The following is a 210608-nucleotide window of genomic DNA, read 5'->3' as shown; positions in this document are numbered from 1 at the left end:
GATCATATATATATTACAACTGTGTATAATTATAATGTTTTCCGGTGGAGTCTTATAAATACCTAAGATAACTGTAAATAAGACGTCATGATTAACATAAACAAGATTCCCTCATCAGTTATTGTTATGATGTTCTGTATTAACAAATTAAATAAAGTTTAAAGTTGTATGTTGGCTTGTATTGTCATACTCCACGAATCAAGTATAAGCCTGTTTAAAATGTAATTCATCAACCAAATGTTACGCAACCAAAGTGAGAAATGCAGAAACAAAGTATCAATGCCTAATAAAATAAAAAAGAACAATAGCAGAAACACATTCTCTTCCCATGATATTTTAGTCAGGACTTGATATATGCTAAAAAAAAAACACAAAATATAGTGAAGTTAGAATGGGAACCTAAGTGTCAAACGGATGCCAACCCACTATAGTCGTACTAAAATAACATATCACATTTAGACAATATTAATAAGCACATCATAAAGTAGTAGTTTCAGCAGGAATGTTTCTATCTAAACATGCATAAGGCATAAAAAGCAATAATTTTGCAGTACATAATTCATGTGTTGTAACTAAAGTTTGTAAGACAGATAAAGCCATTTGAATAATTTTCACAGCTTAATTCATCAAACCTAATGGTTTTCAATAGATTAATGGCGAAAAAAATGGCATTTCAAAATTTCCGCCCCGTTACAGCACATATAACTTTAAATATAAATATAGAGAAATATGGAATAAAGTATAGAAAGTTGCATTGTTTTCGAAAGTTTTTACCAGAATTGTCTAAAGTTTGTCTTTCTATTACGCCAAAGTGATTCCATAAGTCCCTCCGCTCTTTGAGAGGCGAGGTCATAAACCGACTATAATGATATCCAATTCTTCTTTATCAAACCACGTGTTTGGTTTGTTTGTTTCTGATGTAACTATATATATATGTAAGTCCTAAAACCAGAGTCTTTCAAGGACGTGGCAGGTATAGAGATTAAACTATGTAACTAGCATCGATACGATTATGCGTATAGTTAAAAAAACATTAACAATATTTACTGTTTGTTTTCTTCAGGTCTTCTCTTCTTCGCCATCCTGATCCTGACCAACGCCACCGGAAACATCGCTGGTTAAGTGTAGATCACAAACGCTGAAATCAACAAATGACATATGATCAAATGGTAAGTCATGATTGACTAGATCATCTTCCTTTGACAGAACACTTAACCTTTGAAAATTAGTTGCTTTAAAGGCCCACTACCTTTCCGAAACGGCTTTTACTTTTTAAAATGGGAATGTAAAACAAGATCGATAATTTTGTAGAGTCTTAAGAATTATTAACTTACCGTTAATACTACATTCATCATCACCTTCTGAACGATTTGATTAAAATAAATAAAATGTTAATTTTCATAACGTGGGTCGTCTTATGCTTCCCGCCGTCGTCCTAAGTACCGCACGGTAGTAACGGCGAAATGACTCTTCACTGTTATTATATATTACGGAAGAAATCTTGCATATTTTCAGTGTTATAAGCTCGTCTTAGGCCATCGATGTATATTTTCTAATGTTATTAATGTTTTAAAGAACCTTTATGTTTTACTCTGGAAAGGTAGTGGACCTTTAAAGGCCCACTACCTTTCCGGAGCAAAATTTAAAGGTTTCTAAAAATCATAAATAACATTAGAAAATATATACCGATGGCCTAAGATGAGGTTACAACACCAAACATGTGCAAGTTATCCTGCGTAATATATGATAACAGTTGGGTTTCATTCCGCTATTTTGCCTTCTGCTGCAGTGATAATCAACTACCGCGCGGTATTTAGCACGACGGCGGGAAACATAAGACGACCCGCGTTATGAAAATTAACATTTTATTTATTTAAATGAATTGTTCAGAAGGTGATGATAAGTGTAGTATTACCGATAAGTTGATAACTTTTGCGACTCTATAAAATTATCGATCTCGTTTTACCTTTCCATTTTAAAAATTAAAAGCTGTTTCGGAAAGGTAGTGGGCCTTTAACGTAAAATACTCGTTAAAAATCGTACGCTTTAGCAAAAACATTCGTATTGAACCATTTTCTGACTTTGGCTTCATAAAAATATATCTTAATGACAAGGCAAACAAACTTGAATGAGTGTATAAATGTTAAAATTAAAAATTGTACTAAGTGTATTTATCTCTTTTTTTTTTCAGAATTCCACAGACGTCCTGTTAACTTGTTATACTGCGTGAACCATATTGTTGCTGTGATAATAAATGTCAATTTATACCTTAAAACTGCTTTTTCTTTATCGATTCCTCTTCAATCGAGTTTCATTCCATCATTGCATATTACTGAGTTATCTCCCTTGCAGGTAGGTATCGATTTTGACGTCATTACTTTCTGAGCATAAGTAACGTCGTTTTCTGAAAATATGACGTTATGCTCCCAAATACAAGGAATAACAATCAATACCTAGCCGCAAGGACAGATACATGTAACAATGTAATCTGCAAAAACATAGGATTCTTGCGAACAGAAAATAGATGCTAAAATATATTTGATAATCCATAGACTGATTCGTTTTTTATCATGACTCTGGAGTGATTCAGAGAAAGATATTTAAATTCTAATAACTTATTTTTTCAACGGCTTCATAAATTTTGAACAAAGGCAAAACTCGTGTATGGGATACAAAGAAATAGAAATGTTTGTTGAGAATGAAAACTGGGCGCAAATACTCGGAAACCTATGTTTTAATTCAAAATGCTTCAGTAGTCTTCTGTTAATAATGACTCAATACACGTACCTTAAACGCTTTGATAGTTTAACGAAAACACATGGGGCCGCAGTGGCCGAGTGGTTAATATGTCCCGATATATTACCACAAGCCCTCCACCTCTGGGATGCGGGTTCGAATCCTATTTCCGGTGGTTTTTTCTCCGGGTACTCCGGTTTTCCTCCACCAACAAACCTGACACGTCCTAACATGACCCTGGCTGTTAATAGAACGTAAAAACTAGACAAACCAACGAAAACACATCCATCATCAACAATGTTACACCTCAGAATGACGACCAGTGTTATTATCAGTCTTAAAACTTGAAACAAAATGAGTCAAAGATTCGTCTAACTTTTGGTCAATTTTGAAATATATATATGTAACAAGAGAGAAGAAAATGTAGCGGTCGTCATAGGAATATGTAACGATTGTTACTTACAGTAAAAATTACGATAAGCCGAACTTCAACATATCGAATTTTTCAAGATGTCAGTTTCTCAAACAAATCTTTCAGCCGCATTTTTGTCCTATATGCAGTGTAATATTAAGTACCTTACCAAATAATAAGTTGAAGTCTTAAGTGTCGAATTATTCTACGAGTCGAAATAAATTGGACATTCCATTCAAAGCTATCAAAATGTTAACTTACCACCGGTTAATCTAACAAAAAAATGTTGCTCTACACGGATATTAACTTTAATTTCAAATCTCCAGCGCGTAGCGAACTGTTGCAAATTTCACATGTATACATCTACATCTATGAAATAATGACCACCTTCTTCTGTTTGAAGATTATTTTTTGTCATGTTTTGGGTGGAGAAAAAAAAAAGCTGGAGATTTGAGAGAGAAAAAAAATAATAAAAAACAAATTATGGAAGACTTTTTAGGGCAGTTTGAAAGATTATGGTCGAGTGTATGGATGATATGGTTTGTGGCAGGCTGTTCAAATTACTGATGGTCCTTGGGGAAAAGATCGTTTACGTGGGTTTGTTCTACATGTGATTGTTTGAAAAGAGTTCTGGTGTGCATGTCTGGTGGGACGAGATGGAGTGAAAAGTAGATACGCATGTTTACTTTGTCATTTATAATTTTGTGGAGTCGCGCGTTTTTCTGTCTGTCTTCAAGTGAATGTCAATTTAGGTGAATGAATGAATGAATGAAAGAATGATCTATATTTCTTATTATACGTGCATATTTATTCATAATATAAACATTAAACATTTATAACACAGAGATATTTACAAAGCACATACTATACATATGTATATATAAGTTAAATAACTAACACAAAATCTCTTGCATACTACGTATATTCATGCTACATATTTCAAACATATATCGTTAGGCATTAGTTATAGTACTTTTGCACATTTGGACATTTTCCAACATTGACTAGCCATGCGTGCTAGATGTACATGTATAACAAAACACGTTTTTTCTTCACCAACTTTAATTGTTATGATCATATGCATATACAAAGTGACAAAAATCGCATAAATTGTTGAGATAGATATAATATTATACATAACTTGTCAAAATGTATTTAAATTAGCCACATTCCATCTTAGGCAGTGTTCCGTTAAATGTACATGTATGTTTCACACTGATTTTATTGCAGCAGTTCCATTGGAGTTATGACGTGCTGTAATTTACGAATCAAAAAGAGCTTTTAATGTTATATTAAAGTCAGTGACCGTTAAGGAAATATTTTTTCCGTATGTCCTCTACCTCTATGGCGCTCTGATGCGTCATTCCAAAGAAATATTGCATTAAAGCATCTTCTTTGGAAAAGCTTTTATTTGTTTAATGCTTTTAGAGAAATATCTTAATTCAAGCACACGTAAGAAAATTTTAACAATGTTATCTTCAAAAAGTGTAATTTGGGGTTAGCGTCATGTTAGGACCGAACGCAGTGAGGTTCACCACTCATCGCATAAGCCTAGTAGGCATAATCGAACGCAAATAGTTTAATGTGTACAATATATGTGAAACGGTGTCCATACATGTAAGCTTAGAAACGATTAGATTCCATGAAAATACGCTCAAATAGCAAACAGGCTAATTTCAGTGACATTAAGCCTAACGAAACGATTCTGTGAGTGTCAAAATCCACGGCATTTGAGGGTCGTTGGAAACCGCCAACATTTTTTCAAATCGATGTTTCTCTACTTACTTTATACCGAATTTTAATCCCCAAACTCCCAGTCTTTAGACAGAGAAGTTTATCACCATTTTCAAGAATAACACAGAAGTCTTCAGTGCCGAAGGATGATCTGCGACTAAGTCCCGCATTTTAAACACGTTTTATTCCCAGCCCGGAAGCATGATTATTGGACTGCATTTCACATACTACAGACACAATGGGGTTGGATTTCACAACAGGGTTTAGTTAATACATATTTAAATGTCCAGCTACAAATAATTATCAGACGGAAATACAACATTCAGTTAATTCCATAACAATTACACAAAGTTGAGTTCACACAAAAACCAATTAAAAAGGTTTGATTATGTTTAAGATACCAACTAATCAGCATTTTCACCACAATCGTCATTTTCTTCGAAACCGGACCCCCTGCTCATCGAGCGACCGGATTACACATTGACTGCACTGCTAGTACTGCGCAGCAATTTTTGTATTTGAAGCTACATAATAAAGTTTTATGAAAAATTTAAGCCATTAATTCTTGAATATAAAAATCCCCAAATATTTCAAAATCTCCGTTTTTTATAGTGACGTAACAAACGCACAAAGAATGAAGTTATTTTCGGAACTACATTTTGTGTTGCCTTGGTGACGAGAAGAACTGCAACTGGCGCTGTTCCGATAGCTGTACATACATGTACGATAACTGGCATACAATGTTGCAAAATTGTATAATAATCTTATACCGAACACATATAATTTGACTTTTTTTAACAGCGGAATTTTTAAAATTGGTTTGATGTACAAATCTAAGGATTTGATTATCAATTTTTTACAATTGCATTGACTGATGAAGAAATTCGAATCAAAAACGTGCAAAATGATACATGAAACTGCTTCGCGAATTTATTTCACTACAAAACGCAAATGTTAACTTTCTTCATCAGTCAAATGCATTTCAAGCAATCAAAATCTGATTATTTCTAAAGCGATGACATGAATTCTAATACAAAATTGATGAAAAAAAACAGTATTCGTCACGAATTTCGCTATTGTTGTCACAATGTAAAATAACATGGTTGCATTATTATTGAAAAAAACCACTCCACATTATTGACATAATTCCATTCAATTTGATATACGACGATTTATACAAACATTTGAAATATAGAAATAAAAATATAACTTGTTTTTTATTGACGGACTATTAAATCGATTCAAATCTTTGATAGAGGTGCATCCATAATTGATATAAATGAATGTACCTGCAAATATACCTACGTAGTCAGACGATATATGTCTTATAAACACACAAATTACAAGTATTAAAAAATATTAAGTATATGTGAAGAAAACAGTTGAATTTCACAATTTCTGTATTCAATCCCGAGAAGTTTAATTATTGGTATTCTCTGATAAAATAGAACTTTAAACATTATACTGTACCACAAGTCTTTTTTTTTTATAAAAAAATCTTTTTTATTTTAAAGACATTTTGTAGCAATGCTATATAATACATTTAATTACAATATAGATAGTGCCATCAACACCATCCACAATACTAAAAAAGGCAGATGAGAGAAGGAATTTAGAAGATGTGCACGGGAAGGAAATGGTGAAGGAAGACTTGACATGAAAGGGAGATATGAAGTGACATGGTGCGGGAGGAGGAGGGGGGAGGGGGACAGAATGCACACTTTTAATTTTCGTACTTGATGATTTCACTTTACAGCATTACCACCATTGAAAAGTTTGAGCTGCTTTATTCTACTTCATGAATAAAATATATCAAAAAATAATTAATTCGCATCAAAAAAAAAAAACATAAAAATCTGTAGCGACTATGGTACGCACCTTATGGGGGGGGAAGAATTTTGATGTACTGATTGCCGCATGAAACCAATAAGGAAAAATTGAATTCATTTTACTACATTTCTTGTGTCTATATTTGGTCATTTACTATGAGTAGATCACCGATTTTTTTTTTGTTATATTGATTGAGTATTGATTTAATGTTCTGTCGGAGATGGAACATATCTTTTACAAAAACTATCATTTGTTTCACGGGGGTGTGCAGAAATAAGGATAATATATTTCTCTCGGAAACCTTAAACGTTTCAAATTTGAAAAAATTGGTAAAAAGGGACATCTCGGTGTTTTATAACATACATTATCCTATTTTGACGAACTCCGATATAAATAATTATCTACTTTGACAGTAAGGATGTTCTTTTCAATTCGTTGCATTTTTCAATCACAGAATAATATTTTTTTAAACACTGATTCAGTCTATCACTTCAGTTGGTGGCGTTCCACACCCAATTAACCATTGATGTGGTTTTTTATTTTTTGTATATAAGAAAGACATTTTATTTGATTTACAACAGTAAAGATATAAGTTGGAGTATCTGCTTTTAAGTCTTCATTGACTACGGCCAGTCCCGAGGAAACGAATCGCAGGGTAGGAGTATTCGATGAGTGATAAAGTCACCCTATTTGGAAACCCTCCGACTCCAATTCACAAAACGGTTGAATTTTTAGTATTTAGTTTCAGTACACTGTAACACTCTAAATTTGCAGTCATGGCAATTGTAACATACGGGGATGGCCCCAATCAGGTTTTAGGGGATAGTTCAGTTTTTGGGCATTTACAAAACCCATTTGGGTACATTGTGAACCTTTGTTTTTGAAAGACTAAAGAAAATATTTCTTTACAATGGACTTGCAAGACCTGAACAGGGAGGAAGGCAGTATGATCGACCTAGACAAGTTATCATGTCATTTGGATTACATACGGAACAAAGATCTGAATACACGAGTTACGTCAGGGTTTACCTCGAGGCTAAGGAAGATGTTGTGTACCCTATACGTAAGTCTATTTTATTGATAATTCGCGCATTTTTCATGTATAGGAGAAAGATTAATTTTTGTTTTCCTTGGCATGTTCATCAAATGTTTAAAAAAATGTTTGCCCTTCGGAATCCAAGGAAAAATAGGCAGAGATACAAAATCCAAAAGATTGCTTATCTGCATGTATGTCTTCGACGTTTTCAACACAAAACCTAAAAGTTTTTGACAATTGTAACGCCAGGTCATCTTTATCGATTATAGCCTAAGAAGACATTGCAATTATTAATAAATGCAAGATTTCCTTTGAACAATCAATGTTAACAGGTGAAGGTACATTTTAACTGATTTCCCGTATGGCACCAATAATGAACTACGACACGTTTTACTTAAAGACTTATTCAAAGTTATATGTGACGTATCTTTTATACTCACGAATCAAGAAAAGCTTTTAATATGTTATTCTTCACCTAAAATTTACCAATATTTTGAGAATTACAGTACTTACAATGTATAGGGATGTAATTCTAAATGTACAAATAAGATCTGAAAATGATTTTTGGCAGTATTGCCAAAATCCTAATCATTGCATCTACAGCGCAGTAAATGTGAGTACATACGGCAAGACATCGAAGTAAAGTTGTCGTCTGCAATTTCATTTAAACATTTTACAGTGTTACTAGTTATTTTAGAGGGATTTCTACAGGTATGTGTTCATACAAGAATTGTACAGTACATAAATCCTTTGCTGTAACTAACGTTTTCATGACATCCTACATTGTTTGTCTGCCCATTCCATGATCTTCCTTGCTTAACTACAAAACTTTAATGTTGTTATGAGATTACGAAATAAAAAAAATAGCATGTCAAAATTTCGCTCATTTATTGCACATATAACTGATAATTAGCGTAGCATTTACATTTGCCTAACAAGTTTACGGAAACATTCCTCAAACTCGGTTTACGTCCACATTTAAAAAATAAAGAAACCTTTTTGTTTAGGTATTTTCTTTAAACATGATTACGTACATTTAATTTTACAGCTGGTTTGGGTATTGATTTGATGATGAAAAAGGGAGAACATCTTTTTTCTTCACGAAGGTGCTGGAACAACTAAAAAAACATCGCACAGAAAGCTGGACTCCGATTTGCTGCCACTTTGATAGACAAAAGAAAACATGTTGCTTTCTGTTCATGTGTAACTAAATAAAGGATGATTTTACCACTAAGAAATGACCGTAGATAGATTTTTTTACTAGTTCTACCGTTTAAAGTTTCAATAAAAGGTCTCCAATCATAATTTCACTCTCGTGTTGTTTTTGCTTGTTTTTTTTTTTTTTTTTGCCGAAACTTCAACTTGAAAAACAAGAGGTCATTGGGCCTAACCGGTCTTCTGACAACCTGGACAATAGTCGTATATATGACATTAATTACATATGGTATCCACGGTGGCCATCTTGTATCTAAAATTAATAGCAAACCCGAAAAATAACAAACACTTAGTAGGGACACAATGGATAATTTCAGGCAAGTGTTTAAGTTTAAATTGCTGTGGTAAAATTTGAGAAGTTCAAGATGTGTTTTCATGATGGCAGAAACTTAGGACAAGATGAAATTAAAATTAATCCATTTCCCTATCTCGTCTCATTCCCCTGGAATACTAAACAAATGTTTTAGAATTTTGTTCTTGTTTTTTTTTTTTTTTTTCAGCATTTTATTCATATTGCAGTTACATGTATTGTAGTTGCCCATATGTAGAAGGTTACGTAGCACGATTGCCCTGACGGAGACATAACACAGGTTTTATGCTAAATCTATCATGTGTTCGTGTCTAACCTGGTCGACATTGCCTAAAAGTTTCTCAATGTTGTGCATCTAATCTTATTGAATAAAAATGGACCTAGCAAAAATTCCTAAAAAATTAAATAATAAAGGGTTTTAATTAAATCTTTTTTATGAAATTTATCGGTTGAGGACCAGATGAAGATCAGCCTTGGCCCGGTCTTTATTTTTTTAATAAGTGGGGGAGTCCCTGTTTTGTGCTATGCTATAAAGAAAATAAATATCAATTAATAATTCGGTAATTTGGTACATCCCTCAAAATGGAGGGTTTGATTTTAAAGTTTCTTTTTTTTTCAAAAATTAACTATAACATAAAATGGTGTTTACGAGTCATACAATTCCTGCGGCTTCCTCCGAGACTGTGCGTCTTGACCAAAATGTTGTAGTTTGACATTGAAGGTAAATACATGGCAGCGGGCGTTTTGGCAAAAAATTTTGGATAAAAATCCACATCATAGACTCTACTGAAATAAATTAGCTTTATTTTGCCATTGTGATTGAAGTGCTCAATTTAAGGCAGGTCTTCAGAAAAAAATTGAGTACAATTTTCTGCAATTTTGGGCTAAAAATCATGATATTTTGCAATTTTCAGGTATTTTTTTGTTGTTACCATGGTATTCACATGCATGAATAAAACGCAGAATATGGCAAAATCTGTATCAAAATATCAAATTGCAATTGCAAAAGTTGTGTTGATTATTATTTATATACTTTTGTACAGGTATTTTTACAGTTAAATGACTATATCTATATTTCTAGGGCATGCGTCTTATTTTCATAGATTAATCAAATCTACTGTTTCTTCTACCTATATTTGCATTCGCCCAATTGACATACTAATAAAAAATGCAACTAGATACGATTTACGATTTATTGTTTTAAGCGACGTGTAATTACTGTTGTGGTTTTCATCGATAGCCATTTTTCATTATGACCTCATCGATTGCTTTTTAACTCAAAAAAGCACTTGCATTGTATTCTTCTTCTTCCTCCTTTAGTCGACAAAATTCTACTCTTACTAATTCAGCGGAGGCGTCATCTTGTCCCGCCGTCCTTAAAATCATGACGTCACGTCATTGTTCCTGACGTCATTGTATTAATTCTGTCATGACGTCACCATGGATTTCCAGCCAATGGAAATCCCTCCACGTCATACTAACTAGCGACATATGCAAAAATATTACACGTGCCAAATCATGGGATATCAGACAGATTATGTGCTAAATAGAGGATCTTATATGAGTGGCTATGTAATATGAAGTTTTCAAACGAGTTCAATAATAATTTGATATGCCACGATATCCCAACAATTGATTATTCACAATGAGAGTAGTTTGACAACTTCATAATTTCTCATTTTATTTTACATTCAATGTTAAATTTGATTCTACTAAAATATTCTTTTTGGGTTAATATAATCTTGGAACCTTTGGAATGAGGCAAAGAAGTTTAAATCAGATGAATCAGCAACAAAAGAGTAAAGTTGCTGTCGAATGTTTTAACGTCTAGCATCTTGCCCTTATTTGAACATAACTGAATGGGATGTTAGCTGGTGATAACGATGCTTACTGAATGCTAAATAGTCACAATCTTCCACGAATATCCAATTATTCCTATCAACAGTATGATCAGACCCATATTTGTTTCTTTGATTCCTGTTTTATGTGAATTAAAATAAAATAAAATAATATAAAAACACGAACATTTTCAATTGCGCCCTAATCGCGTACCCGTCTAGTATGCCTCAAATATCGTCAATGTGTATCTAATACTTGCCTTGTACCAGTAAAAGATTATGCCGTTCGGTTGGGAAAATGTCCCGGCAACATTTCAACGTCTTCTGAACAGCGTGATATCAGACCTGGAAGGCTGCAATGGATACATTGATGACGTCATCAACTATCACGACACGTGTGAAGACCATCTTCGAGATACTCACTATCATGATATTGACTGTAAACTTACTGAAATGTGAATTTTGTCATGCAACTGTTGAATTTTTAGGTCATGTTGTAGGAAAGGACAGGTTAAAACTTGTTCATGCCAAATAAGAAGCAGTTATAGATTTTTCAACTCCTGGAAGCAAGACAGAGCTGATGAGATTTCATGGTACATATATGGCTGGATACACGGACAATTTTGTCAAAAGTTCTCTGTTACAGCAGCTCCACTCACTGCTTTGTTAAAGAAACATGCAAAATAGGTCTTGTCAGACGAATGTAAGTCTGCCTTAGAGAAATTGCAAGCCATATAATCAAACTCACCGGATTTTACTGCTCCGGATTTTCAAATTTAAGTAAACAGTTTATAGCTGTTTGTTGATGCCAGCGATGTAGGCGTTGGTGCTGAAGGTACGGAACAAATTGACCATCCAATTTGTTATTTCTCGAAAACGTTTGACAAACACCAGAGAAATTATTCCATCATTGAGAAAGAATTAATTTTTGCTTTGAACCAATTTGATGTATAACTCTGCACTACAGTTGTGTCTGTGTTGGTCTTCACCGACCACAACCCTTTGACATTCATTGGCAAAAAAAAAAAAAAAAAAAAAAAAAAAAACAGAACAAAAAAAACAACAACAAAAAAACAACAAACAGGTGGAGTTTGACTTTGCAAGAGTACAATCTTGACATTAAACATATGAAGGAAAAAACAATAATCTGGCTGATGCTTTATCAAGGATTTACATGTTACTTGATATTTCAAGAAAGTTACCTTTCCAAGAAAACTTTCTTTTCTTTAAGGAGGGTGAATTATGTATGACACTAAATTACATGTAGCTATTAAATAAGGGAGCTAACTCCTACAAGCTATATAATCAATGCATCCTTAAGTCCTATCGTTAATTTGGGTTATAGAATTTCTAGAATTTCATTATGTATAAACATACATGTTTGTAAACATGTTGATTATACGTAGGGATCTAGAATGACCGATTTCCAGAAAGTTCTATGTTTTATACAGTTTTAATTAAAATATTTCTAGAAATAGAAGGTTCTCATCTATTCTTGAATTAGGATTTAGCTATATATACTCCAGCTGTCCAAGGCTAATCAGAACTATAATGAGACCTGTGATTAGACATATCAAGAATTGTACAGCGACATTTTAGATTCTACTGGGAGAACTATTGTGATTTTATTTGTATATTGGTACTTCATATTGCCTGGAACATTACAAATAATCTGTGGACATTCATTTTCCTCGTGAATTTGTGATTACTGTTAATTCGGAACCTGGAAGGATCACGGGACATTCGCATACAGATGAGTAACACTTTAATTTATCGTTTTACTCTTGTACCACCACCACCAATTACTTTTGATATTGTAAACCATCTCTTATCATATTGTATATATAATTAAGTTGTGTTTTGAATTTAACTGCTAGTTTCTCATTTCTGTTATTCTTGGTCGTAACACGATATCGGTTAAGTATTGGCCTAACTTTGTTATGGTATTTTCCCCATATTATTTCCAATATGAAAGTAAATAGTAATGCTACAGTAGCTAATTGACAAATGGAAATATAAATATTTGTAATTTGTTAAACAATTTTACGAGCTTTACAAATCCCAATTGTCTATTGTAAAGCAGCGATGTCCGTATCTGTTATTGTTTTATCCATCACCATATTGTTGTTCTACCTTTGAGAATCTGGATGTATTTCTAATTGTGGTGTCACAACACATTTTCTGAAATTTGCTGTTATCTCGTCAACATCGGCATAACACAATTTCATAAACAATAGATATCAATAAATAAGGGTGGAATAGAAATAACTATTACTAGTAGAAGTTAACTGAAAACAATTGTAACACATTATATAGTTAATTTGATTAAACTTCGTACTTTCCTACACGTACAATGTAACTGCATTGTTTGACTGGAAAAAGATTTGTCTTCAATATGTGTTATCAAAAAGACAAAAAGAAATTTTAGACAGAAAGATAAAAGATTAATACTAATTCAAATTAGTTAAAAACAGTTTTGCAACATTTATTAAAGTGTTGAGAGAAAAATGTGTACAATAATATACATTTATTATAAGACAAAATAACCCATAGCCATTTACCTTTTATACATAACTTTAACAATTCACCGATTCCCAAATAAATTATTTCAAAAAAGAAAACAATTACCCAATCAATTGTACATTTCCTATATTTGATATTCGGCTATTACTAAAGTCAATACGCCACTTAATAATAGAATCTGAATGTTGATGTTGCAATTACTTTTGCATTGTTGGCCGGAGAAACCCTACGCTTTTAACCAGTTACACATGAGCAAAAAGCGACATGTTTCTCCTTGTCTATCAAAGTTCCAGCCAATCGCAGTCCAGCTTTCTGTACAATGGTGTGTAGCTGTTCCAGTGTATATTTACAGCTGAGTCCAATGCCTTCGTGAAGGTAGAGGCGTTCTCCCTTTTTCATCACCAAGTCTTTACCCAAACCAGCTGTAAAATTAAGTTTGTAGTGCATTATTAAAGACAATTTGATTCATTTTAATATGATTAAGAAACTCTATAAACCGGTAAAGAAATGACAAAACCGAATAAGTCCTCATATCCTAAATAACACACGTCCATTCTATCAAGTCTTTAATAAACCCAGACTTACGTATCGGGAACTGAACATCATCATTAGCCTCGATGTAGGATAATACGTAACTCATGGATTCGGGATTTGTGTTGTGTACGAAATCCAAGTGATACGAGAACTTGTCTAGGTCGATCATACTGCCTTCCTCCCTTTTCAGTCTAGTAATCCCGTTCAGATTACTTCTTCGTTTAAGACCTTGGTAATGAAAGACAATTGCTATGATAATATAATGATGGTCTAACAAAATAAAAAATATCAAAAATGAAAAAGAAAAATACATATGCGAAATGTTAACAATCTGTCTTTTTGTTTGGTGATTGTTTTGTAATTGAAAAGGTTAAATGTCAAATTGAACTTTGTATATCTAGTTTTAAAATTGGAGCTCACTTGACTGTAATATAAAAGACTATCAGCCGTGCCCCACAGTAAGCTACAGAGCTAGAGGTTGTCATATCTTTGTAGATGTATTTGTAATTTTCATCATGAAAATTAGAAGTCAACATAATTTGATTGTTATGTTATCGACCCTTCAAGCTCAGGGTTTAAAGTTGATGTCTGGATCTCTCGATTTATGTGCAGACGGCTAAACCCACCAGCCGTTTTATTCTATGAATTCCAAGGTCACTTATCAAACGATGTCTAATCGAAATTAACGCCTAATTGTGCCAATTTTTTAATTTCAATCAAACAAAACATATTGTAAAAAACGCATTTATAAATGATCTTGTACAAAGCTGTTTTCTTTTGTTAAACTTTGACTGACTATAATGAAAATAGTTTGTTTCTGTGAATTTTGTCAACTGAAAGACTAATCTCCATACAATTCAATTCAACTTTACAAAAGGAAGTAAAAATATCTTTCATGATATGAAGACAAATCTTCTAAGGGTCTGCCATTAAACGTATAAACAGCATGCGTGTATCATTGTGTCCGAAATAACTTTCATTATTTGTATATGTACGTCTTAGGAAAAATTCAACAAAGTCAACTAGGAACTGCATTAAACTTGACCTGAATCATTTTGGTAAGATTTTAATATTATCAAAATATATGTTGTCATCAAAACCTAATTATTAAGTGCAATATTTCGAATGATTTTAATATTAACATCCAAAACAGAAATACCTGTATTATCATTGTATGCCTTTAGGATATCCATTCTATTCTGGGTAATATCAGCTGTAAATACCAGGCGGCATTGATCTGTAAATATTACACAATAATTTAACAATTCAAAAAAAAAAAAAAAAAAAAAAAAAAACAACACACATTTTCATTTTGCTAACATAGGTATCTGAAACAATCGATCATGGATTTAATTATGGACAAACATAGAATATAAACCATTATTTATCTAAAGAAAACACCAGGCATGTCTAACCACATTCCTTATTGGAACACAAAACCGTCTTTACCCTATTGCCGAAGTTTGTTGTACTAATCTCCCATCTTTATTTATGATAAGCATACATACATGTACCTAAAACGTATCATTCTGAAGAAAAAACAATGCATTTCTAACCACTTGCCTTCTTGGTAGACAAAAGCATTTCTACCCATCGACGAAGATTTTTTTTGTACTCTTCCCCATTATTATTATGATAAGCATACATACCTGTCATTATGGTTGAGAAAAGCTTTAGTTTACTTATTTGGTCCTCATAGGGGAGAGCAAAAATACCTCCTATCCAAAGGACCAGTTTTACACCTTTGATCCGTCTACAAAAATAAAACAATGTTCTGTTAATTTTAGTTACGTCCAATTATGAAATATTGCAATTTGAGTACATGGAAGAAAGCCTGAGTTAAAAAAATGATTTACGTTCAGTGTTTGGACATAAATCCATGTTGGCTAAATAGTAAAGCCATATATTGACAATTTCCTTTGTATTCCGTAAGAAGAAAATATAATTTTAAATGAATATTCAAAAAACTGATATTTTCACAAGTCTCCTAAAAATCTCAGCACATTTCCTAGTGCTTTAAAATTAGCATTCGTCCTAAGACGTACAAATACCGATAGTGTTGGCTAAGTCACGCATGAGTCCTAAACAATGGTATTATTTGATGTTTAATGCTTTTCATATACAATATAAGATCGCATAACCTATACTAGTACTACTTTGTCAACTATATTGAGAAATATTGATTTTATGAATGAAGTTCTAAAACTTAAAACTAATTCGGATCAATGACCTTATTAGGTTATGATGAGGATCTGACATAGTACCGATTACATTATATTTATTTATATGGGTACAAAGGTTAATAATATATATATATACCATTAATTATTAAACACGAGGATATAATTGAAAAATAGTAAAATCATAATCTCTCATCTGTAATATGCAAACCTACTTCAATTGTTCCATTCCTTGAATGAAATCCGACGCAATTGGATGAACTTCAAGCAAGTCGCCAAAATCGTCTTTTAAGGATTTTGCTGCTTTTATTAGAAACTCTGCCGAAACAAACTCAGGTTAAACGTATTCTGGATACTTTCAACATAGGCGGCATCTAAACCTTACACATGCGCAATACACAATATAATCATAGTTAAAGGATGGGAGCTTTCACAACTTGACGCGGTGAATAATCACAAACTCTTAAATTAATTGTTTCTGAAAGTTCAAGACACCACTTCATTTCGCATATTCACATCGTAACTAGATATTATGTTATCAAATTTATATGCTAAGGTTTTTCTCATAACTAAGCATTATAATTTACGCTTTAGCACGAATATCAGATGAAAACTGGTCAGTCATACTGGATGGTCGGAATATAAATTCCAGGATCAGCGTGCCTTGAACAGCATTGAAAATAAAATAAAAGCAAGATACATCTAAATTACAACTCTTTTAAAACATTAAATACAACACAAAAATCAAATTAAAAGGTTGAAATAGAATTAAAAAAAAGAATAATTACCCCCTGAAATGTCCAAGGGATAATACATTAGCGTCTTTTGTCTTTTAAGCAATTCTTTTATAACAAACCGCGTTTTAGAGCAGTCTCCGCTACCAAGGTCAACCAAGGTCAAATCATTGGGAACATCCGGGATGATATCCTGTAACATTGAAAACAGACGGTTCACAGTTGTTTTATTATATATCATCTACCCAAGTTGATTCTCACAAGTATAGGATAATGTGAATAAAAAAAATTGATGGGCGGTAAATGAATTTTAATTCTAGAGCTATACCAATAGAATATAGGTTGAAATCCACATGTTACCAAAAATATTCGTATCCTTGCAACATTTTTACATTTGCAACTATTCTGTTTTATTACTTCTGGAGAGTGAAATAATAAAACATGGTATTTTTCACCCGAGTGAAAATATCAATTTTGATATTTCCACGTAATATTGACCAATCAGAACACAATTGTTTTAGTGGCATAGCCTATTTTAAATAATCAAAAGTATTACGTGTATCTTTCCTGCAGGTATGGCGTTAGAATTGTAACTGCTGTCCCTATTGCATGATCGTAAAAGGCGACTAAATTTAGGATTTTTTTTCTCTTCTTCCTAACTGACTTTATCTTTCCTAACGCCTCCCTTGGCACCGCCTCATTTTTGGTCTTGAGTTGAGCGTTAGCCCCTGTGAGAAAGGCTCTGGGTTCTGTCACCTGGCCGAGACACACCAAAGTCTATAAAAGTGGTAGTTTCTGCTCCTGCTTAGCCCTTAGCATACAGGGAGTTGGACGACTGGTTCGCCCGTTGTCAGTATAATGTGATCGGGTGAGGTGTGTTGCTTGGTGTCTTCGGCGGCATGCTTCAGTGATATAGCACTATAAAAATGGCAACAGTTCCACTATACAAGAAGACACAACATGAATATACCGCAGTCTCCCAAAACATTCACCTCACACAACATACCCACAACACACCGCATACATGGGAGGCCGTCCTTATATGACCATAGCTGTTAATAGGACGTTAATTAATCACACAAACAAACAAATAAACAAATCCTATTAACCTTTCATGTATAACTGTTGGAGCACAAATGCGTTACATTAGATTATTTTATGTTATTTGTTAACGAAATGTGTGCCCAATGAGTGAACTAAATGTGTAAGCGAGAAAACAGCGACTGATTGAAATACATTTACTAATATCAGTTGACCAAGTTTATATCTAGAACAAAGATATTAAGATTTAAGGAACAGATTATTCCTTGTTTCTGGATGATGTCAGTTATATTTCATTTGAAATGACAGCTTTGATATTTTTCGCGAGTGAGAACCTATTTATATATCAAGAAACAAGGGACATCCTTAATTTATCAAAAAGGAATTCGTATCTCATACAAAGTATACCATATACATGTACGGTCATGAAGCATTATGCATACTCTGCAACCTGGGAGAGCATAACTTTATCTCCTACATGTTTTAAGTTGTTTAAATCATTAATACAAAACGAAATAAGTCATTTGAATGCTCCACGTACCTGGACATTGTGTTGTAGAATCGACAGCTCACTTGCAGTTATATAGTAATCATGATTATGCTCGCAACTCTCCTTTTGAAGTCTTGATCCGATTTCGTCGTATTTGTATGAAACAGGTATATACTTTGGGCTTGACTCCAATCCTGCCACCAATTTTTGTTTCTGCTCATCTGCCATTTTTCTATAGATATTATGTTAGAAATGCAGTCAGTCAAAATGCTGTATGATGTATATGATTACCGTAGAAGACGTCCATTAAAACTGAAAAATTAAACATAGGTCCGTCCGTATGACTGAAGTCAGTCCTGGCAGAAAAAAGGTTATTTTTAATAATATGTTCATGGGATAGAACTTTGATCGCGAACTTTGACTTAGAAAATATTACGAAATGATTGAATAATACATTATACTCTTATAGCCAGTTCTCCAAAATTTGATGACGCTAAATTTTATTTTCTCATAATAAAACTATATAAGGGGGATGTCGTAGAATTTGACCCATAAAATATTACGAAATGATTGAATATTAAATTAAACTCTGATAGCCAGATCGCCAAAATTTAAAGAGGCTAAATTTTATTTTCTCATAATAAAACTATATATGGGGGATGTCGTAGAATTTGACCTATAAAATATTACGAAATGATTGAATATTACATTAAACTCTTATAGCCAGATCGCCAAAATTTAATGACGCTAAATTTTAATTTTCATATAATGAAACTATATAAGGGGGATGTGGTAGATAAGACCATTTCATTCGTTCAAACGCGGTCTCATATACATCATCTAAGATCTAAAAATGGTTAGGCGAGATTATTTTTCTTTTATATGCCTGATTTTTATAGCAACGTTAATACTAGTAGATTAGTTAACTACCATTAGAGAATGAATCTTAATGGAAAGATGGGCAGATTGTTCATAACCGTTTTTAAATACAGTAAAAACGCGTTATATCGCCACTCGTTTTACCGCCAAACCCGCTTATCGACATGAATTTATTCAGAATGGATTTCCCTCCATACAAAAACATCCGTTATACCTCCAAATCCGCCTAAAAAGTCTGTTTCAGCACGACACTGAAGATGACTAAGTTTAGGCATAATTAAGATTTCAACGACAAATCCGATATACCGCCAAACTCGATATATCGCCAAAATCTAGGAAAACAGAAGTTGGCGATATATCGGGACTTTACTGTAGTTGCCAACATATAACTGACCCATTTACGATATTAATTTTTATCGGGATGTTCGAATGATCATTGCATTATGCATACCAAACTTGCCTGTAGCTTTTCATGGACGGAAAGCAATTTCCTAAAGCATGTTATACATTTTGTATGTTTTGGAACATATGCCTTCGAGTATTAAATTCCATTGATGAGATGATAATTTGATCTATCAATATATAGATTGAATAAAACGATAAGAAGTTGATGGAATATTCATTTCAGCTTTTGATCTATATATATGGTCAAAATTATCATCTCTTAAAATCTTTTGAAATAATTCAAAAACTTTAGTTAGAAACGTGTACGTTAGATTACAATATACATTTTGTTTTCTGGTAAACCACATTTTATCGAACAAATCTGTTTCATCTGTGTGTTTACCTTATGATGTTTAGGTGATGATATTCGTTCACGATTCACGGCTATCTTGGGGAAATGAAATGGCCTGTTTTTTAAATATTCATCACTACGTCCCAAATAAATAGCGGGAATGTGTTGCTAAGGACCGAAGAGGTGGTGTGCTTACTGGCATGCATGCGTCATTCGTCAATCAGATTATGCATAATCATATATAAGTTGTTTTTAAAATTCCATGGAAAAATATTCTGTCATGCAGTGGCCCGGCCATGATGACATTTTAAAGCGAACGGGTGTCTTTGTAGAGAAAATGGCGTTTAAAAATACGCCATCAAAACCTATTTTTGCATTAAAAGGAATCTTCTTTCACTGACATATTAATCAAAATACTGAAAGAACAATTTTATACAGATTTAAAAACTTGTATCTATAATCCGCTAATCTTAATACGAAATTTCAAAGGAGATATTAATTATGCAAATTTAGCGAAATTAAGAAATAAAAATAATTTTTTTGATAAAAAAACAATATATCACATTTAATACATTGCCTTTTTATTAATGTATCAATATGTTAATGGCCACTTTTATATATATAAATAAACAAAACAATTACACAAAAAAAATCTATAGTAAACACTTAAATTTTATGTATGGTCAGAACATTCCACTGTGCTTAATATTTATTCAACAATTTAGCTTCAAAGCAAACCAATCACTTACCTGCGTCTTCGCGTCTTTGAAGGCTGACTTCTGTTGCAAATGCAATTTGTCTTGTCTAACAGAGATAATAAACTATAACAACAGACAGTACAGGAGAAAATATTCCACCGCAACAAACATAAGTTTGATGTTATTAAACTAAACATTGCAGCTGTTGATTTATTTATACCGCACGTGGTATAAATTCTGTATTAAATCCGACTTCTCAATATCGTAAGCGATATTTTATTATTAAGCGGCCTTCACTATAAAAAGATTCATATCCCACAGTGCACCGCGCTCTCCACCATATTTTCGGACACGGTTCGGATATGCTCTGAATACCACGGATGTAAACATGATCGCCAGCTGATTGGGTAACAACATGGGAAAAACGGAAGAAAGTGCAGTAAAGAAGGGAGCTACGAAGCACTGTGCATACGGAACATGCAGTAGCGACTCGAGGTACCCGGATCGACAGTCAATGTGTGATGTTTTTTTTATTCGATTTCCTCAACGCCACCAAGGACGTATATGAGAAGTATAAGTCACACTGGGTTTTGGGGAAGTCCAAGGCAGGCGCTTTTGTGTTTGTGCACTGACCGTGACGTTGGGCGACAACTGATTTTCCTTTGATATCCGCCGGCGCAGCCTTTGATGTAGCTTGCGGGTGCGAGGGTTACCGTCTTACTTTCTGAAGCGGTGCTGTCATTTCATGAGCTGTCGATTTTTTTAACGAAAATTTAAGACATATCCCCTAAACATTCCGTCTTTAAAGCAAGTTATAAACGTCGTGAAATTTAATAAACTTTACAATGGTGTTTCGTTTGACTCGATAAGACAAGTATTTGTTGAGAAAAACGGTTTTTATTCCCGGTTCATAGGCGTCTCGCGTGGTTTTTAGTAATGTAAAGAGACAGACACGAATCCTTCTCACTTATAAATCCTTGGCGCCACAGAGAGCTAGAGAAATGTCGACGATGAGTAAAGGCATGCAGTAGACTTGCATTTGATGAAACGAGTGTGACAAAAGACACATACATTTGTAGCATCCACTTTGTTGGGGGAAGGGGCCTACCAGTGACCACCCAGATCCATTGCCTGCTACCGCTATTAAATATGATGTAATGCTGACAGCATTAAAACATGTATAACGTTATATAATACAGATAGTTCTTCTGCAGTAAAATCTATATAGTACGATGCTGTATAATGACACGTACAGTACAGCTCACGCGGGTTTTTAATTTCCCACTGGCCCGTCACGGGCGTGGGCATCGTGGACCCCACGGCCCACCGGATATGACGGTCCGCGACGATCCGTCATATTGCGTGGGCATCAATGGTGCCCACGTGATATCGCGGTACGTGACGATCCGCGATATGAAGTGGACTTAATTCAACTCGTGACACCGTGTTTCGCGACGATCCATCATACTTTGTTTAACATCCAATTCAAAACACTTCTCTTTGAAATTAATAAATTACGGTAAAATTTACGTTAAAAAGTGAACGAAATGCCATATTTAGAGGGCTATATTTCCGCCATTTTCAAATCAATTACTTTGAAAATTAAAACTCTGTACAGAGAGAACTATCTGTATTATATAACGTTATACATGTTTTAATGCTGTCAGCATTACATCATATTTAATAGCGGTAGCAGGCAATGGATCTGGGTGGTCACTGGTAGGCCCCTTCCCCCCAACAAAGTGGATGCTACAAATGTATGTGTCTTTTGTCACACTCGTTTCATCAAATGCAAGTCTACTGCATGCCTTTACCCATCGTCGACATTTCTCTAGCTCTCTGTGGCGTTGAGGAAATCGAATAAAAAAAACATCACTCATTGACTGTCGATCCGGGTACCTCGAGTCGCTACTGCATGTTCCGTATGCACAGTGCATCGTAGCTCCCTTCTTTACTGCACTTTCTTCCGTTTTTCCCATGTTGTTACCCAATCAGCTGGCGATCATGTTTACATCCGTGGTATTCAGAGCATATCCGAACCGTGTCCGAAAATATGGTGGAGAGCGCGGTGCACTGTGGGATATGAATCTATTTATAGTGAAGGCCGCTTAATAATAAAATATCGCTTACGACATTGAGAAGTCGGATTTGATACAGAATTTATACCACGTGCGGTATAAATAAATCAACAGCTGCAATGTTTAGTTTAATAACATCAAACTTATGTTTGTTGCGGTGGAATATTTTCTCCTGTACTGTCTGTTGTTATAGTTTATTATCTCTGTTAGACAAGACAAATTGCATTTGCAACAGAAGTCAGCCTTCAAAGACGCGAAGACGCAGGTAAGTGATTGGTTTGCTTTGAAGCTAAATTGTTGAATAAATATTAAGCACAGTGGAATGTTCTGACCATACATAAAATTTAAGTGTTTACTATAGATTTTTTTTTGTGTAATTGTTTTGTTTATTTATATATATAAAAGTGGCCATTAACATATTGATACATTAATAAAAAGGCAATGTATTAAATGTGATATATTGTTTTTTTTATCAAAAGAATTATTTTTATTTCTTAATTTCGCTAAATTTGCATAATTAATATCTCCTTTGAAATTTCGTGTTAAGATTAGCGGATTATAGATACAAGTTTTTAAATCTGTATAAAATTGTTCTTTCAGTATTTTGATTAATATGTCAGTGAAAGAAGATTCCTTTTAATGCAAAAATAGGTTTTGATGGCGTATTTTTAAACGCCATTTTCTCTACAAAGACACCCGTTCGCTTTAAAATGTCATCATGGGCCACTGCATGACAGAATATTTTTCCATGGGATTTTAAAAACAACTTATATATGATTATGCATAATCTGATTGACGCATGACGCATGCATGCCAGTAAGCATACCACCTCTTCGGTCCTAAGCAACACATTCCCGCTATTAATTTGGGACGTAGTGATGAATATTTAAAAAACAAGCCATTTCATTTCCCCAAGATAGCCGTGAATCGTGAACGAATTTCATCACCTAAACATCATAAGGTAAACACACGTACAGATGAAACAGATTTGTTCGATAAAATGTGGTTTACCAGAAAACAAAATGTATATTGTAATCTAACGTACGCGTTTCTAACTAAAGTTTTTGAATTATATTAAAAGATTTTAAGAGATGATAATTTTGACCATATATATAGATCAAAAGCTGAAATGAATATTCCATCAACTTCTTATCGTTTTATTCAATCTATATATTGATAGATCAAATTATCATCTCATCAATGGAATTTAATACTCGAAGGCATATGTTCCAAAACATACAAAATGTATAACATGCTTTAGGAAATTGCTTTCTGTCCATGAAAAGCTATAGGCAAGTTTGGTATGCATAATGCAATGATCATTCGAACATCCCGATAAAAATTAATATCGTAAATGGGTCAGTTATATGTTGGCAACTACAGTAAAGTCCCGATATAGCGCCAACTTTTGTTTTCCTAGATTTTGGCGATATATTGAGTTTGGCGGTATATCGGATTTGTCGTTGAAATCTTAATTATGCCTAAACTTAGTCATCTTCAGTGTCGTGCTATAACAGACTTTTTAGGCGGATTTGGAGGTATAACGGATGTTTTTGTATGGAGGGAAATCCATTCTGAATAAATTCATGTCGATAAGCGGGTTTGGCGGTAAAACGAGTGGCGATATAACGCGGTTTTACTGTATTTAAAAACGGTTATGAACAATCTGCTCATCTTTCCATTAAGATTCATTCTCTAATGGTAGTTAACTAATCTATTAGTATTAACGTTGCTATAAAAATCAGGCATATAAAAGAAAAATAATCTCGCCTAACCATTTTTAGATCTTAGATGATGAGACCGCGTTTGAACGATTGAAATGGTCTTATCTACGACATCCCCCTTATATAGTTTTATTATATGAAAATTAAAATTTAGCGTCATTAAATTTTGGCGATCTGGCTATTAGAGTTTAATGTAATATTCAATCATTTCGTAATATTTTATAGGTCAAATTCTACGACATCCCCCATATATAGTTTTATTATATGAAAATAAAATTTAGCGTCATTAAATTTTGGCGATCTGGCTATCAGAGTTTAATTTAATATTCAATCATTTCGTAATATTTTATAGGTCAAATTCTACGACATCCCCCATATATAGTTTTATTATGAGAAAACAAAATTTAGCCTCTTTAAATTTTGGCGATCTGGCTATCAGAGTTTAATTTAATATTCAATCATTTCGTAATATTTTATGGGTCAAATTCTACGACATCCCCCTTATATAGTTTTATTATGAGAAAATAAAATTTAGCGTCATCAAATTTTGGAGAACTGGCTATAAGAGTATAATGTAATATTCAATCATTTCGTAATATTTTCTAAGTCAAAGTTCGCGATCAAAGTTCTATCCCATGAACATATTATTAAAAATAACCTTTTTTCTGCCAGGACTGACTTCAGTCATACGGACGGACCTATGTTTAATTTTTCAGTTTTAATGGACGTCTTCTACGGTAATCATATACATCATACAGCATTTTGACTGACTGCATTTCTAACATAATATCTATAGAAAAATGGCAGATGAGCAGAAACAAAAATTGGTGGCAGGATTGGAGTCAAGCCCAAAGTATATACCTGTTTCATACAAATACGACGAAATCGGATCAAGACTTCAAAAGGAGAGTTGCGAGCATAATCATGATTACTATATAACTGCAAGTGAGCTGTCGATTCTACAACACAATGTCCAGGTACGTGGAGCATTCAAATGACTTATTTCGTTTTGTATTAATGATTTAAACAACTTAAAACATGTAGGAGATAAAGTTATGCTCTCCCAGGTTGCAGAGTATGCATAATGCTTCATGACCGTACATGTATATGGTATACTTTGTATGAGATACGAATTCCTTTTTGATAAATTAAGGATGTCCCTTGTTTCTTGATATATAAATAGGTTCTCACTCGCGAAAAATATCAAAGCTGTCATTTCAAATGAAATATAACTGACATCATCCAGAAACAAGGAATAATCTGTTCCTTAAATCTTAATATCTTTGTTCTAGATATAAACTTGGTCAACTGATATTAGTAAATGTATTTCAATCAGTCGCTGTTTTCTCGCTTACACATTTAGTTCACTCATTGGGCACACATTTCGTTAACAAATAACATAAAATAATCTAATGTAACGCATTTGTGCTCCAACAGTTATACATGAAAGGTTAATAGGATTTGTTTATTTGTTTGTTTGTGTGATTAATTAACGTCCTATTAACAGCTATGGTCATATAAGGACGGCCTCCCATGTATGCGGTGTGTTGTGGGTTGTTGTGCGAGGTGAATGTTTTGGGAGACTGCGGTATATTCATGTTGTGTCTTCTTGTATAGTGGAACTGTTGCCATTTTTATAGTTGCCATTTTTATAGTGCTATTTCACTGAAGCATGCCGCCGAAGACACCAAGCAACACACCCCACCCGGTCACATTATACTGACAACGGGCGAACCAGTCGTCCAACTCCCTGTATGCTAAAGGCTAAGCAGGAGCAGAAACTACCACTTTTATAGACTTTGGTGTGTCTCGGCCAGGTGACAGAACCCAGAGCCTTTCTCACAGGGGCTAACGCTCAACTCAAGACCAAAACCAAAAATGAGGCGGTGCCAAGGGAGGCGTTAGGAAAGATAAAGTCAGTTAGGAAGAAGAGAAAAAAAATCCTAAATTTAGTCGCCTTTTACGATCATGCAATAGGGACAGCAGTTACAATTCTAACGCCATACCTGCAGGAAAGATACACGTAATACTTTTGATTATTTAAAATAGGCTATGCCACTAAAACAATTGTGTTCTGATTGGTCAATATTACGTGGAAATATCAAAATTGATATTTTCACTCGGGTGAAAAATACCATGTTTTATTATTTCACTCTCCAGAAGTAATAAATCAGAATAGTTGCAAATGTAAAAATGTTGCAAGGATACGAATATTTTTGGTAACATGTGGATTTCAACCTATATTCTATTGGTATAGCTCTAGAATTAAAATTCATTTACCGCCCATCAATTTTTCTTTATTCACATTATCCTATACTTGTGAGAATCAACTTGGGTAGATGCTATATAATAAAACAACTGTGAACCGGCTGTTTTCAATGTTACAGGATATCATCCCGGATGTTCCCAATGATTTGACCTTGGTTGACCTTGGTAGCGGAGACTGCTCTAAAACGCGGTTTGTTATAAAAGAATTGCTTAAAAGACAAAAGACGCTAATGTATTATCCCTTGGACATTTCAGGGGGTATTTATTCTTTTTTTTTTATTCTATTTCAACCTTTTAATTTGATTTTTGTGCTATATTTAATGTTTTAAAAGAGTGGTAATTTAGATGTATCTGGCTTTTATTTTATTTTCAATGCTGTTCAAGGCACGCTGATCCTGGAATTTATATTCCGACCATCCAGTATGACTGACTAGTTTTCATCTGATATTCGTGCTAAAGCGTAAATTATAATGCTTAGTTATGAGAAAAACCTTAGCATATAAATTTGATAACATAATATCTAGTTACGATGTGAATATGCGAAATGAAGTGGTGTCTTGAACTTTCAGAAACAATTAATCTAAGAGTTTGTGATTATTCACCGCATCAAGTTGTGAAAGCTCCCATCCTTTAACTATGATTATATTGTGTATTGCGCATGTGTAAGGTTTAGATGCCGCCTATTTTGAAAGTATCCAGAATACGTTTAACCTGAGTTTGTTTCGGCAGAGTTTCTAATAAAAGCAGCAAAATCCTTAAAAGACGATTTTGGCGACTTGCTTGAAGTTCATCCAATTGCGTCGGATTTCATTCAAGGAATGGAACAATTGAAGTAGGTTTGCATATTACAGATGAGAGATTATGATTTTACTATTTTTCAATTATATCCTCGTGTTTAATAATTAATGGTATATATATATTATTAACCTTTGTACCCATATAAATAAATATAATGTAATCGGTACTATGTCAGATCCTCATCATAACCTAATAAGGTCATTGATCCGAATTAGTTTAAAGTTTTAGAACTTCATTCATAAAATCAATATTTCTCAATATAGTTGACAAAGTAGTACTAGTATAGGTTATGCGATCTTATATTGTATATGAAAAGCATTAAACAACAAATAATCCCATTGTTTAGGACTCATGCGTGACATAGCCAACACTATCGATATTTGTACGTCTTAGGACGAATGCTAATTTTAAAGCACTAGGAAATGTGCTGAGATTTTTAGGAGACTTGTGAAAATATCAGTTTTTGAATATTCATTTAAAATTATATTTTCTTCTTACGGAATACAAAGGAAATTGTCAATATATGGCTTTGCTATTTAGCCAACATGGATTTATGTCCAAACACTGAACGTAAATCATTTTTTTAACTCAGGCTTTCTTCCATGTACTCAAATTGCAATATTTCATAATTGGACGTAACTAAAATTAACAGAACATTGTTTTATTTTTGTAGACGGATCAAAGGTGTAAAACTGGTCCTTTGGATAGGAGGTATTTTTGCTCTCCCCTATGAGGACCAAATAAGTAAACTAAAGCTTTTCTCAACCATAATGACAGGTATGTATGCTTATCATAATAATAATGGGGAAGAGTACAAAAAAAATCTTCGTCGATGGGTAGAAATGCTTTTGTCTACCAAGAAGGCAAGTGGTTAGAAATGCATTGTTTTTTCTTCAGAATGATACGTTTTAGGTACATGTATGTATGCTTATCATAAATAAAGATGGGAGATTAGTACAACAAACTTCGGCAATAGGGTAAAGACGGTTTTATGTTCCAATAAGGAATGTGGTTAGACATGCCTGGTGTTTTCTTTAGATAAATAATGGTTTATATTCTATGTTTGTCCATAATTAAATCCTTGATCGATTGTTTCAGATACCTATGTTAACAAAATGAAAATGGTGTTGTTGTTTTTTTTTTATTTTTTTTTATTTGAATTGTTAAATTATTGTGTAATATTTACAGATCAATGCCGCCTGGTATTTACAGCTGAAATTACCCAGAATAGAGAGGATATCCTAAAGGCATACAATGATAATACAGGTATTTCTGTTTTGGATGTTAATGTTAAAATCATTCGAAATATTGCACTTAATAATTAGGTTTTGATGACAACATATATTTTGATAATATTTAAATCTTACCAAAATGATTCAGGTCAAGTTTAATGCAGTTCCTAGTTGACTTTGTTGAATTTTTCCTAAGACGTACATATACAAATAATGAAAGTTATTTCGGACACAATGATACACGCATGCTGTTTATACGTTTAATGGCAGACCCTTAGAAGATTTGTCTTCATATCATGAAAGATATTTTTACTTCCTTTTGTAAAGTTGAATTGAATTGTATGGAGATTAGTCTTTCAGTTGACAAAATTCACAGAAACAAACTATTTTCATTATAGTCAGTCAAAGTTTAACAAAAGAAAACAGCTTTGTACAAGATCATTTATAAATGCGTTTTTTACAATATGTTTTGTTTGATTGAAATTAAAAAATTGGCACAATTAGGCGTTAATTTCGATTAGACATCGTTTGATAAGTGACCTTGGAATTCATAGAATAAAACGGCTGGTGGGTTTAGCCGTCTGCACATAAATCGAGAGATCCAGACATCAACTTTAAACCCTGAGCTTGAAGGGTCGATAACATAACAATCAAATTATGTTGACTTCTAATTTTCATGATGAAAATTACAAATACATCTACAAAGATATGACAACCTCTAGCTCTGTAGCTTACTGTGGGGCACGGCTGATAGTCTTTTATATTACAGTCAAGTGAGCTCCAATTTTAAAACTAGATATACAAAGTTCAATTTGACATTTAACCTTTTCAATTACAAAACAATCACCAAACAAAAAGACAGATTGTTAACATTTCGCATATGTATTTTTCTTTTTCATTTTTGATATTTTTTATTTTGTTAGACCATCATTATATTATCATAGCAATTGTCTTTCATTACCAAGGTCTTAAACGAAGAAGTAATCTGAACGGGATTACTAGACTGAAAAGGGAGGAAGGCAGTATGATCGACCTAGACAAGTTCTCGTATCACTTGGATTTCGTACACAACACAAATCCCGAATTCATGAGTTACGTATTATCCTACATCGAGGCTAATGATGATGTTCAGTTCCCGATACGTAAGTCTGGGTTTATTAATGACTTGATAGAATGTACGGTGTTATTTAGGATATGAGGACTTATTCGGTTTTGTCATTTCTTTACCGGTTTATAGAGTTTCTTAATCATATTAAAATGAATCAGATTGTCTTTAATAATGCACAACAAACTTAATTTTACAGCTGGTTTGGGTAAAGACTTGGAGATGAAGAAGGAAGAACATCTCTACCTTCACGAAGGTACTGGACTCAGCTGTAAATATACACTGGAACAGCTACAAACCATTGTACAGAAATCTGGACTGCGATTGGCTGGAACTTTGATAGACAAGGAGAAACATGTCGCTTTTTGCTCATGTGTAACTGGTTAAAAGCGTAGGGTTTCTCCGGCCAACAATGCAAAAGTAATTGCAACATCAACATTCAGATTCTATTATTAAGTGGCGTATTGACTTTAGTAATAGCCGAATATCAAATATAGGAAATGTACAATTGATTGGGTTTTTGTTTTCTTTTTTTTAATAATAAATAATTTATTTGGGAATCGGTGAATTGTTAAAGTTATGTATAAAAGGTAAATGGCTATGAGTTATTTTGTCTTATAATAAATGTATATTATTGTATTTTTTCTCTCAACACATTAATAAATGTTGCGAAACAGTTTTTAACTAATTTGAATTAGTATTAATCTTTTATCTTTCTGTCTAAAATTTCTTTTTGTCTTCAACATTCCGGAAAATATTTCCTGATAACACATATTGAAGACAAATCTTTTTCCAGTCAAACAATGCAGTTACATTGTACGTGTAGGAAAGTACGAAGTTTAATCAAATTAACTATATAATGTGTTACAATTGTTTTCAGTTAACTTCTACTAGTAATAGTTATTTCTATTCCACCCTTATTTATTGATATCTATTGTTTATGAAATTGTGTTATGCCGATGTTGACGAGATAACAGCAGATTTCAGAAAATGTGTTGTGACACCACAATTAGAATACATCCAGATTCTCAAAGGTAGAACAACAATATGGTGATGGATAAAACAATAACAGATACGGACATCGCTGCTTTACAATAGACAATTGGGATTTGTAAAGCTCGTAAAATTGTTTAACAAATTACAAATATTTATATTTCCATTTGTCAATTAGCTACTGTAGCATTACTATTTACTTTCATATTGGAAATAATATGGGGAAAATACCATAACAAAGTTAGGCCAATACTAACCGATATCGTGTTACGACCAAGAATAACAGAAATGAGAAACTAGCAGTTAAATTCAAAACACAACTTAATTATATATACAATATGATAAGAGATGGTTTACAATATCAAAAGTAATTGGTGGTGGTACAAGAGTAAAACGATAAATTAAAGTGTTACTCATCTGTATGCGAATGTCCCGTGATCCTTCCAGGTTCCGAATTAACAGTAATCACAAATTCACGAGGAAAATGAATGTCCACAGATTATTTGTAATGTTCCAGGCAATATGAAGTACCAATATACAAATAAAATCACAATAGTTCTCCCAGTAGAATCTAAAATGTCGCTGTACAATTCTTGATATGTCTAATCACAGGTCTCATTATAGTTCTGATTAGCCTTGGACAGCTGGAGTATATATAGCTAAATCCTAATTCAAGAATAGATGAGAACCTTCTATTTCTAGAAATATTTTAATTAAAACTGTATAAACACATAGAACTTTCTGGAAATCGGTCATTCTAGATCCCTACTTATAATCAACATGTTTACAAACATGTATGTTTATACATAATGAAATTCTAGAAATTCTATAACCCAAATTAACGATAGGACTTTAGGATACATTGATTATATAGCTATAGGAGTTAGCTCCCTTATTTAATAGCTACATGTATTTAGTGTCATACATAATTCACCCTCCTTAAAGAAAAGAAAGTTTTCTTGGAAAGGTAACTTTCTTGAAATATCAAGTAACATTTAAATCCTTGATAAAGCATCAGCCAGATTATTGTTTTTTCCTTCATATGTTTAATGTCAAGATTGTACTCTTGCAAAGTCAAACTCCACCTGTTTGTTGTTTTTTGTTGTTGTTTTTTTTGTTCTGTTTTTTTTTTTTTTTTTTTTTTTTGCCAATGAATGTCAAAGGGTTGTGGTCGGTGAAGACCAACACAGACACAACTGTAGTGCAGAGTTATACATCAAATTGGTTCAAAGCAAAAATTAATTCTTTCTCAATGATGGAATAATTTCTCTGGTGTTTGTCAAACGTTTTCGAGAAATAACAAATTGGATGGTCAATTTGTTCCGTACCTTCAGCACCAACGCCTACATCGCTGGCATCAACAAACAGTATAAACTGTTTACTTAAATTTGAAAATCCGGAGCAGTAAAATCCGGTGAGTTTGATTATATGGCTTGCAATTTCTCTAAGGCAGACTTACATTCGTCTGACAAGACCTATTTTACATGTTTCTTTAACAAAGCAGTGAGTGGAGCTGCTGTAACAGAGAACTTTTGACAAAATTGTTCGTGTATCCAGCCATATATGTACCATGAAATCTCATCAGCTCTGTCTTGCTTCCAGGAGTTGAAAAATCTATAACTGCTTCTTATTTGGCATGAACAAGTTTAACCTGTCCTTTCCTACAACATGACCTAAAAATTCAACAGTTGCATGACAAAATTCACATTTCAGTAAGTTTACAGTCAATTTCATGATAGTGAGTATCTCGAAGATGGTCTTCACACGTGTCGTGATAGTTGATGACGTCATCAATGTATCCATTGCAGCCTTCCAGGTCTGATATCACGCTGTTCAGAAGACGTTGAAATGTTGCCTGGACATTTTCCCAACCGAACGGCATAATCTTTTACTGGTACAAGGCAAGTATTAGATACACATTGACGATATTTGAGGTATACTAGACGGGTACGCGATTAGGGCGCAATTGAAAATGTTCGTGTTTTTATATTATTTTATTTTATTTTCATTCACATAAAACAGGAATCAAAGAAACAAATATGGGTCTGATCATACTGTTGATAGGAATAATTGGATATTCGTGGAAGATTGTGACTATTTAGCATTCAGTAAGCATCGTTATCACCAGCTAACATCCCATTCAGTTATGTTCAAATAAGGGCAAGATGCTAGACGTTAAAACATTCGACAGCAACTTTACTCTTTTGTTGCTGATTCATCTGATTTAAACTTCTTTGCCTCATTCCAAAGGTTCCAAGATTATATTAACCCAAAAAGAATATTTTAGTAGAATCAAATTTAACATTGAATGTAAAATAAAATGAGAAATTATGAAGTTGTCAAACTACTCTCATTGTGAATAATCAATTGTTGGGATATCGTGGCATATCAAATTATTATTGAACTCGTTTGAAAACTTCATATTACATAGCCACTCATATAAGATCCTCTATTTAGCACATAATCTGTCTGATATCCCATGATTTGGCACGTGTAATATTTTTACATATGTCGCTAGTTAGTATGACGTGGAGGGATTTCCATTGGCTGGAAAGCCATGGTGACGTCATGACAGAATTAATACAATGACGTCAGGAACAATGACGTGACGTCATGATTTTAAGGACGGCGGGACAAGATGACGCCTCCGCTGAATTAGTAAGAGTAGAATTTTGTCGACTAAAGGAGGAAGAAGAAGAATACAATGCAAGTGCTTTTTGAGTTAAAAAGCAATCGATGAGGTCATAATGAAAAATGGCTATCGATGAAACCACAACAGTAATTACACGTCGCTTAAAACAATAAATCGTAAATCGTATCTAGTTGCATTTTTATTAGTATGTCAATTGGGCGAATGCAAATATAGGTAGAAGAAACAGTAGATTTGATTAATCTATGAAAATAAGACGCATGCCCTAGAAATATAGATATAGTCATTTAACTGTAAAAATACCTGTACAAAAGTATATAAATAATTAATCAACACAACTTTTGCAATTACAATTTGATATTTTGATACAGATTTTGCCATATTCTGCGCTTATTCATGCATGTGAATACCATGGTAACAACAAAAAAATACCTGAAAATTGCAAAATATCATGATTTTTAGCCCAAAATTGCAGAAAATTGTACTCAATTTTTTTCTGAAGACCTGCCTTAAATTGAGCACTTCTATCACAATGGCAAAATAAGCTAATTTATTTCATAGGTCGATTGTGTGGATTTTTCAATATTTTTGCCTAAACCCGCGCCATGGATTTTCCTTCAAGTAAAGCTAGCATTTTTGGTCAAGACGCACGTCCGGAGGAGCCCAGAATTGTAATCTCTAACCCATTTTTGTTATGTTTATTTTTGAAAAAAATGACACTTAAATCAAACCCTCCATATTGGATGTACCAATTTCAGAATTTATTTGATATTTATTTCTTTATGCATAGCTCAAAACAGGGGCTCCCCACTTAATAAAAATATAGACCGGGGCCAGGCTGTTCTTCTCTGGTCTGCTACCATAATTTCATAAAAAGTTATTAAATCCATTTATTATTTTATTTTGGATTTTAGCTAGGTCCATTTTTATTCAATAAGATTAGATGCACAACATTGAGAAACTTTTAGGCAATGTCGACCAGGTTAGACACGACACATGATAGATTTAGCATAAAACCTATGTTATGTCTCCGTCAGGGCAATCGTGCTACGTAACCTTCTACATATGGGCAACTACAATACATGTAACTGCAATATGTATAAAATGCTGAAAAAAATAAAACAAGAACAAAATTCTAAAACATTTGTTTAGTATTCCAGGGGAATGAGACGAGATAGGGAAATGGATTAATTTTAATTTTCATCTTGTCCTAAGTTTCTGCCATCATGAAAACACATCTTGAACTTCTCAAATTTTACCACAGCAATTTAACTAAAACTTGCCTGAAATTATCCATTGTCCCTACTAAGTGTTGTTATTTTTCGGGTTGCTATTAATTTTAGATACAAGATGGCCACCGTGATACCATATGTAATTAATGTCATATATACGACTATTGTCCAGGTTGTCAGAAGACCGGTTAGGCCCAATGACCTCTTGTTTTTCAAGTTGAAGTTTCGGCAAAAAAAAAAAAACAAGCAAAAACAACACGAGAGTGAAATTATGATTGGAGACCTTTTATTGAAACTTTAAACGGTAGAACTAGTAAAAATCTATCTCGGTCTTTCTTAGTGTAAATTTTGTACAGGGTAAAAACATTTACTTGTATGGCCAAATCATCCTTTATTTAGTTACACATGAACAGAAAGCAACATGTTTTCTTTTGTCTATCAAAGTGGCAGCAAATCGGAGTCCAGCTTTCTGTGCGATGTTTTTTAGTTGTTCCAGTGTATATTTACAGCTGAGTCCAGCACCTTCGTGAAGAAAAAGATGTTCTCCCTTTTTCATCATCAAGTCAATACCCAAACCAGCTGTAAAATTAAATGTACGTAATCATGTTTAAAGAAAATACCTAAACAAAAAGGTTTCTTTATTTTTTAAATGTGGACGTAAACCGAGTTTGAGGAATGTTTCCGTAAACCTGTTAGGCAAATGTAAATGCTACGCTAATTATCAGTTATATGTGCAATAAATGAGCGAAATTTTGACATGGTATTTTTTTTCTTCCGTAATTTCATAACAACATTAAAGTTTTGTAGTTAAGCAAGGAAGATCATGGAATGGGCAGACAAACAATGTAGGATGTCATGAAAACGTTAGTTACAGCAAAGGATTTATGTACTGCACAATTCTTGTTGAACACATACCTGTAGAAATCCCTCTAAAATAACTAGTAACACTGTAAAATGTTAAATGAAATTGCAGACGACAACTTTGCTTCGATGTCTTGCCGTATGTACTCATTTTACTGCGCTGTAGATGCAATGATTAGGATTTTAGCAATACTGCCAAAAATCATTTTCAGATCTTATTTGTACATTTAGAATTACATCCTATACATTGTAAGTACTGTAATTCTCAAAATATTGGTAATTTTAGGTGAAGAATAACATATTAAAAGCTTTTCTTGATTCGTGAGTATAAAAGATACGTCACATATAACTTTGAATAAGTCTTTAAGTAAAACGTGTCGTAGTTCATTTTGTGCCATACGGGAAATCAGTTAAAATGTACCTTCACTGTTAACATTGATTTTCAAAGGAAATCTTGCATTTATTAATATTGCAATGTCTTCTTAGGCTATTATCGATAAAGATGACCTGGCGTTACAATTGTCATAAACTTTTAGGTTTTGTGTTGAAAACGTCGAAGACATACATGCAGATAAGCAATCTTTGGATTTTGTATCTCTGCCTATTTTTCCTTGGATTCCGAAGGGCAAACATTTTTTAAACATTTGATGAACATGCCAAGGAAAACAAAAATTAATCTTTCTCTATACATGAAAAATGCCCGAATTATCAATAAAATAGACTTACGTATAGGGTACACAACATCTTCCTTAGCCTCGAGGTAAACCCTGACGTAACTCATGTATTCAGGATCTTTGTTCCGTATGTAATCCAAATGACATGATAACTTGTCTAGGTCGATCATACTGCCTTCCTCCCTGTTCAGTCTTGCAAGTCCATTGTAAAGAAATTTTCGATTTATACCTACATGGATAAAACGGGGTTTGTAAAACGAGAAGACAAGACAATAAGATATTATGATCGTAAGAAAATATAACCTAATTGTATTTTAAGAAAATATAAAAGTACATGTATTAATGTGGCAGCAGGCACAAAGTCCGGTATGTAAGCTTTTTAATTCGAATCAGCCATAAAAACCACAGTGCAATTTTCAAGATGAAGATGAAATCGATTATTTATATTTCATTTTTTATTCCTCCATGATGAAACAAATACACTAAACAAAATTACTTAAATCCTTGTTGTAGGCCTTTAGGATATCCTCTTTACTCTCGGTGATATCAGCTGTAAATACCAGTCGGCAATGATCTGAAGTGTAATATTGAAAATACAAATTAGCTATTAAGCATTCAGCAAGCGTCCTAATGACCAGCTAACATTTCATACAGGTAAAATTTATATTAAGACAAGATGCTAGAGTGGTAAAACACTCGGTGATAGCTATATCTGTAGATTCTAGAATCTTTGAATGCTGGTTCCACTGATTTAAAATTAGTTGCCTCATTCCAAAGGATTTCAAGATTCTATTCATTGACAAAGAAAATCTTAGTCGTATCCAACACCAGACAAAAACAAAAAGGAATGGAGTTATTTTATTAATCGATATATGTAATATAAGACTCTTTCAAAGTCTCTAGTTTTACAACAGTTTACCTATCCTTCATATCCACGTATGAAAGAGTATTTTCCTTTCATACCTCGACTTTTATTGCAATTGTACATGTACTATTATTTTTTCCGCCATTTTGAAATAAATTCGAAAAACGGACAGCAAGTCAATTCTCTAAACATGAAAAATGCGTGATATTTTCAACGCAAATCCCGTTGTTTATATCTTAAAAAAATAGTATTTTTTCACGCTGTGACGTTACGAGGCTTTATGGCATTGGTACATGTAGCTATGCAATACAGCTTCAGGCGATATGAGTGTATAGCCCTGGACCAGTCAATATTTCACGTGTAGGCAGGAGGAAAATATCTATCTCACTTAATTAACAATTGCATTGGGAGACAATAACGTTAATATCATGACGTGAACGACAAAACTTCCATCCTCTCAGTTTGTCCAATACATCCCTGTCATCATGGTAGAGTTCAACCTGAGAGTGCTGAATTGGTCCTCATAAGGCAGGTTGATCATACTTCCTAGCCAAAGGATCAGCTTCGCACCCTTTATCTGTCTGTAACAGATCAGATTATTCCAGACACGGACAACACCATTATTGCATATAGTACTCTCTCTCTCTCTCTCTCTCTCTCCCTCTCTCTCTCTCTCTCTCTCTCTCTCTCTCTCTCTCTCTCTCTCTCTCTCTCTCTCTCCTTTTCTCTCTATCTTCATTGATATAAGTGCAAGTGCAAATAGCTGTTTTAAAGCAATATGTCTGTACAAAAATGTATGAACAATATTAATCGATATTATCGCAATATTAGACAAATTGCATGTAATAATAGTGAAATAAATTTTGGGATATATAATGATTGATATATAGAGTTATAGCTATACGTTTGTGTGGACTTACTTCAACTGTTCTATTCCTTGGACATAATCAGATGTCACGGGATGAGTTGATAGCGAGTTACCATATTCTTTTGTAAATTTTGTAACGGTTTTCAACAGGAACTCTAAAGATACGAAAGATATTCTTAGATGATATATTATTCTCAATATTAATGAAGCAGTTAAACAGTTTTGTTGAGGAGAATGTTTGTCCTTATCTTAGGAGGATTAATGAGGGTAACTTTGTCTGATTAGTTACAACATACAATGTAGTTTGGTATCTAACCGTTAAATATACGAAATTTTTCGCCAATAGTCAAGCGAAAATCGAAACTGTGATAGTGCTTAAATATATCCATGTAGTTAACATATACGTTTGCTGACCAAACGCGGTACGTCATGTGTTAACTAGCGTAATGTCATACTTTGCGGAGAAAACGTTCCATTATCTACCCGCAAGGGAGCTAACTCTGTAATAAGACAGATTAATTCGGGTGAAATTCATTGTTTCAAATCATTTCTTGATGAAGTAATTGTTACGTTCATGTATTTGTTGGTAAGAGTCAGAAATTAGTTCCATGGTGTCTAGATTATGACTTTTTACTCGAGAAAAATGATTATTAAAGAGTGTTAAATTGGCCGGTTCCGTCCAGTTTAGGTCTAGGGGAAACCTAGAAGGAATGCTACTAGTGTATAAATTTAGTTTAGGGGAATTCGATGAATTAGTTTAGCGGTCATTTGGAGTTTTTATTTAGCTTTGCTTGGAAAGTATATTTAGCTTTAGATACCTCGAGTGTGTAATTAATATAGGGAGTATTCCTGGATTTCTCGAAACAAAAGTGCAAACTTAAGTCAAAACTCAAGTTTTTCTCCTTATGTAACTTATATGAAAACTAAACAACTTAAGTCAGTTTGGGACTTAAGTTTGTTTCGAGAAATCGGGGCCTTAAGTCTTTACTTAGATTCCCTAATATAAATGCTCGGCTGAGAGAATATTTAGTCTAAGAATAATTTCTTAAATCTTTACTTAGATTCCTTAATTCAGATCCTAAATTTTTAGTTTGTAGATGTAGGTTATGATTATGAATGAGCTTATTAGTGAAGGGGTATAAAAAGGGCTGCTGTCCTGGGACCGCCGCTTTTCTTATCTGGATTTTACAGGAGTGCTTTCCCTAAGAGCGGGGCGGATTGAGTGCGCTTTGTAATTGGAGTGTTTCGCTGGGAGCATGACTAGATTCATAGCGTAGTAAGTTTTTCGAAAGAATTAGAGATATTCCACTTAGATGCTTGAACTTAATTTGATAACTTGGAATTTTGATTTGGGATCGTGAATTCAGAGAAAGTAGTTACTTAGGATTGTCAGTTTTATTTCGTATCAAGCGTGTTTTGTCATCCTGTACATATTGCCAATTGTTGTAAATAAATTGTTAATCTTCCTTCAAGTGGCTTTGTGGTAATTGGAAGAAAAACAAGCGTAGCAAATGGAAGTTCCAAGTAGGATTATTATAAAACGCGACTACTGGTGTCCAGAAGGAAAATTATTCAGAAAAATTAGTATAATACATGAAGTAAAAAAAGCGACATAGTTTATTTAATACCATAAACCACTTAAAACTTTATTATCCTATAATTACATGCGTGGAAATACCTATGTCCATAACGTAGTGCATATATGGACAGTGTTTCATGTAGATAATACGGTTGCAATAATATAGACTTTATTTTATTGTAAAAGAACGTAAATATCGGGTGTCGACAAATGGAAATCCTGTCGATCTATATCGACAATGGGGAAAAATATAGGGTATGGCTAAAATGTTTAAATATTTGTTAAAAGTTACTTTGGGAGTCAAAGAGAATTCGATGATGGCATAATGGATAATGGATAATTATAACACTACAATAGCAATAACACGTAACTAGATGCAATATCTCGTTTCATTTTAGGTTATCTTACCCGAAGGTTCAAATGAATAACCTTGACCTTAATTAAAGGTCACAGGGAAAAAATAGACTAAAGTCTTCAAATTCGGCCTGTAGCTTGCTGGAATAAAGAGCTACCAAGTATGATCAAATTGATGACCGGCATTTAAGGGCATAGGGGTCAAATAGGTTACATCTTTAAACGACTTCAATCTTGTCAATAACTAAGAGAGCGAGATACCTTATTTTGAAACAGTAGCATGCTTTGACAAAGAGTCACCAATTTTGTTCATATTAATGACCTTGACAACCATTTAAGGTCACAGTGTTCAAAGAGGCTAACATCTGTATACGGCTTCAATCTTGTCAATAACTAGGAGACCTAGAGACCTTATATTGGGCCGGTGGCATAATAGGATAAAGGGTTACCAAGTTTGTTCAAATGAATGACCGTGACCTACTTTTAAGATCAGATATATTATATCGGAAACTTAGAGCTTCAAGTAAGGAGTCCCTTATATTGTCTTAATTGTTAGCCACCACTGTATACTCTAAACTATACAATAGTCAGATGACCTTTAGGGTTCATTGGTCTCTTGTTTTGATAAATGCGTCAATGGGGCGGATGCAAATATATTTCCATAAGTGTTATAAATACGAAAATTACTACATTTCCCTTATAATATATTTAGTTATTCAACATATTTGATACTTTATTTTCATGTTAAATTTTAAATCTTTATGTTCGAATCATACTGATATGTTGTCATTGACTATTGATGGTTTAAGATGAAGTTACAACACCAAATAAATGCAAGATTTCCACCGTAGTCTATGTTAACAGTGAAGACTCATTTTGCTGTTTTGCCGTCTGGCGGAGTGATAGTCATGATCAACTAGCACGTGGTAATAGGAACGACGACGGGAAACATAAGACGACTCGCGTTATGAAAATGAACATTTTATTTATCCTAATTAGATTGTTCAAAAGGCAATTATAAGTGTAATATTAACGGTAAATTAATAACTTATGCGACTCCTTAATCATTGCCGATTAACTTTTCCATTCTAAAAATTAAAGACTATTTCGGAAAGGTAGTAGACCTTTAAATATAATCTTCTTCTTTTTTAAATCAGCATATAAATTACAACATACCTTCTGAAATATCTAAGGGATAAAATGTTAGTGTGTTCTGTCGTTTGATCAATTCGTCGATAATAAACCGGGTTTTAGAGCAGTCACCGCTCCCAAGGTCAACCAAGGTCAAATCATTGGGAACATCTGGGATGATATCCTAGAATGCTCAAAGTTTAAAAAAATGGTAAAATGCGCTTTTGCAAAATGTTAACTCCAATTCAATGTCAATATGGTTACATTTGTAAGAAAACACTCAAATAATTAAGGTGTCGAAAAGATTTAGAAAATTAAATCCATCTTTTTGCAATACTGTTTAGAATGATTATTAAAGATTGACAAGATTTAAGTCGATTTAAACATAATGCAACAGGCACATATTATATTTTCAGGTTATATATAACGTACATGTACACTTTGTTGAAGTAAGGATATTCTACTTGTTGTTAAATAATAACCCTGATGGACTTCAACGATTTCCTGTTGAAGTTGTGATCCGATCTCGTCATAGTTGTACCAACAGGGAATATATTTTGGACTTGACTTCAGTCCAGTCACCAATTTTAACCTTTGATCCTCTGTCATTCTATTACGAGAAAAGAAAACTGGTAAATTGTTGTCATTAGCCTTTCTCGACGATATAACATTGAATCAAGTATGGTGAATACGTTTTAATGTGGATGATCGTTTCCAAAGTATACCCTATCGTTTCCTTTTAATAACTTGATATTACAGCATCAACGAAACATGATTCGCCTATTTAAACTGCTTTTTAATATGTATATAAATACCGGCATAATGATCGTATAGATATACGTATTATCTGTTTTCCGTTATATTATCTCTAGCTCCATTATGCACATTAAATACGAATTATGAAGATTGTTTTTACAACATTCCTTGGATTGACAAGCTTCAATACTTGTCTATTCTTCTTACTCATTTAAAGACGCATCTTGTTTACTTATGATTTACACATTTATAATATATGCAAAAGGATGATAACCAATATTTAGTGCAATATTTTATATCTTTATACACTTTATGGCCTGTGAAAGGCAAACATTTAAAATCCGCAATTTTGAAACATTTTTTTTAAATTCCTTCTTTTAGACTCTAAACAGCGTACTCCTTCATAGAGCGTAATTATCATAGGTATTATTCAGCACACACAACCTATTTTTTCTGTGTGCGTGTTTTTTTTTTTTTTTTTTTAACTCACACCATGGGAACAATGAGGGCACAAGTACGTCATCACTTTTCTAATCCAAAACTAACCACGAATTTCACTGATTTTTTGTCACAACGTAAAATATTATTCCGAAATATTGACACAAAATTTATACATTTCTATACTTGCATAGACCCAAATGAAGTGCACTTCGCCAATTAACAGTTGACTCTCGGTTTACAATATTTGTACTCAGCTTTCCGTTTATGATCAGTTTGGCCCAGCAGGTAGGGCGTTAGCATTGTACCTGTTGCCCCTATTGCATGATCGTAAAAGGCGACTAAATTTAGGAACTTATTTTTTCTCTTCTTTCTATCTGACTTTATGGTTCCTAATGCCTCCCTTGACACCGCCTCTTTTTTGGCCTTCAGTTGAGCGTTCAACCCTGTTATGAAGGCAATGGGTTCTGTCTCCTGGCCGAGACACACCAAAGTCTATAATAGCGGTAGTTTCTGCCCCTGCTTAGTGCTCAACAAACAGGGAGTTGGACGATTGGTTCGCCCGTTGTCAGTATAATGTGACCAGGTGGGGTGTGTTGCTTGGTGCCTTCGGCGGCATGCTCCAGTGATATAGCACTATAAAAAGGGCAACAGTTCCACTATACTAGAAGACACAACACTAATATACCGCAGTCTCCCAAAACACGCACCTCGAACTTCACACACGCTACATACTGCATACTTGGGGGGCCGTCCTTTCATGACCATGACTGTTAATAGGACCTTAAAATTATCGAACAAACAAACAACATTATGATTAACAGATGGTTGGTTTATATGTCATTAGATATTGCTGTCTTGACAAATTCTATTGATATTAAAACATCATTTGGATATATTTTATTTAACGTTACATAGTATATAGTTGCGCGAAAACTTTAAAATGGTATTTAGTAATTTATAAGTTCAGATCAATACCAGATAAACATTCATGAAATATAACACTAAACAATAAGTGCATGTCACAAATATGACAATCAATATACTGAAACAAATGACTTATTCTTTGCTGCAGCACCAAGGCGCACGCGTAATGCCCGCTACTACATAAGCAACATTGATCCCCGATCAATTAAAAAAGGCCTTGGTCACTTCCTATACGAGAAAGGAATAACGGTTACACATCTCGTGATGTTCGAAAACCGCGCAAATAAGAAATCGGCAAAAATTAATGTCATACCGGAAGATACTGTGATAATAGAATCGCCTGGCTTTTGGAACGGAAAAATTCGATGCCGCCGCTGGCTGAGCGAACATGATTGGAGGTTAAAAATCGAGAAAAGAAACATGGACAACTTCACGTCTCATCAAAATGAAAACACATTCAGCAATGTATACTATGATTTCAGAGAACTTTTTCCCGTTTTCATTATTAATTGTCATGAGCCTTTCTATTCTAACATGGAATGTACGTGGCCTTTTATCGTCGGCATTGAGTCTTTGTAATGTGATTGATACCCTGAAAAGTGACATTGTTGTTATAACGGAACACAAACTTACAGAAAATTCCGTTCATTATCTACATAATTTACATCCTGACTACTTTGCTTACCCAAATGCAGGACTTATCGAGCAAAATAGCGGTGGCGTGGCAATAATGGCACGGAAGGATATGTTTTTTCGTATAAATAACCTTGAAATATCCCTAAGTGATCGAATAGTTGGCATTGAACTTCTTACAAAGAAATCAGAACGATTGTTTATATTCGGAGTTTACATTCCTAATGACAATATATATATGATTATCTGGAGGAAATCGAGAACTTGGATGATTTATATACCCAATTCAGTGGTCAGGGGAATATCATTATAGCCGGGGACCTAAATGCGCGATATGAAACGTCCTGTGCTATGACGAGTAATACGAAACGGGAATATAAATTCCTATCTGACCATACCATGTTTGCTCTTAACAAAACACCCCTATGTGGCGGATACGACCATACGTTTACTTCAAATAGACAAACTTTAGACTATATCTTGATACAAGACATATTTAAAGATCGTGTTTCATCATGTACCGTCTTTTCTACTGAAGATACTGAGATAGCATCTGATCACCATCCCATCGTAGCCCAATTCCAACTTGATATTGTAAGGTACAAAAAGTTTAATCAAGTTACGTCTAATCCTGCTTGGTCGAAGGCGAAAGTAGATAACCTTATTGCATATCAATTATTGGTTGATTCCGAAATAAACAACCAATCTGACTTCAGTCATCTTGATGCCACGACACACATCGAAATGCTTAGCGAACAATTGACATTGATATTAACCAATTGAGCTCAGCAATTCATTCCGCATTCGGAACACAATTCTGTGTTAAAGCCGTACTGGACGAAAGATGTCCGTGTAGCTCATAAAATTGCCAGAGCAAAACGGAAAATATGGATAGAAGCTGGGAGACCGAGGGGAAACCAGTACAATACCTACCGTGACTATAAAGATGCAAATCGGCAGTTTAGAAATATGCATGAGGAAGCTTATAATGACTATGAAACAACTATCAACAAGGAACTAGATAAGGCAGCTGATTGTGATATACGTCTGTTTTGGCAATTAATTAGACGACGAAAGAAACAACCACGGAATATCTGTAATGAAATCCGAGTAGACAATGTAACAGCTCGTGATCCTGAAAATATAGCAAATCAGTTTGCAACATTTTTCGAAAATCTTTATCGGTTTCCTGATGAAACCTCAATACCAGAACATAATACACAAGAAATGTGTGATGAACAATGTGAAGAACTGAGCCATGAAATTTCATTCGAGGAAGTTAAGGACGTTATTCACAAAAGCAAACTACGTAAGGCCCCAGGAATCGACGGAATAACAAAAAACATATCAAATACGGTGGCCGGGCAGAAATTATCTATCTGATGAAATTATTTAACCTAGTTACAAGAACTGCTACAACTCCTGAAATATGGAAAAGGGGTGTAATTATACCAATATACAAGGGAAACAACAAACAGAGATGGGATCCCGATAATTATCGACCAATTTCACTCTTACCAGTAGTGTATAAATTATACGAAAGTAGTAATCACATACGACTGAGTTCGTGGCTTTTAAGAAATCATCTAACCTTCCCGAACGAACAACAACAGGGGTTCCAACGATATATCGGCTGTCAAAAAGCTTCGTTCATTCTTCAAGAAACACTGTACGCCAATATTGAACAACATAGCAAAGTGTATGCTGCTTTTCTCGACATTAAGAAAGCGTTTGATACCGTTTGGCATGAAGGGCTCGTACAAAAACTGAAATCAAAAGGAATAAACGGACAAATACTTACCATTATCAAAAATACTTACTCAGGACTGAAAAGCACTGTTCTATGCAACGGTACCAAATCCCGGTGGATTGACATGAAACGCGGATTGAGGCAAGGAGGAACTTTGTCCACATTAGACTACCTAATCTACATCGACGACCTTTTGAATGAATTGGCGGATTCGAAACTTGGTGCACCGCTAAACTCATTACAATGTGGCAACCCCACGCTTGCCGACGATATAACGCTAGTGGCACTATCACCGCGTTCGTTGCAATACCTTCTTGATATCTGCGAGAACTACTCATCCCAGTGGAAGTTCCTATTCAGTGAGACTAAAAGCTGTACAATGATATTTGGTGGACGTCCTAACGTCGATAACTATAGGTGGACATTGTCTGGTGTGGATTTGGAAGTTAAGGATGTCCACGAACACTTAGGTATCCCAATAACTAGTAACTTGTCATGCACGAAGAAAATGGAAAAAAGCTGCAAAAAAGGTCGCGCATCACTTTTCTCTGTGAAAAACTCTCCAGGCTTCAACATTTAGCGGCTCGGAAAATCCAAGATTTCCCAGCGCGCGCACACGGCCGGACATATCCGAAAGTATGATTGGCCTTTTCTGTATTAACGCAGAAGTTGACAGACGAAAACTTCAGTTTTTACTTCGAATAATTAAATTACCGATCAATTTTCTTGCTAAAAAGATTTTCCTGACTCGTCTTTATACTTACCTTAATAATGAAGTTCCGGAACAACGAGGATTTATACCCGACATCTGCGAACTCCTAAATAATATAATCTTATGGATTTATAAGAGAATTATATTTCAACGAAGACAGAATTTCCATCAAAGATATCCTGGAAATTTTTTGTAAACTCTGCTATTAGGAACCTCGATACGAAGTTATGGCTCGATCGGATGGACAAGCAGAACGATTTCGGTCGTTTTAAACATGTCCACACTCAGATATTCGCCAACGAACTCTGGACTACACCGAAAACCCCATCAGATCTTTCATGTGCGCGCTTTGTTTCAAATATGTTGACATATCAACCTCAAAATAACCATGAATTGTGTCCAAAATGTGGAAAAGGACGAACGGACACCATTAGACATTACTTGACACAGTGCCGTGTGACTCATTCTTTAAGAGACAAATTCATGACTGATGTCCTCGACATATGTGGTATTGAATGTTTTATACTACTAGACAGTCAGTCAGATGAAGGCTTTGTGCGGATTCTATTCGGGCAACGCAATGATCATCTAAAAGACATAGAGGAACCATTTCACAAAATGGCTACACACTACGTAAGAGCAGCTTCACATGCATATTTATCCTCTACTAGTGACAGACAATAAGAAAGAATGGATTAACGTTTCGCGACGTGAACGCGTAGACGTACGCCTGGTTCTCCCTTCTTCTATTTGAAATTCATGAACTTTTATAGCTGAAAAAAATCATTTTTTTCTTTTTGTAATTTTTTGTATTTCTTTTGAATTTATTATTTGTATCTCTATAAGATGAATTAAAGATTGAATGAATGAATGAATGAATGACACAAAATTTATACATTTCTATACTTGCATAGACCCAAATGAAGTGTACATCGCCAATTAACAGTTGACTCTCGGTTTACAATATCTGTACTCAGCTTTCCGTTTATGATCAATTTGGCCCAGCAGGTAGGGCGTTAGCATTGTACCTGTTGCCCCTATTGCATGATCGTAAAAGGCGACTAATTTTAGGAATTTATTTTTTCTCTTCTTTCTAACTGACTTTATGGTTCCTAATGCCTCCCTTGACACCGCCTCTTTTTTGGCCTTTAGTTGAGCGTTCACCCCTTTTAGGAAGGCAATGGGTTCTGTCTCCTGGCCGAGACACACCAAAGTCTATAATAGTGGTAGTTTTTGCTCCTGCTTAGTGCTCAGCAAACAGGGAGTTAGACGATTGGTTCGCCCGTTGTCAGTATAATGTGACCGGGTGGGGTGTGTTGCTTGGTGCATTCGGCGGCATGCTCCAGTGATATAGCACTATAAAAAGGGCAACAGTTCCACTATACTAGAAGACACAACACTAACATACCACAGTCTCCCAAAACACGCACCTCGCACTTCACACACGCTACACACTGCATACTTGGGGGGCCGTCCTTACATGACCATGACTGTTAATAGGACCTTAAAATTATTGAACAAACCAACAACATTATGATTAACAGATGGTTGGTTTGTATGTCGTTAGATATTGCTGTCTTGACAAATTCTATTGATATTAAAACATCATTTGGATATATTTTATTTAACGTTACATAAAATATAGAAATTCACAAGTTCAGATCAATACAAGATACATTCATGAAATATAACAATAAACAATAAGTGCATGTCACAAATATGACAATCAATATCTACATTTTGTTTATCATTCCTGTTATAAAAAAAAAGAAAATGTAACAAAAAATATGAAACTAGTTTGTATACGTCGAAGTAAGTTGTATAGTAGGCCTACCATCGACATCGGATATGAAAAGATAATACATCACTCTTATCAATTTCAAATATTTCAATTCATATATGTAAATTACTTATATTATTTGTATGACGATACTACATTACAAAGACTCATGTCTTTTACTGACCAAATGACGATAGGTGTGACATACTAAATGAAACTGCTAAGCAGCCAAATACAGTGCATATGAGGTTCGGTTATCTTGATTACAAAATATAACACCAGTTTCAATCTGATAAGAGCCATCTGTCGTAAGATATCAATATTGATTCATTAAGATTTTATGTTCGATATACATAGTATATAATATGACTCCTTATTTATTATCACAGACGTGTTTGAAGTTCTGAAACATAAATATATACAAGTGTCATAACTATATCTATATATAAGAGTCAGAACATCATGATGACAACAGAAATGGTAACATGGATATCGTTAATTGAGCAATACCAAAATAGCTCTTCCATCTTATGATTTAAATCGTCATATTAAAATTTTGTTCCTGATTTAACTATCAAACTGTACCCAAAAAAAACTTACGACAATTAATAACCTAAAGTCTTCCCGATTTACCTCCCGAATAACCATCTCCAGAAATGACTAAATACCGATACATCATTAGTGTACTATCGGTGCGAGAGATTAACATTTATTTCATATTACGTTATACAAGTATGATTGTACGCTTAACTCTAGCATCTGTCAGTCTATATTTACATTTTTTCCGAAGAAACTCTCATTACTCTAAGGATAAGCATGATTTTCATTATAAGTGAATACATGCAGCCTAGACTTGGTGTAGTAATATAACTTTATACAGGAATGGGAGTCCTGATTACTGACAACAAGTTAGTCCATACGGGAAAACTGACACTGACACTGAAGTAAAATTATTCAGTCTAGTTATGACATTATGAAAGAAAACATTAGTTGTCTTTTCAATTCATCTATAGGGACTTTTAACACAATGACTTTTGGTTTCTCATTAGGTTAAAGTAGGTCCATACTTTTGAAAACCGCGCCAATTCATATGACGCTATATACCGGAAGCTGCGGAGGTAGTTTTGAATTCCAGAATGGTTTCCGATACGCTACGACATTCCACTTGGATATTTTTTTTTTTCAATTTGTGAAAATTGTCTACAAATGATGTTCGATGTTTAAAATTATTAAGTAAATAAAAAAAGCAATGAAGTAAAAATAGATGACATCTTTGAGGTTTTTGTGGTCCCTGTCGTTCATGGGAATGGATTTTCAAACACCGGAAGTAACGTTCGTCGCAATAAATGATAAGAGGGGACCTGTCCGGACCGAAATTCCGGAATTCTAAAAAAAATTGCATACGGATTTTCTTAAAACAAAAAATTTAGAGAAAATCATGAAAACAAGCAGACATAAACCAGATATAATATCACAAAAACATTTAAACTGATGTGGAATGTTGTTTTTGTGGCATAATTTTAAAAAAATAGTCAAATTTGACCTATCTTAGCACTAGATGAAATGGGGGTAGGGTTGCGAGTAACAAACTTCAAGCTTACAAAATTGTGAAAATTTGATCGAGGACCCCATGTTTTTATACGATATTTGAAACATATATTACCTTGGGCATATCTTATACAAATATTTTGAAATTGACATTGGTTTTCATTTCCTTTTTGACCTATTCATTGATTTTTAAGGGGGGGGAGGTATAGCAAAAGATCATAATTACGTATAGAATCGATCCTGAGAAATAACGAAAATTAGTAAGCATTTGTAAAATTATAAGAGTTTTGTATATTGTTCTATCGTTAGAAATTTAGGACAAAAAATCAACAGGGTCGTGACTACATTCACCCTAATATAACAGAAAACATAATTTTATGAATTTTTCTATTTCCAGCCAGCAGATTTGCACGGATGGCATATTTCAAGCTCAAATATCTCAAAAAGTAGTTCAAGTACACCCATTTTTCTTTACAGATTTAAAATCTACATGAAAAATGCAAAAAAATAAGACCTGTCAGAAAAAAAAAATGATATGAGTTTTCCCAAACGTATGGAGCTACCTAAATACTGTTATAATAGCGGGAAATTCAAATATTCACTCGCATCTACAATATGTTTTACTATGAAAAAGAAAAACATAGATGTAAGTATACCAATTAAAGGATTGTTAGATTGCAATGATTGGTTAAACATAATGCTATCCTGATGGTAGATAAAAAGGTGGCCGAGTGGTTAATGTCTCGATATATTACCTGCTCTGGGTAACGAGTTCGAATCCCATGTGGGGCAGTTGCCAGGTACGGACCGCTAGTCGGTGGTTTTCTCCGGGTACACCGGCTTTCTTCCACCACCAAATCTGGCACGTCCTTACATGACCCTGACTGTTAATAGAACAGTACAAATTTCCAATAATTGTAATTTAACAACCCTTTAATTGTTTAGTAATGACCATGTGTCATATCAAAGTAATCTAATGGCGACGACAGGTGTCCCGAGATTTCCGCCGATAGTGAACGCCATAACTGAACGGTACAAGTGTATGGTAATTTTACTTAAGGATTAACTTGAATAGATTTTTTATGTTATGGAGATATAACACAAAAATCTGAGTGTACTCTAAATAAACCTCGAAGCGGTTTATGATGAGAGTACACTAAGATTTTTGTGTTATATCTCCATAACATAAAAAATCTATTCAAATTAATCCTTATAATTCAATTTACTAAAGGTAATCTCTTCAACATTTAAAATTCATTTTGGGACTCTTTTGTCTATGAAATTAATACGCCGTCATCTCAGCCAATCAGAAGCGACGTTACAAACGGCGACGCCATTTTTTCCTTTATGGGCTGATAAAGTAAATTTTTAAGCCAATGAAAATGCTCGTAACAAGCAAAATTGAATTATATGTAAATATATACTGTAGTATCTCATAAGGCATAAGGGTTCTTATAAGGGAACACGGTACAACATTACCTTGTGGCTATAGTTAATATCGAAAATGACAAATAGTTATCTTTATGAGATACAGAAACCGGTTATTATAAACTATTAACTTAGACATATCCATTGCATATTAATGCCATACATAAATGCTCTTGAACTTTAGAGAGATATTTTTAAGAAACAAAAATCTATGTAAACCATCCATATACTGTATGTAGAGCTTCTCAGTAAACCGGAAACGGAAATCACAAATTGCAGTGAAGTACACGACTGTTTTCAAAGTCACACTCACGGGAAATTACAAAGCATGCACATATTTAAAATCTATAATGATAAATATCGCTTTGATTTTTCAATCGGAAAAAAGTCTAGAAAATGTCTGTCAAAATGGCGCATTTATGAAATGTCTCAGTTGCACAACTTTAAAAATAACCGATATATGGCTCCGTAAACATCATCATATAAAAAACTCGTCTCCAAGCGGGTTTTTTTGCTGGCTTCCTGTTTTAAAGGGATTCAATAAATCACTGATGTTTATCATATTTGTAGTTAATACATAAGTCTACAACACTGTAAATTTTCAGGGGCGTATCTTTCAAAATGGCCGAAAATTTTGACAGAACCTTACTTTCACAATTTATTTCTAAACTTCAAATCTGTTTTGTGTGCCCCTACCGCTTTAAAGAATTTTCGGCTCGGCAACGTTGAAGTATATGTAGCGGCAGTCACATATCCTTGTAAGGAAGAAATGTTACATATAGTTGTTTCTCATAATATCCCTAACGCCGCCAGGAATTAAGCAAGGATAGAGTTATATAAGACCTTGTTTGTGGCAGTTATTCAATGAATGCAATATAGAATAGGAACGGAATGTATATTTATTTAATATTTATAACTGTTTTGTTTGCTAATTCCTAGGATAATCTAAATGGTGAAATATACACCGACAATGTGATGATCCGTATGTTAAATATCGATTTTTGTAGTTCATATTTAACAGTATCTTGATGGAAAGGCAATCTGACCATATACCATCTATACAAACACAATCAGTAGCTACCAGTACACGAAAGACACAGGCAAGTATTAACTCTACCTAATTTGATTGATTGCAAACGTTTGAATTAGAAAACACTTGACGTCAATTGGTTTTAATTGATATATATTCACATTCAAATTAATCACATGTAGATCAAACGAAAAATCATTATCGATCTTCACAAATCTACATTATTATTCGTTTCCTTCATATAAGCTACAGAATCTACAACTATTTCGCTTTTTGATAATATTGGTTTTTAAATTTCTGACACAAAAAGACAAATGAATCTCGTAACAAAACGCATATCATTGTTTCCTTAAGGTTCCCTGCTGGATGTAACCCCCGATGTTTAAAATCTTTTGTAGAATAAAAAGGTATAGTCATACCGCGTAAGTGGATTATACTTATCAATGTTTGATTACTCAATATCACAAAGGTTTTATAGCAAAATACCTTGATAATCGCATCGAATTGATAATTTAGACAAATTATACGCAGTTTGGCTAGATAAAACATTCGGTGTATAGACCAAAAATCGAAGTTTACTCTTTTTATAAGCTGCTAGGGGTTAATTCAGAGTGTCTCCGGAATTTATTATAAATATATTTATTTATTACATGTATTTCGGTCAATCTTCGAATAAATGAAATTTGATACAATCCAATAGCTAGTTGATAACTTGATTATAAATACGAAATTAAATATTACACACTTCCTTCATGGCACAGGCGTTACATGGATGATCTGTGTTATTTTATAAACTACCAGTAACAAAGTGAGGGAGCTTGTTTCAGTGTGAAAAATATGTTGTTTGAAATTCATTTAGTTATTTTAGATCAAATAGGTAAATGACATATACATTGTATTGGCCTATATGATACAAAAAACACTAAGGAAATTTACCACATCTTCCATTTCATATCAAGATCAGAGAAACGCGTGATTTGTGAAGTAAGGTTTACCTTAAGAGACATTCAAGGTAGAACCGAAATTATCAGCAACTTATTGCGGTAAATTATAACTTGATACCGTTGTTGTACCTGTATATGCTATAAGATTCTACATCCAGCAGATAGCTGTTTACAATTACAAAGGGAAAATGGCAGATACAATAAGGGCGAGAGTGGTGGCAGGATTGGAGTCAAACCCAAAGTACATACCTTTCTCGTACAAATACGACGAAGTCGGATCAAGGCTTCAAAAGGAGAGCTGCAGGATGGTTCAAGATTATTATTTAACTGCAAGTGAAACATCTATTCTACAACATCAAGTCCGGGTAAATAATATCTTATAAATCTTACAAATGTTAATGTTTTACGGCAATAAAGCGTACAGTCTGGATAATAATTGGCTTTGTTTGTTCGCGCATTCGTTAGATTCATCACCTTACAAAAACTGTGCATTGTGGGTGATTTTATTTTTGATCTACATCATACTTTACTGCGTGAATACGTAACCTACTGATACTATAATAAAAATAAATCGTATCTGTCAAAAGTCTATTTGAACAGTTTTATTTTAGTAGAAATTTAAAGAAAGATGGTCATTTTCATGTTGCATGTTGCAGGATATCATCCCTGATGTTCCCAATGATTTGACCTTGGTTGACATCAGTAGCGGTGACTGCTCTAAGACGCGATTTGTTATCGACGAACTGATCAAAACACAGAACACACTGATATTTTATCCCTTGGACATTTCAGGAGGTAATGGTGACTTTTGGTAGACGGTGGGTTTCAAAAAATAGAAAACAGTTAAATGTCTTTCACTCGAAATGCAATGGACCGGTTAAGAGTTATTATAAACAGTCCAGCGGGTTATTTTAGTCATACGATGTCTTAAATTATGACATTTGAATTGCAGTTTTTACAACCAATGTAATAATGTTACTTGATGGAAATGGAAACACAATGCGCATCTAAATGCATTACTTGCATATGACTTTGAATTGATTATCGTCACTCAGAAGCGCTCGTTGATTCTATGATACCTAGACAACTGCGTCAAACAACAATATGCAATACTCAACCAACAGCACGTAAGGTTGTTTATCATTTTGTCACCATATTATATATACTATTTCATGATGGACTAAAGGTCAGCTAGGTCACAAACTAGAAAACTAAGACTACAACTTTTGAAGAGGAATGTTAATGTTTCATATGATATCCCCATGATATGGACAGGGTTGACACGACAGAACAGTTGGTTTCGGATTCAATATTTCCTTTTTTTAATTGAAATTGAATAACTATTTTATGCAAACATGTCGTGTATGTACTATTAAGGTAATGTTGGTATGCTAATAGTATTGTGTCTCTACATACAACTATATGATGCATTAACAAACGAAATATGAAAAAAAAACCATAGAATAGTTTATAAAGATTAAATTTGAAATACATTAGGCCAGATGTTTGCAGTATTCTTGTGTTATCTCACTATTATGAAACTATATTTCTATACTCAGGCCAGATGTTTCAGTTAATTAAAGATCATATAAATAGTTTTTAGCTTCATTTGTGTCAAATGAAGGTTGATGTGGTTCGTGAGGACTAGGTTGATTCGCAAAGATATATTTCCTAAATGTTTTTGTTTAGGTATGTTTTCCTTCATTGCGTCTATTTTATTATGGAGACAAGCATACATATAATGAGTAAACATAATATGCGAACATCATCCTACCTAAACCAATTTTATGTCACGGAAATATCGTTTCGAGAGAGGGGGGAAGAGAGAAGAGGAAGGGAGAGATAGATAGAGATAGCATGAAGAAAGAGAGAAAGAGAGAGAGAATTTACTGTGAAGTTGGATAAATGTGAGTGTTGTCTAGATACTTTTATCCTATACATTATTTTTCATTGTTTTATCAGACAAATCACAAACAAAAAATTAGGATCAAATATGTAATTTGAGGTAATGTTATACATACATGGAAAGATATAAGTCTAAATATCTGTACTCCGAAGGATAGATATGGTATATTTTCTGAACATTTAGTAATTAAGATCCAACACCATCCAAAAACGGTCTTCCAAGTGGTTTTCATGGATAAGGGATGAATACCTATTTGGCTAAAGCTCGTGTCTTTTCAAAATTAACAAACTCGAGTTTGATAAACATGATACATTACAGTCACTCGTTAGAAAACATGTTTACCTCATAACTTTAACTTTGCCTTTATAATGTGGTGATCGATTGGTTAAGAATCTACATTCAGGAAAACTACCAACTACCATATATTGAGTCACATATATATATCTTTCTGCCATATAATATCAGCTAAATATAGTGTCTAAAAATCGCAAATATGCGTAATATGCAGTTGATGAAACTCGATGGTTGTTTAAATCCATTCCTTTAAAACTCATAAAAGTTACGATAGTTGACGGACGAAAGGATAGTCAGAAAGGTCATAAACGGTCCCCGTGAGAGTTCGGAATGACGACAAGAAGTCACGGGTGTTTTCGGCAACAACGATACAATATCGGATAACTTCAGTACTTAGTAATGATATCCCGAATCATATATGTTTTTATTTAAATGCTAATGAATTTATCACATGAATTTTTTTATTGTGAAAAATGTATTTTCAAATTGTGGGATAGAAACATTCTTGAATCTTGAATATTTTTCTTCAGAGTTCTTGTTTAAAGCAGCAACAAAACTCAAAGAGGAGTATGGTGACTCGCTCACAGTTCACCCGATAGCATCTGATTACGTGGAAGGAATAGAACAACTCAGGTAGGTTAATGTCTCAACAAAATGTAGCTCAATTAAGAATTTGATAAACTGATATATTGGTTTATTCGGGAAAACATAAGTAGCTCTTCAGACAATATATCGCAAGATATTGCGAGGTATGTGCCCCAATCACTGTTAAGTGGCCTATCTTTGTATACGTTTAACCAATAAAACAGGAAGTGTTGAACAAATATACAAATGTGAAAGTCTATACCACAGAAATCCCAGACGTAGACATATCAATCGGCATCTACATTTAGAATTAAGTTCAGAAATTATTTTCAAATTGTTAACAAATTAAATGCAAAATAGTATGTGCGTCTTCTAAGCAAACAGCTCGGAGAAAATGAATCAATGTTCAAAATACAATATTTATACACCAGTACTTTATATCTTCTAGTTATTATTTGGTTTTGGTGGAGACATTGTGTTTGGTTCTGTATTACTTTTTGTTTTGTACCGCATTATGTTTCATTCCTTTTCCTATCCTGAAATCTAGACCACATATTTAAATCATACGATGAATAAACGAAGAAAACATAATTTCGAAATTGAAAAGAAAACATCGAAAACCTTTCCATTTATTACTTTTTACCTTTCTGGATAAATTTCATCACGTTTGAATATGACAACATATGCAGCTGCATATCTCATTATTTCTGTATGTTTGTCTCTTTGATCTCTTATAGACAGATTAAAGGCACAAAACTGATTCTTTGGATAGGAACGATATTCAACCTTTCATATGAGGATCAAATTAATATACTGAGACTCATCTCAACCATAATGACAGGTACATGTGTTTAAAACACAAAATTAAGAGAGAGGAGAAATGATACCATAACATACTATTAATACCATGATTGTCGTATGTTGGGAAAGGATAACCCCAGCCTATTTTATATTATTGAAAGATTTCCAGATAATATTTATCTCAAACTGAATGCAATTTATAACCGGCTTCTGCCATGTGTCACCGTATAAAATTTAGTCGATTCCAAGGAAGAATTATTCAAAGATAGACATTTTTTATGTTCTTGGCATATACGTATTTTCCATTTTATTTGTAGATCGATGTCGACTGGCATTTTCGGCTGATATTACCTTGAGTAGGGATGCCATTATAATGGCCTACAATGATGATGCCGGTAAAGTATTTTCTAAGAAACTTATATCAAAATTTTCAAAATGCAGTTCTTTATGTGCGTTTTTACATATTTTGAAACTTACTTCCTACCATTTTGAATGGCCTTTGGCCAAATCATGAAAAAGACAACCTTGTTTAAAGGATTATATGTAAACCCCATTCGCCACTAAACTCCATTTTTAAACTGAATTTCCCCCTAGTCGGAAATACAGATTTCTTCGATAAGTAGTATTTCTACTAGAAGAACATTTAATTTTCGGTTAATTTAGGATGTGTATCGGTTCATTCGGTAGATCACTTAGTATTTGTTCTTTCAAAAACGTAACGAAATAATAACGTGTTTTGGAAACGTGGTCGTTATCTCACAAACGAATTATGAGACTTTTTTGTTATATACGTAATGATAATTGCTTACATTAAATGAAAGATAATGAGAAAATGAAAATAATGACGTAGCACACAAAATATTGTTACGCAATGCGCTAAATGTGGTCGCAATTAATAACTGTTGTTCTGACTTCATATGTACAGTGAACAACTGGATACGATGATACACTTGCTATGCATAAGGTATTACATTTTAAAACATACTTAAGTCGTAATAAGGAGACTTGTCCCTGTTGGAATGGCGTCTGCCAGTCCGATGTAACGTTCTGTTTCCAACAACCTTTCAATCATTAAGATAACTATACCTATGTCTGATAACATGACTGTATTAGATTATTTTGGTATTTTAGCGGTACTTTTAACGCTATTCGCGCTGCCATTGAATATTAGTGAAGTAAAGCGCTATGTATGTCAATTAGTATTTCTTATTTTGAACCACCGAATTGAGTTCATTTATATCCGCGCTAATAACATATGTTTCGCATTTGCGTTAAAATATGACTTTGCTTAAATAAAAAGTTTACAGTTTTATAATTATTTTTTCCATACTAAATGTTGAATTTTGATTGGTCAATTTTTTATCACTTTAAATGGAAAAAAATCCTCAGAATGGCGTGAAATCCCGACGTGACCGGGACGCCACAATAGAAACATTGACGTTGCGCTGATTTTGAAAATAATACATTGAAAATCAGTGGAATCATACTTGTAAATGTTTTTTTATTTTTTTTTATTTTATGAAGAAGTCTGGAAAATTAGCTATAATCATTGATGTCATTATTTGGTTTTAACTTCATTGGGTCGTGAATGAAACTTTTGCTTAATTGATACCAGATATATGATAAAATAGTTAACGAATTACACTGTTTTGGTAGATCATACTTTTCTTACAATTCTCTTTAATATTTCAAGGTTATAAACGAAGAATGAATCTTTACGGAATTACAAGGCTGAACAGGGAGGAAGGCAGTATGATCGACCTAGACAAGTTCTCGTATCACTTTGATTTCATACACAACACAAATCCTGAATTCACGAGTTATATAAGGGCCTACATTGAAGCTAAAGAGGATGTCCAGTACCCTATACGTAAGTCTGACTGTGGCCAGTATAAATAAGATACATATCAAATGTGTGCATATGGGAGAATAACAATATAGCTAGCAACCTAAATTGCTATGTGATCGTCCTCCCTAGTACGTACACAATCTATTTGACATAGTTGGGCTCGATAAATGAGAGATGTGAAGTTATTAGTGGACGATACTTTGGTATTAACCATTTTGCTGCCACAGGAAGTTCCCTGATTTCCTGAATTTCCACGATTTTGCTGGGATTTCAAACCCACTATTATGACGGCATTTAGTTATGGTGTCAACAGTTTTGCATATATATAGTCTCATCACGAAGTCGACGTCAAGAGTCTTGAAGACGGTGTCTGTGCCAATTAAAGCAAATAAATAAAGACATATCGCGCACTCCAGATGACAAGTGATACCTCTATGGAAAGCTGAAAAATTATCCACTAGCTCAGCTTAATGAGTAATATGGTCTTCGCAGTAAGAAAGTTTGCGCTGCAGTCAAACATATCGATGTCACAAAAGTTGTTAATATTCATAGATTTTGTTTTCTGCGTAGTGGAAAATTGACATTGAACAATAATACAACGTGAGTATTATTTATTATATAAGTAGTTGCATACTAAACAATCCCTTTGACGAGAAATCTTTTGTTCTGTTTATCACCTTCTTGATTTCTTGTCATTAACTATTATCACGGATCATTTCTGTCAACGCGACAACGCAACAAATAGCAATCGTGAAACTTAATATCCACAAAATTTAACAATTTTACAACTTTCCTGTAGTATATTTGTGCATCTAAGTTGAACCGTTTCGGAATTACAATAAACTGTAATTTGTTATTTTTGTTTACATAGTAACAGGTCAATCAACAAAAATAAAATGTACCGGATAGCAGAATATACAGAGTACACTAGCCTAACATTTTTACAAAATTTCATGAAACTAAGTTGAACGGTTTCGTAACTTTAAAACTGCACAAAATACAAAACGTGACGTCAAAATTCGTTAAAATTAAAATCGTCCCTGTGGCAGCCGAAGGGGTTAATAATATGTTTAATTTCACATAGTAAATTGTTTATTAGTTTCTGACGTTTTCATATTAATCTTATTAAAGGAACAATTCGATAAAAGCAATGTGTTTTTTTTTATTCAAATATAAAATAATAAATGACACTGTTGTGGGCATGGTTAAGGGTAAATTTCTTAGTTATCACAGTTGAGCGGGGAACGAGTTTTTAAGTTTGCAAAATTGCATGAACGTACATGTAAAGAACATAGCGATATCAATCTTGAAAACTTTTATTAGAACCAGTTCATTTCCGATATAGATAACTTATCCCATTGCATTTTTTAAATAAATTATCATTTCAAAGATTTATTAGTATGTTTATAGGGTTATATATTATGATTATCTTTATGATACGTTTATTGAAGACTTTTAATTACAAAACATTATAAGAAAATAATGAATTAACCAATAATTACCAAGATTGCATTATAATCATAGATCACAATTTGTTGCAAAAGCTAGATTTTACTTTTACTAATATGTAATTGCAATTTGAATAAACTTTAAACTGGCGGACATTCAAGATAATGTTCCTTTATCTTATGGGAAATGAGATATCAATTGGATTGATCCATATTGCAAGTACCCCTAATATAGCTTTGAATTGAATGTCAAGCAATTGATTTTTTTACAGCTGGTTTAAGTATGGAATTAGTGATGAAGAAGGGAGAACATCTCTACCTTCACGAAGGTACTGGACTCAGCTGTAAATATACACTGGAACAGTTACAAACCATTGTACAGAAAGCTGGACTCCGATTGGCTGGAACTTTGATAGACAAGGAGAAACATGCTGTTTTCTGTCAGTGCGTTACTAAATGAAGAAATATCAATATTCTATTAGATCTTTTCAAAACTATTTCAATTATATAATATATATACATGTACACAGCTGGTGTGGTAACACAGCTGGTGTGGTATAACTGAAAGAGTTAGGGTTTAGGGTTTGGGGTTTTATTGGTGAAAAATCATAATTGTAAAGCGAAGGTTCTGGAATTACAGGTAAATATACTACAAAACAGCTAAATACCATTATTGCGAAAGCTGGACTTCAATTGCCTGGAAATTTGGTAGACAAGTGGGAACATACTAACATTTTGTAAATGTATAACTAAACAAAAAAAGATATGTGTTTCATCGTTCAAAAAAATTAATTAAATAAAAATAAATCAGCTAACTTATTCAAATCTTGTACGACGAAGAGTTTGATTTATTGTTGTGAAAATAGAATACAGGAGATTCATGATAATGTAGGAAAAAGAGGAACAATGACGTGAATGGAATCTTTTATGTACCAGATTGATTGAGTAACTTAATGACTGGGTACATAATGTGCGTCTCCTGTCTTATGATTGGGTACATAATGTGCGTCTCCTGTCTTATGACTGGGTACATAATGTGCATCTCCTGTCTTATGACTGGGTGCATAATGTGCGTCTCCTGTCTTATGACTGGGTACTTAATGTGCGTCTCCCGTCTTATGACTGGGTACATAATGTGCGTCTCCTGTCTTATGACTGGGTACATAATGTGCGTCTCCTGTCTTATGACTGGGTACATTATGTGCATCTCCTGTCTTATAACTGGGTACTTAATGTGCGTCTCCTGTCTTATAACTGGGTACTTAATGTGCGTCTCCTGTCTTATGACTGGGTACATAATGGGCGTCTCCTGTCTTATGACTGGGTACATAATGTGCATCTCCTGTCTTATGACTGGGTACTTAATGTGCGTCTCCAGTCTTAGGACAGGGTACATAATGTGCGTCTCCTGTCTCATGACTGGCTACATAATGTGCGTCTCCTGTCTCATGACTGGGTACATAATGTGCGTCTCCTGTCTTATGACTGGGTACATAATGTGCGTCTCCTGTCTTATGACTGGGTACATAATGTGCGTCTCCTGTCTTATGACTGGGTACGTAATGTGCGTCTCCTGTCTTATGACTGGGTACATAATGTGCGTCTCCTGTCTTAAGACTGGGTACGTAATGTGCATCTCATGTCTTATGACTGGGTACGTAATGTGCATCTCCTGTCTTATGACTGGGTACATAATGTGCGTCTCCTGTCTTATGACTGGGTACGTAATGTGCGTCTCCTGTCTTATGACTGGGTACATAATGTGCGTCTCCTGTCTTATGACTGGGTACATAATGTGCGTCTCCTGTCTTATGACTGAGTACGTAATGTGCATCTCATGTCTTATGACTGGGTACGTAATGTGCATCTCCTGTCTTATGACTGGGTACATAATGTGCGTCTCCTGTCTTATGACTGGGTACGTAATGTGCGTCTCCTGTCTTATGACTGGGTACATAATGTGCGTCTCCTGTCTTATGACTGGGTACATAATGTGCGTCTCCTGTCTTATGACTGGGTACATAATGTGCGTCTCCTGTCTTATGACTGGGTACATAATGTGCGTCTCCTGTCTTATGACTGGGTACATAATGTGCGTCTCCTGTCTTATGACTGGGTACATAATGTGCGTCTCCTGTCTTATGACTGGGTACATAATGTGCATCTCCTGTCTTATGACTGGGTACTTAATGTGCGTCTCCTGTCTTATGACTGGGTACATAATGTGCGTCTCCTGTCTTATGACTGGGTACATAATGTGCGTCTCCTGTCTTATGACTGGGTACGTAATGTGCATCTCATGTCTTATGACTGGGTACGTAATGTGCATCTCCTGTCTTATGACTGGGTACATAATGTGCGTCTCCTGTCTTATGACTGGGTACGTAATGTGCGTCTCCTGTCTTATGAGTGGGTACATAATGTGCATCTCCTGTATTATGACTGGGTACATAATGTGCGTCTCCTGTCTTATGAGTGGGTACATAATGTGCATCTCCTGTATTATGACTGGGTATATAATGTGCGTCTCCTGTCTTATGACTGGGTACATAATGTGCGTCTCCTGTCTTATGAGTGGGTACATTATGTGCGTCTCCTGTCTTATGACTTGGTACATAATGTGCGTCTCCAGTCTTATGACAGGGTACATAATGTGCGTCTCCTGTCTTATAACTGGGTACATAATGTGCGTCTCCTGTCTTATGACTGGGTACATAATGTGCGTCTACTGTCTTATGACTGGGTACATAATGTGCGTCTCCTGTCTTATGACTGGGTACATAATGTGCATCTCCTGTCTTATGACTGGGTATATAATGTGCGTCTCCTGTCTTATGACTGGGTACATAATGTGCATCTCCTGTCTTATGACTGGGTATATAATGTGCGTCTCCTGTCTTATGACTGGGTACATATGTGCGTATCCTCCCTTTGATATGACAGTAATTAGATGTTAGATGTTTTGATTAATCAAACACAATATGTCCGTTCCATTACACATTTAATTATCTCCATTGTTTTCATTATCTGACCTGTATCGACTGTTGTATCTATAGCTATTTGGGGTAAACCAGTCGCTACATCCAAACCCAATTCTTGACTTAACAAAACAATTACATAGGTTAAACTACGGTGGCTGATTTGTGCAATTTCGTCTTTTCGTCTTTTCGTCCCGAAAAGACGACAATTAAGAAACCTTTCGCGGCGAAAAGACGAAAAGTCAAACACGAAAAGACAAAAGTGATACACGCTCATTAGAGACTTTGATTCTCGTCTTTTCGCTATCAAAAATCTCGTCTTTTAGCCCCGAAAAGACGAAAATTAACAAACCTTAAATTTCGTATTTTCGTCTTTTCGCCCCGAAAAGACGAGAATTAACAAACCTTAAATTTCGTCCTTTCGTCTTTTCGCGGCGAAAAGACGAAAAGACGAGATTTTTGAAGGAAAAATTAAAGACGCTAATTAGCTTTCTTCACTTTCGTCTTTTCGTGTTTGACTTTTCGTCTTTTCTCCTTGAAAAGACAAAATTTAAATTTGTTAATTTTCGTCTTTTCGGGCCGAAAAGACGAAAAGACGAGAATTAAGATATTTAATTTTCGTCTTTTCGCACCGATAATACAGACGAAATGGCATAAATCAGCCACCGTATTAAACAGGGTCTTAAACCTTAACAAACAGTATACAAGCTGTCACAGACCTCCAGCATATTTCTAATTTCGATTACATATTTCAAGGCTGAACCAACAACCGATATTTAATATAAATGAAATGCTAATTCAAAATTAATAAAAAAAAAATGCAAGCGAAAATAAGATACTTATGATATTTGTACAATGTACATGTAAACTACATGTAGTTTTTTTCATATATCAAAACCATACTTATAATTTTTGGTTATTATACGACAAGAAGAAAAACATTCTGGATCTGCTTTGCCTTAGGAGGCGTGCCTTTCTGCTAGGCCTACTGTAGGCCTAGATCTAAACAGTGGTGTTTTAAAAAGTGGAATATTACAGATTTCTACAATTTAAATTTGTTAAACATTTTTATGAACTCTCATTTTGTAGTTTTAGCAATGATTTTGCTCACGTCGTCAGCAAAGAAGGAGTGTGAGATATTTAGGGACTGGTTGAAAATTTTGTTGCCTGCATGGACTGATGAAGAAAGTTAATCTCGTGCAAATGAAGTTATCTGCCTCGGGAAATAGACAAATCTCGAGAAACAAAACCAGAAACTTGCTATATCCCTCAACACCATATTTTCACTGTATATTATCAAAATAGTGTGAAAAAAGTAATATTAAGCATTGATGTCACTATATTTTAACATCATCGGGGGTGATGAAAGAAATTTGTTTGCAAATAGTGGCGGATTCTAACAAAAGTTCGCAAACAAATACAATGCTGAAATATAGTAAGATATGTATTCACATCAATATAAAGCCTTCCAATACTTACCACCTCGAACTGAGGACCAATACGGATCTATAACACTGGTAACGCCCCATAATCCGCCCAACAAAAATATCTCCACTACAGTGTAACAAATGCAGAATCTAAAGATTTAAAACATTATGAAACAAAGAAAGAAATTTTAGAGACATCTAAATTTTTAAACAACAGCCTAAAAACTTAGTTTAATGACTCTTGTTGAAATCTAAGTTTGATTAGCATACTCAATATAAGGTTACGAAATATGGAGATCAACGTTGCAGCACCTGTCAGTATCTAGTCGAAGGAGGATCGCAATTCTTCAGGGAAGCTAAAGGAAACGAAGATGCTAATATGATTTGTGAATCAAAAAACATTTCATGCCCTGGTCCAAGGATCATGAAGCAGCCTAAGACTTAAGTTTTTGCTTAGTCAATCAAAAATTTTCCGAATACACTTTTTATCTTCTTACGAATCTCCAGTCTGGCAGAATTAAAATGCATACATTTCCTAGTATTTTGCATTAATATTATTAATAGAAAGCAAAACGAACTTACTTAATATATCTATTGCAAACTTATACATCAAAGGCAAATGTTGCACCTTTATTCGAATCTCCAATCGGCTACTGGTAGTGGACTTACTATTCGAATCTCCAATCGGCTGCTGGCAGATGATTCGATATCAAATTTCATAGTCCCGAATAACGAATCTACTGCTAACTTCAGTCCTCTTTTCATATTACGTAATATGATATCAATGTGGTATCTACAGGTATATATATATGCTATATCGATGTGCATATGACGGCCGATGCTGTGAGATCTTTACCGAGAGTAAACGCTATAAAGTTATAATAAAACACCGAAAATCAATAATTGTTATCTTTATGAGATGCAGTAATTAGTCATTATAATTTATTAGAGTAGGCAAAGTCATTTCACATGAATGTCATATTCATACCTGCATGATCAATATATATTAATGCACATATCTGTTTCGTCCATTGAAGTTATCTCCCCATAAACAAAGAAAACTTACATTATACAGGACATAGAAATTTAATATATACTATAAATAGGCATGCTAATTGAAAGGATATGCCATTGTTGTATTTTTAAACTTTTGTTTTCTGTTGATGTTTAAAGAAATCCCACTCTCAACAAAACGGATAGGACAATGTAGGGAATGTCTGGACAAAATGAAACATTGACGAACAATATTTTACATACTAACATTTAACGTGTATTTGCATACCAATCCAAGGAAATCAAAGATTTGTAGGTCGACTTATTTCTTGAAGTGTTGCCTTGGTTTATTACGACGAGATTCAGCCAAGATATTGTCCAAAAATGATTATGCCGCCGGTGTAACGTTGAAAATGGACCTCCGCTGAAAATTGACCTCGGGTCAGTTTTCCACGTTGAAAACGGACCCCGAATGCCGTTGAAAATTGAACATGCCGTTGAAAATTGACAGTGTCTTGGGTTAATTCTCAACGGCAGGTCTGTTGAAAAATGACCGTTGATAAATGACCTTGGCAAATTATCAACGGATGGTCTTTTGAAAAACGACCCTAGTACATTCACATATATAGCTGTTGCACAAACATGATTCTCGAATTCAGTTATCGCCATTCCTAATATAAGCGACCCTTCTGTGCTGGTTTTTAAATTACGTAATTACCGCGATTTGAATTGAAATTTGGTATTGTTATCATCGTAACAAATACCACATTTAAATATTTAAGGTGCTTGTATGTTTATTATGGAGAATACGGCACTACAAAATTTTTATTTTCTTATAGTCATTTTGTCCGTCCGTGTAGATAATGTTAATTTAATTGTTCTCAAACTGAGAAAATGCTGTATAACACTGAGGTAACGTTGTAAAAAAAGGAATTGTTGTTATCAACTGCATGCAAACTTTGTACTATGTGGTGTTCACTTCCGAGTACCAGTGGATAGTGTTACAGAACTATAATTATGGGATATTATTAATTTGTTTTTAATGATTTTTTATTATTATATTTTTGACAATCTGACGTTTGTCAGGTATTCAGTAATTGTTAATATATATTTATTCCCTGCAATACAAGAATACATGTATTATATATAGATCTGAGTATGGATCAGTTATGTTGTGTTCTGCGTATGGTTGTGTTGTGTTGTGTTCTTGTGTTGTTTTGTGGTTGTGTGTTTTTGTGTTGCGTGTTGTTTGTTGTGTGGTGTTGTTGTGCGATGTTGTGTGATGTTGTGTGATGTTGTGTTGTTATGTTGTGTGTTGTGTTGTGTTGTTATGTTTGGTTGTGTAATGTTATTGTGTTGTGTGCTATTGGTGTGTTGTTGTGTTGTGTGTTGTTGTATGCTGTGTGGCTTTGTTTTATTGTGTTGTTGTTGTTGTGTAATGTTTTGTTGTGTGATTTTGTGTTGTGTTATGTTGTGTGAAATTGTGTTGTGTGATGTTGGGTCGTTGTGTGTTGTATTGTGTTGTGTTGTTATGTGTGGTTGTGCAATGTTATTGTGTTGTGTATTATTGATGTGTTGTTGTGTTGTGTGTTGTTGTATGCTCTGCGGCTGTGTTTTATTGTGTTGTTGTGTGTTATGTTGTTGTTCCGTGTTTGTGTAATGTGATGTTGAGTGATGTTTTTGTGATGTGTTGTTGCGATATGTTGTGTTGTTTTAAGGTGTTGTGTTGTTGTGTTGTTGTCATTAGATGGTTTTGTATTGTTGTTGTGTGGAGTGTTGTGGTGTGGTTGTTTTGTGTTGTTGTGTTGTGTGATGTGTTGTTGTGTGATGATTTGTTGTGTGATTTCGTGTTTTGTTGTGTGATGTTGTTTTATGTGATGTTGTCGTGTGTTGTGTTCTTGTGTATTATTGTGTTGTGTTGTTTTTGGGTGGTGTTGTATTGTTTTTGCGTGGTTTTGTGTTGTGGTTGTGTTGTGTGTTGTGTTATGTGATGTTTTGTTGTTATGTCGTGAGGCGTGTTATGTTGTTGTGGTGTTGTGTGATGTGGTGTTGTGTGATGTTGTGTTGTGTGATGTTGTATATTGTGATGTTGTGTTGTGTAGTGTTGTGTTGCGTAGTGATGTTGAGTGTTAGTGTTAGATGTTGTTGTATTGTTGTTGCGTGGTTATTTGTTGTTGTGTTGTTGTGTTGTGTGTTGTTGTGTTGTGTGATGTTTTGTTGTCATGTTGTGTCGTGTTGTTGTGTAACGTTGTCTTGTGTTGTGTGGTTGTGTGATGTTATGTGGTGTGATGTTGTGTTGTGTGGTGTTGTGTTATTTTGTTGTGTTTTGTTGTGTAGTGTGATATGCTGTTGTGTGGTGTTGTGTTGTTGGTGTGTTGTTGTGTTGTTGGTGTGTTGATGTGATGTGTGATGCTGTGTGGTTTCATGGTGTTGTGGTGTCGTGTTGTGTTGTTGTGTAAAAACACGTTCTTATATTTACACTTGCTAGGCTTGGTCACTATACGCTAATACCTCCGATTTTGTTTACCATAACTGCATGGTAACATTGAACTTTGAACTTGCGTAAGGAAATGTTCTGTGCAACGTAAAAGGACTACTTTTTTTAAAAAAGAAACACATGGCTTTGTTTACATTTTGACGCAACATTACGTGTATATTGTTGTTTTTCATAGAATTTTGGAAAAATGTAAACAATATATACATGTTTTATATTTATATATGATTCAAACAATTTTTAAATTAACAATTGTATAAAGAAACGGAAAAATATCCCGACCGGGGCGACGTGCTTTCATTTTTGTTAAAAATGATGGGTGTCAAATGTAAACATTACCTCTGTGCCTATGTTCGTCCTACGATCGAGCCTTTGGGGTGGACGGGTGTGAGACCCTCTGATAGAGGTCAGTTATAAACATATCCTCTTGTCTTTGTTCTTTGAGTATTTAATCATGTGTATTATAAAACATGCACCGCTAATAATCCACGTGTTGACAGTTCCGCGTCACCACAAATACATTGTAGCCATCGAACACAAGTGAATTTGTTTCATCTATCGATGGCGATATGGATCTATGCGTAGATTATATAATCACATGGCTCCCAAGGATGTAATACCGTCAAGTCAGACGACATCTCAAACACATTGAGCTACTTGAAAATCGGTGTTTTGCCAACTTCGGCAAACTAAAGTGTGTAAGCGTGCGTCAGCTTCGCCTCGCTGCACAATAACGGTCACCGAGTTCACACATGTGGCCGTGTACAAATTCTTTGTTATTACGCTATATATTAACTTTTAGCAAAATTGAATATATATTTAACATTCTGATCTGATTAAATAAAATTATCTCTGAAATTTACTTTGTTTGTCATGTTTATTTTACACTAAAATATTAAACTTTTTTGTCGTCGCGGATGAATAATTCTACCTTACGTGAAGCGTCACCATTCGCTGTTCAAATGAGTAACCTCCTCCCACTTTTGACCGACTTTTATTGAATAATTACGTCACTTTCAAATGACGATTTTATTGCATAAAATATAAATAAAAAGTCGTGTGAGTGTAAATATAGGGATTGGATTTCGTTTTTATGTTAACCATGCTTGTATGGAGCAATTCCTCTAAGAATATATTCAATATGGGGCGCTAACGCGCCCCATAGAATATATTCTTAGAGGAATTGCTCCATACAAGCATGGTTAACATAAAAACGAAATCCAATCCCTATATTGGGTCACTTTTCAACGGGGTCTATTTTCAACGGGTCGGTGTAAAAAGTGCGTTTAAAGTTCAGTTTTCAACGGCTTTTGGGGTCATTTTTCAACGTTGAAAAATGACCCGAGGTCAGTTTTCAACGGGGGTCCATTTTCAACGTTACACCTGTAAGTCGTTTTGTAGAGAGAGCAGCTCGAACCGGCCTTAGACCTCCCGTTCGCGAAGCGAATTTATGGATAGACATTTCCCGTTAACAAAAATTTACGTACAAGTAAATTAACCATACATGTAGAGCAAAATCAAGATCACGTGTGATTACAAGGTATTCACATTGTTATTATATATAATGAAAACATTAACATAATCACTTAAACCAAAACCTAAAATACACAATTCTATCATATCCAATCGTTTTATTTGATTTGATTTTCTTTGCTCATTCGTGGGATAATCGAAATGATTGATCCCTAGGGATCAGTGTTACTTTCCCTTCATCTCCTTTTCCCTTTAGAATATCTCATACAGATATATGTATAAAATATGTGTGTATTCTAGAAATAGACCGTACAACGACTGGCTTCATTTTTTTTTATTACTTGGAAATGTTCACATGTGATTTCAGATGGGGCGCTTCCAATTAGGGAAATGCATGATAACTCATTTAAACGCTACTGACTTCTAAAGAATATACAGTTTTAACACACTTAGTGAAATTGGCAGCCAACTAATCCATAGTACCATTTGCCGCGCAATCATGTATCAATTATTGTATAGCGGTTATATTTCGCGGGGATATTATTTTCGTTATATTCGCCGTTCTACCGAAATCCACGAATTTTAAACGCCAGCGATATATTTAGCGCAACGCTGAGAAGTATCGTTATCATAACATAAAACACAATCATTCTGTATCATGTAACATTATTACTGTGTATGTACGTGTTTACACCCAGACAATTGCCGACTGAGTAAAACCAGGCCAAAATCGTGTAATGCAAATATATTGATTACAGCTTAATCACTACGTACATTAGTACGATCTGATTTGTGGTATCAGTTCTACTTCTGTGAATTCTTTCGAGTGAACTCTCAGACGTATGACGACAGTGTACACACAAGGCAGGATTAAAATCACACGTGTTGACAAGCGCAGTTCTGTTGATATATCCCTGTGTCAAATTTTAATGTACAATTTAAGCTTGAATAATACTGACTTAAAAATGCCTATATACAAGCTGTCCGCCAAATATCTGGAGCAGGTGCACCGTGAAATTAAACTCCCGTGAATATGTTCCGTAAGCTATTAACCCCGCGAATTTAAAGCGCTATATAGTAACTCGTTCACATCTCAAAAACATTTTATTACAAATCAGTAACGAACTCATTGCTCAATATCGCATCGGTTTAATGGACGAAAACTTTGAAAATGGTATCGAAGTGAATATATTTAGGCAAAACTGTACGCAGTTTCGTTGGAACTAGAAAACGATGCATAGATCAAAAATCGAAGTTTAGTTTTTATTGGCAACTTTGCGGTTTACTCGAGAGTGTCTCCTCATTTGATGTGTGTATATCTTTTGAAATTTGATAGTAATTTGATGGATTACGATAGCTGGTTGATAAAATAATTATAAAATCGAATGTATACATTAAAAACTTCATTCATAGCACATATATTACACCATCCCGGACGGTCTGTGTAATTTCAGTAACTACTGGTAGCAAAGTGAGGAATCAAGTTTCCGTTTGAAAAGTTTAGAAAGGGTTGTCAAAATCATAAAGTTGTTTGAGAACAAAGTAAGTACACAAATACTTAACGAGCATGTTATTGAACAAATAACATTAACACCCAATTGTTGCACATTATAACTTGACACTTTCTAAATGTCGTCACGGTATGTTCTATAGGAAAATATGGCAGAGGAACTAAAGCAAATGTTGGTGGCAGGATTGGAGTCAAGTCCAAAGTATATACCTTTCTCGTACAAATACGACGAAGTCGGATCAATGCTTCAAAAGGAGATTTGCGAGTTTAATGATGGCTACTATTTAACTGCAAGTGAAACATGGATTCTGCAACACCACGTCCAGGTAAATAACACCTAATTAAGCTAGCAAATGTAAATGTGTTATGGAAATGAAGCATGAAGTTTGAATCTTACATGAATTTGGTAAATTGCGCATTCTGTAAATGTATCTCCATAAGAAAACGGTGCATTGGGGTTAATTCGTTTTATTTTATCTTCCCGTACGATACCATGGAATAGGAGACCTACTGACCTACTTTTAAATTGAGAAATGTTCGTTTAAGAAATGATCTGTCATGAGGTATTTTTTTGTTTTGTTTTGAAAGAAGGTTTATGGGAGATGGTAATTTTTTATTGAATGTCGCAGGATTTCATCCCGGATGTTCCAAATGATTTGACCTTGGTTGACATCGGAAGCGGTGACTGCTCTAAGACGCGGTTTGTTATCGACGAATTGATCAAACGACAAAGCACACTGACATTTTATCCCTTGGACATTTCAGGAGGTATGATCAAGATGAGGTTTTCAAAGGGTAAACCACAGTGAAACCTCTTAAACTAGAAATGTTGTGAAGACGATCGTTCGAGGAATACGGGGTATTTGAGTTATCAGAAGTTGATCATCGACAGTCAAAAAAGTTATCATAAATTCTGACAAACACTATATGTCAATGACATTTAAATTGCAGTGTTTCACAGCATTATACTTATCCATATAAGTGATTCACAAGCATTTGAACCAGAACGCTCAAACTAACTCATATAAGATGGAAGCCATACTGATTGACGGGTTTGAAAATTAACGTCACGTGCACATACATCTTATTTTGATGCATACAATAGCTTTCGAGAATTGTGACGTACATGCTATATTCGAATGCCATGGTTCGTCTGCTAACGCACATCTCTGGGTCATGATGATTAATCATGCAACGTTTCATTAATATGCATGCAATAGCTTTCGTGAAATGTGACGTACGAACATAATTGTAACATTTAAATTTCAAAACTAGTTTGCTAAAGTTACATGTACGGATGCCATTACGTACAACCACGTGGTACAATAGTTGCATTTGGAACTCTGGTTATACAACCGAATTATTAAACAAACAATAAAATGCATAGAATAGTTAATAAGAATTTTATCTTAAATAGTTACACTAAAATAAGTACACCATAACAAGTTATTCCCCCTGATTAGCCTTATGTGGGACTTCATTTTTATTTGTGAGTGATGATATGACGTAAAAGATCATATCCCACGCTATACATAGTCTTTTTATTTTGTTAAATATTCATTGCCAGAGATTCAGCAATGATTCTAATATATAATATGTAGCAGTACAGACAGCATGCCAATGCACGCATTAAGCAATAAGAACGAAACACATTGCATCGATAAGTGATCAATCACCTGATGAGTCAGGGAGATAAGTTTTTGCCGTTGGAAACCCTTTATATACTTACCTGTCTTCTAAACTGCATACATAACAACCATATTCATGTATAACTATTTGGTAACAGTTTCTCAAAAACAAACACAATAGATATGGTTTGTCCACAATTATAATAATTTTCTGGAATGTTGGATAAATTCGGGTGTTCATATTTCCTCAAAATTCGTTATTTCAAAACACACTTCCATTGTTTTCTCAAACAAAGATCCAAGAAAGGATAGGGTCGAATAGAGAATACCACTCAATAACCGCTGTCTGTGCTGGTTTCATGCATATGTGATGAATGGCCATGTAGCTTTAAAATTTTCTGAATCAAAATATAAATAACCTTGATATTTTTTTCAGAGTTTCTGTTAAAAACAGCAACAAAACTAAAAGAGGAATACGGCGACTCGCTCAAAATTCACCCGATAGTGTCTGATTACAAAGAAGGAATAGAACAATTAAGGTAGGATAATATACCAACAAAATGTAGTTCATTCTTGGTCACATTTAAATTGAAATCACCATGCTGGATGACATTCAAGCATTGCAAATGTTTGCGAATACTGTTCCTTGCAATAAACATACATTTGAAGAATTTTGCACACTCTGTCATCTATAAGTAAAGAGTAAAGAGTTCCAAAGTATCATGGAACTTTGGAAACCTTTATAGTTGAACTTTTTACCTTTCTTGATGGATTTAATCGCGTTTGGATATGGCACTCTATGTAACCGCCAATCTTATTACTTCCAGCAAAGCGATTTATGTTTGCTTAGAAATCAGATCTGCGCAATGATACATATCTTTGTCTGTTTTCTTGACTCTTATAGACAGATCAAAGGCACAAAACTGATTCTTTCTATGGGGACGATCTTAAACCTGTCATATGAGGATCAAATTAATATACTGAGACTCATCTCAACCATAATGACAGGTATGTGTTTTAAACATAAATAAGGAGAAGGCGGGCCTTACATTTTGTTTAATATAATGGATTTCATAAGAGGGGATTTGTTTTTAATCATTTCATTGTAATATATCCATATATGAGTGATCATTTCATATGAAATTTTATGACACGAGTTATGCAAAAACCTTTTTTCACAAAGAATGATATCCATTTTCAGTTTTAGTCACGTGTCTTCGTACAAATGCACCGATAACCATTGATTTTTTATGTGTTTGGCACGTATACAATTTCAGTTTTCATTCGCAGATCAATGTCGACTGGCATTTTCGGCTGATATCACCTTGAGTAGACATACTGTTCTAAAGGCCTACGATGATGATGGCGGTAATTCTGTTTCTTAGACCATGGGATCAAATTTTCAAAATACTGATTTTTAATGTGCATCTTGCTGTACTTATTATGTAACAACATGGCAAGGAAATGAAAATAGCGTTGCAAGGGGTCTATGTTACTGTTTTTTACGATGAAATGAAAAAGGGTCATACATATGTGAGGGTGAAGTGATAAACCAATTTTGGCCTTTTTGAGAGAGCACCGTCGCCTCATAGAATTGTCTTGTGATAGGTTAGTGCCCATCCCGTCCCTCGACAATACTACATTGTGTGAGACAATAGTGCCCTTTCAGTAAGGCCACAACAGATCTAATAGTCCTCTCTCACGCAGGTCAGAAAAGATACCGGACAACAACAAATTGCACTGTTTCGTGAGATCGCCTTTATCTTATCATTTACAATTATCTAACAAATTGCACTATTTTGAGAGATCTACGTCATTTTACCGTTTACAATTATCGAACAAATAGCATTGTTTTAGGAGATCTCCTTCATGTTATCGTGTACAATAATCTTTTATCATTTAAGGCTATCTACGTAAATCAAATTTGAACGGAATTACAAGGCTGAACAGGGAGGAGGGCAGTATGATCGACCTAGACAAGTTCTCGTATCATGTGGATTTCGTGCGGAACATAAACCCTGAATACATGAGTTTCGTAAGGACCTACATTGAAGCTAAAGAAGATGTGCGGTACCGTATACGTAAGTCTGACTCTAGCCAGTATAAATATGCTACGTATAAAGTATGTGGACATAGAACAGTGACGTCACATCATAAATTCTACGTCATTGTTCTTCCGGTTCAATAACCGAGTCATATGAAGTTATTGCTAATTGATATATTGAGGTAAATAACCTGCTACCCCCTCATACGTTGTTTATGTGTTACTGACGTACCATGCATTTGTTTATAGGCATAATGATAATATCTATAAGTTATATGAATGATGCCTTATAAACCTTAATTACAATACAGAATTTATGCATTGTAAAATTCTTGTTTGTAGGCCTTATGTTTGTTTGAACGGAAATATGCCTTCAGAAATATCTTTCCAACTACCAATAAAACAATAAAAATGTTGGGTTTTTTTTTCAAAAATCGGAAAACCCTTGGCTCTATGGTCTGACCATATATGCTCATTTATTGCATTGAAGATGTAATTATACTGTTATATTATATCATTTTCAGCTATTATTTGTACTGGTTAAAATAAAACATTTGCATTGTAAGTTTATACTTCGTATTGTAATTCTCGAAATGTTGTTGGTGAATAAAATACAAAAAGCTTCTCTTGATACGTGAGTATGAAAAATATGGCATATCAAACTTGACGTTTTCAGCGCGCTTCTGCACAAAACATGTACGGCAATGTCGACTTATCCCATAACAACATAGATGGTATTACTGAATACAAGATGCAGCATCGTTTGATAAAAACTAGAACTTATACATTTTGTACTTACAAATATGATATTGCAATTGAATTTAGATGAAAACGAAGCCAATTTTGATTGAAACTGATTGTTTGGATACCTAATATATCTTTGAACTTAATATCAAACATTTGAATATCTTATTTTAATTTACAGCTGGCTTGGGTATAGACTTGGCGATGAAAAAGGGAGAACATCTTTACCTCCACGAGGGTGCTGGACTCAGCTGTAAATATACACTGGAACAGTTACAAACAATTGTCGAGAAAGCTGGACTGCGATTGGTTGGAACTTTGATAGACAATGCGAAACATGCTGTTTACTGTCAATGTGTAACTAAATAGAAAAAAAATCGATATCCAATTAAATCTTAATAAAGTTGTTGAAACAAGCAGAAGCATATAATTATAATGGGTGTTATATAAATACAGCTGATTTAGTATAGGCGTGGTAATGAATGTCTCAACATTAAGAAGGTTATAACATATCTAATTAAAAATTCAATTTAAATCAAATTATAAATTGACCACTCGTATCGCCAACACTCCCATACCCAATGACTATGTAGACACGACAGCACCAAAACACAAAAACGACCTCAGTGATCACTCTCCTGTGTGTTTATCACGTAAACCAAAGTTCATGCATTCCAATAAGTCGTTTAAGACATTTGATGAACACGTGTGTACGATACACTAGATATGTAGGTACAGCTATTTTTCGATGACGTGGATTGACCCTGATGGAAATGTTACGTCGTGGTAAACAGCCAAATCAATCTGAGTAATTAGATGAGTCCATCATAAACAATAGGAAGCTACCTATTGTTTATGATTATCTCATCTCAATCAAAATTGATACATCTTTGACCCGTTGCATTTTATACATCAATTAACGCAATTTTCAATGTCATATTGGTGTTAATTTGTCACTAAGCTTAAAGAAACATTTAAACACCAAGATTGTATTGACAATTATACAATACGACGGATCAAAGTTTTATCTGTGATGAGAAAGAAGTGGCAAAATAATCTTACTGCAATATGTAAAGAAACCTTGACAATCCCAACAAACTCTGGATACATGAGCTTATCCTAACCAACCAAATTTCATTATCTCTGAACATCTTAACTATCAATGGTGATAATGTATTCCAAAAATGTAAAATAACGAATTATGTTAACAAATATTTAACTGGGGTCGCTGGTAAGAATGTGTTAATGTATTTCCATATAATAAAGCATTATATACACGAAGAAACTAAAATTGGCAACGATATTAGCTTTTATAACCAAGTTTTTTTTAAATAGCTGGACATAAAGAAATCCATTAATGTTGATGATATTAGTGCTAAGCTATTGTCTATATTGAAATCGCTCCCCTATCACTTGAAAATAAGTATTAGACTAGAAGACATCCAGCACTGTGAAAATTGGTAAGAGTTATTCTCCTTCATAAATTGGGAGAATTGTAGATATAAGCAATTTTAGACCGAGAAGTGTTTTATCGATACCTTTAAATCATCACAAGAAGCGTGTTCACTCCACGTTTTATATATAACTTATTGATGACTGTTTTGTTGTACCTTTGTAGTCAGGTTTTAAACAGAATCATCCACTATAAAATAATGTCGGTTCGTATGTTTGCGTAATACTTGGTGATTAAAAAAACCCTTATAGATCGTATTTTGTATTTGCAGATAATATAGTGATCTGCCATTGTCTAGATTCTAATTGTTACGTCATATTTTTATGGATGCATACTATTGGAAGAAAACGATGTCATTTGTGCTCACATTATCCTAACATCACAATCAATACATACCCGAATATGTTTATATCTACATTTATAAAGTCATTCCCGCTATAAAAAGGAAAGGGTGAAAAATAAAGTGTGAAAATAAAAGTATACATTTGTACAGTAAAAAATATCATTCGATGGAACAGCCAATTTTTTGGCGAGAAAGAGTTGAATTGTTGCAAGTTCCAGTATGTTGCCACGGACAACCGACATAAGATTTACAGTAGATGAAATAGTACAATCGATAAAACGGGATATACAACATTAGTACACAATTTTAATTCGATTAAAATATTTTCATAAGAATATATTTCCATATTGATCAATTATTTTATATCCTTCAGTGAATTATCATACTGACTTAACCCAGTAATTTCTTGGCCTTTTGAACTCTGATTGTGGTATTAGTACACCAGAGCCTAACTGCCGATGTAAATTCTGGAAAATATCATACATTGGAGTGGCCGGGGAGGCCGAATGGTAAAGATGTCTCGACATATTACCACAAGCCCTCCATCATTGGTTCACGAGTTTGAATCCAACGTAAGGCAGTTGCCAGGTACTGGCCGCTGGTCGGTGGTTTTTCTCCCGGTACTCCGATTTTCCTCCACCAGGGCACGTCCTTATATGATCATAGCTGTTGGTAGGACGTTAAACTAATAAAACCAAACATATATTGGACTCAGTAGCATTAAACAGGTACTGTGCAGTGGTTATGTAAATATTCTGCCATAGACATGTATGGAGATGATTCTTCTCGTCAGTTGGTAAGTCACCCGAAGTATCACAAGATAAATTTTGCAGTCAGTGTTGGTTGGTCAATTGATTTGAAAAAGCCAATCAACACCGAGATAATTAATGCACTACACACAAACCGATATGCTGCTTGAAACACATTTTTATTATTCGGCGATTTGAAAGGGCTGCGTTGGGCAAATTTAGTATATTTAGAAATAATTAATTTTTCTTTGTTTTCATACCAAATCTGGCTTTCTGATTGGCCAATTTTTTTGCATACCACTATGAAAAAAAAAATCCGAGAATGGCGCGAAACCCCGACGTTACCGTGACGTCACAATAGAGACATTGACGTTGCGTATTGATTCTGAAAAAAGAATCCCTTGAAAAACCACTATAATGTTACGCATTCTGTTCATTTTGTTTCATTTTATCAAATAGAGTATAAAATTAATTATAAGTTTTGATGTCACTATTTTTTAATTTTATCGGGTTAAAAATTGTTTGCAAACTTTTGTGAGAATCCGCTACACGTATTCACACAGTTTGCAAACAAATTTTTTTCATACCCCGATAAAATTAAAAAATAGGACATCAATGCTTAATTGAAAGAAAGTATAAAGGTTCTATAACATGAAATGACACGGTCATTTTTTAGGTTTTCGACAATGAGAACAAAAGTGTACCTTATGTAAATGCGAGTATTATCGCTGGTTTTTGACAACAAGGAAGAGTTTAGTCTATAGTGTCTAGCATATAAACAAATATAATGCATTTACAGACTGTAGAAAGCAGATATCAAACACTCTGCATACCAGCATTGGTTATCTTGGTTACGAAACATTACTGGTATTTCCATTTGATTAGTAGTATATATATAATGGGTTAATCCAAATGTTTAATCCAAATTTCAGATGGGTAAAATCTTTTTCTTTATCTAACCATTGATGTCACTATTTCATTTTTTATTTTATTTTTTTTTCCATCGGGATATGATGAACTCACAAAAATTTGCAAGCAATAAAATTAAAAAAAATGTGTCATCAATGTGTATAACTAATTTTTCCAGACTCCTTGACAAAATAAATCAATACATAACGTCAATGTTTCTATTGTGACGTGACGATAATGTCGGGCTTCCCCGCCAGTTTCGGACTAAAAAAATCATAGTGGTATGACAAAAAGGAATCTGCTAATCATGAAGCGAGATTAATTAGTTATACTACTAAAGTTATGTTTTATTTATTTTCATACTTAATTCGAATAATGAATTTTGTTCGCAAACTTTTGTGAGAATCCGATTCGCGGATTCACAGGGTTTGCAAACAAAAATTATTTGATACCCTGATGAATTTAAAAAAAAAGTATTATCAATGCTAAAATGAAGACAAAATACAAGAATAATTTTTTTAAGTTAGTGTGAAAAAATAGTTATAACTAATGATGTCTCTATTGTTAACTTCATCGGGTTAGGAATTAAATTTTGCTACGCGGATTCACACAGTTTGCTTACTATTTTTTCATGTCACGACGAAGTTCAAAGATAGTGACAGCAATACTTAAATAGTAAGATATGTCCGGACATAAATTTAAAGTCTTCCAATACCACTTGAACAGAAGCCCAATACCGTTCTATAACAACACTGGTAACAACCAACAATCTGCGTTATACAAAGGTATCACCACTACAGTGTAACACATGCAGAATCAATTTAAATATTATGAAACCATAAAGGAAATTTTAGATGAAATTTTTAAACAGCAAAAATCTAAAACGTCTTGAAAAGACTCTTATGTTAATCTAAGTTTTAAAAACATACTCAGCATAAGTTACGAAATGTAGAGATTATCGTTGCGGCACCTCTCAATATCTAGTCGAAGGAAGATTCTTCGGGGAACTAAATGCAACGCAAACACTGATATGACTTGCGAATCAAAAGAAATACCATGCCCAGATTTCAGCACGTAGAATACTCGGAAAGTTTTTTGAAATTCTGCGCTACAAATTATCTGCTATACTGAAAATCGGAAATTCGAATAACGAATGCAATCTATAGCAGGCGATTGGAAATTCAGCTTTAGATTTATATTAGTATTGAATTTGGATAGGTAAATTGAGTCTGATATCTATTGATTATATTAATGCTTAAAGATGCCCCACCGCTGACAAATGGTATTTTTTCATTATCAAAAACAGGAGCAGTCGATTTAGTATTTTTCTTCAGTTACAAAAGGTACTTACTTTACACCATAACCACCATTGGAAAGTTTGAGCTTCTAATTTTACTTTAAGTTAGAATCATAAAAATAATTAATCGCATTCCGAAAAAAATCCGTGTAACTATATTCTATTTGGAGTCAAGTACTGATTGCACATGCACCAAATGCAAAATAAATTATTTTATATCAATTTTTATGTTAATTAGACACATATATACACGATTAAACACCAATTATTGTTCAAGTGATGCATGTCATTTATGCTCTGTCAGCGGTGGAGCATCTTTAATATTCGGAAAGATATTGGAAATTGATTATTAGAATCTCAAATTTCCAAATCAAGAAAATAAGTTTACTTATTCAATTAAATACTAATACATAAAAAGCGAACGCTGTCTCCCACGTCGGTTTAGTTATTCGTTATTCTAATCTCCATTTGGCTGCTGGCAGAGACTCTATTATACGAATCTCCAGACTGGCAGAATTATAGTCAATACTTTTCCGAGTATTTTGCATTAATATAATTAATAGATAGCAAAACGAAATTATTTATCAATTGCAAACCCACAAATCAAAAGTTAATGTTGCACCTTTATTCAAATCTCCAATCGGCTGCTGACATATGATTCGTTATTAGAATCCCCCATCCCGAATAATAAATCCGCTGCTAACTTCAGTCCTATATTCATATTATGTAATATGATATGAATATCAGCTTATCTGTGGTATCTATATGTATATTGCCCATATGTGCCATATCAAGGTTCATATGACGGTCGATGCTGTGAGATCTTTACCGAGAGTGAACGCCATAAAGTTATGATAGATCTCATAAACACCGAGAGTTATTACTCCAGGTTGGTTGTCAATGTTGATGCTTGCATCAGTCAATGCAAGCAACAAAATTGATAACCAATCCTTATATTTACGTTAACAAATTAAAAATTTCCGCTGGTGAAAAAAGATTTATGTATTCGGTATAACATTATTATAAAAATTTGCAAAATTGTATCAGTTATCGTACATGTATGTACACCCACGGAACAGCCACCAGTCAGTTCTTCTCGTCACCAAGGCAACAAAAAATGTAGTTCCGAAAATAGCTTCATTCATTGGATTTTTCTACGATTAAGAATTAAGAACGGCGATTTTTGGAATATTGCTTTCATGTATAAAAAATCATTGGCTTAGATTTCATCACACTCACGAGTCATGACATCGTTTCGTTGATAATGGACGGCCTAATGTCAATGAAATCAGCCTGTTTTCTAGCGTATTTCTAGGAATCTATCATTTCTACATTTACTCCATCGTGCAATTATCGTGACGATTGGCGTTCGATTATGCCTAGGCCTAGATGCGTGGTGAAGAGCCTCAATGCGTTCGGTACAGTCTACTGTAGGCTAGGCCTATGTTCAGCATTTTTTCCGGGGCTTCAGCCTAAGTCAGCGCTTCATCGTAGTAGACGTATAACAATTAAGAAATAGATGTTTATTTTGTTGAGGTTATGAGGGTATATAATGATAATGGAGCCCGTGTTAATTTTATGTAACCCGGCTTTTTACGTAAAATTTACACGGGCTCCATTGTCATTATACCCTCATAACCTCAACAAAATAAACATATATTCCTTAAATTTACAGTTTTTCATGTAAATGAATATTAGTTTTTCCCGCGGCAGTTGCATATTTTTATTAAAATACACATATTTTTCCCGTCATCGTCAACGAATTCGATTGAACAGCTGATTGGAATCGAGTCATTCATATGTTGCCGCCAAAAGTGGGGTCATGACCTCACGTTGCTACGCCATCGACTATTCACGTAACAATAGAATCGCAGCGCGTGTTGTGCTAACATTATACACTGATAATGATAATACTAGAAAGCATGGTTATTGAGTATCAGTGCAAACTGTAAATATTTTCTTATCAAGTGTTTCTGTCAGTGTTTCTAAATGTACAACGATATTACTAGTAGGCCTCGTCGCAGAAAGTAAATTCAAAACTGAAGCGGCGTAAAACTATGTCACAATGTAAACAATGTCAAATGTAATCTCACGCTTGTCAGAGGTCAGCGCGTGACATCTTAAATGGGAAATGAAGTGATCGGGGTTAACTACATTGTAGTTTCATTGAGGCGGAGCGAAGTGAAAATGTAAATATAATATATAAGTGTAGGCAAAGTCATTTTACATGAATAAATAACACAGAAGTCGTTCGGTGAACAAAGTCCAAAGAATGAAGTTAATTTTGGAACTATATTTTGTGACGAGAAGGACTGACAGGCGGCTGTTCCGTGCTGTATATATATGTACGATGACTGATCCAATGTTTCGATATCGGAACTTTTAAATTAGTTGACGTCATAACAAGAATTGATTATCAGTTTTGTCGCTTGCATTAATTGACTGACGAAGAAGTTAATCCCGTGCAAATGGTACATGAACTGCTTCACAGATCACTTCATTTGCAGGAGATTAACTTTCTTCGACTGTCATGGCAAGCAACACAATTGACAATCAATCATTAGTGGCACATGAACCTAAAGAAACAATTTAAATTTGGGTAATATACATATGTATGACGTTTCAGATATGAAATATAATGGAAATTTCATCTTTCTTTATTTTGAAGCGGCTTGGTCGAGATTTGTTGACTGGTTGCGATAAAAATAGTAGCACTGAACTTTATTTCAAGCACTGCAAGTGCGTGTGAAATGAAAGAAAATGGTGGCTAGAAAACGTAGGTGAAGCGAACACAAATCAGTAACGTGCTCGATTGGGAAAATAGAGGATATCAATGGATCGCTGCAATGAAAGAGACGTGGTCAATTTCCCACTTGACACGTGGATTTAAGTCGGGAACCTCCCTTCGCGGTGCTTCGTCGAATGAAAACTTTTGTTTGACTTTTGATTTATATCATTCCTACGCTAAACATAAATCGTTTTATAACGAATATTAAAAAATATGACTTATTCTTCATATGTTAACGAGCGTAAATTAGAAAAAAAAATCTCGTTTTGAAAGAAAGAAATTTCGTTTTGTGTTCCAACAATAGAATATGACGCTTTATTTTCATCATGTTTGAGTGTCACGGGTGATCGCACTACACTACGCTACACTTATCACCCGTGGGCAAACTCCTCGTAAAATCCTCGTAAAATATGCTAATTTACATACTAGAATTGACAAATCAGAATACTCGATATATAGTTCGGAACTCTTCAGAATGAAGGCTGCTTTATTAGCTTGAAGATAAACAAAAAATGGCGTCGCCCATAAAAACGTGTGAGTTTTGTATAAATACCTTATACCTAATGACATTAAGACTACTCATAAGACAATACCTATTTCTGCCCTAATAAAGCTTAATATTATTACAGTAATACCTAATAAAGTCCTATACTGCTATGAAACAAGCTAACAACGCTTTTTTCATAGTTTACCTGGCCCATACACACACATGTCTACATCGCTCGTTCGCTCACAGTACCGCGTACCCAAACATTCGCCAGGTGCAAGTGTTGGTCATCTTTGTTGTGCTGCCGTGTACTGTACATAACGCATACTCTCATTGGATGAAATTCCACCGCAAAAAAGCACTGGAACCAATCAAATTCTCCATGCATATCAATTACGAGGATTTTACGAGGAGTTTGCCCATGGGTGATAAGTGTAGCGTAGTGTAGTGCGATCACCCGTGGGTCTCCGACGAAGGTCTCATCCCTACGTAGATAATATAAATTCCGGAATACCCATTACGGAGTCCGGGTCCGAAAGTAGACTTTTATTATCGACCGCACGAAAATGAAGGGGGGAAAGAAACCTCATGATTTGGACAATATTGAACATTGTTTACAACAGAGTCTTTTTTAGTCTAAAGGGTAATTTAAACTGTGATTGTGAATGATACTCTATCAGATAGTATCTCTTATTGTGTAATTTACATTTCTATTATCATGCCGCGTTGTTTACCTAGCTATAACTTAATTCCGCGTCGGCTGAGAGCATGTGTTACACACTACTGTTAGGTAATACTTTGTTTGTTTCTGTTTACAGTTTTTTACTCTGTCTCAGGACGGAGTTGTAGACAATCACGATAAATTGAATGAAAGATTAGAAAACTCAGAACCCAGACTTTGTCAGTACAGTAAAAAAACTAGACGAACGAAGGACTCGTCACACTGAACCCTCGAGTCAGCTCGTCCTAAAAAATGAGTGATATTTCGTCTACTCGCGGCCCCATGATAACGAATTACTCAGAAACTTTCCCTGATCATACTGTCTCTCAGAAACAGCTCAGTGCTGAACCCTCATTCGATAAATCGGAGGTAAACTATAAAATTAACAACCTATTTGAGCCCCCTCATGTCAACCCTGAGCATTGTTTCATTAAACCTACAGAAAAGCTCAAGATATATGAACAGGAATTACAGAATTATACCGCGAAAGTAAGATCTACTCGCAATGAAATAGAAAGTAATAATCCTGAATTATGCAACCAGTCCAAAAACTGACACAAGCCTCGTGCTTCAACACCGGGAAAATCTTCTTCACATAGCCAAGATCTATGCTTCTCATATAGATTGTTTTATGGAATTCCTTTTAGAGAAAAAAAAACAAAGAACAAAGTAGACTGGAATACGCGTCACAAAAGATGATAAACAGTAGTACAGAAGCTGAAATGTCTACAGCTTTAAATGAGATGGACCATATTTGTTCTAGAATTAAGGGTACAGGGGACAAACAGCCTTTAATTAAAACCAGTAAATTTCTCGGAGTACTACAGCAGTCATCTGTAAGAAGTAGTAATTCTGGTACCAGCATACGAAGTAAATCCAGCTCAAGCCTTCCTAGGCACAGAGCCAAAGCCCTGGAAGCTAAAGCTCGCTTAATCTTAGAAAAACTCAACTTAAATACAAGCTTACACTGCAGAGAGCTATACTGGAGGAGGAAGATACAAAACATAAAGCTGCTTCAGACAGAAAGAAGGCACAACTCACCGCAGACATTCATCTGTTAAATCAGAAAAGGAGGTCGCAGCTGCCGAAGCAAACCTAATAGCCTACGAAGAAGATTCTGAAGGCAAGAACAGTACCAAAATGAGCTCTGTGCCAGAACTGGACTCGACAAAACGAACTGAACAATATAACGTGTAACGTGGGTATACAAAAGGACCAACCTTCACACATCAAGCCTATACCTGATATGAATCCTAATTCTAACGGTCCGGAAAATGTTTCCCGCCCTATCAGTGAACTACGCGCTACGGCTCAGGAGTTCAGTCCTCCTAAGCAACTAGGTTTGAAACCAACGGATATGCATCCCTATGCTCCGGCATCGAACCAAGAACCTTAGGCTGATCCCCAAACATGTGTCTCTCGCACCTATGCATCACCACTACTCCTCTCTACCAATGCACCTCATTCTCCGAAAAACATATCATACACCCAGGAGTCAATACCACGCACACCATCTGCTATGATGTCCCCGTCGACCTACATACCCAGGCCAGTTGAGACGGAGCAAATGGACTTAAATCGCAAACAGACGTCTAACCCAACAGATGCAGTCACGTCATCTGGCATTCGGGAAATTACCAAAATTATAATGAAAGTACATTTCCTTCTTCACAGGCTGACAGCCTATTATTATAAGCCAGAACACAACTCATCATGGAAGAGTGGCTTCAATGCAGTTATCTCTGACCTGGAAGTGACCAAAATCGAGGAAATAAAACTGGGTAACGAGTTTAAACGACACGCTGAGAGGCTCAGATCTTCTGATGCCGCCAACCAATCGTCCGGCCTCATTAGGGTTTGGCAACGACTTGATGAGTGATATGGTGCCCCAGAACTTGTTGAGGCTTCAATGCTTGATAAACTCACAAACTTCCCTAAAGTTAATAATAAAGACACGAAGCGCCTATACGACCTAGAGGATATCCTATCAGAGATTGAATCAATAAAGGAGCAAGAAAACTACCGTTCCCTCACGGCCTACTACGACTCATCAGTCGGCGTAATTCCTATAGTTTAGAAACTTCCACCCTACATGCAATCCAAGTGGAAAGATCGCGCGGCGCGCTATAAGAAGGATAACAGTGTGGGATTCCCGCCATTTCAAGGTTTTCTGCAAATGTGCGCGAATTTAGTAGTCGAGCTAACGATTCCAGCCTAATCTACAAAAATGAAAACAAAACTCAGGTACACACTGAAAAAGGCAAGAAATTAACTATCCCTGTCGTATCTGCAAAGAAAACGGACATTCCACCCGATAGTGATAACAATTCACAACCTTCTACTCAACACGAGAACCTCATAAAACCCTCAATGAATGTAGAGCCTTCTAAAACCAATAGCAGAAAGGCGCCAGTTTATGAAGCTTAAGGGTATTTGTTTTCGGTGTTGCAAGGCAAATAGGCATTTTGCGAAAGATTGCAAAGGAAAATCTGTGCTCTGTTCACGCTGTAAAAGTACTTCGCCATGTACTGCCCTACACGTTTCTAGCCCAACTAGCACGACTACTAAAGGACAACCTTCAATTTCCAACATCGTGAGGGATCATAGTAGAAAGGATCTATCTAGGTAATACATTTCATCATATGTTAACGCCAAATGTACACAGTTGTGCGGTAAAAACAAAAACGGAAAATAATGCGCAAAGACCGTTCTTGCTAGAGTCTACCCAAAAGAATCTCCAGAACGCCACATACTATATGTTATTATAGATGATCAAAGTAACAAGTCGCTAGCTACCACAAGCTTCTTTGATAGATTATAAGAATGCGGTTGTGAATCAGAATATTTGATCTCATCATGCACCGGTCAGTTCATTACTTCTGGAAGCAGGGCATCTGGCTACATGATCGAATCTATTGATGAATCAGCAAGCATGAATCTACCTACTCTGATTAAATGCATCGAGATTCCTTATGCCCGGAATGAAATACCAACATCAGAAGTCGCTTTGTATCATTAGCACTTACGAAACATAACGAAGGATATCCCGCAACTCCAAGAGAGGACAGAAATCATGCTACTTATAAATCGTGACCTCAGTGAAGCCCATCAAGCATTAGATTAGCTTCTGGGTGCCAAAGGCACCCCATTTGCTCAGAGACTACATCTAGGATGGGTCGTTATCGGAGAAGTCTGTTTAGGGATCACCAACAATCCGACCTTCGTCCAAGTTAGTAAAACTCAAAAAATCGGAAAAGGTCATCCTACAATCCTAGCGCCATATACAAGCTCACACCACGTAAATGACTCGGTCTTTCGTAGGACCCCAGACGACGACAAAGCCTGGCCTTTCCGTCAATGATTGAAAATTTATAGAAATCATGGAAAGAAAAATGAAAAGAAATAAAAAAGAAAACTGGGAAGTCCCTCTGCCATTTCGCTGCAATGGACAACCCCTTCCGAACAACAAGTCACAAGCCATGGACAGAGCCAAGTCCTTGACTCCAAACCTCAGAAGAAACCCAGAAAAAAGGAACATTTTTGTTTGTTATTGAAGAACTTGTTAAATCGTAGTCATGCAGAGATAGCGCCACCTATCTCAAACACAATGGAACAATGGTATTTAACCATATTTGGGATATATCATAAGAATAAGACCTTACAGATTTGCTTTGTATTTGACTCCTCGACCACATACCAAGATGTCTCCCACAACAGTGTCCTCCTCACAGGACCTGACCTCACCAACAGCCTTCTCGGTATTCTCATTTGTTTTCGCAGGGAAATAGTGACCTTTGTAGCAGACATTCAACAAATGTTTCACTGTTTCGTCGTTACAGAAGAACATAGGAACTTCCAGCGGTTTCTCTGACACATTGAAAACGACTTAGACAAACCATTGACTGAATACCAGATGAAGGTACATACATTTGGCAACGCCCCCTCCCCGGCCATAGTGACGTTTGGCCTTCGGAAATCGGTCGAAATCAACAAGCAGAGATATGGTTAGGACGTATATAAATTCGCCAACAACAATGTTTACGTCGACGATGGCCTATCGTCCCATCCTGATGCCGAATTAGGGATCGACCTCCTGAAAAGAGCACAGAAATCCCTCCTTGAGGGAGGCATTCTCCGACTTCACAAAATATCGTCAAAATCCCGCACGGTCATGGACGCTTTTCCCTCAGACGATTTAGTCCAAGACCTTCAGGACTTGAACTTCGACTCTGAATCATCCCCGCTTCAGAGAAGTCTGGGAATATACTTGATATCGTGTCTGACGAATTTACGTTTCCTCAGAGGAAAAACCCATTCATTAAACGAGGCGTCCTGTCCACAATTAACAGCCTTTATGATCTCATTGGCTACCTATCCCTGTCATTTGCGGCAAACTATTCCTCAGGAAGTTGATGAACGCCAAGAACTTGGCCTTGGACGATCCCCTAACTCATGAATCGAAGGGTGAATGGGAGACCTGGAGTGACTCTTTGCGCAAGTCGGAAGACATTCATATTCCTCACACGTACACTGACAACCCTCGCAGCGAGGTCAGAAGGGAACTGCACATATTCTCTTATATTCTCTTCTGATGCCTCTATTGAAGCGGCGGTAGCGTATCTCTGAACTTTCGACTATGAGGACAAGATTCATATCACTCATGTATTAGGAAAAGCTAACGTTGCGTGCATGGAAGGACATACCATACCCCGCCTTGAATTGTGCTCCGCCGTCCTTGCTACTAAAATCATGCAAACTGTGTTGGACAACTCTGAAATTGAGTTCGACGCTGTTAAATTGTACTCCGTTAGCATGGTGGTCCTTGGGTACATCCATAATCAACCAGAAGAATCTAGGTCTACTTTGCTAACAAGGTAGAACGCATCAGAAGGATCACTACACCAGTGGCTGTAGATTAGCACCGACCAGAATCCTGCCGATTGGGGTACATGTTCCATTCCGTCAATGAAAATTCAAGAGAGTGTCTGGCGGAAAGGTCCTCCATTCCTAACAGTTTCTAATCTCGTGACAGAAAACCCGGAGGAGTAGAATTGGTCAACGAGGACTCTGACATAGAAATCAGGCCCCTGGTCAGGGTTGTTAAAACCAATGTATCGCAGAAGCCAACCACCAACCTCGGCTCGAATCGGTTTGAGAAATTCTCCGACTGGATCGCGCTGATACGTTGCATATCTATCCTCAAACATGTCGCTAAATCTTTCAGAAAGAAAACGAATCCGAACAGCACTCAACATACCACTGCTGATCAGGACTACCGGGATTACGTCCCTCTTCACCCGACCAAGAACGTGATTTTTATGGAAACTCAAAAGGATTTCTATATGGGTGTGTTCATCATTTCGCTTTCACCATACATTGATTCGAACGGTGTCATGAGAGTTGGAGGAAGACTGAACAGACTTATGGATATTTCGGATCAACTGAACCACATTATCATTCCTGGTAAAAGCCACGTGGGCAAGCTCATTGGTCGATACTACCATGCATCCACCAAACACCAAGGTCGACATGTTACGGAGGGCGCTGTGCGTTCAGTCGGATTTTGGATAGTCGGATGTCAACGCCTCGTAAACTCGATTATCCACTATTGCGTAAAATGCCGTATTTTAAAACACCAATTAATGCGGTTTTTTATGCTAAGAGGTCAAATTATGTGTCTAAAGATGTCGGTGTCGGACTTACCATTGGCTCGTGTCACTCCTTCTGTGCCCTTCACGTTCGTCGGCCTCGATGTCTTCGGCCCCTGGCAAGTCACCTCGAGGAGGACCAGAGGCGGTCTATCCCATACCAAACAATGAGACGTCATCTTCATGTGCTTGGCTTCACGTGCAATCCACATAGAAGTTATTGAAGACAATACCTCATCGACCTCAACGCTCTTAGGATATTCGTTTCTATTCGCGGAGAAGTTCAAGAACTTTACTCGGACCGCGGTACCAACTTCGTACAAAGTTGTACAAAGGGAGTACTAACGACCTCAAGATAGATACGAATAATGGTTGAGACGGCCCAGTGAAGGAGTTCTTATATCGCAGAGGTATCACCTGGAGGTTTTTTCGCCCCACTCCTCCCATATGGGAACGGATGATGCCTACATGCTGCTAGAGCACAACAACAAAAACCTGACCCACGAAATGCTAATTACATGAATGTATGAAGTGTGTGCCATTCTCAATACGCGACCTTTCATCTCCGTATGAAATTATTCCGACTCTCCTCAGGTACTCAGCTCTTCGCCCTCCTTACGCAGAAAACTGGCAGAGTAGAAAAGCCTGTCCAGGAACTTGGCATCCGCGACATGTATAAGGCCCAATGGAAGCATGTCCAGATCCTCTGAAATTCCTTCTGGTGGCGTTGGCAAAAGGAATACCTACACACATAACAGGGACGCAAAAAGTGACAGTCTAAACGTCATAATGTCAAAACTGGTGACGTTGTTCTGATAAAAGACAAACACACACCTAGGAATGACTGGTCTGTGTCTGGAGTCGTCGACACTTTCAGCGTAGAGGATAACCTTGTCCGTAAGGTTAAGGTCAATGTCATCAGGGATGGAACCACCTCCTACTACATCCGCCCAGTTATGGATGTGGTACTGAATCTTAGTGAGTGACTTGAAATCAACTTATCATCATCTAGAGTGTTGTGAGGACTTTCGCGCTTTCCAGAAATGTTAAAGGACTTTCGCGCTTTCCAGAAATGTTAAACCTTGTTTACCGTTTTATATTGTGTATTTGTATAGTATAGTGGTAATTGCTATTCACAATCAGGTGGGAAGTGTCGTGTCTCACCCCTACGTAAATAATCTAAATTCCGGAATACTTATTACGGAGTCCGGGTCCGGAAGTAGATTTTTATTACCGACCGCACAAAAAGAAGGGGAAAAAGAAACCTCATGTTTTGGACAGAATATTAAACATTATTTACAACAGAGTCTTTTGTAGTCTAAAGGGTAATTACAAACTATAATTGTGAATGATACTCTATTAGATATTATCTCATTTGTGTAATTTACATTTCTATTATCATGCCGCGTTGTTTACCTATATTAACTTAATTCAGCGTCGGCTGAAAGCATGTGTTACACACTACTGTAAGGTAATACTTTGTTTGTTTCTGTTTACAGTTAATTACTCTGTCTCAGGACAGAGTTGCTGACAATCAAGAGAAATTGAATAAAAGATTAGAAAGCTCAGAACCCAGACTTCGTCAGAACATTGAGGTTGGCATTCCCCATGTTTTTCTGCTATTTTAGATAGTCAATCATTGTTATATAATCTTCAAATAACATTTGAAAATCATAGGCATAAAGAACAGATGAATTTGTGCTCATGTCTCTTTAAGGGAAACTTTCAGCCAACTATTAGGTAATTCATCAGATGATCCTTCTGCAAAATATTGATTTTTGTAGTTTACATTTGACAGCATCTTGCTGAAAAGGCAGTTTGATCTTTTACGATCAGTACAAACACATTCGGGAACTATCACGAAGACACAGGTAAGTAGTTGCAGTCAACATTACTTTACCAAATTCGATTGGTTTAAAGTGTTTTAATTAGAAATCGCTTTGATCGGGGTTTTTTTAAGGAACAATTCAATGAGGCTAATTCTATTACATAACCACGAAGCAAAATATGACATAAATGTATTGTTCTATATTCCTTATGAAACATATAAGAAGAAATATTGATACATTCCACGACATTCAGATTCAAATTCATTTGACATTCAAATAAACATGTATGTTGTACCCATACCCGAGCAAAACACACGTACATTAATCAAATGCAATACATAACCGTATATAGGAGTTAGTGAAATATATTTAGACAAGAATATGCACTTAGTAACGTAAACACAGTACAGAAAGAGCTATTTGAGTTGTTCTAGACATTTTTTTTACTAAACAGGCAATGGCCAGGGTTCGACATACATGAAGTCCGACCACAATGTGTAATGACAGACAGCAAGCGAGTTTGAACATTTCACATACATTTCACTACAGTGGGCTTTTCTGGCATATCACAGTAAAATCAACTAATCTTATTTCCATTTGAACTGGTTTGTTTCCAAAATATATGCAAATTTTAATGAACTCTTAGACTGCAATGTCCCTTTAATCGATATGTATTAAAATTATTTACATGAAAAATTAGATCTCGTTCTCGATCGTCACATATTAGCAATGTAAAGTTGAACTTGTAATCACGTTCATTTATATACCAAAATTTGGAGGAGTGTCAATTTGAGCCCTCTGGTGGCCATGGCCGATAGGCATTATTTTTTGTTTACAGATACCCGGGAGTTAGGACATCATAATATGACATAATAATTCAATTTTGCTTGTTACGAGCATTTTCATTGGCTTAAAAATTTTCGTTATCAACCATAAAGGAGAAAATGGCGCCGCCGGTTGTAACGTTGCTTCTGATTTGCTGAGATGACGGCGTAATGATTTCATAGACAAAAGAGTCCCAAAATGAATTTTGAATATTGAAGAGATTATCTTTAGTAAATTGAATTATAAGGATTAACCTGAATAGATTTTTTATGTTATGGAGATATAACACAAAAAAAAAGACTTTACTCTCATCATAAACCGCTTCGCGGTTTATTTAGAGTACACTCAGATTATGTGAGTCCCTTGTGAGTTATGGGGGTTTAAACAGGAGGGACAATTTTCTGTTTTGTCCAGTTTTGTTTGAACTTAATGGTTTTTGAATAATTTTTCACGAATTATAAACCATTTACGTGTGAAAGAAAACATGTTTTGGAAAATATAACATATTGTCAAAAATAGGTCACAGTGACCCAATTTTGTTAAATGTCAACTAGTCTATTCAAGAATATAATTCATCAGATGCGATGATATAAGTATAATATAACTTAAGGCAAGAATATCATGGATGAGATGGGATCGGGAGGGGGAGCAAGGGGAGGGGGATGGAGCGGTAAGTGAGATTTGTATTTTTTTTAAACACTTATTAATGTTTTTCTTATATTCAGAGGGTCATATACGAGCTCAAATATTTTGCCACACAATTTTGAAATGCTTTAATGATTTTGTAAATGTTTTAAATGTGCATTTTAAATTTTTAAAGAATTACTTCAAGATAATCTGTCCTTATACATAAAAATCAAACAAAACGGGGAAAAGGAATTGATAGTTTCAAAATACCGAAGTTGTCTCCCCTGACCTTAAATATTTGATGGAAATATTTACTACCTAGTATATCAATTATTTGCAATTACAAATATCAATTTATTTTGAATGGATATGAATGATTGAGAGGTAATGATGAATAAATGATGAATATACCTGTAAATAATGTGAAAGCGGTGAAATCTTGTGTTCAAGATTAGAATAATCTATTTAAATATGGAAATGTGTTTGCAAGTCCTTCTGTAAAAGGAACATAATGTTATTTATATGTCTGTTGAATATAAAAAAAAATGGAAAAAAAAAGAAAAAACATTTTTTTAAATGTGCATTATATTATAAATAATAACATTCTTTCAAAAGTGATTCGTTACAGAAAAATGATACTATTCAAGCCAGTTTATCTTACTTCTGAACAATACTTTTATTATTTTTTATTATATATATTATTATTTGTTTACCTCAGAAATCAAAATCTCCCCCGTGCTCCCCTCCCCAATCCCACCTCGTCCACAGTATTCTATGCCTAAGTGTTTATATGCAAATATATTGCTTGCTCATTTCAATTTAATATGATATATAACTTCTGGTATATCATGGCACAATATGAAGTATTCTTGCATAGTTGTTATTTTACAAAATTAGGTCAATTTGACCTATATTTTGATACTAAGTTATATTTTCCAAAATGGTTTATTTTCATCTGATGAATGCATTATTTTTTATGAAAAAAATATTCAAAAATATCAATTGGTTCCAAAAAAACGGACAAAACAGAAAATTGCCCCTCCTGTATACCCCCATAACTCACAAGGGATTCTGACCTGACCTTAATAATATGTCATATCATGATGTCTAAACCCTCTAGTATCTGTAAACACAAAAAAATAATGCTTATCGGTCATAGCCACCAGAGGGCCTAGGGCCCAAATTGACACTCCTCCTTTGATTGCACAAAAATAATTACGTTTACGTTAAGCTGACAATGCAAGTTTAAAACATTCGTGTTGAACTATTTCCTTTCAAATTGTTTGCAAATGGCTCTTAAATATCGCCATTGTTTCTTAGACAATTTGCGGACATTTATTTCGTTTGAGACACCCAGTTATCGATATTAAGGATGTATTCCTCTGAGAAGTGGAAAAAAATTTGTATTAAACTTGTATTCTCATATAATTTTTTGGAAAAAGAAGTTCATACCATAGAACAATATTGAAGAAAAAATATGTCCTTGTGGTCGTTTTTGTGCTTTTGTCACTCAAAGATACCTAGTTGCAACGTATTAGATTTTGTGGGAGATTTGCCGTTTTGATCATATACACGAGAGATAAAGCCATAATTTCCCAATGAGGTGTTTGATATCTATGAATGTTTGCAGAATTTATTTTCAAGTGGTCTTCTTTAAAAATATACCAGTTATGATAGATAAGACTCATAAGTAAAACTCAGAAAAGCAACTTATATGCTACCACTAAACTTTAATTTTAAGCTTCAAAATGCACCATTTTCGGCAATTTTTACAGAAAAAGTTCTGGTATTAACCTTTTGTAAATATTTTGCATATCAATAGAAAGAAAATTACTCTTTTAAATCAGCCAGAAAAATGGGAGGTCCATGTGCTTACTTTTTGTCCCATTCAAATATATGTTATATTTCAATATTTTAGAGTAAAAAATAAAAGTACTCAAATTACCGTTAAATGAAAAAATGAAGTGACAATGGTATCTCATTTCACACATTAATGCTCAATATTTTAATTATCACACACTTAGAAAAGATTTACAGCAAAAATGAGCTCTTTACCGCTATTTAAGTTAAAAGTGGTTAAACATTGGCTCTACTCAAAGCGAAAAAAGACACATTTTCAAAATGGCCATCAAACGGTCATTTTTTTCAATTTTCTTGTACAAAATTTACTAAGAATAGACATGTCATTTTTGACAAAATTTGCACCTGACAACATGCTACAGATGTTGATTAATTGTATTTGAAACCTTTTAACTTCTTTGATCTATGTTGAAAGGAGACTTCAACGGGATTGAAACGTCAGAGGTCTATATCCTTAATACAAATATAATGTAACTATAACGTCATACTTTGCAGACAAAAACATGCGAGATTCGCTCATACATTAATGACGTCATGCTGAATATATACACATGAGGTAGATGACCCTCAGTATGCGGAGATATAATCAAAAATGATATTGAGCTATCATGCATTTTATTGATTTTTTTTCTTTATCCCATGAGAGCACTAAAACGTTTTTGTTGTAATGAAAACCACAACATAAAATTGAGTCGTATTTATACGAGGCGCCGATTGGGACTTTATCTTTTTGTAATATATCAATTTTGTGTATTTTGTCATAACGAAATCATTTTTGTCTTACAAAATTATCTTTCAGCACACAAAATTAATTTTTATCTCAACAAAATTCATTTCTGTCATGACAAAATTCACTTTTGTTAGACAAAAGTGAAAATTGAACACAAAATTCAATTTTGTCTACACAAAATTCATTTCTGTCATGACTAAATTCATTTTTGTGGACGAAATTGAGTTTCATTAGACGAAAGTGAAAATTGAACACAAAGTTAAATTTTGTGTCTCAGAAGTCAATTTTGTCACCGAATCTAAATATGGATATATGCAAATGAACTGTCTCATCACGATTTTGTGACGAGGCCTCTCATTGGATATAGTGACCGTTGGTATTGCAGGCGCAGACGGTGTTACATTATTTATTACATAATGGATAGGCTGCAAGAGTTTTTGGAGAAAGCACCTGTGTTTGTATCATCCTTGTCATTCTTGTGGATATTTAATATACTTACTTTAATCAGCAGATTATGTCACGACATGAAAGGCGCATGCTCTGGATTATCATGTATGAGGGCTAGTAGAAGGGGAGAGAGGATACGATATCAAAAACACACCGATTACGTACATACAGAAATGGATACTCAATGGAATATAGTCTTTCAAGGAAATGCACATGAATTGTCATAAGCGTAATGATTACGTACCTATTCAACAAATATTCGTTCATTATATCACAACTTTCAAGTCCGGTTACCCTTCGCCAAAGATTGAGCGAACTGTAAGCGTTTCAACCAATCGGTTAGCAACTTACAAGGTCAAAATTAAAGGTCAAACATGGACTCATTTGCATACTAAACTGACGAAAATGAATTCTGTCGAGACGAAATTGAATTCCGCCGAGCCAAAAATAAATTTTGTCGACAAAAATGAAATTTGTCCACCGAAAGATGATTTTATTAAACAAAATTTAGTTTTGTCATAAAGGAAATGAAGCTATTAATATAATTTAACATTTTTGTAAGACGAAAGTGATTTTGTTACGACAGAATTCAATTTTGTGTCACGAAATTGAATTTTGTCTACAAAATTGAATTTCGTCATGACTTTTGTCCACTGAAAAGATCGTTTGTATAACAAAACTTTCTTTTGTAATATATTATAAATTTTGTTAATCTGGACTTATTTTTGTTGAACAAAATTTATTTTTGTCTACACAAAATTGGATTTCGTGTACAAAATTACAAGTGTCCCATTTGGCGCCCGTATATTTATTGATCGGACTTCTAATAAGACAGCACTGCTTTGATTACCTATGTACGTATACTTATACATATGATCTTGTTATTGCAGGAAAATGCTATTCCGAACCGCTGTACCATTTGTTTCGAGTTGAAATAATAAAGATAAGATAATAAGAAATTTATTCATATATTGAAAGCAATATTCAAATCTTTCGACAGCTGTCTCTAATAAAATAAAAAATAATTCTTAGTGCTACATGGAACATATAATATAAATGGCCAATGGGGGTTAGAACGAAGATACGTATACCTTTTGGCCGGACACGAAATGGTACTTATATGTCATAGTAGAGCACTGCCTTAGAAAATCACTCGGGCCCAATTTTCTATAACTTTGTTGTATGTTTCCAATTATTTTAAGCGTATACATGCATTTATATATTTTTTTTTGATGGTTCATAACAGTAGGCTCCGAGCCAATCACTGATGGCATGATCAAATTTCATTGGTATAAAGTTTGTAGTTTATATTTAACAGCATCTTGTTGGAAAAAAAAAAAAAAAAAACAAAAAATAAAAAAAAATAATAAAAAAAAAAAAAAAAAAAAAAAAAAGAAAAACCAGCTGACGCAAAAAAAAAAAAAAAAAAAAAAATAAAATGAAAAAAAAAAAAAAAAAAAAAAAAAAAACACATATACCAAAAAAAAAAAAAAGATTTGTACAAACACAACCACGACCCTTACGAGCTTCTGTCCTTCCCGCCCCCCCTGACTCGAAGACACCCCCCCCCCCATCCCCCCCCCCCCCCTCCGGTAAGTAGTGACCCCCCACCCCCATACCCCCCCCCCCTGCCCCCCCCCCCCCCGCCCATTTGACTTCACGTCCAAGAACCTCAATTTACCATCCCTCCCCTCCGACTAATTTGGTTCCCCCCCCGCCGCCCCCTCCTGCCCCCCGCTCGCCCCCCCCTCCCCCACCTCCACCCCCTGTTTCCCCGCCCCCCCTCCAAAGCGCCCCCCCCTCTTCCACCCGACTGCCCCCCCCCAATGCTCCCCCGTTCCCCACCCCCCCCCCTCCGCCCTCGCCCCGCCCCCCCCCCTCGGCCCGGTTCCCAAATAACCCCCCTCCACCCCCTCCCCCCACCCCCCCCCCCCCCCCCCCCCCCCCCCACCCCACTCCAACCCCCCCCACCCTACCTCCCCCAATACCCCCGTGCTGCCCCCTTTCCATCCCCCCCCGCGCGCGGCCCCACCCCCCCCCCCGACCTCCTGCCCGCCCCCCAACTGACCCCCCACCGCCTGAAACCCCCCACCCCCGCCACCCCCCCCCCCCCCCCCCCCACCGCCCCCCCCCACCCCTTTGTTTTCCCAAACCTGTCCCCTCCCATTTATCATCACCCCCCCCCCCGACATTCACACTCAAAGTTATTAACCCCCACGTCTAGAGTGTCATACAAACACCACCTCGTGTTGGAAAGTGCAAGTGTTACATATACTGGGTAACAACTCTAGCTACGCCCCATCCTCAATAGTGTTCTAGAGAGTCACGTTAGCATATAAGTGAACTGAAATACAGATTTTGACATTTAGTGGAACAGGTGACAGCATGATATTTGGACCGACAGGATACTCGATAGAGATTTGATCGTGTATTATGGCAAATTTGAGTGAAATAATGTTGTGGTTTTAGGGCTGGTTATAGAATGTTGAACACCATGATACGTGAAGCTCGGTGCAAGATTTTGCAATTTTCGGGAGCACGATCCATGTCCAAGTTAGACAACTTACAATGTATATTTGCCGTATGGTGTGTCATTTCCAAAAATCAGCAGGCCGATTTTCAAATCTGTTCGTGGTGGAGTGCTTATGGCATTAAAGCTAGCAACAGAGACAGTTCCGGTTTAGCTTGAACCTTTGAAATAATCAAGCAGAAAATGGATCACTCGTGGGCTCCTGTGGCTCAGTGGGTGCCCAAAAAACTGTCCATACCAATGGACTGTTTCCATTCTTTTGGGTCGCTATTTACTGTCAAAAGAACCCTCGGGATTTTGAGGCACTATGAATATATATACCGAAATACGAAGCTGGCGTCAAAACAAAGCAGACTGGGTGCTTTTACGATGTCTCCTTTTTCGGCTAATTTTAGCAGAAAACAATGTTATCATTGGACCGAGTTGAATGGAAGCTCTGCATGGTGAGGCTATAACCCCAAGTCCACAGGCACAAACAAAGGCGCTGTCCAGTGTCGTACCCTAAGGCACCTCTGTTGAATTTTTTGAATGGCAGTTACTAGCAATGGATAGCGCGCGATAGTTGCTTTCGGATTGTTGCCATCGACTAAACAATAACCGTTAATTGTAGTTGTTCCATAAACCGGATATACAAAGATAAATAAAACACCTCCATACAAACCTTTTAACTACAATGCATACCTATTTTGGTAAAATAGAAATTATATTTCACTAAACCTGTACACAGGCTTGACGTCGGTGACCATCCTCTAAAGGAATTAGTAAGCCAGAGCCTAACTGCCAATGTAAATACTACAAATTATCATACATTGGGTCTAGTAGCAACATATAGATACTGTTCATTGGCAATGCAAATATTGATACAAAACACATTATATTGTTTCCTCAAAATTAAATGTTAGGTGAAACTTCTGTGATTAACTATCTTTTGTTGAGTAAAACATACAATCATTACTGTCTGGTTACTAAATTTTGCAAGTGTAAAATTTGGCGATTAACTGTTTTGGACTTATTCGCGGGGGATTATTTTCGTGATATATCTGTCTGGCCTTGTAAACTCCCATTCCTATGACAGATTATAATACGTGAAACCATGATTTTGATTATTTTCGTGAGGTATGAAATTTTGCGATTTTGAATGGACCCGCGAATTTAGCAAAATAAAAATCCCCGCGAATATAAGCAACTGTACAGTATTAATCAACTCGTTGACATCTCCAAAACATGAGATTTGGTTTTATGGACAACAAGTTTGAAAATGGTATCGAAGTGAATACCTTTAGGAAAACTACGCAGTTCCGTTAGACAATGACATTTGAACTGGAACTCAAAGTGAAGATGGAAAATCGAAGGTTTCTCTTTTTATAAGGTACCTTCCAGTGTGTTCAAAGTGTCTCCTTTTCATGTTATTGACCTGATAACATTAACACTCAATTCTTTTAAATTATTACTCTGGACACTTTCTTAATGCTGTCACGGTATATTCTACAGGAAAATATGGCAGATGAACTAAAGCAGACATTGGTGGCCGGATTGGAGTCAAGTCCAAAGTATATACCTTTCTCGTACGAATACGACGAAGTTGGATCAAGGCTTCAAAAGGACAATAACGATTTTAATGACGGCTATTATTTAACTGCAAGTGAAACATGGATTCTGCAACACAACGTCCAGGTAACTAACACCTTATAAATCTAGCAAATGTAAAGATTTTATGTAAATGAAGCGTAAAGTTTGTATCTAACTTTAATTTGATGAATTGCACATTCTGTAGATTACTCTTCACAAGAAAATGTTGCATTGTGATTTTTTCGATTTATGTAATCTTCCTATGCTTTACCAAGGATTAATAGTCCTACTGAACTACTTTTAGAATGAGAAATATATTATCTACCATGAGGTACTTGAAGTTGTTTTTTTAGAGAGAGAAGGTCTTAAATAGATAGTATTTTTTCTATTTGATGTTGCAGGATATCATCCCGGATGCTCCCAATGACTTGACCTTGGTTGACCTTTGTAGTGGTGACTGCTCTAAGACGCGGTTTGTTATCGACGATCTGATCAAACGACAGAGCACACTGACATTTTATCCCTTGGACATTTCAGGAGGTATAGTCTAAACGCGGAGGGGTATGACCCAACATTTTCTGATATAGGTTTTTTCTCTGTTGATTGTTCATCTATAGGTTGTGTATAATGAGATCCGGGTGGATGTGGAGTTCCTACCCTTGGACAATTCGAGAAATTCAAGATGGTGAACAAGATGGCTGCCAAATTCTTTAATTAAGCATAACTCTTTTAGTATTTGTCTTAGACGTATGGTTTTGTTGTCTAACCCCATGTTTTTGATATCAATTGAGCACAGCAAAAATAATGTTGAATGCCTAAATAATAGAGAAATCCAAAATGGCGTCCAAAATGGCCGCCAAAAAAGCGAAAAAAAGACATTATGTTTCCATTTGTAAACGAAACTGGTGTTATAGTCTGAATTGATGGTTTCATTTAGTATTATAATTTTAAGTTGTATATTGAAAACTACATATGAATAAATCGCAAAATGGCGTCTGAAATAGCATTCAAGATGGCCGTCAAACTATTCTAATTAGCCAGTTGTCCAGGGGGTCAAACCAAAAATTCTCCTATAAAGTTTTGCCTTTGTTGATTATATTCCTACTGGGGTATATGAAAATATCCATGTGGGTGTTGAGCTCTCTATTTGGGCTACACGAAATATTCAAGATGGCGTCCAAAATGGCCGCCAAATCACTAAAAATGCTATATTTACAAAAGTAACTGAATATTAGGTTGACTCTTTTGTTAATTTTCAGATATTTTGTAATCAATAGAAAACTCCAAAACAATTTAGTTGATTTTATAATTTTTTAATCAAAAAAACTCTCAAAACAGAAAGAAACAATGCCAGATAAGATGGTCGCTAAATTGGATTTTTCGGTGGCCATTTTGGACGCCATTTTGGATTTCTCTTTTATTTATGCATTCAACATTTTTTTATGAGCTCAATTGATTCCTTGACATCAAAAACATGGGGTTAGACATCAAACCAAACGTCTAAGACAAATACTAATAGGGAGCCGGTTGGTAGTTCGAGGAATACGGGATACGTGAATTTGAGTCATCAGAAGTTGATCATCGTCAGCTAAAACAGTTATTATGAATTAAGACAAACACTATATGTCAATGACATTTAAATTGCAGTGTTTAACAGCATTATACTTATCCATATAAGTGAGTCACAACCGTTATAAAAATGTAACATGATAGAAATGGATCAAAATAACTACACTGTATTACAAATTCTTCACCTGCATTTTAACCAGAACGCTCACTAATTAATATAAGATGGAAGCCATACTCATTGACGGCTTTGATAATAAAGGGTCGCCTGCACACACGTTATTACACAGGGTTATCTCCCTTCATTTATGTCTTGCAAATGTATTTTGATTCGGTTTCAAAGCATTATGATGTGTTTTGTGGTTCTTTGATTTAGCAATATGCGATACTAAATTGGGTCATGAATAATATGACTTGGGCCATAGACTTGCATGTTTCTGTATACCGATGGTCACTTTCAGACACTGTTTTTGTGAGGTCGTGATTGAATTGATAAGGTAACAGGTCTAAATCTGGAGAAGAGTGTTGGTAAATAGAGACCTCGAACTGGCCGAAGCGAACTATTATGGTAGAGATGTCTCGGTAACGTTGAGCAATGTTAATCATCCGTATATGTACAGTTAGAAAACTTTCTCGGTAAACTGGAAACGGAAATAAAAAGACCGTATTCAACGTCAAACTCTAGTGTGATTACAGATTATACACATAAAAAATATAATGTAAACATCAGTGAAAGATATACCTTAAAAGATGTTTTATGTGACACTACTGGTTCGAAATTTTAAGCCTGGTAACTGACAATAATTTTGAGATATATTTTGAAGCCGCAGTCTCGTATTTTTTGTATAAAGTTAAAGTAAAAGTCTTCAACACTATATAAAGTTTTGTTCTTGTTATATATTCAATGTCAAATATTTAGCTAATATCTAATAAGTCTAGTAGTACAGTCCGTAAATCAATACACTAAGAAATAAGAATGGAACACGTGCCATAGATAAGAGATCGATCAACCGATGGATCAAGATCAACTCTTTTGCTGTTGGAAACCCTTTATATAATTATCTACCTGTCATCTAAACTGCATACATAACAATTATATACATGTATAACTATTTCATAGCAGTTTGTAAAACCTACCAAACATAGATTAACCGATGCGCTCTCAGATAGGCTTATAGCCTACAATTATATGTTTAATGTAAAGTTGGATAAATTCTCGTATGCATGTTTCCTCTATATTAGTTTTTTTTTCAAAATACTACTTTGTATTGTTTTCTGAGACAAAGCTCCAAGAAAGGATAGAGTCAAATATAACACGAGCCAATAACACAATATGCGTTGTATTCATGCATATGTGATGAATGTCTATGTAGCTTTAAAGTTTCAGGGTCAAAATATTGATAACCTTGATATTTTTCAGAGTTTTTGTTGAAAGCAGCAACAAAACTAAAAAATGAATACGGCGACTCGCTGAAAATTCACCCGATAGTGTCTGATTACAAAGAAGGAATAGAACAATTAAGGTAGGTTAATATACAAATTAAATGTAGATCTTTCTAGGTCATTTTTACATTGAAATCACGATGTTGTATGACATTCAAGCATTGCAAATATTTGCGAATATTGTTCCTTATAAAAAAATACATTTGACAAACTTTGAACCCTCTATCATTTATAACCAAAGAGTAAAGAGGTCCAAGGGTATGATGGAATATAGAACTTTGGAGCTTTTATGTTATAAAACCATACATAAACCTATGAAATAGGTAAAAAAAACATTGTAAGAAGGTTTCGAAATTAAAAGCAAAAAACTTTGGAAACCTTCGTATTTGAACTTTTTACCATGCTTGTTGAATTTAATCGCGTTTGGATATGGCACTGCATGTAACCACCAATCTTATAACTTCCACCGAAGCGATTTACGTTTGCTTTGAAATCAGACCTGCGCAATGATACACATCTGTCTGTTTTCTATGTCTTATAGACAGATCAAAGGAACAAAGCTGATTCTTTGGATAGGGACGATCTTCAACCTTTCATACGAGGATCAAATTAGTACGTTGCGGCTCATCTCGACCATAATGACAGGTATGTGTTTTAAACATACATAAGGAGAATGCGTGCCTTACATATTGCTTAATACATTGGATTTCATAAGAGGCGGTTTATAGCGAAGTTTATAGCGAAGTTTGTTTGTTTGTTAATTTTTTGGGTTTTTTTTTTTTTTTTTTTTTATTATTATCATTTGTTGTCATTTAATTGTAATATATCCATATATGAGTGTTTATTTCATACGAAATTTTCTGAAACCAGTCATACAAATTCTTTTTGCTCATAAAGAATGATATCCTATTTCTGTTTTAGTCACGTATTTCCGTACAAGTGTATAGATAGCCATTATTTTCTTTAATGTGTTTGACACGTATAAAAACTCAGTTTTAACTTGCAGATCAATGTCGACTGGCATTTTCGGCTGATATCACCCTGAGTAGAGATGCTGTACTAAAGGCCTACAATGATGATGGCGGTAATTCTGTTTCTTAAACCATGGGATCAAAATTTTCAAAATACTGTTCTGTATGTGCAGTTTGTTCTACTTATAAGCTAAAAACATGGTAAGTAAATTAAAATAGCTTTGCGAGAGGTCCCTGTTACTATTACTGTTACGATGAAATGAAAATGGGTCATAACATTGTGCGGATGAAGTACTAAACCCATTTCGGCCTGGATAAGAGGGCACCATCGCCTGATAAAATTGTCTCGTGATAGGTTAGTGCCCATCCTATCCCTCAAAAATACTACATTGTAAGAGGCAATCTTATCTTTCATTAACAATTATCGAACAAATTGCACTGTTTTTAGATCATCTTTATCTTATTATTTTCAATTCTCTAATAAGTTGCACTATTTTGGAAGATCGCCTTCATGTTATTGTTTACAATTATGTTAAAAATTGCAATATTTTGTGAGACTGCCTTCATATTTTCGTTTACAATTATCTAACAAATTACACTGTTTTAGGAGATCGCCTTCATCTTCTCGTGTACAATAAAAAAAATTATCATTTAAGGCTATCTACGTAGATTAAATTTGAACGGAATTACTAGACTGAACAGGGAGGAGGGCAGTATGATAAACCTAGACAAGTTCTCGTATCATGTGGATTTCGTGCGGAACATAAATCCTGAATACATGAGTTATATAAGGACCTACATTGAAGCTAAAGAGGATGTCCAGTACTCTATACGTAAGTCTGACTCTAGCCAGTATAAATATGCTACGTATAAAGTATGTGGACATAGAACAGTGACGTCACATCATAAATTGCTACGCCACGGTGCATATTGTTTATAGACAAAATGATAATATCGATAAGTTATATATGCCATATACTAATCTATTTAAAACTATAAGGTTTGAAAAACTCAGCTGTGAGAAATCATTAAATTGACAAACATGTATGATGCCTTATAAACGTTAATTACAACACAGAATTTATGCATTGTAAAATTCTTGTGTGTATGCCTTATGTATGTTTGAATGAAAACATAACTTCAGAAATATCTTTCTAACTACTAATGCAATTGAAAAAAAATGTTTTTCAAAAAGCTTAAACCACCCCTTGGTTTTATGGTCTTACCATACATGCTCATTTCAATGCACTGAAGATTTAATTATAATGATGTTTGGAAATAATGCAAAAATATCATTTTCAGCTCTTATTTGTACTTATTAAAATAAAACGTATGCATTGTAAGTAAGTATTTTGTATTTTGATTCTCAAAATGTTGTTGGTGAATAACATAAAAAAGGTCTTCTTGATGCACGAGTATGAAAAAATGGCACATAAAACATAGGTCTTCTGTACACAACGTGTACGGCAATATCGACTTATCCAATAGCAACATAGAATGTATTACTGAACACAAGATGCAACACCATTTGATAAAAGCTGGAATTTGTACTTACAAATATAAAATTGCAATTTCAATCAAATCTAAATGAAAATGAAACCAATTTATATGGATACCTAATATATCTTTGAACTTGATATCAAACATTTGGATATCTTATTTTATATACAGCTGGCTTGGGTATAGACTTGGCGATGAAGAAGGGAGAACATCTTTACCTTCACGAAGGTGTTGGACTCAGTTGTAAATATACACTGGAACAGCTACAAACCATTGTCGAGAAAGCTGGACTTCGATTGGCTGGAACTTTGATAGACAATAAAAAGCATGCTGTTTTCTGTCAATGTGTAACTAAATAAAGAAAGATCGTTATCCTATTAGATCTGATTAAAGTTATTGAAACACTGGGTCTTCCGACACTGGAGTATTGACGTAAACTATACAAAATTATTGATAAACACGATGAAACACACAATGTTTAGTAGTTCACTGTATCAGTCAACTCGAGGGAATACCCACAAAATGTACAAGAGACAGGCCAGGTTGAACCTTAGTGATGAAGTGAGTTTATCAATGACCATACGTTATGGAATAAATTATATATTTCCTAAAATTAGATTGTTTAATCATTGTTTTATGAGATAGGAGAAAACGAAGGTCTAAATCCTCATACTTAAATAGATAGCAAGAGAATATGGAATAAAACACCGACACACAGTGAAGTACCTGGCATTTGCTGCACGTATGAATCGATTCCAAATCGCTGTCTAAATACTGAAAACTACCGCGCGTTCCTTTTGTCGATTCATACCAGTTGATAGCCTAAAAGAATTCGTATGGAATGATTCTTCTCGCAAATGGAATGGCGGAGTATCAGATAAATATCAAAATAGTCTATTGACAAGCATGATAATGGAGAAACGGTTAAACATCAAAATCAGTTATCAATTAAACATCAGAATAGGGTATAGGTTAAACATCAGAATAGGGTATCTGTTAAATATCAGAATAGGTTATCGGTTAAACATCGGAATATGGTATAGGTTAAACATCAAAATTGGGTATCGGTTAAATATCAGAATAGGTTATCGGTTAAACATCGGAATATGGTATAGGTTAAACATCAAAATTGGGTATCGGTTAAATATTAGAATAGGTTATCGGTTAAATATTAGAATTGGGTATCGGTTAAACATCATAATTGGGTATCTATTAAACATCAGAATAGGGAATCGGTTAAATATTAGAATTGGGTATCGGTTGAACATCAGAATTGGGTTTCGGTTAAATATTTGCATTGGGTATCGGTTAAACAACAGAAAAGGGTTTCGGTTAAACATCAGAATAGGGTATAGGTTAAACATCAGAATTGGGTATCGGTTAAATATTATAATTGGGTATCGGTTAAATATTATAATTGGGTATCGGTTAAATATTATAATTGGGTATCGGTTAAACATCATAATTTGGTATTGGTTAAACATCAGAATTGGGTATCGGTTAAATATCAGAATAGGGTATCGGTTAAACATCAGATTTGGGTATCGGTTAAACATCAGAATTGGTTATAGGTTAAACATCAAAATCAGGTATCAGTTGAATATCAGAATTGGGTATCGGCTAAACATTCAAATGCAATGTATATCGGTCAAAACAACCACATGGGATGAAGTACAACATTTAGATTGAGTACTTGGGCTTTCAAAATGAGATATAGATGAAGCATGTGAAATTATATGGTCATGTGATTGAATCCCACTCCGATTCAGTCTTTAACTCCAAACTGACTACAATTAGGACTGAAGAAGGCTACACCTCACATGATCCTAGTTGCTTTCCCTTCACCTTTAACTTTATATCTGAATTAGTCATTTTCAAAGTCATTACACTTCCAGTGTAATAGTTGGACAGCGGAAGAACCAACCTTCTCTATAGAAAATTGAGATATTGTTCTATTTTATAACTGTGATGGCATATTTGTACCATGAATGTCATTCTGTTTGGCGAGTAAGCAACAGACACAATAATAATGTCGTCAAGTGATATTAATATGACTTTACTGCAGTAATGTGACGTCTTATACACACTGGGAGGTGATTTTATCACTATTAAAGGGCAAAAGTTCCCATAGCACAAGGAACAACACTTGTACTTATCACAGTTTCCCTAAACATACGCGCACAAACCAGGGGTCACGGTGATCAAGTGGTTAATATGTCCCGACATATTACCACGAGACCTCCACCTCTGAGTCCCGTTTGCGGCAGTTGTACTGACCGCTGGTCGGTGTTATTCGCGAGGTGCTACGGCTTTCCTCCGCTATATAAAGCTGACACGTCATTAAATTACCCCGTCTGTTGATAGGACGTTCAACAACGAAACCAAACCAAACCAAAGCGCACTTACCTACTTCTACAAATAGGGAGACCAGTCTTATATGGTTTCGGCAATTAAAACCTAAATTATTTATTGATGAAGAAAATATAATATCAATAAATGAAATGTAAATCAACTCGCAATAATAAAAAACCTTAACGTCAGCATAGAATTCAAAATCAAAGGGAAATTACTTTATTCGCTGTAGCTATGATAGCAGGTGACAGCAGGTAGTTCTCAATGTTCTAGATATTTACAAGGATTTTTATTGAAGGACAATATTGAGCAACTAGGTAGGAGCTTCGGTAGGAATAATGAAGCATGGATTGTACACAAAATAGGTCACCCTACCAAGGCAGATGTTCAACATACTAATGCAATACTTACAGTTTTGACTCTTTTGTATAATTCAACAAATGATCAATGCATTTTAATAAAATATTGAAAAAATAAACATTGCAATTAAGCATTTCTATAAAATTTATTTTATATGTGGCGATAATGCCATGGCTGGTGAATGGCATTTGAAACGTAGGACAATCTTGCTTTAACTTATTTCACAAATGATATATTTATAATATCACATCATGCAATACCGTAAATCTAATGTGTTTAATGTGTTTCCTTTTATGATATATTGTGACAACACCACGTTTTGTCATAGTTTCGGTACGAATATTCTTCTATGTATATCACACTGTTTAAACAAGCAATCGGATAATTCATGCATCTATTATTGGAACTACTTACAAAGTTATTTCATGTATAAGTTGTCAGGTAATCGGTAAACCGAAACACATGTTCTCGATACTGGACGCAGCCATGATGTTAGTATGACAGCGGCGGAGCTGGCATATTACGGTAGTTTCGTATTTTTCCTGATGATTCGTAGTTTACATTGGAAACACTTCCGGCGTCTTAAATAGTTGCAGACGATAGTTTAATAATGATTATAAATATAAAGGTACGGGTGTTACCACAGTTGTGCTCTGTAATGTTTGGGTTTATCATTATCAAATAATATTTCACTTTGGTTAGAGATTTTCCAGCCAGCGATCCAGCATTTCCAGCAAATCCAGCAATCGCTGCACGCGCTCGGTTTCTAAACATTGCGTCATAACGAGTTTCAGTCAGTCTGCGTTCTGTCTCTGTCTGGGTCGGTCGTATATTGTTTAGGTGGGTGTATAGCGATGGACAAAGAGGTGTTTCCTCAGTTCCAAAGCTTGTCTTGTCTTTATGTATTAGGTTAGGTGTAGTTTATATGTGTTGGATGGGGACGGTTTTCCTGTATTTAAATGTAAAATTTCTGGGAATTTATTGTAAATATGTGATTTATTAAGGGAACAGTTTTACCGTTATTTTGTAACGGGATTTCTTACATTTCTGTTAGCTTAGGCTGGAATATTCTACAGTTGCATTATACATAGATTATTGAATCAGGGGGTTATTTCAAGGAACCTTTAGGAATTACTATAATAGAAGGGATTTATCTAATCTTTTGGTATTTTATTAGTACAGTTACTTTGGAAATAGACTAAAAGTTGTATTTTATACTTGGATTTATTCTGCTGAGAATATAGGAGTTGATTATTCCAAGTTGACAGTGGTTCTTAATTATTCTGTAAAAGAATGTTTATCATTTGTACTTGTAGTACAAATGTAATAGTAATGGTATAACTCTGAGATAGTTATTATTATTGAGCTTTAGTATGGAATAAATTATTTACTTATTGGATCAGATCTGAAACTATTAATTTATAACATTGTTACTATTTATTATCAAAGAATTGACTTAATACTTATTATCCAAATTATATAACTAAATAACAGATGAGACAAGTATGGAAGAATGAAAGCTATTTTATCTATATGTAAAACTATTTATTTATATGTCTCATAAATAAATGGCTAAGTTTGTACCTGTATTTTGGAATCCTGGTTGTTTCTTATAGGATTTATAACTATTCAGGTGAAATCATGGTGTAACTAAGTCGTCAATGGTTAGGGTAGTTAGGCAAGAGTCTTCTACCCCTAAAATGCTTAGGTGGCGGTAGCCGCGCTACCACTGGTTATTTTCAAGTCGGTTCTGGATATAGAGTCCTGACCACTTGACCGTCACAATATCTAAAATCAATATCAAAACTTTTATTTATTGTCCTATATTTTGTTCTAAATCTACAATAAAATGTTTATCGGAGAACACAATGTATAGATGCTATTAAGAGCATCATTATGCAATGCCTATTCCGGGAAGGTGGCTCTGTACAGTTGTGCAAAATGGCTGTTTGTTGCAAAAAAAATCGACATTGTTTCTTAGACAATGTGCGGACATTTATTTCGTTTAAGACACCTAATTATCGATGTTAAGGATGTATTCCTCTGAGAAGTGAAAACATTCTTCTATTAAACTTTTATTCTCATATAATTTTTTGGAAAAAGGACTTCAAACATATGTCCGTGTGGTCGTTTTGGTGCTTTTGTCACTCAAAGATATCTAGTTGTAACATATTGGATGTAATGGTAATTTTGCCGTTTTGACCATATACACGAGAGATAAAAGCCATAATTTTCCAATGAGGTGTTTGATATGCATGGATGTTCGCAGAATTTATCGAAGATAAGCCCAATAAAAACATAACTAATAAAACATATAATTACTTTTATTATTATTATTATTGTGGCGTAAATGGTCACGGCTCTATTTTATGAAGATTAAAAGGGAAGCACACAGGTTCAAAGACACAAAGTCAAAAGGGGGCAAAGTTCATAGGTTTCAAGTTCACAAGTTCAAAACTTCACAAGTTCAAAGTTCACAGGTTCAAGGACACAAGTTCAAGGTCACATATTCAAAAGGGCACAAGATGATCTGACCCTGGATACCCAAGAGAGTGTCAGCGGTCAAAGTTCAGTAGTTGATATCCTAAAATATTTGTCCCTGGGAACAGCGGACAAATAATCTAGACAAGTTGTAGTTGTGCGATGCGCTAACGCTAAATGGTAAAGATATGCGAAATGCATATTAGTCATATCTTTACCACCGCCACACCCTAGTGGGGGGAGCCGCACAAATACAACTTAAGCCGTGACCCTAACCCTATACTATTTTATTTTACTCCATGAAAGACTGCCCCCCTCCCAACACTACCTAATATGGTATTTACAAAATTGTTTCCTAACTTTGACATGAGCATATTGCCTTGACTTATTGTAATCCTTAAATACACTACTCGGGAAATACTGGACCCCCTTCCCCCCGGCAAAGTATTCACACCCCCTTGTAAACTATTTAGGAATATGTTGTTTCCTAACTCTGACAAGTGCACCTTATCCTGACTGAAAAAGGCTTCTGTAGCTTTAATATCTGGGTATTTTAGATAGCAAACCCCTAACCCAAGAACATCCCTTGCAACATCACTATTTAACCTACACCTACAAGCTTCCATTGCAGTTACATTATCAGAATATCTATACGACAAACGGGGTAGAACCTGTGAAAATATTAGTTTTACACCTGGAAACTGGGAATACAAAAACCCAATCACCCTCCGAAATACTGATCGAAGCTTTGCAATGGGAATTTTCCCTAAATCATTCCCTCCACAATGAAGCAGCAAGATGTTTGGATTTTCCGCTACAGATTGCAGGATCTTACTCTCTACCTGTTTGGATACCAAGGCCACCATAGCCCTGCCAGAAAATGTTGGCTCCCATTCTCTGCAATCCTAAGTTGAGACCCCCTGGTCTTGATCGTGCTGCAATTCCCGCTCTTTTAATTATAGAAGACCCCAGAAACCAAACTTCCAATCCTGAAATATCTTCAATACTGTGTTAGAATCATAGTATTATTTTGACATGCTCGATTACAGATCTGGAAATGTGATTATGGGGATACGGATATAATGACTATAACAATTAGATTTCCAACGACCTGCCTCTTTAATAACGTCAGCTGTATGACCAGCTTTAAATGCTGCAGAAGCGGCCCCAATCCGAAATGAATGCGTTTTAAAAGAAGCCGTATCCATATCTAGATACCTAAGAGCCTTTTGAAGAACTGATGAAAACTGGTATCTGGTAACAGGTTCCCCACTAAAGTGACACAACAACGGACCCCCCACCCCTGGTCTAACTTTCAGAAAAGCTTCCATGGCTTTCAAAGGACATATTTCATTATCAGACACCCGAAATTGAATTATAGTTCCCTTTCCTGATTGGTCAGTTTTGGTATATCTTAAGTGTACTTGTACATATTGGCCCTGTACCAATGTTACATCTCCCCTTCCTACAACATGACTTGGATTACCTCCCTTACACAAGCATAACTCCCCCACCCTAAAAAATCCAAAGAAGGCCATTGTAAATGCTGCATGAAAAAGTAAGGACTCAAATTTATTTAAACACACTAATGGCAGAACCTTAACAATCTGAGCTAGGATGGGTCCTGTAATAGGTAGCCTTGTATCTACCCTATGTTTTAGCCTTTTCATCCCCTCAAGAACTTTGCCTACTAAAAAATTCTGTGTCTTATCACACTTCCCCAATACTTTGCATTGGAACCCAATGCTAGAAATATAGGAGCGAGCCGTTGTGTCAGCTAACCCCCTAAGTGGCAATGTGGCAACAAAACTAACTAAGTGTTCAACCATCGGGGGCCAGACATTTGGCAGCCTATTAGACTCTCTGAATGTATCAAATGCTGACAACCCTGTACTGTATGACCTATGAGTATTCCTAGAAATAGAGGCCCTCAATAACCTATCTACTTCATCCTTGATAACAGCAGACGGAATTTCTCTGGAATTTGAGCTGGATGAGCTTGAGCTTGAGGCGCCACCGACCGGAACCGCCTCCACTGCATACGAGAAATAGAGTCTGGAATTACATTATCTAGACCAGGAACATGTTTTGCCTTGAAAATATTGTTATATTTCAAACGTTCTAATACAAATGGGCGCATAAGTTCCATTACCAACTTATCCTTAGAAGACTGAGCATTCAGGACACTGACTAACGCACTATCATCAATGTTAAATATTACCTTCTTATTCCCTAATATGACATACTGGTAAGTTGAGGGGCTGGTTCATTTCTTGCGTAAGGGCTTGTAGACGGCCTCCTTGTCCTCCCCATGACTAATTAGCCACTGCTCAAATAGAAATTCAATGTCGCATAACAAGTTAACACATTTTTTTTTAAATCATTAAAATAATTGTTTCTAAATAAAATATATCCAGTTGTTTAAGTCCACTGACATTCAATTAATAAATGACCAAAACCTTCATACCACGGGCCGTAGCCGACATGACCTAAAGGCCCAACATGGCAGAAAATTTCTAGCCATTATGAAACGGTAAAATATCGTGCTAATAGAGCATTACATTCGCTCAAATCAAATCATTACTGTAATTCGTTCTAAATAAATTAAAACAGTTTGCAAATTAAATGACATTCAAGTTAACCAATGACCAAAACTTTCATACCACGTGCCGTATTCGGCATGGCCAAAAGGCCCAACATGGCAGAAAATATCTAGCCATTCTACATCGGTAAACATCATACTTAGTAAAGCTTTAAATTCCCTCAACAATGCTTAAATGTAATAATAATAACCTAAATAAGATAATGTAATCAATATTTTTGTACCAACACCTTTTTCTACCAAATATTAAACAAACCAATTTCGTATGATTTCAATTGATTCCTTCAGCCGCACTGTTTTTCGAAAAGGAAGTCTAAGGAAAAACATGCGCTGTGCTTACTTCCTGTACAGTAAGGGAGATTACTCTAATGTCCCTTTTCCACTAATAGCATTAATCAAATATATTTAAGGTAAAAGGGGAACTACTCTAGCTGCCTTCCTACAATAACGGCATCTATTACCTATTCGAAAATAGATGGTATTATTTTCAAGTGGTCTTCTTTAAAAAAAATATACCAGTTATGATAAATAAGACTCGTAAACAAGACTCAGAAAATCAACATATTCTACCACTACCCCTTAATTTTAAGCTACAAAATGCACCATTTTCGGCAATTTTTACACTTTATAGAAAAAGGTCTGGTATTAAACTTTTGTAAATATTTTGCATATCAATAGGGAAAAAGGTTGCTCTTTCTAAATCAGTCAGATTTGCTTTTTGTCCCATTTGAATATATGTTATATTTCAATATTTTAGAATAAAAAATAAAAGTACTCAAATTACCATTAAATGGAAAAAAAGTGACAAAGGTGTATCATTTCACACATTAATGCTCAATATTTTAATTATCACACACCTAGTAAAGATTTACAGAAAATGAGCTCTTTGCCGCTATTTAAGTTAAAAGTGGTTATAAACTTTGGCTCTACTCAAAGCGAAAAAAAAGACACATTTTTAAAATGGCCGCCAAAACGGGCCATTTTTTTAAATCTTCGTATGAAAAATCTAATATGTATAATATAGAAATGTCATTTTTTGACAAAATATGCAACTGACAACTTGTTACATACATATGTTGATTAATTGTATTTGAAACATCTTAACTTCTTTAATCTACATATATATGTTGAAAACGAGACTTCAACGGAATTGAAACGTCAGAGGAATATATCCTTAATACAAGTATAATATAACTATATACCTTGCAAACAAAACTATGCCAGATTCGCTCATACATTAATGACGCCATGATTAATATATACACAAGGTAGATGACCCTCACTATGCGGAGATATAATCAAAAATGATAGTGAGCTATCATACATTTTATTGTTTTTTGGTTTTTTTATCCCATGAGATAACTAAAACGTTTTTTGTTGCAATGAGAACCACAACATAAAATTGAGTCGTATATATTTATCTGACTTCTGATAAGACAGCACTGCTTTGATCACCTCTGTACGTATAAAATGTACTTATACATATGATCTTGTTATGGCAGGAAAATGCTATTCCGAACCGCTGTACCATTTGTTTCGAGTTGAAATAATAGATAAAGATAAGATAATAAGAATTGTATTCATATGTTGAAAGCAATATTCAAATCTGTCGACATCTGTCTCTGATAAAATAAAATAAAAATTCTTACTGCAACATGGAACATATATTATAAGAGGCCAATGGGGGTCAGAACGAATATCCGTATACCAGGTACGAAATGTTGCTTATGTGTCATAGTGGAGCACTGCCTCAGAAAATCACTCAGGCACAATTTTCTATACTTTGATGTAGTTTTCCAATTATTTCAAGCGTATACATGCATTTATATATTATTTTGGCAACCAGAATCCTAACAGGGAGTCTAAATATCTACTTTACCACTCATTAGACTTCAAATTCATAATTTGTAGACTTGCGTATGATTTTCTTTCGAAAAGAGCACCATATTTATAAGTAAACAAATAATGTCTCGTTGTAAATTTGATATTTTATACGGTTTAGTTGTATTGCCTAGTAGGTAAGTGATATAAAGCAAGTACGAGAAAATGCATATAGACCTTTTAATAATGGTTTGCACAATCATTTCTTTACTTCATAAGCAGTAACAGTCACCGATTGTAGCTCTAAAGACGACACGACACCATTATCTGTCTATAAGTCTTTTAAGTTACAATATTACAGCTAAATGGGGACTGTGCTTCTATCTTGAATGTTTCAGTTACTGATTATGAATGGTTCGATCATCATCGATACTCCAGGGGTTCCGATCACTTACGTTCTCTAAACCCCTGGACTATCTCATTGTAAAACTGAAGGCAACTCAGGGGGAAAAATCTAAACCAATCACAGGCCTTCAAAATTTTCTTTGAGGACTACATCTAATAGAGAGCAACGCCCTTCTTTAAAACCACACAGTCAACTCACATGCGCACGCATTTTTGTTTTAACAAAGATTTTATTTTAGATGTCTTAGTAATATTCTCTGTAGTCGAGGCTGGCAACTCCCATTATTTAACCTACGGTAGCCAGCTTCACTTTAAACGATTAAAAAGCACATAAATGTTTATCTTTCATTCAACGTATCATTCAATGCCAATACTTATACATAATTGGAGAAACACGAGAAAAAACATCGCAAATTCTGACGATTTTCCTAACTACTAACTATTCTAGTCCAAAATCTCATTTGCATACGGGATTTACAGGTCATGTGGTTACAAAATGATGTTTGGACGTCCGGTTCGTGTCGACATCCTTTTTGCGACGGAATCTGTTTGAAATCCACAACTGAGTATATGTAGACGATTTTTATGTGTTGTTTTTCAATGACGTTGGTAATTAATGTACTATTTTATATATGCACATGCAGTCCTATATTTCACGACATTCTGTCAATATTTTACTAATGTACTATTTTATATATATGCACATGCAGTCCTATATTTCACGACATTCTGTCAATATTTTACTATTTTACTAATGTACTATTTTATATATGCACATGCAGTCCATTTCACGCATTCTGTCATATAATGTAATTTATATATGCAACACCTATATTCACGACATTCTCAATATTTTACTAATGTACTATTTTATATATGCACATGCAGTCCTATATTTCACGACATTCTGTCAATATTTTACTAATGTACTATTTTATATATGCACATGCAGTCCTATATTTCACGACATTCTGTCAATATTTTACTAATGTACTATTTTATATATATGCACATGCAGTCCTATATTTTTCACGACATTCTGTCAATATTTTACTAATATGTACTATTTTATATATGCACATGCAGTCCTATATTTCACGACATTCTGTCAATATTTTACTAATGTACTATTTTATATATGCACATGCAGTCCTATATTTCACGACATTCTGTCAATATTTTACTAATGTACTATTTTATATATGCACATGCAGTCCTATATTTCACGACATTCTGTCAATATTTTACTAATGTACTATTTTATATATGCACATGCAGTCCTATATTTCACGACATTCTGTCAATATTTTACTAATGTACTATTTTATATATGCACATGCAGTCCTATATTTCACGACATTCTGTCAATATTTTACTAATGTACTATTTTATATATGCACATGCAGTCCTATATTTCACGACATTCTGTCAATATTTTACTAATGTACTATTTTATATATGCACATGCAGTCCTATATTTCACGACATTCTGTCAATATTTTACTAATGTACTATTTTATATATGCACATGCAGTCCTATATTTCACGACATTCTGTCAATATTTTACTAATGTACTATTTTATATATGCACATGCAGTCCTATATTTCACGACATTCTGTCAATATTTTACTAATGTACTATTTTATATATGCACATGCAGTCCTATATTTCACGACATTCTTCAAATCAATATTTTACTAATGTACTATTTTATATATATGCACATGCAGTCCTATATTTCACGACATTCTGTCAATATTTTACTAATGTACTATTTTATATATGCACATGCAGTCCTATATTTCACGACATTCTGTCAATATTTTACTAATGTACTATTTTATATATGCACATGCAGTCCTATATTTCACGACATTCTGTCAATATTTTACTAATGTACTATTTTATATATGCACATGCAGTCCTATATTTCACGGCATTCTGTCAATATTTTACTAATGTACTATTTTATATATGCACATGCAGTCCTATATTTCACGGCATTCTGTCAATATTTTACTAATGTACTATTTTATATATGCACATGCAGTCCTATATTTCACGACATTCTGTCAATGACGTTGGTACTTAATGTACTATTTTATATATGCACATGCAGTCCTATATTTCACGACATTCTGTCAATATTTTACTAATGTACTATTTTATATATGCACATGCAGTCCTATATTTCACGACATTCTGTCAATATTTTACTAATGTACTATTTTATATATGCACATGCAGTCCTATATTTCACGACATTCTGTCAATATTTTACTAATGTACTATTTTATATATGCACATGCAGTCCTATATTTCACGACATTCTGTCAATATTTTACTAATGTACTATTTTATATATGCACATGCAGTCCTATATTTCACGACATTCTGTCAATATTTTACTAATGTACTATTTTATATATATGCACATGCAGTCCTATATTTCACGACATTCTGTCAATATTTTACTAATGTACTATTTTATATATGCACATGCAGTCCTATATTTCACGACATTCTGTCAATATTTTACTAATGTACTATTTTATATATGCACATGCAGTCCTATATTTCACGACATTCTGTCAATATTTTACTAATGTACTATATTTATATATGCACATGCAGTCCTATATTTCACGACATTCTGTCAATATTTTACTAATGTACTATTTTATATATGCACATGCAGTCCTATATTTCACGACATTCTGTCAATATTTTACTAATGTACTATTTTATATATGCACATGCAGTCCTATATTTCACGACATTCTGTCAATATTTTACTAATGTACTATTTTATATATGCACATGCAGTCCTATATTTCACGACATTCTGCTCAATATTTTATAAGTACTATTTTATATATAGCACATGCAGTCCTATATTTCACGACATTCTGTCAATATTTTACTAATGTACTATTTTATATATGCACATGCAGTCCTATATTCACGCATTCTGTCAATATTTACTAATGTACTATTTTATATATGCACTGCATCCTATATTTCACGCATTCTGTCAATATTTTACTAATGTACTATTTTATATATGCACATGCAGTCCTATATTTCACGCATTCTGTCAATATTTTACTAATGTACTATTTTATATATGCACACATGCAGTCCTATATTTCACGACATTCTGTCAATATTTTACTAATGTACTATTTTATATATGCACATGCAGTCCTATATTTCACGGCATTCTGTCAATATTTTACTAATGTACTATTTTATATATGCACATGCAGTCCTATATTTCACGACATTCTGTCAATATTTTACTAATGTACTATTTTATATATGCACATGCAGTCCTATATTTCACGACATTCTGTCAATATTTTACGTTGCGAATGTAACTTGCGTGTCTGTTGGGTTTGTTGTTCTCTATCCTCGATACTCCAGGGGTTCCGATTACCTACGATCTCTACACCCCTGAACTATCTCATAGCAAAACAAAAGCAGTTAAGGGAATAAATCTGAACTAACAAAGGCCTGCAAAAAATTCTTCGAAGACTACAGAGAAAGCGTCGCCCTACTTCAAAGACACACAGTCAACCACAGTGTACCGTTATAAGGTTCTTTTGATGTTCATCAATAGACAAATTACCTGTTCTGTTATGTTGCCTCAGTTTTACTATGAGATAGTCCAGGGGTGTGCTTTTGTCTTTATATGATGTGGTTTTGTCTTTATATTATGTGCATACACCAATATATTATGTGCAAACACCAATATATTATGTGCATACACCAATATATTACGTGGTCATTTCTTTATATCGAAACACCAATATATCAAACGTTTTAATGATTCAGTTGGAACTAAATTTCTGGGGTCGTTGTTTGACCAACACACATCTAAACGTCTTCTTGAGAAATATTTTTTCTTCAGTGGAAGCTGAATGATTTTGCTGTTTAAAATTGAAATATTTGCAAGTATGGGTGCAGAAATAAAAATAAAATGGGAAATATATGTACAACACTATTTTCCCAAACTATGAATGGTATTATTTGCACACAAATGCTACAAAAGATCTCGAGTTAATCGATAGTTATTAAGTATAAAACACTCAAAATTCATAAATCGACCCGAAGTGCCACTTTATTTACTGCAAAAAAAAAACAACAACAAACACAAAAACGATACCATTTGAACAGACAATATTTGCTATGCTACATCCATTTCCGACAACATTCGGTAATACTTCTATTTTTACTAGTGATGGGAATCGGTTGGAAATTGATAATCGATTAATCAAATTAACCGATTGATTTTCAATATTAAAATCGGATACGGATATTTTGTATTGATCTAATAACTCTGTTATTTAACATTCAACAGTCTTTTTCTAAATTACTCTGTTACCTACTGATGGTAAAAAACTGTTAACTGTTTTGGTCATATAAAAATTTTGCTTAGCTGTTGGAACCTTAATGTTAATAAGTCCGAAGAAGGGATAACTTCTAAATTTCATTCCAAGGATGGTCATAGGTTACCGTTTCCACCCCGCCGTCCTACGGCCTCTCTGAAACGCACCCTGTCTCCGATTGTCTGTAACCAGAGGGTTATTAGCACTTTGTCAGATAAACTCCGACATAGATTTGTATCGTATTTGTTCGTTTAGAAGTTAGGATGTAGAGCTGTGAGATCGATTTCTCATAGTAGCTTCTCCATTTTTTTCGCGGGAATTAAAACAGTCTCTCTCAAGAAGACGTTTGAATGTATGTCGGTCAAACACAGCGGCCCCGGACATTTAGTTCCAACTCAATCATCAAAACGTTTGATATATTGGTGTTTCGATATAAAGAAATGACCACATAATATATTGGTGTATGCACATAATATAATGACCAAAGCACATAATATAAAGACAAGGCCACGTGCACATCATATAAAGACAAAAGCACATCATATATTGGTGTATGCACATAATATAAAAACAAAACCACATCATATATTGGTGTATGCACATAATATAAAGACAAAACCACATCATATATTGGTGTATGCACATAATATAAAGACAAAACCACATCATATAAAGACAAAACCACATAATATAAAGACAAAACCACATAATATATTGGTGTATGCACATAATATAAAGACAAAACCACATCATATAAAGACAAAACCACATAATATAAAGACAAAACCACATCATATATTGGTGTATGCACATAATATAAAGACAAAACCACATCATATATTGGTGTATGCACATAATATAAAGACAAAACCACATAATATAAAGACAAAACCACATCATATATTGGTGTATGCACATAATATAAAGACAAAACCACATCATATATTGGTGTATGCACATAATATAAAGACAAAACCACATCATATAAAGACAAAACCACATAATATAAAGACAAAACCACATCATATAAAGACAAAACCACATAATATAAAGACAAAACCACATCATATAAAGACAAAACCACATCATATAAAGACAAAACCACATCATATAAAGACAAAACCACATAATATAAAGACAAAACCACATAATATATTGGTGTATGCACATAATATAAAGACAAAACCACATCATATAAAGACAAAAGCACATCATATATTGGTGTATGCACATAATATAAAGACAAAACCACATCATATAAAGACAAAACCACATCATATAAAGACAAAACCACATCATATATTGGTGTATGCACATAATATAAAGACAAAACCACATCATATAAAGACAAAACCACATCATATAAAGACAAAACCACATAATATAACGACAAAACCACATAATATATTAAAGATTTACCGCATAAGACAGCTATGGCTTTCCATATATGTTAGTTCCCTTCTATATGTCAGTTCCTGATATACTTTCGTTATATAACCAATAAAACAGGACTGGTGACAATCGAAATCTCTTTTTTCTAATAATATTTTCTGCGTATTTCCATACACTTTACGATGTTTTACATAACAAGGAGCATTACAAGTTCTAATTGCCAAAAACGAGTGATCTTTGGAACCGTTTACCAACCATGATAACGTGCGTGCTACTAGTATGTGTTTGATACATGTGTTATAATATAAGACTCTTTCATATGTGGATATGAAGGATAGGGATATTCTACCCGAGGGTCATAAAATGTAGTAAAACCCGAGGCTTGCCGACATTTTGTGATCCCAAGGGTAGAATATCCCTATCCTACATATCCACTTATGAAAGAGTATTTTTCTTTCATACCTCAACGTTTTATTAAAATTTTACAACTATAATATCCCGCCATTTTGAAAAAAAAAACTCAAAGAAATCCACCGCTGAAAGTCAATTTCTAGAAAAATTACGAGATATTTTCAACAAAAATTCCATTGTTTGCATCTTTTATAGTAAAACCAGTCAAGTTTGTGAAAAAAATGTTAAAATTATACCGAGGAAATAGAATTTTTGTTAACGCCGTGACGTCACGAGGCTTTATTGCATGGGTAGCCAGGCAATACAGCCTCAGGCGGCATGAGTGTATTGCCCTGGATCAGCCAGTATTACACCCGTAGGTATGAAAGAAAATAGGTGATATCATTCCCATGGCCAGCCTCAATTCTGATAGTATGTTATAACACATGCAATTTATGATGACAGTTTGTATCTAGATTTAGATTGGTACTATTTTTTACAATAATGGTAAACAGTACTCAAAGAAAACAACCATGACTTTCACCGGGATTTGTCTGGAAGAAAAACATTTGCGTAGTTATTGGAAAATCAGTGCTATTCTTTCTTCCTTTTCCCTTTCTCTCTACCTTTGTCGGTCTCATTTGTCGTTCGCGGCCACTAATACGATATTTGATTTCAAAGTATGTTCACATATGCTAAATTCCTCCACGTACATGTTATTTGAAGGAAAGGCAAATGCACTTTGAGTTTTTGATTCCGACATTACTGAAACTTTCTGAAAATACCGAATAAATATAATCCTTAGTACCTCTAATACCATATTTACTGTACTTATAAATAGTGTCGTAAAATATACACCAGTCATGTGATGATATGTATGTGCAATATTGATTTTTGTAGTTCATATTTAACAGTATTTTGTTGGAAAGGCAGTCTGACTTTATCCCATCTGTACAAATACAACCAGTAGCTATATATCAGTATACGAAGACACGGGTAAGTAGTGACGACTAATTTGATTGGTTTAAAGCGTTTCAATTAGAAATCACTTTAATCAGGTTTACATTGATTTGTTTTAATTGTCTTCAATTCACATTCAAATTATTCACATGAAAATATATAAAAACAAAAAAATCCTTCTGATTGTGACATTGTAGAAGTTCAACTTGTATTTCCTGTATTAATGGAACAGTATTTAATTCCCCATTTGCAAATTTGTTTCATTTTTCGATACTATAGGTTTTAAATGATCTGGGAAAGACTGGTGATTCTGGTTATAAAATACATTATACTGTTTTCTTTAATGAACTTTTGCCTGCCAATTACTAAATATTGCAATGGTTGTATTGACAGAAACCTTGAAAATGATATCAAGGTGAATATTCTTGTTCTCAACTTTGGAAAGTATAACTGACTGTCTTCATGAAAATAATTGATAATACAGTTTTGGCGTAGGTTTATTCGTTGTATACACCGCAAATCGACGTCATTGGATATAAGGATTAAGTGATACAGATATATAAACTACATATAATACATCATATTTAGGGTTGGGGACACGCATGATTCGTGATGAAAGATGTACCTCGAGCGACAAACTAGAACAAAACAACATCCAATCATTGTAAATTGTAAGTTGACACTTTCTAATTGTTGTAATGGTATGTACATTAGACAAAATGTCGGATGAACTAAAGCGGAAATTGGTAGCAGGATTGAAGTCAAACCAAAAGTACATACCTTTTTGGTACAAATACGACGAAGTTGGATCAAGGCTTCAAACGGAAATTTACCAGATTGATGACGATTATTATTTAACTGCAAGTGAAACATGGATTCTGCAACACCACGTACAGGTATATAATACTCATTAGAGCTTGGATTTGATTTGATTAGTTTTTATAAAGTTCAATCTGCGATCCCAGGTGTCCATTGCGCTGTTGCTTACTAACCCCTGGGACTGTAGCCCGCATATGCTGTGGTTCTAAGAACAAGCGTGTACAAGGTATCGGCACCATGCACTCAACAGGACTTTGCTGTGGCAGACGACTATTTACAGCTGAGAAACAATATAAAAATTGTATAATAACCGACTTAATGGGACAATTCAGTCTAAGAGTACATTGAATTTGCAGTTGTAAAGAAAGTAAGATTATTTGGTTTTACTGTGATATACCTGGAAAACCCACTGTGGTGAAATGTAGGTGAAAATGTTCAAACTGGCTCGTTGTCCGCCATTACACATTGTGGTCGGACGTGTTGTATGTCGAACTGTGAGTCCCTTGCTAGTGGAATAGAGCAGCTTTGGTCTTAGAATTACTCAAATCACTTTTACAGTAGTGTGTTTACTGTATTATGCGCAAGCCCCTGTAAAAAAACAATTTGATCAACTCATGGTTATGTATTGATTTATTAAACTTACGTGGCATTGGCTCGGGTATGAGAACAGCGTACAAGTACATATTGTATCTGCTGAATGGTATTGCTAGACGATTTGGAATTTCAATGGGTTCAATTAAAATACTCCCCCAAAATGCCATGTTTTGTTTCGTGGTTATGTAACAGAATAAGTGGAACTTAATTGTCCATTTAAATAATGATCACAATTAACAAAATTAGAAGTAATCAAACATTTCAAAGTTATGTACAAGTTGCGAGTCATGTTAAATTTATCACTTTAAAATATCAAGAACGTACATACATGTAGTGTGTATAAGCAAAGTGTACCGAATAATACCCGGAGTATGTTTTGAGACATGAAATATTGGGCTATATTAAGCGGATCCAATCGAATCAGGAGGATTTGAGTAATGAACTATTCATGAGTCCACGCGGTCTATGATTCAAATGCGGTCTATGGCCCCAGGGGTTAGTAAGTGATAGTACAAACACCTGGGTCTGAGGATGAAGAAAGTTTTAATCGTACTTGAATCTAACTAACTACACATTATGTAGTTTTATCTCCATAAGAAAACCTGTGAATTATAGTTGATCTGTTTAATTGTATCGCTATCTTCATCATTTTATACCAGGTAACAAGATACTTACTGAATTACATTTAAAACGAAAAAAAAACCAAGAGGTCCATGGGCCTTGACGGTCATCTGAAAGCCATTTCACCAAATTATAACAAAAGGAGGGAAAAACAAATATTTGGTGAAATAGAAACCCAAACAACGGTGTTTGGCAGAGTCACTATGGTGTTGCGAATTAACATTGCAGTCAGATAAATCTCAATTATAACCAGAAACACATTTCATGATTGTATAAATATGTATTGAAATAAGCTGGTAAGAACTGAAAAATACGAAACAAAACATATTATCAGTTAAACTGTCTATGAAAATGTACAATTAGTGAATTACAGAGTTAATATCATAACAAGAGATCCCAGAGGGATCTTGGCGCCCACCAAAGAATGATCTATGTCTGACAATGGAAAGATGGATCTTTTCTCTACTTTTCAAACTTGTTCAAACATACTACATATAAAATTTGAGACAGATCCCTTCGGTACTTTCTGAGAAATAGCGATAACAAACTTTGAGTATCAAAATCCAGGATGGCTGCCTGGCGGCCATTTTGTTGACCGATCGGTTCCAAAACGCAATATGCACAACTAGGTCCCTAGGGAAACCTACATATGAAATTTGAGAAAGATCCCTTTGGTACTTTCTGAGATATATCGATAACAAACTTAAAATATCAAAATCCAAGATGGCTGCCTGGCGGCCATCTTGTTGACCGATTGGTCCCAAAATATAATATGCACAACTAAGGCCTTATGGGAACCTACATATGAAATTTGAGACAGATCCCTTCGGTACTTTCTGAGAAATAGCGATAACAAACTTTGAGTATCAAAATCCAAGATGGCTGCCTGGCGGCCATCTTGTTGACCGATTGGCCCCAAAATGCAATATGCACAACTAGGGCCCTAGAGAAACCTACATATGAAATTTGAGAAAGATCCCTTTGGTACTTTCTGAGATATAGCGATAACAAGAATTGTTAACGGACGGACGGAAGGACGGACGACGGACCACGGACAAAAAGAATTTGAATAGCCCACCATCTGTTGATGGTGGGCTATTAAGAGGACGAAATGTCCAATCGAGGTTCAATTACACCTAATACAACTCGTCCCCATGTAACTACAAAGGACCGAGATTGTCATGATACAACAAGATGAGCCGAAGGCTATTTTGACCGATAATATGCACAAAATTACACATAAGAATCGGATAACTGTACTACATATCTAAATTAAAAGGTGATACACAATTATACAATGGCATATGAAACCTGTTTATCGATACCAACAATGGCATGAGCGATGATCTACAATGTACATTTTAGCCCGAGAAAAGTGGGGCTGATGTTTACGCTAAAAAAACTCGCTAATATGACATTTCCATATATCAACAACACAAAATATGGATATACAACTATATCTGATAGCCTAAAAGACTATATTAAAACACTTACAATAATGTGCTGTGCCTCGGGTTTGATGGAAATCAAATAACTGCATGAACACATGGCCGAAATATTCAGGAACACATGGCCGAAATATTCAGAACAATGCTGAACGCCTGTAGTGCGTTAAAGGGAGATAACTCCTATTCACCGTTAACTGAATTTGACCTTACAGATAAATTTACCGCTATTATTTAAAAGGAATGGGTAATATCAAGAAATCTTTAGTGCAGTTTTTAGACAATTTCATGATAAAATAACATTTCCAAAACATGACACGCTATATAAAATCTTTTCTCATTCCCAAAAGGTTATTTGATGAAAATTGGCCAAAATTTTATGATGTGCTTATGACTATACTAGCTTTTTCAAAACAAATTCCTCATCTTCTCCTTTTGGGGTCACACCCCTACTGCCCCAGTGAGGGGTCAGAGCCATCGTATATACAAAATTTCTTCACATTTCCCCAAAGATGTTTCTGACCAAAGGAGGGGTATCACTTTGGGCCGTTTTACAGCCACTCAGCGATTAGCAAAATATTTTGCATGAAGATACATTAAGGTCAGCTGCATATTATACATTTAGGGGACATTTTACTATTCAGAATATCCGATTTCTTCTGCGATCATGATAATTTCAGAGATCAAAGGTCAATGGATGAAAAATCACATTTTCATTGTTTAAGTCATAATTAATTAAATATTAGAATAGAAATAAAAAAAACTTTTGCAGATTTCGCCTGTAAATATTGGGTTTGTGATGTTCAGTTCAGAAAAATGATGAAAAATTCAAAAAGCAGCGTTTTCAAGGAATTTTTCTCGTATTCCCCTATTGGACCCTTTCCTCAGGCCCAGTGGGGTCAGAGTCACCATTTATACAAAAACTGTTCCCCTTACCCTTAGAATGTTTCTGGCCAAATTTGGTTAAAATCCGTTGAAAACTTTTTGACTAGTAGCGTTTTAAATAATTACCAAAATGTCCCCTATTGGGCCCCGCTCCTCATGCCCCAGGTGGGTTAGAGTCACAATTTTTACACAATCTGTTTCCCTTCCCCTAAGGATGTTTCTGTCTAAATTTGGTTAAAATAAAAAAAAATCTTTTTGGCTCATAGCGATCCAAAAGAAAAACTAACGCACGACGCACGACGCCAGACGCACGGCGCACGGCGGCCGGCGCACGACGCGGACAGTGCACGATGACAATAGGTCATCTTGACCCTTCGGGTCAGATGACCTAAATTATTGTATGTCAAAAGTTATTTGGACAATTTTGTTTTGGAAGAAAGTTTAAGAGAAGTCGTTATATTCCTATTGAATGTTGCAGGATATCATCCCGAATGTTCCCAATGATTTGACCTTGGTTGACCTCGGTAGCGGTGACTGCGCTTTGACGCGGTTTGTTATCGACGAACTGATCGAACGACAGAACACACTGACATTTTATCCCTTGGACATATCAGGAGGTATGATTGATGAAAGTTTTTATCTGCCTTTGAACCCATTAATACTAAAAAATACCCCTGCACATGCGTCAAACGACGTTCAATCAACATTATGTAAGGCTGTTTCCCATTTATACAGCCTTCAGATTTACAACATATCAGTACAAAAATAAAATATTATTACCAAGCAGCCACTGCACTAAAGCAGTGTAGAGAGGACAGGATACATGATCACATGTATACATTTCTGCTTTTTTTCTGGTATTTGTTATTTATTTTTTATTACTTTGAGTCTTTATTCTGTTTGCGTTGTGATCATGTGGAACTGCAAATAATTTCGAAAGTAAACTTTCGAGTTTCATTTTAAACAGGTAAATTTACGTTTTGGTTTAAAAAGATTAATTGATTATCACTTCAAATCTCTGTTAAGCCTGATATAATCACTTGAATCAAAGTATGCTTGAAGATCATGACGAATATCTTCTCAGCCAAGCGTCTGCAGTACCATGAGTTATCCCCTTCTTTCAAATCTTATGTTTTATACCTACACCAGATGTTTCAGTTTATCTAAAACCACATCGATAGCTATTACCGTCATTTATATTTTGTAAGTGTATGTTTATAGTGTTTGTGAGGTTGTGATAGAATTGCAAAATAGATATGTTTTAAAAAATTAATAAATAAGTGTGAATATATTTAAGCATCGGTTGTCATTTTTTGACATTGCTGTATTACATACGATGAGTGTTTTAACATATTCAGCGGTGTCCATGTGGCTTAGATCCTCGCATTTCAACCTTGAATCTTTTCTTCAGAGTACTTGTTTAAAGCAGCAACAAAACTGAAAGAGGAATATGGTGACTCGCTCACAATTCACCCGATAGCATCTAATTACAAAGAAGGAATAGAAGAACTCAGGTAGGTGAATGTATCAACACAATATAATTCATTATAGTTTACTTCGTTTTAACATTTACATAACCATACTCTGTGACATTGGACAATTGCATTGGGTTTAGAAAACTGCTCCTCTCCACAAACATACATTTGACGAAGCGTTTATCACTCTCATTTATTGTATATGTTTCAAAGAATCAGTGAACTATGTTAAAACATACACTTACCAAACATGTAAGATTTTGAAAAAAACGTTGAAATCATTTCTATTTAAACGCCTTATTTCCCGGGATGGTTTTTATCCCGTGTAAATATGGCACCATATGCAGCCGGCGATCTCATTACTACTTGCAAAGCAATTAACCTTTGCTTATAAATCAGGAATGCACAATGATATAGTCTTTTAACTGTTTTCTGATGTCTTATAGACAAATCAAAGGCACAAAACTGATTCTTTGGATAGGGACGATATTCAACCTGTCATATGATGATCAAATTGATATACTGAGACTCATCTCAACCGTAATGACAGGTATGTGTTTTAAACATTAACAAAGGGAAGATTTGGTACTATACAACGTATTTCATCCATATTTTTTCGCTTTTTGGAAGAGAATGAGTGGTGTATTTATAATTTCTATTTTTCATATCATATTATTTTTAATATTTCAATTAATTGACATATATCCTTTGCAGATCAATGTCGACTGGCATTTTCGGCTGATATCACTCTGAGTAGACATACTGTTCTAAAGGCCTACGATGATGATGACGGTAATTCTGTTTCTAATTGAGTTTAACATTTTTGAAATGAATTTCTTTATTTACATTTTTATCAATTTATTATTTTTTCTTGTAATCATATTTTTAAATCACTTCTTACCACTTTGAATCGATGGTCTTTGGTCAAATTATACCAAAAACAAATTTTGTTTTATAATAAAGATAAAAATAATATGGCCAACCCCATGCCGGATGATATAATTATTATATCAGTTGTATCAGTCCGATTCGTTCTTACCAAACAGCATGGAAATAAAAACGTTTTGAAAATGTGGTCGCTACCTCACAATTGGTTTATGACTTTTTCGATACATGTTTAAGCACGTTATATCCAAATCATCAGTCTTAACACTATATAGACCTGTGTATAACGACACAATTAAACCTGTGTATAGCAACACAATTAAACCTGTTTATAGCAACACATTTAAACCTGTGTATAACAACACAATTAAACATGTGTATAACAACACAATTAAACCTGTGTATAACGACACAAAATTAAACCTGTGTATAACAACACAATTAAACTTGTGTATAACACCATTAAACCTGTGTATAACAACACATTAACTTTAAATAACCTGTGTATAACAACTTAAACTGTGTATAACGACACAATTAACCTTGTATAACAACACATTAAACTTGTGATAACGACACAATTAAACTGTATAACAACACATTAAACTGTGTATAACAACACAATTAAACTGTGTATACGACCAATATGTGTATAACACATTAAACGAAACACAATTAAACCTGTGTATAACGACACATTAAACCTGTGTATAACAAACAATTTAACAGTGTATAAGTAACTTGTAACAACACATTAACTGTATAACAACATAATGTGTATAACAACACAGTTTGTAAACCTGTTATAACAACACAATTAAACCTGTGTATAACAACACAATTAAACCTGTGTATAACGACACAATTAAACCTGTGTATAACAACACAATCACAAAATTAAACCTGTGTATAACAACACAATTAAACCTGTGTATAACAACACATAACTGTATAACAACACAATTAAACCTGTGTATAACAACACAATTAAACCTGTGTATAACAACACAATTAAACCTGTGTATAACAACACAATTAAACCTGTGTATAACAACACAATTAAACCTGTGTATAACAACACAGTTAAACCTGTGTATAACAACACAGTTAAACCTGTGTATAACAACACAGTTAAACCTATGTATAACAACACAATTAAACCTGTGTATAACGACACGATTAAACCTGTGTATAACAACACAGTTAAACCTGTGTATAACAACACAATTAAACCTGTGTATAAAGACAACCTGGTTATGAAATTTGGAGGTTTTATAGACAGGTTTGACTGTATTTGTAATAATGAGTATTTACATTCAACAGTGTAAAAACAAAATGTCAATAAAGATAAAAAGCATAATTAAAGCGTAAACTGTACATTTTTAACAAGCTGTTGTCAGTTAGATACTTGATATGAAAAAGGTGTCAAATTTGTTAAAAATAATGAAGTTGATGCGACGTCCGCCAGTCCTATATAAACCTTTTGTTTTAAAGAACCAAGCCATTACGTCAACTATACAGTCTGTACCAAAACATAATTGTAAATATCAGATTAATTTTGGATCATCCTTTTCCTATTCTAAAAATATCTTTATCCTCATCAAGGATTTATAAGTGAGATACGTCCCTGTCCTCATATTACCCTTTACAATGTGACTTTGAGTGAATCGCTCGCTTTCATTGAGAGAGGATATAAGATTTGCCCCTTTGTCGAACATTTCAGAGTTTAGAAAAGTGGTGCACAGCTCCTATAATACGCTGTTTAAGAAAGCATTAGATAACTCGACTGGTTTGGCCATTTAAACAGCAATGAAAAGCGCCAGAGATTTTATTTTGGCGAAAATAAAACCTGGCGTAATTTGCTCCCATTCTGGCATATAACATTTACCTGTATTTTAAAAAAAACCACTTAAACTCTTGTTGTAAGATTTTACTTATATTTATATCGGATATGTAAATTAATATACAATTTACATTGTTTTGTTAGGTCAGATTTATCTAATTGTTTTCATTCATCTTCTGTTATCTAAGGCTGTAAACAAAGATTAAATGTTAACGGAATTACTAGGCTGAACACGGAGGAAGGCAGTGTGATCGACCTAGACAAGTTCTCGTATCACATAGATTTCATACGCAACACAAATCCTGAATTCACGAGTTACGTGAGGTCCTACATTGAAGCTAAAGAGGATGTCCAGTACTCTATACGTAAGTTTGATTGTAGCCAGTATAAATATGTTACGTATGAAATATGTGAACATAGAATAGTGCTGCAGAAACATAAATTGTAACGTTGTTGTTCTTCCCTAATGGGTACGCGATTAAATTGGGTTCAATACCGGAGACGCATGCTTGTTGTGGACTGGACTGGGTCGATCATCCGTGACCAGGTAACTCAGCGGTAGAGCATTCGGCTAGTAGTCGAAGGTCCCGGGTGCAAATCCACGTCTGTCCGCTACATTTTCTCCTGTCCTGTTACAAAATTGGGGCCCAACTACCCACGATGGTAGTATAAGGGTCTGGTATGTCTTCGAGGGCGAAGACTTTGAAAAGAGAGGGAGGATTGTAGCGGGATTAAACTGGGATTAAACTGGATCGATCATCGGTGACCAGGTCGATCAGAGCTAGAGCATTCGGCTTGTGTTTGGAGGTCCCGGGTTCGCATCGAGGTCTGGCCGCTACATTTTTTCTTCCCTTGTTATATGATATTTGTTATTGACAGTCCATGCAAATTCCATTAGAGGGCCAATTCAGTAACACAAATAACCACGAAGCAAAGTAGTTCATAAAAGTGTTTTTCTACCATCCTTAAGGTGGTCGTCTCATATTCCCCAAAGTTTTTCCGTAGTTCAATATTTTGTGTACAGTCGAAACTCGTTATCTCAAAATTCCACGGACCAACGAAAATACTTCGACTCATCCGGAATTCGACTCAAACGTAATGTCATTAGGTTTGATCGGTTATGACTGTTACAGAGGGGTACATGCCTATAACCGTGATCAGCATATGATCGTGATTTTCTAACTATTAAAGTTTGTATTAAAATCATTTTAGTTATATGTTTTCATATGTTTTTGGATTTTTTTAAATAAATAAAAAAAATTGAATTACGATAATATGTTCGTCACGAATAAAAGGCATGAACCCTGATTTCCCGTAGGTGGTATACCGACTTCAATAGTTCATACAATGTTCATCAAACTTATACGGAATATAGTAGCCGAAGAAATAAAAACAAGCATCTTTCTTATTTTAGAATTTAATGGTATTTCAAAATAATAACATAGCAATGTGAACAATAGTTTTCACCTACCGTAAGCAGACTACACTCTCTGTTTCCGGCTATCAAGCTCATGTTCACTTATATTGGTTAATACAATTTACGGTAAATGAAACGAAAGTAAATTTCTAAATTTCTATACCAACGAAGAAATACATTGTATGACTAAGATACTCGTAAATATGCAACGACTAGTTAAACATTTAACATTGTGGGTTTGTTAAATTATTTTGCACTATCGAAATTTCATACAAGTCTTTAAAAAAATTTGTATTTGTTTTATGAAGTAAATATGTTGTTATGCATCTTTTTTCAAAGTTTCGAAGAAATTGAACCTTCCATTTTTTCTTAATCGATATTCAAATTTGTCATTTTTGAGTCGTTTCTACACATGAAAAACAGCATTAGTATGCACTAAAACCGTTCCGTAAATAAAAATCTTTTGGTGCATATATTGTTTAATTGATGTGATATATATCAATGTTTTTTCATGAGAAAATGCTTTACTTCTCGTAATTAATTTTTAGTGATAATGTTTGGAGGAAATTGGGTTAAAAATCCATATAAATTACCAAAAACATTCACATAGAAATGAAAATAGATCAAAATTGTAAATTTAAATTTCATAGAAAAATAACAGACTAAAAAGTGACATAGTTGTTTTTGTTTAGGCAATTTTCAAGAAAATTGAACCACAAATTTCCAAGTTATAGCATTTTTAGAACAATAAAATTGAAAAGGACGTTCATCACAGTAGAGTTATCTCCCCTATTATATATACTTTCTATATATTTACTGTAGGTTCTCCTGTTACAATATAGCCTAGATGTCAATAATTTTAGTTTTAAAATAAATAAAAATGTTTAATTAATATATATTTAATATGAAATAGCAATAGATGGTTAATGGGATAATTAGTGTTTTCAATTTTGAAGCTAATAAAATAATTTAGTCACAAATTCAAACTTCAGAAAAAGGGATATTAATCAAATCACGGTCATTCAAATGCTTGAAGAGCTGGGGGTACTGTCATAGCTCAAGGGTCTGCATGAAAAAAATCATGATTTGTCTCTCTTACCATGAGATTACACTTCAAGTTGGCAAATAAACAGAAATACTGATATATATGTTTCAAGTTATCAACTAAATTTCTATTTAAATTACTAACCGTATAGTTACACGATTGTGTACACTTTAACTATACCTCTGCCGCAGCATATTAATAAATTGCAATATAAATGCAATATGAATGAAAATGAAGCTAACCGCGTGGCGGACATTCAGGAGGATTGGCCTTTATCTAAAGAAAAACAAGATTACCTTTCAATTGATACAGAGTGCATGTATCTCTTATATAGGTTTGAACTAAAATATCGCACACTTGAAACAGTGTTTTTATTTTACAGCTGGTTTATCTATAGACTTGGCGATGAAGAAGGGAGAACATCTTTACCTTCACGAAGGTACTGGACTCAGCTGTAAATATACACTGGAACAGTTACAAACCATTGTCGAGAAAGCTGGACTCCGATTGGCTGGAACTTTAATAGACAAGGAGAAACATGCTGTTTTCTGTCAATGTGTAACAAAATAAAGTAAATAACAAAGTCATATACAATCTTTTTAACATTATTCCTGTGAAGCATACAATATTGAATTTTGCCAAAGTAGGCACAGGTTATTCTTTGTATATGCAAGCACATCTATGTGTGCGATTTGTGGTGTCCCCGTCCTGGGATGTACCGGATTTAACACTATGAATCCCCAGCTTCACAAACGTGATAACGCCATATTGGATTAACGAATTTAAAAACAAAACCAAAGTGGGAGCTACCTCCCTTGGATCAGTACAATTTTTTTTTTCAATTGGACATCAAGATACATCATTAATGTATGTATTATATCAAAAGTGAACTGGGTTTTTTTCTGCCAAGAAATAAGAAATTGCAAATATCACACAACTATCAGTATACTTGACTTTAGTGAAAATGATAGCAATGTTCACTAATTATTCAATAATTCAACTTGTTACAACTAGCAAATATTCATTTTTATATGCAGTTAAGCTGCAAATACCTAAAAGTTAAGTCCTCCTATGCACAAGTCCAATCTCTAGACTTTTCTATATGCTAATTGATTGTAACAATAACTTATTTACAGTCTTATCATTTGTAGTAACTTTAGAACGCCTCTTTTTATGTCAGAATAGTCTTTTCCATTTTCCTTCCTTTCCTGATCCCGATCGCGCGTTTCCAGATCTCTGTCTTCATATTCCAGTAGTTCAGGCAGTTTGGTCCGTAATTTCCTCCCGAAAAGTAATTCTCCTGGACTTTTCCCTGTCGTTGCATGCGGAGAAGACCGATACATGAATAGATACTTCTGTAGCTCCTCTTTCCAACTTTTCCCTTCTGCTTGTGCTATTTTTAGACGTTTCAACAGTGACCTATTTTGCCTTTCGATTTCTCCGTTCGATTGGGGGCAAATAGGGGTAATCCGTCGGTGCACAATGCCATTTTCCTTGCAGTAATCCTTAAACTGTGAGCTCACAAATTGTGGTCCATTATCACTTGTAATAGATAATGGAAGTCCATGCGTTCCAAAAATGTGGGACAACACGTCAATTACGCGTTTGGTCGTCGTAGATTTCATAGGAACGACTTCTAACCAACGAGAGTAGTAATCTACCAGTGTAAATAACACATCGCCTGATGGGAGCGGTCCCAAAAAGTCTACTGCTACATGTTCCCATGGTCTGGATGGAAATGCTGTACGTGTCATGGGTTCAGGGGACTCCGGTTTAGACACTAATTGACAACCGTAACATGATTTACAGTATGATTCTATATCTCTGTCCATTTGAGACCACCATACCTTACTCCTGAGTCTCTGCTTCATTGCAACAATCCCTGGGTGTCCCTCGTGTCCCAGTGTTACAATATGACTCCTCAATTCCTGTGGGATCACAATTCGCGTTCCGCGTAAAATCAAATTTCCCAGTGCACATAACTCTGACTAAACTAGTAAGAACTGTTTATACTCTGATTCATACCATCTGCCGGACAGCAAACATTTTCTGATATCTTCACATTCTGGATCATCCCTTGAAACACGGTCAATATCTGCCATATTCAATGCTACAGGTGTTGCCTCTTCCGCAATCAGACGCACGTACTCCTCGGTCTCGGTTTGATTCCTTGTCAAATTACCAGATGACGATGACAGTAACCTGGATAACGAATCGGCAATGTTTTTAGATCCTGAAATGTATCTCACTTTGTAACGGTACGACTGCATGCGTAACACCCATCTTTCTACACGAGCACATGGCTTGGATTTTGGTGAAAACATAAACTCCAAAGACTTATGGTCGGTAAGTAATTCGAACTCTTGAACGAATAGGTATACATGGAACCTTTCGCACGCCCATACAAGTCCTAGTGCCTCCCTTTCTGTTTGGGAATATCGACGTTCCACATCCGTTAAAGTACGACTCGCATAACAGATAATTTTTTGGACTCCCTCCTGTTCCTGTACCAAAACTGCTCCGAGACCCACTGGACTTGCATCTGTAATTACCTCTGTTGTGGCATTGATGTCAAAATAAGCCAATGTCGTAGCTTAAGCCAACTTTCGTTTCAATGTTCTGAACGACCTCACCTGTTCCGAACCCAAAACAAACTTGACATTTTTCCTTGTTAACCGATGCATTGGTTCGGTGATGGTTGCGAGGTTAGGTATAAAACGACCCATAAAGTTCACCAGTCCCAGGAAACTCTTTATCTCAGAAACTGACTGTGGTGCTCTAGCCTGCAACACTGCGCTTACTTCGAGTCGTTGAGTTTAACTCTTTGTGATGATAATACGTGTCCCATGAATTCAATATGATCCATACTTAACACACATTTGTCCGAGTTCAATGTAATCCCTTTTTCTCGCAATCTCTGTAAAACATCTTCAAGATTGATATCGTGGTCCTCCTGGGATTTTCCATATACCACAACAAATCAAAGATACTTTTGACACCTGGCAGTCCTTCAAACACTTGTTGTATTACTTTATTGTACATCTCAGGTGCACAACTCACACCAAAATTTAAACGTTTATAACAATAGGTACCCTTGTGTGTCATGAATGTCGTGATCTCGCGTGACTCTGGTGTTAATTCCAGTTGATGGTAGGCCCATTTGATATCTAGCTTGGTGAACACCTGGCTCTGGTTAAGGTCCTATAGAATCTCGTCGATAATTGGTATAGGATTACGTTCCCGTATTACAGCAGAATTTGCACGACGCATGTCGACACACAATCTAATATCACCGTTAGGTTTCGGCACGACGACAACTGGTGAAATCAATTCACTTGGGCCTTCCACTTTCTCTATGATGTCTAACTTTTCCAGCTCATCCAGCTTGTTTTCTAATTTCTCCCTTAAGTGGTAAGGAATTCTTCTGACAGGTTGAACAACAGGTTTTACATCTTTGTTTAAAGGAATGTTCAATTGGAAATCTTTGAGTTTCCCTTCATCTTTACACAAATCAGGATATTTTCCCAACTTTGTTTATTTTTTTCTTGGTCATTCATCACCACGTTGATCTGTGGCACTGTAATGTTCAGAATTCCTAACTTTTGCGCAGTTTCCTTACCTAATAAAGCTTGTCCGTTTTCCTCCACAACATAGAATTCAGCTCGTTCTCTTCTACTAGGAATACAAATGTCAGCTGTGAAACAACCTGCTACTGTTAAAGGTTTCTCGTTGCCGTAAACAAATAGTTTCTTGTTTGTTAACCGTGTATCACACACACTTAATATTTCATACTTTCCCATAGCTCTCGGTCAATCACATTCACTGATGCCCGAATCTACGACAACTGGTAAGTCGACTCCTCCAATGTTTACATTTATTTATATTCCCTTGTTGATGTCTATCTGCCACTGTAAACAAATACGCTGACTCCTCAGTTTCGTCATGTTCATAAACTGCTTTCACTGACCATTTTCGTGAATTTTCTTTTACAGATGAAATTTTGGTTTTACACACTTTTCCATAATGTCCAATCTTATGACATCTGTTACATTTTTTTCCCTTTGGCTGGGCAATGTGAATCTGTTCGTATATGTCCTTCTCTGTCACATGCGTAGCATGACCCCTTCACCGCGTGCTGTTTTTCACGTGACCCTGTGTTATTTTTGGAATAGCCATTGTTGCCTTTACGTTTGGCGTTACGTTTTTCATATTTGTGCTCGCCGATTTTGTTGACATTTTCTCTCGGATTTTGTTCAATAGACATAGCTCTGGTTTCCGATATTTCCAGTGACTGTGCTAGGTCAATTAATTGTTCTAGATTGACATTGTTTCCCTCCAAAATTTTCTTTCTCAATCGCTGCGATGCACATTTTTCAATGACCTGGTCCCTAATGCTCTCATTAACGTTATGAAATCCACAATGGACTGCTTTTTGACGAAGTCTAGTTATAAACTGATTCACAGTTTCTGTTGATAACTGAGCCATGGCGCGAAATTGTGAGCGCTCGTAAGCCACATTTACTTGGGGGTTGAAATACTGATTTAAAGCCTCTAATGCCACACCATAAACATTCTCACCTTCTTCTGGATCACGGACATCTAGCGTATAATAAATGTCTTGTACATTTATTCCTGCTGAATGTAAAAGTAGGGCTCTTTTCTGGTTCGGATTAGTTACACCCTTACCGTCAGAAAACAGTTCAAAACCACGCCGCCAATGTTTTCACCTTGTTCCGACTGTGTTTACGTCTCCATACGCATCAAATTTTGCAATGCCACCCACATCCGTGTTAACGGGAAATGCCTCCGCCATCCTCGTCGCCAATATGTGGTGTCCCCGTCCTGGGATGTACCGGATTTAACACTATGAATCCCTACTCCCATAACATGAGAGTCGACTGGTCAGCCGTTTTTTTATCGGACGTTATTTTGCTGACTGTCGACTCTCATTTCCGAAGGCCTATTTCTTTGATGCAGCTTCCGACGTCAGATGAAGGCGGAAGGAAAAGTGCAATAATATCAATATTTCTTGCTCTAACAGTGATAACATTGATGTGTACTTACAGTTTAGGTATTAATTATCCCATTTATCCAGGAAACCCATAATTTGTGGCCTCATAAAATAGTATTTTAGCGGATTAGATATGATGAATCCCTTCCGTAACATTTTGACCTAGTTTTAAATATGGCGGCTGGTTACTACAAAAAACGGAACGTGAATTCAAGCGGGCAGAATGCAAGTAAAAGTAAAGGAAGATCAAGCGTTTTGGGGACTTTGCAATTCGTTTTTTCTCTTTACCGGGCGGATCGCTTTCATCATGAAGTTTTGTCTGGGTCATGAAAGTTTACGTTAGGAGATGTAAATATTTGTTTTAGATGGATTTTACGGCTGCTTTTGTCAAAAAAAATTGTTGATTTATGAAAAAGAGGTAGGTATTTGACATTGATGACGATTTAAATATGATTTAAACGTTTTATATTGTCACAATCCAAACTTTGAAAATGTTACCCTCAGCATCGGGTAAATGGCCTATCGGAAGTTAGAGGTTAGATACGACGTAATGTTCAAAAAGTGTCTCGTCGTGCTATACCTCTAACATTGTTGGAGTATATGAATCCCCAGCTTCACAAACGTGATAACGCCATATTGGATTAACGAATTTAATAACAAAACCAAAGTGGGAGTTACCTCCCTTGGATCAGTACATGTACACAACACGATTAACTGTTAAAGAAAGTATCAGAGGCGCATAAATAAGGGAGGCTGAAGTTGGTTCTGAGTTCCGAGTTCCGTTTAAGCTAAACGGAACTCGGAACCAGTTCCGAGTTCCGTTTAAGGATTTTTTTTTTTTAAATTGGTTCCGAGTTTTACATAAAGGGAAATAGATGTCATTTGGAAACGTATTTACACTCGCTCTATCACAAATTATTCATGACAAAACACAACAGAGAACATTCGTAATATGTTCAAATTACATAAACTGAATTTTTTAAATTTATTTTTAAAAATAAATCCTTAAACGGAACTCGGAACTCGGAACCAACTTCAGCCTCCCATATATATGATTGTACACATTTAAAGCTGGTTAGGTATAGATGCAGAGGGGAGAAGAAATGTACCTTTACGAAGGTTCTGGAAATCAGCTGTAAAAGCACGACTCCGATGAGCTGGAAATTTGATAGAACTTGAGAAACATGCTGTTTTCTGTCAGGGGAAAATTAAAAAATTAAGAACATTACTCTTTATTAAAAGTATTCCTGAGTCAGCACCTACAGATTTTAGTCAAGTCCACGTAAAGTCATATACTTGAGCAAAACATCTCTCTGAGAATAGTTTTATGGTGCCGGGCCCTGTATTGAAACTTTGGTATAGACGTGGTGATAAGATGGATTGGATGAAACGTTTATAGACAAGTGGAACGGGTTGCTTTCTCTTTAGTGTCCTAGCATATGGAAAAATAAAATTATGAGAGTCTGCAAAATTATGTACGAAAGGATAGAAACAGAACGTAGTTAATTAAGTATTAAAATGCAATCAAATAAAATGTATCCATTTATATTAACTCATCCACCACCTGTTGAACGATATACACATATAAATATGATACTTGACTTACACGCGGCGACATGCAGCTACATTGTGTGTGTATGTAAAACATCGTATCTTTCCATGTCTAAATGGAACATGACGTTAAGATTTTACCGTATTCTGTTGATGATGTGTCTGATGTGTAACGTTAAATCCAGCAATCCCTTTATTAAACAGATTTTACCGTATTCTGTTGATGATGTGTGTGATGTGTAACGTTAAATCCAGCAATCCCTTTATTAAACAGATTTTACCGTATTCTGTTGATGATGTGTCTGATGTGTAACGTTAAATCCAGCAATCCCTTTATTAAACACATTTTACCGTATTCTGTTGATGATGTGTCTCTATGTTTACGTTAAATCCAGCAATCCCTTTATTAAACACATTTTACCGTATTCTGTTGATGATGTGTCTGATGTGTAACGTTAAATCCAGCAATCCCCTTATTAAACACATTTTACCGTATTCTGTTGATGATGTGTCTATATGTTTACGTTAAATCCAGCAATCCCTTTATTAAACAGATTTTACCGTATTCTGTTGATGATGTGTCTGATGTGTAACGTTAAATCCAGCAATCCCTTTATTAAACAGATTTTACCGTATTCTGTGGATGATGTGTCTGTATGTTTACGTTAAATCCAACAATCGTTTTATTGTATACATTCCAGCTGTGTGCTGTGTGTTTTTCAGTTATCTACTAAAGAAAATCGCGAATTAAACAAAAACTTCCCTCCTCCTCCACGGCAAAAATCAGTGTCTACAGTAGGTCGTAGGTCTGTAATTACTTCTCAACCTAAGTGATACTTTTTTGAATGAATGTTGGTGATCTGCTCAAATTCATTAAACGTAAACAGGTTTTCGAATAGTGATTATTTTCATGAATCCTGTATAGACTTTCCGTTAAAAATATTAATTATATCAGTGTACACACAGAAAAATGACTGACCTTTTGTTTTGAACTTGCAACCTTGGTTTGGTTATCAGTTTAACATCCTATCAACAGACTGATTACTTCCAACCTAGATGTGGAGGACTATAGTCATGAAGTAGTGATGTGCAGTTTAACACTGTAACCACTATAGTCCATCGCAACCCTTACATTCTGGTCAGAAGCCAAAGCCATCATGCATATCGGTTACAATGAATACTGTCAACGAGTTCGTATCAGATATGATTTATATTGTATCTCCACTAAAAATAGCTAGTATATTGTGTCCACAAATGTGTTAATGCTTACCAAGACATGTGTGGTATAGAGTGGATGTGTGTGTGGTGGTTGGGGTGTGTGTGTGATCCCTTTAAGAGGTAATCTGTGCAATTGTTAACAGCCTTGTACACATCATATATTATAAGACTAGTTCATATGTAGATATGGGTCGAATGATAGGGATATTCTATACGAGGGTCACAAAATGTTCGAGGCGTGCCAGGCTTGCCGAGGGTTAATTTTTATAACATTTTGTGATCCCAAGGGTAGAATATCCCTATCCTTCATATCCACTTATGAAAGAGTATTTTTCTTTCATACCTTGACGTTTTATTGCAATTTTACAACTATAATTTTCTGCCATTTTGAAATAAATTCGAGAAAAAAAAACACGACTGCAAGTCAACTCCGTGCATGAAAATATGCGTGATATTTTCAACGCAAATTCCATTGTTTAAATAGTAATTTTGTTGACGCTGTGACGTCACGAGGCTTTATTGCATGGGTAGTCATGCAAAACAGCTTCAAGCGACATGAGTGTATTGTCCTGGACCAGTCAGTATTACACGTGTAGGTATGAGAGAAAACAATTTATTAAGGCGATCAAGTGTCGATGTTGTTCTCCGACGTCTTGAGGCGATGACACATCGATGTTGTTCTCCGACGTCTTGAGGCGATGACACATACAATTTATCATATGACTTCCTTGTTTTCTCATGTAATAAAACCATTTAACAAATTATATTTATTCCATATCATATGTGTGATTTAAGCAATAAACTATCTTCTTACAGCATCTATGGTCTAGCGCATTATGAGATGATTGTCTACAAAGCTCTGGCATCTATATAGACCATAGATGCCATAGGAAGATAGTTTAATGCTTATATTTACATTATCAACTCATTTTGGGGTGTCTTCATTAACACTATTTAAACTAGACCAGGAAAAGCGTTAATCAACGACGATTTAATCCGCAAGATGGAACAGCCATTTTGACGGTGATCAGTTGACGTCACCACGTCAACATTAGTGACGTCAAAATGGTAACGTTTTGGGTGTCAGTTATACCCACATATACTTAACTTTGCCTTGGTTAGTATATATAGCAGAAATGACAAGTAAATGTAAATATATAACCTATATACATTGTGATCGGTTGAATTTATTTGCATTCGTATTGAATGTAGATGCTCCATGTTATACCCATAATGAATGATACTAAGGTGGTGTTTAGATACGAATTTACCAGGTCCTTCTTGGAACTACTCCTATGGGGCTAATCGTGGAAATTTTTGCATAATGTGGGGGAATTCTTTGTTGGATTTGAGGTTTTAATGTTTGCTTGAAGTCGCCTCCATGAAAAATGGATTACGAAAACCCTTCTAAAACTTTTGAACAAGAATATTCACGCTTCTCTTGATCATACCCATCCAGCATTTCATCTAGTCTATCGACGGCTATAGGGGTACGATATCTATTAAAGCCTCTTGGTCTGGGGGAATGGACTGAATCTTGTTATATACATAGGGGTTTTGGGAAGGCGTTCATTCATAATGAATGATACTAATACGTGTAGGAAATTATCGTTTTTTGTTTACTATCATTTCATTATTGTACACATACCATATAAAGACCAAACACATACTTTACGAGGCGATAGCAGGTTGGCTTGAGTTGTTAACGAATATTTGCTGTTTAATAGCCTTATAAGGGCCAGTTTTCAATGGGGGTACAGTTTCAACGCTACAAAGGCACCGGCCGCAGTAAACCAAAACCAAAAGATTATCACATGACCGATATAATATTTATTGTAAAACCCTCGACAAAAATCGAGTTTTACAACATTCTGTAACCCTCAGATAGACTATCTATATCCTTCATACCATACGAACGAGTATTTTTCTTTCAAACCTCAACGTATCAATAACAATTTTACAATTATTGTTTTGAATAAAGATAGAAGAAATCTGCGACTGCAAGTTATTCATGAAATTTGAGTCATCTTTTAAACATAAATCCCATTGTTTGCAGTAAAACCTGTCAAATTTATGAAAATAACCTTTACATAGTAAATGATGAATATATCTGTAACTAATGTGAAACAGGTTGAAATTTGATTGCAAGATTAGAATAATTTATTTAAATATGGAAATTGGTGTGAGAGGCCTTCTTTAAAAGGAAATTATTATTATTTATTTACATGTCTATTGAATATTTTTTTTATAAAAAAACTGTAATTTTTTCCAGGACAATAATAGTAACATCATGATGTTTTCTTTCATACCTCTGGGTGTAATACTGGCTGGTCCAGGGCAATACACTCATGTCGCCTGAGGCTGTATTGCATGGCTACCCATGCAATAAAGCTTCGTGACGTCAGGGAGTCAACAAAATCTCTATTTCCTTGGTAAAATTTTAACATTTTTTCACAAATATGACTGGTTTTACTATAAAAAGATGCAAATTACGGAATTTGTGTTGAAAATATCACGTAATTTTTCATGTATGAAAAATTGACTTCCAGTTGTGAATTTCTTCGAATTTATTTCAAATTACGGGATATTATAGTTGTAAAATTGCAATAAAACGTCGGGGTATGAAAGAAAAATACTCTTTCATAAGTGGATATGAAGGATAGGGATATTCTACCCTCGGGATCACAAAATGTTGCAAAACCCTCGGCAAGCCTCGGGTTTTACTACATTTTGTGACCCTCGGGTAGAGTATCCCTATCCTTCATATCCACATATGAAAGAGTCTTATAGTATTGCATGCGTAGCCATGCAATACAGCCTCAGTCGGCGTGAATGTCTTGAATCGGATAAACCAGTATTTCACCCGGAGGTATAAAAGACAAGATTGTGCCGACCACAGGAGTCGAGTTTTTATCAAATATTTGATAGCAACATGGAAGACGAGGTAAAGCAGATGTTAGTGGCAGGACTGAACTCAAGTCCAAAGTATATTCCATGTTGGTACAACTACGACGATCAAGGATCAACACTTCAACAGGAGAGCGGAGTGCTAAATCAGGATTATTATTTAACAAGAAGTCAAATATCGTTTCTACAACACAGAGTTCAGGTACGTCAGAAATCATATAATCTGGTGCGCAATTTGTCTTTCACACTGCACATGCAGCAAATGGCTTGCGCTGGAGACTTTTTTTATCGTATATACTACAATTGTCGTAGCCTTCTAAACAATTTAATTAAAATAATTTTCATAACAGAGATCGTCTTACGTTCCTCGCCGTTATTCTAATTGCCACGCATTAGCTGGTTATCAATTTCGCAGACTCGAAAACAACAGAAATACTCATCTTTGTCCATCAATATGCAATTTTATAATGTTATAATAAGATTTTGTTTTTGCTTCGGAAACGTAGTGGTCATTTCAGATCAGAACAGATTTAACTTCACCTATTCAATGAATAACTTGACACAGAAATATTTTTTAGATCTCCATGTGGAACGATTGGGACCTGTGATCTGATTATGTATTATACATTGCATATAAATTATGGGACGTTTCAATATATAAAAAAACTGGACCGCGCCCTCGGTAACCGCAGTGTACAATCTACTGCACTACGACCTATTTTCAGGCCTCACCCATATCCAGTGTAGACGTGGGTATACTATCGATAATGGATCCCAGGCGAGTTGGTGTCTTAATTCAATGTCTTTAAAATAGCTTAATCATTTCCCTTCTATGCTTTTTCACTTCTTTTGTCACTCCTGTATCACGTAAAACCTTCAAAGTATACATGTACCTAGAAATGACAATTTCCCCATCATATACTTGAAATATCATTACGCACCTTGATTTCGACAATAGGGATTGATAGAGTTTATGTGAATACCATAATTAGATTATGAATATATTATAAATTTTCATATAAAGCGATATCAAAAGACTACAATTTGAGTTTGGCTTTATTAAAAAACATTTTAAACTTTAAACTTTTGCAACGAATAATTCCCTAAGAAAACAACCGTCATGGATGGACTGTTTTAACGCACTGTAAATTAAACACGACAGGTTATATTATATACTCCGTTTCAAAATTCCTTGTTATGATCATCATCAAGGTGTAAAATTGCGCATGCATCCGAATATTTGTTACGATCTATTTAGTTTAAACATATTTTATTGGAACAAAAGGATTGGGCACAAGTTATTTCAACTTATATCAAGCCCTCTCCAACAATATTACATATATACATAATCAACATTGGAAGATGGCAGACTTAAAATATTTTTCAGAAACGAAATTTCATCATACTCAAAATCAATATAAACATAGAATTAACGTAGTAGTTTTAAACATACAAAGTACATTTCCATTACGATCTATTAATAGGTACATATTGTACTACTAAAAAGGTCTGCTATTTTTTAACTTTGAAATAAAACGACGGATTTAATTTAATACGAAACGAATGTAACGGAGAGTCGGCGGGACGGGTTACCCCCTCCTTACTAGATCAGCTGCAGGCCCGGTGGCATTTATAGTCCGTTTCTATTTTAATTTTGCTGCGGTTTTATTTACAAATGTATACCAGTACGCTTGTTATGATTGTAATATGACTGAAGTTGTCATAACTTGTGTGTTTGTTATAAGCAATGAAATATGTTTAAATCAAAACTGAAGGCAAGACCTAAAAGGACGCAGCCAGATGTTTTAATATGAATTATGCACGGCATAGGAATAGCGAAGCTGTACTTATTTATTTAATTTTCTATTTCATGTAGAAATAATTAATTTTTCTTTGTTTTCATACCAAATCCAGCTTTCTGATTGGCCAATATTATTTTTGCATACCACTATGAAAAAAATCCGAGAGTGGCGCGAAACCCCGACGTTATCGTGACGTCACAATAGAGTTTGCAAACAATTTTTCATACCCCGATGAAATTAAAAAAATTGTGACATCAATGCTTAAGACATAATTTAGAAATAAAAGGACGCACTTTAAACTATAGAAATATATAATGTAATAATTGTCTAGCATAAACTCAAACAAATGAACTCGAAGATTCGGATTTCTCTGTGTCCATTCAAGGCCTTTGATTTCGCGCCATTTGTTGACGTTATGTGACGTCATGATTCCTTGTGGTTATCTTCGCCTTGGTGGATATTTTGACTTTTTTTCAAAGTGTTATTATTATTATTAAAAAAAATAAAAAAAATGTTTAATTACTCCTGTTATGCATTTGCATTATTTAAATATATATTTACTGGGGAGAACAGTACCGGAGCAACGCACAACCCATATGTATAAAAAAATGGCGGCAGCAAACTGAAGCTGTCAGTGTGTAAGATTGAATTGAATGACCATCGTAAGGTTAACAATAGTTAACATATTTGACACATGTATATACTCTTCTTGTGTACAATTCTTCTGATTTGATACTGTCATATTTTTGTTTTTGATGTTATAGGATATCATCCCGGATGTTCCGAATGGTTTGACCTTGGTTGACCTCGGTAGCGGTGACTGCTCTAAGACGCGGTTTGTTATCGACGAACTGATCAAACGACAAAGCACACTGACATTTTATCCCTTGGACATTTCAGGAGGTATGTTGTTATTGATAAGGTGATATATTTCAACTTTTTTTTTAAATTACCATAAAATTATAAAAAAAAGTATAACTATATCAAATAATCGTACTTATATGCTTTTAAGTGAAGAGTCTGTGATAAATAACATAATTTTACAATATTCTAAAACGATATTAAAATAAATTCAATAAGCCATAAAAACTTATAGTAATGAAAAGTATGAACAGTTTTTGCCATTTTGTTCATATGCTGGTTAATGAGCAATTCAATTATATATATAATAATGGTAAATGAAACATAAAAAAGCTGAAGGCCTTTCCATTCTCTGTTTCTTAATTATTGTGTATTTGTATGTTTTTGTAGGGAACAAAAATATAAAGAAATTAGAGATGAGCCTGTCAAAATTTAAATGCTTTAATCGCTACATTAAGTTTAATTAATTGCCTGCATCTATAATTGATTCTAGCTGCAATTACATGCTTATATTTTTAGTTAGAATGTTTATAATACATGAAGGCTGTTTTCTTTCTACTTGGCAGATTTCCTGTTAAAAGCAGCAGCAAAGTTGAGAGAGGAATATGGCGACTCACTAGCAGTTTTTCCTGTAGCTTCTGATTACGTCCAAGGAATTAATCAATTGAAGTAAGCCCCCATACTACGGAAGCCTGTTAAGGTCACATTGAAAAAAATTATGTCGTTATAATGACTTAGGATGTCGTAATAACGACTTAGTATCTCGTTATAACGACTTAGCTATGTCGTTTCAACGACTTACCTATGTCTTAATAACGACTTAGCTATTTGTATTTCGTAATAACGACTTAGCTATGTCGTTATAACGAGATACTATGTCGTTATTACGAGATACTATGTCGTTATTACGAGATACTATGTCGTAATTACGACATACTAAGTCGTTATTGCGACATAGTTAAGTCGTTATTACGAGATACTAAGTCGGTATTACGAAATACTATGTCGTTTTTATGACATACTAAGTCGTTATAACGACATAGGTTAGTCGTTATTACGAGATATTAAGTCGTTAATACGACATACAAAGTCTTCATAACGACATATTTTTTCATGTGACCTTAACAGGCTTCCGTATTCGACAAACATTTCACAATTAATTAAGATTAAATCCAGCAAAAAAGCGTCATCGTCAATATGAAACATATCCTTTTTTTTGTCAACCTGAAACATATCTTTTTTGTATTTTTTGTTGTCATAGTCAATCTGTGACATATCTTTTTTAATTTTTTTGTTGTCAAAGTCAATCTGAAATATTTTTTTTTATGTCATCGTCAAACTGAAACAAATCCTTTTTTATTTTTTGGTGTCATCGTCAATCTGAAACAAATCCTTTTTTATTTTTTGGTGTCATCGTCAATCTGAAACATATCCTTTTTTAGTTTTCCTTTTTCACCTTGTTTTACAGACAGGTAAAGGGTGCGAAGCTGATCCTTTGGATAGGTAGTATGATCAACCTGCCTTATGAGGACCAAATCAGCACTCTGAGACTGATATCTACTATGATGACAGGTGAAATGACCGCAAATACCGAGAAGATTTGGGGTCACCTAGGAAAAGAAATATTGCTCAGTTTGCGAAATTTAATCTATGGTTTTGTGATAATGACCCAAAGGATCATCTTTGTACCACTGAAGAAGATAAATATTGTACTTTATGTTGTCATGTTAAGTTTCCGTATGCTTCCGTACAAACATGGAATTGCTCTGAAAGGACGTGTTACAACTACCATTGAATTTTGCCTACGACCCAATTTTGAACCGTCTTATTTTAGAGTTACCCCCTTCCGACCAGCTATCGAATGTCTTTATTTTGTGAGCGTAATTCACGCCGTTTTCTTCGAAAAGTATGACGTTACGCTCGCAAATAGACTACGTGATTTCACAATTATTACCTATCCGCAAGGGCATACAACTCTGTAATATGCAAATACGGAGTACCTTTGAATTTTGATTTTTTTTGCAGACCAGTGTCGACTGGTGTTTACTGCTGACATCACCGAGAGTAGAGATGTCTTCCTTAAGGCCTACAATGACGATGCAGGTAATTGTATTTTCTATGGGAATATCAAATGAGGTGATATTGTAGAGATACAAAAATTATTAGCTTATCGTTAACACTACACTTCTCTTCACCTTTAGGACAATTGGATTTAAATAAATCAAATGTTAATTTCACAACGCGGGTCGTATTATGTTTCTGTACGTCGTCCTAATGATCGCGCGTTAGTTGGTTATCATTGCTCAAGACGGCAAAACAGCGATGCGAATCACCAATTGTAAACATATATTACGCAGGGAATCTTGTATTTGCGTTTGATGTTGTAGTCTCACCATCTCGATATAAAATTTTCTTATGATATGGTTGTATTTAAAAGAAACCTCTAATTTATGTTTACGGAGAGGTAATAGGCTATTAGTTCGTGTATAAACATGACATGAGTTTTTTTCTGAGCATTGTTTAGTTAATATTTTAGGAAAATACTTTAAGATATTTAAACCATAATTACGCCAACCTGAGCAAATGCAAGGCGTAGTAAATAATAATAAAACATTATCAATATCTGATCAATTTATATATCGCAAAAAAATAAGGACCATGAAAGAATTAACTTTAATCGCTCCATCGCGTTCAGCTATTGTGAGAATATATACTTTATGATAAGATCGACGACAAGATACGGCGGTACATTTAAGTGTATACTTTCGCTTTAACGAACACCCTTCAAAAACAAGAATGAGATATCCGTGGTTTGATTCAATAAATGACTATCCTTTATAGTAGATTAGACTTTTCAAGATGGTATACCGCTAACGATTGTTAGTTTTTCTTTATAAAAACAGTTGCAGACGAATTAGTATTTTTCTTCTGTTGCAAAAGTTACTTATTAATTCCATTACCAACATTGAAAAGTTTGAGCATCTTATTTTACTTCAAGATAAAAATATTAAAAATAATTAATTGTGTCCCGAAAAATATCCACGACATTATGACCTATATGGAATGAAGTACTGATTGTGCATCCACCAAAAGAAAAGTCAATTATTGAGTTAGTTAGACATATATTTACGCAAGTAAACGTCAATTATTGTGAAATGATGGGAGTCGTTTATACTATCTCAGCGGTGGATCATATTTAAGTGACATAAATAAAATTTAAAGAGACTCTCGATAACAAAGAAACCCACTAACATTAGCATTACTGATGCGTTATTTGTTATGGTTAAATTTCTATGATTTATTCATTTTAGTCAAACGGCAAAGGCACTTTACCTATGGCAAATTGGACCAGGGGCTATTAAGAAAATTTGAAATATGATTTTTGCAGTTGAAACTCTAATCCCGAATATTTTGTATCTTCTTCAATAAAAAGAAATTTCCTAGACGAAATAATTTATTTCAGCTGAAAAGACAATAAGGCATCTTATATTTGTTTCATTACTTATACTTTGCTTATATAATATTAAATGCATGACATGCAAACAACATAATAAAACAAATATTGCAAATAAGAGTTATATTTCAATTTTTATTAATTGCAGTTTTTAGAAAGTTGCAAAACAACACTTGAGGGGCTATATTAAACGGCAAATCACTGTGAATAACGGATGTGGATTAATATAAGTTTTAAACTTGTTTCCAAATCCTGTTTCTTTGTTATTGAAAGAAATAATTAATTAAAATTAAGTTAATATCAAATATCAAATCATTATGGACACACGAGTTCTCTGAGGAAAATCGACATTGTTTCTAAACATTCCGAGATTTCATTTCATCTGCACTTTTTCATGCAGGTGTTAAGAGAACATTTTATCAATATGGAGTTACAAGGCTGAACAGAGAGGAAGGCAGTATGATTAATCTAGACAAGTTCTCGTATCACTTGGATTTTGTACGGAACACAAATCCTCAATACATGAGTTATGTGACATCATATGTCGTGGCAAAGGAGGATATCCAGTTCACTATACGTAAGTCTGATTTTATCCCAACCACAAGAAAGCTTCATTTTTTATTTTCGATATTTTTCCAATAATTCCCAATATATTGATAATAATTGTCTTCATTGTTCAAGCCACAAGTCGTTACGACCAATTATTCTCTCATACCTACACGTGTAATACTGGCCGGTCCAGGCAATGCACTCATGTCGCCTGAAGCTGTATTGCATGGCTACAAATGCAATAAATCCTCGTGACGTCACAGAGTCAACAAAATGTTTTTTCTCGTTGAGATTTTAACAATTTTAGGCTGGATCAACTTTAAAAGATACAAACAACGTGATTTGTATTGAAAATATCACGTATATTTTCATGTATGGAGAATTGGCTTGCAGTCGCGTTTTTCCCGAATTTATTTCAAAACTGCGGAAAAATTATAGTTAGTAAAATTGCAATAAAACGTCAAGTTATGAGAGAAAAATACTCTTCCATATGTTCATATGAAGGATAGGGATATTCTATCCTCGGGATCACAAAATATTATAAAACCCTCGGCAAGCCTCGGGTTTTGCAACATTTTGTGACTCTGTGATAGAATATCCCTATCCCTCCTATCGACATCTGAAAGAGTCTTATAATCTTACTCTACAAGGCATTAGATGTATCTAAACAAAAAATCACTACTCTTAGTAAAAAGGCATTTTTAAATGAAAAATTACATCTGATTAATAATAAATTAAAACTCACATTTTTTTTAAACGAATTTGTTCACGTATTAACAGCTGGTTTGGGGATTGATTTGGTGATGGCGAAGGGAGAGCAACTTTTCTTTCACGAAGGTGAGGGGCTCAGCTGTAAATATACACTGGAACAGCTACAGACCATTGTCGAGAAAGCTGGACTCCGCATGATTGGATCTTTCAAGGACACAGATAAGCATGTTGCTTTCTGTCAGTGTGCAACAAAATAAATACCTACACGTCTAACCCTCAATCAAGTACATAAAACCTTTAAATGCTATTTTTGTGTGCTAAAAGGTTTAGTAAGTTGTGCTACAAAAATAGGTGGATGTTGATTCAAAAGGGCTGCGTTGGGTTCAATAAGTTCTGTAAGAGACCCCTTTTCCTTATGGTACCTGGTATATAAAAAGGCCAGAATTATAAGTATGCACTTATTATACATATGCAAAGTTAATTATATTTAGAAATAGTCATCAAAATATAATTGACTCGTCAAGCATATTATCTATACTTTTATTTAATATATTATTTTACATATTCATTACCATGAAGTAAATATTTAACCTTTGTGTCCTTGAGCTTTTTTTTTCTTTTAATTGTCTCAATGATGAATGTAACCATTTTATAACATTAAAACTTGTTAAAAGATGTGTGGAAAAATAGCGTCATTATACGTCATGATTCAAAGAAAAATAGAAAGAATGAATTCGGAATATTAAAGAAATTAGTAAATTAAATCATAAGGATTAAGAATAAAATTTGGATAGATCGCAGAAGAGATGTAGATCTAACACAAATATCTGTAATTTCGCTTTTAATTTAGAGTACACTCATATCACTTTTATTATCATAAGAAGAGTTCCTTTTTAGTCTACTGCAGATGATTATTAAATGAAATGCGTTCCTCAGCCCCTCACTTATATGTGTGGGATATTTTACAGCATGTATTTGGATCTCAATGAAAAAGTCAAAAGACAAATTGTCAAACAAAGTGTGGGAGTGTCCGTTATAGAATCAAGTGAAAACCGGGTATCATTTCAACAACATAAAGTGCAATAAATGTGATCCGATTTCAAAAGTGTTTCAATCAATATCACTGTACAAGTAATCTGGTTCGGCTTCAGTTTTTTAAACGTAGCCTAGGTACATATACTTACTCGCGGAATGAAACAGATAAGATGTACCAGGTGTCAGACCATTTTAAGGTTGAGGGCGATTTTAATGATGATGATGATGGTGATGATGATGATGATGATGAAGATAATTGTGATGATGATGATGATGATGATAATGATTGATGATGATGATGATGATGATGATGATTATGATGATGATGATGATGATGATGCATTATAATGATACTTACATTTAAAACTTTAACCAGTTGTTTTCGTGAGATCACTTGTTGAAGTAAAACGAAAAAGTAGACATCTATACATTCTAATACCTGTCTCACTTTTCACCAAATAAGTAATAATTTTAATGAAACATCGTACAAATGAGGCAACTTGACATCATTGGCAATATAACAGTGGGTTGTTTTTTTTACATGCGAACCCCTTTATTTTCTTAAATGGGGATTTTTTATATTGAAATGATCCGGAAAAAAATCACAAAAAATGCAAGGTTAAACATTATATTTAATTTTAATCAGAGGAAAAACTACTGTTGTTCAATGTTTGCTCTGTCCGTTTACCGATGCAATTCGTCAAAATTACAAAAGGACAAACTTTCGAGTGTCAATTGCCCTAAAAGTACAAATATATATTTCTAATGCAGCTTAATTATGTAATTTTTATTTACTTCGATTCACAATAAATGAAAAACAATAAAATGTGTATCATATTTAAGGAGTTGCGTACTAAGTGTACACCAAAGAAGAGAATCAATAGGACTTGTGATTTGCTGTTCATGAGTCTTTGATAACTATACTGTAGTATTGTAATATAGTGTAGAAATGTTCATGGTATTTGTGGTTGTTATTGTTATTTAGGCCAAATGGATAGATAACATGGATCAGTAGTTTTATAGTACATAACCTATATCATTCTAGTCAGATGTGTTGAATGATGTGGGACGTCTTAAGAGGTCATTTGGAAGGGCACAAACCATAATTCTAACATTGACATGTGTACGTCAATTATAAATGAAGGGATACGTCTTTACAGACATCTCCCATTTTGCCCGACACGGAGAAGGGACACCGACACCGACACGGACTTCCGAAATTTGGGGGCCGTCACGAAATGTAAAATAAGCAAAATTGTAACAAATACGTTATAAATAGAATATTCTTGTCGTGTCATATCTTTTAAAGTTAGACATTATTACTGGAAGTAGTTTTTAGTTTAAATGGTATCATTTTCTTTCATTCTATAATGTCAGGTTACACTGAAGTAAACTCAATTAATATAGACGGTACTATATATAAATATTCATTATACAACATCTGGTCATTCGATTGGCTCTGCTTAAAATCAGGGGATGCAATCAAATTTCGTGTCTTTAAAACATACTTCAGGTATAATTCGGTACATTTTTGTTGATATACTTCAAGGACGTAGATGATATATACAAATATGTACGTTCTTAATATTTTGAAATAAATTGAATACTACTTGCAAGTTCTATAATACTTTTTTTTAAATGTGTGATTACTTTCAAATTTGTTAATTGTGTTCATTGTTTAAGTTTATTCATTATGCATTTTTGATACGATATGCTTGTTTCGCACCTTAAAATAGTCGTCTGTTACAGCACTGTCCTGTCTCTATGCCCGTGATTTCAAGCTGACCTACCTGTGTCATGCTTGACCGATCCACACCGATATCGTATAGTTTTCATTTGATACACAGGCTTTTGACAATTGATATACAGACGACCTCTATATGTGTACCCAGTATTAAGCATATAGAGATGTCCGTATATCTACAGAGTCGAAAGCCTGTGTATCAATAGTGACAGTGCATGGCCGGTAACAATTTCTGATATATCTTATTTGTTTACTTTAAATACATAAATTTTCAAAGGTGAAATTTATCAGTGGCTTAGGAAGATAAAACGTAATGAGGGCAAAAGTCCTCACGATTTTTGACATTCTTGATTATAATTATATTAATTAATTATTTAATGACTTACCCGAAATGAAAAGAAATAATTGAACACGTAACACGTGCTTTCGCATAATAAATACATATTAAAGGTTACCATTTGCGGACATTCCATTTAGACGATTGGACGAGTTACGCAATGCATTATGGATAAATAGATACATGTAGCTACTTGTACGTATTTGTGTTTTTTTTTTTGTTTGTTTTTTTTTCTCATTTCCTTATATATTAATTTCATATGTTACACTCAATTCTATTTGTTAAATCGACCGAAAGAATTGTACGTCAAGTATTATGACTTCCTAATACAGAACATTTTCGCGGAGAATTTTAAAAGCGGCACAGTCATTGGCCAAACTGAATTATTATTCGAAAGATATCGATGCGCCACAACACGATTTTTGATAGTAAAAGTAAGTAAAATCACGGAAATTTATGCTAAATTGGTACCTGATTGAGTTATCTCCATTAAATTATAATCGTTATTCTATTCTAAATATATATATGTTCGGATAAACATGGAATGAACATGAAAAAGTAAGGCGAATTCAATTTGTTAAATTTGTTTTTTGAGACAAGCCGCGAATTTTGGAAGGCCGTGTCAGTGTCGGTGTCCGTACTCCGTGTCGGGAAAAATGAAAGATGTCTAATAGGTCATTGGGAAGAGCAAAAACCATAATTCTAACACTGACATATGTTCGTCAATTACACACATAGACACGAGTATTGATTCCTTGTTTTTTGTTTTCAAAACAATGCGTTGTCGTGTTGTTTTAATTTCAATATTAGCATGTAATGCATCGTGGCAAACACAATGTTGTATATTTTGATAGATTCACGTGCAATATATTTATTATGTGACTAATTAACATTTTATAACCATGCATATTCAATAATCTAAAATCTTCATAATTTTACATACTTTGGAATAAAACATAATATATTATATGGATTTGTTGTATAAAGCGGCGTTCCACACATGAAAGCATCTTATTGCTTTAGGCTATACAATCTTACCATTATGCACTGATGTGTAGAGAAAAGTGAATGTTGATAATTTCGTCAATAGCTTTTCGTAGCCACAATGACAGAGGAGCTAAGGTTAAAATTGGTGACTGGACTGAAGTCAAGTCGAAAATATATTCCCTGTTGGTATAACTATGACGAGGTCGGATCACAAATTCATCAGGAAATGGTTGACTGCTATCACAATTATTATCTAACACGAAGTCAAATATCGTTTCTACAACACAGCGTACAGGTACGTCATACATCACAAAAATTGAAGGTAACTTGTTACTCTTCGTTCATTTTTAAAATAAGTTTATAATAAATGTCACAAAAGGGACATTTTATTGTTCTTATTACTGATACTTACGATCTCCCCTGTATTATCTCATAGTAAAATTGGAGGCAACAGAACGCATGTGATCAGAACCCCTGAAGTATCTAGGATGTTATGAAATTATTTTGAATGCTATGACTACAATATTTAGATATTTAACATCTGTGATGTTGGAGGGAGTAACAAAATCAATAACATGAACGATTGTTTAACAACAAAATGCAACATTATTTCAAATTTGATAACCACATTACCCGCCTGACATCCAGTAACTTTGCCCCTGTGAAGTTTTGCATTTGCAGCATTTTTTTTATCCCGGAGGTAGAATATCCCTATTCTTCATATTCAATGTATACTATTATGCAAAAGAGTACTTTTCTTGATCACTTCAACGTTTATATTACATTATCATACATAAATATCCCGCTACTGTGAAATCTGCTTGAATAAGTTCTAAGAAAACCAAGACTATTTGTCGATTCTCCAAACGTCATTGCATTATATGTTTAACGCAATATGCTATACAGCATTACAGTAAAACCAGCCACACCGAGAAAGTAATAATCTTGTTGACGCGGCGACATCAGGAGGTTGTACTGCGTGGGTAGCCACGTAATACAGCATTAGCCGACATTATAATTTTAGATAGAGATAGTAGCTGGAAAACATATTTTCTTAATTTTTGTCCATTTTATATGAGATTTAATGACTATTCACAAAATATAAAAACTTCTTATACACGTTTCATAAAATAGTAAAATATGTGGGCATTTCAGATATATAGAAGAAATCTAAATTCTGCAAGGATCCACTCTATGGTTTCTGTATGAAAACCTTAGCAAACAATGACGAAACTTGACAAAATGTCCATATTTTTATTATGTATGCATATTTATGGTGTTTATATTTATCAACTGCACCTGCAATGATACATAACCATCATATTGCGTAGTCTCTCATGCTGTGGTCAGACTATTTTATTACCTTTTTAATATAGGCCCAGCACTTATGGAAAAAAGTCGAACGAAAAGAAAAAAATATGAGTATTAGCTGGCTGGTTATCTTTCAATATTTACATTTCCGTTTTCACCTTCCTATATAACCTTACTAACCGGGCAATCGTTTACACTTGCGTAAACGCAGAGGGGCCGCTGCACAAGAACACAAACCGAAACACTGACTTCCGCCCTTATGTGAATGCGCATCCGGTTAGGCCACAATATATGCCATGACAAAGGTTCGATATCAACATCAGTTTGAATGCAATGGAAAGTATTTTGTTAATATTAAAAACATAAAAAATGAAAACATATGGAATAAATGGATTAAAAACGCTTAAGTTATTGTGGAACTATATTTTATTTACTCCCGGAACTTGACACATTTCCCCGCCAAATTGGAGCCAGCTGTTTCGCGATTCCATCAATTACTCAGCTGTTCCATCAATCGTATAACGTTGGAAAAACGAAGTTTTATTTCACCGGAACACTTAATTTAAATGAAATAGTCGGTCGAAATGTAAATATATGGAATGTTTTTAATTTTTTGTTGTTTATTGGTGTGTAAACTGCATTTTTTGTACAGATATTTCAACATGACGCGCTGACGCGCGTCATTTAAAATATCTGTACAAAAAATGGAGTTTACACACCAGTAAACAACAAAAAATAAAAATCATTCCTTAAGAAAATCAGGATTTTGCTTTTTAACATTAAAAAGAATAACCGTATAAATATTAGCAAACTTGACCAAAACTTTATTTAGCATAGCCGAGGCGTAATTTTAAGTCTTTGTGTGGTAATAAGTATAATAATTATATATGATTACAAGCTGTTACATTATTTTAAAGACAATATATGGCATAAACAATTCTAATACCATGTTCCCATGCAACATGTGCCAACTATGTCATATTTATATCATGACGATGACAAATGCTTTTGAAATTATGGCTGTTTGAAAATAATATTTGAAAACCGTCTCAGAGTTTGTTTTTGTTTTTTGTTTTGCTTAGTTTACGCTGGATTATACCCAGAACAAAAGCTGTTTAGGGTTGTGTCATTTTTGGGTGAGAGCATAAACATAATTTTAGAAACGAAAGAAATTAGAAGAATAATGAAATTATGGAACAGCGCCTTTAGAAATTTTCATACCAAACGACAATGCAAAGCTCTAGCTTGCTTTAGAGTTTCTGACTGATGTCTCAGAATAAAAAGAAATAAATCATTGAAAATGCATATTAGAAGCAGTTTAAATTATCTGTAAACATTTTAATAACTTTTGATGTTGTAGGATATCATCCCGGATGTTCCCAACAATTTCACCTTGGTTGACCTCGGAAGTGGAGATTGCTCTAAGACGCGGTTTGTTATCGACGAACTGATCAAACGACAAAACAAACTAACATTTTATCCATTGGACATTTCAGAAGGTATGATGTAGTTTAAACATATGTATGTCATTGTCCAAATTCATTTTATTGCATTTACTTACTTTCTTTACCGTTTAAATACCACTTAATTGAATCATGATTATATGTTATAGTTAGTACAGTCGGTAACATAATGTCGGGCACTTGATGTCCACTTTGGTCTACGTATGAGGACACTATTACTGAGTGTGAATCCGACACACTAATTTTAATTCATATGCCCGATTATTTTCTTGATCGTGAAAAGTTTCGAAAATAATTGTATTGCTATTCAATTTAGACTAGAACCAATGTACGATAGATGGTTACATCGTTTATGAAAATTTAAATAAAAAGTTCCAAATTAATTTATATTTCGGTGTGGATATCATCAAAACGTTAGCCGATATTCAAATTTTCATAGAAAATAACTACATTTGTTTTCGTTATTTAGAGTTTCTGTTGAAAGTAGTTACAAAATTAACAGAAGAGTATGGTGACTCCCTATCAATTCACCCTGTGGCGTCTGATTATGTGCAAGGAATAGAACAATTGAAGTAAGTCTACACAGACATATCACTGTAAGTCTTAATTTTTAAATCCTGGGTTTACTTTTTACTCTATGTAGCACATTCTCTCATACCTACGGGTGTAATATTGGTTTATCCAATGCAATACACTCGTATCGCTGAAGCTATATTACATGGCTACCCATGCAATGCAATTTTGTGACGTCACTGAGTAAACACTTTTGTTATTTTCTCGGTGAATTTTAAAGTTATTTTCAGTAACTATACTGCTTGTTTTATAAAGAATGCAAACAACTGGATTTGCCTTGAAAATATCACGCAATTTTTAGTTTTTATTTTCACTTGCGGTTTTCTTCAAACTTCATATTCAAGATGGTTGGCTAACGTAATAACAGTAAAATTGTAATCAAACGTCGAGATAAGAGAGAAAAATACTCTTTCACATGTCTCTATTCTTGATAGCCACATATAAAAGTCTTATATAATGTGTATATAATGTACATAAAATACTGCTTTGTCAATAAAATTCTAATATGTATATTTTAAATATTTAGCAAGTTAGCGTATTGATATGCATTTATTGTAATTTACAGCTGGAATAATCTTTAATTTATTACTCAGTATCTTGTAGCAATAGATGTTATAGCTGTTACAATCAATTTGATAATACAATCATATACAATATGTTTCAGTATATTGCATACATATTGTATTTTCTTGCAACGAAATGATTCATAATACATTAGACTAAACGTAAAGACTCTTTGTTATGGAAACCACACGTGCATATATATTAATATGGCTTCATCATCATTTTAAAGGCTGTTAAATTATTTTAAAGACAATTTAAAATTCTGATATGTATATTTTAAATATTTAGCAAGTTAGCGTATTGAAGTGCATTTATTGTAATTTACAGCTGGAATGATCTTTTATTTATTACTCAGTATCTTGTAGCAATAGATGTTATAGCTGTTACAATCAATTTGATAATACAATCATATACAATATGCTTCAGTGTACATATTGTATCTTCTTGCAATGAAATAGATTCATATTACATTAGACTTAACGTAAAGACTTTTTGTTATGGAAACCACACGTGTATATATATTAATGTAGCTTCATCATCATTTTAAGGACATCAAAAATCGCCTTTTACGATTATACAGTGGGGCAGCATGCGCAATTCTAACATTCTACCTTCAGTGAAGGCGTTGTTTGAAATTTCAGCTCATAAAACAAGCTTAAATAATTTAAAAACCTGCTTTAAACATGGGAAACAAGATGCTTTGTAGACGTAGACAGATGATACCATTCATTAAATATGCACGTGACCTAGCCAATGTGACCCAATGATATAATCATCTTAAGCAGGGAATAACAATCAGACATCAATTCCAAGCTATCATATCGTTGAAAAATCTTTGTTTTCAGCAAAAATATTAAAGTTTTCAATGCTAAAATGAAACAAATGCTAAACTAGTTCACTAGGACGTACTTCTTTAATTTTTCATCAGTTTTCGAAACTGAACTTTACAAATTTAAAATCAAATCCAAACTTCAAATAATTTTATCATTATTCTAATATTTAATTAGTTGGGACTTAAACAATGAAAATATGAATTCTATCGTTTGAGCGCAGAAAAAAATAGGATATTCTGATTAGCATTCAATATGCAGCGGACCCTAGGGTATCTTCATGCAAAATATTTTGCTTATCACTGGGTGGGCGTAAAACGGCCCAAAGTGATACCCCTCCAAATTTTGTAGTTATCCACGCTTGCCATAATCATATATCATATGTTCTAGTCGTGAAAAAGGGAGGGAAAATATATCATATGTAATAATAATTCTGTTTGCCCTATATTCATAGTCGTATGATGTGTTTCGAAGAATGTCAGATATTATTTTTGGAGAACAAACCATCATTTTCTTTTATCAAAAATAAGCGCATATCCAGTTGAGTGATGTAGACTTCGCTTAACTCTTAATTTTATCTTTGAATATTATAATGATGTTGTTTCTTTTTTAATTTATTTCTTTATTTTGGCTTGGAAAATACAGCAATTATTGTAATAAATGGAAAAATAACAAATCTATACATAACTACAAATCATCTTTCATTTCTGTGTTTTAATAAATTAAATTTTGGTTATTTGTTTTTATTCATTAGTATGGCGGAGAAATGGCACTAAGATGCAAAAATGTCAAATGAAAACATCTTTTGAACCATGAATGTTTATCTCTCCTCGAACAAAAACACGTTGTACAGCACTGCATTATATTAAGCTGACTTCACCATATCATCTAGAAAGCAATTATTATGAACGCAAAAAACGTATCACTCCTTTGTCTGATCTGTTACAGACAGATAAAGGGTGCGAAGCTGATCCTTTGGATAGGAAGTATGATCAACCTGCCTTATGAGGACCAAATCAGCACTCTCAGGTTGATCTCTACCATGATGACAGGTATGTATTGGACAAACTGAGAGGATGGAAGTTTTGTCGTTCACGTCATGATATCGCAACAAACTTTTGTTTCCAAATGCAATAGTTAAAGTTGCTCCACCATTGACAAATGGTATTTTACTCAATGAAAAACAAGAGCAGGCGAATCAGTATTTTTCTTCAGTTACAAAAGTTACTAACTTTAAACTATTGCCAAAATTGACAAGTTTGATCTTCTAATTTTTCAAGATGAAAAATATTAAAAATAATTTATTGCGTCTCGAAAAAATTCCGTGGCACTATGACTTATTTGGAATGAAGTACTAAATGTCCATACACCAAAAGCAAAATAAATTATTTCAAATTATATTTTGTGTTAGTGAGACATACTTATATACACAGTAAACACCAGTTATTATTCAAATGATGAGTGTCGTTTAAGCTCTGTCTGCGATGGAACATCTTTAATTGATTGTGTCCAAACAGAGTAGTTTAAAGTGAATAGTCGTGCAAAGAAAACCAGTCTAAATGCGTTCATTGGCTTTCCAAAAGTTCTCTGGTCCTTTATATGAATTTTACCTGAATGAGATATCTGGTCACGACGATCTGAATGTTAATTAGCAGAAATCATCCACTAATATTCAAAACTTTTCCCATCAAATGGTCAGACGCATATTTCATCCTTGGATAACCTGGAAACTCGGAAAGAAAACAAACATGAAATATAAACTCTCCATGGTTTAGATAGTGCGAATTCTTTGATTGTGCCATAATAAAGAAATTAACAATATGTTTATTTCCCTGGGAAACCATTGTGTGTTTCTGTAAAAACCTAAGAAAATAAGAACTTACATCGTTAAGATAGTGATCCTTGATCCTTTACAAGATCATTAATTTACTTGGTTTATATACAATATACTACATTACTAATATTAATCAATATTTCACTACAGATCAATGCCGACTGGTATTTACAGCTGATATCACCCATAGTAGAGAGGATATCCTAAAGGCATACAATACGGATTTAAGTAATTATGTTTTTCTTTCTGAGCTGTTTTGTTTACGAAATTAAATATATATACATATATTTTCGAAAAATTCAAATCGATTTCATCTTGGTCTAAAAAACGGCAATGAGGGTGATAATATTTCATTACCTTGTCTTCTTTTTACACAAATCTTCGTTATCCATGTAGGTATATATCGAACATTTCTTTACAATGGACTTGCAAGACTGAACAGGGAGGAAGGCAGTATGATCGACCTAGACAAGTTATCATGTCATTTGGATTACATACGGAACAAAGATCCTGAATACACGAGTTACGTCAGGGTTTACCTCGAGGCTAAGGAAGATGTTGTGTACCCTATACGTAAGTCTATTCTATTGATAATTCAAATAAGCAATGGCTTGATTTACGCAACTGAATGAATGTTTTCTGTTTTCCTGTACCTTTTCAACATTACATTTCTTATCTTTCTCGGATTATGATTTAAACAATGTTTGCCCTTCTCAAACCGAGGAGAAATAGGTACAGATATTAAATCCAGAAATTGCCTTTAAATGCCCACATTTACAAACCAAAATCCGAAAAGTTTAAAGATTTGTAGGAAGTAATTTTCATAATCACGAATCAAGAAGAACTTTTAATATGTTATTAACAACCAAAAGTTATCAACAACTTGAGAATTACTTACAATGTATAGGTGTGAATTTTACAAAGTCAGATAAGCATGTTTGTCCGAACCTTTTAATGATTTTCACTTTCACAGCTGAATTTATGTAAACTGTGGTTTTTAATAGTTACTGAAGTAAACAAATGAACGTCAAAATTTTCGCCCAGTTATGGCAAACATAACTTTAATGGCAATTATGACGTAAGAACATTTATATTGTGAACATTTAAGGAATAGATTTTTATTTTGTTCAGGTTATGAGGGTATAATGATAATGGAGCACGTGTAAATTATGTAACAATTTTGAAAATCAACGTTAACTATGGCGGCTCATTTAACTGATTTGTTGCGTTGACAACAACGACCCGCTTTAGACCTTACCTGTTTAGGTATTTTCTTTAAACATGATAACGTACATTTAATTTCACAGCTGGTTTGGGTATCGACTTGATGATGAAAAAAGGAGAACATCTTTATCTTCACGAAGGTGCTGGACTCAGCTGTAAATATACACTGGAACAACTAAAAACCATTGTACAGAAAGCTGGACTCCGATTGGCTGGCACTTTGATAGACAAAAGAAAACATGTTGCTTTCTGTTCATGTGTAACTAAATAAAGGATGGTTTGACTATACAAGTAAATAGTTTTACCCTGTACAAAATTTACACCGAGAAAGACCGAGATTGATATTTACTAGTTCTACCGTTATCATTACTACCGTTTTAAGTTTGAATAAAAGGTCTTCAATCATAATTTCACTCTCGTATTTTTTTTTTCAATTATTATTTTTCTTCTTTTTTTTCCGAAAAAAAACCCACTTCAAATTTGAAAAGCAATAGGCCCATGTGCCTTACGGTCTTCTGGCAACCTTGGTAACAGTCGTATAGGGCATTAATTGGATATGGTATTATGCTGGCCATATTGGATCTAAAAATAATAACAATGGTCGGACCGAAAAATAACAACACTTAGTAGAGATCATGGGTCATTTCAGGCAAGTTTTAGTCAAATCGCACTGGTAAGAACTTGAGAAGTTCAAAATGTGATTTCATGTTTTTCATGGAAGCATAATGAAAGTATCTGGTGAGTCAAAATTCCTAAATCTGATACATTGGTATATAACGCAAATGTATTTTGACTGTCGTAGGCTCAAGTGAAGGATCTGTGAGTATTTTAGCCATAGTTCTAATTTCCTCAGTTCATGTAAATAACTGCATAAGCTATTCGTGATGAAATATGTCCCAACATTCTGCCACTAGCCCTCTACCTTTTGGTTTAGGATTTGATACCCATAGTAGTTGCCAGGCAATGGCACTAGTAAAACCCAGTATAGACATAAATGCGATAGTTTTTACTAAGCACATGAACAATATCTACAACAACAAAAATTATGATAGTAAGTGCATAATAACATGAGTCCCAAGGGCCTTGACGGTCATGAAGAAAATAAATAAAAGTTAATAAATTTTGTTGTAATCCACACTAGCATTGAAAAGGAGTAGTAATTCTAAGCAAAAATTAAGCAAAGATCCCCTTGGCATTGTCAAGTAAGGATTTTGAATGAATCAATCAAATAAAATAGACGGCGCACAACTACAAATAAAGCACGATGATGGCAATAGGTAATCGTGACTTTTGGGGTCAGATGACCTAACGAATAGAAACAAAATAAAAACCAGAGACTTTCTTCGGTTTTTGCTCAGCATTTCCTTTGCACAGCAAAGTTTATTAAGACATAAAATGTATCACTCACAAACAATGGAAATAAATTCTTCAATCCTTCAAGTAATTTTAAAGAGAAAAAAAAGGTATCAAGACTAAGGTACCACAGCACATGTAATACAAATGTACAGGTAAGGTATTGTACATAATCAACAGGTATACAAAGGAACAACTAACAATTTACATACATTGTTCATTAGTATAATATCATACAGGTATGAATATTAAATGTGCATAATATTAAACAGGTATATTTGTACGCACGTTCATTAATGTACAGGTATAATAATATACAGGTATATAACATGAACATGTATTATTATTATCATAATGTTTTACATGTACATAATTATATACTTTAGAAGTACACACATTGTACAGGTAATATATCATACAGGTACATGCGTTGAACAGGTATTACAAGTACAGGTGTATTTAGTTATACATCTAGTACAGTCAATACATATGTAATTATGTAGGTATATATTTTGGACACTACAAATATTATACAGTACCATATACACATACTGTGTATGTTTTTACTTGTGAAACAAACTCCTCTATAATACTGGGAAATAAATCAATCTTGTATGTGAACAAATACGTAACAATCATGATTGGTAAATATAGACAGTGTCATGTGGAACAGAAAGCAGAACATCATTGTGGATGTTAGAGGCAAGGCGGGACAGTAAAGAGGGGTAGGGGAGGGGAATGAACAATTAAAGCAAAGCCGTATTGGCAAGGCAAAGGAAAACAAGAAAACAGTAGAGTGCATTCCTAGAGGTGAGGGTAGAACAAGGGGACAAAAAAAGCATTGACAAGAGAAGGGAGTAAGGGTAGTTCATGGATCATGGGGTGGAAGAGGGTTAAAAAGTTTAAGTAAAAGCCAATGAAGCAGCAGAATACACAGGCAATAAATAGTGTTGAGCCTATATAGTGAGTGCACGGTTATAATAAATTTAGAATAGGGCAGGGGTGGCAATGAAAAAAGGTACGTTTATGGATTTGTAAGCAGGCTAGGATGGGGGAGATTGGGTGAGTGGGAGGGGATATCTCCAATGAAGGGAGCAAGGTTTATCATGGATTTAAGGTTTCTGAATCACTATTTAATTATTTACTGGTTTTAAAGAAATTCCTGGAGTGAAAATTCTGGAGAATTAAAACTATACCAACAACAGCTTGACATGCACAGCACGTCCCAACTCACATTTACTAGAATATAGCCCAGCTTATATACAAACATCTAATCCATTCAATCCTTCAGTTGTTTACTTCAGGTGTCTATAAAACAATTATCTCTCTTATCCACAAAGGCCATGGATGAACATTTGGATATTTTCTATTCATATAAGATCACAAAATTTGCTACAATCCCAGTAACTAATCCTTTGACCTGCACAAATAATTGACATGATTCACAAAACCGACATCAGTGTCACAGATACTTAGCTTCGTACATAACACTGCACAATGGTTTCCGAACAAACATGATCATTGACAGAGAAATCATTGATGCCAAAGAAAGAATTTCACTCTTGCTACTAAAGTGTATTTGTGCACACATTAGTAGTAATGTATTCGACCCAATAAGCCCCCAACCCATATTAGTACCCCTAGTGTTTTTTTTCTTTTTTTTTTTTTTTTTTTTTGCAAACTTGATTTACCGCTATTTAGTAGGATAATTTTCTGAAAGGCTACTCCAAATCTCATTCTATTGAGTGCCCCCTTTTTTTCAACTTTGGCACTTATTGGGTCAAATACGGTAGGTGCATTGAAAAAATAAATTATATTGAACTGATTAGACCCCGATCGTAAATAATTGTGGTAAAAAATGTAGTCAACCCTGTCTATACAGGACACCAAAGAAACATAGCAAAAATGTCCTTTATAGAAAGGTGTCTTTTACACAGAGGTCAATTATATAGTAAAATGCACAAACTGCATGTAGTAGATGATAATTATTATTATAGATAGGTTTTCTTTTTATAAGGGTGTCCTTTATAGACAGGTGTTCTTTCTATAGGGGTGGCCCTTATAGCAGATTTGACTGTAGTTACATCTGTAGCTATTGCTCAAACTCTTTATAAGATTGGTATACAAGTCATAAGGCAGCACACCTCTGGATTCTAATTAATACTGATACCTTAAATAAATCCTATACACATACCTGTCAGAAGGATTTCTCAATAAAGTCAAATAACAGACATAATAGGATTATATGTATGTGTAACAAGGGGGTCTTATTTAACTTGGATATTTAAGCTGTTTACCATAATCATATAAAAGACTACAGACTACAGGAATATATAGGTATATATCTGTTTCAATAAATTAGATATTACATATATACGTTCAAAATAATTATCAATTTTGTAGGTAGCCATAAATGTGCATGATTAAATTTTGACATTTTGACATGAATTTTGTAACATCATAATCACCAGATCGACTGTAAGTTGTTAATTAAATTACAACCAAATTATTCAAAGCTGTTTCACATACAATCAGCAAGGATAGAAATAGGTATGGGAAACGTTTATATAACACATAATAGTCTAGTATTATACATGTACTAACACTATTAAATGAATATTTTTCTTATTATTAGAAATCAGCAGCCAGATGAAGCAAATGAGAGGAAAATCACACAAATATGATTCACATGCAAAATGCATGATGTCACCTTTACCATGACAACAAAATATCCAAATTTAAAAGATTTTGGCAGACAAATTCAAGAAATATTTTGGCAGACATAATCAAGATATATTAACATTAAATGAAGTAAAACAATTTATCTAAATCAAAAATAGCATAGATTCTTACTGTGAATACCAATATCATAACTCATGTATACATATTAACTAAAGCATTTAGTCTGAGTAGATATTAATTAAAGCTTAATGTGTTTCTTGAGGATTTACTAATGATTTTAGATAACAAACTTTACACAATTTTCATACACATGACAAAAAAGGTGTTCCTTCAATAATACATGTACATTCAACAAATTACCCAGGTAACAGAATCTCTGATGTTAGTCAATGACACTGTGTACTATTTGGCAAATAGTTATCATCAACTTTGTAAAGTCAAAATAAAATAAAAGCTAATTGTACCCTTAGAAATTACTATACCGCACCAAGTGTTGGAGAAAAAAAACTAAACAAAAAACAATATACATGTACATATGTATTATTAAAACAATAGAATCAAAATACACAATAATTTACAGAATATCATTTTGTAATAATCAGTATCAAATAAAACAACTAAGACCCCCACAGCCACTGGTCAAGTGTTGCATTTTCCCTCTCAACTGATACCTAAAATTGCTCAAAAAAGTTTGATGAAATGATCATGATCCAGTAAAATTGAAAATGTTTCTTCATTGGCACTTCCAAATATCAAATGTATTAATTCACTAAAAACTCAAATGTATTAATTCACTAAAAATATGTCACTTTATAGTTCATCCTGTCAACAGATTTTTTCTTTAATCACTTAATCACCCCTGAAATTTGATAATGGACTGGTCTAGTCATTGATTTAGAAGAGTGTTCTCTATATGGTAAGGGTTGATGGTCTAAAAGAACATTTTTTTCGTTACACCCTTGTAAAACAGAGTTATGTACCCTTGGGGGCAGTTACATGACTAGGTTACATATGCGAGATAGTAACAAAATAAGGGAAAATACCTATTTTTTTCAAATTTAAACAAAATATTTAATGATATTATAGACACAATCAGATTATCCTTAAATAAGATCAAGTGGATTAAAGGCTTTAAATGTATGTCTAATAGTATATATATTTCCGCAGTTTTATTTCATTCACCCGTGAAGACATATTTGACCTCTTCTTTTTCAAATTCTGGAACAGTTCATTGTTGAATTCCAGGGGTGAATGAATAATATTCTAAAGACTGGTGGTGAATTAATTAGATTATTAATATCATTTTAATTATATTTGTTATAATCATTAAGTCAATAAGCTTTGACAATAACAGATCACATGAATGTAGTTCAAGACTAAGGCATTGCAATTTTTTCTTTGAAAATGATACAGAGTGTAAAATGGAGTATTATCACTACTAAATACAGCTGAATGTTTCTTCCCTAATAACTCCCATCAGCCTGCATCATTTGGTATGGCATTCAAATAATAAAAAAAAACATGGCAAGAGAGTCATGGCTGCACCAAACATGCTTTCAAGCCTGTCAATATATAGCACTAAAATCTCTGTACATACAATTAATCTTCACCGAGGACAGACTCATCAGAATCAACATATAACAAGACAATACGATATTGACAAAACTTATTATATTGGCTCACCCTCATTTGGCAATTTTTGAACTAAAACAAATATTATTTTCTGTCTTATTGAGTGATGTGTCATTGTTTTTATTTCCATTTGTTTTTTCATCATTCACACAGTCAGGTGAAGGTTTTCTTATATATTTTTTTTTGTTTTTGTTTTTTTGCCAAACTGTCATTTTCACACTGAATACACAAGAGAACTATCATTCCTTGAAATCAGTGCTTTTGACAGCATCTTCTCTTAATCAATAAATGCCCTATCAGAAGTCTTATTATATTACAATACTTTGAGCAAACACAAAACATCTAGCACCTAATATCCACAACATTTCAATATGTAAACAGAAAAAACAACAACATACCTCCCTTCTCCCATTCTCATTACTTTTGTATAAAATGTTTATTAGTTTGCTTATTACTTAATGTGAAAATGACTACCAGTATTTTATGAAACACTTCAGAAATGGCTTTCACACATGGATAGTGCCCTTTCATAATGGATGGTGGTGATTTTTGCAGATGAATAATTATTATGGTAAATAATTTTAATAATTCATCAGGTATAATATGACCATCAATATTGCTGGTAGTGGTTTTTAATACCAATATCAATAGATATATTGTCAGAGCTGAAGTAATAATTAAATTATATACTTCTTTCACCATTATACGATACCGTAACAGTACACAAATTATAAAATTAATAGGCACAATGTATTTTGAACGGCTATATATGGTAACATACACATTACATGATCTGATCACAGTTATCTGTTCACAGATTTGATTCCATCTGATCACATCTAAGCAATGAGTAGATAAACATTCATCAGTGTTTATTTTCTGGGCCCAGTTTCATGAACATTCCTAAACTTTAAGGAATTCCTTAACTTATATAAAATCCCCCATAGGAAAGCATTACAGATTTTAAGGAAGAGTCCTTCTTTCCTTAACTTCTGTAATGTTTTTCTATGGGGAATTTCTTAAAGTTTAGGAATGCACTTAATGCTGCACTCTGTTATGTTCTCTACAGATAACCAACATTCTTTCACATGCGATTTAAATTTAATTTCATGAATTTCCCGATCACAGTGAATTTGTGTACATGTATCTCCGCAAATGCATATAAACCTCACTTAATTATTGATAGATATTTACAATTAATTTTCAAATTCCCGAACGTTAATCTTCTTTAAAGTAATATTTAGAAGCCAAGAAAGAACATTGATCTACAATATCACAACTTCAGATGCTCATGATTATCAAACCACAAGCTACAGAGGTTTACTAGAAGTCCATAATTTAAAGATACAGCAAACACTTGTCTAGTTTCAGACAGTCATTTAAAGCTAGAAGTATATTTCAAAGCATGATTCCCCTAGGAATATTTTTACTTGCATCCATTGCAAAAGAAATACATGCAGATTAAACACTTACTGTAGTAAAATGAAAATACTGTCAAAATTAACCGATTCACTGATCATTTGGGGTCAGATGTTAAGGCAACATATAAGATGGTGGTCTATTCATATTCTAGAAATTAAAGATGCTCCACCGCCGACATAGCATAAATGATATTCATTATTTGAAGAATAATTGGTGTATTATCGTATATATATATGTCTAATTAACACAAAAAGTAATATAAAATAATATATTTTGCCTTTGGTACATGCGCAATCAGTACTTCATTCCATATAGGATATAGTGCCACGGAATTTTTTCGGGATGCAATTAATTATTTTTCATATTTTTAACTTGAAGTAAAATTAGAAGCTCATAGTTTTCAATGTTGGTAATGGTGTAAAGTAAGGAACTTTTGTAACTGAAGAAAAATACTAAATCGTCTTCTCCTGTTTTTGATAGTGAAAATATATCATTTGTCTGCGGTGGAGCATCTTTAAAACAAATTGTAATTTTGTTAAGGGATAAAGAGCATTACAGAGATAAGGGGAGATAACTTTTGCATTGTAACTAGGATACTGTAAACCAACGTTCTTTCGCGACTATTAAATTTCGCAATTTCCATTTCAAAACAAGTTGTGAAGATTACTATTCACAGATTTAACAATTAAAGATGCTCCACCGCTGACAAATGGTATTTTTTCACTATCAAAAACAGGAGCAGACGATTTAGTATTTTTTATCAGTTACAAAAGTTACTTACTTTACACCATTACAACCATTGAAAAGTTTGAGCTTCTAATTTTTCTTCAAGTTTAGAATATGAAAAATAATTAATTGCATCCCGAAAAAATTCCGTGTCACTATATCCTATATGGAATTAAGTACTGATTGCGCATGTACTAAAGGCGAAATAAATTATTTTATATTAATTTTTGTGTAAATTAGATATATATATACACGAACAAACACCAATTATTAATCAACTGAGGGATATCATTTATGCTTTGTTGGCGGTGGAGCATCTTTAAATGATAATGCCTACCAATATAGATGATGTAGATAGTTATTCACACGCGAATAAAAGTTGGTTTACAGTATATTGAAGTCTTTTCAAAATTTAAAAAAAAAACAAAAGTGTTTTGATTTCAATATAAACAGGTACTAATGACATGGGAACAAGCTAAATTAGTATTATGTCATTTCAAATCAAGCAGTGCTACAGGTATTTTAATTTATACTCAGTGTAATTATGAATTGAAACTGTAACATCATGTATCATGGGGCACCTGTATTCAACGGAATGCAAATAAAGTCAATTATTGTTTAATTATCTCACCAGCTATTGTTTGATAACAAAACCAGATAACAACACACAGTGAAGGGCTACCAATATTGGTGCTATCTATTTTAGTTACTGAAAGGAAGCAAAATCAATTTTGAGTCACTTAATACTGATGTAATTACATATATCACTGACATTAACATCACAAAAACACTGTTCTGTGTATCTTTCACAGATGAGAAGCATTACGCACGGTGTATACAATGTATTTCCATGGACAACACAATGAAAAAAATATCACAAAAAAAATGTACCAAAAAAATTGTACCAGTTATTCAAACAATCACTTATATAAACTAAGCATTGTAGAATTAGGTTGAGAGATCTAGGAGTATTTTTGTTTCAAAGAGTAACTTTTATTAATACATAATTATTATAATATAATTAAACTCTCAGAGATCTATACTTTATAGAGCTGCTATAAAATATGCTTTCACGACAGTTTAATTGGTTTAACTCTGTATCACCTGCTGGGTTTTATTGCATATTAAACTTGTAACATTCTTTAAAACAAGAGCTGTTGGAGAACAGCAAAGCTTGCCTATTCAGAAAAAGTTGATGTTCAAGTATTTACTATTTAAAAATATCAAGCAGTGCCCTCAGTCTATATTATTTAAACATGGAAATATGACAAATTAACAGACTCAAAAACCCCCTAAAGGGCCCCAAATTGGTTGTATTATCACGTTCAGCATCCATACACATTAGGAAAATAAAATCATAAACATTTATGATGACTTAAGCTTAAACAATAGACAAAATAGAAACTTGCTCAAAAACTTTAACATGGAAATATGACAAATTAACAGACTCAAAAAAAACCTAAAGGGCCCCAAATTGGTTGTATTATCACGTTCAGCATCCATACACATTAGGAAAATAAAATCATAAACATTTATGATGACTTAAGCTTAAACAATAGACAAAATAGAAACTTGCTCAAAAACTTTAACATGGAAATATGACAAATTAACAGACTCAAAAAAAAAAAACCTAAAGGGCCCCAAATTGGTTGTATTATCACGTTCAGCATCCATACACATTAGGAAAATAAAATCATAAATATTTATGATGACTTAAGCTTAAACAATTGACGAAACTGAAACTTGCTCAAAAACTTTAACGTGAAATGGGACGCCAATGCTGACGCCGGTGCCGACGCCGGGGTGACAACATTAGCTCCCCCTATTCTTCAAATAGGCGAGCTAAGGAACATATTTATTACACTTTTAAATTAATGACAGGCTAAAACAAATTAATAACATGTAATTCATTAATTTGTATTATAACTATTGGTTTGCAATATTTTTTAGAAATAAATTCATCTTTTTATCTGACAATTCGACTTCAATTAACTTAAAAATGATAATAATGCAAGGTTATAACTTATACAACCCCAAAAAAAAACGAAATATGTTTGCGGAGGAGGAAAATTGAGTGTATTTAAATACATGGGACCCCATCTTTAATCACAGTTATTCTATTGTCTGTGATCGATATAAGTATGAAAGGAAATTCCTGCTGCGACTTTTTTTTTAAACAAGCTGTCATAATTTTTTTCCTTTTAGTATCACCTTTAAAACCCATATTACTGAAAGAAATTATGTGGTATAAGATATGAATACCCTATAGCTACATTTTTAGAAAAGAAAAAAACCACAATACAAAAATTCATACTAAAACTATTTTTTTTTCATTACAAAATTGACCTTTAACCTCTATGCTGACCTTGTGAACTTTGTTTTCATGAGCAGGAAGTTGACCTCAAAATCTGGATGTGTTGACATTCATAAGCTGCAGGGAGTTGATATTGGAGCTCTGTGTGTCTGTGCCGAAACTGTTAATGGGTAACAGGAGAGAAGCCATAATGATCCATGGCTCTGATGTACATGTAGCAGTATCACTCTCAATGAAATTCCAAATACTACTGGTGTTGTCCAAATCCCTGAAGACTATGAGAGTTACCAACACCTAAAACAGACAATTGCAATGGTAATGGCAGTTTCTGGTGAAATATTAGTGTTTTTATCTTCAACTCACTCCTACCCCCCCCCCCCACCCCCACCCCCCCACCCCAAAGGATCATAAAACCTAAACTTAAGTTTTTGTTTAGCCAATAAAACATGATATTGGCAAAGTCTAAAGTTAATTTTAGAATTATTAGTCTGTTTCATGATATTGCGGCCTGCTCTGGAAAAGGTGTTCTCAGATATGTACCTACCTTTGTACAGACATTTTCAAGCTCTCACTGTAAATATTTTCATGACAAACAAATTCTATTATTCCTATTATAAATGTTCTCAGCTAATGAAACTGTACTGGTACTGAAATACAAATCAACATGATAAAGACCAGTGGAAATATGAAATATGGAAATGGTTTTATTAAGCAACTAAAAGGACCTGTTACAGCTGCCATTGAATTTTGCCAACAAACCAATTTAACTCAAGAATTACGCGTAATTATAAGTATCGCTGTACCGCATTGTTGATTTATTAAATAACTATAATGGAATATTTAAAAACATCGGAGAAAAAGAAAAGAAAAAGTATAGTTTAGCATCACTAAGTTTCACAGCCTACCCTGAAATGAATCCTGCAACAATTACGTGTGTTGAGAATCCTTTAGCTATGTTTTAAGTTTGGTTTGGATTGGATTGATTTACAGTTTTTGAGAAACGGAGCTAAACACAAAACTTTTAAGTCAAGTCTTATGAATAGTTTAGCATCCCTAAGTTTCACAGCCTCTGCATCCCAAGGCCTGAAATGAATCCAGCCATAATTCAGTGTGTTAAGGTGATAATGATGTCCTTCACCTATGTTTAAAGTTTGGTTAGGATTTGACTTAAACTTTTTGAGAAACAGAGCTAAACGCAAAACTTTAAAGTGTAATGTTGACGACAATGCCGTCGCTGGAAAAGTAACACCTTATAATTAGTATCGCCTTCGCTAACTATCATCGCGGACGATACAAAAACCCAGGTGCATTTTATTGTAATATGACACAGAACCTGTAAGATACCTTTCAAAAAAAGGGGATGATTTTAACGGTCATCTGACTATTAGTACAACATAGTCGTTTAAAGATTTTAGCCTATTTGCCGCCCGTGACCTTGAATGAAGGTCAAGGTCATTCATTTGAACAAACTTGATAGCCCTTCATCCCAGCATGTACCAGGTCCAATATCAGTACCCTGAGCCTTCTGGTTCTTGAGAAGAAGTCGTTTAAAGATTTTAGCCTTTTTGACCCCTGTGACCTTGAATGAAGGTCAAGGTCATTCATTTGAACAAACTTGGTAACCCTTCATCCCAGCATCCTACAGGCCAAATACCACTACCCTGGGCCTTCTGGTTCTTGAGAAGAAGTCGTTTAAAGATTTTGGCCTTTTTGACCCCTGTGACCTTGAATGAAGGTTAAGGTCATTCATTTGAACAAACTTGGTAGCCCTTCATCCAAGCATGTCACAGGTCTAATATCAGTACCCTGAGCCTTCTGGTTCTTGAGAAGAAGTCCTTTAAAGATTTTAGCCTATTTGACCCCCGTGACCTTGAATGTAGGTCAAGGTCATTTTTTTTTAACAAACTTGGTAGCCCTTCATCCCAGCATGCCACAGGCCTAATATCAGGTCTCTAGGCCTCTTAGTTATTCACAAGAAGTTGTTTAAAGAATTTTAGCCTATTTGACCCCTGTGACCTTGAATGAAGGTCAAGGTCATTTATTTGAACAAACTTGGTAGCCCTTCATCCCAGCATGCCACAGGCCTAATATCAGGTCTCTAGGCCTCTTAGTTATTCACAAGAAGTTGTTTAAAGAATTTTAGCCTATTTGACCCCTGTGACCTTGAATGAAGGTCAAGGTCATTTATTCGAACAAACTTTGTAGCCCTTCATCCCAGCATGCTACAGGCCTAATATCAGGTCTCTAGGCCTCTTAGTTATTCACAAGAAGTTGTTTAAAGAATTTTAGCCTATTTGACCCCTGTGACCTTGAATGAAGGTCAAGGTCATTTATTTGAACAAACTTGGTAGCCCTTCATCCCAGCATCCTACAGGCCAAATATCAGTACCCTGGGCATTCTGGTTCTTGAGAAGAAGTCGTTTAAAGATTTTGGCCTTTTTGACCCCTGTGACCTTGAATGAAGGTCAAGGTCATTCATTTGAACAAACTTGGTAGCCCTCCATCCCAGCAACCTACAGGCCAAATATGAGTACCCTGGGCCTTCCGGTTATTGAGAAGAAGTTGTTTGAATGAAAAGTTTACGCACGGCGCACGACGACGGACGGTGCATGATGACAATAGGTCATCCTGACCCTTCGGGTCAGATGACCTAAAAAGGGGATGATTTTAATGCATGTTGCCCACCAAGGTGTACACTAGGGTTCTTTATTTGTTCCAACACTATATCAAATTGATGTTCAATTTCGTAAAACATTTCTTCATATTCTCAAAAGTTTGTGTGGCTTAAAAAATTTAAATAAAATTTTACAGGGTATTAAACAAAAAAATTGCCAAATTTAGAGACCATATTTTTAGCAATAACAAATTTTCACCCATTGGCAAGTGGTACACCCAATTTAGTCTCTACTACACCAAAAATATTTTGTAATTATTTGGACAAAAAAAAATTAACCCTGGTGTCCCCCTCAGGAGGGCAACATCAAATCATCCCTAGTACAGCCCCTGGGGCCTTTTGAATTTTTTAACGGTATTTTATAGGTTCTATAGTACTACAAATTTTATAGGTTCTATAGTACTACAAAATGCACCTGGGTTTTGTTAAACTTGTTCGTGGGCGAAATTCAATGGTAGCTGTAACAGGTCCTTTGAACCTCTTCTTTCTCGTGGGCATGGATTTGAGAGCTTCTGTTGTTGTTCTTTTAACTACACATGTAATAAAAAAATCTCAGAAACTGGAACCTGTTACTTAACTATTATATTATACTACATGTTACTTATTGTACATGTACATCATATAGCAGATGTGACCCTCTATTAGTTGCAGAAAATAAAGCAAAATGTTGTGGTTCTAGATCTTGTGAATCAAATTTTTGTTTTTCTGCAGAAGGGAGAGTTCAAAGAATTTGCAATATTTAAATGTCTAAACACCTGTCAAGGGTCAAAGTTCAGAGGTTCTCACCTGACAATGGCCAGACGTTTCTATTGGCTAGAGGGTCACTCCATTGCATAGATACAGGGCGATGTAATTGGTTGACAGACTGGTCATATGACCCTTCCGCAGCCTCTTCATTGGCTAGAATTTGTCCAGGCTGGTTAAAGTTCTGGTTTGATGGCCACATACCATGCAGCTGTTTTTCATGCTGACATAAGAAAACAAAGACATTTAAGGGATATGTACCCTTGTTTACACACAAGAATGAAATAGATTCTGAGACTGATGCGTCTGATACGTAATAAAACACTGATCAAAATGGGAAATTCAGTACAAAATTTCATAAAGATATAATAATTATTGTAATAGATGTTTCAGTGAGATCTTGTACATGGAAATTCCTACAATCTACTGTTACATATAATCAAAACAGTATCTACGGATGAGTGAATGCTTACCAAGACATCTGAGGCACTATGTGGGCGGAGATCATCACACGGAGGGGGGCGGTCGAGGTTGGGCGATTTCAAACCTGGTTTCTGGCTTTCGTCATCACTACACCCTCCCCTGTGTAACAAGTACAGGATCACACAAACTATAGGAACTTAAAGATCAAGACGTACGAAAACATTCATTTTGTAATTACAAATAACAAATGCATCTCAAATGAACTATAAATTAAGTGACTTTACTGTTAACAGCATTCTTTTTATTCTCTTGATTTGAAGCTACATTACTTTGAAATAATGTCTGAATAATGATAATACAACTTAAAGATGCTCCACCGCTGACAAATGGGATTTTTTCACTATCAAAAACAGAAGCAGACGATTTAGTATTTTTCTTCAGTTACAAAAGTTACTTATTTTACACCATTACCACCATTGAAAAGTTTGAGCTTCTAATTAAAAACTTCTTAAAAACATGAAAAATAATTAATTGCATCCCGAAAAAAATCCGTGCTATCTCTTATATGGAATGAAGTACTGATTACGCATGCACCAAATGCAAAATAAATGATTTCATATTATTTTTTGCGTTAACTAGACTTATACATACACGATTAAACACTAATTATTGTTCAAATGATGAATATCATTTATGCTCTGTCGACGGTGGAGCATCTTTAATTTATTTGAGTGACAATTATGTCTCATTAACAAGAGGCCCATGGGCCTTAACAGATTTTAGCCATTTTGACCCCTGTGATCATGAATGAAGATCAAGGTCATTCATTTGATCAAACTTGGTAGCCTTTCATCCCAGCTTAACGCTACAGGCCCAATATCAGTACCCTGGGCCTTCTGGTTCTTGAGAAGAAGTTGTTTAAAGATTTTTGCTTTTTTGACCCCTGTGACCTTGAATGAAGATCAAGGTCATTCATTTGAACAAACTTGATAGCTCTTCATCTAAGCATGTCAGGGGCCCAATATCAGGTCTCTAGGCCTCTTAGTTATTCACAAGAAGTTGTGTAAAGATTTTAGTCTATTTGACCCATGTGACCTTAAATGAAGGTCAAGGTCATTCATTTGAACAAACTTGGTAGCCTTTCATCCCAGCTTGCTACTGGCCTAATATCAGTACCCTAGGCCTTCTGGTCCTTGATAAGAAGTCGTTTAAATTAAAATTTTAGCCTATTTGATCCCTTTGACCGTGAATAAAGGTCAAGGTCATTCATTTGAACAAACTTGGTAGCCCTTCATCCAGCATGTTGCAGGCCTAATATGAGAACCCTGAGCCTTTCGCTTCTTGAAAAGAAGTCGTTTAAAGGATTTTAGCCTATTTGACCCCTGTGACCTTGAATGAAGGTCAAGGTCATTCATTTGAACAAACATGGTAGCCCTTCATCCCAGCATGCTACAGGCTAAATATCAGTACCCTGGACCTTTCGTTTATTGAGAAGAAGTTGTTTAAATGAAAAGTTTACGCACAGCGCACGGTGCACGACGACGGACAGTGCATGATGACAATAGGTCATCCTGACCCTTCGGGTCAGATGACCTAAAAATGCTACACTGCTGACGAGTGGTAATTTTTATCTATCAAAAACTGCAGCAGATGAATTAGTATTTTTCTTCAGTAACAAAAGTTACTTACTTTACATTATTACCATTGGTGAAAGTTTGAGCTTTTTATTTAACTTCAATATAAAAGTATTTAAAACAATTAATTGTGAATATGTTAATTAGACATATACACTTGAATGGTTTTGTTTCATTAAATGTTGTATTACACATATTCATGTTAATACAGGTAATAGAACCCTGGATGCCTCTGTGAAATTCAAGTGGCCCACCGTGCCATACAACCACCCAACCAATAAAACTATTTATCAGTATTCTCAAACTTTTGTTTCGTCAATTAATGCAGGATGATAGTAGAACCCTTAAGAAAAGATCAGACAAGGTCAGTGGAAAATCAAACGGGGTTTGGGGCTTCAGGAAAGCACTTGCCCTGAGAATTTTGTTCAGAAATATATATTGTCATTTTCACCATCTTCCTCAATTTTTACCCATAAAGAAATAGGAAATATTAGGAACCTCTCCACCCCCGATATACCTGTTTGTGCTTGAGAACTTGCAGCTTACTTTGAATCTATGGCATGTACAAGGTCAAGTCCCACAGCAAAGAATTGTTCCCCACAGGACGAGTCGTCGCTGAGGTCGTCAGAGTCCTGAATGGCAGACCAGCTGCTGTTGAGAGTGTTGTCAGACCTGTAACATCTTCATCAGCTTAACAACCAGTAGAAAAAAACATGAGAGTCTGAAACCATGTCATAGAAATGCTTAAGAGCATTACTGTAAAAGTGGTATTCATAGAGTGAATCTCTGCGAATATACAAGTTGTGAACATATTAACAGAGATGGGTAAATGTAGGTACTCGTCCGCTAGCCCAGACATGTGAATTTGGTTGTCTGACAAGTGAATCTTGACAGCACCCTTGTGTGTTAGACAAGTAAAAAAATTCTGACACTGATTATGACCTGGGCCTTAATTATATTATACAATGTTTATGTTTCATTCGCAAAATATATAAATCCATATTTTTGTTTACGGTTTCTTAAGCAATAGATCCAAGAGGAATCTTGGAGCCCACCAAAGAATGATTTATGTCTGAAAATGGAAAGAGGGAACTTTTCTCTGCTTTTCAAACTTTTTCAAACATACTACATATAAAATTTGAGACATATCGCTTCAGTACTTTCTGAGAAATAGCAGTAACAAACTTCAACTATCAAAATCCAAGATGGCTCCTTGGCGGCCATCTTGCTGATCGATCGGTCCCAAATTGAAATATGCACAATTCAACAAGGGCCCTAAGGGAACCTACATATGAAATTTGAGAATGATCCATTCAGTACTTTCTGAGAAATATAGTAATAACAATCTTTAACTATCAAAATCCAAGATGGCTGCCAGGCGGCCATCTTGTTGACCGACTGGTCCCAAAATGCAATATGCATAACTTGGGCCCTAGGGTAACCTACATATGAAATTTGAGAAAGATCCCTTCAGTACTTTCTGAGAAATAGCGATAACAAACTTGAACTATCAAAATCCAAGATGGCTGCCTGGCGGCCATCTTATTGACCGATTGGTCCCAAAATGCAATATGCACAACTAGGGTCCTAGGGGAACCTACATATGAAATTTTAGACAGATCCCTTCAGTACTTTCTGAGAAATAGTGATAACAAGAATTGTTAACAGACGGACAGAGGGACGAATGGACGGACGGAAGGACGAACGACGGACCACGGACAAATAGCGATTTGAAAAGTCCACCATCTGATGATGGTGGGCTAAAAATTGTGACAATCAACTGAATACAGCTAAAACAACACATATACATATGTTCTTAATTATATGAAAAATATATATTGAGGACAAGTGAAAATGCCATTTGGACGACTAGATTTTAGAGAAGCACTTGTCCAATGGACGAGAATATTTCCAAGTTTTTCCACAGCTCTGTTAACAGGTGGCAAGTTTTACATGATGGGAAAATAACCAATTTTTAAAATATCAAGTGATGTGTAAGTGATCATAGATACTGTACACTTTTGACCTGATCACAGAATTGTGAGAAGCTAGAATTTAATTTGTTAGAATTTAATTAACTAATTTGAAGAGCATGATTACAGAATTTAGATTTCCTAGAATTTAATTGATAAATTACTCATTTTCAGTCATATTCACAAAATATTGGACCTACAAAAATAACCAGCTATATGTATGAAATTTCAGAGGAGAATAAAACTTACCCATGGCCTGCAGAGAGGCCAGCACTGTTGAGTGGCCATGTCCTATTGTTGTACCGTGTGTCTGGGAAACCACCCCACTGTAATGCCCCAGAGAGGTTCTGCCCCGACCCCATGGGGCTCATGTACCCATGGGAGGGGCGATGGCACATGTCGTGGGAGTATCGCCGTGGCACAGTATTTGAACCAGAGAGATCTGGGAAGCCAAGCTGATGGGATGACAGTGAGGCAGTTGGAAGACTAGAACGATGCGGCCAAGTATTACGACCTTGACCCCCAATACCAGTAAAGTCGAGACATCCGTCGGACCGTCTGTGTGTTGGCATCTGTCACATGATGCAAAATACATGTTAAAATGATATACCCCCGGTACTGCTCACCCAAATCGTTAGGATTTCTTTCATTATAAAGATTTTGTTTTCGAAAACTATTTAGCTATATTATTCCACATTAAAATTTCATTCATACTTTTCTGAAAGAGCTTGCTATACAAGAACTTTATACATAAATGTATATTGAGACCCTTGATCTGATTTTTAGGTCTCAAATGACTTTGAAAAGCTGTGGAATTATTTATCTGATACTATCAGATAAGCTTTGACCTTCGATTCACAAACTTGACCTTGCCTGAAGAATTACCTTAGAAAGTCTTATATCTTCCATATCCCTCGGAGATGGAGTGCGACTATTGAAGATTGTCGGTACACTAATGTGAGTGTGGTTTTCTGGGATAGGCTCCATGTGACCAAACGATCCACCAATACCTGACAACAGGTTGATTACAAGGTCAAGGTCTTCCTCTGTGGCAGGATGACTATTGACGGCTTGATCCGGGAGCTGTACACTGATTGTCTGGCCTTTGAAAGAAATTGACAAAAGTAAAATATTAAAAGAAAAACACTTTTAGAATGTAAATTTCCTGTTATATGGTGTGCAATTATTATTATTTTTAGGTGTACTGTAAACATGTCTTTATTGCTAGACAGATTGATTGAATTATATTTCTTGATTTCCAAAAATGTTAATTACAGAGTATTGCTCAGCCTATATTGCTATACGGACTTCTTAGCATTTTATTAAAATCTGTCCATACAGTTATTTCAAAGAAACAATATTAGAAAGTGGTGTTTTTAGATAATGAAGGGGGCGTAACTCTGACAAATAAAGTCAAGCAAAATCGAAATTCACACTATATCTCTAAGCATTTATTTTTTTAAATTAAGTTTGAAAAACGCATTTTTGACATTTGCTGCCACTTTTGCTCAAGATATTTATTTACATATATGTGTCCATAATCAAATATACAAAACAAACTGTATACAATAGCACTCTAGAAAATGCTAAAAGACCACTGAATACGAAAAGTTTGGTAATTATATTTGGTGACACAAAAGTACATGATATGCTTGTTATAAGTTTGTTTTAGGAAGCCAGGATTTATCGTAATATGGATGTAACATCCTTTGCAATATTTACTTACCTGCAGACATCTGTGTCTCTCCTCTTGTCCCCTCCTCATCCTGAACTTGGATCAAATTCTCTTCCTCTGCAGCATCTTCATGCACGGGATCCAAGCCAATTGGCACCAGGATATCTGATTGGCTCTGTGGTGTCACATGACAGCTTGCAAAAGGATCTACATTTTGTAACTGGCTACTAGCACCATTCTGGTTTAAATCTACATAAAAGGCACAATTACTCTCATCTGGCGAAGATTTCCTCTCAAACAGCGAGAACAAGGAAGTCTTAAAAGTGTTGTTCTTGTTCAGTTTTGGTGATCCATTGTTGGGACTACTTTTCCTTGACGGAGGAGCACCAGTGTGTAAAGGGGAGTCTTTGGTAACTTTAGGAATGAGATCCAAAGAGGCCATTTGTTGAAGCATGTCCTTGTTCTCTGTACTCTCATAGATTTGGACTAGTTTGTTGAGCAACGTTGTCAAGGTAACAGAACACATGTGGTGATAATCAGAGTGCACTTTTAAGAACAACAACAGACATTGGCACAGCACCTATTGATAGAAAGAAATTAAATTATATCTTTAAATTATTTCCAGTCAATGCCATATACACATTTTCTTAGAATTTTCTTGAAGAAAAAAAGGACAAGTTCAATCAATAAGGGAAAAATTCATACACAATAATACATGTATTGCACCAAATTCCATTTTTTTTCTATTTTTACAAACTTACCTGAGAGTTTGTAGGGTTTTTCTCCAGTTTTTCTCCTTTGTCTAACCTTGACTTCAGACCAGACATAAGTTTCTCCATCTCCCTGAGTTTGCCGCTGGGATCAATTCCATTACTACTGCTATAGACGGTCTGAAATGCCCCGCACGTCTCCCTACCTAATCTCTCACACCGAGTATCCTTGGTTACACTTTGGAGGGAGTCCAGCAAGTGGGTTCCAGCCCCATCAAACTTTTTCCATGCATCCAAGTACTCGACCACTCCCTCATAACTATTTTGCACCTGTCCTGCAAAAATACTTTCTCCGTCTTCAATGAAGAATGCCGACTGTGATTCACCAGCTCCCAGAGGTCGACTCCCAGAGGTCATCAGCAGGTGTTTCTTCAAATTTTCCATGACGACAGGAATTGGTCAAACAATCAGATGGCTTGTACCAAAATCAATTTCATTCGTAGATAAAACCATTATGGCATCAAGACTTTCCAGAAATGGAATATGACTAGATAATGTATACAACAGCAGAGGAATTCTAGCACATGTTTTGTTTCCGTAGGTGCTTCAGATATAATTATTATCCCATGATGATCGACCTACACCTTCATCATAATGACAATCATGTGGACCTTTTGACCTCTGAGGCCAACTTTAATTTGGTCCTATATTATCTAAATTGTACATGCAGTGACACATTCTTGGAACTTGATCTTCTTTCACTAGTATTATTCAGCTGAAACAAATCATTAATATTTTTCATTAATTCTATAATAAATTGTAAATGTCATGTCAGATATACATACATGTGCACAATGTAGTTTTAAAATTCTAAATATTAATCAGTAAATTAATCAAAGCTCAAGAAAAATATTGTTTGCTTTAAACAAACATAATTTATCATATGATACTAAAAACAGGCGACCCTTTACCTGAAGTACATTCCTTAACCATATCTTCATGGATCATGGACAATTATTACCGTAATTGTCTTACATTGTATTATCTTAATTGTCAGCTATTTATTATGCATGCTATGAAAATTCTGTTTCACAAAGTCAAACAAATTATACAAAGATAGACTTCCATCTTGAGATAAAATTTGCCTTGAGCTCTGAAGTATGAAACAAAAAATTTGTGCCTGCATAAACAAATAAATCACAAATATGCTATAATCTTCAGTATTTTGAATCGGTCATATACATGTTTTTCAAAGAGCGCTGCCATTTTCCCAATCCATAGATTACATACATCTGATACAAGTTTTTTCATTGGGTGCTTATTACGTAAATGGAAGGGGCACAACTGTGGTAATCCAGCTGGTGACACAGAGCGGAACTTCAATTTTGACGCAAGATTTGCCAATGGTTTCATGGAGCGGAAAAAGTGAATGTCTTGAGAAAGCTTGCAACACGCTGTTTGCCAATTTTCACAAGCGATCGGCTCCATGTTGTTACGTCAAGGAGGCCTAATCGCCGCCAGGACGCTTGGGAGCGGAAGGAGCAGTAGTCTTGAACATTTTAATTTTACTATTGCATGTGCTTATCATATAAAACAGATGTTTTTTGTTCATATTCTTAATGAAGATAAGAGTTGTTGATTTATTTTATTTTTTTTTATCACGGAAATGAAAAAGTTCATTGACAAAAGTTAGGTCATGTCGCTCCTTGGCGATCCAGATTTGGTTTGATTAGTCGTACATGTGAAGGTCACGTCAAAACAGTGGGTTAGCAGAGTGGATTTAAACAATGTTACACAAGATGATACAAGAAAGGAAATCAGAATTTATTTGGGATGAAATATGTTTAATCAGTTAATAAATTTGTTCTTATTTATTGGTAGACTTATATAATGTAAGGTAGGTCGATTAGTATTTGATTACATGTGACCAAATAATCAATTACAAAAATTACTAATCATTTCAGCCCTAGTGTTTTGTGTATACCAATTTAGGATGACCAATCATTAACTAGCTTCAGAAGATTTTGTTTTCTCATTTTGGGATATGGCATGAAAAGGAGACATCTAGAATATAAGAATGTATAGATCTATAGTTTGTTCCATATAGGAATACATCTGTATGTGAACATTATGTTGTTTATATAGATCTGAGTGTATAGAACAACACATGTAGGATATCAAATGATTCATGTCTGATAATCTATTTACATAACACATCAGAAAGGCAGTGCCACATATTATATGTCATTGACATTATGAGGGACAAATGCAATGCACGGATAGAGATATTTTGGTTTGATTTGATTAGTTTAACGTCCTATTAACAGCCAGAGTCATTTAAGGACATGCCAGGATTGTTGGTGGAGGAAAGCCGGAGTACCCGGAGAAAAACCACCGACCAGCGGTCAGTACCTGGCAACTGCCCCACATGGGATTCGAACTCGCGACCGAGAGGTGGAGGGCATGTGGTAATGTGTCGGTACATCTTAACCACTCGGCCACCGCGATATAAACAAATAATACTGAGGCAGCTATGATGTGCTAAAGAAGGGTGTTTTTGATACAAATTACATGGGTATTTTTTGTTTTAAGCTTTCATTTCTTACTTAGCCATACGGAAACAATCTATTAAGGCACATCCCTCCATACTGTAAGTGTTTGACATCATAAACACGTTTGCATAGTCTAAGACGCAATCGATGGGTCGATTTCAATGCACGGATGGAGATATTTTGGTTTGGTTTGATTAGTTTAACGACCTATTAACAGCCAGGGTCATTAAGGACATGCCAGGATTGTTGGTGGAGGAAAGCCGGAGTACCCGGAGAAAAACCACCGACCAGCGGTCAGTACCTGACAACTGCCCCACATGGGATTCGAACTCGCGACCCAGAGGTGGAGGGCATGTGGTAATGTGTCGGTACATCTTAACCACTCGGCCTCCGCGATATAAACAAATAATACTGAGGCAGCTATGATGTGCTAAAGAAGGGTGTTTTTGATACAAATGTACAAAGGTATTTCTTGTTTTAAGCTTTCATTTCTTACTTAGCCATACGGAAACAATCTATTAAGGCACATCCCTCCATACTGTAAGTGTTTGACATCATAAACACGTTTGCATAGTCTAAGACGCAATCGATGGGTCGATTTGACAGTGACTAACAGACACTCACACTGTGTGCGACTGACATATTACAGTCGGTAACTACTAAACAAGAAAATGGATAATTACCACAAACTTAATCAATTCAGCCTGTATCAACTTATTATATACAGACAACATAACCTAACAAAATAGTCCGCTTGACAAACACAGTTTGTTTGAAGACATAATTATGTAAATTACACGATGTTTACCTTCAAAAACACATGCAGCGACAAAACCGGAAGTAGGTATCACCCCTTCTTTCGGTTCACCTTTAGAGTTTTCATAGGTTTGCAGAATTTCTATGGTAAACGACGAAGCTTACCAAAAGAGGACGCGAAGGTCACTTTGGTTTCACATTGCACCGGTAGAATGGCGGATATTAAACGAGCTCAGCTAACTTCAGAGTCTTCATGGATACAGCTGCAAAACTACTTTGACAGCAATGTGACGAAAATTAATATGCTTCAGATGTTTAAGGACGACCCAAAGCGCTTCGAAAAATTCAGGTAAGCATCCCAATTATGCAGCAAAAGTTGATGGGGCAAAATGATACGAATTGTCAAAATCAATTGTGATTCTCGTTAGGAACAAACATTTTTGGGATTCCGTAAAAAATATTGACAGGTACAGTATGGGTCTTACTAGCAGACGACAACAAACATCTAGGCTATAACAGACTGTAAATAAACATCAGGAGCGCGTATAAGTCTAGTAGCATTAGGCCTTGTGCTGCATAATGTAGCTATCACTGTAAAAGCTATCCAGTTAGTATTTATAAACCATTGTGTACATGCTGTGATGTAATATGTGTACGTGAACTTGTACACATATTCCATAAGGAGGATATTATAATAGTTTTAATGAATGCTAAATATTGAATCGGACACCTGCTTGTAACTAAAAAAAATGGGAATAAAAACCATTTTTCTCAACAAATACTTGTCTTATCGAATCAAACGAAACACCAATGTAAAGTTTATTAAATTTCACAACGTTTATCACTTGCTTTAAGGACGGAAGATTTAGAGTATATATGTCATAAATTTTTGTTAAAAAATTACGATAGCTTATGAAATGACAGCCCGCTTCAGAAAGTAAGACGGTATAACCCTCGCACCTGCAACCTACATCAAAGACTGCCCGGCGGATATCAAAGGAAAATCAGTCATCGCCCAACGTCACATTCAGTGCACAAACACAAAAGTGCCTGCCTTGGACTTCCCCAAAACCCAGTGTGACTTATCCTTCTCATATACGTCCTTGATTCAGTATTAGAACAATTTTATTAGTTTTCAATTTTTTATTTGGATGTATCTTTTTTAAATGTCTATCAACGCATCTGTCTATTTCATTTTTAGCCCACCATCATCAGATGGTGGGCTATTCAAATCGCCTTTCGTCCGTGGTCCGTCGTCCGTCCGTCCTTCCGTCCGTCCGTCCGTCCTTCCGTCCTTCCGTCCGTCCGTCCGTCCGTTAACAATTCTTGTTACCGCTATTTCTCTAAAAGTACTGAAGGGATCTTTCTCAAATTTCATATGTAGGTTCCCCTAGGACCCTAGTTGTGCATATTGCATTTTGGGACTGATCAGTCAACAAGATGGCCGCCAGGCAGCCATCTTGGATTTTGATAGTTAAAGTTTGTTACCGCTATTTCTCAGAAAGTACTGAAGGGATCTTTCTCAAATTTCATATGTAGGTTCCCCTAGGACCCTAGTTGTGCATATTGCATTTTGGGACTGATCGGTCAACAAGATGGCCGACCAGCCGCCATCTTGGATTTTGATAGTTAAAGTTTGTTACCGCTAATTCTCAGAAAGTACTGAAGGGATCTTTCTCAAATTTCATATGTAGGTTCCCCTAGGACCCTAGTAGTGCATATTGCATTTTGGGACTGATCGGTCAACAAGATGGCCGCCAGGTAGCCATCTTGGATTTTGATAGTTAAAGTTTGTTACCGCTATTTCTCAGAAAGCACTGAAGGGATTGTTCTCAAATTTCATATGTAGGTTCCCCTAGGACCCTAGTTGTGCATATTGCATTTTGGGACTGATCGGTCAACAAGATGGCCGCCAGCCGCCATCTTGGATTTTGATAGTTAAAGTTTGTTACGGCTAATTCTCAGAAAGTACTGAAGGGATCTTTCTCAAATTTCATATGTAGGTTCCCCTAGGACCCTAGTAGTGCATATTGCATTTTGGGACTGATCGGTCAACAAGATGGCCGCCAGGTAGCCATCTTGGATTTTGATAGTTAAAGTTTGTTACCGCTATTTCTCAGAAAGCACTGAAGGGATCTTTCTCAAATTTCATATGTAGGTTCCCCTAGGACCCTAGTTGTGCATATTGTATTTTGGGACTGATCGGTCAACAAGATGGCCGCCAGGCAGCCATCTTGGATTTTGATAGTTAAAGTTTGTTACCGCTATTTCTCATAAAGTATTGAAGGGATCTTTCTCAAATTTCATATGTAGGTTCCCGTAGGACCCTAGTTGTGCATATTGCATTTTGGGACTGATCGGTCAACAAGATGGCCGAACAAGCCGCCATCTTGGATTTTGATAGTTAAAGTTTGTTACCGCTAATTCTCAGAAAGTACTGAAGGGATCTTTCTCAAATTTCATATGTAGGTTCCCCTAGGACCCTAGTTGTGCATATTGCATTTTGGGACTGATCGGTCAACAAGATGGCAGACCGGTGGCCATCTTGGATTTTGATAGTTAAAGTTTGTTACGGCTATTTCTCAGAAAGTATTGAAGGGATTGTTCTCAAATTTCATATGTAGGTTCCCCTAGGACCCTAGTAGTGCATATTGCATTTTGGGACTGATCAGTCAACAAGATGGCCGCCAGGTAGCCATCTTGGATTTTGATAGTTAAAGTTTGTTACCGCTATTTCTCAAAAAGCACTAAAGGGATCTTTCTCAAATTTCATATGTAGGTTCCCCTAGGACCCCAGTTGTGCATATTGCATTTTGGGACTGATCGGTCAACAAGATGGCCGCCAGGCAGCCATCTTGGATTTTGATAGTTAAAGTTTGTTACCGCTATTTCTCAGAAAGCACTGAAGGGATCTTTCTCAAATTTCATATGTAGGTTCCCCTAGGACCCCAGTTGTGCATATTGCATTTTGGGACTGATCGGTCAACAAGATGGCCGACCGGTGGCCATCTTGGATTTTGATAGTTAAAGTTTGTTACCGCTATTTCTCAGAAAGTATTGAAGGGATTGTTCTCAAATATCATATGTAGGTTCCTCTAGGACCCTAGTTCTGCCTATTGCATTTTGCGACCACCATCTTGGATTTTGATAGTTTAAAGTTTGAAAAGCAGAAAAAAGAATTGTAAGTTTGAAAAGCAGAGAAAAGATCCCTCTTTCATTTGTCAGACATAGATCAATCTTTGGTGGGCGCCAAGATCCCTCTGGGATCTCTTGTTTACTGTTTTTAGAAAATAAATTTTGCGAACTTGTTAATGTAAGCTTAAACCTAACTGTATTGCAAAACATTTATAAGCTATTAATTATTTGGAAACTTCAACTGGAAAATGATTGCTCAAATTCAAAAGGACTCTACTGATATATAGGACTGGCCTGCTGTCAGGGTTGATCAATATCATTGGTGACCAGATTGAGTATCTGATAATATTAGTGTTTGGAGCATCCGGGTTCACATCCCGATCTGGTCCTCTCCTGTATGTGTTTGTGTGGAAAATATAAATATCTTTTTATTTATTTGAAATGAAAAAAATCTTCCAAACTTATACAGCTATAATAAATCATAATCATACAACAAAATAGCTCCTATTAAAAGGCAACTAGGAAACATCTTGAAAATTATATGTACAGATGTATCATGTGTATATGTACACAAATCAATTAGGAACCGGACAATTTAATCGTCAGATGTGCTCCAGTGATCCATGACATACAACACTAATTTGTAACCACTTAAGAGGCCACATCCTGATAAATGTAGATGTAGAGTAGGCAATTTTAGGAAATGTTTGATAAATCGCTAAACTTATATACTGTGTAAAATGTGTCCCATATGAGTCATTAAACTATGAACAGTATTAGCTAGGCAAATGGTTAAGGGAAGTTTAAACCTATGGATTCATATGGAAAGTTAGTAATTTACACTTATCAGCTATCTGTGAAAAATACTACAGTGTGTCTTCACAAAATGTATAATTTCAAAGTTAATTTTATGTGAAAATGTTTTACCTGCTTAATATCATACATTAATGATTTCTTAATAGGTTTTTTGTGATAATTGAAATAAATTATAAGGGAAAATGTTTGAAAAATTTTGAAACTTCAATCAAAACTGAATTGACCACACTTTTAAAACACAAATAGTCCCAAGGAATGTAAAGTTAACTTATGATTATAAGCTTTCAGGTAATTACATGTGCAGCCATGACAGGCTGAAAGCAATTATTAACAGATATGTGTCATGGGTGGATAGACCAGTCTGTTTGTATTTTTGTCAAGGTTTTGTTTACAAAGACATTGAAGCGTAACATTTAAGTTCTTTATTCTTCAACGGATATCTTTCAAGATGAATTAACGTCGACAAAACTTTAGCCTTAGTCACGTAAAACAGTAACTGATACATGTACCCCCGGTAAATATGATCTCAAAAATCAAATGAGAGAAATAGAACTCTGAAGTATAAATCCCACTAACCCCACATGAAATTTAGTATTGAAAAACATATACCTGGTACAGTACCATATTTGTACCTTTATGCACCCTGCATGAGATTGATGCTATGTCAGAAAACAAGAAAAATTGGAAAGATAAATATATGCTCACCAGTCTTTTGGTGAATTGTTCACAGTTTAACAGTTGTCTCATATTAATTGTGATAATTCCTATATATATGGGCATGATAAAAAAATTTTAAATAGAGAAACTTCAACTTGTACTGGTCAAAATAATTGTCTGACTCTGTAATGCATATCTATGCAGATATTGACCTTCCTGACACAATTTAAGTCTCTGAACAAACAAAGTCTGATTACTAATTGAGTTCATTCACTTTGAATCGTTGGATGTTGATAGATGTGTAACATAAAAATTTGGGACTGGAGTATGTAAGTTACAATAGGCATGCCTGAAATATTATACATGCATATATAATTAAGTACAATAAAATGCTCCTGGAAATAATGTGGCCAAACGAAAGAGATCGATGCTCCTTATTCATGAAATAAAATACCTATGTAAATGTAACACTTTTGGCCAGAGCATAACATATGGTTAATCTGGTATAGCTTAATGTATCAGGTACATGTAGTTGTAGCCAACATATTTAATACCATACACAAGCTAGGTGAGCACTACTAGGCATTAGGCAAATATGTGTACCCGGTAATCAGATGTTAGATTTTAGGTAGAAGTGAGCATCAGGTAAGAAATCTAATATCCTTTCCTTTACGAGTCAGAACACAACAATGGCTGGTAAAGCTTTATGCTGTTGTAAACATGAATGCATTTCACTTTACTGCATTTCTGTATCCGGGAATATCACATTCTCTTATAAACTAATTCCTAAGTTTAAATGTTGAAATTGCATGATTATAGGGTTCCTTACCTGCTGAAAGGGAAATAGATACACATACATAATTATACCTGGTAAACACTATACAGTTGATAATTTAAAGTTCAAAGAAATATCAGATTTGAATTTGTTTTCATTTACCATAAAATATTCTTGCTAACTACACTCCATGATACTCTTCAGAATTTCATTTGTAAAGAGTTCAATAGGTCTGATCACACAATTTGTTTGATCTAGATCTCAAAAGGATTAGGCGGTGACAAGTAAATTTAAAGATGAATTTTGTCTACATGATCTCGAGATCCAAGTCAATAGCTATCCTTACTATATGTAACTGACAAGAAAATGAATTATGCTACAAAATATCAATTAAAAATAATGCCTGACCTAATTTGGTAACTTTTGGACCTTTAAAGCTGATCTGAATAAATTTATTAATTCTGAATCTTAACCTACAGTATAACTTTATGAAGTTTATTTAACGTAATTGATTCTGTATTCTGCAGTACAACACTAAAAACCAAGGATGGTGACCTATTGTTGGACTACTCCAAAAACCTCCTCAACGATGAAGTTATGCAGCTACTGTTTAACCTGGTAAGATTTCTTTGTTGGTCAGAGGTCGAGGGGGATGACGAGGGGATGGCATTTACCAACACCTACATGTATGTATACATGTCTATCTTGCCTATTATGTCCTGTCCAATTCTTTAAGTGCATTTAATCATCTTATCATATGGACAGTGTTTTCTACATTTTCATTGAGGGTAAGGTAGAGGAATCTTATATCTAACCTAGTTGCAAGACAGCCTTCTCACACTGATCATTTATATGTTATGACAACAATATCATAGACATTATAATAATACTGTGTGAACATCATAACAAAAAACTTGGTGGTATTTATCCTGATACTGATACAGTGTAAATTATGTGCATAATCTATATACATTTGTATCTTTTCAGAGTTATGTCCCTTAGCTTTGTTTCATCGTATGTGGGAGGAGGGGGCTTTAGGTTGGCTTCCAGAACAACAAATTTCTAGTTTCTTCAATTCTTTTTAAAAGAGAGACAGAGGTCTAGTAAAATCTATTTAAATTTAGAATCTTAATTTAAAATCTTTAAAAATTAAAATATTTATCTCAATCAATCAGGCTCGAGAGAGGAAGGTGACAGAAATGAGGGAAGCCATGTTTGGTGGTGAGAAAATTAACTTCACTGAGAGCCGAGCTGTCCTTCATGTTGCCCTTAGAAACCGATCTGCCAAACCTGTCATGGTGGATGGAAAAGATGTAAGTCTTTATAGTAAACCAACTTATTTTTACCATTCAAGATGCTCCACTGTCGACAGAGCATAAACGAAATAAACGAATAACTGATGTTTAATTGTAATATGACCAATCAGTACTTCATTCCATTTAGGGCATGGTACAATGTACCATGGATTTTTGTTGGGACACAATTAATGATTTCAAATATGTTTATCTTGAATTAAAATTAAAAAAGCCAAACCTATCATCTTCAACAAATTCATCTGCTCCTGTTTTTGATAGAGAAAAAATACCATTCATCGGCAGGGCAGTGGAGCATCTTTAGATTTATGTTTATTTTGTGAATGATTAGAAATCGCAAAAGACAGTCACCACAAGAATGTTTATGAACACAGACTCATGAGAACCATATGGGTCTAAATTGCAAAACAATAAATCACTGTAATAAAAATCATTTATCAAAATAAAAAAAATGAAATTAAATCACGATAAAACTCAATTGGTTGACAGTATTGTTTACAGACCTCTCATATTAGAATATCATTATGGTTTTAACTGTATATATAACAAAAACAACATCTGTCTTCATTTCTGAACTGTTGCTATATATTTACAGGTAATGCCTGATGTCAACGCTGTTCTGAAACACATGCGCGAGTTCTCTGATGCTGTTCGTAAGGGAGAATGGAAAGGTTACACCGGCAAAGCCATCACTGATGTTGTTAACATAGGCATTGGAGGCTCAGACTTGGTATGTACAGTGTATAGAAGTTTTTCTGGGAAAAAAAATATGAGAATAAATTGGTTTCAAGATCCCAACAACAGTGTGGGTAAAGTACAATTTACCATTGATCAGTCGCACCAGCCGGTGATTATGACATCATCATTTGACATGTTTTTGTGATGTCATACTAAACCTATGTCATTTTGGGATCTGAAACTCCTGCATTGAGTCAATGTTTCATAACATATTGTTTACCAGGTATAGGATATGTTCTGGTATATTCATTTTCATTTTTCACTTAAAGATTGTGTTACCTAATTAACGATTAAAAGTGGTTTCAATAAAATAAAAGCCACTTTAAGTGAATAGAAAAGGTTATGAGAGAATGGTAGATATGGGGTAGGTCATTGCCTAATACCAAAATAGAAAAGGTTATGAGAGAATGGTAGATATGGGGTAGGTCATAGCTTATTAATACCCACTTTTCACTAGGGACCTCTAATGGCCACAGAGGCACTAAAACCATACCAGGATGGGCCAGATGCTCACTTTGTTTCCAATATTGATGGTACTCACATGGCCAAAACACTAAAGAAACTCAACCCAGAAACTACACTGTTCATCATTGCCTCAAAAGTAAGCAGAAATTATCCTTCAATATCACTTTTATGTTTTTAACTATAATTAAAATTTGAAATCTTTGGGCTTTTTTTACAAATTCCATATAATTTTTTATGTCAAACTTTTCTGTGAACAGTTTGATTTGCAATTTCTTGTCACTACTTTTATATAAATTTGATAACTTTCTGTAACATGTAAGACCATTTTCCTGTGTAATACTTTATGCAAGACCAGTTATAATACTTTATAGCAAGCGTGACAATGGCACATAGCTATATATAAAGAAATGATTTACTTGTCAACCTAGTGGTGGCCAATTACTACATGTTATGAAGATTTGAATACCAGGGTATATGTTGGATTGTACAATTCTTCATTGAAATGGCACGTGCATATTTCAGACATTCACTACACAAGAAACCATCACAAATGCAACATCAGCCAAGAAATGGTTTCTGGAGGCAGCCAGTGATGTAAGTGATATTCAATGAAATTCAGTTTGACAAGATACTTTTAAAGGGAAGTAGGAAGAAGATGGACACTTCATACATTAAAGATACTTGGATCATTTTTAGTTGATTTAAGTCATGAAAAGGGAGTTACTATATGAAAGGATATTAGCTTACCTGCAAATGGAACATCATTTCAAAAATAATGATATACTGTAATAAGAAACAAATTAATTAAGTAATTGTTCTTACTTCATTATAAATAGTAAGAATAGATTAACACATCTTTCTTTCTCATTGTCTCATGATCAATGTTTTAACTGTGTATTCATTAATGCAACTTCTGTTTCAGCCATCACATGTTGCAAAACATTTTGTGGCCCTGTCAACAAACGCAGTACGTAGATTTTGCATTTTTAAGTATTTTCTAGTTTGTTATTACAAAATATTATACATATTTGTGGTATCTATCATGAGTATAGAAAACTGTGAAAGCATGTTGTGGTGTACATCTTATACTTTTTTTTCAGACCAAAGTCAAAGAGTTTGGAATTGATGAAAGAAACATGTTTGGATTTTGGGATGTAAGTACTGGTATATTAATTAAATTTGATACACCTCTTTTAATTGATAATATATCAATTGTTTCTGTGTAAAAACTTTTAATTTTTTTTAAAGTAATACAAAGTTTACATAAAATAGATAAAAAGTGATTGTCTCCTTCTCAATGCAGATTTAATGGGAATAAACATAGCTCTTTCAAATTATCATAGAGTATGTTTGTGGATGGGAAGGAGACAGATTGGCAAGAAATGAAAATGTGATTGAAATAGCTCTGTCTTTGCTGACTGAGTAAATTATCAATGTCCTGTTACAGTGGGTAGGTGGCCGATATTCCCTCTGGTCAGCCATCGGTTTGTCTATTGCCCTTCATGTCGGTGAGTGATTTAGTCATTTAGCATTCTATACGTTTTGTTTAAAGATTCTCAACTGCTGAAGAACGGTATTTTGCTCTATCAAAAACAGGAGAAGACAAATTTGTATCTTTCTTCAATTGAAGAAGTTACTTAATTTACACCATTACCGTACCACCATTGAAAAGTTTGAGCTTCTTATTTTAATTCAAGATAAAAATATCAAAAAATAACTAATTACATCCTGAAATAAATCCTATGACACTATGCCTTATATTATATGCCATGGAATTAAGTACTGATTGTGCATGCACCAAAAGCAGAATAAATTATTCTATGTGCATTTTTGAGTTAATTAGCAACATTGTTCAATGATGGGAATCATTTATGCTCTGTCAGTGGTGAAGCATCTTTAAAGTGTGAAAGTAGATTGCAAATTAAATAATTGTCACGAATGTGTTTTCTCAGTTTTTCCCTCATGATAAAGTTGGCACAGCTGATACAATGAGAATTTTTTTGTACTTAGGTGGCAAGGATTTTTTTCTTTGATAGTACTAAAAATGAATGTGGCTTTGCTTGTCACACATTGTTGATTTTATCAGGTACACATGCAAGTTCCCTTTCCCTCCCACAGACAACTTGCATGTTTTAACTTCATATAAAAGTAGAACCTTTTAAAACCTTTTATTTATAATTCTCACTCGATACAATTTCATTTCTTACAAGTAGCAAATAAATTCATAAGATTATACTGCCAAAAATGTTTTGGACAGGTATGGACAATTTTGAGGAAATGTTAGCAGGTGGTCACTTCATGGACAATCATTTCTGTACAGCTCCAATGGAACAAAATGTAAGTTTGAAGTATAGAATTCATGTACGGTATCAGTTTTTAAATGAATGGATAACATAATCACCACAAACTGCCATTTTGAATTTCAAAAATAGAATCTTACAACTGTTTCTCAAAAATATACTGACAATACTGTTGGTCTTCATATTTAATTTAACCAGTTTTGCATGACATGTACAAAGTATTTTGAAGCACAAGAAAGGAAAAAGACACAACATTAGAATGATGGTCCATCAACAAAATGAGGAAATTAGAGAAAGGATCTGCCTTACTTTGGGCTGATATATATACAATGTATATAATTCAGATACAGATACACATGTACGAAGATTTCTCGTCTAGGTAACAATGGTTTATATACAAATCTGTGTACTGTAAAGCAATTTCATTTTGAATTCATGGGGAAGGGGGTCATTATAGGTGTACACATAAATTGTCAGGAGTTTAGCTTATTTAGGGGCAATCCATTCATTTGTGGTACTTTGTACCCCGTACATTATAAACATGTTGTTATCAATGTACAGTTTGTCTATTTAGCATACAGAACAATATTGTTCACTCATGTTCTTTGGTGCTTAATATGTAATCTTCATATTTACGAAGAGAATTTTCCAATAATTTAGATTTATGTAAATTTTTACAGATCCCGATTCTTCTGGCCCTTATTGGAATATGGTACAACAACTTCTACAAGGCTGAAACACAGACACTCCTACCCTATGATCAGGTATTACAAAGAATATCAGCAAAGGCAAAATTGAACTAATTCACACTTTATTAGTCTAAGAGTAAGACTTTGAATTCCTCTTAGACTAATATAACATTATGAAATTACAGATATGAAATTAGAGTAAAAACAAAAGCTTAAAAATTTCTTATAAGACGGAGAGAGACTATCGTAGTACTATTCATGCAAGACTCTAGAATATTAAAATTTGTAACCTGCTAAATGTTTAGCATATATAGAGAGAATGTGGATGACTGTTGTTATAGTCTAATTCACTAATAATTTTATGACATGGGTTGATTGAACATATGCTTGAGTGTTTCAACAGTAGTCACCAACACTTGGAGTACCTTTTTATTGTGCATTAGAAACACACGTTGAGCAGTAGCGAATTCCATAGGTCACCAGTTTTTCTTTGAGTTCTCAGACTTTTATTCCACCTCCGAAATTGAGCGTATCCTTATAAAGAACACCAACTGTTATTAATGGTATGCTACCTAAAACACACCAACTAGTTTACAATGAGTATTTTTCTTTCAGTATCTACACAGGTTTGCTGCCTACTTTCAACAAGGTGACATGGAAAGTAATGGTAAATACATCACACGCAGTGGTCAGAAGGTCGACTACAAGACTGGACCGGTCATCTGGGGAGAACCTGGCACCAATGGTCAACATGCATTTTACCAGCTTATACACCAAGGTGTGTATTCGTTACTTCAGATCTTTTTATTTCAGAAAATTTTATTGTCTGGTGTTAAAGACAATCGGAATTGGGCAACAGGCAACATGCTTATACACGCCCTCTCCTCAGATCTTCCATGAAGGAGGGGAGAAAGTGGAATATGTGTCTTGATATAAAAAAAAAAATTCTTTTCAGTCTGATTTAGTACAGAAACTTTAAGTCATATCTATCCCTGTTACAATAAATCTACCATTAAATTAAAGATTTAATTTTTAATAAGTTGTTTTCAATAAATTGTGACTTATAGTTTGATACCTGAGAGATCTTGTATTACCTGTGCAAGGTAACGCTACCATATAGCCTTTTGAAATAACAGTTTTGCTTGATTTTAATTAGACTATAACAATGCATTTGAAAAGTGTACTCTGTCTGAGCATTTGTTGTGGTCAGAAACAGGTAAGAGATGTGAATTACGGGTACTGTGTTTTGTAAGAGTTATACCTGGTTGGGTACAAGGTGCAAACATTGGCTGTAAGAAGATTAAGGAGAGGCTAGTTCCCTTTAAGAGTTATTTCCCTTCTAACAGTTTTGACTTAATATCTCTTTTTCAGGGACCCGTCTGATCCCGTGTGACTTCTTGATGCCAGTAGAGACACACAACCCCATACAAAATGGTCTCCATCATGAGGTAACATTATCTTAGTGAATATATTTGTAGCTTTCTTCAAATTTAAACTCTTTTAGACCTACAAAAATGGTTCTTGGTGAAGATGAGATTGGAGATTCAAGTAGGTTAAAGTATTATGCATACTTCTATTTAATGTGAAGAACCAGATCCAGCATTAATACATTGTTGATTGTCCATACTGAATGTCACCAGAACCAGAATAATTGGCCAGTAAAATTTCCGGATTATACAGGTTTTAATTAGTATAAATTAAGAAGGAAAGTGCCTTACAAAATGCCGAAATACAAAGGGATCCAGATAAGACATTAGGTCCTGTTTTGACAAGTTATACTGTATCATTATAGACATAATTATATAGACTTGTTATGGTCCTGGCACTGTATTTATTGCAGATGTTGCAAGTAAAAATTGTCCTTGTCCAAGTAAATTCACTGACTCTGTCATGTATTCATTGTTGTATATTTTGCTGTCATGTATTCATTATTGTAGATTTTGCTGTCATGTATTCATTATTGTAGATTTTGCTGGCTAACTTCCTAGCACAAACAGAGGCTCTGATGATGGGCAAATCAACAGCTGAAGCTCGTGCAGAGCTTGAGAAGACTGGCATGAATCAAAAAGACTTGGAGCATATACTACCTCACAAGGTAAACTATATTTTCATATCAATTTTATATCAAATAGACTGAAAATTCAGAATTTGGTTTGCTTAAAACCTAATTTGAAAGGTAACATTATTTGTCATTGGCATGACCTTGAATCAGCTTGCAACCTAATAAGATCACCTGTTGCCTTATAATCATCCAGTAGCTGTATAAAATATCATAAGATTTATGTGAAAAATTCTGTTTTAAATACTTCTAAATATTTATGCTACAGCATTGTCTTTATATATGTAACCAAATCATTTACTTAATCTTTGCAAATCAAATTTATACCCACAACCCTTTCATTACAGGTATTTGAAGGCAATAGACCCAGTAACTCAATTCTCTTCCAGAAACTTACCCCATACACCCTGGGAGTCCTTATAGGTATGTGGATATTGAAATTAAGCCTTAGTTTATAGGGTTAGGAATAGTGATAGTTGATCCATTATAATGTGTAATTTAGGATTGTGTGAAAATAAGAAAAAAAATAGAATAAAATAAAACCCTATGCATATCAGAATTATGGAGATACTGCTTAAACCGCTGCCAGAATAATGACTGAAACAGCCGTTAATATGAAATTTCAAGTGTGAAATATCTAAATGTATTAAAAGGACTAGGTATGGTAAGGGTCTTTTGTGGCCCCCAAATCCGCTATTTTTTAAAGTCTGTTATTTTAAGATGTAAATATTGCATTTCAGATCTTAACTACATACACGACATATTTAATAGTGTTATTAGGTATTATAGCAGTTCTAGTTGCCATGGCAACCATTTTTATTACACACAAATTATGCAAAATGTGAAAATTTCATCAAAATTGACCTTTTTAATGCAGTTTTTCATCTAGTAAACATAGAGCGCATTCTAGAACAAACTTTATATTTCTCAAAATGATGTATTCTTCGTGTCTGCTAATTCCTGTAAAATATAAAGTTTGTTCTAGGTTGCGCTCTATTGCTTTTAAAAGAAAAACTATCAAAAAATATGCCAAAATTGACCAAATTTTCAAATTTGCATAATTTATGCAAAGTTACCATGGTTATAGAGCAAAAACATACTTCCTGTCAATAAAAATATCATTAAGTTTTTATCAGGGGCGTATTCAATATTTCAAACGCAGCAACTTAATTTCTAAATACTTAATTTGAATTTTGGTAGATTTAGGGGCCAAAAAGAGCCATTACCGTATCTAGTCCTTTAAAAGGTTTAAGTTAAATTTTGGTTTGCTAAAGATTGTGTCAGAGCTCCTAACATTACATAGGCTAGGTTAGATATTTTACTTAGTCTGTAATGACTAATATTAATATTAATCTGTAAATCGACTAATACAAAGCACGATACCTTTTAAATTCATGCATATGAAAATGGTATTTGATATTAGTATTTTATTGCAGGTTATCCGGGATTGATAGGTATTGTCTATATGTTTTTATTTTTAAATTTTTGAACACATCAAAGAGATACCAAAGTTTTATAGTAATGTTAGAACTCATGTGGTCACATTTTCATTGTTCTTAGCTTTCCCCAATTTTATTGTACATATAAATTCTGAATAACAATTGTCTATTTCAGCCATGTATGAGATGAAGATATTTGTACAGGGCACAATATGGGACATCAACTCTTATGATCAATGGGGGTAAGTGTATGAAATGCGGTTAAAATCGTTCAAAAACACATGAACATCATGCAAACTAGTAGCCTAGTAAAACTTAAAAAATAATCAGTACTTTGAATATCTCCAACCACAAACCTCTATTCTAAATGCCTGACCAATTTGTCTCCACTTTGACATATTCATATAACAGCAGTTAATAAATCACTATTTCTACATTCTAAAAGGATGGAAACGTTATTGTTTATGCACAGTGACATCCTATTTTAAATAAAAAAAATGTGATTTTTAAAAATCAACATTGATGGCTGAATTTTATAGACTAAGTGAACAACTGAATAAAAACATGACCGATTTACAAAGTACAAAATGTATAGCCAAGTGGCTTTATACACAGGTCAAATGGTATTGAAATTGACTATTTGGGACCCTGCATGAGGAAATGATCTTTTTAAGCAGCATGGTCTTCTTACACAGGTTAAATTGTGTTATAAGTAACCATAAATATAAAGTGGTCTTAATAAGCAGGTGGTCTCTATACAGAGGTAGTCACTAAGGCAGGTTTGACTGTATTTTGCATTTGATTACGAAAATAGCTAAAATGACAGACATCTTATACATGTATATATTTACCTTTGTTAACTCACCTCTCACTTTGGCATTGGAAATCTCAGGTTAAGGTTTTGGTGCTAGTCTTCTTATACTATTATCCGTCACAACTGACATTGCTTTATACAATTATTTTGGAATATTGTGTGATGGATATGGACAATCACTTAAGGGGGAAAATGCTGGATTTTGAAAATTCCAAGAGGCCCAATGAGCCGAAAAGTTTAGTTTTATAATGACATTGCTATATTTTATAATACTGATAAATTATAAGGAACCTGAATTAAATCAACAAACCTCCAGAGGTTAGCTTTGCTGTTCTCAAACAGCTCTTGTTTATGTTGTAGAGTTGAGTTGGGTAAACAGTTGGCTAAGGTCATCCAGCCTGAACTAGCAGGGAAGTCACCCGTGTCCAGCCACGACTCTTCCACCAATGGTCTCATCAACTACATCAAGGCTCACTCATCCTAAACCAAGGTCAAGGTTAACCAAGGTCAAGGTCACATGGAACATAGAAACAGCCTCTTTTGTCTTATGTTTGAATAGCGAACAGATTGATATTTTGAAAGACAATTTGTTGAAATGAAATCTTTGATGCTGTGGATGTTAAAACAGTTGGGCATGTATTAAGATGCTTTGTTTAAATATGAATAGTTACAGTGTATGTCTGTTGTTTGCAAAACATCAACACAACCATGCATTTGTGAAAAGTTTACCGCTTTGAAACCAAATATAATTTCTATATACTTTGTCAAAACTAATGGGTGTATTAGTATTTTGATTCAAAGTATTACACACAATAAGACTGAAAGGCTACAGAATCTCAAAATCTTTATAAAAGTGACCTAGCTGTTTAATGTTCTGCATCTCTCAGCATGTTATTAAATTTGTATCTGTCAACTGTTCTAAATTTGAAGTGAACAGCTATTAACCCTAGTAGTGCTGAACGGGTATATATCTAATCCATCGGTCGGGTGCTGAACGGGTATATATACCCGCCAGACAAAAATGGGGAAACCCCATATTTCTGTGATCAAAAACAAAAATGTGTGACTGAAATAATGAATAGCATTTGTGTTGATCATAAGTTTAGAATCTCAAAGAAATATTTCCAAAATATTTTATTCTAACACGCCATGGTTTAGTAGTTGTCGTAACGTAACCAACAGGAATCACCCACTTCAGTCAGAACGACGATATTTTTTAGCTCAGCGGAAGCAGTTCAAATATCGTGGTTTGCGCATGAGTTGTGAAAGTAGATGACGTAATTTTAGCGCCATGCGGGAAAACAGGTGCTCAATTATTTCAAAGAAAATCCTATCTTTCGGCGAGTTTACAAATTAAAAATAAGGTATGTAGTGACATTCTGAATATATAGATATTCCCTGTGACATTTCTTACGTTTAATATTAATGATCTTACTGTCGTTGTTTTCAACGAAGTCAAAATTCTAATCAACCAGTCGTCGTCAAACAGTGCCATGCGCAGTCGATCACTTTGCCGGAGTTGATGACATAAATTCGATAATTTGATAGTTTCGGCAATATAGTGAAATATTAAATGACTGAAATATAATATTTATATATGGTATTGTTATTTATCATTACAAGTGTTCTGTTTATTGTAACATAATTATGCTGAAACAAATGTAATCTTATCTCGACTTTCACTTTGACCAAATACCGGAAGTGATCGTCGCTGTTGTAAACAACATGGCTTTCAGCATCATAATCGATCAAGTACTGCGCGAATTTGAAGAAAGATAACAATGGTTTTGACAGTTTATATACTGATGATAAGGAGAACAAGCACGATGTTTTAGAGCCGTTTGCTTAAGAAACTTCGGTAGAAAATGGGAAATCACCGGCTGTGTTTACACTTGCCTTATCCAGTGAATGGATCGCTATCAATACTCGATTTCTTTGAAATTATTTACTTTCACAGAAGGAATTGTGATCACAATTGTTTCGAAAACAAACAGGTATGCTGACTAATACATCAAGGAACATCTAGAACTTATACAATATTCGTGACATGGACTTCAGTCTTTCATAGCACTGACTATCAAAATGGGTGAATTCAAAATGGGCTTTGTAAATCAGATCAACATGCAAGACTGCGGGTCTACAGACAGTGTTTTGAGCACTCTATTTTTTTTTTACATCTGTAATGACCTGTGATATATTTTTGTATATTTAGAGTTTTATTTAACATATGTCATAAAAGTGTTAGTCATGGTCTCCATGGTGAGGACAGTTAAGTTGTTTACACATCTCTTCAAAAACTTTAGATTTCAAGATGTTGACAATCTTAAGTCAGTTTGTAGCATTTAAAAAGGGGATGATTGCTTGGAGAATAAAACAGAAATTTTCAGTGTACAATCCAGACACACCCGTCAAGTACAGAATTGAATTGTACATAAATTTTACTTTGTGAACACAAATAAAGTTGTAAACTGGAGAGCTATCAGTGGTCAGTATAGAGTGACGTGTATGACCTTGTAATCTGCATCACCGAACTCTATCTTCTGAAACGGTTTAACATCTACGTGGACTTCAGCAGTCCAGATCTATTTTATATATGGTAAATAATGACTAAATATTATTCTGTATATTTACACATTGAACTATGTAGCATTTATACCAGCAGTGACGTATATTGTAATATTGTTTGAAAACACAAGTGATCTATATTATTATAATTTTTACATGTAATTTCAAAATTTAAGTATGGCAGAACTGTTTTTTTATATGCATAATAAAAGGTGAGAAAGCACAATCTCCTGAAGGCTCACAGCAAGGCATTTTGGTGACTACCTGCCATTAACGGGAGAGAAAAAGTTAAAGCTAGTGCAGGTAGTGTGATGTCTTTTGTCCAGTAGAGTGTGATTTTTTCAAGTTACAACATCCTCTTTAGGCTTACAAAAATCCTGCGGAAGAATGACATGTTTCAATTTTCCAATCATTAGTAGGTTGCATTATGTTTTTAAACTTGCTTTGAGTTGTACCATACAATTGCAGAATAAGTGCATGCATACTTGTGAGCATCAGAGGTGTCAGCAGGAAGAAAAAATCTTCGTCACGATAAACAATGTTCGAGAACCATTTCCACATCTATATAAAAGGAGGATCAGGGAATCAGCTGTGTATTTTAACAGATTGTAAGTCTGTTTTATAGGCTTCCTGTATCCATATCATTGTAAGAAACTAAATTAGAGATTTATCTGTGTATTTTACCAGATGTTATTCAGTTCAGTCTATTTCATAGGCTCCATGCATGTAACTGAATTGTCAACAAGGACACCAAGGTTGGGATTTATGTTTGTATTTTGCAATTCTAGTTTAGGCTACCTGTACCCATATCAACAGTAAGGCCATAACGTGTCATATATGGTCATACTCCATTGTGTTTTTTACTGTTTTACCATGTTGTACTTTTATCTTCAACGAGGACACACAACATTGTGGAATCATCAGAGTATTTTACCCGATCGAGAATTCCATTTAAGGATATACAACTAATATCACCGAAAGGAACTTATATTCAGGAATTACCTGTGTAATTTACAAGGTGGTTACCGTAGTCTATTCTAGGCTACCTGTAACCAATTACAACACTATGTATCATTATGGTAAAGAAATTGCCTGTGCATTACGTATTACACACAGGTTGTTTTTCTATTCCAGGCTGCTGTATTTGTATCATTGCTAAGAGGCTGTCAGAGGTCATCATTACATAGGACTCCTATTTATTTTTTTTTTTAATTATTATTATTTTTTTTTTTTTCTTTTTGCATAATTACATTACAACACAATGTACACAGTCACATAAAACAATATACAGGTACACATATATATGTATTCACAATCACATATCGCTCGCGAGCACACACACAAAAACACACATACACACACCCACACATCCTCACACCCACACACTCCCACCCACACACTCACCCTTACACACACCTACATTCGTGCAAGAATGTACACACAAATATTTCATTTTAAGGGAAAATTTTAGAATTGAATTTTATAATTGTTATAAATAGCACAATATTAATATCAAGTGTATTGTTATACTAGTTTAAAATACGTATTTGAACAGGCGATGTATTTTCAATCACAACTTACAAAATCAGTTATCCAGTAATAAAAAGATTATAATGATTTATCTTGAAATATCTTATATATTTTACTCAAATGGCTTGGTAAATATCTAATGAAAAAACACATTTCTAATACTCAAATGTACATGTATCATTGTACTCTCACACATATTCTCTGCCTCAAGCGCATACACCCACACACAGTAATCACGTGCATAATGATATATTACATTTACATGATACGCGAAAAAACATAAACATTTTTGTTGCCATTTATTTTTTTAAATAATACAGGACTATTTATTTTTCATTTATTCTGGAAGAGAAATAACCAGTAATATAACTCATGTGTATGCTCCAGTTTTATTTCTCATCCGGAGCCAAAGACTTTAAACTGGAGACAGGAAAACTCTAATCTCTATGTACAATAAAACAACCAACAGCATATTGCAACCCCCCCCCCCCCCCCCCCCCCCCCCCATCCTCCCCACACATACACACTTCCCCTCTGGTTTCACTGAACAAGTTATATTTTAATTAAATCATAACTAATAATTGTTTCACCTTATATATTTAAAATATATAATTACTATTTGTTTCCTAAATCACACATTTTCATATTTTGTCAAGTATTTGTTTTCAAAAAGAATAATCACCAGTCTAATGTAAATTTGATACGAGACAAAGCTGTCCACAGATTGTCTCCCTAGAATAACAAAATTTTATCTTTTTTCATTATTTCTTTTTCAATAATCAGTTGATTGATTTTATTGACAAAATAAAAGAAGAAGGTCATGTACTGATGTGTACAAATAATATTTAAAAGCAAACAACAATTAAACTTCTTTTTTCTAAAGCTTTGTTATTTTCTTACCTGAATTTTGCCACATTTTTCAGACAGGAATAAAAAGAGCTATATTTTACATAAAATCGACCTTCAAATGACCTTTGAATGTATCCAACATATTATTTGGATGCTTCTTGGTATTTTAGAATGAAGAAAAAAAAAGGTTTTATTTTTATTTTTTTTTCAAACAATTCAGCACTCGGTACTATCCCAATATGAGACAATTCAGCACTACTAGGGTTAAAAGTACTACTAACTATATTAATAAACTTTTCTAAATAATGTAATTTTATTCTTAAAAAAAGATGTGCAATATTTTATATGACCTGTTCTAGATATGAAATGAATTATCACATGAAGTCTGAATTGTGATGCAGATATTTGAAGGAATTTCCAGATGTGTTTCTCTCATAAAATTAAAGTCTGGATGAGGACAAATCGACATAGGATATGATGTTGGTATTTTATAAATGTCAATGATTTTCTTTAATGTACAGAGTAAACAAGACTATGTTTAAAACCATGTCATGTTTTTAGATACAAAGATATGTTAAGAAGATAAAATGATTGATAAAGGAATCCAACAAATAAAAGTTGTTATAGATGTTGAAGAATATGAAGTGTTGTTAAATCTGGTAATGAAATGATTTAAGTTTGTTTTGTTTAATGTATATCCCTGTTTTAATATTTATCATAAATGAAACCTTATGTTTATTTGTTTTGTTCATTGTACCTGGACATGCCTGTAGCCTTATTTCTTACAGACGATCCTGTTATTTATGCAGGCTTGGTTGGAATATACTTCATTCTATAAAACTTACCATGTTTTTGTTGATTGTCATTCTGTAGTAACCTTGTAAACTCCTAGAGTTATGCTAATGTCATGTTAAGTTTTTATTTGTCTTAACCATACAGTAAAAGTTATCATTTCTGTGCCAAAACAGTACCATTCTAACATATGACATGGTACAAGTATATGAAAAAAATATCAATTTTTCATTTTCTTCCTTGTGTAAGCTTTTTACATTTAGGTGGTCAGTTACGTACCTTGTGATACATTAAATTCTTTGTCAACTAAATTTCAACATATGTTTGTATAAAAATGAAGTTGAACACGCGAGGAACCGTATTAACTCCTGGCGTTGGTTTGATCTATATCTTCCTTCCAATATGAAGTTGTAGATACAAGCACATTTTCTCCTGTTCAATTAAGCTTTAATTGTTAAATTGGCTCAATGTCAAAATCCGCAGTAGAGTAAAAGGGGGGTTATTATTCAAGGATTTTGGTCTGAACTATTTGATATGTAATGACTATGGGTAAGATTTTGGATTATTTGCTTTATTTTAATTCACAATAACTCATGTCCTGTGATCGAAACTGCATTTATGTGATGACATTGTGGTGCCATTCCGTATGTAAATGTTTACTAGCTATTTAAATATCACTTACAAAGAGGGTTAGAATAAGGTTAGTACATGTGCTTTTTATAGAAATTAAGGGTTATAAATAAAGGTTTGTTCTACATGTATATTATAATAAAATTATTATTGTAGCTGAAAATATAGTAGTTTTCTGGATGAATTCTTATTTCATTTTAATGAACTCCAAAAACATGCATGTTATTAAAATTTTCTGTTCAGTTTAATATGCAGTATGACCACACAATCTGAACAGCATATTTACAAGAGAATGAAGATTACTTTCATATTCCCAACTCAAATCGTTTTGAATAAGCCTGTGTACGAGTGGAAGGATCGAAGCAAGTTCTCTACACAAGTCTTTTTTTTTTTTTTCCTATGGAAAAATATCTTCCAGCCCTTCCATTTTTGTGTATCTATTAAGTGGTACGTTTTATTGGTATACCAAATATTTAGGGTCAATACAATGTATATTGTTTGATGAGATTTATGGTGCAAACATTTGTGTGGCAAATATGGTGCAAATATTTGGAAGAAAAAATGTGGTGCAAATATTGTGTGAGGTGTTTTATTTCTTTGTTGGTATTCTGTAACGTAGAACTATCAATGTATTACATTTCTGTGATCTGATGCTATTATAGGCTATATCTATCCTACATTTAAGTTCTGATGGCTTGTTACTCGCCACGTTCTTTTTCTAACCTTTGTCATGTAGCTGTGTAGATATTTTGGTAAAGTCCCAAAAGCAATTAGTTTACATATGTATATCAATAATTAATCTGGAAATAAATTGAATTACAAGCACATTATTTGTCTATGTTTCTGTTAGTTTTCCCATGGAAACCTGAAGGCTGTAGATTTGCAGTGTTCATCCCTAAGTTTCCTTCTATCATCATGTGTCCTTTAATGCACCTGTCTGTCCTTTAATGCACCTGTCTGTCCTTTAATGCACCTGTCTGTCCTTTAATGCGCCTGTCTGTCCTTTAATGCGCCTGTCTGTCCTTTAATGCACCTGTCTGTCCTTTAATGCACCTGTCTGTCCTTTAATGCACCTGTCTGTCCTTTAATGCGCCTGTCTGTCCTTTAATGCGCCTGTCTGTCCTTTAATGCACCTGTCTGTCCTTTAATGCACCTGTCTGTCCTTTAATGCACCTGTCTGTCCTTTAATGCGCCTGTCTGTCCTTTAATGCACCTGTCTGTCCTTTAATGCACCTGTCTGTCCTTTAATGCACCTGTCTGTCCTTTAATGCAAATGCACCTGTCTGTCCTTTAATGCACCTGTCTGTCCTTTAATGCGCCTGTCTGTCCTTTAATGCACCTGTCTGTCCTTCTTCACATTATCTTATCCTGGGCTTATAGATATTAATCTAAGTAAAATAAATGTATAATATTTGATAAGAAAAGTACGCAAAATTCACTATTGCACCAACTTGTTCAAAACTGCTTTTGTGCTTAAATTTGATTACGCTAAAATAGTTTCTTTACCGTATTTTGACCTGTGACCACCATTTACATACAAGTTTTGTCAGGGCCCCACTTCTAAATCAAACAGCACTTAGAACTGCATACTTGGTATATAGAAGGTGATAAACTGGACCCCATACTAAAAGTACAGTAGGTCACTATGACCTAGTTTGACAATTTTGAAATAAGTTCAAAGAACAAGAGGTCAAGATGCCTGTATCTCTCACCTGATTTGTAATGCTAAGTAATGTTCTCAATACATTGTTTCTTTTCTGAAGGAAATTTACCTCTTAATTTCCCTATTGGGCCCCACTCTTTCTGCTCCATGTTTCTTTTATGAAGGAAATTTACCTCTTAATTTCCCTATTGGGACCCACTCTTTCTGC

At 34.5% G+C, this 210608-nt stretch overlaps 10 protein-coding genes and 1 pseudogene across 14 annotated transcripts; 8 read left to right on the top strand and 3 right to left on the bottom strand.

Annotated features, from left to right (window-relative positions):
• Positions 1–14498: 14498 nt before the first annotated feature.
• LOC138316975 (histidine N-alpha-methyltransferase-like) lies at positions 14499–21214 on the bottom strand. Of its 2 annotated transcripts, none has more exons than XM_069258611.1 (6): positions 20978–21214; positions 18665–18845; positions 17137–17275; positions 16564–16666; positions 15818–15921; positions 14499–15405 (listed from the first exon to the last, which is right to left on the bottom strand). In XM_069258611.1, exons 1-6 carry the CDS (start codon positions 21121–21123, stop codon positions 15269–15271), a joined length of 810 nt encoding a protein of 269 aa, XP_069114712.1. In that variant the 5' UTR covers positions 21124–21214; the 3' UTR covers positions 14499–15268. The 2 variants fall into 2 exon arrangements, with proteins under 2 accessions (XP_069114712.1, XP_069114713.1); XM_069258612.1 differs by having other exon boundaries at positions 18665–18925; positions 20978–21176.
• Positions 21215–21327: 113 nt separating this feature from the next.
• LOC138316611 (uncharacterized) lies at positions 21328–22110 on the top strand (annotated as a pseudogene).
• Positions 22111–22890: 780 nt separating this feature from the next.
• On the top strand, positions 22891–30777 carry LOC138316974 (histidine N-alpha-methyltransferase-like). Of its 2 annotated transcripts, none has more exons than XM_069258609.1 (8): positions 22891–23269; positions 25525–25705; positions 27116–27254; positions 27726–27828; positions 28468–28571; positions 28983–29060; positions 29992–30168; positions 30331–30777. In XM_069258609.1, exons 1-8 carry the CDS (start codon positions 23124–23126, stop codon positions 30516–30518), a joined length of 1116 nt encoding a protein of 371 aa, XP_069114710.1. In that variant the 5' UTR covers positions 22891–23123; the 3' UTR covers positions 30519–30777. The 2 variants fall into 2 exon arrangements, with proteins under 2 accessions (XP_069114710.1, XP_069114711.1); XM_069258610.1 differs by having other exon boundaries at positions 25445–25705.
• A 4086-nt stretch (positions 30778–34863) lies between these two features.
• LOC138316973 (histidine N-alpha-methyltransferase-like) lies at positions 34864–42057 on the bottom strand. Its single transcript, XM_069258608.1, has 7 exons — positions 41771–42057; positions 41384–41522; positions 38327–38429; positions 37887–37987; positions 37038–37118; positions 36594–36770; positions 34864–35585 (listed from the first exon to the last, which is right to left on the bottom strand). Exons 1-7 carry the CDS (start codon positions 41945–41947, stop codon positions 35398–35400), a joined length of 966 nt encoding a protein of 321 aa, XP_069114709.1. The 5' UTR covers positions 41948–42057; the 3' UTR covers positions 34864–35397.
• An 11415-nt stretch (positions 42058–53472) lies between these two features.
• Positions 53473–60627, top strand: LOC138316610 (histidine N-alpha-methyltransferase-like). Its single transcript, XM_069258286.1, has 7 exons — positions 53473–53649; positions 53941–54079; positions 56015–56117; positions 56807–56910; positions 57188–57265; positions 58564–58740; positions 60440–60627. The coding sequence occupies exons 1-7, from the start codon at positions 53473–53475 to the stop codon at positions 60625–60627; spliced, it is 966 nt and encodes a 321-aa protein (XP_069114387.1).
• A 10564-nt stretch (positions 60628–71191) lies between these two features.
• On the top strand, positions 71192–75827 carry LOC138316609 (histidine N-alpha-methyltransferase-like). The gene is made up of 7 exons (XM_069258285.1): positions 71192–71368; positions 71672–71810; positions 73107–73209; positions 73575–73678; positions 73961–74038; positions 74575–74751; positions 75640–75827. The coding sequence occupies exons 1-7, from the start codon at positions 71192–71194 to the stop codon at positions 75825–75827; spliced, it is 966 nt and encodes a 321-aa protein (XP_069114386.1).
• Positions 75828–100198: 24371 nt separating this feature from the next.
• Positions 100199–106109, top strand: LOC138316608 (histidine N-alpha-methyltransferase-like). The gene is made up of 6 exons (XM_069258284.1): positions 100199–100375; positions 100672–100810; positions 103257–103359; positions 103821–103924; positions 104286–104363; positions 105922–106109. The coding sequence occupies exons 1-6, from the start codon at positions 100199–100201 to the stop codon at positions 106107–106109; spliced, it is 789 nt and encodes a 262-aa protein (XP_069114385.1).
• Positions 106110–123625: 17516 nt separating this feature from the next.
• On the top strand, positions 123626–134753 carry LOC138316972 (histidine N-alpha-methyltransferase-like). The gene is made up of 7 exons (XM_069258607.1): positions 123626–123802; positions 127749–127887; positions 128682–128784; positions 129192–129295; positions 129460–129537; positions 131662–131838; positions 134318–134753. Exons 1-7 carry the CDS (start codon positions 123626–123628, stop codon positions 134503–134505), a joined length of 966 nt encoding a protein of 321 aa, XP_069114708.1. The 3' UTR covers positions 134506–134753.
• Positions 134754–144510: 9757 nt separating this feature from the next.
• On the top strand, positions 144511–164348 carry LOC138316971 (histidine N-alpha-methyltransferase-like). Of its 3 annotated transcripts, none has more exons than XM_069258604.1 (7): positions 144511–144824; positions 147189–147327; positions 147852–147954; positions 148754–148857; positions 149311–149388; positions 151140–151316; positions 152069–152545. In XM_069258604.1, the coding sequence occupies exons 1-7, from the start codon at positions 144648–144650 to the stop codon at positions 152254–152256; spliced, it is 966 nt and encodes a 321-aa protein (XP_069114705.1). In that variant the 5' UTR covers positions 144511–144647; the 3' UTR covers positions 152257–152545. The 3 variants fall into 3 exon arrangements, with proteins under 3 accessions (XP_069114705.1, XP_069114707.1, XP_069114706.1); XM_069258606.1 differs by lacking the exons at positions 144511–144824; positions 147189–147327; positions 147852–147954; ... (1 more) ...; positions 149311–149388; positions 152069–152545 and adding exons at positions 158774–158912; positions 159346–159448; positions 161792–161895; ... (1 more) ...; positions 163074–163250; positions 163985–164348 and having other exon boundaries at positions 151146–151316; XM_069258605.1 differs by lacking the exons at positions 144511–144824; positions 147189–147327; positions 147852–147954; ... (2 more) ...; positions 151140–151316; positions 152069–152545 and adding exons at positions 156204–156397; positions 158774–158912; positions 159346–159448; ... (2 more) ...; positions 163074–163250; positions 163985–164348.
• Positions 164349–168714: 4366 nt separating this feature from the next.
• Positions 168715–187380, bottom strand: LOC138315234 (uncharacterized). Its single transcript, XM_069256094.1, has 9 exons — positions 187224–187380; positions 183915–184638; positions 183205–183733; positions 182364–182581; positions 181728–182050; positions 180052–180177; positions 177922–178030; positions 177491–177671; positions 168715–174324 (listed from the first exon to the last, which is right to left on the bottom strand). The coding sequence occupies exons 2-9, from the start codon at positions 184305–184307 to the stop codon at positions 174278–174280; spliced, it is 1926 nt and encodes a 641-aa protein (XP_069112195.1). The 5' UTR covers positions 184308–184638; positions 187224–187380; the 3' UTR covers positions 168715–174277.
• On the top strand, positions 187341–203959 carry LOC138315235 (glucose-6-phosphate isomerase-like). The gene is made up of 17 exons (XM_069256095.1): positions 187341–187520; positions 193082–193172; positions 193730–193867; positions 194463–194597; positions 195063–195206; positions 195593–195664; positions 195993–196037; positions 196171–196224; positions 196518–196578; positions 197328–197407; positions 198051–198134; positions 198675–198837; positions 199431–199507; positions 200026–200154; positions 200466–200541; positions 201733–201799; positions 202732–203959. Exons 1-17 carry the CDS (start codon positions 187384–187386, stop codon positions 202853–202855), a joined length of 1677 nt encoding a protein of 558 aa, XP_069112196.1. The 5' UTR covers positions 187341–187383; the 3' UTR covers positions 202856–203959.
• The last annotated feature ends 6649 nt before the right edge of the window (positions 203960–210608 follow it).

Source organism: Argopecten irradians, chromosome 2, assembly GCF_041381155.1.
Source record: "Argopecten irradians isolate NY chromosome 2, Ai_NY, whole genome shotgun sequence".
Taxonomy (NCBI): Eukaryota; Metazoa; Mollusca; class Bivalvia; order Pectinida; family Pectinidae; genus Argopecten; species Argopecten irradians.
Note: the sequence above shows the minus strand (reverse complement) of the source record. Positions and strands in the feature narration are given on the sequence as shown.

What these genes read in the sequence shown, in the direction of transcription:
- LOC138316975 (XM_069258611.1), bottom strand. Translation starts at nt 21,123, where the DNA reads ATGTTTAGTTTAATAACATCAAACTTATGTTTGTTGCGGTGGAATATT. An exon ending in CAAGGAATGGAACAATTGAA is followed by an intron (nt 15,922 to 16,563) that starts GTAGGTTTGCAT and finishes TTATTTTTGTAG; the next exon opens with ACGGATCAAAGGTGTAAAAC. An exon ending in TTTCTCAACCATAATGACAG is followed by an intron (nt 15,406 to 15,817) that starts GTATGTATGCTT and finishes TAATATTTACAG; the next exon opens with ATCAATGCCGCCTGGTATTT.
- LOC138316974 (XM_069258609.1), top strand. Translation starts at nt 23,124, where the DNA reads ATGTTTAGTTTAATAACATCAAACTTATGTTTGTTGCGGTGGAATATT. An exon ending in TTCTACAACACAATGTCCAG is followed by an intron (nt 25,706 to 27,115) that starts GTACGTGGAGCA and finishes TCAATGTTACAG; the next exon opens with GATATCATCCCGGATGTTCC. An exon ending in CAAGGAATGGAACAATTGAA is followed by an intron (nt 27,829 to 28,467) that starts GTAGGTTTGCAT and finishes TTATTTTTGTAG; the next exon opens with ACGGATCAAAGGTGTAAAAC.
- LOC138316973 (XM_069258608.1), bottom strand. Translation starts at nt 41,947, where the DNA reads ATGACAGAGGATCAAAGGTTAAAATTGGTGACTGGACTGAAGTCAAGT. An exon ending in CAAGGAATAGAACAGTTGAA is followed by an intron (nt 37,988 to 38,326) that starts GTAAGTCCACAC and finishes GATCTGTTACAG; the next exon opens with ACAGATAAAGGGTGCGAAGC. An exon ending in GTTGAACTCTACCATGATGA is followed by an intron (nt 37,119 to 37,886) that starts CAGGGATGTATT and finishes AATATTACACTT; the next exon opens with CAGATCATTGCCGACTGGTA.
- LOC138316610 (XM_069258286.1), top strand. Translation starts at nt 53,473, where the DNA reads ATGGCAGATACAATAAGGGCGAGAGTGGTGGCAGGATTGGAGTCAAAC. An exon ending in TCCCTTGGACATTTCAGGAG is followed by an intron (nt 54,080 to 56,014) that starts GTAATGGTGACT and finishes ATTTTTCTTCAG; the next exon opens with AGTTCTTGTTTAAAGCAGCA. An exon ending in GGATGTCCAGTACCCTATAC is followed by an intron (nt 58,741 to 60,439) that starts GTAAGTCTGACT and finishes ATTTTTTTACAG; the next exon opens with CTGGTTTAAGTATGGAATTA.
- LOC138316609 (XM_069258285.1), top strand. Translation starts at nt 71,192, where the DNA reads ATGGCAGAGGAACTAAAGCAAATGTTGGTGGCAGGATTGGAGTCAAGT. An exon ending in TTCTGCAACACCACGTCCAG is followed by an intron (nt 71,369 to 71,671) that starts GTAAATAACACC and finishes TGAATGTCGCAG; the next exon opens with GATTTCATCCCGGATGTTCC. An exon ending in GGCCTACGATGATGATGGCG is followed by an intron (nt 74,039 to 74,574) that starts GTAATTCTGTTT and finishes TTATCATTTAAG; the next exon opens with GCTATCTACGTAAATCAAAT.
- LOC138316608 (XM_069258284.1), top strand. Translation starts at nt 100,199, where the DNA reads ATGGCAGATGAACTAAAGCAGACATTGGTGGCCGGATTGGAGTCAAGT. An exon ending in TCCCTTGGACATTTCAGGAG is followed by an intron (nt 100,811 to 103,256) that starts GTATAGTCTAAA and finishes GATATTTTTCAG; the next exon opens with AGTTTTTGTTGAAAGCAGCA. An exon ending in GAAGGAATAGAACAATTAAG is followed by an intron (nt 103,360 to 103,820) that starts GTAGGTTAATAT and finishes TATGTCTTATAG; the next exon opens with ACAGATCAAAGGAACAAAGC.
- LOC138316972 (XM_069258607.1), top strand. Translation starts at nt 123,626, where the DNA reads ATGTCGGATGAACTAAAGCGGAAATTGGTAGCAGGATTGAAGTCAAAC. An exon ending in TTCTGCAACACCACGTACAG is followed by an intron (nt 123,803 to 127,748) that starts GTATATAATACT and finishes TGAATGTTGCAG; the next exon opens with GATATCATCCCGAATGTTCC. An exon ending in CATCTCAACCGTAATGACAG is followed by an intron (nt 129,296 to 129,459) that starts GTATGTGTTTTA and finishes TATCCTTTGCAG; the next exon opens with ATCAATGTCGACTGGCATTT.
- LOC138316971 (XM_069258605.1), top strand. Translation starts at nt 156,221, where the DNA reads ATGACAGAGGAGCTAAGGTTAAAATTGGTGACTGGACTGAAGTCAAGT. An exon ending in GATCTCTACCATGATGACAG is followed by an intron (nt 161,896 to 162,827) that starts GTATGTATTGGA and finishes ATTTCACTACAG; the next exon opens with ATCAATGCCGACTGGTATTT. An exon ending in GGCATACAATACGGATTTAA is followed by an intron (nt 162,906 to 163,073) that starts GTAATTATGTTT and finishes TTATCCATGTAG; the next exon opens with GTATATATCGAACATTTCTT.
- LOC138315234 (XM_069256094.1), bottom strand. Translation starts at nt 184,307, where the DNA reads ATGGAAAATTTGAAGAAACACCTGCTGATGACCTCTGGGAGTCGACCT. An exon ending in AGAGACACAGATGTCTGCAG is followed by an intron (nt 182,582 to 183,204) that starts GTAAGTAAATAT and finishes TTTCTTTCAAAG; the next exon opens with GCCAGACAATCAGTGTACAG. An exon ending in AAACGTCTGGCCATTGTCAG is followed by an intron (nt 174,325 to 177,490) that starts GTGAGAACCTCT and finishes TGTCTGTTTTAG; the next exon opens with GTGTTGGTAACTCTCATAGT.
- LOC138315235 (XM_069256095.1), top strand. Translation starts at nt 187,384, where the DNA reads ATGGCGGATATTAAACGAGCTCAGCTAACTTCAGAGTCTTCATGGATA. An exon ending in TGGCCCTGTCAACAAACGCA is followed by an intron (nt 196,038 to 196,170) that starts GTACGTAGATTT and finishes CTTTTTTTTCAG; the next exon opens with ACCAAAGTCAAAGAGTTTGG. An exon ending in ACATGTTTGGATTTTGGGAT is followed by an intron (nt 196,225 to 196,517) that starts GTAAGTACTGGT and finishes GTCCTGTTACAG; the next exon opens with TGGGTAGGTGGCCGATATTC.